The 243,793-nt window shown below is 46.3% G+C and overlaps 6 protein-coding genes across 13 annotated transcripts; 4 read left to right on the top strand and 2 right to left on the bottom strand.

Annotated features, from left to right (window-relative positions):
• Window positions 1–23,501: 23,501 nt before the first annotated feature.
• Window positions 23,502–38,601, top strand: ROBO3 (roundabout guidance receptor 3). The gene is made up of 27 exons (XM_062197647.1): window positions 23,502–23,664; window positions 26,316–26,642; window positions 26,929–27,086; window positions 27,840–27,960; window positions 28,056–28,194; window positions 28,489–28,616; window positions 28,852–28,976; window positions 30,134–30,305; window positions 30,568–30,773; window positions 30,998–31,079; window positions 31,365–31,530; window positions 31,706–31,872; window positions 32,335–32,456; window positions 32,624–32,849; window positions 32,948–33,069; window positions 33,324–33,495; window positions 33,641–33,826; window positions 34,940–34,963; window positions 35,045–35,087; window positions 35,258–35,397; window positions 35,682–35,876; window positions 36,040–36,175; window positions 36,331–36,543; window positions 37,270–37,421; window positions 37,532–37,642; window positions 37,832–37,993; window positions 38,381–38,601. Exons 1-27 carry the CDS (start codon window positions 23,502–23,504, stop codon window positions 38,599–38,601), a joined length of 4,179 nt encoding a protein of 1,392 aa, XP_062053631.1.
• A 2,152-nt stretch (window positions 38,602–40,753) lies between these two features.
• On the bottom strand, window positions 40,754–54,321 carry ROBO4 (roundabout guidance receptor 4). Its single transcript, XM_062198448.1, has 18 exons — window positions 54,246–54,321; window positions 53,584–53,913; window positions 53,195–53,352; window positions 52,902–53,022; window positions 52,536–52,663; window positions 52,209–52,437; window positions 51,862–51,974; window positions 51,112–51,280; window positions 50,772–50,957; window positions 50,630–50,672; window positions 49,186–49,322; window positions 48,809–49,072; window positions 43,532–43,639; window positions 43,236–43,374; window positions 42,854–43,090; window positions 42,402–42,760; window positions 41,303–41,491; window positions 40,754–41,211 (listed from the first exon to the last, which is right to left on the bottom strand). Exons 1-18 carry the CDS (start codon window positions 54,313–54,315, stop codon window positions 41,189–41,191), a joined length of 3,003 nt encoding a protein of 1,000 aa, XP_062054432.1. The 5' UTR covers window positions 54,316–54,321; the 3' UTR covers window positions 40,754–41,188.
• Window positions 54,322–66,292: 11,971 nt separating this feature from the next.
• On the top strand, window positions 66,293–66,711 carry HEPN1 (hepatocellular carcinoma, down-regulated 1). Its single transcript, XM_062197648.1, is given in 2 exon segments — window positions 66,293–66,656; window positions 66,659–66,711. Coding segments are annotated over 2 exon segments (417 nt in total).
• Window positions 66,712–67,687: 976 nt separating this feature from the next.
• Window positions 67,688–79,557, bottom strand: HEPACAM (hepatic and glial cell adhesion molecule). 2 transcript variants are annotated; one of them, XM_062198450.1, is made up of 7 exons: window positions 79,473–79,557; window positions 71,112–71,453; window positions 69,773–70,054; window positions 69,376–69,469; window positions 68,796–68,869; window positions 68,443–68,513; window positions 67,688–67,990 (listed from the first exon to the last, which is right to left on the bottom strand). In XM_062198450.1, the coding sequence occupies exons 1-7, from the start codon at window positions 79,555–79,557 to the stop codon at window positions 67,688–67,690; spliced, it is 1,251 nt and encodes a 416-aa protein (XP_062054434.1). The 2 variants fall into 2 exon arrangements, with proteins under 2 accessions (XP_062054434.1, XP_062054433.1); XM_062198449.1 differs by having other exon boundaries at window positions 68,640–68,869.
• A 13,451-nt stretch (window positions 79,558–93,008) lies between these two features.
• Window positions 93,009–186,543, top strand: CCDC15 (coiled-coil domain containing 15). Of its 4 annotated transcripts, XM_062197260.1 has the most exons (17): window positions 93,009–93,179; window positions 93,450–93,638; window positions 99,005–99,154; window positions 99,680–99,871; window positions 112,484–112,597; window positions 117,571–117,690; window positions 121,578–121,697; window positions 121,937–122,812; window positions 124,028–124,150; window positions 126,586–126,708; window positions 127,468–127,542; window positions 133,423–133,545; window positions 143,719–143,805; window positions 145,015–145,118; window positions 183,256–183,432; window positions 183,758–183,906; window positions 185,105–186,542. In XM_062197260.1, the coding sequence occupies exons 2-17, from the start codon at window positions 93,459–93,461 to the stop codon at window positions 185,224–185,226; spliced, it is 2,835 nt and encodes a 944-aa protein (XP_062053244.1). In that variant the 5' UTR covers window positions 93,009–93,179; window positions 93,450–93,458; the 3' UTR covers window positions 185,227–186,542. The 4 variants fall into 4 exon arrangements, with proteins under 4 accessions (XP_062053244.1, XP_062053245.1, XP_062053247.1 ...); XM_062197261.1 differs by lacking the exon at window positions 143,719–143,805 and having other exon boundaries at window positions 185,105–186,543; XM_062197263.1 differs by lacking the exon at window positions 124,028–124,150 and having other exon boundaries at window positions 185,105–186,543.
• On the top strand, window positions 185,160–241,657 carry SLC37A2 (solute carrier family 37 member 2). Of its 4 annotated transcripts, none has more exons than XM_062197265.1 (18): window positions 185,160–185,225; window positions 227,698–227,779; window positions 228,191–228,281; window positions 228,401–228,479; window positions 229,919–230,054; window positions 230,428–230,504; window positions 232,559–232,725; window positions 233,277–233,314; window positions 233,545–233,694; window positions 233,947–234,037; window positions 235,319–235,381; window positions 236,780–236,865; window positions 237,348–237,396; window positions 237,526–237,599; window positions 237,825–237,903; window positions 238,034–238,131; window positions 238,383–238,447; window positions 240,602–241,657. In XM_062197265.1, the coding sequence occupies exons 2-18, from the start codon at window positions 227,750–227,752 to the stop codon at window positions 240,615–240,617; spliced, it is 1,389 nt and encodes a 462-aa protein (XP_062053249.1). In that variant the 5' UTR covers window positions 185,160–185,225; window positions 227,698–227,749; the 3' UTR covers window positions 240,618–241,657. The 4 variants fall into 4 exon arrangements, with proteins under 4 accessions (XP_062053249.1, XP_062053248.1, XP_062053250.1 ...); XM_062197264.1 differs by lacking the exon at window positions 185,160–185,225 and adding an exon at window positions 215,707–216,016; XM_062197266.1 differs by lacking the exon at window positions 185,160–185,225 and adding an exon at window positions 223,516–223,575.
• Window positions 241,658–243,793: the final 2,136 nt, after the last annotated feature.

The following is a 243,793-nucleotide window of genomic DNA, read 5'->3' on the forward strand; positions in this document are numbered from 1 at the left end:
CCTGTACTCCAATGCCCACTACCAGGGGATACTTTAGAAATGAAAATTACCTGGCCCCACCCCAGACCCCAGAATCACAAATTTGGATGGGGTGTTTTAACGAGGTCTCCACAGTGGGGCTTTTTTTTTTTTTTGTAGAAAAAATACAATTTTAATAAATTTTTCTAAGTCATTTTTGGATATATTAGGGTTACACAAGCAGACTTCATGTTTTGGATTTTTAAGAAAGCTTTTATTTAATAAATATAAATTTCATAAGTACAGCTTTTGGAATATAGCAGTTCTTCCCCCCGTACCCACCCTCCAACCCGCAAACCATCCCACCTCCTACTCCCTCTCCCATCCCATTCTTCATTAAGATTCATTTTTAATTATCTTTATATACAGCAGACCAACTCTATACTAAGTAAAAATTTCAACAGTTTGCTCTCACCCAGACACACAAAGTATAAAGCACTGTTTGAATACTGGTTTTATCATTAATTCTCATAGTACAACACATTAAGGACAGAGGTCCTACATAGAGAGCAAGTGCACAGTGACTCCTGTTGTTGATTTAACAACTGACACTCTTATTTATGACGTCAGTAATCACCCGAGGCTCTTGCCATGAGCTGCCAAGGCTGTGGAAGCCTTCTGAGCAGACTTCATTTTCTTCCATGCACATTTATCAGTAGTAAACTTGAGCTTGTTAGCTTAATATACACTTGCGTGTGTATGTGTACATATATATATATATATATATATATACTGCTTTGACCACCTTTATATACTTAGTAACATTGTGTTGATTAAACATTTAATAACACTTGATTAGTTAATGTAGATGTGAACAAACAACACTGAGTGCGAACAAATAATAAGCACGAAAAGAAAATTATCCCCGAGTGTGCCCAGCGGTGAGACTACAGAAGGTGGGGGGGGGGCGCGAGGGCTGCTGGCATAGGGAGGTAAGGAAAGGGGCAATCTATTTAACCCCCGGAGGAATACAGGAGCAGAGGCGTAGCCACAAAGGAAGCACCACAGCTTTTCCCCTGTCCAACTTGGCACTCGCGCTGTGCACACTCAATCCCAAATCTACCCGTGGCCAGACTGGCTGATCCCTCCCGGGATCAGAACAAGTTAGAGATGCAACGGCCGTCCTCAGCGCCAACTCTCTCCACCCTCCTGCAGATCCACCTGGCTGGCCGGCGGGCCGGCGGGCGGGCGGGCGGGCGGGCGCCTGGCTAGAGAGCTAACCCCACCACTCCTCCCGGGGCTTCGTCCCCTGCTGCACAAAATGCTGCCTCCTACAGGGCAGTGCTCCACCTAGCACTGCGGCAGGTATTAAGGATTTTCCCTGCCGCGGGCCCATCCTGCCTGGCTCTGGCACAAAATGCGCTCTCCGTAACTAGTGTGGAAGAAACGCCGTATTCCACAGGATGATGCGGTATCTATTTTTTTTTTTTTTCCCTAGCTGCTGCCGAAAGGTGCCAGGTTAGGGCCAAGGTGCAGCCTTTAAAGCTCTCCTTTTAGGTGGGAAGTAACGAGCGAAGTCACGCATCCTCCTGCCCTCCGTTCTCTCTCCCCACACACTGGCACACAAAGAGCGGCGGAGGCGGGGGACGGGCTCCGTAGTGCGAGGTCCCGGGTCAGCTCGGCCTGGAGCCCGCGTAACTCAGCTGCAGACTGGAAGCGGGGGCCTGGGCGGGGAGCTCCCCCCGCCCCCCACCTCCCGGGGCTGGGTGACTGTCAGGCCACATCTGCTCCAAATTTATGGTTCCTCCTCGGGCCGCCGCCGGCCTCTCCACGGCCTCTTTACCAAGTGCAGCCCCAGCTGAGACCCCTCCCGCGGGGGAGGGAGAGGACACACCCGCGCCGGCCCCGGGCTGGGGGCGGGGAGCAGGTGTGAAGCGGGGTTCGCAGCCGCGCGCGGTCACCCTCCACCGCACCGCGGAGACCCGGCGTCACCCCCGCGTGCGCACAAAGGCGCAGGGGGCCAGGTCCGGGGCGGCTGATTACCCGGGCCGAGGAGGTGGGAGCGGGGGAGGGCGGGCGCCCGATTGCAGCACCCGGACACCTGGGCAGAGGCGCGCGCGGGTGGAGCGGAGAGGCCTGCACCGAGCCCGGGTCTGCGGCCCGGCGCGACCGGCTGCGCCGACCTGGGCTCGATGGGCCGGGCGAGAAGAGGATCCGGGGAACAATAAGAGGCCCGCGGCGGGCAGGGGAGGCGCGGGCGCGCGCTGGCTGCGGACGCCCCCGGTTGCGGCTGATTGCCTATTGTGCTGGGGTCCCGCGCCCCCGCCCCGCGCCGCCCCTCGCGCTCCGCCCGCCCGTGCAAGCCTTTCGCGGAGCTGGCCCCTTCTTTTCTAAATGAGCAGCCGGCGCCGCAGACACATGGCTGGGGAAGGGGTGCGGGGAGGGGAGAGACAACAGCCCTATGCCTTCTCCAACACCGTCCCTCTCACGTGCCTTTGGACGGAGGGGCTGCCACTCGCTTCTCTCCTCCGGCCCTCTTGGCTCGTCCGCCAAGAGTGACCACGCTCTTCCCCAACCCCGAAGCGCCCAGGGCTGGGCTCCACCCTTTGTTTTCCCCGGGGCAGCGGATGTCTTAGGTCTCTGCAAGGCTGAGATAAAAGGTGGGGCTGGCCGGCCGGATGCAGTGTGTTCCTTTAATGTTGAGGTCCGAGAGCTGCGAGGCCCAGGGACCCGGGGACCCCCGGGAAAGGTGGGCTTTGATCGCCGCAGGTACCCTCATCCAGCAGGCACCTTCATTCTTTGCTGGGGAACTCGCCAGGGGCATTCTGGCTTTCCTTAAGGTGCCTCCCTGTTCACACTTTGACATTTCCCGAGAGATTTCACTTCTTGGAAAGGACCTGGAAAGGGGCCAGAAAAATAAATAAATAAATAAAATGGTTGGAAACTCCAAACTCATAGTTCGATAAGGGCCCCGCTGCTGGTGGTAAGATTCACCGGACAGTCCAAAGCTGGGTGGGAGCTGAAGTGTCTTCAGATTTCACAGATCCATCCAGGAGCTCATGGACCAAATCCAGAGCACAGACACATTTTGGCCCATAAAATATATTTAAAACATTCTATTATGGATAATGCCTTATTGTGCATAATAATCTGAAGTCAAATAATAGGACGCACCCCCAGGCACCCAGTTTTAGCATTTACACATTCGAAAGCAATTTTTCTTCATCTATTTTCCCCACCCTCTCCTCGTGATTTGGAACAACTCTCAGAATTCCCATCATTTTGTTCTGTAAATATTTCAGCGTAGTCCTAAAAGATAGGGAATCTTTAAAATAACATAGTAATGCCATTATTATACAATAATAAATAATAATTCCTTATCATCCAATATATTTTCAAGATTCAAACTTCTCCAGTCGTCCTGGTCTTTTCACTGTTGTTGTTGCTTGAATTAAGATCCAAATGAATCTATCTATAAGGGGCACTGTTTCTTTTAATCCAACCCCCGCCCAACCCACCCCCAATACCTCTTTTTCCTGCAATTTATTTGTTGAAGAAAACTGGTCATTTGTTCTGTAGAATTTTCCACAGTCTGGATTTTGTTGAATGTATCCCCATAGTGCCATTTAGCATGTTCTTCTGCCCCTATATTTCCTGTAAATTGGTTGTTAGCTACAGAGGCTTGATCAATTAGTGTTTTTTTGTCCAAGAATACTTCACAGGCAGTATTTAACTCTATCAGGAGTGATGTCTGCCCATCTATGTTGCTGTTGCTGTATTAGCATCCAGTCGGAATCATTGTCTAGATTTGATCAGTGCTTTCCAAGTGGTGACATTCTGATCCTGTGATACCTTCTTTGTGAGCTGGACTCCTTCTCTGAAGAGACTCTGTCATCAGCTACTGGGTTATCCCGAGGTACATTCTGAGTAAGCAAAGCAGGAGAAATGTTGATTCTTTCCCTTGCCTTACTATTTTTCAAATAATTGAATCAATTCCTTAGTGTCCTCTGCAGGTGACCAATGATTGTGTTTATCCTCTCTCTCTCTCTCTCTCTTTCTTAAAAACAAAAAACAAAAAACAAAAAAACCACTACAAGTCATGGATTTAAATATATTGCTTGTTTTGAATGCACGGGAATTTTAAAAGAGATTTCTTACTTCAAACACTGAACTCTGCCTCTGCTGTCCAAGTTCTGGCAACCCCAAGTCCTTTTCCAGCAAGACTAGAGCAGCCTTGAACTTACCTTTCGGTGGGCATTTATTCCTGCCTGGATCTGCTCCTGTCTTTTCTGTCCTCTCCCTGGACGCTGTAGGTGCGAGTTTATAGGCAGATCCACTCCAACAGTGTCATCTTAGAGAGGAGCCCAGAGTTGAGGAAGTCACTGACCTACCTGGGACAGAGGACAAATCCCTTAAGTGCCTACCAAGAGGAAAATAAAACAAACAGAAGGGAACCAGCTGGTCTGTGTCTCACCTTCAACTTGAGTGGAGTCAGACCTGGGAACACCTCTAGGTAACTTCCTCCAGACCCACAAACGTGCTTTGCAGAGGAAACAGAAATGCTCCCAATTCTTCACTCTCTCTTTTGCCTCCTACGCCCAGTAAGTCACCTCACCTGCTAATTAGCTTCCTGCCTCCATTCCTGTCCAATTCATCCTCCTAAGTTAAAAAAAAAAAAAAAAAAAAAAAGGTTTTCCCAAAATATAAGCCTAATCATGTCACTCTTGGGCTTCACATCTGTCAGTTACTCCTCACTATCCTTAGGTTGCATCTAAATCAAACTTCCGAGCAGAACATACATGTTGCCCACCTCAAGCTGACCCTGTGTCCCCACCTGTCCTCCAGTAAGGATGAACCACTGGCAAGTCTCTGCATACGCATTTCCATCTACATTTTGTCTTCCGTGTTTGCTATTCACGTTATAAACACTAGCTAACTCCACTAACGGTGTAAGTCCCACTTCGCGCTTTGGTCTTAGGAATCTTTGCCAGCGCACCTTGGCTGCATTCGATGTCCCACGTGGCACTTGCGCGGCAGTGTGTGTTTTCTTGTTTCTGGTGTTGTGTTTTGTTTTGATTTTCAAATGAAGTTTGTTTTTCACTTGTCCTGCTCCTGCCCACGTGGGAGCATGCTGAGGTCTGACAGAGACTCTATCCATACCGCTGAGGCGTGGGTCCCCTCTGGGAGCGCACACGACGCGGGTCGGCCGGGATTTGGCTCATACACAGAGGCGAAGAAGCTTCCTGGACCTTTGGGGATAGGAGGGTGTCTCCTTCCCTTGGAGGGAGGCCGCATCCGGTGGACGGATGCAAAGGGGACCCGGGAGCAGCCCGGGGCTGCTGTGACACCCCGGGAACCAAGCCTGGCGCCTGCCACCTTGGCTAGGTCGTGACCCAGGCGCTGCCCAGGTTTGGGCGTCCACCGGCCGCGAGCGCTTGTGTGCGCGCGAGCTGCGTGTGTGTGCGCGCGCGGGAGGTGTGCGCCGGCCAACCCCGCCTCCTCCCGCTGGGAAGATAATTAAAGCGCCAAACGGCGGAGCGGGCGGCCAGTGTTCCCCGGGGCGCATTTCATCGGGGCTGATTAATGAGGCCGGGGAGTTAATGAGGGGAAAGCTAAACGGAGGGAGCTGAGCAGCGGCAGCCTTCTCCCAGCCCTGGAGGGGCCCTCCGAAGGCATCTCCCGCCCTCTCTTTTAGCAGAGGTTCAGCGCAAGCCACATGGTGCTCCTGGCTCCGGTTGCCGCCTCTGGCCCAGGGAGAGGCGGGGTCTCCTCGGTCTCCTGCCAGCCGCAGCGGGGAAATCTGTTCCCCTGCTACCGCGTGTGCCCAACTCCACTAAACAGAAGAACCCGCCTCCGTCATCAACAACACTGCAAAGGGTCTCGGGAGGACGCCCCCTTCCCTGTCTCCTTGGGGAATTTTGGGCACGGATCCCAGGCAACCTACAGACTTCATTCCAGACCCGATGCAACCAGTTCTGCCGTTGCCAACCGAGGAAGCCTAGACAAGTGACTTGGTTCTTTGAGCCTCAGTTTCTACATCTGTAAGCTGGGATCATACTCCTTATGGTAGCCATTTATTGAGAACGTGGGATGTGCCAGACACTGCTCTAAGCGTGTATAATCTCATCTGTTCTTCTCTACGACTCTAGAAAGTAGGCTCCACTATCGCTCTCTTTACTTCCTAGGTAATAAGGACATGGAGGCAGGGAGCTATGACTCGATCTGCTTGACTTGATCTGCTAGTAAGCAACGGGGTTGGCAAAGGTGGCTGTGAGGAGCAAATCATATAGCACACCAGGGACTGGCATTGCGGTCCAGGGGTAAAGCCTGCAATGCCAGCATCCCATATGGGTGCAGGTTCATGTCCTGGCCGCTCCAGTTCCAATCCAGCTCCCTACTAATGGCATGGGAAAGTGGTGGAAGATGGCCCAAGTGTTTAGGTCCCTGATACCCATGTGGGAGACCCAGAAGAAGATGCTGGCTCCTGGCTTTGGCCTGCCCCAGCTCTGGTCATTGTGGCCATCTGGGGAGTGAACCAGCGGATGGAAGATCTCTGTCTCTCCCTCTCTCTGTAACTCTTTCAAATAATAAATAAATCTTAAAAAAAAAAAAAAAAACCCACCAGCAGATGGTAGGTAGGCACGTGGCTTAGTAAGACAATGGTTAGGATGCCCAGGTCCCACATCCGAATCCGAGTCCTAGCTCTGGTTCCTGACTCCAGCAGACCATGGAAAGCCTAACTACTTGAGTTCCTGCCGCTGATGTGGGAGACCTAGGCCGAGTCCATGGTTCCCAGCTTCCGCCTCAGCCCAGCACCAGCTGTTTGGGGTGTGAACAAGTGGATGGTGACTCTCTCTGTCTCTGTCTCTCTCAAAAAATTAAAGATCATAGAATACAGGAAAAGGACTTAGTCAACTGTAAAATGCTAAAGAAATATGAGAAGGCACTATCATTATGAATATTACCCATTCCCGGTTTTGAAACCAGAGTAGAGTCAAGGCCATAAGGGACAGAGCCCGGAACACTGAGACACAACAGCGAGAGGTGGCGTTTTCAACAGTCTGTGGCCTTGGGACCTCACCCTGCTGGTGGAGCAGAGCAGAGAGTGACCTCTGCCTGACCCCCAAGCCCACCCCACAGTGCACACACCTCTGAGGTCAGACATTGGACGCACCAAATGGTCTCCCTCTCCCCACAAGTGACAGAGGATAAAGCATGGCACAAAGGGATCAGGGTGGGTTAGGACCCTGGAGACGGATGTGCCCAGACGAATCTGCCCTTGGCCAGCTGCGTGGACTGGGGTGGGTTGCTTAACAGCTCTAAGTCTCCTCTGTCAGCTGAGTGATGATCACGGTCCCTGTGTCACAGGGCTGCTGCCAAAGGGCAAATGGAAAGTCTAGGATGCAGAAGGCTCTTGTAACTTCATGTTGTGCTTTCTGCTACAAATGGTTAGGAGAGTCCAGGCCACTCCCCCTGGGAACTTCCAGGGACCACAAGGAGTATGGCTCCCCCATAAACACATCTCCTTCCCCAGTAATCTGGGTCTGGGATCCATGAATCCATATTGTATTGATCTCAGTCAAGAGTGAGTGGAAATCAGAAGCCAGTCAGCTCCAACAAAATCACGATGACTTTGAAATGAGTCAGTTTCCTTTGGATGAGTTTCTTCTGCTGAATCAGGGAAATTGAGGGTGCCCAGGCCAACTGAAACCAAACCTGCCCTTCTTGTCACCCTCCCACCAACCCCACCCTAAAGGCCCCTGCCCTCACCGAGGCTCCCCATGGCCATCCTCACTGTAGGGGTGACCAGCACTGACAAAAGGGGGAGCATCAATAATTTTCTCCAAAGGAGCTTGTGTCTAGAGAAACCAATATTTAACATCCCCATTTACATTGAAAGCGGGATTCTGATTATGAGATGGTAATGAGGGGATTAGCTGGAGGAGAGAGGCCCCCTGCCTGCCACCCCCTCTCAGTCCCCCCCCCCATCACCCTGCATCCTGGGCTTACTCCCAGAGAAGGAGGTGTGGGGGAAGGGCTCAGGCACTCCCACTGGGATGGTATCAGGGATGCCAGAGCAGGGCAGGGGTCCTCCAAGACCCCATGTGAGAGCCCTCTATTCATGTCTGGAATCAATTAGCCTCAGAAGGAGAGACGGGTGGCACCTGACTCTGGTCCTTTCTGCTGCCCCCACCCCCCAGGCTCAGCCCCTCTCCCCTCTGGTTCTGCCCTGCTCTGCGGATGGGTGAGTTTCTTTCACATTCTGCTTTGCCGGTGCGGTGGAGGACTGAAGTCACAAAGTCTTGGATCCTGACTTCTCTCCCCTCCGTTTCCGGCCTCTCTGGAGTGGCATCCTTGTCTCCTTGTCCCAGACCCTGCCCCTTAACCAGGCAGCAGTTTACCTCTGGCTCTTCCTGTGGGGCATGGGATGGGGGACGCGGAGGAGCCCAAGGGGGTCACCCATCCTGAGGCCCCGTTTGTTGGCGGACAATGGTGCCCAGACGGGATAATTCAGTGTGTGATTGTGGTCACGCCCCCCCTTTTGTGCCCCTTTCAGAGCCAATCTCCCAGGCCCAGATGGGTTAATCCATAATGCAGACGAGCAAGTAATTGGCTGTCAGCCCAGACCCCTGCACCCCCTCCCTATTAGTGCCACTGCCCTAATGAAGCCCAGCTTGGAGAGCCCCCTTCTCAATGAGGCGCCGGCCCCAACCCGGCCAGGCACACATGTGTCTCTGCCTCTCTGCCTGAAGCCTGGCTCCCTTTAGGGACCCCCAGCCCAGCCTCCCCGGGGTGACCCAGCTGCCAGGGCTGCTGCGGCCCGGGGGGAGGCTATGATGGATGGGAAGGAGTTAGTTAATAGAGCCCAAAACACATGGGCCCTGTCTCCACCTCACAGCCCCCCACCGCCCCCATACACACAGACACTTTTATAGCTTCCACTGACAGCATCCCTGGCCCTTTTCAAATAGCCGCATGGACTATTCCCCTCTTACATATCCAATATACACTGTGCTAAAATCATTATTTCAACAGAGGCTACAAAGCTGCTTTCTTGGATACTGGCCCAAGGCATTGCTATTCAACATCCCCAGCTTCTGTCAACCTGAGTCCCCTTGTGAGGTGTAAGTAAGGATGGCTGACGGCAGGTTAAAAGATGACCCTCCAGTGTCACAACTAACATTTGAACCTCACCAAGAGATTTTCTTTTCCTTACATTTTGGACTTCCGTCTCTGTCTGCCGGCCTCCCTGTCCTCCCCCTGACCACTCAGCCAGATTTTCATTACAGGCGGGACTAGAAGCAAGGCCAGAGGAGGAGCAGACATCACAGACAAGAGTGCTGTGGTGGAGCCGCCTTGCCTTGCACAGGGTAACCCCACTGAGTGTGAGCTCTCTGTCTCTGGAAAGATTCGAGCCAAACCTGGATGGTATCTGCTTAGAATGTCCAACAAGAGTACCTACCATTTCTGAACTCCCTCATTTACACCCTATTCCTACCTTTCTGTTCCCTCCTTTTTCCTAACACAAAGAACTGAGGACAAAAGGACAGGGGAAAGGAGATTTTGCCTGCAGCCTGGCCTTGGGCCACCATCAAGTGGGACCTCCGTGTCCTAAGGAGAGCCCCTGACCTACAACCTGCCCACCCTCCCTCCTGTGTTGAACCTTGTATAAATAATTTTTTATACTTTCCATTATTAATTAGGATAACAAAATAGTTTAAAATTGAGCAAAAAGTTGATCCATTACATACATTCCCTTTCATCCGATTCAACCATTGCTTATATTTTGGCTTATCTTGCTTTCCATTTCATTACATGTGCGATTAGGAAGTCATTCAGTGAAACTAAAATATGTACTGAATCTCTTCTATGTGCAAAGCACAGTACTTCTCATTTTTCTACCTGGGCCATAACTCCAGATCCATTCCTGTGTTTCATTCCCCTTTTCTAATGCTGGAGTTCTTGCCCTGGCATAGGTAAACCTCTTCATGGAATGTTTGGAAACTCACATTTGGAGACATGGTTCTCTGAGACTGTCAAGGTTGGATTCCATAAGGGGCTCCAAAGTCACAGTGAAGAATGATTAAGAACATGGAGAGGAAAATAAACCTCCCATTCTGGTGGTGAGGATGGGGCTCAGGGGACAAAGGTGAGGGCCTTGAGAAGAGTGTAGGCCCATCTTTGATTAGATGGAGGAGCAGCACTGGGTGGTAAAATAGCATTCAGAGGTTGCTCCTAGGAAATGCTGCATATTTATGAATTATGCAATCAGGACCTAGGAGGTAAGGCTTAAAAAACAAGCAGACAGCAGGATGGGGGTAGGGAAGATGGAAGGGGAGAGAGACATGAAAGAACCAGGAGAGAAGAGGAGGGGCATGAAATAAGGAAGGAAAAAAAGAGTAGATTCCCATGAGTCATCAGAATAGTGACTTCTGGGGATGTCTCTAAAGCTGATTGTGTCTCTATTCGTTTTGTGGATGGGGAATGAGATCGCACTAAGTCTGGGCTTTCCCAGGTCAGCCTGAGCTTCTCTGTGTGAGCCCAGAAAGAACCTGTAGTCATCTTTAATGCGAAGGACTCGGCCTCCAGGAGAAGACAGTTAAAAGGAGCCCCCTGTGGTACTGGAAACCAAAAATCAATGAGGGATGGTGCAAGGAGGAACCCCAGAGCAGAAAGATCCCTGCAGACACTGGTCCAGTATCCAAGGTCCAGTATTCAGAGAGAATGCAAGGGCTGGGGTTGTGGTGCAGGGGTAATCTCTGCCACCTGTGGCACTGGCATCCCATATTGAGGCACAGATTCAAGTTCCAGCTGCTGCACTTCCCATCCAGCTCAATGCTAATGGGCCTGGGAAGGGAGCAGGAGGAGCCCCAGGTACTTGGACCCCTACCATCCATGTGGGAGACTTGAATGGAGTTCCTGGCTCCTGCATTTGGCCTGGTGCAGCCCCAACCATTGCACCATTGCAGTCATTTGGGGAGTGAACCAGTGGATGGAAGATCTCTCTCTCTCCCCCCACCATAACTCTGTCTTTCAAATACATATATTTTTAAAAGTAGAATGCAAGGATCGACGCTGTGGTGCAGCAGGTAAAGCCACTGCTTGCGGTGCCAGCATCCCATATGGGTACCTGTTTGAGTCTCACCTGCTCCACTTCTGAACCTGCTCCCTGCCATGGCCTGGGAAAGCAGTGGAAGATGACCCAAGCCTTTGGGCCCCTGCACCCACATGGGAGACCTGGAAGAAGCTCCAGGCTCCTGGCTTCGGATCAGCACAGTTCTGGCAGTTGTGACCATTTGGTGGATGAAGCAGAGGATGGTAGATCTCTCTCTCTCTCTCTCTCTCTCTGCCTTTCAAATTAATTAATTAAAAAATAGAATGCAAACAAAGTCATGAAAACACACACAAGGACCAAGAAAACAGCCAATAACACCCCAGTGATGTCAGGCAGAAAATTTTTCACATACTCACATGTATTTAACACAAAAGCATTTTCCTTTGAGTGTAGATCACCAGAGGCAAGGGAATAGTCCTCTTTAATTGAAAAGTGCAACATACTCCATAGGGTGTAGGGGATTTGAAGATTTTAATTGGTCTCATCCTGTGTGAATCTGATCCTAAGCTTACAGAGAAGAGAAGAGAAAGGTAGAGAGTGGAGAGAAATTGAGAGAGAAATAAAGAACGGAGTTGATTTCTGCCAAGAATTACAGAAAAGAGGAAGTACAAAAAGAATTTATGTTGAATTTGGAGAGATGCAATGGGCTAAGGGATTTAGAAACTAAAAACAGATTGACAGAAAAAGAGTTGGAGGTCTTAGTAGATTACATTCAGCAATGGGATTACAGAAGATATTCAGTTATGAGGATTATACGTAAGAGTAGAAAACATGGGTGTTAGAGAGGGAGTACACAGGGTCTTCCTTCTGCTGCACTCAAATGGAAGTCTTTCCCAGGGACGTGCCATACTCTGCAGACTGAGTATCTAGTAGAATCAGTCCAAGTTTAAATCCTGGATCCTCCACTGCCTAAGTAATTTTGGACAAGTAACTTAGCCACTATGTGCCAAATCTCCCCATCTATAAAATGTAAGCAAGAATTGTACCTAATATTTGACTTATTAGGAGAATTAAATGAGTGAATTCATGTAAAGTGCTTAGAACAGTAAATTCACAGTAAGTATTTTTTAAAATTTTTTTAATTTATTTATTTTTTATTTTTGACAGGCAGAGTGGACAGTGAGAGAGAGACAGAGAGAAAGGTCTTCCTTTTGCCGTTGGTTCACCCTCCAATGGCCGCCGCAGTAGCACGCTGCGGCCGGCGCACCGCGCTGATCCGATGGCAGGAGCCAGGTGGGTGCAGGGCCCAAGGACTTGGGCCATCCTCCACTGCCTTTCTGGGCCATAGCAGAGAGCTGGCCTGGAAGAGGAGCAACCGGGACAGGATCGGTGCCCCGACTGGGACTAGAACCCGGTGTGCTGGTGCCGCAAGGCAGAGGATTAGCCTAGTGAGCCGTGGCACCAGCTCACAGTAAGTATTATATAGTTCACGTCTTCATTAATATTAAATGAGCATCCACCATAAACCACACAGAATGTTAGGCACCAGGATACAGTTCTTGCTCTTAGGGGGAAGTTGGAGCTTTGGGGGAAGTTAAATAAGTATAAGAAAATAATCAAAACACCACATATCAAGTTACCCAAGAGGAGACTAACCCAAGTGATCGGGAGGACTGTGCAACCCAAGAGAGTCACTCACTATGAGGTGACTAATGCTGGATTGCTAGGTGAAAAAGAGTTCAGAGAGTGGAGAATGGAGGGGACAAGGCATTTCAGGAAGAGGAAATAGCAAGGGTCAAAGTGTAGACATACAAAGAGTACCATATGGTCAAGGACAGGAAGTGGTTTGGTGGTGGGGTACAGGTGGTCAGAGAGGCTGGCATGGGGGTTGGGGGTCGTGGGAAAGACCTTGCAATAGTAGACAGCACTCAGGCTATAGCAATACTCACATGCCACATGTGTGCAGTCTTTATTTATTTTTTAAGCTTTACAGAGAGAGAGAGAGAAAGAGAGAGAGAGAGAGAGAGAGAGAGAGAGAGAATCTTCCATCTGCTGGTTCACTTCCCAAATGGCTGCATAGCAGTCAGAAATCCTATTTAACAACGTCATACTACGTTACTCTTGTGTTCAAATGTCTCCAGTGACTCCCGTCCCACTCAAAAAGCTGAAGTCCTTTTGTCCTGCAAGGTTCTGTGTAACCTGCCTCTCGATGTCTCCTCTCACTCTACTCTCCACCCATACAGACCTCACTCCCCTTCCTTCAGTTCACTTGTGAAGCCACTATCTTAGGGCCTTGGATTTGCCATTCCTCCATCTGGAATCCTCCTTCAGAGAGCCCTATGGTGCATTCCTTCATTTCCTGGAGGTTTTTAGTCAAACATAATTTTCTCAATGAGGCCTTGTCTGGGAATTCCATTTAAATATTAGCTTCTCCCACCGCTACCAAGTAAGATCTCTTATCACCATTTAACCTACTATCTATTTGGCATAGTTATTTGTTTACTGTCTATCATCTCTTTGAATGCAAGCTCCAGGAAAGCAAGAGTTCTTGTCTATTTTGATAACTAATGTATTCCCAGTGCCTAAAAGAGTGCTTGGGTAGTAGATGTTCACTAAATGCCATTTAGTGAACAAATACTTTGTCCTTGAAAATAATCAATATTATGAAGATTTAAAATCTCTGAAATTAATCCTTAAATTCAATTTCATTGAATAAAAATATCAAAAAGGTTTTTCTCAAAGCTTAAAATATGTATATTTAAGGTTTTCTAAAGAACAGATTCAAGAATAGCCAGAGAAAGTCTAAATATAAGAGTAATGAAAGGAAACTATCAGATGGTAAAATATACTGCAAAGCTGTACTAATTGGATAATTAAGTGCTGTCATGGGAATTAACATACAGATCAACTAACAGAAGAGAGATTCCTATTCACACAGGAACACAGCATATGAGAATAGAGAAAGAGATGGACAGCTACTTATCTCTGTGGGGAAATTTTATCTTTAACATCAAAGATGTAAGACCTAGAGTTATTAGAAGAAAGTCAGGATTTTTTTTTTTCAATCTTGTTATGAGAAAGGCTTTTTCTAAGCATGGCATACAAGCAAAAGGTATAATGGAATCCACTGATACATTTGACTTTATTTTCAAATATCTGGCAACATATTTCAAAGTCAAAAGTTGAATGGCAAACCGAAAGAAGATTGTAGCATATATATGAAAAATAGTAAAATTTCCCCAAAGACACAAGAGAACAAATCCTGAAAAATAAGTGGCCAATAAACATGAAAATATGCTTAAATTCACTCTGAATTAAATATGTGGGTATTATATTTCAGTTATTACATTGTAAAACTGTGTATAAAATGTATTTGGTTATGATGAACAAACATGAGTACTCATACTTTTTTTTTTTTTTTTTTTTTGACAGGCAGAGTGGATAGTGAGAGAGAGAGACAGAAAGAAAGGTCTTCCTTTTTGCCGTTGGTTCACCCTCCAATGGCCACTGCGGCCGGCGCATCGCGCTGATCCGAAGCCAGGAGCCAGGTGCTTCTCCTGGTCTCCCATACGGGTGCAGGGCCCAAGGCCATCCTCCACTGCCTTCCCGGGCCATAGCAGAGAGCTGGCCTGGAAGAGGGGCAACCGGGATAGAATCCGGCGCCCCAACCGGGACTAGAACCCGGTGTGCCGGCGCCGCAAGGCAGAGGATTAGCTTGTTAAGCCATGGCGCTGGCCTACTCATACTTTTTTTAAAAGATTTATTTTATTTGAAAGAGATACAGAGATAGAAAGAAGAGAGGTCTTCCACCCACTGATTCACTCCCCAAATGGCCTCCAGTGCCTGGCTGATCTGAAGCCAGCAGTCAGGAAGAGCTTCTTCCCGGTCTCCTATGTGGGTGCAGGGACCCAAGGACTTGGGCCATCTTCTGCTGCTTTCCCAGCTGCATTAGCAGGGAGATGGATCAGAGGTGGACCAGCCAGAATTCAAACTGGCACCCATATGGGATGCCGGAGATGCAGGCCAGGGCTTTAACCACTGTGCCACAGCGCCAGCCCCACTCATACACTATTGAGGAGCTGTTAATGGTGGCAATGTTTTGGAGGCCAATTTGGCAATATCTATGAGAATTTTAAATGCATGTACTTCTTGATATGTAATTTTGGGCAGTTTACTTAAGTAAAGTCACCTTTTTTCCTATTCTTTCTTAGATTCATTTTTCCCATCTAAAAAATGGAGATATTAAGAAGTAGTACTACCGGTGCCACAGCTCACTAGGCTAATCCTCTGCCTACGGCTCCGGCACCCCGGGTTCTAGTCCCGCTTGGGGCGCCGGTTCTGTCCTGGTTGCTCCTCTTCCAGTCCAGCTCTGTGCTGTGGCCCAGGAGTGCAGTGGAGAATGGCCCAACTGCCTAGGCCCTGCACCCGCATGGGAGACTAGGAGGAAGCACCTGGCTCCTGGCTTCGGATCAGCGCAGCGCTGGCCGTAGTGGCCATTTGTTGTGGGTGAACCAACGGAAGGAAGATTTTTCTCTCTGTCTCTCTCTCTCTTACTGTCTAACTAGGCCTGTCCAAAAAAAAAAAAAAAAAAAAAAAAATAGTCGTACCTACCTCATGGAGTTCTTGTGAGCATTAAGTGAGATTACGCCTGCAAAGTGCTCGGTACTTGCTCCCTGTCCATCTTTCTTGCTCCCGGTAGCCTGCACTTGAATAGCTGTGTCTGGCACAGAGTAACTACCTGGTGAATGTCTATTGAGTGAATGAATGAATAGAGCCACGCAAAAAAACATTAGTTATTGTTAACAATCATTTGACTCTATCATCTCACTTCTAAGAATGTATCCTGTAGATAATTTTTGCACAGACATATGTTTAAGATATTTGTTTATAGCACTATTTGTAAAATAAAAATCTGGAAATAACTTTAATTTTTGTACATAGAGAACTGGCTATAAATGTATGAGAAATCTATGACATGGACTATCAGGCAATCAATAAAGTAAAATAGGCAGACACATCTTCTACTATGAAGGGGTGCCCCAAATATATTGATATGTTTTTAAAAGGCAGGATGTGGAACAGTAAAAATAATATGGTCATACTTGTGTTTTTTTTTGTTCATATGTATGAGCATATGTATCCTCCTATATGAGGTTACTTCAAAAAGTGCATGCAGAAGGTATCTTTGTGTGAATAAAGTGTGTACAGATTTCATTATGCAACAAAATAAACTTATATTTTATTTATTTTAATTTTTAAGATTTATTTGTTTGAAAAGCAGAATGAAATTGAGAGAGAGAGCACGTGCATCTGTCCACTGCTTCATTCCCCAAATTGCTGCAATGGCCTGGGACTGGGCCAGGCAGAAACCGGGAGTCAGGAGCCATGTCTCCCTTACGGGTGCAGGGGCCCAGAGACTTGGGCCATCTTCTGCTGCTTTCCCAGGCACATTAGCAGCAAGCTGGATTGGAAGCAGAGCAGCCAGGACTTGAACCAGTGCCCATTTGAGATGCTGGCATTGCAGGCAGTGGCTTAACCTGTTATGCCACAATGCTGGACCCAAACTTATCTTTTAAAAATTCTTATTTGTTTATTTGAGACAGAGAGAGAGAGAGAGAGAGAGAGAGAGAGAACGCTCTTTTCTACTAGTTCATTCCCCTAATGCTCACAATAACTAGGACTGGGCCAGACCTAAGCTAGAAGCCAGAAATTCCCACATGGGCATCAGGAACTCAATCACTTGGACCATGGCATCTGCCTCCCAGGATCTGCATTAGCAGATTAGAAAGCTACAGTTAGGAGCAAGAGATGAGTATTGAACTTGGGTACTCCTATATGGACTGTTGGCATTTTTTTAAAGAATTATTTATTTACCTTTATTTGAAAGGCAGAGTGACAGAGAGAAGGAGAGAAACAGAAAGAAAAAGAGCTCTTCCATCCACTGGTTCACTCCCCAAATGGATGAAAACCCAGTCGAAGCCAGGAGCCAGGAACTTCGTCCTGGTCTCCTACATGGTGGTAAGGGCCCACGTACTTGGGCCATCTTCCACTGTTCTGTCAGGCATGTTACCAGGGAGCTGGATTGGAAGTGGAGCAGCAGAGACTTGAACTGGTGCTCCAATATGGGATGCCAGCGTCACAGGCACCAGCTTAACCCTCTGTGTTACAACACCTCCCAAGTGCTGGCATCTTTTTTTTTTTAAGATTTATTTATTTATTTAAAAGGCAGTTACAGAGAGGGAGAGAGAAACCTTCTATCTGCTGTCCACTCCCCAAATGGCTGCAATGGCTGGATCTGAGCTGATCTAGAGCCAGGAGCCAGGAGCTTCTTCTGGGTCTCCCTTGTGGATGCAGGGGCCCAAGGACTTGAGCCTTCTTCTACTGCTTTCCCAGGCCATAGCAGAGAGCTGGATTGGAAGCAGAGCAGCCAGGACTCAAACCAGTGCCCATATGGGATGCTGGCACTGCAGGTTGCAGCTTTACCCACTACATCACAGCTCTGGCCTCCAATGCTGGCATCTTAACTGCTAGGCTAAATACCTGTCCCTGGGGTGGGAGTAGAAAGTAGGTATTTCTTGCAAAGTACAAAGCTAAATATCCTTTAATCCAATTTGAAGTACTCTCATATGCTTTTTTTAAAGACTTATTTATTTGTTTATTTGAAAGTCGGCATTACAGAGAGAGAGAGAGAGAGAGAGAGAGAGGTCTTCCATCTGCTGGTTCATTCCCCAATTGGCCCCAATGGCCAGAGCTTCTCTGATCTGAAGCCAGGAGCTGGGAGCTTCTTCTGGGTCTCCCTCGGGTGTGCAGGGGCCCAAGGACTTGGGCCATCTTCTACTGTTTTCCCAGGCCACAGCAGAGAGCTGGATCAGAAGTGGAGCAGCCAGGTCTCGAACTGGTGCCCGTATGGGATGCTGGCACTTCAGGCCAGGGTATTAACCCACTGCGCCACAGCGCTGGCCCCTCTCATATGCTTGCTTTTTTTTTTTTTTTTTTTTTTTTGACAGGTAGAGTTACCAACAGTGAGAGGGAGAAACAGAGAGAAAGGTCTTCCTTCCGTTGGTTCACCCCCCAAATGGCTGCTATGGCCAGAGCTATGCTGATCCGGAGCCAGGAGCCAGGTGCTTCCTCCTGGTCTCCCATGCAGTTCAGGCGCCCAAGCACTTGGGCCATCCTCCACTGCCTTCCCAGGCCACAGCAGAGAGCTGGACTGGAAGAGGAGCAACCGGGACTAGAACCCGGCGCCCATGTGGGATTTCGGCGCCAAAGGCGGAGGATTAGCCAAGTGAGCCATGGCGCCGGCCCTGCTTTTTAAAAATATCTGAAAGGATAAACAGGAGCTCATCAGTAGCTACCCCAGGTGAGTGGGTCTGCAGGATGAAGAAGTACTTAATGATGGATGAACTTAGATTTTCATCTTATACAGCTTGGATATTTTTGTTTGAACATGTATTAGGTATAAATTAATATAAATATTTTTTAAACTAGCAAAACAGGAAACCCAGCAGAGCAGTAGGGATAAAAGAGCGGGGAAGGGAGGGAGGAGACAGAAAAGGAGATGTAGCGAGTTGAATATTGTCCTTTCCCCGCCCCCAAGTTCATGTGCAGCCAGAACTTTAGAATGTGGTCTGCTTTGGAAACCGGGTCTTCGCAGGTGTGGTCACACTGGATTGAGGTGGGCCCTGATCCAGTGACTGGTGGCCTTAAAGAAGAGATCACAGAGACACGAGACGCACAGAAGGACGGAGGCCAGGCAAAGACACAGCTGAGCAGGGAGTGATGCACCTACAACCTGAGGAAAGCCAAGGCTTGCCTGCAGCTACCAGCAGCTGGAATCTGCATAGCAGGAGCCTCCCTTGGAGACCTTGGAGAGAGCAAGCAAGCATGGCCCAGTTAACACCTTCTCATAGTTCCAGCCTCTAGAAGTGAGAGGCCGATTTTCTGTGGTTTTAAGGCACCTAGTTTGAGGCGCAGTCCCAACACAGGAAGAGAAACAGAGACAGAGGAGCAGACCAGTGGGGTGAGTGGGAAGCTGGGAGGAGCAGCTTTGCCGTCAGGTGAATTCACTAACATAGAAGGGGGTCTTCAAAACGTCTGTGAAAATGTGTATTATGAAAAAAACCTATGCATGAATTTCAAGGGTTTTTATGGGCACCAAAATTAATTTATCTTTGAATTTCATTTTTGGAGAAATTTAAAGAAGTCACTTCACATTTATGGAGCGCTGGCTCTGTCCTTAGTTTTATAAAAGGATCTGAGTAAAGCATTTGTTCTCCCTAGCCTTTGTTACATCTGTACCGGGATGTAGATGTTTCCGCCTGGCTGCGTCCAGACTTCTGGACTCGGTGCAGTGTGTTGCAAGCATCTCCCTGTGGCTCCTCCATTGGAACCCTGTGGGGAGAGGGTACTCCTGGGCAGGGGGCCTCGGCTTATTATCTCAGCAGCTACAGGGATCCAGGCAACAAACTCTGGCTCCTGCCAGGGGCAGGCTCCTGCTGTCTGCCTTCCAGCTGGGTGCTTGCTCTTTGCTCTCTGCTCCCCCCTCCTGTTTGGCCCTCTGGCCCTTGGCCGCCTGGGTCACTGCCCCCTGGCATCATCACTCTGAAGCCTGCAGCCCTGCTGGGCCATTCACAGGCAGAGTAGTGGTGGTGGGGCAGCTGTTAGTTCCTTGGTCCTCCCCCACTCCCCCCCCCCAATACACACACACACACACATATGTTCAATGTATATTAGTACCCAGCGAAGGGGTCCAGGCAGAGAGAGTGATGGGAGGTGGCAGACTCTGGGGGGATGCAAATGGACTGGGTGTTGTGTATGTGTGTGCATTGGGGGGAGACAGTGGCAGCAATCAGTGTGAGGCTGGGGCTGTCCCCAGACTGCCCTCCCTGGGCAGTTACATGCCAGCAGCTTCAGCCACTACCAGCTGGCACACAAGCCTTGGGCTACCAAGGGGCTTCCACATATGGCCCCTTGGTCACTGAACATTCCCAGCCACATTCTCTGGCCCAGGTGCTGGCACCAGGCCAATGAAGTTAGCCTGGGGTAGCTACTCCCCCACTTCCCCCCTTGTACATATGCACAAGCTGCTTCCCGTCAGAATCAGATGCCATAACCCTATCAGAATCCTACTCTCTACCTCCACAAATTAATGCCCCTCATTCTCCCTGCCTCCTGCTACTCTTCTTTCTGCTAACTCCCCTCAAAGTCTCTTCCCTGCCCTTACTAAAGGCCAGGCTGTATGTATGATTGTTAAAACCTGGGAAAGAAGTAGGCTACTAAGGTGGCAGAAGGCGGGGACCCTGAACTTAACTGTCTTTCTGCAGCCTAAGGTGGAAGCTTACAAATCCACTGAACAGACCGGGGATAAGGCACCCCAGTGACAGTGCTCCTACTCCGGGTTCTAGGTGCTGGGCAAAAAACGTGCAGTTCACAGGTTAGGATGGGGAGATCAACGTGGTGAGTTTTCTTTCCCCTGTAAGCAAAAGGTAGCCACGAAAGAATTGTCTTGGTATTGGGAGGAGGAGAAAGTAAATGCTCTCCAGAAACTGCTTTTTGGTGAAAAGGGGCAGAAGGGACCTTAAGTAAGGAGGGGAAGGAGAGGGGAAGGCTACAGCAGAGCTGGAGGCTGCGACCTCATTGGGCCTTCTCTGTTCACCCTGCTCTACCCTCTGCCAGACCCGGGGATCTAGGGACTTTGGGGACTATGGAGGGGAGGAGGGAGAGGAGGGAACTGAGGAGTGGTGGGAGGTACGTGTTCCTTTTTCACCTCCCTTAAGTATGCATCTCTCTTTGGCATTAGATTAGAGTTGGTTTAAAAGGAGAGTATTCTAGAAGCAGGTGTTTGGTGCAGTGGCTAAAATGCCACTTGGGATACTGGAGTGCCTGAGTTTTAGTTCCAACTCCACTCCCCATTCCAACTTCCTGATAATGTGCACCCTGGAATGTAGTAGGTGATGACAAGTACTTGAGTTCCTGTACCTACGTGGAAGACCCAGATTGAATTCTGGACGGCTAACTTCAGCTGACTCAGCCTTAGCTGTTTGGGCATTTGTGGAGAACCAGAAAATGGGAACTCACGCTTGCTCGCTCGCTCGCTCGCTCACTCTGGTTCTGGCTTTCATTATCTATCTATCTATCTATCTATCTATCTATCTATCTATCTATTATCTATCTATCTACCTTTCAAATTAAAATAAATAAATAAAATAAAAAGGGAGCCAATGAAGGAAAGAGCAGAAACAAGACACAAAGGTGAGGAGACGAAAGACAGTGCCCAGAGAGGTGAGGTGTAGAAGTGGGACAGCGGATGCAAGCCAGGGGAGTCCTGGACAGGAGGGTGATCCTTTTATTTGTCCAGCCTCCAAACCCAGATGTCAGGGATTAGGAAGAGCCTTGCCCGTGGGCTGAGCTGCTGCCTCCGCTCAGGGAACCCTGAGCAAATACGCCCTGATCCCCACATAAAGGGCCAATTAACTGAGCCATCTCTGGGAACAAATCCGCTAACAGGGTGACAAGCCCCTAGACGCTGGCGGGCCCTGTGTTTGCTGAGAGGCCAGCCGGGAGCAAATCAGGGGATTAGGATGGGGCAAGATCTGCCTGGCAGGAGGGTTTCCAGCCTCCCTGCCCCACAGCAGGACCTGGTGCCAGGACGCCAGATTTCTGTCCTGGCTGGGCCTCCGGTGTGATAGAACCCAGATGACCAAAGTCAGGAGCAGAGTGCTAGAAGTGTGACCCTGAAGGGCCAGAGTGGACCCCGTAGTACAATGTCTTCTGAACAGATGGAGAGACTGAGGTCCAGGGGGCAACACCCTGTAGCTGGCAAATATATTTGGACAGGAGCTCACCTCTGAGTAGGTCATTCCTGAAGGGATAGATTTCTGTCAAGGGAATAGTTGGTTCATCTCTCTCTTACCTGACTGCAGCCCAGTCCTGGAGACAGGGACAGGTGTCAAACCCCTGTCTCTTGGTATCCTGAGAGCATGTGCAGCTGGTTCCTCTCCCACCCACCCTAACCTGTCTCTTGGTCTGCTTGGATTTAAAAGGTGCTGAAAGAACAGCTCCCAGGACACTGCCTCCTGCGGGGCCAGGCGGTTGGGGTACTCCTGACCATCCCTTTATGTTTCCTGGTGGCCCACAGCTGAGGTGAAGGGGAAGGAAGACACCGAAATGCTAGTGAGTTGGAGGTCCACCCAGAGGAGTGTGGATGAGGTAGGCTTCAAGAGTGAGTCTCCCATCCCCTTGACAACTGTATGGTTCCCTTGTTGGCTGTCTGCCTGAAATTCTTGACTCTTTACTCCAGGTTCTGGGATCTCAACCAACTCACCTCTCGGGCCCCTCCCTGGGTCAGCAGCAGCCGTCCCCCAAAGGTTGTCTCATCCCACAGACTGTCTCTCATCAGCGGTGTCCTACCCAAGATGGGAGCATATGGTCTCTCCCCTGACATCCCCAAGGCCAACTCCAGCCTAGGGAAGTATGTGGATGTGTTTGTAAGGGTGGAGACTGGAAGTCTTCAGTTTGAAAGAACCCCAGGAGAATGAGACTCCAGAGGGAAGGAGGTCATGTCTCATCCCCTTTAAAGATGGCCCTAATCAAGTTCAGATTTGCAGGGATTTTGCATCAGTCTTGTTTTTACCTCTTGCACGTGCCTTTCCAGAAACAGTATTGCTCTTTGTCCTAGATTTCTCAGTTCCCGTTCAGTCTGCTCAAAACGTAAAACAATCTAATAAATATGTCAGCACAAAGTAATGCAAAAGTATGCAAATAAATGCGGCCACCCAGCTCCCAGACCTCCCAGCTGCAGACCGGACGACTAGGGGGCAAAGGCGTGGACTCGCTGTAGAATTCTCTCCTGGCTCCCAACTCTGCTCCAAACCACCCGCAGCCTCCCGCGCTTCCTAAGCCCCAGGTCTTGGGAGCGAATGAAAGCCTGGCTTTTGGCAGCCAAAGAAGCATCTGCTTCTGCTTCGCCCCGGGAAAGAAGAGGACACGTTCGCTTTCCAACTTTAGGCAGACGCGCAGAGTCGGACAGATTCTCACCCGGCATCTTGGGTGCTTAGAGAAAGGAGGGGAACTGCCCCCCAACCTAACCCCCGGCGGAGTCCAGAACAGGACGCTGGGCGCGGGGCGGGGACTCCGCTTCGCGCGCTAGGACACTTGCGTCTCCTGCCCTGCTAGTGGCCGTCGGGGTAAGGGTGGGAGGGTAGCAGGAGCGGATTAATCCCTTAATTACGCCGTGATCGGCGTGGCACCTGCCTTCCGCCCGCCCAGCTCCCAGGGGACGCCGGCACTGGGGGGTGGAGAGAAGGACGCGCGGAGGAGGAGGGCGCGCGGAGGCACCGGCCGTACCCAGGCGTGCCGGCGGGACAGCGGCACCGTGGCTGCGGCAGCGCGCAGAGGCCGTGGAGGGGCTTACGGCACCCAGCCCGCGGGTCTCAGACCCAGGGGCTGGGCCCCAAGCCCCCCGCCCCGGTCCCAGCCGGGCCGCGTCATGCTGCGCTACCTGCTCAAAACGCTGCTGCAAATGAACTTGTTCGCCGACTCGCTGGGCGCCGACATCTCCAACTCCAGCGAGCTGCTCTTGGGCGGCTTCAACTCCTCGCTGGCGGCGCTCAACCACAGCCTGCTGCCTTCTGGCGAACCCTCTCTCAACGGTGAGCTCCTGCCCGGGGGAGGGGGGCACCTGGGATCCCGGGACGGGGTGAGGGGACAGGGCGGCTTGGAGGGGAAGGCAATCGCACCCCTGCCCGAAGTCCAGGACGCAGTGCGCCTCCGTGCGAGTGGGCGCGGAGGGAAGACGGAGTTTCGAGCAGGATGGGGGGTATCGGCGGGAGGGCGGGAGGGAGAAGACGGCTGCTGAGTGACCCCAGCCGCCCCCGACGCCCACCCGGGGTGAAAGGCCCCCGCCCACTGCCTGCAGGGCGCAAGTCGGGGCGCGGTCACTGCCAGTCTTGGCCTCTTGGTGACGGACCCAGGCAGCAGCAGGTCTTCTGACTTCGGGATCCAGAGTTTCCCAAGAACTCACCCAGGACGAGGGCGAGAAAACCAAAAGACTGCATGTGTTTGCACTGGTGGGACAGTGGTGGGGGTCATTTCGAGGAAACCGAAAAGTTTGTCTTCCAGCGGTGAGGCTCACAGCCGGCCCACCCCGTCAGAGCCGTGGCGAGAGGGCAGCGCCGCCGGCGGCTCGTTACCGCTAATTACGGTGATTAATAAGTGACTAAGACAGTGCGCTGTCCCGGAGCGCCGCGGGGAGCCCGCGCGAGTGAGCGGCCGCGGGCCAGGGGCGATGCTCGAGCGCGCCCCCTGCCGGTTGCATCGGGAACTCCCGCTTCTCTCGACTTCTCAGTGGTGGTTTCCGTGGGGAGCTCCACGTCCCCGTGCCCACGCACGCCTCGACCCACGGGAGCCGGGTGGCGAGCACTGTGCCGGGGAAGGCCACGCAGGCAACGCTTGCGCGTGTTTGCATGCGGGGTGCTGCAGGTGCTGGAGGAGGAGCCCCAGAGCCTCATCAGCGCGGCCATTAGCTATTCATTATGCGGCGGTGGAAGCATCTCTTGAGACCGGGAGGGAATTCCAGGGACAGGGCGCCCGCAGCTGTGTCTGCAGGAATTAGGGTGTGCTATGTGTGGGCCGAGTCGGGAGGAAGGCCCTGGGAAGCGAGCCGGGATTCTCCGATGTGAAGCCTCCTGGGGAGGGGTGGGGAGCGAGCACAGAGCCCTCTTTACCGGCTTCCCCCACCCCCCTAGAGTTACACCTCTGCCCACCTAGCGCCTTTATACAATGGCTTAGTCCCGCGTGTTCCGTTTCAGCTCGAAAATTTAGTGAGGGTTGTAGGGAAGACGTGGAGGGAAGACACCGATGAGGATGACCAGTACTCCGATGGTCACAAAAGGAGCCTGAAAAGCAAAACCTCCCCCATAGCAGGGCGTCTCCCCCGAGTGCACTGCATGCGCTAGGATCTGATTGGCTCCCGTATTGCACAGGAAGACCCGGAGCCTCGGAAGTGAAGTAGCTTGCAGAGTAGCCTGAGAGTTTGAGATCCCAGGCCTGGCTGATTCGACGGCAGCGCCTGAGAGCTTACCTACACCCTGGGTGGTTGCCGTGGGGCTGTGCCCGGATGGGGACCGGGAGGGAAAGGAGGAGAAGAGATGTTTGAGCAGCAGAGAGTTCCATGTGGGAGGCGAGAGGCTGGGAAAGTCGCCCCCTTGCCCACGCGGGAGAGAAACCCATATTCTCGTCCCTAACCAGATTAAATAAGCCCTGCCCAGGACAGGCGCCCGCTCCAGCTTTGTCTACAGCAGAACTTCTGAGAGGCGGGGCGGGAAACGAGACCCAATTCTACCCTCGGGCTGGAAGCCAAGGGTCCCCGGGGATTTGGGAACAGGGTGAGCGGGGAGCATCGCTGGTTAGAGAAGGACACTTGGAACACGCGGGCTGTGGCGACCCCTACTGGCCGCCACCGGAGACAGCTCCTCTCCGGGTGGCTGGGGGCCGCCGTGGGGGAGCCAACTCTGTAGGCCCAGCGAGAGGCAGGTGCAGAAACTGACCCGAGTGAACTAGGGAGGCTGAGAATGGCTTTGCCGGGATGGTTCTTCACCGCTCTGGGGTGCACCAAACTTTGCAATACTAATCTGTTGAAAGCCATGCACTTCCCAAGAAAAGAAGCATTCCTGACATCTCCACGGCCACCTGCGTTCGCGCGACCCCCCACACCCCGAAGTGCAGCGTGGTTGTCTGGAGGGTCAGTAAGAAGGGCCCTGTGACCGTTCACAGAGCTGAGGCCCCAGCCCCGTCACTTACCTCTTCGCTTGCATAAGGGACCCCAGGCCGGTCCACATTTCCCATTTCAGCCGCCCAGAGCCACGCGGAGCTGAAGAACCAGGTGCTGGGCTCCGGCGCGCTGCTCAGGGTTGTTCCCCGAGCAAGGACCATGCGCGAGCCAGGGAGGACGGGGACGGAAAACCAGCCGGCTAGAGACGGGGGCTGCTGGCCAGCTCCCTCCCCGCACGCACTCCGCGCGGCAGCAGGGCGCAGGGGTCCATAGGCGGTCCACGGGGCCTGCCTTGTCTGTGGGCAGACGTTAAGAACAGGGGAGCGTCTGTCAATAAGGAGGCATTGGAGCCTCCAGGGGGAGAGGGAGGACAAGGCCTGAGTTGGTAGTTGATGGTGGAGGGGCGGGCAGGCGGGGACGGCGCGCTGCAGCGGACCGCGCTCTGGAGAAGGGACACAACCCAGGACTGGAGCCTTCAATTTCTCCCGCCAGTTTCCGAATCTGAACGCCCTGCGCCCTCCCTGCCCCCAGGGACAAGGGTGGGGCCGGAGGACGCCATGCCGCGCATCGTGGAGCAGCCTCCAGATCTGCTGGTCTCCCGCGGCGAGCCAGCCACGCTGCCCTGCCGTGCCGAGGGCCGCCCACGACCCAACATCGAGTGGTACAAGAACGGGGCTCGCGTAGCCACTGCGCGCGAGGACCCCCGCGCGCACCGCCTACTGCTGCCCAGCGGCGCCCTCTTCTTCCCGCGCATCGTGCACGGACGCCGCGCGCGGCCCGATGAGGGCGTCTACACGTGCGTGGCGCGCAACTACTTGGGGGCGGCGGCTAGCAGAAATGCCTCGCTGGAAGTGGCAGGTGAGAGTCCCGTGGTCAGCTAGGCGCTTCAGGAGCCTGGGGGAGGCTGCAGGGCATCGGGCAACCAGAACCAGCTCCAGGGACCTCAGCCCACAGGTCTCCAATGCCACATGCCAGCGCGTGGACAGCGGGGGAGGAGGGGCTCCCTAGGTTCTGTTTTCCCACCTGGGGAAGTCGGCCGGTCTGCGGTGGTTCGCGCCTCCCCAGGACAACCCTTTCCTGTGTTCTTGCGTGGTTGTGTCACCCCGCACCCTGTGTGTTCTCTCCCACGCCCCGCGCCCCGCAGTCCTCCGCGACGACTTCCGACAGTCTCCCGCGAACGTGGTGGTGGCCGTCGGGGAGCCAGCAGTGATGGAATGCGTGCCACCGCGCGGCCACCCGGAGCCTTCCGTGAGCTGGAAGAAGGACAGCGCAAGGCTCAGAGAGGAGGAGGGAAGAATTACGGTGAGGAGCAGCGGCCTAGGCTGGGGATCCTCTGCAAGGCTTAGAGGGGCTGGGGATAATGTTGGTGTTGACCTCGAAGATTTGAGATGACCAGAGGCTGAGAGTCAGCTCCTGAGGGGGGCACATGGAGGATAGGCTGGAATTGGCAACAGGGGTTCCTTATCTGACGGGTGGGTCAACTTCATTTGTTGTTGTGAGGATGGAATAAACTTGACCCACACACATAAGCTTGAGATTGTAATTCAGAGGTTAGTTTATTTTGGTGCAAGAAAGTTTGAAATCCATGCCTCGTTTTTTTTTTTTTTTTTTTTTTTAAGATTTTATTTATTTATTTATTTATTTGAGAGACAGAGTTGCAGACAGTGAGAGGGAGAGAGAGAAAGGTCTTTCATCCACTGGTTCACTCCGTAGATGGCCACAATGGCTGGAGCTCAGCCAATCCAAGGCCAGGATTTAGGAGCTTCCTCCGAGTCTCCCATGCGAATGCAGGGGCCCAAGCATTTGGGCCATCTTCCACTGCCCTCCTAGGCCATAGCAGAGGGCTGGAATAGAAGAAGAGCAGCCGGAACTCAAACCAGTGCCCATATGGGATGCAGGGGCCTCAGATGGAGGCCTAGCCTACTACGCCACAGCGCTGGCTCCTAGTTTTTTTCATATTTCACTTTATTCATGGACTTTAAGGCATAACTGTGTTTTAAATCTTCACACACTTGTGCCTATGAAGGACCACAGTTACCCCTTGTGACTCTGCAGATCCGTGGAGGGAAGCTGATGATGTCACACACATTCAAGAGTGATGCGGGGACATATGTGTGCGTGGCCTCCAACATGGCAGGAGAACGGGAGAGTGGGGGCGCTGAGCTGGTGGTACTGGGTAGGCATGGGCAGAATTGGGGTGTGGGGAGTAGGTCTCCCTTAAAGCAAGTAGCCCTGTGACCCCCTGACTGTTCACTCACCCCCACTCCACAGAGCGTCCCTCATTCCTGCGCAGACCAGTGAATCAGGTGGTCCTGGCTGATGCCCCCGTGACTTTCCTGTGTGAGGTGCAGGGGGACCCCCAGCCTCAGCTACGCTGGCGCAAGGAGGAAGGGGAACTGCCCTCAGGCAGGTGAGAACCCCCCTCCTGCCATAAGGAGGTGCAACCAGTTCAAGAGCTTACCCCGCCACAGAAAATGGGAAGGCAGGCACCTTGTCACTTGAAGACAGAGAAGTCTTTTCCCCAGGGCCCCCAGCCCCTGGCCTCTCCTTCCCCACCCCCAACTGTGGGTCTGTGGTTACCAGCTTCTGTCCTTGTTGAGTTCTGACTTGTCTTTGTGCACCTTGACCCTGGTTTCTGTCCTGGGGGATAGAGAAGGGGTCTGTAGCCGTGGCCAACCCAGCCTGGGGGTGGGGAGTGGGGCAGGTATGAGATCCGGAGTGACTACAGCCTTTGGATTGGGCACGTGAGTGCTGAAGATGAGGGGACTTACACCTGTGTGGCAGAGAACAGCGTGGGCCGCGTGGAAGCATCTGGCTCCCTCAGTGTTCACGGTGAGGACTCCCCCTGTGATTTCCTGAAGGAGGAACATCTGAGGGAAGATGGAGGTTGGGTCAGAGTGGAGGGGGGGTGGGGGATGCAGGTGGGTCACCTGAGACTTTGGGAAGGAGATCAAAGAAGAGAAAGCTAAACAGGCGTGAGCAAGGGGTGATGCCCGCGCCTGTCTCCTCGGCGTCCCGTCATAGTGCCACTGAGTCCCTGATCCTTTATCTCACTTCCCCTTCCTAGTTCCACCCCAATTTGTGACCCAGCCCAGGGACCAGGTGGTGGCTCTTGGGGGCAGTGTGACTTTCCAGTGCGAGACCAGAGGAAACCCCCCACCTGCTGTCTTCTGGCAGAAAGAGGGGAGTCAGGTAGGTGGCCATCTCTATCTCCTGCTCTTCCTCTGGGACTTGGCTGCCTCTCACAGTCTGCAAACTGCTCTCTGAGGCTTCCATGTACCTCTGGTACCTCCCAAAGCCCTTACAGGTTACTCGGCGGGGATAAACTAAGGTCATGATTACTAAAGGACTGGAACATACTGGACACTTTTAAATCAATGACAATAAAATGTTTCAGTGGAGGGGCAAAATCCTGGATGATAGTTCCTTGGCGGAAATCTTTCTATTTTGGGCAAAGCTGTCCAGAGAATACCAGGGAATCTAATTAGACTCCCCTTTCCCCTGGACCCCTTGGACCTTGGCATTGGGACATAATAAACTGCTCTGGAAATCAAGTATTGAACCAAAGACACTAAGGGTAGAAACTCTCTTGCTCTTTTATTATTTAATAGTAACAGCTACCAAGGGACTTCTACCAGGGGGAGCTCTCAATCATCCCCCCATAACCTGGCAAACAAATTTCACAACACACAGCCAGAAGTTACTACATAAGGAACTCCCTCTCAGGCAGGGCTGGGAATTTTGCTACTAAGAAACAGGGTCAGTATAATGAGTCTGATCAGCTCCACTCCACTGGGAAAACAGGCAACCCACCTCTCCATTCAAAATCCACAGCCACAATTTCCCAGCATCCTCTCCAGCACCTGGGACTGCTGCATTTTAACTGGATTTTCACATGAATGAACAGTGAAGGAAACAGGTAGTGGTCAGGGGCTCAGCATGGGACCCATTTATCCTGAGACCCAAACCTGCTTCCCTATCTTCCATGTGTCTCTAATATACAATGTTAAGGCCAGAAGGAAGGGAAAAGCGTAAGCATTTAACATTTATCATATAAGGTACTTGAAGACTTTCAAATGATTGCTTCATTTAATCCCCCTAAGTAAAATTTGGGGAAATTGGGTTCTGGGAAGGTCGAATAGGTAAGAAGTGGATCTCAAAACCTTCTAATAAAAATCCTTCATCTTTTTCTGAGTAGCTTGAACTTGTTTGGCCAAGGTTATATTACTGACTGCTGACAGAGTGTGAAACCTTGGGAATTCTCTGGGTTCTGGGACTGATGGGAGTAGGAAACTCTGCCTAGCTGCCTGCTCATTCATTCCCTACCGGGGTTCCTTGCTCTGTCTCAGGTCCTGCTCTTCCCCAGTCAATCACTTCAGCCCACAGGGCGCTTCTCCGTCTCTCCAAGAGGCCAGCTCAACATCACTCAAGTGCAGAGTGGGGATGCTGGCTATTACGTGTGCCAGGCTGTCAGTGTGGCTGGCAGCATCCTGGCCAAGGCCCTGTTGGAGATTAAAGGAGGTACATGCCCATGGAGATAAGGTTGGACCCAGGTTTTTCTTGGATTCTATGCAGTATGTGTGCAAAGGGAGGGGCCCCTTGGAACCAGTAGTAGAAATCACTGAGAGCTGGTCGGTCCCAGACAGAGACTAAAGATGATTATCAAAGCCCCCTCTGATGGCCCCGGTTGGGGGTTGGAGTGAGAGGGAAGGAGCAGCGAGTGAGAACTGGTTGCCTGACCCCGTGCTCCTCCCCTGAGGTGCTCAAGTTCTTCTTCTCTCAGCCTCCTTGGACGGGCTGCCTCCCGTCATCCTCCAGGGACCGGCCAACCAGACGCTGGCACTTGGCTCCTCCGTGTGGTTGCCGTGCAGAGTCACTGGGAGCCCTCAGCCCAGTGTCCGGTGGAAGAAGGATGGACAGTGGCTGCAGGGAGATGACCTCCAGCTTAACCTGTTGGCCAATGGCACCCTGTACATTGCCGGCTTGCAGGTGAGTGTTACTCGTGGACCTAATAACCGAGGCTAGCTATCTGGTTCCCATTCCCAACTCTAGTAAGTACCCCCTCTCATGGGCTTCCATCCCCCATGTACTCCTCTGCTCTCTCAGACCACCCAAAATGTCCCCCATGCCCTCCCCATCTTCTGTTACCTGTTCTACCCCCTCACCCTGCCTTGCTCCACTCCCATTGTGCCAGTGCCTACCCTCTCCTGCAGGAGATGGACATGGGTTTCTACAGTTGTGTGGCCAAGAGTTCCATAGGGGAGGCCACGTGGAGTGGCTGGCTTAGGAAGCGGGGTGAGTTTTTGCTTTGACCCTTTGTCTTGCCAGCGCTTTTCTTCAGTCCTGCTTCCCCAAGCCCCAGGACTAATTCTGTCTTCCTATTGCCATGACCATGGTGGTGGGGATGAGGAGGACAAAAGTGGTGCCCTCGGGAGGCACCTGTGAGTAGAGGTTAGTATACCAGGTCCTCCTCGGACCATCAGCACTGTCACAGCTCCACAGCTCCTCTGGAAAAGAGGCAGGTGACATTGGGGACATCCTTTTCTTATCTTCGTACTTAAAGCTTATCTCCCACTGCAGAAGACTGGGGAGTATCGCCAGGTCCCCCTATAGAACCCAGTACCCCTCCAGGACCTCCTTCTCAGCCAGTGGTCACTGAGATCACCAAGAACAGCATTACCTTGACCTGGAAGCCCAGCCAGGAGGCTGGGGCCACAGCCACCTCTTATGTGATAGAGGCCTTCAGGTATGGAGAAAGTTCTGAATGCAAACCTGGGGAGTCTTTGCTGTTGTGGGGGAGGGATTCTCCAGCCCCCTCTCCTGAGGTACAGGGGTAGAAGGGGTCCATAGAGAATGCATGAGATGAAGCAGACGGGTTGAGGGTTTCTGGTGTAGACAAACCTGTCACTTCAATCTTGTAGCCAAGCAGCCGGCAGCACGTGGCGGACAGTGGCCGATGGGGTGCAGCTGGAAACACACACTGTCAGTGGCCTGAGGCCCAATACCCTCTATCTGTTCCTGGTGCGAGCCGTGGGAGCCTGGGGCCTCAGCGATCCCAGCCCTGTCTCTGAGCCTGTCCTCACCCAGGGTAAGGGCAGCGTCCCTGGGCCCTGGGGTATGGCCTGGAACATCACAGAGTCCTCCTTCAAGCATGGCAGCATGGCGGTTCCTGGAGTTCTTCCTTGCTAGGTCCTGTCTGTACTGGTGGTCAGGTCTGGAACAGGAGGGCTTGCTTGCCTGTTGTAAAGGGGACATGAGAGAAAGGAGAGAGGTCGAGAGAGACTTGGAATAATTAAGCAACCTCGGGACTATGATCATGATAAGATGCAAAATGTGTAGTCATGCAGAAAGAACATCCAAGTTAGCTGGATACTCACACCCAGGCCCACCTCTGGAAACTCTTCCCCTGACCAGCCCCCCTTGATTCTGGGGGTGTGACCTGGAGTTCAGAAAGCATTCTGTGGGGCAGGTAGAGATAGAACACACACATGCTCTCAGTCTTATCTTCCTCCCCTGGTGGTCCCTGCTGAGCGAGCTCTTCTGTCAACAGACAGCAACCCATCCAGGCCGGCGGAGGACCCATGGGGAGGCCAGCAGGGGCTGGCTGAAGTGGCTGTGCGCATGCAGGAGCCCATAGTTCTTGAGCCGCGGACCCTGCAGGTGTCCTGGACTGTGAGTGTGGCACAGGGATGAAGTTAAGAGCGGGACAACGGTGGGAAACATGTGGCCCTCCAACAATGAGAATGGGAAAAGGGAAGGTGGCAAGAGTAGAGGAGGGGTGGGCCTGGAGGCCCCGTGAGGCCCCAACCTCCCTCTCTGGTACATCTTGTCACTGACAGGTGGATGGCCCAGTCCAGCTGGTGCAAGGTTTCCGGGTGTCTTGGAGGGTAGCAGGCCCTGCTGGGGGAAGCTGGACAGTGCTGGACCTTCAGTCCCCAACCCAGCAGAGTGCTGTGTTAAGAGGACTCCCCCCAGGGTCCCACATCCAGATCAAGGTGCGAGCTCAAGGCCAGGAAGGGCTGGGGGCTGAGAGCCCCTTTGTGACAAAGAACATTCCTGAGGAGGGTAAGGACGGCCACAGAGCTGGTGAGGGGGAGGGAGGGGCGAGCAGGCAGCTTGCAGTGACTGTCTGTGTCTTTCTGTCGTGTTCCACTCTGGCCCAGCCCCCAGTGGTCCCCCCCAGGCAGTGGCAGTGGCCTTGGGGGGTGATGGCAACAGCAGTATCATTGTGTCCTGGGAACCTCCACTCCCCTCCCAGCAAAATGGGGTCATCACAGAGTATCAGGTACACGGTTTGAGAAGGGCCTGGGTGGGAGAGTGGAGGAGGGGAGGGTGAGGGAGGACCCGGGGCTAGGACAGCGGTGGTGGGAATCTAGCCTTGGCTTTGGCTCTGGGGAGAGGCAAGAGGATTCAGAGTCTAGGTTGTCTCCAGGCTGAATTGCGCCTGGCCAATTGCCCCTCTACCATTTGGCCCCTCCTTACCCACTGGGATCAGAATCCCACTTCTGGCTCTCTCAACCGGGGTCTCGGCCTCCCCAGATCTGGTGCCTGGGCAACGAGAGCCGCTTCCACCTTAACCGGTCTGCGGCAGGCTGGGCGCGCTCCGCGGTGCTCCGGGAACTGCTGCCCGGGCTCCTCTACCGGACCCAGGTCGCGGCGGCCACCAGCGCTGGCGTGGGCGTGGCCAGCGCCCCGGTGTTGGTGCAGCTGCGTGAGTCCGAGGTGGGCGTGGGAGGGCCGGGCCCGGGGAACGTAGTGGGAGTCCTGGGGTAGCTGTGCCTGCGGGGCCAGGAACTGTCCTTTCCTGCTGCTGGATTTCGGGACTCCTGCTCCCCTCCCCTCTCTGACTCCCACAGCGTCCCCGCCGGGACTGGAGCCGGGACTCGAGATGGGCCCGGGGCTGGCGGAGCGGCTGGCTAAGGTGCTGCGGGAGCCGGCCTTTCTGGCCGGCAGCGGCGCGGCCTGCGGGGCGCTGCTGCTCGGCCTCTGTGCCGCCCTCTACCGGCGCCGGAAGCAGCGCAAAGAGCTCAGTCACTACACGGGTGAGAGCAGGGGCCAACCCAGCCCGACTTAGGCGCGAGTGGCGGGGAAGGGACAGCCTACGCGAGGTGCTGTCAGGACAGGACAAGGGCCAGCCCAGAAGGGCGTCCCCCCACCCCCATCCAAGCAGAGGGGTGAGATTTGAGTCCAAGAGTTCTGGAGGAGAAGCCAGGCTTGGGATGCCCGCATTCCATATTAAAGCTCTTGGGGTTCCACAGGTGATGGCTCAATTACCTAGGTCCCAGTCACCCACATGGAGACCCAGAGAGAGGGAGGTCAGGGCTCCTGCTTTCGCTCGGCCTACTCCCCCCCCCCCCGCCCCTTTGCGGGCATTTTAGGGAGTGATAACCAGACGGGAGATCTGTCTTTCAAATAAATTATTATTATTATTATTATTTTTTGACAGGCAGAGTGGACAGTGAGAGAGAGACAGAGAGAAAGGTCTTCCTTTTGCCGTTGGTTCACCCTCCAATGGCCGGCGCACCGCGCTGATCCGAAGGCAGGAGCCAGGTGCTTCTCCTGGTCTCCCATGGGGTGCAGGGCCCAAGGACTTGGGCCATCCTCCACTGCACTCCCTGGCCATAGCAGAGAGCTGGCCTGGAAGAGGGGCAACTGGGACAGAATCCGGTGCCCGGACCGGGACTAGAACCCAGTGTGCTGGCGCCGCAAGGCGGAGGATTAGCCTAGTGAGCCGAGGCGCTGGCTTATTTTTATTTTTTTTAAAGAGGGCAGATTTTGCAGCTCTCAGTAAAGCAGGAAAGCCCACTTCCTGCAGGGGGAGGGGTGGGGACTGGCGGGATGATGGGGGGAGCGGGACCAAGACCACAGACAGTAAATTGTGAGGCAGGGTCTGGATGGAGAGGCACTGACAGGAGGCGCCCGGAATAAGGGGCACCTCTGGGGGCCTCAGAGGTCAGTGGTTTTCAATCTTGGCTGCATATATGATTGAGGAGTGTTAGAAAAATACTGATACCGCAGAAATTCCAATGAAATTGGCCTGGGGTGCAGCACGCATGGAGCAGTTGGGACGGGGCCGAAGCGTGGACAAGCAGATGAGTATTCCTGACCCTCTCCTCCTTCCCTTCTTCTCTCTCTCATGGGTTCCTTTCTGGAAGCTTCTTTTGCCTACACACCTGCAGGTAAGCCGTCCCTGCCCCCTTGGGGGCTCAGACCCTGTCCGGACTCTTCATTCACTCACTGTCCCCCCTCGTCTTCCCCAGTGTCCTTCCCACACTCAGAGGGCCTCTCTGGAGCCAGTTCCAGGTAATTCTCTTAGGCCACCTTGGAGGATCGACTCCTCCATCGCTGCAAACCTCATGGCCTAGCCACGCTCCACATGGGCCTCCCACCCTGGCACCACCATGGTTGCATGCTGCTCCCGAACCTTGCGTTTTGGGGCTCTCCATCCCCAACGTTCACCTGCTGTCCCTCAGGCCCACAGTGGGCCTTGGCCCAGGCACCTACCCATGGCTGGCAGACTCTTGGCCTCACCCATCTCGAAGCCCCTCAGCCCAGGAACCCAGGGGAAGCTGCTGCCCCAGCAATCCCAACCCTGACGACAGATATTACAATGGTGAGGAGTTCTGATCCCCTCAGGGGCACAGCTGGGCCCACACAGCTCTCCCAGCCTTCTGGGCCAAACTGAGGGGAGTCTGGGCGTCGTAGCCATCTGGTCAGTACTTGGGGGAGGATGTGAGTTGGGGGAGGCTCTCTTAGACCCCTCCTTTCCCCTAGTCTGGAGTGGAGGAAGAAGTTGATCCTGTGAGATGTCTTTTTGCCCTCCATTCTCTGTTGCCCTCTATTTTTCTGTCTCTGTTCCCTGTCTCCGCCCCTGGGCCTCCTTTTTCTCCTCCCCAGAAGCGGGAATCTCCTTATACCTGGCTCAGATGGCTCGAGGCACCGGTGCCACCGGCGAGGGGCCTGTCTACAGCACCATTGACCCAGCTGGGGAGGAGCTGCAGACCTTCCACGGGGGGTTCCCCCAGCATCCCTCAGGGGATCCAGGCACCTGGAGTCAGTATGCCCCCCCTGAATGGAGCCAGGGGGACAGAGGTATGACTCCAATTGTTGACATCCCCATTCCAGCCAGAGTGTCCCCACAGGGTGTCCTGCACCCCATTCTCTGGCATCTCACTTGGCACTTCCTTCCCCTCTGCTGTGTTGTCTCTGGCCCCTTTTTGTTTGCTAACAGGGTGTCCCACCTTGTATTCTTCAGGAGCCAGGGGAGGCAAAGGGAAACTTCTGGGCAGACCTGTGCAGATGCCATCTCTGAACTGGCCAGAAGCCCTGCCTCCACCTCCCCCTTCCTGTGAACTGAGCTGCCCGGAGGAGCCCGACGAGGGGCTAGATGGGTAAGGATGCTGCCTGCTGCAGCTGCCCCCCCCCCACACACACACAGGGGACCAGCCCAGCGGTGGGGGTCCGAGATGCTGGCAGAGAAAGGGAAGGGAGAAGGAATGGAGGTGACTTGGTCCTTGTCTTCTCTCTCCTGTTGCTTTGCCCCCAGCTCAGAGCCCGAAGAGTGGTGCCCACCCATGCCCGAGAGAAGCCACCTGGCTGAGCCCAGTGCCAGTGGAGGGAGCCTGGTTGCTCCACCCCAAGGAGAAACTCCCTCTCCCACACCCTCCTATGGAGAGCAGTCCACAGCCACTCTTACCCCTTCACCTCCTGACCCACCACAGGCCCCCACCCACATTCCCCATCTCCACCAGACATCAAGGTAGGCAGGTATAGAGTACCTGGCACACTTTAAGCCCTTGGTACATATCTATTAGTAGAGATGGATGCAGGGTGTGAAGGGGGATCTGGGGTGCAGAGATCTCAGGGCTGTGTCAGGGTGGAGGTCAGGACAGAGGCTGACCAGGCCTCTTGTCCCTGTCTGAACATCCCTCTTGTCAGAATGACTAGGAGCTTCCTGGGGCATTTCTTTCTTTCTTTCTTTTTTTAAATTTATTTATTTTACTTGAAAATAACAGTTACACAGAAAGAGAAGGAGAGGCAGAGAGAGAGAGAGAGAGAGAGAGAGAGAGAGAGGTCTTCCATCTGTTCACTCCCCAGATGGCCACAACAGTCGGCACAGCTCCTATCCAAAGCCAGGAGCCAGGAGCTTCTTCCAGGTCTCCCATGTGGGTGCAGGGTCCCAAGGACTTGGGCCATCTTCTACTGCTTTCCCAGGCCACAGCAGAGAGCTGGATCAGAATTGGAGTAGCCGAGACTCGAACTGGTGCCCATATGGGATGCCGGCACTGCAGATGGCGGCTTTACCCACTATGCCACAGCAACGGTCCCCTCGGGGGCATTTCAAATGCAGTGCTGCTCATGCTCCTCCAGCTTGGGCTGCCTGTTTGTCTGAATGTTAGGCTGAGTGTCTAGAGCATTGCCCAGTGTCTAGTAGGCACTTAATTTTTATAGAGTGAGCAAATACTGAGGCCTCATATCATTACAGGAGGGTACCCCTGGGGCCCAGCTCCCCTCTCAGTGTATCCCAGCCTGCTCTGAGTAGCCATGAAGGGAGTCCTGCTGGCCTGGGGCCTGACCCCACAGCCTCCCACCACCTGAGCCCCAGCCCTGCCCCTAGTACAGCCAGCAGTACCCCAGGTGAGTCTCAAGATCCTCAACTCACTCCCTCCCCACCTCCCCCGCTGAAGCGGGCTTTTCCTCCACTCTCAGGCTCCTTGCTGATCCTCTCCCGTTTCCTGCTGCCACAGGGAGAACCCGGCAGGTGCCAGGGGAGATGACTCCCCCACTTCAAGGACCCCGTGCCCGTATCCGGAAGAAACTCAAGGCTCTTCCCTACAGGAAGGAGCATAGTCCTGGGGGTGAGCTGGTGGCACAAAGTTGGGGAGGGGACAGGCAAGAAAGCAAGAGTGAGCTCTAGGGGCTGGAGGAGGGAGCAGGTGAGCCCAGATCTTGGGCTGTTCCTCCATGGCCTCCCTGTGCCGGGGAGTGGAGGTGGAAGAAAGATTATTGTCAGGAGAGGCAGGAGACTCTGTTGTGTTTCTCTCCAGACCTGCCCCCACCCCCCCTGCCCCCACCCGAGGGAGAGGCAAGCTGGGCCCTAGAGCTGAGAGCGGCAGGCAGTGTGTCCTCCCTGGAGCGGGAACGCAGTGGAGACAGGAGAGCGGCACAGGCAGCGCCCCTGGGCGCCCGGCGGGGGCCCCAGCCAGATGGTAAGGGGAACCAGAGGCTGCTGGGAATACAGACAGTGCCCAGCTCACCCCTCACTTGCGTCCATGTATCTATCAACGTCATATTACGCATTTGATCAAATCAGAGACTGTGTATTTACCGACTCTGAGCAAACTCCCTGAAGCCTGGATGTGACAGGGGTGGGGTCCCCTCCCTTCCCCAAGGGTCTTTCTTCCAGGAAGTTCTCTCCATGTTTCCGAACCCCTGATATGTTAAGCTCCTGTGCTGGGCACTCTGCTGCTTCTCGGCCGCGGGTGGGCTGAGCTTTGGCCCTCAGTCTTCTCCTGAGCCGTGGTGGTGGTCAGTGGGCGAGTGGTGACAGTCCACTCCCCACCTGGGCCCAGCTTTGCTTCTCTCCTGCACTGCAGAGGAGGGCTGGCTCCCGTACAGCAGACCGAGCTTCCTGTCCCGGGGCCAGGGTGCCAGCACCTGTTCCACAGCTGGCAGCACCTCTTCCAGAGGCTCCGGCAGCTCTCGGGGCTCCCGGGGCCCTGGCCGGAGCCGGAGCCGGAGTCAGAGCCAAAGGCCAGGACAGAAACGCCGAGAGGTGGGGGCTGGAGATCCCAGACAGAGGGGAGCAGTGGGCTAGGGAGGTGGGTGGGGGTGTCTGGAAACAAGAAGGTACAATAGGGCTTCTGGAGGAGGGACGTGGAGTGGAGGGCATCTGTGAGTGACAGGGAAGGGAGGAACCCTGGGGAAGAAGTCATGGGGGGTGGGTGTGGGGTGGCAAGAGGACACAGAACAGAGGAGCTGGGGCTTTCAGGGGAACAGGCTCCTCCCGCCCTGCAGCCTGTTTGTCCTGGTCCCAGGCTTCGGAAAACAGAGCCCCTCTCTCCTCCAGGAACCGCGATGAGCCTGGAGGCTGCGATGAGGACATGGGGAGTTCCACATGCAGGGGAGAGGAAGGGAGAGCCTCCTCCGGAGAGGGAGGCTGGGGGCCAAGAGGAGCCGGGATGGGGCCGCCTTTTTCCTGGCAGTGATGCTTGTGGCTCCATGACTTCCAGTGGCTCGGAAGCCCAGGGCCGGCTCTTCCCTTGCCATCTCTTTCCATCGGAGACCAGCTTTTGAAGAATAAAGAGCATCTGACCCGCACCCTGGGCCTGGTGTGTCTGGCTCTGGGTGGGGCGCTGGGAGGGGCCATCTTTGCAGACACACTAGTAGCTCCTACTTCCTGTGAGCTTGGACCATGGAGGAGGGAGCTGTCTTCCTGTCAAGAAACCTGCTCCTCTGGCCGGTGCCGTGGCTTAACAGGCTAATCCTCCGCCTTGCGGCACCGGCACCCCGAGTTCTAGTCCTGGTTGGGGCGCCGGATTCTATCCCGGTTGTCCCTCTTCCAGGCCAGCTCTCTGCTATGGCCTGGGAGTGCAGTGGAGGATGGCCCAAGTGCTTGGACCCGGCACCCCATGGGAGACCAGGAGAAGCACCTGGCATTGGAGGGTGAACCAACGGCAAAAAGGAAGATCTTTCTCTCTGTCTCTCTCTCTCTCACTATCCACTCTGCCTGTCAAAAAAAAAAAAAAAAAAAAAAAGAAAGAAACCTGCTCCTCACAATAATGATTTTTAAAAACCTGAAGAAAGGAGGGGTCACCGGGGGAACCCCAGGCAGGTGGGAAGAATATGTTTGTACACAGAGGGTGTAGGCAAGCAGGCGATTAGCTTGGCTGGCACAGACTTCTTAAATGTGCGGCCACCAATGGTACCACAGTCTGCGTTGCCCCCTCCCCCAGAGCCCATGCACTCGGCGGCTTCCTTGTCACTGGTCCACCCTCGGCCCAGTGACTGCCCTGGATCCCACAGCATGGCTGCTGCCCTCCAAGCCCCAGTCCTGACCTCGCCTGCCCCTGTGACCTCGGTGCGCACAAATTCCTCTTTCCCTTCAGTCTGCCAAACAGACCTGGAATGTTTTCAAAAGGAATTTTACCAGGAAGCTAAAAGGAAAACAAAATCCCTAAGAGGAACGGATGTGTATCCGGAGCAGTGAGTCCTCCTGCTGAGCTGGTGCACATCCCAGCCAGCCTGGCCCGGAGCTTGACGTCATAGCTCCTAGAAGCGCCCAGCCCCCCCAACCCCGAGCGCCCTCACTTGGCCTCCAGGCAGAGCTGAGGCTTTGGGGGGACAAGCACCCCTTTCAGGGCCTGCTCCTGGATCAGCACTCCCTGGGGTTACCTCCCTGTGGCCCCCGCCATGCACCACAGCACCCCCGGCTTATGGGTTCTGCCTCTGATGTTTCACACTAAGCAAGGAAGACACAGACCTGCCTGCCCTCCAGTAGCTTTCCTAGACTCGGGCCCCGGAAGTCCTGCTCCGAGGCCCATCTCTCCGTCCTGCTGTTTTGTCTAAGGAGTGTTTGTTCAGCAGCTGACCATCACAGGCAGCTATGCGTTTTCTGGAATTTAGCTCCCTGGTCTATTTTAAGAAACCATCTGTGTCTGGACTTTGGGGAGGGGAGCTGGGACCACTGAAAAGCAGGAGTTGCTTTCCCAGGATAAACTGCCAGGTGCAGCAGACCCTGAAACTTCCCCCACGCCCCCCTCGGCTCCATTTTGTCGCCCAAAATCTGGTGGATGCACATCATTCTCCCTTCTACTGCAGAGTAGAAACAAGGGGCATTCCCTGAGTGCAACCAGCACTTCACCCCTGCCTGAGTAACTGATGTGGCCTCCCAGGTGTCCTCCCCACACCCGTGCCCCAGGGAATGATCTGGCACAACTCAAGTCTTTACAGATTTATAGTTCCTTAAGTGTACAGTGACAACGGTCAGCGGGAGTGCTTTGATCCCACATTCTCTCAGCTCCCTCCCCTCAGCCACTACCTCCACAGCCCTCTACCAGGCGCTGTTGTCCTCCACGAAGACCCTCTGGCTCCCCCATTTCCTGTGACCCAAGTCAGTGGGGAGAGTAGGAAACAGGGCCAAGCCTGAAACGCCCTGGTCAAGGGAGTGGCTGGGACAGGGGAGACAGCAGTGGTTGGGAGTCAGGCGCAGAGGACTCCAGTTCAGCTTTGCTTTTATCTTGTTTTGCTTTCATTTGCTTTCACAGTCCAAGAGGGAGAGCTCCCTGGAGGCTGGGGAAGGTGGATCCCATCTGCAGAGATGCATAGCCCAAGACCCCCACGCCAGCTTGGGAGCCGACTGCAGAGGAGGTTCTGATTCTGCTTGGCAGTCGCAGGGACACAAGTCAGGAGGAGTCTACAGGAGAAACTGCAGGAGAGAGGAGTTACCCCCGGCCCCTCACCTCTCCTGCCAGACCCCAGGCTCCCTGGTGGCTCTGCTCAGGCCGACCCACACTCACCGCCAGGCGTGGGCACAGGGCAGCTGAGCTGACTTCTCCGGGAGGCGAGCCGGGAGTCAGGGGGCCAGGGAGGCAGTCCCCTTCCCAGACGTTGGCTGTGGTTGATTTCCAAGTCCTCCAACCAGTCTGGCCTCCACTCCCACCGGGGCAGGGAGAGATCGCCCCGTGGGGAGGGAGGCAAGGAGACATCTGTTGGGGAGGGTAGAAGAGTCTGTAAGGGTTGACCTCCAGCCCCAAGGGAGCAGTTTGGGGCAGAAAGCTTAGGGCCAGCTTAGGGCACACAACCAGCCCTAAATATAACCTACTCCAGCTCAGCCCACCAGGGCCTGTGGCATATCCCTGGAAAAAATAGCTTGAACTCTTTCCTCCTAGTCTATCCATATTCCCCCTTCCCCTGGGTGTCTCCTTTTCCCTCTCATTTGTCATAAACCTGGAGGGTTTTCCTGGGGGCAAAAGGTAGGATTGTGGCTAGTAAGATAGGTTTGGAGAGTCTGGGGGAGGAGAACAAACGAAGTGGCCGGGGAGCTGGGAGCCACCTTCTGCTGTCATGGGGATAAGGAGCTCATGCTGGAGACAAGTCAGAGGGTAAACATAGACGCTAGCTCTCCACTCCCTGCCCTGGGCAGGGCAAGGGGAAGGGTTGGAGGCACAGCCAGGAGGAGAGAGAGAGAGAGAGAGAGAGAGAGAGAGAGAGAGAGAGAAAAGCAAAGCTCCCCTTGGCGGGGAGGCAGATGAATGTTGGCAGCCTTGTCTGGGCAGGGGGAAGGAAGGGAATGGGCCCTGCAGTTGGCTCCTGCAAGGCTACAGAACTGAACAATTTGCCCTTGTTCTGTGGGTGCCCTTGGGCAGGTTAAGCCTGTAAGATTTAGAGTTCTCTCATTTGAAAAAGAGAGGTGAAGAATATTCCCGGTAACGAGTTGTTAACATTGAATGCACGTGAAGCACTTCTCATGGCACCTGGGACATAGTAATCACTCAATACAAACCAACCATTTCAACGATGAGGATGACAGCTAGGAAGCCTTGCCCTTGGGTTGGGGAGAAGGGAGTTTGCTCTAGGGGTGGGGCTGAGGAGTCAGAAGGGAGGACCCCCACGTACCTGTGAAGACGCAGTCTGCCTCCCTGGGCTCCAGACCAAAACCAAAGCTTTCCACAGCCATTGCCAGGGTGCGGGCAAAGTGGGCATCGGCAAGGAAGGAGCCATCGGAGGAGCTGACCAAACTGGCTCTGGCACTGGGGGCGTTGTCCTCAGAGGCTGAGCCCCAACCATTGGCCAGGGAGCCCTCGCTGGGGGTGGGTGTGAGGCAGGCCCGAGGTGGGCACAACAAGCCCCCTACCTCAGACCCCATCCCTTCCCTGGCTCTGCCCATGTCTGCCAGCCCTGAGGCTGTCGGAACGCTGATGTAGCCATAGGTGGTGGGGGGCGAAGGAGCCCTTGGCATAGGCGAGACACTGTTCCTAGGAAGAGGCAAGGTGGGAGACAGGGAGTGGTTAGTGTGGGGGTGGGTGTGACTACTCAAGAGTTCTTTGTAAATCTCTCAAGCTACTTACCTGGGGGTCTCCTCGCCCTCACTGAGCTCCAGGCACAGGGCTACCTCCTCAGGGGTCAGCACACTGTCCTGATCCTCCCCCAGCGATGACAGTGAGGAGCTGGACAGGCGACTGGAAGCTGGGCTGGGACCAGAGAGGGAAGAGGCCTGGGGGCTGGTGGGCCTGGAGGAGTCAAGGATGGGGCTGGGGGCTGCTGGCAACGGGACGGAGGAGGCGGCCTGGGGCTCCAACAAGTGCCTGAATAGGGCAAGAAGAGGGGACGCAGGGTGCTGAGTGTGGTTCTTAAAGTCCCTGTACCCGCCTCTCAGCCCCTGACCGGTCCCAGCTTCTGCTCCCCATACCCTTAGGCTCTGGCCTTGCCTCCCCATCCATGCCCTCTTACTGTCTCTGTTGACTCTGAGGAGGGGTTCCACGTGGAGAGAGGGGTGCTGGAGGGAGAGGCCGAGTGGCCAGCTCATTCGAGGAGCTGAGGAGCTGTGGTCCCAGGGCCCGCCAGGCAACCAGAGCTCGGGGCACAGCTCCTGGGGAACAGAGGCCTGGGCCTGAGGATGGTGGAGTCCAGGTCAGCCCCACACCCTGACCTCTCTGCCCCCCCAGTACCCTCAGCAACAGGGGAGCAGCCAGGCACAGGGGCCCAGGCCTTACCTCCTCACTTCCCCCTCAGAGATGGCCTCTTACCTGGGCTTTGGGAAAGGTTCTTGGAGCCCCTGTTTCCCAGCTCCCAGGCCCAGCGCTCCATGGGGTGGCTGGCCCGAAGCAGCGGGGAGCTGTTAGCTTGGTGCAGCTCTGCAAAGGAGAGAGTCAGTGGCAGTGGGATGAGCAGAGGGCCTTCCAGATGGCCACACTAGGCTTTCCCTCCAGCCTTGTCATTCGGCTCAGCCTATGCAACCCTGAAACCAGATGAGAGAGGGCAGAGGCTCCTCAGCCTGCTCCACCCCACCTTCATCCAGGCAGCTGTGGAAGGAGCACCAGGCTCAGAGCCGAATGTTCTGCCTTCAGAGCCTGGCCCGGCTGTGCAACCTCAGAGAAGCCCACTAGCCTTTCCTGAGCCTCAGTTTCATTTATAAACAACCACTTCAAATGGCGGTTTTGATGATTAAATAAAAATAGGTTGCAAAGTTCCTGGCACGTTAATGGGTTCTTTAAAAAAACCATTTTTCCCCCTTGACTGTGATCATCCCAAACTTCTGGGTGTCTATACCCTCTCATTTCTGCTGTCTTCATGCATGTTGGCTCTGTGAAGACAAATACTCTGTTTCTTGGAGACAATCTGTTCATTTCCATGTTTTATGTTGCAAGCATCTCACGTGGTTCTGAAGAATCCTGCCGCTGCACTCTAGAGTGTCTCTCTTGACTGTCTCATTTATGGAGATGGGTTGGATGGTTTAGGGGAATGAAGTAGGCAAGATAAGGAACAGGGAGTCCTAGACAATGCCAGGTGAGGCGAGAAGAGGGACTTCAGAATAAGACAATGCATTGGTCTCACAGAGGGAGGCAGTGCTCTGCTTGGGATGTTCAATGAAACAGGTTGAGTGAATGAGCGAATGCATGGATGATATTGGGGAAGCAGACGGAGATGCAGATGGATGATATTGGAGATGCAGCACAAATGGAGAAGAGTCACACACAGGTGGCAGCGACCCTCTGGCCCACGTAGGCACTGGTAAGACAGGGCTCTGTGTGAGCTTCAACAACAGAGAAGTTGGGGAAACAGAAAGAACAGACCCTGCCACATGCAGTTACTGTGAGCATGCTTCTCAGGCAAGTTAGAACCCAAAAGGATCAAATTTCACCCAGAGAAGAACAGGGAGGAGATTTCCCCAGGGTTAGAAACCAGGAGAACATCAAGCAAAGGAGAAAGATTATGGAGAAGTCCCGCTAGGAAAAGGTTTCCCTCTTTGGCAGACCAGAGACCTCGCAGGGTCTTCTGGATGGAGCAACATCGTCGTTCTAATCCCAGAGATTGGGGGAGGGGCACCCTGGGCAAGAAAGAAATCGAGGCATTGGCATTGACCAAGACCCCAAGACCTAGGCCTGGTCCTCTGCTCCCCTGGGATGAAGACCCGCACAATGGTTAGACTTCTTCCTACAAAGTTTCCTTTTGTACTTGGGATGGTTTGGTTTTTATTCAGTTTTGCTATGATGCAGAGAGACCTGGAGACCAGCTTCAGAGCTCATGCTCCGACTCTGGTGTCACTGGCTTTGTCTTCTTGATTAGGCTCAGAGATGTGAGCACATGTTGGTTGGGTTGTTTGAGTGAAATAAGAAGGGAAAAAGCCAGTCCTGGAAGTGGCCATGTGTATCTCAGCCCATTTAATTTTCTCTAAGAGACCCTGGCAGGGTCCAGTAGGGCCTAGTGTTTAAAACACTAGTTAGGATGCCAGCATCTCACATCACAGTACCCAGGTTAGATTCCTGCCTCTGGCTCCTGACTCCAGATTCCTGCTAATGCAGACCCTAGAAAGCTGCACTGATGTCTCAAGTAATTGGTTTCCTGCCACTCACATGGGAAATCTAGATTGAGTTCCTGACTCCTAGTGTTGGCTCTTGCTTTGCATTGTGGGTGTTTGGGGAATGAACTAATAATGGAAAAGAGCTCGCTCTTTCTGTATCTCAAATCAAAATTTTTTTAATTAAAAACAACAACAGGCTCCTAATACCTTTCTTGGAGTTACTTGGATTTGAGCTTCAATGCTATCTGAGTAAACTATACAATAACAACAACATCAAGCTGAAAGGCTGAATCTCATTGGGCATATCTGCGTTGCAATAATTTTTTGTTTGAATGAAATAATGAATGAATTAGGATAGTGCATTCAGTGAGCAGAAGAACCTGGTACAATGCATGAGAGACAGGAGAGTACACTAAAAACTATCAGTAAAGAAAAAGTACAACTGAGGTCAAATAGCAACACAAATGAACAAGTAGGTCAAGGAGAGGAGGGGCCACTGATGGACACAGTCAGATGCAGAAGGAACATCAATCTTTGGGCAACAATAGTAGAATCAACTCCATGGCTCTGTACAAGACCACAGCATGATCTCGATGCTATTGCTGAGGTCCCAGGAGCCACAGGTGGAAGCAGATCCCACCAGCCAAGGGGAGGCACTGAAGTTGATCTAACCTAAGGCAGTGAGGAGATGGGGTTGGGATGAGAATGAACAGGGGGTGAAGTGAGGACCCAATTAAAGGTTAGGGAGTCTCTCTCGGTCCCATCTTAAGAACTGGTTATAGGGGGCTGGCGCTGTGGCGTAGTGGGTAAAGCTGCTGCTTGCAATGCCAGCATCCCAGATGGGTGCCGGTTCAAGATCCAGCTACTCCACTTCCGATCCAGCTCTCTGCTATGGCCTGGGAAAGCAGTGGAGGATGACCCAAGTCCTTGGGCCCCTGAATCCACATGGGAGACCCAGAGGAAGCTCCTGGCTCCTGGCTTCAGATCTATGCAGCTCCATCCATTGCAGCTAATTGGGGAGTGAATCAGCAGATGGAAGACCTCTCTCTCTCTCTCTCTGCCTCTCCTTCTCTCTGTGTGTAACTCTGACTTTCAAATAAATAAATAAATCTTAAAAAAAAAAAAAAAGAACTGGCTACAGGGGCTGGCATTGTGATGTAGGGGGTTAAGCTGCCGCCTGAGACACCAGCATCCCATAAGGGTTCTGATTTGAGTCCCAGCTGTTCCACTTCTGATCCAGCTACCTGATAATGCCCTTGGAAAAAGCAACCAAAGATGGCCCAAATGTCTGGGCAATTGTCACCCACGTGGGAGACTGGGATGAAGCTCCAGGCTTCAGCCTGGCAGAGCACTGGCTGTGGCAGCCATCTTGAGAGTGAACTAGGGAATAGAAGATCTCTCTCCTTCTCTCTGCCTCTCCCTCTCTCTCTGTAACTCTGACTTTCAAAGCAAATAAATAAATCTTTTTCTTTAAAAAAAAAGAATTTGCTGTAAAATACTGCTTTTTTCTATTAGTGCCAGCATTCTAAGAGGGGCCATACATTCCACCAAAGTTGGTGCAGTTCTCCATGGGAAGGCTGGTTTCAAGGGAGAGTTATTCCACCTCTTTTTGGCTAGTATTACAATGCAATAGCTCCAAGGCAAGGCTAGCAAGAATGTCAGCTTTGCTAACATTGCCAGTCACAGAATTCAGGATATTGAACAAGCTCTTAATTGCTCATAATCTGTCTTTGACTTACTACGCATTGCACTGAAAGCACTTAGAAATAAGGAATTGGATATCTTAACAGAAGACTCATGAAGACAGAAGAAAGAGCAGGATTTTTGAACTAGTTATTTAATCATTCTGACTCCCTTCCTACCTGTTAAAGAAATAATACCCAACCAATCTATTGTGAGGATTAAATGAACTGACAGATGTAAGTAAAGCATCTAGTATAAAGTAGCTGCTCAAGAAATGGAGACTACAGTGATTTCTCTCTGGAAAGTCAAAGCAGGCAGCTAGCAGTCAGGAGAGAAATCTGTCCAGAGAGTAAATACAGTGGACTGTCAGAATGACTGGGATGGAAAATAAAAAAGAATGATTGGGGAGGACCCTGCAATGTGGCTTATCTGGTAAAGCCACTGCTTGAGACACCAGCATTCCTATATGGGAGCAGTTCTGGCTGCTCCATTTTCCATTAATTCCCTGCTAATGGCCAGGGAAAAGCAGCGGATGATGGCCCAAAAGCTTATGCCCCTACACCCATGTGGATGAAGCTCCTGGCTCCCAGCTTCTGGCTTTGGCCTGCCCATTGCAGCCATCTGGGGAGTGAACCAGAAAATAGAAGATCTGTTTGTCTCTGTGTCTCTCCCTCTCTCTCTGTAGCTCTGACCTTCAAATAAATAAATAAATCTTTTACAAAAAATGATTGGGGCACAGGTTCCAGGATCCTCCTCAGATACCAGAATCCATGGATGCTTGAGTGCCTTATATCAAAATGGAATAGTGCTTGCACATAACCTAATCACACACTTTTCCATATCTAAATGACTTATAATGCTTAATCCGACGTAAATATTGTGTAAATGGCTGTTATGCTGCTTGTAGTGGTTAGGAACTAATGACAAGAAAAAAGTCTGCACATGTTCAATAGAGATGCAATTTTTTCCATGGGCGGTTGAATCCATGAATGCAGAACATGCATATTCAAAGAGCCAAGTGGACTTTGTCCTGTCTGAGGGAGGAGTCTGGGGTCAGTCAGGTCACTGTGTACAGTGCCCGAGGAGAGGAAGTCACGCAGGCCTGAGGCTTCAAGCCAGCGCAGCACTGATCACATTCTGCCAGGCTCTGGCATATGTGCACTGCTTGTATGTTGTTGTATGTTGTATGTTGTTGTATGTTGTTTGCAAAGGGAAAAGACAGAGAAAGGAGAGCAAAAGAGGGAGTGAGAGAGAGATGCAGAGAGAGAGAGAGAAATAGAGAGCTCCCATCTACTCCCTAAATGCCCACAATGGCCGGTACTGTGCTGGGCCAGGGCTGCAGCCTGGAGCCTGGAGCCTGGAGCCAAAACTCAGTCCTGGTCTCCCACATGGGTGGCAGGGACCTAACTACTTAAATCATTACCTGCTGCCTTCTAGGGTGCCCATTAGCAGCGAGCTGGGAATCGGAACAGACCTGGAACTCAAGCCCAGGCACTTCAAAATGGCATGCCGGTGACCTAGTTGTATGTTAACTGCTATGCCTAATCAGCACTTTAATAACACAGTTTCTGAGCCCTAGAGGGCAAGGGCTGTGTCTGGCTTCTTTTGTGCCTCCCATCTGTGACATGCAGTGGGGCCTATTAAATGTTCGCGGAGTTGAACTGGCTGCAGAAACAGGGCCCACTGCTGGAAGGAAAAGCTGAGGTGGGCGCACTGCCAGCTGAGGCTCTGGTGCAGGCAGCAGGACACGTTCCTTCATCCTCACCCCTGGGCCCTCTGGCCACCTGCTCCCCACTATGTCCTCCCTCCTCATCCTTACCCTGCTTCTTTTTGGCCTTCCAAACCTCTGCAGGGGCCAAAGACAAACGCGGAGAAGAGAGTCCCCTGCGGCTGCAGAGGCTGTCTGAGCTGGGCCAGGGGCTGGAGAGCCGGGCCAGCTGGGGTGGGAGGCGCCTGGCAGCTGGGGTCTGGGGGCTTGGCCGGGTTGGGGGACTGGAGGGCATCTCAGCGATGAGGGAGCCATAAAACGTGCTGGTGTCTGGAAGCAGGGGCACCCCGGGGCTTCGGGGGTCCCAGGAGATCACTGTGATAGAAACGACAGGAGGAATTATGATGCGCGCACCACGCCTGGCCGCCCTGGTCTCCATCCCTTGGATACTTGCCCTCAGCTAGACCCTGCCCCCCAGGCATGCTCACAGGAGCGGCGACAGTCTAGTGGGTCCCGTGGGTCCACTCCCAACCGGCTGTTGAGGCTGCTGCTGCTACTGAGGTCCCGAGAGCCTGAGGTGGATCGCCAGGTGTCTGCCAACCAAGGGGAGTCACTGTGGTCCATCCTGGAGCCGTTGGGGGTGGGGTGAGGCAGGGAGAAACAGTGAGAAGTGAGAACCCAATCGGCCAAGATTTCCGGCTCAGCGGGGAGCTGAAGGATCAAGGAGGTGGTGGTATTGGCTTTATCATTCTTTTAAGATCTATTTTATTTATTTGAAAAACTGAATCATATGTATATATATATATATAGAGAGAGAGAGAGAGGGAGGGGGTGGAGATAGAGAGAGAAAGAAATCTTCCATTCTCTGTAACTCTGAATTTCAAATAAATAAATAAATCTTTAAAAAAATGCAGAGAAGTAAAATAGTTATTCAGTGTAAAACTCAGCCAATGGGGGGCTGGCACTGTGGTGCAATAGGTTAATCCTCCACCTGCAGCACTGGCATCCCAAATGGGTGCCAGTTCTAGTCCCGGCTGCTCCTCTTCTGATCCAGCTCTCTGCCACAGCCTGGGAAAGCAGTGGAAGATGGTTCAAGTGCTTGGATCCCTGCATGCATGTGGGAGACCTGGAAGAAGCTCCTGGCTCCTGGTTCCTTGCTTCTGATCGGCCCAACTCCAGCCACTGTGGCCTTTTGGGGAGTGAACCAGAGGATGGAAGACCTTTCTCTCTGTCTCTCCTTCTCACTGTCTGCAACTCTACCTCTCAAATAAATAAATACAATCTCTTAAAAAAAAAAAAACCTTAACCAATGGGGGAAAAATATTTTTTTCTCTTTCTTAGTATCTTGTCTCACAACCAACCGCAGACTTGGTCTGATGACCAAACACACTTGGAACAGAACTACCTGCAGGCTGGCCCTGGATCAGAACAATGAGTAAGAATCTGGTGCAGGGGCTGCACGCCCTCTGCTGGAACTGTGGGTGGTGAGGGTTCAGGAACAGTTGCTCCACAGGCGATTCACCAAATGCACAGGCACCACTAGGTAGACACCAACGCCAAGCGCATTAGATCTCAGAGCGAATCGTCTCAGCCAGTTACTCCCCACACAGCAGAATGAGACACCAGAAGAGTGCCGAGTGTGCCAGTGAGAGGCGGGTGGCACGAGCCCTGGCCTAGAGCCAGCTACTAGTAGCAAAACCTTTGGCAGATGCTTAAGTTTTGTGAATTTCAGTTTATGCACTTGTCAAGTGGTGTGATAGGAACATCACTGAAAGGGAAGATAAGTGTCATTCGGCGAGACACAGGAGCTAGAGTTCCAAGCTGCCTGGCAGTAGGGTAGACCATTACACCATGCAACTCTCTGGGCCAGCTCCATTGCCCCTTTCCTTCTCTGCTCTTCTCCCACCTCAGGTGTCTCCTTTTGCTTCTCACCTGTGTTTTAGGATAGCATCCTCGCTGGTATATCTGTACAGACCTAGGAGTGGGCAAGAGGAAGGCTTAGTGCGAGGTTCCATCACCTGGCCAGGTTTCTAAGCCCCCTGCAGCATTCTGGGCGTCACCCCAACCCTCTCACCTGGGCCCAGGTGCACCCCCGCTCGGCGCCGGCGGTGGATACACACAGCAATGCCCAGCAGCAGGAACCACAACACAACAGCCCCAGTGGCGATGACCTCTGGTCGCGTGAAGGTGGCCTTCAGTTGCTCCAGGGTCCAGAAACTATGCTCACTGGGTTCCCAGGCGGCTTGCTCCATGGTCTGCTCTGTATGGGAAGTGGAGCTCAGAGGGGGCAGGTGAGGCAGCAAGGGTCTGTCAGGTAAGTGGGAGGAGCCAGAAGTGAGAGGCAGGAGCAGGAAGAAAGGAAGAGAGGAAGGCAGCCGAAAGGTATGGGTGAGGCTTGTGGGCAGTGCACTCACCCAAAAGGAGGCAGACAGGGCTACTGGGCTCCCCAGCCCCGGCCCCAGTGACCGCGGCCACTTGCACACAGTAGAAGCCTGGCGATCGGGTGGCAATCTCCAGCTGCGTCTGCTCGCTCACCACGGTCCAGTTAGCTGGGGGCAATGAGGTGTTGCCCAGGCTCCAGATCTGAGGCACAAGCAAAGGTGAGCAGCTTTTCCAGGCACCATCCCAGCAGCTGAGCCTTCCCTCTGTGGACCGCTCTGGAGCTGTGATCATCCTGCCCTACCTTCCACCTGGGGACCCTCTCTACCCAACAGGCTCCCATACTTCTTATTCCCCTCTCTATGAAACGAGAGTGACTTCTCTCTAGACCACAGAAGGGTAAAATCCTCTGCTAAAATATGCACAAGACGGTGGTTCTCATTCAGAGGCACCTGCAGGGTTTGCGCAAATACAGGTTCCCTGAGACTGGATTCAGCCGACCTGGGAAAGGACTCAGGAGATTAAGAGTCAGAAAGGCACAGCCTGCTTTGAGTCCTGCTTTGTTTCTCACACCTGTGAGCTTGGCCTTGCTTTCTAAGTCTGGACATTGGGTATTACAGCCCAGGGTGGACTGTGAGATTAAAAACGAGATTACGGAGGTATGGTACTGGGCAGGGTCTGGCAGAAGCCCGTCCTTACTCTTCTGCACAGGGATGGTTTCTCAGTGCCCAGGGCAAGGGTGTGCAGGGCCCAGGAGGCAAAGCTGTGTCAGCCTGCAGGGCTACCTGGTAGCCACGGATGATGCCGTTGTGGTTTTCAGCAGGTGGTGGGACCCAGCTCACAAGGACACTGCCATTGCCAGGTTTCAGAGTCACCTCCTGGGGTGGAGCACTGGGCACTGGAGGGAAAGAGGAGAGGCCATCAGAGGTGCTGAGGGAGTGGACTCTGGGGAAAGGAGCTGGAATGGGAGATAGAGAGTCAGAACCCCTACCCCCAGAGGATAGAAGCTTTTCACAGCTCGGATGCCTGGCCAGAGCCCGCCCCCTTCAGACTAGAGTGGGGCAGCCCAGGGAGCCCCGTGAGGAGGAGCCAGAGGGTATGTTGATGCATCTTCAGGGCCTCCGTCTCTGACCTCGTTCTGGCAGCCTCAGGAGCAGCACGTTGCTGTCGGGGCCTCGAGCCCGGCCGGAGGACGGTCTCACCTTGAACTCGTAGTCTTGGCCCCACCGGAGGCCCCCAAGCTCTGCGCTCTGCCATCCGGCCAGCAGTGCCTCTGCCCATGCTGCTCCCTGGCCTCCTGGGGCTGTCTGGGTCCTGAACAAGGCCGTGTAGGACTGAGCAGGTGCAGCAGGGCCGCTCACCTGGGAAGTCATTGGGAGGAAGGGGAGGGGTCAGGGGACTCAGGGCAGCTCTTCCTCGAGCTCTGGACTGGCTCTCGTGTGTAGGTCCTGGGCCTCACCTTCCAGCTGAGCCACACAACAGGCCCAGGTTCAGGGCGCTTTGTGGGGTCTGGGGTCAGCAGTGTCACGTTTTCCAGCTGAATGCGCACAGCTAGAAGTTGCAGAGGCTCCTTGTGGTCCTGGGACTCTGTGGGGAACATGGGGATGGGGCTGGGGCCTACAGGCCAGAGGGCAGGACCAAGGGGTTGGAAATCTCCCAGAGATCCCGGATCCTAGAGCACTCCTAATTCTACTTTAGCAGAGGGAACTTCCCCCAGCATGAACCCTCAGCACTCTGTCCCTGATGCCAGCCCAAAGCAGACCACACCACCCTAACTGGTGCCCCCCACCATGCCCTGGACATCGGCTGACCTCCCCTGCCTTACCCTGTATGGACACCCTGGCTGCCCGGCTCTCCCTTTTTCCTGCACTGTTGGTGGCCACACACATGTAGATCCCTGCGTCGCTCCTCTCTGCTCTCACCATCAGCAGGGAGCCCCTGGAAACCTGGATGTCAAGGCCAGGGGCACTGTGAAGCCTCTCACGGAGGGAGGGGCTCTGGGGCCCCTTTCCCTCCCCTCCTCAAATTCCGCCAGGGGTTATGGGAGTGGAGGGCAGGTCAGCCTCTCAGGGTGGGCCCAGGACAGGATGAAGAGTGGGGAAGGGGGCTGATACTCACCATGTGCTGCCCCGGCCGGAGGGCCAAGGGTTTCCCATCTTTCCACCATGAGACGATGGGCTCTGGGTAGCCCCAGGGGGGCCCACACTCCAGAATCACCTGCTCACCCACCACAGCCACCGTGTCCCGAGGCTGGATCTGAAAATCCTCACGGAGTACTAGGGGGAGGACAGCTTGTCCGCAGGGAGTGTGGCCCAGGCCACCCCTCTCTTCCCCACCATGTCTCCCACTGCACTCACTGGTACCATTTGGCCCAGCTCCCAGGTCCCCCTTCTAGGGCCAACCCCAACCCAGCTCTGCCCCTCAACTCTCCAGTTCAGGCCTCCTCTCAACATAGGCATCTCGGCCCCAGGCGTGCCCTTCCCCGGGATGTCCCTCCCAGAGCTCACCAGCCACAGACAGCAGAGCTCCCCGACTGACTGCGGTGCCCAGCTGATTGCTGGCTTCACAAGTGTAGACACCCAGGGCGGTGGACAGGGCCTGGTCATCGTGGGCTCGTCCCCGGGCAGGGGGCCGCAGCAGCTGGAGGGTTCCATCCGGTAGCAGGTGGTGTAGGTCTGGGGGCACCATGCTCAATGGCTGCCCATTCAGCAGCCAGCGGATGGTGGGAGGCGGCTGGCCGGACGCTCGGCAGCTCATTGTGACAGGGCCAGGGCCCTCGAATAGTTGGTCCTCAGGGTGGACCAGGATCTGGGGCGGGAAGTCCTGAGCCATGGCTCCTGGGAGGGAAAGGGAGGCAGAGCCCAGGATGACTACCAAACAAGGCCCCCAGACCCCTGCACCCCACCTCCTCTGCCTTCTCTTGTGCCCCAGTTTGTCTGTGTTTACAGAATGTCCACCCCCAAATCACAAGCTCTGGGGCAGGACAGGGCGTAGCGGCCAGGCCCGCACTGGCATAGCTCTCTTTCCATCACATCGACCACCACCATCTTATCCTCAGCTCCGGCACTCCCACTGGGAAAAGGACACAAAGGAGCCAGGGAACCTCTTCTGCCCCTGGCCGGGCCCTGGGTCAGGGAGCCAGGGCTAGGAGAGGGAGAGCCACACTCACCCAGGATGAGCCGCAGCAGGAGAGGCAGAGGCCAGCCGGCCCCAGGGAGGCCCACTCCTCCAGAGCGCATGGCTGCTCCCAGGCCCCGGTCCTTGTCCCAAGCACTTTGTCCTGCTGCTCTGAGCTCACAGCGGCGGGGAAGGAGGGGCGGTGGGTGGGGTGGCCCTGGTTGTTTGTGACGGAGACTCTGCCCCAGGAGGGAAGCGGCTTTGAGGAAACCGATGCTTCCTGCCTGGCCCTCGGTGCCTTGGGGAACTGGGAGGGGCCCAGAGGCGAGAAACTCTCTGACCTGGACCCCGTGGCTGTAACCCTGACTCTGCCTTCAGGATCACCTCGTGATCTAGCCTGGGGCTTCTTAAAGGGGGTTTCTCACACTAACCATGCTCCCGACCTCTTCCTCAAGCCTTTAATGCTAAAACTGGCTCTCTACCTTGAATCTTAATTCTCACCCCTGGGCTTCCTGATGTCCACCCGCCCGCGTGGAAGGGACACTCTCAGGGCCTGGCAGTGAGAAGCCAAGGACGCAGGGAGCTGTGGGCTGAGGAAGCTAAGCGCAGGGAGTGGGAGTGGCCATGCCGCTGCCCATTTCCTTAGGGATAGACGGTGCCAGGGTGAGTGGAACAGAAGACAGGGTGGACTTTAGAGCCTCAGGATAAGCTGGGAGATTCTCAAAGAGCTTGTCCTGCTTCAGCTCAGAGAGGGATGAAAAAGCTCCTGCGAGACCCTGGGCATTCTGCTTAACCCTGCAATCAGTTTCACTATCTGTAAAATGGGAGTATGAACAGCAGATCCTACCTGGAGGGCTAGAGCAAGAATGAAGGAGGTAAAAGATAAAACCACTTGGTCTAGGCAGTGCCCCATCCATTATAAGTGATCAGTAAAAGTTGGCCCGTGTGACTTATTTTTATGCACACCCTGCGACTGAGACCATCGGAACCTCGGTGGCAGGGATGGTTTTCAGGCCCTGGGAAGGTGGCTGGAGTTAATGAATGATCACACGAGCCTTTCCAGTCCTGAGACCCTGCATCTGCCGCAGGCCTGGCCGCTGCTGAGCCTGCCCTGTCAGCCCTCACTCTGCTGCCCACGCCCCCACCCCCACCCCCACCCCCTCCTCTTCCACACACACAGACCTAGACCTGGGCCTCCCTCCCCTCTCAGAGCCCAGTCCTGTTTACAGGTCTCTTCCTTCCAAACCTGGAATGTCAGCCATTTCCTGGAGCTGTTCCGGAAGGCCAAGGCCAGGCTCTGGGGCTCAGCGGAAGAGTGTTCAGGCTTTGTTCCCAATAGTTCTCCGCGGGGCCCCTAACCAGGCTGACTCCCTCCCTTCCTCCTCCTCCCAGCCTGGCTTCAGTGCCAGCCCCAGCTCTCACAGCCTTCACTCCTCTTTCTCCTCAAATCCAGACCAGGACTGATTAAGACAGAATCAGAGCAAGAGGACACCGCGGTCTGTACACACCAGAGGGTGGAGAGGAGACAGGAAGAAAGCAATGGGCTGGCAGAGCTAGAAGGATAGCAATCGCGGGCAGAGAATGGAGCCTGGGACTTCAGGAGGGAAATCGCTGTGAGTGGGGAGCAAGGCCATGGCTTAAGTGAGGGTGTAGGTGTGGCAGGCAGACAGGAGCAGGGTTTATGGGGCAGGGGTCTGGGGCTCTTCACAGGGACCCTGAAGTCAGCCAAGGACCAGACTGGAGAGGCTGTGGCGGGACAGGTGGATTTACAGCACATAGGGCCAACTTGGGGTTTCCCAGGCACAGAGCCTCCAGGTATGTCTAAGCCCTCGACTGCTTCCCAAGAATGTTACTGCCCGGCTGTCCTCTTGCAGCCTCTTCTGCTTCCACATCAGGCTTGGGGAGAGTAACCAGGGTCTTTGCTAAGGTTTTCATTACACTTACGTTTAATTTTGATTTTGCTCAAATCAACACAACCCAGGAAGATGGTATAAATTTGCCCATAAGAAAAGAAGGAGGCAAGTCTCAAAGGCTTCCAGAGCCATCTCTGGCCCTGTCCTCAGCCGAGTGAGAATGGACAGGTGGGAGATGAAGGGAGCTGCCGGTGACACAGAGAGGGGTTGGAGCCCAGGAGGCTACTGCAGCCAGAAGGCTGTGGCATGCCTCGCGATTGTGGCCCCCCTGCTGCAGATTGCCTGCAGCACAGACTGGAAAGCCCAGTGCTGAGGACTGAAGGCACCAGAGGGACCAGGTACTCTGAGCTGCTCTTGCAGGATGTGACGATTCCATCTCCTCCCAGTGCAACCCACCGGGGCACCCAGGGATACATGGAGTGATGGCCAAAGGGACTTCCCAACGGTGAGGCATGTCTGGATGGCTCCCAGAGACCACAGAACTCATTTCCAGCAACCTGGCCACTCAGCACCATGATTGTCTCACTTCCACAAACAAAGGAAGAACCAACCACATGAGTCATGGGGGTGATGTGACTGCATGGGAGCTGCCTCCCGTTGTTAATTCAGGGAAACTTCTCCGGGGCCCTGGTGATGTGCAGGTATAGTGGCCAGGTTAGCAAGGACTGCCCTCCGCCCCTCGTGCTTTGTAACTGCTCCAGTTGCCTGTAGGAGGAGGGTGAGAGGAGAAAGACCGGGCGCCCCTCTGTTCCGTCCTCCAGGTAGAATGTCTTTTCACCTCTGGCTTCTGGCATCTCTGCTTCCTGGTCTGTGTCCTCTGAAGAGGCAGCCGGGGTCCTGGTGGCCATGCTGGTAGGGTAGAAGGGATGAGTTGAGGTGGGATTTGAAGTGATGCATGCACAAGCTGAAATCCTCCTTCCACTCTTAATTGGCGGAGAGACCTTGAATGGGTCCTGTGACCTTTCTGAGCCCCACTTTTGCCATCTGCAGAATGTCTGCAGGGCACTGAGCATGGCGAGTGTGGAAGTGCTTTGACCACACTTGATATGTGTTCATGATCCCTTGCATGTTCTGACCCACACAGCCACAGCTAACCCCCAGGAACTCCTTTTTTTTGACATCTGGCTCTCACCTTTTTTGCCTTCTTTTTTTTTTTAACCTCTTTGCTTGAGTCTGCTCAGTCTACTCTTTAAGTTTGCAGCAGAGAGAGAGAGAGAGAGAGAGAGAGAGAGAGAGAGAGGTCGTCCATCCTCTGGTTCACTCCCCAGATGGCCGCAATGACTGCTGCTGTGCCGATCTGAAGCCAGGAGCCAGGAGCTTCTTCTGGGTCTCCTACATGGGTACAGGGGCCCAAGGACTTGGTCCATCCTCCACTGTTTCCCAGGCCATAGCAGAGAGCTAGATCGGAGGTGGAGCAGCTGGGACTCGAACCAGCGCTAATGTGGGATGCCAGCACTGCAGGCGGCAGCTTTATCTGCTATGCCACAGCCCCGGCCCCACATCTTTGTTCTAAGTAGGGCAACAGCCGCAGGGAAATTAAGTCAAGAGAGGAGACTGTGATGACCTCCTCCTTGCTGGTCAGAAAAGTTGCCTCAATGTCACTTCCACGACATAGCTTCTATTCCCTAGCACCTGGTCCCACCCCACATCATCATGGCTCATTTCAGGGTCCCTGGGACCTGAAAGTGCCTGCCGTACTCACAAGCTCACATTGTCTTGTCTTCGACAAGGAAGCTGAGGGGTTACACATAGATGAAGCATTCCCCCATGGAGATTTCAAAGGTGGCTGACATCAGTATTTGACCAACTGCTCAGGAGTCCAGGAAGAGGGGGAGATCAGCTACTGTACCCCAGTTCAGCTTGTCGATGCTCTCCAGCTTAGGACCACCAGACCTCATGCCCTCCAAGCTGGGAGTCTTCCTCCTTGCAGTGAGGAGAATGCATGCTACGGGGAACCACGGAGCAGGTGATTTTGAGGAGGGTCCAGGGAAGTGAGGGTCTGCTGTCAGGAAGGAAGGACATTTCCGTGATTCTTGGTAGAAACAGTTCTTTAATAATTTCTTGCTACGCACTATATCAAGTGGTTATTTTTCTTCTTTTGTGAGCAGTGCTGCTCTGATTCTTTATTTTATGTCTTCTAGTGTGTCTTACAGTTTCTCTGCGGGCTAAACCTGGGAGAATGTCTGGGTCTTGAGATACACAAATATTCAACCCAAGATGACCCAAATCCATTATACCAATGTCCTCGAGCAACTGATCCACTTCTCAATTTTTGCCAGTAGAGCATGTGGAAATGGTATTTTACAGTTGTCTTAATTTATATTTGCCTAGTTAAAAAATTATGAAGCTGGGGGCTGGCGCCATGGCTCACTTGGTTAATCCTCCGCCTGCGGCACCAGCATCCCATATGGGCCCCGGTTCTAGTCCAGGTTGCTCCTCTTCCAGTCCAGCTCTCTGCTGTGGCCTGGGAAGGCAGTAGAAGATGGCCCAAGTGCTTGGGCCCCTGCACCCATATGGGAGACCAGGAAGAAGCACCTGTCTCCTGAGTTCAGATCGGCGCAGCTCCGGCCGCTGCGGCCATTTGGAGAGTGAACCAACTGAAGGAAGACTTTTCTCTGTCTCTCTCTCTCTCACTGTCTGTAACTCTACCTGTCAAATAAATAAATAAAATCTTTAAAAAAATTTATGAAGCTGAGCATCTTTTCAACATGTTTACTTACCATCCCTGTTTTCTCTTTTGGAAAATATGTTTTTATTTTTTTTTGCCCATTTTTTCCATTGTTTGTCTTTTTCTCAGTGATTTTCAGGGTGTTTTTTTTTATACAAGTCATCTTCCAAAAACTTATGGAAAAATGTGTGTTGTGAAAAACTATCCATAGATTTCAATTTTTTGAACCAAAATAAACTTACCTTAATTCTATATTTCCATTAACATTTTGATGTCCCCTTGTATGGATAGAGAATTATTATTTCTCTATGGATTATAGATATTGCAAAATCGAGTTTCATCTTGTTTTCTTTATCATATAATTTTAAGCTTTAATGTCTATTAATTTATAAACATTTATTTTAGGCTTAGTGCATTCTTTTATTTATTTATTTATTTACTTACTTACTTAATTACTTGAAAGTCAGAGTTAGCCGGCGCTGTGGCTCACTAGGCTAATCCTCTGCCTGCGGCGCCGACACCTCAGGTTCTAGTTCCGGTTGGGGCGCCGGATTCTGTCCTGGTTGCTCCTCTTCCAGTCCAGCTCTCTGCTGTGGCCCAGGAAGGCAGTGGAGGATGGCCCAGGTCCTTGGGCCCTGCACCCACATGGGGGACCAGGGACCAGGAGGAAGCACCTGGCTCCTGGCTTCGGATCAGCGCAGCGTGCCAGCCGTAGCGGCCATTGAGGGGTGAACCAACGGAAAAGGAAGATTTTTCTCTCTGTCTCTCTCTCGCTGTCTAACTCTGCCTGTCCAAAAAAAAAAAAAAAAAAAAAAAAAAAATCAGAGTTACACAGAGAGAGAAGGAGAGGCAGAGAGAGAGATCTTCCATCCGCTGGTTCACTCTCCAATTGGCCGCAATAGCACAGAGCTGTGCCAATCCGAAGCCAGGAGCCAGGAGCTTCTTCTGGGTCTCCCATGAGGGTGCAGGGGCCCAAAGACTTGGGACATCCTCCACTGCTTTCCCAGGCCATAGCAGAGAGCTGGATTGGAAATGGAGCAGCCAGGACTTGAACCAGCGCCCATATTGGATGCCTGCACGTCAGGCTGTGGCTTTACCCGTTACGCCACGTCGCCATGTCGTCATCCCCTAAATGTATTTATGGTAGATGTACATGCTACCTGGAGTCTCTTGCAAACTCCATTAGGAAAGTTGCAGTAGAGACCTCAGGGTTCTGTTGCCAGACCATGCCTGCAGGCAGCAGTTAATGCTTCCTGAAGCAAATCAACAAATGACAGATGGAGTGATGGCAGATAAATATCTCAGCTTCTTCAGCCCTCAAGCAGGATAACTCAGGTGCACCTTACACCAATTTCTAGCCACTCACAGCTCATCCTTTATTGGTCAAATGTCAGAACTTTCTTTCCTCTGTCACACGTCTTTTCTCCTACTGATAATCCTCTTCCCTAAGTAAACTCCTTGCATGTGCATCTCTCTGTCTCTCCCTCTCACTGTCTGTAACTCTCTCAATTAAATAAATAAAAATCTTAAAAAAAAAAAAAATAAGGGGCTGGCAATGTGCTATAACAGGTAAAGCCGCTGCCTGCAGTGCTGACACCATCCCATATGGGCACCGGTTGAAGTCCCGGCTGCTCCACTTCAGATCCAGCTCTCTGCTATGGCCTGGGAAAGCAGTGGAAGATGGCCCAAGTCCTTTGTCCCTTGCACCCATATGGGAGACCCAGAAGAAGCTCCTGGCTCCTGGCTTCAGATCAGCACAGCTCCGGCAATTGTAGCCAATTGGGGAGTGAACCAGGGGATGGAAGACCTCTCTCTCTCTCTCTGCCTCTCCTTCTCTCTCTGTCTCTAACTCTGGCTTTCAAATAATAAAAAAAAAAAAAAAAAACTCAAAAAAAAAAAAAAAAAAAAGAGGGCTCTATTTGCCGGTTCACTTGCCAAATGGCTGCAAATCCCGGATCTGGGCCAGGCCAGAGGGGAACTCTGGTGGAGTTTCTTCTCATATGGGTGACGGGGGCCCAAGCATGTGTGCAATCCTCTGCTGCCCTCCGTGGGCGTCAGCAGGGAGTTGAAAAGGAAGTGGAACAGCTGGAACTTGAACTTGCCCTCCAACATGGATGCCAGCATTGCAGACGGTGGCTCAATCTGCCAAGCCACAACGCCAGCCCCCACATCTTATGGATTTGCTATCTTTATAAGTCTGTGTGACAAATGTAATTAAGAGAGGTGTGTTGAGATCTTCTACTGCAAAGTTGTAGATTTCTCTCTGAGAAATTATTATCAATCTTTAGTTCCTATATTTTGAGGTTAATTAATTAGATGCACACAATTCAGTTTCAATATGTTTGGGTGAGATAGTTGTAGCTCTTTTAATATTACACAGTAATAGGTGTCCTCTGTAGAAGACTTGGAATCCCACTTAGAGCTGCTCAGGATTGATCTCTGCACTCAAGGCTGCTTTCTGTGAATACCTGCAACTTAATTTGGGGAACACATGTGGTGCAAACTCAGGAAAAGCTACAAGTGCTGGTGAGCTGCTGAGGCCCCAGAAGGAACTCTAAACTAATGATGGATAATTGCTGGTGGATCAATACCCCAGCTTTTTTGCCTCTCGGTCTGTTTAACACTGTCTCCTGGGGTTCCCCATATGGCTGAGCTCCAGTTTCCCAGAGTCACTGGTTTGATAACATATCCTTTATTCACTGCAATCCCTTTCCTGATCCACTTTCCTACTAACTTGCTTGTATTTCCTGAAATACTTAATTTGCACACAAATGCAAGACACCCTATTGTTTCCCAGTAATGAAGGTCACCATATGTTTGGGTTATTTTTGAGGAGTTAAAAGGTATGTTAATAACACTGCAAGGTAATAGGAGTAAACTAGAACTGTCTCAGGCATTACCATGCTGTCTTGATTCTTTTTTTTATTATTATGAAAGTAGTAGCATTTTAAAAAATACTTATTTATTTAAAAGCCAGAGTTACAGAGAGAGAAGGAGAGACAGAGAGAGATCCTCCATCTGCTGGTTCACTCCCCAGACGATTGCAATAGCTGGGGCTGAGCCAGGCTGAAGCCAGGAGCCAGGAGTTTCATCTGAGTTTCCCACATACGTGCAGGTGCCCAAGTACTTGGGACATTTTCTGCTGGTTTCCCAGGCACATTGTCAGGAAGCTGGATGGGAAGTGGAACAGCTGGGATTTAAACCAACACTCATATGGTATGCCGGTGCTGTAGATGGCAGTTTAACCCACTGTGCCACAGCGCCAGCCCCTGTTTTGATGATAGTATTCCTGTAGTATTTCTTGAGCTCAGGCATTGTGATGCCGCCAGCTTTGTTCTTTTTGTCCAAGATTGCGTTGGTTATTTAAACTCTTTTGTGGTTCATATTAATTTTAAGGTTTTTTTTTTCTATTTCTTTGAAGAGTGGTAAAGGTATTTTGATGGATGATTGTGTTGAATTTATAATCTCTTTAAATAGTATTTTTTTTTTTAAAATAATTGCATTTGTGTTTGTTTTCTTTTTCTAGTTTCCCCCTTTATTGGTTTGGAACCTATACACATGCACTCTATTTTTTTAGTGTTACCCTAGTAATTTCCCCTGAATACTTAACAAAATCTGAACAACTTCTCTCTTTTTTACACAATTCAAGGATCTTGGAATAGCTTATGATAATTATCCTCACAATTCATGTTCTGTTATTCTTCTGCATTTTATTTGTCAGATTTTGAAAATCACAAATTAGATATTGTCATTATTATTTTATAAGCATTATTTAGTTTGCCTACCTATCTACTAATTTATTCACTTATCATTCTTTCTTACATCTAAAATGAAACAAAATATAAATGAAATATTTCTTTTGGAATACTTTTCCCTTTTCCTGCAATGTCTTTTAGAAGACCCTTTAGTGTTGATGATAAAGTCCCAGTTTTTAATAATTCTAAAATATCTTTATTTTATTCTCATATTTGAAAGTTCATTTTACTAGACATTATGACTTAATAGTTAATTTCTGCTCATTACTTTGAAGATATTATTCTACTTTCTAATGATTTCCACCATTAATGGTGTGTAAATGTACAAGATACATTTTTTTTTTTTGGTCTTGGCTTTTAAGATTTTTTCTCTGTCCTTTGTACACTCTAGTTTTACTACATTTTGTAAAGGTGTGCAAATCTTTTCATGTATTTAATTTTTAACCTTCCTGAATGTGTATGTCTGTATCATGAGTTCCAGGAAATTTTTTGTTGCTAACTCTTATAATATGGTCTCCCCCATTGCCCAGCATCTCCTCCGAGCTGTTTGTTAAATGTTATATCTTTTTTAAAAAAGATTTATTTATTTATTTATTTATCTGAAAGTTAGAGTTATCCAGAGAGAGAAGGAGAGGCAGAGAGAGAGAGAGAGAGAGAGAGAGAGAGATATCTCACATTCACTGGTTCACTCCCCAAATGGCCACAATGGCCAGAACTGGGCTGATCCGAAGCCAGGAGCCAGGAGCTTCCTCTGGGTCTCCCACATGGGTGCAGGGGCCCAAGTCCACTGCTTTCCCAGGCCATAGCAGAGAGCTGGATTGAAGTGGAGCAGCTGGGACTCTAACTGATGCCTATATGGGATGTCGGCACTGCAGGTGGCGGCTTTACCTGCTATACCACAGTGCTGGCCCCTATGTTATATCTTTTCATTCTAGCCCCACCCCATGTCCTTTAACCTCTCCTATTCAAATTTTTCATCTCCTTGTTTCTCTGTGCTTTATTCTGAAAAATGTATTCAGCTCCATCTTTCCATTCATTAACCTTCTCTTCACTATAATTAATGTATTGTTTAACACTTTTATTTATTTTCTTTCATTATGCTATATTTTTCTTTCTAAAAGTTCTGTTTTGTGGCCGGTACCACAGCTCACTAGGCTAATCCTCCGCCTGTGGCACCGGCACCCCGGGTTCTAGTCCCAGTCAGGGCACCAGATTTTGTCCCGGTTGCTCCTCTTCCAGTCCAACTCTCTGCTGTGGCCCGGGGAAGGCAGCGGAGGATGGCCCAAGTCCTTGGGCTCTGCACCCGCATGGGAGACCAAGAGGAAGCACCTGGCTCCTGGCTTCGGATCGGCGCAGCACACCGGCCGTAGCAGCCATTTGAGGGGTGAAACAACGGAAGGAAGACCTTTCTCTCTGCCTCTCTCTGTCTAACTCTGCCTGTCAAAAAAAAAAAAAAAAAGTTCTGTTTTGTTCCTTTTCCAATTTGGTAGCTTTTTAATAGTCTCTTGTTGCTGTTTCATTTTTAGAATTTTTATTTTGTACTTCTTTCTGCCTCCCAGAAAAAGCATCTTATAGCTCATAGTTAAAATACCTCAAGGCTTATGGGGATTTAGATCTATTGCTTCATGTATCTGCTGGCTCTCATTCACAGTGATTTGTTTGTGTGTTCAATGATCTTTCATTAACTCATCTTTGGTTGGTCTTAATCCCTGAAAATTTTAGGTGTTTTTTTTCTCCAGGGAGAATTTGCACTTTTATTTTTGAGGAGCCTAGGGTGCTACCTACAGAATCCCTTCTCGGATACCAACTTCATCCAGAAGTCTCAGGTTTAGTTCTCCCCACCTTGCCACTGACCCAAGTCCAGAATCCCATTACAATGCAATATAAACATTTGCCCCTGGGTAATTCCACACTGTGTGAGTGCTCTGCAGTCATTATACTTTTTTTTTTTTTTAAGATTTTATTTATTTTATTTGAGAGGTAGAGTTACAGGCAGCTCTCCCAGGCCACAGCAGAGAGCTGGATCAGAAGTGGAGTAGCCGGGACTAGAACCAGCACCCATGTGGGATGCCGGTGCCACAGGCGGAGGATTAACTTACTGTGCCACGGCGCTGGCCCCTGCACTCATTATATTTTTAAATTATTTTGTTTCTGGCCTCTTGAAATTTTCCCCATCTCTCAGAGGTCAGTGATACCAAATTAATTTAATTTAAGTAAGACCTAGTTGTTTGGAAACAGGAAGATCTCTCGAGCATCCCCTATTGCAGTCCAGCTCTCACCCCCACTACACAACCAAACCACTTAGGGAAAGCTGATCCCCTTATTGCCAAGTGCGATGTGCATGTGAGTTCCTTTTCCGGCGTAACCCCGTCTACCCATCCGGCATGCTCTCTTTTTCTTGAAACCCTCTGTGATTACGTGACATAATCAGTTCCCTTATATTCTGCTATTTCACTGGCTGCATCATTTTAACCTCCTTGGTGGGCACCATTGAACTTATCTTCACATAACCGATGTCCTCAGAGATCATCTTCAGCCTTCTTCACTTTCCCTCTGTATACTGCACTGAAATAATCATTCACTGACATAACTCTGAACCCTAAATTTCTCATGTGTCTCACACGTGCTTGTAAAGTGTCCTCCATCTTTTTTCTTTTTAAGCCTGATAACTAATGTAAAACTAAGCTCAGGGCCAGCACTGTGGCACAGCAGGTGAAGCCACCGCCCACAGTGCTGGCATCCCATATGGGCATCGGTTCAAGTCTCGGCTGCTCCTCTTCCGATCCAGCTCTCTGTTATGGCCTGGGAAAGCAGTGGAAGATGGCCCAAGCCCTTGGGCCCCTGCACCGGCATGGGAGACCCAGAAGAAGCTCCTGGCTCCTGGCTTCAGATCAGCCCAGCTCTGGCTGTTGTGGCCAATTGGGGAGTGAACCAGCAGATGGAAGACCACTCTCTCTCTCTCGCAGCCTCTCCTCTCTCTCTGTGTAACTCTTTCAAATAATTAAATAAATCTTAAAACAAACACAAATAGACTAAGCTCAGGGCTGTTCTCCAAGACGCCTTTGCCAACTACTCTCTAATCTCTGACATGCTTCCAGAGCAAACTGTATCTATCTCTGTCATTGCATCTTACACAGCATATTTAATCAGCTAACTAAGGGACACCCAGGCAAAGGAGCGTGGGAAGTGCAGGGGCTTACTTACCTTTCTTCCATGCGGCTGCCTTCTCCCGGAGGTCAGGGTATAGCTACGCTGTATGTTAATGTCCAACACAGGAAGTGGTCCATGGTACAGAAACACATGTTTGTTGAATAAATGAAAGAACTTATGAATGAATGAATGGGTGAGTGAGTGATGGTTTTGGAGTGGTCAGTTTGGAGTTTGGAAAGCAGGGAGAAGAAAAAAGAAAAAGGAAATGACTGGGATGTTTAAGCTGCTTTTCTCCTCGCTTAAGTGGAATAAAGTTGTCCTTTCATTTCATCAAAAGTTTATTGAGCATCCAGGGTGTGCTAGGCACCCACTAGATGCTAGTAATACAAAGATGAAGAGCAAAACAAAACAGAGAAACCACTTCCTTCCATACCCCCACAGATTTCAGGCAGATTTGGCTTGAGCCTGGGAAGCTGCCCTTCAGGGACTCAGCACCAGGGTGCGGCGTGCTCTCATCTCACCCCAACCTTCACCCCTGCATTTCAAGGCTGACCAACAGGTACCCTTTCTCCAACTCCTGCCTCTTCCACCCGTCTGAGCAACTTTCCCCTACATGCGCTATCTCATTACGGGCGAGGGTTGGTTCTGGCTAAGGAAGACTACTGCTCAGGTGGGGCTGGGGAAGTGTGGAGGGGAGCCAAGAGGGGTGTGCTACCAGGGTGGGGCCGAGGGGGCTCTTGGGGCTGGGACAAAACTTGCACCAGTGGAGGTGGTGGGTAGCTGGGGCCTTGGGATTGCTCCATGGGATGGTGGAGTCTCAGAGCTGGACCTCGGGAGGATGGGGAAGGGTTAGGGATGGGAGGACCTTGGAGACACCAGGAGGGATAGGACAGAACACCCAGAGAGCCTCCTCTTCCAGCTTTTAAATCGCCTCTCTCCTCATGCAGAATACTGCCTCTCCTACTAATTGTTCAAGAGGCGTGGCATGGGCATGGCCTGGCCACCCAGCAACCCAGTCCCTCTGTGTTCTGACGGTGGTGTGATTAAGGATGCCAGCATCTGGGAGCAGCGCCGGGGTGGGGGGTGGGGGTGGGGTGGTGGCAGGAGGCCAGGGGTTGGGCCATGTGGTCTTGACATGCTCCGCCTCCTCCTCCTCCCACCATGTCTCTGGAGATGAGAACCTTACTCTCTGACAGCTGGAGAAAATGCAACACCCTTCTCAGGTGTAATGATTGTTTGCGAAGCTTGTTTTGGAGGGAAGCTAGGGAGAGGGCACGAGAGCCAGGGGTGAAAAGCAGTTCCCCTACTCGTTCTGGCTCTCTCCGCCAGGGCGCTGAGTGGGAATGCACTCCCTGTCTGAGTAAGCCCACCACTCTCTTTTAGTCCTGAACAGAGACACGAAGACTTGTCCTGCTGCCAAGGGAGGCTTTGGGAGGAGGTCAAGCACAGTTGGCTTGGTCAGGACATGGAGGAAAATGTACTTGTGCCCCCCCACCCTTCACCAACACGCAGATCCCCAGGCAGCAGGTGCCCAGCGTAGGGGCCCCTAATCACTCCCTTCACAATGATTCCTCGGGTGCTCAGAACAGCGCCAGTATGCGAAACTTCTTCGCAGTTTAGGACAGTTGTGCGCTTGGGGCAGGTGGCCTCTCTAATTTGGGGTTGTCAAAAATATGCCCAGGAATCAGGCTTCTTGGGAGCCAAGGGGGTAGCTGGAAAGCATAGGAGCTCCCTGGGCAGAGCCAGGACAGTCAAGGGGGTTAGGTTACTGGTGTTAGTGTCCATAAGACCCTTCTGGGGATTGACCTGGAGATTTAAAACTCTATACGGTCCTAAGAGAACACAGTCCACAACCCGCTGAGAACACCACCGGGAACGGCTTTCACCACCAGACCCTCGCCCCGCCGCGCCCACCCGCGCATGCTCACGCCGACCATGCCCGAGACGCGTGCGCCCTGCCGGGACCTCCCCTCTCCAGCGGGCGCGTCCCCCGGGGTCCCGCAGCGGCTCAGGCGCTGATCTCCACCGGGCCCGCCTCGTCCTGCTCACGGATCATGTGCACGCCCGCAGTCCGCAGTGTGCGCGAGGCGCTGCGCGAGCGGCCCGGCGAGCTCGGGGCGCGTGGCGGAGACGAGTGCGTCCGGCTGGTGGCAGGGGAGCGCGCTGGCGAGCGCGGGTAGCGGCGGGCCGAGCGGATGGGCAGCCCGGGCGAGCGGCCCGGCACCGTGGGCGACACGGAGTAGCCGGGTGGGCCGGGCTCTGTAGCGCTCCGAGGCTCCGGCGCGGGGTTCTCCTCGGGCTCCGGAGAGTCCTGCAAGGACCCGCGCGGCAGGGGTCAGTGGACAGCGGGCACAGTCAGGAGGCGCGCGCGTCGTGTTAGAGGGCAGTGGGAACCCTGACGGCCAGGAGCCGCAGCTCCCTCCACGCGCCCACCTCCTGATAGTACAGCGAAGGTGTGGATTTTCTTGAGTGCTTTGTGCCTTTATTTCTGCTCTTTGCACCTGTCTCGGAGAACCTGGGGCACCGTTAGTTGTGCAATAGCGGGGAAATCAGAGTTGGTGTCCGAAGACCTGGATCTGCCACTTATGTACTTGTTTACTCCTGGGCAGGTCATTTCATCATGTCTGTCAGCCTTATTTTCCGAACCTCGAAGGTGGGGATGACACCAATGTTTCACAGGTCTATTCTGAAGGTACTATCCAGGGACATCGTAACTGTGGGCCCCCTAGCACTGCCATGGCGTTGGGGCCCAGAGCTGCTCACCTTGTCCTTCAGAACGTACAATGCCATGGGGTTCTTGCGATCTTGCTCTCCACCTCGCGGCAGGGTGTCTGCTGCAGAGAGGACAGAGTGGGGCAGCTGGCCCGGGTACAGCCCCTCTCTGCCAGCCAGCTCCCCAGGTGGCCACTCAAGGCCCCACCACGATCTCCGTGGACATATCTGAATCCCTGGGGTCCTACCTTGGCAGCACCTCTCCCTACTCTGCAGTTTTCCTGGCAGTTGGTGGGGGAAGGAGCCCTGCAGAGCTGGCTCCTTGGGGCCCAGTTCTGCCTTTGCCCAGCAGCCCACTGACCTGAGTGCCAATGGCATGGGTGAGTGGGCGGCTGGGAGCTCACCTTCTGATTTCAGGCGGTCCTCATTCTGATCCATGTATTCCAGGGAGTTTTGCTTCTCCAGCTTCCTCTTCTTCCTGCAAATCAATCCAGCCCCTCTCAGGAACAGAACTATTTACTGAATGTCGGGGGAGACAGACAGGGAGGGATCTCTTGGTCTAAAAGGAGCCTTATGATGGGAAGGTGGGTTGGGTATGTCAGAGTGGGAGGTAGTCCATGAACTTTGGTGAGTCACATCTAGCTTTGCATCATGAGTCTGCCACTAGCTCTGTGCTGGCGGGCAGGTCCTTTCACCAGTCTGAATCTCAGGGTCATGATCAGTAAGCTGTAGGTAACCAGATTTGAAAGGCACACAACCATAGCCTGACCAAGGAAAATGAAACCATTGTTTAATAGTACTGAGGTTGACCGGAGGTGGGTGGTAAGTATAGTCCACAAGGCAAAGACAGATCTCCCAGGAAGACGTGCAGGGTCCTGAGAAGACAGGCATTTAGAGAGATGTAAGGAAAGAATCCATCTTGGGGTTAGGACGGACTGAAGGGTTAGGGTACTCCGGATGTGGAACTTGGAGATTTACCGAGACTTTTTGGAGGGTTTCCAGCAGGCACAGACTGTTACCAAGGTCACAAGGAGGAAGATGCCTCCTGTAGACAAGATGATGTAGAGGGAGCTTCTTCCTGGGGAGAGGGAAAAGCAAAGAGGTGGAAGAGCGTTCAGAGGGTGCAGCAGGTGCGGAGGGCAGCAGGTGCGGTGAGCAGAGCTTTCTGCGGTGGAAGGAAGAGCGAAGGTGCACCAGGCAGCGTGGCTAGGTGAAGGCAGCACTTGCTTAGAGACCACTTGGCTGTCCCTCATGGTAGTGGGCTCATCTATGCCTCCTCTCGCTCCCTCTCCAGTGACACACTCTGGGATGTCGTTAGTCCCCAGGCACCTGCGTCTCAGGGTCTCTCGAGTCCTAAGGGAGGGCGGGCAAGGAGACTCACTGTACACTGTGATCTTGACGGGCAGGCTGCGGCCCTGGCTGATGGGGTTCTCCACCACGCAGCTGTACAGGTCGTCATCCTCCATGAGCACGCGGGTGATGGTGAGCACCTTTTGGTCAGGGGACAGGAGCATCCGCGAGTCGTTGAGGAGCGGCTTGCCATCCTTCAGCCAGGTGTAGCTGGGCTTGGTGCCATTCTCATGTGAGCAGTTCAGGGTGAAGGCCTCGCTGAGCTCCAGCACAGTGGTCGAAGCCACTAATACCTGTGGCCTCGAAATGGGCACTGAGACCCAGGGTGGGGGTGGGGGGCCTGTGAGTCATGGAAGGCAAAGCTTCTCCCCTCTGCTCTGCAGCTCCCTAGCTCCCAACACATCACAGCACAACCTGTGGGCTGAGAAGACCCGCCAGGGATCCTGCATCCAGTCCTCTCCCATCACTCATTCATCTATTCACCAGCTAGTTATTGAGTACCCACTAGGCACGGGAGTATGATGCTGAACCAGACAACTGTGGCGCCTATCCCCATTCCCTTCTTTCCAAATACCTTCGCAAGACCACACAACTTCGAAGATATTTTAGTTGGACCCAGCCCAGTTCCAACTGTCTGGGTTCAAACCTTGGTTCTATTACTTGCTAGCTGTGTGTCCTTGGGCAAGTCACTCAATCTTTCTGTGCCTCACTTTCCTCATCTGCAACATGGGGATAATGGAGTCAGCACTGTGGCGCAGTGGGTCAATGCCCTGGCCTGAAGCATTGGCATCCTATGTGGGTGCTGGTTCAAGACCCGGCTGCTCCACTTCCGATCTAGCTCTCTGCTATGGCCTGGGAAAGCAGTAGAAGATGGCCCAAGTCCTTGGGCCCCTGCACCCCCGTGGGAGACCTGGAAGAAGCTCCTGGCTCCTGGCTTCAGATTGACAAAGCTCTGGTCATTGTGGCCAATTGGAGAGTGAACCATTGGATGGAAGACCTCTCTCTCTCCCTCTCTCTCTCTGCCTCTCCTCTCTCTCTGTAACTCTGACTTTCAAATAAATAAATGTCTTTAAAAAATAAAAATAAAAATAAAAATAAAAACAAAATGGGAATAATGATATTAACTATTTCTAGATTACTTCAAGTATTAAATGAGTTAACATCTACAAGGCACTTGGAATAGTTTCCGCCACTTAGCAAGCATTCTATCTGTGTTAGCTGCACCTGCCAACTTCTAACATCCAGCTGGCTCACTCTTAGCTCCCAGGTGTCTTCTGTGTTGCTCTGCCCTGGGTCTAGTTGGTGTTCTGGGCAGATCCTGCCCCCATCCAGGTACCCACCCTGCCTCATTCCCTGCCAGGGCATCTTACCATCCACAGTGAGGTTAATGGTCTTCTCCCCAGTGAAGGTGTCATCAGTGATGGAGATCTCGACCTCATAGGTGCCCTCGTCGGCCAGCTGCAGGTCGCTGAGAAGCAGGGAGCCATTTTCAAAGAGCCGAATTCGGTCTCGATAGTCGGGCCGCAGGGTGCCGATGACCTCTGTGCCGATGGACTGCACCACGGTCACTGGCTTGTCCCGCTTCAGCTGCCACTTCACTACGGGCTTGTCACTGCTGGTGCTGCTGTACTGCACGGAGAGCAGGGCCGACTTCCCCACTGTGCCATGGATCAGGCGCACCGGGCTGGTGATGTTCACCCCCTCCAGGGAGTCTGCGACCAGGAGCCCATGGGGAAGAGGGCAGTGTCAGGCCCCTGGTTCCTTAGCCCATTCCCACCTTTAAGCCCTCTGCTTCCCCAGAGCCCCACCTCTCTGGGCCCTTCACTCCTTGCCAGACCTTGCTTCTTCTCTGTCGGTGCCGCCGTCTCCTCTCCCACTGGCTCTGTTGCCCTCTGGTCTCCTTCACAGCCAGTCCCTGCCCCCCAGTCCTTCTTCCATTTGGTCCTCTGGCTCTCTGACACTTTTCCTCATTGCCTCTATGTGCTCTATGTGCTCTGTTCATGGAAATATTAATGGAGGGGCCAGCATTGTGCTGCTGCCTGCAATGCTGGCATTCCATATAGGTGCCAGTTTATGTCCTGGCTGCTCTACTTCCAATCCAGATTCCTGGTAGTGGCCTGGGAAAAACAGTGGAAGATAAGCCAAGTGATTGGGCCCTGTCACCCACATGGGAGACCTGGATGAAGTTCCTGGCTCCTGGCTTTAGTCTGGCTTAGCCCTGGCAGTTAAAGCTATTTTAAAGCTATTCTGTTAAAGCTATCTGGAGAGTGAATCAGGGGATGGAAGATTTCTTCTCTCTCTCTCTCTCTAACTCTGACTTTCAAATAAATAAGTGTTTTTTAAGGAAATATTTGTTGACCACCTGCTATGTTCCAAGTACTTTTATTTGTCATTGAGGTTCATCAAGAGTAACGCAGACAAAACTCCTTACCCATTAAAACTTATAGGTCATTAGCTCTCAGGGTGAATTTGTTAGACCTTCTTGACTGAGGATTGGGACGGCAGGGAGTTGGAGTCCCTATGGCTTGGTCTATCAGACTGAAATCCATCTGGCCAAGTGACCCTCAAGGTTTCTTCCAACTCTTAGTTTCTGTGCTTATTTAGTTGGGATTTCCTGCCTAGCAGCTGCTACTTCCCAGGCTTGGTTTGTCTCAGAAAAGCAAGCTTTCAAATCTCCCTGCAAATGGGCTTTGGTACGTATGGCGTAAGGTGGCCCTGAGAAAATCATGGTGCTTCATGAAAGGCCACAGTGATGATCAGGTAAGTGGGGAAACAGCTACCCCTTCTCAGGACCCAGTCTGAAGCAGCGGGGAATGTGCATGAGGGTTATATATGCAGAGTCATCTTGGAGTTTAGCAAATCTATGTGTGACCCCCAAGTAGCAAACGTTGAAGGCTCTCCTTTCCCTCTTCCAGGGGGCTGGGCAGTGCCAGCCCCAGCTCCAAGGTCAGGTGGAAGGGATTCTTCCTTGCTTTCCAACTTCTCTGACCTACCTCAAGCTTCCCGGGTTCCACTCCTGGTTGTCCTGTTGTGATGTCTTCCCCCCCTCAAATCTGCTATTTGTGGCAACTTAAAGTTGATTCATTCTGAATGAAACACTGGAGAAGCTGCAGCCTAGGGATTGCCACCTTGTCTAGGTGGTGCACTCCTCGTGCCCATGAACATGGGTATGCATATGAGTTCAGAAGCAAAGGAGGAGTCCCTCAGAGGCTGACAAAGAGAGCATTTTGTTGAGCAAACGCTATTTCCCAAGAATGCTAGCCAGCCCCAGTCTGTGTTAAGTTCAGGGTTCCACAACTTTCAAAGGACACAGAAGCCTGGGACAGGAGCCAAAGCAGGACACAGAAATGAGGAAATGGCTAACTGCCGCCCAGAGTGAAAATAAAGGGGACCAGGAGTATTCAACCTGGAGAAGCTATTAATTTGCTCATTGTCTCTGAGGCATCGTTGCTTAGAAAGTCTGTGTTCCCACCAGAGGCTGAACAAAAGGAAATAAACAGCTCAGCAAGATGTTCCTGTCAACCTAAACAATGCATGCTGGGTTAGGTGGTGGCCCCTCCTCACGTGGGATTTTGACCTGCTGTGGTGCCAAGGACTGTCAAAGCTTTAAAGTGTTAGGATACTCCTACATGTAGCCCTGGTTTGTGTAACTATCTCTTTCCTTAAAGAACTCATCATCTACTCATTTTAATTTTTTGTTTGACAGACAGAGAGCTCCCATCCGCTGGCTTACTCCCCAGACGCGTGCAGCAGCCCTGAACAGAGGATGAAGACAAGGCCAGGAGCTGGTAATAAAGTCCAGGTCTCCCACGTGAGTGGCAGGAACCCAATTCCTGAGCCATCACAGCTGCCTGCCAGGGTCTGCATTGGCAGGGAGCTGGAGTTAGGAGCCAGAGGCAGATACCGAACCCAGACACTGATATGGGACATGGGTATCTTAACTGCTGGCCAAATGCCCACCCACATCTAATCATTTTTAGGTGCTCCCTTTGCTGGGCAAAAGTTTCCTTTCCCAGTATGTGCCTTGAGTTTACCTTTAAAAAATGTCACTGGGGAGATGCCCTACTTGGTCACTTTATCCGCACTCTCTATGACCCAGGACTGCATTTCTATCCCATTCTACCTGAAGGGTTTTGTTTTGTTGCTGTCTGTCTCCATGGAGAAGTCCCCCTGTCCTTTTGCCATCAGAGATACCCTTCTCTAAGCTTTCTCTGACTGTATCATTTCCTTTTTGAGGTGTGGTGACCAGCATTGCATACAGTAATTCAAGGGCAGCCCACAGCTTGGCTCTCTGAAAGGAAAAACACGCTGGTTCTGCTTTTGATTTTTAATATCCTTCCTAATTAATGATGCTCTGAGAAAACAATGCCCCTCCCTGGCTGTTGCTGCACAGGTGCATTACTTATTGTGTCACGCTGGGATTGTTATGTTGTATTCTTATGTTGTAATCCTGCTGAGGCCTATAAGGGCCTATGAGAGTGTGACATCATTTAAAGTGTCAATCACTCAGGGATATGGGAGAAAACTAGGACACAGAAACCGTGAAGAAGGCCCTTACAAAACGGAAGCGAAGGTTGGTAACTTTTTACCTACATTTTAAGGAATGTAGATGTTTAATGTAGATGTTCACCTAGCTAATAGGTATTAAGATGGCATACAGAGGGCAGCCACTGCTTAGAGCACCTGCATCCTATATTGGAGACCTGGCTTCTCTGCTTCTTACTCAGTCCCTGCAAATGCATCCAGGGGACAGCAGATGATGGTATATGTACTTAGATCCTTGCCAACTACATGGGGGACCTGGATGGAGTTCTGGGCTCCTGGATGTGACCTCGCCCAGCCTTACCGTGGGTGTTTGGGGAATGAACCAATAGATGGAAGATTCTCTCCTCTCTCTCTCTCTCTCCCTCCCTCACTTTCTCCCTCACTCTCTGTTGCTCTGCCTTTCAAGTAGATGAAAATAAATAAACATTAAAAAAAATAGAGGACCCAGAGTTTACCATGTTTGTGGGTTGGAACAATCACCAGTAAACTGTCAATTCTTCCAAACTGATTTATAATTTAATGCAATAATACTATTCAAAATTCCAGGAAGTTTATTTTGTGATAATGGCATGAGGATAAATTAACAGAACAAAGAATCCCCAAATAGATTTATATGATCATACAATTTATGGCAAAAGTGATACTGTAGTGTAAGGAGTGTTTTTCTCCCCCAATAAACAGTACTAGGCCACATAGGGCAAAAAAATGAATTTTGACCCTTACCTCGCATCTTAATTTCAAAAATTATCAATTCTTGATGGACTGTAGATCTAAATGTTAAAGGTAAAACAGTAACAATGACATTTAGAAAAGAGAACATGGGAGAATATCTCCATGACTTGGGGGTAGACACAGATCTCTTAGGTAAGACACAAATGTAGTAACTATAAAAGAAGAAAATGATTGGTTGGACACAATGTAAGAGCTTCTGTTCATTAAAAGGTACCAGTTAGAGAGCAAAATGGAGAGCCATAGAGCAAGAGGAGATATTGGCAATCTGTATAACCTCTAAGGAACTCAAATACAAAATACATATTTAAACTCCTAATCATTTCTTAGAAAAGCAAACAATAGGAAAGTGGGCAAAATATTTAAAATAGATACAAAAAGAGATCCAAATGATTAATATGAAAAAAGATCAACTGCATAAGTATCATGGAAATGCAATATTAAATCACTAGGATAGTAGGTGGAAATGAATGAAAGAGAAAGAGAAAATACAATGAAATGAATGAAAGAGAAATGAGAGTCAGAATGAGAGAGAAAATACAATTTTTGGTGGATCATCTGGAATTCTCATACATCTTGGTGGGGTTATAAATCGCTACAAACACTTATGAAAACTGTTAGGTCATTTCCACTAAAGCTAAACATACACATACCCTACAACTCAGTAATTCTACTCCTAGGCATATCTGTAAAAGAAATGTCCCTATCTGTTCACCAAAAGTCATGTATTTGAAACCTTAACAGCTCAATTCATGAAGCACCAATGGGGCAGAGTTGACTGAGTTGGTTTGGAAATGACCGAAGTGTCTATTAAAGTTAAATAGACAAATTGTGGTGTAGTCATACAATGGAATAATACAGCAATGAGACCAAAGATAGATGAAACTTGGTGTTCAGTAAAGGAAGACAGACAGTTGAAAGCATGCAGATGATTACAATTATATAAAATTCACGATAGGCAAAACCAATCTGTTAGAAGTTAGTATGCCACTATAATCTGGCAGGGAGGACAGTAGTAATTGAAATAGTACATGGGTGATACTGGAGTACTGAAATGTTGTATTTCTTGATCTGAAAACTGATTACATGGGTTTGTTCATTTTTAAAGTGTACAAACTATACTGTTTATACTGTATCTTCATTCTAAATGCATTTTCCTGTATGAAATTTTCAATTACCAAAAAAAGGTAGCACCTACCACACGGAAATGAACTTCAAGATAAAAAGGGTGGAACCCAGGCAAGGGATTTGTTCCTATTGGGTTCCTAGAGAATGGAATACTAATAGGATTCTAGCAAGTAAAACCTTGAAAATAGATGACCTAGGCTTATGTCATGCTATGCTTATGTCTTTCAGTTAATGTCCTAACCGCAGGAAAAGCCTTTTTTGAATGTTCCAAAAATTGTGATATAATGAACTTAGGAAATTCCCATTTGTCCACATCTGGGTCATAGCATCAAAGACTGAATAATTGTTTATCTAAGGCTAGTTCAGTGATCACTACCATTGCTCAAAAGATTAAGGTAAATCTTCAGGAGCTAGGGCCACATGGTTCAGTGCCCTTTTTAGGGCCACATCTTAAAAACTACATTTCCCAGTTCCCTTTTCAGTTACCAATAGCGTGTGACTAAGTCAAGCCATAGAACTAGTAGAGGAATTTGTGCCACTTATAGACCTGGATGAAGGGAGATTTTTCTCCCTTGAACATTACCATTCCTCTATTTTTAAAAATTTTCTACATAGAAGAAATAGAAATAAACCTAAAGAAAAGAAATAGAGACGAAACTAAAGAAAAGAAATAAACATGTCAAAAGTCATAATTGGTAGAGCACCATCAGCTCTACCATCATGAATCAGGGTCCTTCCTCATTCCAGGTCTAGTCTGAAACTACATTGGACTATCACACAGTTTATGCCAAGAAGTTAAATTTTAGAATTTATTTGTCATGTGTACTAGCATTTTCATAAACAAAACATTAAGAATGACAAGGATTCCTTATAGAATCTCACGTCTTACTATTCTTTAGTTCACAGCAGTACAATGACCTGAGACTGCACTTCTCTCTTACCTATTATAAAGCTACAACTGGTATTTTAGCATAGTTTATATTTAGATTTTTTGTTGTATATATGAAGTTACATTTATTCACACAGAAGACCCTTTGTCATCCTCTGCTTTTGCCTGGTCACACTGGATGACCGGATCTTCCTGTAATTGTTTTCCTTACCATTTAATGACCTAAAAGACCTTGCGTGGGTATCTCCACTTTGTACGTTTGATTGTGTCCATCTCATTCTCTATTCACTGTCTCCATAACTTCCCTTCTCACTATTTCCTCAACTCAATGCAATTTACACTGAGACAGTAACCTCCTAACTTTAGGTTCTTATTACACAAGATCTCTTTGATGCATTTTATGGTGTTGATTTACTCCTGAAAACTCAACTCTTGACTTTCTGGTTCTCCTTCTATTTCTCTAACAGCTTCTTGGTCTCCTCAATGGGCTTTTCATCCTCTACAGTCTTGGGGTTACTTGATGTTCCATTTTCAATCCATTTCTCCCTCCTCCTAAGGAATAATAATTCTCATTTTTTAAACTCTCACCTATGCACTGACAGCTTCCAAACGCCTCTCCTCAACCTTGACTGCTCTGCCACTGAGCTTCAGGTTGTTTAATGTTTTCATGTGAAGCCTCATAGGCTTCAGTCTAAATACGTAAAATACTAATCACCACATCACTCAACCCTACCTCATTTTTTGTTTACAGTTTTACATAGAAACCCTACCACCCTCTCTGGATCTTCCCAATTCCTATCAATCCCTGGGTCTTGATTTTTCCTCCAAAATTTCATATCAATAGGCCTCATTGCCTACCCTTACTCTAAATCCAGTCTGTGTTGCAATAGCCTTGTTAGGGGCTCCATTGTGTTCACCCAAAATTCATATGCTGAAGTCCTAATCCCCTAGTCCCACAGAAAATGACCTTGTTTGGCAATGGGATCATTGCAGATTTAATAAGATCAGGTCATATTGGAGTATGGTGGGCTTACTCCAGCATACATTCTGATAAAAAGGGAATTGTGAACACAGGTATGCCTACAGGGAGAATGCCATGTGAAGACTGAAGTTAAGCTGCCTCAGGCCAAGGAACTAGCAGACCCTAGGAAGAAGACATGTAGCAGACCCTTGTCTTGCACCCTCAGAGGGAACATGGTCCCACTGTTCCTTCAGCTCCAACTCTGGCTTCCAGAACTCAGATGATGAACATCTGCTGTTCAGGCCACCCAGCTGGTGGTGCTTTATCACAGCAGCACTGGGAGACCAGTGCAAGCTTCCTCTCTTATTTTGTTTTCTTCTAGTTTCCTGTCACCATAGACTGGTGCTACCTGAGTGGCTTAACCTTGCCAACCCCCAAACTAACAACCATTGGATTCTTTTTCCCTGCCATCATTTACAGGTGATATTACAGGTTCCTGAGTATGGTTTTTGAGGTTGCTGCCTAATGCAGTTCACGTTTTCCTCCCCAGCAATGGTGAACTCTTGGGCTCCACCTAAACACATGGTGCCATTTCAAGCTGTTGACCTTTGCCCATTTCCCCAACAATAATGCCCACTCACATTCCTACCTATTTTTTCATTCTTTAAAACTCCATGTAGACATTCCTTCTAGCACGAAGCCATTCCTGGTATCCCCACCCTCACCCTGCATGGCCAGATCTAGCTTCCTGGCCTATCTGATTCCTACGCATTCTCTGCAAACATGACTCACGGTAGCTCCTGCATTTTATCACAACAATCGCTGCATCTGTCTGCCCACTGAGTTGTGAATTCCTGGCCTCTCTGTAATTGTGTGTGTGTGTGTGTACACATAAATGCACATGAGTGCATTTAAAATAAGATCAATTATCCAAAGAGTTGGCAGGGGGCGCTACAGGAGGTAGGTGTCCATGGCATAGTAGAGTGACCTACAGATAGGTTGGTACGAACTACGCCAAACCAGGAGGCTCATTATCTCCAGCGCTTCGTTCATCTCCCTAGCTGTTTGACACTCCGTGAAGCCAGAGTGGGGGCCGGGGAGGCACAAAACCAAGATTTCCCCTGCCCCTCCCTCCAAGCCCCACCATAATCCCTTGGAAAGAATGCCGAATTGTCGCACGCCAGCAAGTCATCCCATAGGACATGGCCCAGTGCCCTCCATCTAATGCACTGAATGCCGTGGGAGCTCCCAAGTCATGCCGCCTTTGAGGGGAGGGGGACCAGGGCCCGGCCGGAGGCTCACGGAATGAAAAAATACATTCAACGCTAATGCCTGGATTCACTGAGATGCTTCCCACGACAGCTGGGCTCTCTCCCTCCTCCCACCCCAAAGGCATTCGGGCTACCACCCTCCCCTCCCTCTCCTTTGCAAGTCCTGGGGCCTTTCTCCAGCCCCTTTCTTACCCTTCTGGTCTCCTACCTGTCTGGATCAGAAGTAGGTAGACAAAAGGAGCGAGGTGCAGGGCCCTGGAGGCTCTGGACAGGGCTCCCCTTTCTCTCTTCATTTTGGGTGGCGTTCTCCAGCTCTGGTGCAGACAATTAGCATGATTTCTCCACTCTGAGCACGTCCCTTTGTACCACTCGGAGTTTCTGTGCCCGAACACAGCTCTGCCAACTTCCCTCTGAATACACAGAGCTCTGTGTGTTGCTGGGCTTGTTCTTTCCCCTCTCTCAGACCTAGCATTTTCTAGTTTCCAAGCTCTACATCCCCAGTATGGAAGGGGGTATCTATCTGCTTAGGAGATAATCTGCAAGGCAGGTGCCAGAGTGGGGGGCAGTGGTGGCCCAGCAGTTCGTGGCTTGTCTGTGCTGAGCTCCACTGCCAGGGCAGATGAGGATCCGGGCTCAATGAAGGCACTGGGTTGAGACAAACTCTCAACTTGGCCCTTGTGTCCCAACCTCTCCTGTCTCCACCTCACACTCCTGATTCCTGGGAAGGAAGGTCTGTGCCAGGACAGACCTCCAATAAGCTTTGCAAAGGGAGGGGAGGAGCTTTTAAAAAGCTGGAGAGACTCCAGAGAACAGCTGAAGAAATGCAAAATCCCCATTCCATCCCAAAGGAAAAATACCTGAAAATGGCTTTGAATTCTCTGATTTGCACACCTGACCTTGTCCTGGTTGGGAGGGTCTGCTATGGCATAATTATAGATGCTGGGAATCTCTTTCCAAGAGCCACTCTGCTCACTACCCTGATTCCAGCCAATTCCTAGTACATGTCAGAGCAAAGTGAAGGGAATGCCCCAACAGCCAGCTTCCTGGGCTGTCAGCTTAACTGCTCAGAGGGACCCCTGTCTCAAGGTTGCAGAGAGGAGAAACATCTCTACCCTGGCCCTTCTCACAAGAGTGGCCAGGGGGATGTGGACTTAGTCACTGTGGTGTTGGGACTGGCTCACAACCTCTTTGAGCCTCTGATTTCACATCTGTAAAACGGGATAAACAACTGCTGTCTTGGAGGAGCTGATGGGGAGATAGATAAAGTTCTGGGATAGCAGCATGCTTACCAAATTCTTTCTTAAAGAGATGACCTTTACAACTTTTATTTTTTTATATCTATCCCATGGATCTTTATATTTTTTTAAAAAAATATTTATTTTATTTATTTGAAAGGCAGTTACAGAGAGAGGTAGAAACACACACAGAGAGGTCTTCCATCTGCTGGTTCACTTCCCAATCGATCGTAGTGGTGGAGCTGTGCCAATCCAATGCCAGAAGCCAGGAGTTTCCTCCAGGTCCCCTACGTGAGCGCAGGGGCCCAAGGACCTGGGCCATTTTCTACTGCTTTCCCAGGCCATAGCAGAGAGCTGGATCAAAAGAGGAGAGCCAGGACTCGAACCAACACCCATATGGGATGCCAGCACTACAGGTGGCAGCTTTACTTGCTACGCCACAGCGCCGGCCCCACATCTTTATACTCTTGATGAGACTGAAGTTCCTAACTCCCCCCTTGGTCGTCTCTAACCCTGGCCTTAGTTTTATAAATATAGTAACTGTCTCTCTAAATACTCTCTACACCATCCTAAAGAAAGCCTGAATAGGCCAAGTTACTATCTTTGAAGCATCACAGCACATCCCATCTGTGCCAAGGCAAGGGGAGAACAATTGGGAAGTGCTGATTTTGAACTCCACAGAAGGAATTCCAAAACAATATTCTGGAGTATACAAATGAGGTTTTCTTCCTCCCTTTGCATCTCTGTCTTTGACTTTTCCTTAGACTACTCAAGGTACCTGCCTGCCTCTGGAAGAGTTGCTGTTGTTACAGCAGTATGGAAAGGAAGAGAAAGTCAGTGTTCAATTTCTTTTTAAAAATTTCTTAATTATTGAGGAATACAAATTTCATATGTACAACTTTAGGAATATAGTTATTCTCATATCTCACATTGGAGTACTAGGGTTTGATACCTGGTTCTTGACGTTAGCTTCCTGCTGATGTGCACCCGGTGAGGCAGAAGTTATGGTTCATGTAATTGAGTATCTGCCATCCACATGAGATCTGGATTGAGTTTCCAGCTCCTGGCTTTGGCCCAGGCTCATGGGCGTTGGGGAAGTGAATTACTATATGGACTTGTGCTCTCAAATAAAATGGTTGGGGCAGACTGGAATTACTGCAATAGGTTGATATTTAGTTTTTCTTCTGTTCCTCTGGAAGGCTGTGAAATTCACGTGGAAGATCACAGCCATTGTATGTCCCAGTGTAGAGTGAGCAGTTTTGCAATCCAGCTTCTGGTAGCTTCAGATAAGTAGATCTATGGAAGCTTGTAATGGGCTGCTATGTGTCTTTCCTAATATGCAGATGACTGACTTAGGGACTGAGTCTTATTTGTCTCTGTATCCCTGATGCCTATTACAGGGGCACATTGTAGGTGTTGCTGGATATTGCACTTGCCCCCGTTCCTTCAGGGGGCTTCTCAAGCAGTGTGATAGAATAATGAACAGCTGGGATGATGGGGCACTGGAGAGGAGGAGTGAGAGCCACGAGGGCACCAAATGATGACTACAAATGACGGACTGGTTTTGTAGACACACATGAGGCACCCTTTTGGGAATTTGCAGAAATCACTGGGGTTCACTTTTGAGGGGAGAACACTGATCCAATAGGCAGCTGGGTTGCAGAGACACAGGGCAACAGTCAGAGTCAGCTTATTCTTAAGTGTAACATGTCATTTTGCTCTCAGCAGGTCTTACTTGCATGCTTTGGGTTTTCTCTGAGGGCATGGGTGTCCCAATTGTTGGTGATGCTGACTTTTTTTTTTAAGGGAATTTCTTGATTAAAATATTATATTTATTTAATGTCAGAAATACATTTATACTTATTAGTCTGCTTGTCTGATTTTTGAGTCAGAAGTTGTGGTCACTGTGGCCATGTCCTCCTTGGCCTACTAGGTTCTCCAAGGGGTAGGGATTATAAGCCTTCCTTCCTCTGGGTGTCCTCAGGGGATCTAATTTTGAGCTGTGCTTAATGTGGCTGCTCCAACAATGGCGCAGACTGCCTGTCTGACTGATGGCTGTACCACCCTTGCCTAGCCAGGGCCCTGGCTCTTTCCTCCTCTGAGCTCTCCAACAGATTTGTTTCCTGGGCGCCATCCTCTTCCAAGCAGCATGGCCCAGTTCTTTTGGCCCCTGTGCTGCATGCAGTTGCTTCAGGCCCCTCCTCCTAGTTTGGCAATGCCTCTGGGGCTCTGGGATCCAGACTCCTCATTCCTGTACCCCTGGCAGCCCGGGCCCACTGTATTCAGGGCTCTCCACAGAGCACCAAGACAGGGCCACTGCAGCTGAGACCAGACTCCCCCCACCAAGGCTCCCCCACCCATCTGCCAACTGACACTCAGAAGTCTCTAGTACAGGAGGAAGGGGGAAGGAAGAAGTTGGTAATTTCAACTGAGTCACCATCCTATGCATACCTCGGTGGGAACCGGAAACAAACAAGTGGATGGAAAAGTAGATAGAAGAATTGTAAAAATGGGCTCTGTCTTCCAAAAACTGAAGGAGTGGCAGGAGAGTCACAGAGCCGTGGACTCATCCTGTAGCATGAGACATGAGGTGGCCTTGTCCCCACTTCATTACTCAGAGGAGGAAACAGACAGGCAGATGGGTCAAGTATTTGCCCTTGGACCCAGGACTCCTAAAATTACTTCAAAACAAATAAACCAGCATGAAGAAGTTATAGAAGGGGGGAAAAAATCAAGATATTTAACAGTGGAGGCCAAAAAAGGTAAAACACACATATACAGAGAAACACAGAGAAATGAAGCAACATTTTTTGTTGTACAGTTGGAGCTGGGAGTGTCCCCACACACTGGGCCTATTCCTTTGTCACTAAACTCCTGGAAGAGATAATCTGCTACAGCGATGTTCGAATTGCCCTCATGCGGTCACATTTCCCTTTCCTTCCCTTAATTCACTTCCTGCTATTAATTGAGTCATATCTGTCTCCTCCACTGAACTCTAAGTGATCCTTCGTAGTAGAATGAAAAAACATTCTTCCAACAGATGGTACCAAAATCTCAGAAGGAAGGCACTTTGTTCAGCAAGAAAAAAAAAATGTAGATGTGCCGCATGGAGCAGAAGTTTAGACCTTGAGCTTACAGAATCAAAGAACAAAAAGAAACACTGTTCCACATGAGAAAAAAACAGAATTTTGGGACAAGAAAAAAAAAAAGGCACCTGCTTTTTTGATGGCAACTTGTCCCATGAGGTCAGGTGTGGAATTTTCCGCTTGTGGTGTCATATTAGCACACAAAAAGATTCAGATTTTGGATTAGGGATCATCAACCTGTAGTATACTGGGAAAATGAAATATGGAAAGAGGAAGCTGCCTATGTAACATGTTGAGTAAATTACTAATATAGGCAGAGCTTAATCCTGGGAGGCAGCAAAGAGGCAAGGGAGCTGTGATATTTACCTACCACCTGCCATCAGGTATGTGGGCTGAGGGCTGCTTCTGAAGGGACAGGGGAGGTTCATTCCCCAGACTCCTATCCTGATTCTCACACCATACCTTCTTCCCCCTCTCTCTGCTCTTGGGGTGTGTGTGTCTGTGTGTCTGAGTGTATGGAATCTTCTCCTCACTTGACTCTCAGGCACTTCCCATATATTTGTTCACTTCATTCTCCCAGTATCTCTTTTAGATAGAGATTAAAATCCCATTTTTACAAACAAGAAGACCTGAACTTTTAAGAGGCTGACGACTTCCTGAGGTCACATGGCTACTCAAGTGGCAGACTTGGATGAGAGCCAGGTGGTCTCCAACAGAGCTGAGGTTTCTGACCACCTCCCTAACTCACCAGGAGGACACCCTGATCTACTCTCTAAGCTCAGGATGGAACAGGGCCCTCTGCCCTCCCCTGGTGCCCTCTACCATAGCTGAAGGAATTTTGGGGTTTTGTTCCATATACGGATGTGCGAATGGTGCTGAAGCTATCCCTGCATGAATTCAATTTGCTCCAATGGAGCAAGGACTCTGGAGTCAAAGGCCAGCCAGGGAAGGCGTAGTGCTGTGGCCCATCGCCTGGGAAACAAGGAATTTGTGTGAGGCTTTGTGCTGGGAGGAGGCAGGGCCTAAACAAGAGACAGATTAGCCAGCTCCCTTCTGAACAAAACAAGCTTTCTGTGGTCCTGGACAGTGAGGAATGGCCCTCCCCAAGGACATTTTTCTTTTCTTTTTTTCTTTCTAAAGTTCTCCTAGGTGGCCCTACTCTGGGTCTCTTCTGAGAAACATCAATTAGAAAATGGAGATGGGGTCAAAAGGTGCCTCCTATGCCTCCCAGAACCTTTGTCCTGAACTTTGGGTTTGTTGCCCCTAGATTTCTATAAACACAAGCCTCTTGGAACAGAAGGGTTCTGCAGAGATATGGTGTTCCAAAGGGGGCGGGGCTTGCTGGGAGAAACACTGACCTCAGGACAGCGTGGGGCTCTGGGTAAATTTTGGGAAGGCAGAGAGAGGCGTTCCCTTTTCCATACTGGAAAACAGAAAAACATCAAAGCCTTTTATGCTGAGAGTAAATATTTGATTTCTGAATAGAATTCCCACCCCCTCAGAAACAGAGAGGAACTCAGGCCTGTGTCCATGGTTGCTAAACGTGCCCTATTCAGCAACTCTCCAGAGAACAAAGAGGAGAAATTAATGGGCATTAAAAGGCTGGAAAGACCCAGCTTCTGCTGACCTACTTAAGATGCAGGAGGACATTCTAGAAAACATCTCTGCACTTTTGTTCTTAAAAAGCTTCAGTGCTCAAACACAAACAGGTTCAAAACTCATGGGGAAGCCTCACATTATGCCCCAACCCATGAAAGGCCCCATTGTGTCCCTTCTCCTGGATCTTCAATGGTGTCCACCCACCAACTGTAGGATTCGCTCCCATCCCCCCCCCCCCTCCTCCAAAGAGGGAAGCACAGAAATGCAAATCAACTGGCCAGTATCTAACAATCACCTACTGTGGGGTGAGCACTCTAAGTTCCAGATGTTAACAACAGCAGTGGGATGTGGGAGCAGGGCAGGGCGGCACATTCGAAAGGAACAGTCCACACACTTCATGTCAGGAGCTTAAATTTAAGTGACATGTAAATCTTTGTGTGTGTGTGTGTTTTTTTTTTTTTTAAGTTTGTTTATTTGAAAGAGCCAAGCCTAGAACTCCATCTGGGTCTCCCACATGCGTGCAGGGGTCCAAGCACTTGGGTCATCCTCCACTCCTTTCCCAGGCCATCAGCAGAGAGCTAGATCAGAAGAGGAGCAGCCAGGACATGAACTGGTGCCCATATAGGATGCTGGTGCAGGCAGGGGCTTAACCCACTACACCACAGTGATGGCCAAATAATCTTTTAAAATATTATTTTATTTAACCTCCTGACAATTCTATGTGGTAGGATAACCCTCACCTACCACCCCCTTCATTTTCAAGAAGGGACATGAAACTCAGAGAGATTAAGTGACCTGTTCAAAGTCACACAGTTTGCATTGGCACAGCCCGCTTAGCCCAGGCCTCTTGCTCTAGTGTTCATGACACTATACTCCTGAAGGAGGCTGCCTTCAGCCAGGCCTAGAAATAAGAAGTAGGTGGGCAAAATGAGAGTTGTGAGACAAGAAGTGAGAGGAGTAGGCAGGCAACAGGATGACAAAAACAAAGCTAAATCAGCAAGAGAACCACTGAGGCCTGGAGTGGGGGGAGGGGGGAGATCAGGGACACTAAGAAGACAAATTTGTGATACCTGGGATTCAACAAAGGGCAAAACAAGCTTTCTTAAAAGAAGACCCTAAGTAAACTGGTAGAGGAAGGGGCCTTGAAGACAGCCCTGAATTTTCATCATTTGATGCTGCAGTTAGAGGATTCGGATTTGTGTAGCAAACAGGGTCTTCCAGAGTCAGGCCTGCAGGATTCTGAGTTCGCTTTGCTAAAGAACAGCCTAAGGAATGTGATTTTCCAACATGCATTTCTGGCATGATATAATGTTTTGGGAGAATCAGGAATAATTGGAAATAAGTTACTTAAATGACAACAGGTTTATCACTCATCTGTTGCTCTTGGAATCAGCTTCATTCCCTCGAACCTTCATATCACTCTGGGATGGGGGCATAGTCACTGGACCATAACACTCTAGAGTATCAGTGCTGTCCAATATTACTTCCTGTGACGATGGAAATGTTCACTATCTGTGTTGTCAATAATGGTAGCCATTTTTAGCCTCACATGGCTACTGGGACTAAGGATACGAATTATAAATTCCATTTAAATTTAAATAGCCAGATACATTTTAGACAGTGGAGTTTATAATCCAGGGAGGAGATAGAGACAGTTTTAAGAGTCTTGGGAGGGGCTGGCATGTGGCACACCAGGTTAAGCCATCATCTGCAAAGCTGGCATTCCATATCAGAGCACCATTCATGTCCTGGCTACTCTGCTTCTGTTCCAAGCCTGGGAAAACAGCAGAAGATGGCCTGGATGGAGTTCTTGTCTCCTGGCTTCAGCCTGGAACAGCCCTGGCTGTTGTAGCCATTTGAGCAATGAACTAGCAGATGGAAGATTTCTCTCTGTCTCTCTCCATCATTCTGCCTTTCAAATAAATCTTTTTAAAAAGGAAAAGAGAAAGCCTTGGTGAAGGACTGTGATTGACCTCGCTTAGGTCATACCCACAGCCCTGAATCAATCACTATAGCCAGAAGAAGAGAAAACTATGCCAGGCTGAGCCATGTTCCTAATTCCACAGTTATAGTGGGTTCACTTCCAGAAGAAATGAGGGAACAGAAACTGGGCAGAAAAATTAGAAATTCCTAAAGGTTTTATGACTTCTATCATGCTTCCTAAAAATATTTTAGTAAGAATTTATTAAAAATCTATTATATCTTAATTCTCACAATAGACAAACTCTGAAAGCCCAGTTATTACCCTCCAGATTACCAATCTAGAAACAAGGATTCAGATCACATGACTTTGGCCATTGATAGTAAACTGCAGAGCCAGAATATAAATCCAAATTTGTCTCACAATACACATTTTCAATGAACTTTTTGAAGACTCTTCACACAAGCAAGAAGGATAGATAAAATCATTTTGGTCAAGACTATCTTTATGCTAAAGACAGCCCCCCTCCTTAGTCAAGCTTCTGTGGCTTCCAAGAACAGATGTCCCAGTTAGCATGTCTCATGATAACTCATGAGAGAAGATGCATGTTGCATGGATACATAAGGCTTGGGTGCGGAATTGGAGAACTCTACTGAGGCATCTCCTGGTACCTATTTTTATAGATAGCTCTGATTCTTTGTACTTGTCTCCTCCATTCTCCTTTATTTACCAGTTGACTCCTTCTACTTTACTCATCTCAGGGCTGTTACAAATAATGAGAAACCTGATGAAAATTGATATTAATAACAAAGAGCCTTGGCCTGCACCGCGGCTCAATAGGCTAATCCTCCGCCTGTGGCGGCACCCCAGGTTCTAGTCCCGCTTGGGGCACTGGATTCTGTCCCAGTTGCTCCTCTTCCAGTCCAGCTCTCTGCTGTGGCCCAGGAAGTCAGTGGAGGATGGCCCAGGTCCTTGGGCCCTGCACCCGCATGGGAGACCATGGCTTCTGGTTTCGGATCGGTGCAGCGCACCAGCCACAGTGCACCAGCCGCAGTGTGCCGGCCGTAGCGGCCATTTTGGGGGTGAACCAACGGAAGGAAGACCTTTTCTCTCTGTCTCTCTCTCTCTCACTGTCTAACTGCCTGTAAAAAATAAAAATTAAAAAAATTAAAAAAAAATAACAAAGAGCCTTATAGGTTATTTATATAAAGGTTTTCCAAAAAAATTCATAGAAAAATGCATGCATATGACAAATTATATGTGGATTTCAAAAAGAGTTTTGCACTAAAATAAATAAATTTATTTATTTTTAAGATTTTTAAAAAATTTATTTGAAAGAGTTATAGAGAGAGGTAGAGACAGAGAGAGAGGTCTTCCATCCGATGGTTCACTCCCCAGATGGCTGCAATGGCCAAAGCTGTGCCAGTCCGAAGCCAGGAGCTTCTTCTGGGTCTCCCACGTGGGTGCAGAGGACCAAGGACTTGGGCCATTTTCTGCTATCCCAGGCCATGGCAGAGAGCTGGATCAGAAGAGGAGCAGCCAGGACTAGAACTGGCGCCCGTACAGGATGCTGGCACTTCAAGCCAGGGCTTTAACCCACTGCGCCACAGCGCTGGCCCCAATTACATTTATTTTTAAAATCTCATTTTCCATGAACTTTCTGGAGTACATTTGATTCAGCAAATCTAGAGATTGGGTGTAGTCTTGAGCATTAGTTTAAACCAGAAGCTCAACAGTGTTAATGGGGAACAGGTAAAACTTGGTTGGAACATCTCCTTGAAGTTTTGCAGGTTTCTTTGATGGAAATAAAAAGAATAATGATTAGGAGTCCATGGATTTCACTCATAGGAGTTATATGGCCTTAAATTCTCAGTGCCTTAGTCTCTGAGGCTGAGCACTACTCAGAAGAGATCATAACGGAGTTCTCTAGGTAATGGACTTTGAGACAGGTATCAAGTTCAGGATATTTATGAGGGAATGCACTTAGGATTGGCAGGTGTGGAAGGGAGGAACAGGAAGAAGGAATGGACAAAGGGAAGAGCTGAGTTGTGATGCAGGCCTGACAGTCTCAGCCAGTCACCAGGGTTCACTGAGGCCAAAATCATCGCCATTGGAATTGTTCCAAGTAAAGCTGAAATGGTCAGGCCTTTATATCATCATTTGCATCATTCACTGCATGTGGTTGCTCCTCAGAGGCAGCTCCCTGAACTTTAAGGAGTTGGCAGCTGAAGGAACTACAATACCCCCAAGAGCTTAGGTAATAAATCCTTCTTCGAAGAACAACCTGGACAAATATGTCCTGTACATGTAGATGAACATTTGGTAATATGGAGAGATGCTGAGACCCCCCCCTTTTTTAAATCACACACACAGGAGGAGAAAAAGACTTCTGTGACTAGTATAAAATTAGAGGATCTTCTGCAAAAGTAGTGTAGCAGATGCTATTGAAAAAACTGGGCTTGAGTGGAGCAATCTGCTATTGGTGCCATTTTTGGTGAAATGCTACTGCAAAAACCTGGTCTGCACAGGCAAGCAGAAGGACCCCCTTTAGTTATTCTAGCTAGGTTATTTTGAGAGGTGGGTGAGGAGGAGGAAGAACAAAGGATAGTGCCATAGTCCACTTCTAGGAAACAGCCTGGGACGTTGGTTAGCCCTGGAAAATCTTGCTCAAACTTGAGGGATGCAAGGGATTATGGTCCAACTGCCTGAGGTTGAGTTCCCAACATACTGTCCCTTTGAGAGCATATTTTTCATTTCCATGGAGATTCTCCTTAGGACAGGCCCTGAGAACTGACATGTGACCAAAAAAAAAAAAAAACAAAAACAAAAAAACAAAACTTCTACTTTGTCACAGGTGTCAGCAGTTACAAATAGAACAGTGAATAAAGAGCAAATTGCTCTCTGGTGCTTATAAAGCAATCAGTTTTGGGTCGGTGCTGTGGCAGCAGCCTGCAGTGGCCTACAGCGCTGGCATCCCATGTGGGTGCCAGTTCAAGTCCTGGTTGCTCCACTTCCAATCCAGCTTCCTGCTAACATACCTAGGACAGCAGCAGAGGATGGCTCAAGACCTTGGGTCCTTGAACTAACGTGGGAGACCTGGAAGAAGCTCCTGGCTCCTGGCTTTGGATCAGCTCAGCTCCAGCCATTGAAGCCATTTGGAGCATGAACTAGTGTATGGAAGACCTTTCTTTTTCTGTCTTTACTTCTCTGTAACTCTGTCTTTCAAATAAATATAAACAAATCGTTAAAAAAAAAATACCAAGTTTTGTGTGGGATGGGTTGTTTTCAAAGACCAGAGACTTGGGGTTTTGTGCAGACAGGGCCAGGGACCCACTCTCCCTCCTCCCCTCCTCACCCCAGAAAAAGGATAAGGAGTATTCTGGAACAGGGCCTCAACCCTCTGGTACTGGCAGCCCCATTTCTTTTGTTTCTGAAGCAGATAGACATTTCTAAACAAACAACTTTCCTGTTGAGAGAGCTATTCTGGCCAAATAAGGTACCAGCCTTGTGGAAAAGGTCAGAAATAACAAATATGATCTCACACAATTTCTGGTTGGGTGGTCTGGCTGAGTCCCTTATAAGGCTGCATTTAAATTGTTGGCCAAGAGTAGTCTCTCAAGACTAAACTAGGGCTGGGGATCTACTTCCAGCCTCATTCTTGTCAGTAGGCTTTAGTTCCTTGCCATATGGACCTCTCTCCATGATTGCTTATGACAGGCATGACTCCCCTAAGTATAAATGGAGAGGGGAGATGGGAGAAGAGGGTGAGGTGGGGAGGGTGGGAAGAGAGAGAGATCTATCTATTGGTTTACTCCTTCAAATTGTTGGCTATGGCCGGGGCTGGGCCAGGAGAAAGCCAGGAACTCCATCCTGGTTTCCCACCTGGGTTGTAGGGGCCAAGGTACTGGGCCATCTTTTACTGTCTTCCCAGGCACACTGGCAGGGAGCTGGATTGAAACAGAGCAGCCCAGGGGCTGGTGCTGTGACCTCCACCTGCAGCACTGGTATCTCATACGGGTGCCGGTTCATGTGCTGGCTGCTCTACTTCTGATTCAGCTCTTTGCTGTGGCCTGGGAGGGCAGTGGAGGATGGCACTGGTGCTTGGGCCCCTACACCCATGTGGGAGACCTGGAGGAAGCTCCTGGCTTCAGATTGGTCCAGCTCTGGCCGTTGCAGGCATTTAGGGAGTGAATCAGTGGATGGAGGACCCCTCTCTCTCTTCCTTTTCCTGACGGTGACTCTGCCTCTCAAGTAAAAAAAGAAACAGGGCAGCCCAAACTGAATCTCAAACCATTACTCCAGTCGTGGGATCTGGTAGCAGTGTCAGCTTATCCCTGCTGTGCTGCAATGCCAGCCCCTTGTTGTGAAATTTAAAGTCTCCTTTCAGTCACCCATTTCCTTATCTCCCTTTACAATAAAACTCACTGAAAGAGTTGCTAAAATTATGGTCTCCAACTCCTTCTCCTACTGTAAGTATACCCCCAACAGGTTTTGCTTTCTAATTGCTCCAAAGACACTGCTCGTTATAAAAATTATGAGCTACTTTCACATTGTCAAATCCAAGTCAATTTTCAGCCTTCATCTTATTTGACCTATCAGCAGGATTTAACACGGGTCTGTCTTCATTAGATCATCCTTTTTTAAAAAACTTGTCTTTCAAGGTATTATGTACTCCTGGTTTTCTTCTTTAGGTTACTGACTGATCCTTCCCAATTTCTTTGCATTCTTCTCCTCTTGTTCTCAGACTATTATTAGAATACAGTGTGGGACTGGTGCTGTGGTGTAGTGGGTGAGGCCACTGCCTGCAGCACCACATCCCATATGGGCGCCGGTGGGAGTCCCTGCTGCTCCCCTTCCAATCCAGCTCTCTACCATGGCCAGGGAAAGCAGCGGAGGATGTCCCAAGTCCTTGGGCGGCTGCACCCACGTGGGAAGACCCAGAGGAAGCTCCTGGCTCCTGGCTTTGGATCAGCACAGCTCCAGCTGTTGCAGCCAGTTGGAGAATGAACCAGTGGATGGAAGACCTCTCTCTTTGCCTCTCCTCTCTCTGTGTAACTCTTTCAAATAAATAAATAAATCTTAAAAAAAATATATTGTGGGGTTAGTTTTAGACTTTTTTATTAAAAAAAAAAATCCTGTCTTTAAGTCACATTATGGCATTCCTTTGCTCAAAACCTACAATGGCTCCCCATCTCAACACCTTATGGTGGCATACAATGCTGCATATATGACTGACCATTCCCTGATTTTTGATTTCTGGTCTCAACACTCTTCCCCTCTCAATCTGCTAGTCACACCAGTCTCCTTGCTGTTTCTCAACCAGGCAGGCTCCCACCTGGGGGATTTGCACTTGCTGTTCCTGCTACCTGGAATACTCTTGTAAAATCCTCTCTTGAAGATTACGGCGGCTTGTTCCACTATCTCATTTAAGACCTGTTTAAAAGCACCTCGAAGAAACCGTCCTTGAACATCCAATACGTCAGTATTTCCCACACAGTGTTGTAATGAGTTGCACAGATTAGTACGGTTTATTGTTAGCTTAGTCTGTTTCTCTCGGAAGCCCTGTTGCGCCCACCTTCCTTTCATTCTTTTTCCGTGCTTCACTCAAGAAGGACCTCCGGCCCGTCCTGTCGTTCTGCTCACCAGCCCAACATATGTCTTTTATTGGGGGATCTGGGATTGTCCCAGCGTTGACAGAGCCACGATCAGCCAGCAGCATTCGAGCTCGCCCACGGTCCCGCAGCCCTCACTAAACCCGCTAGTTCCCGCCCCACAGTCCGACAGGAAGCGGAAGTGACGGAACCACTGGCGCCTGAAATCCCGCCCCTCCCGCCTTGCCAGACCCGGGATTCGACTCGGGGCCCGGAAGGGGCGGGTCGAAGGCTGCAGAGAGGCGGAGGCCGCACCGCCCAGCGGAGAGTGGCGGTTTACTTGAGGTTGTTACCTTAGTACCGGAGCAGTTTTGAGCCTGTGTCTAGCAGCTGACCGATACCTGTGCAGTGCCATCAGCAAGAGTGAGCTTCCGGTGCCTCAGAAGCAATCTCCCATCTGGCCCGGGACTCCACTTCCCCCAGGTTTATCCCCTTTCCCTCCGGCCGCTGCTGTCATTCGTCCCTTTTCCACCTCACTGTTCCCGCTGCTGGACATGAGTCTTAATTCGCTTGCTCTGAGCTTCTTTCTCCTATCATCGTCTTTCCTTCCAGAAAACGATTTTTAAGACATTTCCTGTCCTCCGTTTCTCGCCACTTGTCTTCCTTTCCTTCCTCTTCCCGCTTCCCTAGAACCCTTGTTTTGAAGATTTTTAAGCCCCCCCGCCCAGCCTGTCCCGCTTCCCTTCTAATTAGGAGTCACAGATGCCAGGAGGCATGGCGCCTCTCAAGAAGCCTCCAAATTCCACAAGGTTGCCCCTGGCCTTAAACCCCCAGAAGAGCAAGGACGTGCTGGCAGTGCTGGCTGAGAGGAACCAGACCATAGTACCAGTAGGGGCCTGGGTGGAACCTGCTTCACCAGATAGTTCCGAAATCCCAGCCTATGTGAGTGTCAACCCCTCCCAATTATTAGCCTTCTTTAATCCTTGGCGTTTAGATAAGGATGAACATCTGCGGGTGCTGTTTCTGTACAGTTATAAATAGATGTGTTCTTGCATAAGGATTATAAAGCAAACATGCATTTGCCAAAACGTGGGGTGGCAGCTTTAGCTGGCATAATCACATATTTATTACTTATTTGCTATACGTACGGATCATCATCGATGTGGGATGTGGGTTGGCATATGGTAGATCTTTGGGGGTGTTTATTGAATGAGTAAATGAGGAAATATGACCGTACTTCCAACAGTTTGTAGAAAAATAGAATTAACATGAAGTTTATTTTGGTATAAAAATTGTTTGAAATCTATGCACAGTTTTTGAGGGTATGAATTTTCTATGAGCTTTTTGAAGACCTCTCCCATGGTCTGTGGGGGTCCTTAAAGAATGATAATGCAATAAGTACAGATGTTGGGGAGGAGCATCTTAGATAAAGGGAATCTTTTGGGAAGTTAACATGCGTATGTTTACATGATGATTCTCCTAGACCAATTAGTCACATGGAGATATTTTGACAGTCTTTCACTCCTCACATTTTATTGTGGCACTTACCATCTTGTATTATGGGAGGTGGTTTATATATCTACTTTTCCTGATAGACTGTGAACACCTTGAGTGTAGGGAACAAATCTTATTTATCATTACACCCCTGCTTTTTTTTTTTTTTTTTTTTTTTTTTTTGACAGGCAGAGTGGACAGTGAGAGAGAGAGAGTGACAGAGAGAAAGGTCTTCCTTTGCTGTTGGTTCACCCTCCAATGGCCGCTGCGGCCGGTGCATCGCGCTGATCCAAAGCCAGGAGCCAAGTGCTTCTCCTGGTCTCCCATGTGGGTGCAGGGCCCAAGCACTTGGGCCATCCTCCACTGCTTTCCCGGGCCATAGCAGAAAGCTGGCCTGGAAGAGGGGCAACCGAGACAGAATCTGGCACCCCAACCGGGACTAGAACCCGGGGTGCAAGGCACCGCAGGCGGAGGATTAGCCTATTGAGCCACGGCGCCGGCCTACATCCCCTGCTTGTATCTTAAACAAATATGGCCTGAAAAATAGAGGCAGTCAGTAAATTTAGAAGGCATAAAATGTATGAAGGTCTTTTGGATATTCAGACAGGGTACTGAACATGGGTGCAAAAGTGCAAGTATATAGGAGAAATGAGACGTGTTTAAATGTTAAGTAACAATGCAGAATATTCATTCATTTTAGTTATGTTTGTGTGTATGTACATATATGTTCATTGGTTTACTCCTACCCTGCCTATTTCCAGAAAGGATTTTAAGAGTCTTAAAAGTATATAAGGAAGTGCTGAAAATATGATGCTTGATCAAAAAAGAAACAGATGATTTTGGTTTGATGCAACTCACAAAAGTTTAATGAAATATTTGGGTAATCAGAGAGGAGAAGGAGAAGATTCTTCTATAAGAGGAATGGGGAGGGTAGGAAGTAGGCAAGGATTCTAAGGGTTGATTAGATTGTTTGAAGTGGAAGTAGGGTATTGTAGGACCATACACAATTTTGGAAAAAGGATTGTTTATTCATTGTAATATTTACAGATGAATTTCATGACCAAAGTTTTTTGGGTTTAGAGGGGGACTGGATCATGGAGGACAAGTTAGGATATAATTGTGATAATTTAGGCATGAATTACAGCATCAAAACTTCTTTGTTGGCAAGGAATGGGGAGGAAAAACCTAAGAAAACAGTGGCTAAAGTGGGAATGAAAAAGGATGAATGCCAAGAAACATCCCAAAACAATCAGTAAGATTTGGTACACTGGTATTTTGCTTTTTAAGTTATTGACACTTTTTTTTTTTTAAGATTTATTTATTTATTTATTTGAAAGGCAGAGTTACCGAGAGGCAGAGAGAGAGAGAGAGAGAGAGAGAGAGAGAGAGAGAGAAGCAAAGAGAGAAAAGAGGTCTTCCATCTGCTGGTTCACTCCTCAAATGGCTGCAATGGCTGGAGCTGGGCCGATCTGAAGCCAGAAGCCAGGAGCTTCTTCCAGGTCTCCCATGGGGGTGCAGGGGTCCAAGAACTTGGGCCATCTTCTACTGCTTTCCCAGGCTATAGCAGAGAGCTGGATTGTTAGTGGAGCAGCTGTGACTCAAACCAGCACCCATATGGGATGCCAGCACTGCAGGCAGCAGCTTTGCCTACTTTGCCACAGTGCCGACCCAAATACCTTTTTTTTTTTTTTAATTTAATTTTATTTATTTGAAAGGCAGAGTTACAAAGAGAGAGGTCTTCCATCTGCTAATTCACTCCCCGGAGCAACGGCCAGAGCTGTGCTGATCCAAAGCCAGAAGCATGGAGCTTTTTCTGGGTCTCCTATGCAAGTGCAGGGGCTCAAGGACTTGGGCCATCTTCTATTGCTTTCCCAGGCCATAGCAGAGAGCTGGATCGGAAGAGGAGCAGCAGGGACTAGAACCGTTGCCCATATGAAATGCCGGCGCTTCAGGCCAGGGCATTAACCCACTGTGCCACAGCACCGGCCCCCCCAATACCTTTTTTAATTGCTCAAATTATGACATCTTTATAATGCTAGTAGCATCAAAATATCTAAAATTTGACACTATTTAGCTTTTCCTGTTATAAAAAAGGTTGAATCTTACATTTCACTACATTAATTCAAATGTGTGTAACATGTTCATTTTCTTTGTTTAGAAAGTTCTGATAATTTCCAGCCAAAGGGAATTTGATCAAGCATCTAATAGATGCTTTATGGCTTTACCATATCTAATATGTGACTACCCTTATTAACAGATATAGCTTTGTCAACTCAGGATAGATGCTCACTTCTTCTAAGACGTGGTTACCGAAGATTATAGCTGTTCTAAAGGGAGACTCCTACTCATTTTCTCCTCAAAGCTTCAGGGGGTTATGAGAATTTCTAAAGATATCATAGCTTCAAACACCCCTTCTCAGTAATTAAGTTGGCACCAGAAGACACTGTTGTTCTACCATCATACATGGCTGTTATTATTTTATAAATTGTCCTGATTATCTTTTGCTATGTAATAAAGCACCCCAGAACTTAGTGGCATAAAGCAAATAATGATGTGTCAGGAATTTGAGCAGGGTACTGTGTGTGTGTGTGTGGGAGGAGGGGAATTATCTCTGCTCCATAGTATTGGAGGCCTCTGTAGGCATAGATCCAATAGCTGGATATGTCTAGAACAGCTTAACTGGATTCTGGCTGTTGGTTGGATTCCTTGGTTCTTCTTCATGTGACACCCGGTAGACTGCAGTGTCTAAAATGGCTTTTTCACTCACATGTCTGGCACTTGGACTGAGATCACTAGAATGACTATGGACTGATTGGACATTTTTCTGTGTCAACATGGCTAAGTTGGCCTAATAGCTCTGTAGACTCCAGGTGGTCAGAATTCTTATGTGGTCCTGGCTTCTCCTAGAACAAGTACTCCCAACAGCCCCAGGTAGAACTTGCTTTATGACCTTGCTTTGGCAACTACAGAACCAGCACTTCAGCCTTGATCTTTTAAATATGCAGAATCAGACCAAAATCAGTATGGGAAAGGACTACACAAGAGTATAAATGCCAGGAAACTTGATTTGTTGAAAGGAGGGGAGAGAGTGTCTTTGGAGACTGCTACGTAATGTAAGCATTCCTTTCGTTATATGTGAATTATCCAAATGTGTTATTTGATTGTTGTGAGAAACACTTCATTCCCTCGATAGTCCTTAGGATGTAAAAAAGAAGTTAGTTATACAATCAAGACAATATTTAACCTTACTTATTCCAATATTTCCCAAATTTGTTTGACTTTGGGAACCTTATTGTATCCCACTGAATAAAAGGTCTTGGGTTCTGATTGCCTTGCACAATGATATTTGATAAAAAAAAAACTATATTTTAAAAATCTGGAACATTCTTACCTGTAGTTTAAAACTGAGTTTCATAGTCTGCAGTTGGTGAGAACATTTCAGTGAGATGTTTGAAAATCTCAGCATGAGAATACAAGAGGGGCAGACAGAGAAAATGAAAGAGCAAGAGGCTAAATAGCTTAAACTTGTCAGGGGCTTGAGTTAATCTGGGTCAGTTATTTTCTCCTTTGGAATTTTTTTGTCCTCATCGTTCTTTGACATTTGCATTATACACTTCACTCCTGTGGTCCATCTCTTGTAGAAAGTTTATGGGATATATTTCTTGGAAAACTTAATCTAAAAATTTAAACAATTTTAATATGGAGAATTTAATGACAACCTTTAAGATAATTTGAAGCACCCTAAGAAAAAGAATAGGTAGAAGATAATGATGATGATTTTGTTTAATTAGAAAATTCCTTATGAAAGGAAACTTGCAGGCAAGAGAAGAGCAGAACAGGATAAAACATAAGTATTAGAGTCAGAGAGACTTGTAGCTCTGCAATTAACCAGCAGAACTCTAGTTCCTTATTTGTATTCTAAGTCACTGTTGGTAGTTTGAGGATAAAATGATAGAATGTAAAGAGCTTGTCATGTAATAGACCTTCAATAGTGATAATAACTTCTTATTATCAAGACGGTGATTGTTATTCAGAGCACATAGAGGAGTTGAATGCAGAACAGGAAAACTTAAGTGGAATAAAATACTCCAGGTTGTTTAGAATATGTTTTAGAATTGAGAACTTGTATAAATATCTATTGAGCACTTTTTTAGTCAAGACCCTGTACTATATGCTTTAAGGGAAACAGGAGAAATAAATACTCACACCTCACTTGCCCTGGTGGAGTTCATAATCCACTGGGGGAGTTAAAAAGAACTATACCCATATAAGAGAGCTCAGACGAAGGAGTTGTGGAAGGCTCTGGAGGGGAGGGGGAGTACTAGATGATTTTGAACACTGAATAGGTTTTTACCAGATGGAGATGAGAGGAAGGGCATGCTGGGTTAAAAATGAAATACAATTCAGAGCATGAATGCATTTTTACAGTAGGTCAGTCATATTTGGTGGGGTGATAAACCAGTCTGGTGTATCTGGGCTGTTACTCATTTTAGAAAATGTGTAATGTAAGGTGGATTTGAATTGATTCATTAAGAATTAATGAACATAGATACTGTTAATTTCAATTCTATAAAATTTTAAGATTTAATTTGAGTGCTCACAAATTTCAATTCTTAGTTTGCAACTTGGTTTCTTTGGTACTTACAAACTGTATGTAGATCATTGTCTCTGAGCTCTTGTGATTCCCTTACTCTTCTGGGAATTTTAGATTATAGAACTCTGTTGTTTTTTTCAGGATTGTATTCTTACTGCTGTGTGTTTACAGTAGCCCTAATGGGCAAAACTTGACATTTTGTTTTCTGTCTTCTTGAAAGACTTCAGCATGCATCATTGAAGAAGAACTGAAGGAACAGCAAAGAAAAAAGCAAGAAGCTTTGAAGCGTTTTCAGAGACAAGTCAAATGCAGAGTAAATCAACAAATTAGGCTGAGAAAAAAGCAGCAGCTTCAGAAGTCCTATGAGGCAGTAAGTTCAGAAGTGGGGCTGGGTACAGACTGGGTAGAACGCATGTGTGTTTTGAGATAAACTATTAGACAGTAACAACCACTTTTAAAAATTCCATGCCTTCTGTTATCTGATTGCTATTAGGGCAGTGGATTTTTATTTAGAGAAACTGTGTTTTGTTCTAACTTTTTTTGCTTTCATCAAATAGTTAAAAATAATATCAGAATTTGGATTCAGATTTGAGTTTGAATATATTAGCTAGGTGACTCCAGGCTAATTATTTAACTTTTCTGACTGTAGTTTCTTCATCTGTGGAATGGAGATATGATACTTGTCTCACAGGATTATGTGAGAATTAGATGAGATAACCTGAACTATTAGCACATAGTAGGTACCTGGTAAGTGTAAGTTTCTCTACCAGCGAAAGCTTCCCCCCTGCCCCAAGTGAAAATCTTTTGGACTACTTGGAGGAGGCATTGTTTGACTGCACTGGCTTAGAGTGGGATCTCACTCTCGGTCCTCCACCCCTCTTCTTCCTTCATGTAGGCAGAAAAAGAAGGCTGTATAGCCATGCAGTCTTCAAATACAGCACACTTCACTTCTAAAAGGACAAGTGTTTTTCCTAAAAATTTGAATGCTGCTGTTGGAAGTCCTAGGTTACCTCGTTCCCAGCTGCTTGGGGATGGAATAGAAGATGGTGAGAATGAGAATGAATTATTCCAACAACAAGCTCAGGCAGTAAGTACAGATTCATTTGATTTTATGTTTGTGATATTTTCCTTATCTCCTAAACTAAAAATATGATGAATCTATGATATGAAGTAGGGATTAGGAGATGTCACATTCAACCTCACATTTCATCATCTCTTTTTTTACCTTTCTCAAGTGGGGAGTTGTGAGACAATGCTTAATTTTTTTGTATATATGTTTTAATTTGCATTTTTTAGGTAAGATAATTTTAGAATCATCTGAAGAAAAGTGCCAAAGTATTAGCATTCAGGATTTGTTAGAAAGTACTTTAGTACTTTAGTACAATTATACTGAAGTTATTTTTGGGGTAAGTTATTATCAGTTTGTAGCATGTAGACAGAAGTGATTCTTAGTTTGTGGCAAAGAATTTCAGTACATATAAGGGGGTCTTTCATTTATTATTTGTCTTTATCTCTTTTTTCTTAATACTTTCTTTTAATCTGATTACCACAATGATGGATCTACCATTAAACATCAGACAATAATATAGCAAACACTTAACATCTCTAGAGTTTTTGGAAAAATATAACTTCTATCCACTGACTAATTTTATACCCAGACATTTAAAAATTAACCGCTACTGTGAGTAGACTAACCCATTCAAGTCACTTGCCTCATCCAGTAATCTCCCTCTGTAGTCTCCTGGAGCTAGTGTTCAGTTAATACATTCTGCAGCTCTTCCTTGGGTGTTGTTCTTCACCTTATTTTAAAACATATTCTGAGGGATAGTGACAGGAAGAAAGGAAGTATGGGAGATGATGAGTATGTGGAAATAAAAGCTGTGTTATTGCCTAAGCTAATGTGGTTGGTCGTAATTCCACTGTTCTGTTGGTGTAAATGGGACAGCTTTAGAAGCATGTTGAAATACTTTAAGCACATTTTTTTCTTTGTTCAAAACTTGACTTTCTCTTGTCATTATTCAGTTTGTAACAATCATTTTTGTTTTTTTTTTTTTGAGATTATGAATAATTTGTTTAGCAAATATTTACTGAGCTAGACACTGCAAAAAGTAGAATGGATAGACCATTGACTAAAACACAGTCTTTGCCTTCATGGTGCTTGTAGCTAAAAATCCTTTCATAGTGAGGATTTTACTTCCTCTATATAAGGATGAGTAGAACTCATCAGTCAGCAGATATCTGAATATATGTGTTAAGCATTGTAGAGATTCTAATGAAATGTTAAATAGAACCTTCTGTGGGTTTATATTTCCAAGTAGAGATACAAAGCTAATAAACCCACAATATCGATAATAATGTATAGACATTTACTGTGTTTCACATTAAACTTGTGCTATGGCAGTTCAGAAATTTTAAAATTCCAAGGAAAGGGTAGAGGAAGAATTCATGGGAGAGATGGAGTTGAACCTATATAGTTTGAATTGGTAAGTTGAACTGGTAAATTCAGGAGAATTTTTGAGATAAGAATCATTAAAAGCCTAAAATCTGTAATGAATTTAATATATTAGAGAATAAGTAATGGAGCCTTTATAAAATTGATAGTTTGTAAGAGAGTATCAAAGAATGATTGGATAGGTTGGAGGAAATCAGGTTATAAAAGGCTTTAAATGTTACAGAACTTTAAAAAGTTTTTATACTCTGTTTGTTTTCCCCTTGGATGAAAATGAACTACTGAAAAAAGTTCAGTGAGTATTATTTAGGGTCTGTGAAACTTGAACATACAGCTACATAGTAGGTTCTTTTAATCTTACCAGGTCTGTTGCAGTTTTTATCCACTAGATGTCACTATGAAACTAGACAATGAAACTCTCCCTTGGTTCATCTAGAACTGGTTGAGTAAAAAACATAACTTTCTGAATGTTAGTGGACTTTTCCGTTTTCTTGTATCTTGGAGCCACAGAAACACAAAATCTTGGAGGTCGTAGGATTTTTTTTAAGATTTATTTATTTATTTGAAAGAGTTACACAGGGAGAGGAAGAGAGTGAGATGAGAATGAGAATTGATATTTCATTCATTGGGCCAGGCTGAAGCCAGGAGTCAGGGAGTCAGGAGCTTCTTCCGGGTCTCCCATGTGGGTATAGGGGCCCAAGCACTTGGGCTATCCTCCACTGCTTTCCCAGGCACATCAACAGGGAGCTAGATTGGAAGTGGAGCAGCTGGGTCTTGAACTGGCACCCTTATGGGCTGCTGGTGTCACAGGTAGAAGCTTTATCTGCTGTGCTACAACACAGCCCTGCAGTGGAAGTGCCCCCCCTCCCCCCCGTCCCAGAAACCTTTTATTTAAGGAATACAAACTTCATGCATTTCATAAATTTGGCTTTAGGAATGTAGTGATTCTAACCACCGTACCCACCTTGCCACTAAACATTCCCACCCCTCTAGTGGAAGGTTTTTTTTCTTTTTTTTTAAAAGATTATTTATTTGAGAGGTAGAGTTACAGAGAGGTTGAGGCAGAGAGAGCTAGAAAGAGAGGACCTCCATCCACTGGTTTACTTCCCAAGTGGCTGCAACAGCTGGAGCTGGACCGATCAGAAGCCAGGAGCCAGGAGCTTCCTCAGGGTCTCCCACATGGGTGCAGGGGCTCAAGGACGTGGACCATCTTCCACTGCTTTCCCAGTTGATAGCAAAGAGTTGGATTGGAAGTGGAGCAGTGGGACTCGAACTCGCTACACCACAGCACCAGCCCCTAGTGGAAGGGTTTTAAAAGTTTATTTAACACAGTTAAATATGTAAGGATGAGATGATTTCACATTTGGAATATTCCTCAAAATACTCCGGAGATGAGGTAAAGTAAGGAGTTATGGATAGAGCAAGATTGGCCAGGAGTTGAAAATGTTAAAGTTCGGTAATTACTTAATATTTTTCTGCTTTTGTGTATGAAGTTGTTTTAATTTCAACTTTTAGTTAAACATTAAAAATATTATTTCATCCAGCCTTTCTCTCTTTAAAGAATTATTTTGTTCTAGCTCTACTATATAGTTGTTCTTCTTATTTCTGCTAAGACATTTCTGTTATTGGATAATTCATTACTTTCTCAGAGTGCTTCGTATGTAGAAACTTAAATTTACATCTTTTTTTCAGTATATGCTATAACTTTTACTCATGATCTTAGTTTTGTCTCTTAAAGAATAAAATCCATCTCAGAGCACTTCAAGTATTAAATTACAGTTATCGTTTTTCTTCTTTGGGTTTCTATATTCCAGATGCCTTGATTGATTTTTCCTATATGGTGTATAGTTTTTTAGTGCTCTCAAATATGGTCCCCTAAACTGAACACAATACTGTATTTCAAATATGATTTGTCCAGCACTTTTCTTATTCTGTACTCCTACCCAACACTCTGCTTGCTAATACTTGGTATTATCTACTTGTTTAGAGATGAGACAAGGGGTGAGCATCGTGGCACAGAGGATTAAGCCACCTCTTCTGATGCCTGCATTCTACATTGGAATGTTGTTTTGAATCCCAGCTACTCTGCTTTGGATCCAGCTTTCTGCTAATGTACCTGGGAAGGAAGCACATGTTGGCCTGAGTACTTGGACCCCTGTCACACACTTGGGAGACCCAAATGGAGTTCCAGGCTCCTGGCATCAGCCTGGCACAGCCTCAGCTATTGAGGGCATTTTGGGGAGTCAACCAGTAGATGGAAGATTCTCTCTCTCTCTCTCCCCCTTCTTCTTTCTCCCTCCCTCTCTTCTCTCCCTCTTGCTCTCTCCCTTTCCCTCCCTCCTTCTCTCTGTCTTTTCCTTCTCTCTCTCTCTCTCACACAGACACACACACACACATTCTACCTTTAAAATAATAATGAAATCTTTTAAAAAGAAAGATCATATAAAATCAGGCACTTAAAATTAGGAGTTAGAGGCTGGCGCCGCGGCTCAACAGGCTAATCCTCCGCCTTGCGGCGCCGGCACACCAGGTTCTAGTCCCGGTCGGGGCACCGATCCTGTCCCGGTTGCCCCTCTTCCAGGCCAACTCTCTGCTGTGGCCCGGGAGTGCAGTGGAGGATGGCCCAAGTGTTTGGGCTCTGCACCCCATGGGAGACCAGGATAAGCACCTGGCTCCTGCCATCGGAACAGCGCGGTGCGCCGGCCGCAGCGCGCTACCGCGGCGGCCATTGGAGGGTGAACCAACGGCAAAGGAAGACCTTTCTCTCTGTCTCTCTCTCTCTCTCACTGTCCACTCTGCCTGTCAAAAAAATAAAAGTAAAAAAAAAAAAAAATTAGGAGTTAGAATCATAGAACTGTAAGAAGTTTCATGTGTCACCTAAAATAGAACCATCCCCTTTTTCTGTTAGGACTGATATATTTTTTTAATTTTTATTTATTTATTTTTTTGACAGGCAGAGTGGACAGAGAGAGACAGAGAGAAAGGTCTTCCTTTACCGTTGGTTCACCCTCCAATGGCCGCCGCGGCTGGTGTGCTGCGGCCGGCGCACCGTGCCGATCCGATGGCAGGAGCCAGGTGCTTCCCCTGGTCTCCCATAGGGTGCAGGGCCCAAGAACTTGGGCCATCCTCCACTGCACTCCCTGGCCACAGCAGAGAGCTGGCCTGGAAGAGGGGCAACTGGGACAGAATCCGGCGCCCCGACCGGGACTAGAACCCGGTGTGCCGGCGCCGCAAGGCGGAGGGTTAGCCTAGTGAGCCATGGCGCCGGCCCAGGACTGATATTTAAGGATTAAATTTCTGTGGTGTCCAATGATAACTTTATTTTGGTGGAGTATGGAAAAACAACTTATTACTGTTTCATTTTCACCATATAATAATTTTTTTAGAGATTTATTTTACTTATTTGAAAGGCAAAGTTACAGAGGGAGAAAGAGAGAGACAGAGATCTTCCATCTTCTGATTCACTCTGCAAATGGTCACAACAGCCAAGCCTGGGCCAGGCTGAAGCCAAGAGCCAGGTGCTTCATCTGGATCTTCTATATGGATACAAGGGCCCAAGCACTTGGACCGTTCTCTACTGCTTTCCCAGGCACATTAGCATAGAGCTGGATCAGAAGTGAAACAACTGGGACTTGAACTGTGGATCTTCCAACCACTGGTTCACTCTCCAAATGTCTGCAACAGCTTGGGCTGGGCCAAACCAAAACAAGGATCCCAGAGCTCCATCCCAGTCTCCCACGTGGGTGACAGGGACCCAAGTGCTTGAGCCATTATCTGCTGCCTCCCAGGATACAGGTTAGCAGGAAACTGGATTGGGGCCGGTGCCGCAGCTCACTAGGCTAATCCTCCGCCTGCGGTGCCAGCACACCAGGTTCTAGTCCCTGTTGGGGCACCGGATTCTCTCCCGGGTGCCCCTCTTCCAGTCCAGCTCTCTGCTGTGGCCCGGGAGTGCAGTGGAGGATGGCCCAAATCCTTGCGCCCTGCACCCGCATGGGAGATCAGGAAAAGCACCTGGCTCCTGGCTTCGGATCAGCTCAGTGCGCCGGCTGCAGCGGCCATTGGAGGGTGAACCAATGGTAAAGGAAGACCTTTCTTTAAAAAAAAAAAAAAGAAAAAAGAAAGAAAGAAACTGGATTGGAAGCAGACGAGATGGGACTTGAACCAGGCATTCTGTAATAGAACGAGGATGTTCCAAGTGGCAACTTCAACAGCTGTGCCAGAGCCTGCTCCACATTTTTCTTACTTTTTAAAATTATGAACTTAGTTGCATTTTCTAGTAAAGGTTTAAATGATGTGAAATAACCTATTAAATTCTCTTGTACTCTACCATTGGAAAAAGCAAAGCTTTTTTAGCTAGCATCTTTTGGCTGCAAGAATTCAGGCTAAACTAAGTAAAAGGAAAGTTGATTTCAAGAATATACATGAGGTAATAGAGGGACATTGAGAATATCCCACAAATTCAAACTCCCCTAAGGAGACTGCAGCTGGAGTTTTTCTGGATCTGAGGTAGCTCTAATGGCTGCAAGGGCATGGGACCTTTGATTGTCACACTGGTATACAATCATTAATTTGACTGATTCAGTTGCTGTCTTAGAGTGACTAGCATTCCTCATTTGCCCAAGAAGGAGAGGTTTCCCAGTTTATGGGACTTTCTAGTACTAAATTTGGGACTGTTCCAGGCAAACCCAGATAACTAGTCACCCTGCTTCTACAAGTGTGCTTTTTTATTTATTTTTCTATTTCTAACAGATATTTCCCTCTTATCTTCAGTTTCATAACTTTGGAATACTTGAGATTCTTCTTTGCCTATTTCCTTCTGCTTAACTCCTTTTAGGTTCTGGTCCTATCTCTGACTTTTCCCTAAATGTTTCCTGGTTCATTGTCCGAGATAAGGAATCTTTAATGGCCTAGCTTGCCTTTCTACATGAGCTCTAGGTTACCAGCCATCCTATAGACTGATAGTAATAGTGATAAAATTTGTGCTTGTGGACTATAAGAAGAGGCTCATGGGAGATCATGGTTGACTTTTTGTGGCCATCAAAAAGTCAACAGATTTAAAAATCAGTATGATATCATTTGTAAATAAACTACATTGTACTTTAATAGAACTCAATTTTGGGTAGATGTTTATGGTATAATCACACATTTTCAATTGGTATTAGGACTCCATTGGAATAGGATAGGTGATATTCTATGAATTTTAATGAAATTAAAATTTATGAAATTTAATGTTAGCTCTCATTTATACTTTTTTCACATGTCCTACATGGTAGTATTGTTTACTTCATACAATTACGTATACATTTCATGTTTATAATTCCTAATTGGCTAAAAAATCAACAAATGAAAAAGAACTGAAGAAATTATGAATGATGAACAGTATCATAGATGTCTATATTTTAAAAATTTTATCCTACATATATACTTGGTTTTTTTTCTTAAGATTTATGTATTTGAAAGCAGAGTTACAGAGAAAGAGGAGAGACAGAAAGATCTTCCATCAGCTAGTTCAATTCCCAAATGGCTGCAACGACCAGGGCTGGGCCGAGCCAGGAGCCTCCTCTGGGTCTCCCACATGTATGCAGGGCCCCAAGCACTTGGGCCATCCTCTGCTGCTTTCCCACGCATATTAGCAGGGAGCTGGATCAGAAGTGGAGTAGCTGAAACTCAAACCTGTGCCCATATGGGATGCTAGTGCTGCAGGCCATGGCTTAACCTGCTGCACCACAGCACCAGTCCCTTGATATTTTAAATTTTGTCTTAGCAACAATCATTGTTTGCTTTAAAGGCTTTGAATTTTTTTTTCCACTTATTTGAAAGGCAGAGAGAGAGACAAAGACCTTCCATCTACTGGTTCACTCCTCAAATGCCTCCAACAGTGGGGGCTACGCCAGGCTGAAGCTAGGAGTCTAGAACTCAATCCAAGTGTCCTACGTGGGTAGCAGAGCTCCAAGTACTGAGCCATCACATGCTGCCTCCCAGAGTATTCATTAGCAGGAAGCTGGAATCAGAAGCAGAATTGGGACTCAAACCAGGTACTTTAATATGAGATGCAGGCATCCCAGGTGGCATCTGAACTGCTGTATCAAATGCCTGTACCCCTTTGTTTGCTTTAGATTTTAAGATTCAAATCTCACAATTCATTTATAAAGTACAGTATTTGATACTTCATACAAAAGTCCCTTTGCTAATTATTATTATTATTTATTTATTTTTTGACAGGCAGAGAGAAAGGTCTTCCTTTACCGTTGGTTCACCCTCCAAAGGCCGCCGTGGCCGGTGTGCTGCGGCCGGCGCATCGTGCTGATCCGAAGCCAGGAGCCAGGTGCTTCCCCTGGTCTCCCATGGGGTGCAGGGCCCAAGCACTTGGGCCATCCTCCACTGCACTCCTGGGCCACAGCAAAGAGCTGGCCTGGAAGAGGGGCAACCGAGACAGAATCCGGCGCCCCGACCAGGACTAGAACCCAGTGTGCCGGTGCCGCTGGCGGAGGCTTAGGCTATTGAATAGCCGCGGCGCCGGCCGCTAATTATTAATATTATTATTTCTGTGTGTAAAATATACATTGCATCAAGACCTATATTTATGAGTGTTTGATATCCTGGTGAAGAACTCCTGCTCCAATCAGCTAAAGCAAGGGAGGAGGCACGAAAGGCTGCCCCTTTATTAGAGCTTGTAAGAAGGGCAATTTTTCTTGGAAGGTTCTGTGATTGGTCATCTGATATGTCTGGAATATAGTCTGCAGAGTTCAGTGCAAGTGAAGTTTGGTTGGCAATAGTTGTTCTGCTAGATGGAAGAAAATCTAGGCTTTTGTGGGTGTTTTGCACAGTTGGTTAAGGTGCTGCTTGGGATACCCACATCCCATATCCAAGTGCTAGTTTTAGTCCCAGCCACTCTGCTTCTGATCCAGCTCCTTGGTACTGCACCTGGGGAGCAGTGGATGATGGTGGCTCAAGTACTTGAGTTCCTGCCATCCATGTGGGAGAGTCAGATGGAGTTCCTGGCTTCTGGCTTTAGCCTGGCCTAGCCTCAGCTATTGCTGTGACTTTTGGGCAAGGGAACCAGTGGACAGAGCGTGATCAGTCTTTCTCTTGCTCCCTGTCACTTTGCCTTTAAAAAAAAAAATCTTAAAAAAATGAAAGAAAATGTAGGCTTGTTTCTCTAGAACATTCCTGAGTTCTGGTTTATGTGTATATCTATTTACATATGCAATTGGGGAACCCAGAGTGCATCTACATGTTTATTTAAGAGTAATTGTCAGGAGCCGGCGCTGTGGTGTAGTGTGTAAAGCTGCCGCCTGCACTGCTGGCATCCCATATGGGCGCCGGTTTGAGTCCCGGCTGCTCCACTTATGATCCAGCTCTCTGCTATGGCCTGGGAAGGCAGTAGAAGATGGCCCGAACCACTGCACCTGTGTGGGAGACCTGGAAGAAGCTCCCGACTCCTGGCTTCAGATTGGCACAACTACAGCTGTTACGTCTATCTGGAGAGTGAACCAGTGGATGGAAGACCTCTCTCTCTGCCTCTGCTGTGCCTCAGCTTCTCTGTAATTCCGTCTTTCAAGTAAATAAATAAATCTTTAAGAGAAAAAAAGAGTAACTGTCAGGGAATCTTTTTCCCCTTTTACACTTCTAGTTTTATTAAAACTATATGCACGTAGTGATATATGCACGTAAAAAAGAAATAGTTGTGTGAAATATTTGTAATTAAAAAACAGAGCTATTTTGCCTATTACCTCATTTCAGTCTCCTCAAAAACAGCTACTTGAATTATTTTAGTTTTGCTTTTGGTATCGATATTCCTATTTCTGAGCAATCTATACTGCTTCTTCTTGATTTTTAAAAAATTTAAGTCATTTTTATTTATGTCCCACTGGGAAAAATGAGGACTGAGCTTTCTTTCTATCCCCTCTTGCCACTTATACATGTTCCTTGTTCACCTCTTGCCTCTTTCTAGTTATAAAAGTAATTTTATAATTTTGCATAGATTGGTATTTAGCATTTATATTGCTATTACTGTGTAAACATTAATCATAGCTGAGCAAAGCAGTAGACTATTAATTTTCTTTCTATGTATGGCTTTTTGTTTTTACTTGACTTTTGTAGCTTTTGGTGTCTACTGGCCATTCCTTTGCTGTGACCACATGATATTGACCTCTGCACATCACCTTCTGTATGTTGAATCTCCCTCTGCCTCTCTTTTATTATGACACTAGTGATAGTACTCAGGACCCACCTGAATAATCCAGAATCATTTCTTCATTTTAAGAATTTTAATCACATCTGCAAAGGACCTTTTTCCTAAAAAAAAATCAGTTTCCAGATTTAGGACCTGGTATTTTTGGGTAGCCATTATTTAGCCTTTTATGGTCCTCATTGGTGGATCATTGAAAGGCCTTTACAAAAATGAGGCTTGGTGCTTGCTTCAGCAGCACATATACTAATAAATAAATAAATTGAGGCTTGATGAAGACTTATGGTAGCGAAAGAAACAGAACAAATATAATGTGTATTCCAACTACTGGACCATTTGAAATATCCTGCTTAAGGACTGTACTCCATTTGACTGCACTAGGAGTTTGGACTTGTTATGAGGGAAATGGAGATTCTGAACCCCTATTTTATTTCAAAAAAGGTTTTAATTTATTTATTTGAAAGGCAGAGTGATAGAGAGGGAGTGCCTTCCTCCTGACCACCTATTTTAGATGGGGATTTTGAATCCTTGGTCACATGGTGTTGGACATTAGCATGAACCATGCATGGGCTTGAAATAAAGAAGGTATATTTATGACTCTTTGTATTTTTTAAAAAAGATTTATTTTATTTATTTGAAATGCAGAGTTAAAGGAGAGAGAAAGAAAGAGAGAGAGAAAGAGAGAGAGAGAGATGAACCCTCCATCTGCTGGTTCATTTCCCAAATGGCTGCAATGGCTGGGACTGGGTCAGGTTGAAGCCAGAATCCAGGAACTCCATCTGGGTCTCCCATCTGGGTGGTAGGAGCCCAAGGACTGGGGCCATCTTCCTCTGCTTTCCCTGGGCACATTAACAGGGAGTTGGATCGGAAGTGGAGCAGCTACTTCCGATCTAGTTCTCTGCTATGGCCTGGAAAGGCAGTAGAAGATGGCCCAAGCCCTGCACCCACATGGGAGACCTGGAGGAAGCTCCTGGCTCCTGGCTTTGGATTGGGCGCAGCTCCAGCCATTGCGGCCAATTGGGGAGTGAACCGTCGGATGAAAGACCTTTCTGTCTCTGCCTCTTCTCTCTCTGTGTAACTCTGACTTTCAAATTAAAAAAAAAAAAAAAAGTGAAGCAGCCAGGACTTGAACCAACACTCATGTGGATGCCAGTGTCACATTGGCTTAACCTGCTATGCCACAATGCCAGGCCTTCTGTATATAACTTCAATCTTTGCATGTATATTATTGTCTTAACCCCTTTATCCACTCTGCAACTCTCTTGGTAGGACAAATAGTAATGTTTCAAGTGAATTTCTATAGCTAGATGTATAGACCTAGAAGCAAGGATAAATCAGAAGTGATGTACTGCCAGAAAATGAGGCTGGTAGTGAGAGACAGTGTTTTTATCCCTAGCTTATTAGTAGTTTAATCATAAAGTGTTTGTTAGTTAGATCTGTAATTCATGGTCACCATTTCCCTTCAAGGGACAAATTATATTATTAAACTTTCAGTGATTGCCTGTGGTCCTGGCTTTGCCGTCATTTCACTGAGTAGTGTAGGGATATGCTTTTCTTTCATGTGATACGGTACATATGCTAAAAAATGGTAGCTATTTTTTTCTTTTCCTGAAATGGGGCATTTTGGGGCAGTTTTATGAGATATAAAATAGTCTTTGCGTCTCTGAAAAAGAAGTTGCCATAGGTGTATACTGAAATTATTAGAAAAAAAGAGTAACACGAAGTCAACATATTTTGTGTTTTTTAAAAAAGGTGTGTTTATTTAGTTGAAAGGCAGAGAGAGAGAGAGAGAGAGAGAATCTTCCATCTGCTAGTTGATGTTCCAGTGGCTGCAACAGCAGGAACTAGGGCAGGCCAAAGCCAAAAGCCAGGAACTCCATCCAGGTCTCCCATGTGGGTGGCAGGAACCCAAGTACTTGGGCCATATCTGCTGCCTCCCAGGCACGTTAGCAGAAAGCTGGATTGAAAGTGGAGACAAGACTTGATTTTAGGCATTCCAATGAGATGTGAGTGTCCTAAGTACTAGTTTATCCTGCTATTATAAGACGCCCATCTTAACAGGTTTAATATTACTAGTTATTTGTCAGATTCTACTTAGAGTAGTTGAAACAGGTGGGTTCTGTTGAGATGGTTTGAGTTTGTGTTCTTAAGTCAATTTAGGAAGGCCTACTGAAGGAAGGGGCATCTGAGAAAAGAATTTAGATAACTGTAGTCTTCAAATGTTAGGAGTGGAATAGTGATTCATAAAAATGGGAAAAAGATGGCTGGCGCCGTGGCTTAACAGGCTAATCCTCCGCCTTGTGGCGCCGGCACACCAGGTTCTAGTCCCGGTTGGGGCGCCGGATTCTGTCCCGGTTGCCCCTCTTCAGGCCAGCTCTCTGCTGTGGCCCGGGAAGGCAGTGGAGGATGGCCCAAATCCTTGGGCCCTGCACCCGCATGGGAGACCAGGAGAAGCACCTGGCTCCTGGCTTCAGATCAGCGAGATGCGCCGGCCGCAGCGGCCATTGGAGGGTGAACCATCGGCAAAAAAGAAGACCTTTATCTCTGTCTCTCTCTCACTATCCACTCTGCCTGTCAAAAAAAAAAAAAAAAAAAAAAAAAAGGAAAAAGAGCTTAAGGGAAACTAGAGTCTTGTAGTACAGAATGATTGAAAGCAATTAGTTATGCAAGGACTAGTTTAAAAAATAACTCTTTACTGAAAAGATAAGTAGAAGGTAAAGAGTATGCCTGCTCAATGATTCCCAAGTATGTTAATTCAAACTTTCAGTTCTGATATTTTTGTGTATGTACTTAATATAAAATATATATGAGAAAAACAGTTTTAAATAACAGCTTTTAAATCAAGTTCTTAAGTGCAGTCTCTTAGAAAAATAATGATAATAATGTTGTAAAACACTCAGCAGATCAAAGTCTTCTTTGCAAGTAATCCTCTTGTCTTAGGCCTGGCTTTTTTTTTTTTTTAATAACAGGGACCTGTTTTCTTGTTGGAACATTGAGTACTTTTGATATTAAGACTCTAACTTGTTTTTGTTTGCTTTTTTTTCCCCTTTCGCTGGCAGCTTAGTCAAACCATGAAACTGGCACGTCAAAGGCTGGCATCCTTTAAAACTGTGACTAAAGAAAAGGCATCAGTGTTTACAGATGATAAAAGGAAAAGCAGTCTCACTCAAGAGGTAAATTAATTTCTAGTACACTGCTTTAAAAATACTGATAAATTTTATTTATATCTCACTATATAATTAAATAGTAAAGTGATTAGAAATAACCTTAATATTCAATAGTCAGGAATGCTTGAGTAACTCATTAAATATCCATATACGGGCATTCTAGAAGATAATGTGTTTTCAAAGACAAGGGAAAGTGTCCCTATTGTAAAGTGAAAAAAGCAGGGTACAAATTGATATTATTATATGATCAGAATTTTAAAAATTTATATATGTATATTCACTTAACAGATATTTATGGAATACCTATGATTACCAGACATTGTACTAGAAGTAGGACTTAGTAGTAGTACAAAGATAAATAAAGATTCCCTAAGGAGCTTCTGTGATAGTGAGGACATATATAATAATCATGCAAATAAATCATAGAATTTAATTTCAAGTGATAAGTACAGTGGAGAAAAATAAATAAAATGAAGAAATGAGGAGAAAATGCTACATGCGTAGACAAAAGCCTGATAGAAATTGTAAAAGAGATTCATACCAACTATTTCTCGATATTATTGTAGGTGATTTTTATTTTCTTCTCTTTATTGTTAAAATTTTCAATAATTACATATTTTACTTTCTAATCAGGAAAGAAACCAATGCTATTACTTTTAAAAATCAAAGAAGTTATTTTGATTCAAAATGTAAGGTTAGAATGAGTAATCGGAGCCTAACTGTGGAGCTAGGCTATTTAAGTCTACACTTGTAAAATGACATTGTTGATGTGCCTGTTTATTTTAGAATTCATAAATTTGGATGCCAAATTCACGTGCTTTCCTGTGTTCACTTAATTTTGGCATTAATTTCAAGTTTTGATAGGCAGTATCTAGTAAAATAGACCACTAATCTTTTTTACTTTATTATCTTTTTGCCATCATCACCTGGCTTTTATTCAGTTCTTTCACAGTTTTATTTCCTAATTGGTATATTCTTTTACATTATCCTGGATTATATTCTTGTACAGTCATGTGTTGCTGAACAAGGGGGAGATATTCTGAGAAATGTATCCTTGAGATATTTTGTCAGTATGCATATATCATATAGTGTACCTACACAAACTAACAGGGCTACTAAGTCTCTAGGTGGTAATAATTTCATGGGACCTCTGTTGTATATGTGGTCTGTTGGTGATTGACATGTTGTTATGCAGTACTGACTATATTTTAATATTTTTCCTTAAGTATCTCAACATTTTTTTCTTTAGGTATCTCAACATTTGTCTCTTTATATGCTTACAAGTTGGTTGAATACCAAACTATAATAATATCTCTCTTCAATAATAATTAAGAATTATATAAATTTTAAAAAAATAAGTGGGCATGGTATATGTCCACAATATCTATCCCAACCTATCCTAAATGCATTCAGTGTGGTTGCCTTTTTGTAGCATTGTCTTACTGTGGATCTTGAGATGGAATTTCTTTTAGACTTAAATTTTTCTCAATAATTTCCACACCCGCTATGAATTTTGCAGTTCTATAGTTTGGGCTATTAGACTGACTCTAAGAATGAGGTGATTGGACACTTTCTAAATAAACCAGGACAAAAAGGGTTATCAGAGGCTAGTGACTGATATTTTTATTGTTTGGAACATACTCAGACCTTTCCGATTGGTGTTTTTCCAGAAAGAGTACTATTCACAGGTCTAACTGAAGTAATTATCCAGTAGAAGGGAGGATTAACTCTAAGAGAACATCCTTGTATAAACCAGTTTTTTACGTCACAGGTGCCATTTAAGTGTAATTTATTATTGTTATGATGATAATAATGAATTCAAGTTGACTGCTTGCTTCCACAGAATATAGTGGTGTATTTTTTTGTGTAACATAGCAGAACTAAATCTCTTTAATTAGGAATAATGTAAGAAATTAGTGAAATTTTTCTTATCAGTTAGATCAAGTATTTCCTCAAATCTGAACAGTTTTATGCCCTCTCAGTTTTGTGAAGTAGGAATCTGCCAATCAGAAAGAATAGTTGATAACCCAGCTGAGCCCTGATTTCATTTCTTTGTTAGACTTTAGTGACATTAGGATCTATCTGGTTGTTATTGTTGTTCCAGATTTGGAGATATAAGTAGAACATATACTTGTTTTTTTGTTGTTTTTTTTTCCCCCAAAGAAATCTTTTATTTAATGAGTACAAATTTCATAAGTACAACTTTAGGAATATAGTGATTCTTCCCATCATACCCACCCTCCTACCCTCACTCCCACCTCATCTCCTCCTCCCTTTCCCATTCCCAGTCCCATTCTCTTCTCTCTCTCTCTTTTTTTAAAGATTTATGTTATTTATTTGAAAGACAGAGTTACAGAGAGGTAGAGACAGAGAGAGAGAGGTCTTCCATCTGATGGTTCACTCCCCAGATGGCCGCAACAGCTGGAGCTGCGCTGATCTGAAGCCAGGAGCCAGGAGCTTCCTCTGAGTCTCCCCGACGTGGGTGCAGGGGCCCAAGGACTTGGGCCATCTTCTACTGCTTTCCCAGGCCATAGTAGAGAGCTGGATCAGAAGAGGAGCAGCTGGGACTAGAACTGGCACCCATATGGGATGCCGGCGCTGCAGGCGGAGGATTAACCTACTGTGCCACAGCGCTGGCCCCCTCCCCTGCATTCTCTTTTAAGGAAAAAAAAATACAAAACAAAAAAACTTGTTCCTTGACAGTCAAGACAAAGACTTCGCGTCTCAAGGTGTCAGTTTCACTTCTACAGATTTCCTTTTAGGCGCTCTATTAGTTATCACAGATTAGGGAGAACATATGGTATTTGTCCCTTTGGGACTGGCTTATTTCACTAAGTATGATGTTTTCCAGATTCATCCATTTTGTTGCAAATGACTGGATTTAACTTTTTTCTACTGGGTAGTAGTCCATAGAGTACATATCCCATAATTTCTTTATCCAGTCTTCAGTTGACGGGCATTTAGGTTGATTCCATGTCTTAGCTATTGTGAATTGAGCTGCAATAAACATGGGGGTACAGATAACTCTTTTATTTGCTGATTTCACTTCCTTTGGCCAAATTCCCAGGAGTGGGATGGCTGGGTCATATGGTAGGTCTGTATTCAGATTTCCGAGGTATCTCCAAACTAATTTCCATAGTGGTTTTACTAGCTTACATTCCCACCAACAGTGGATTAGGGTACCTTTTTCCCCACATCCTCACCAGCTTTTGTTGTTGATTTCTGTATGAAAGCCATTCTAACTGGGGTGAGGTGAAACCTCATTGTGGTTTTGATTTGCATTTCCCTGATGGCTAGTGATCCTGAATATTTTTTCATGTGTCTGTTGGCCATTTGGATTTTCTCTTTTGTAAAATGTCTGTCTAAGTCCTTGGCCCATTTCTTAAGTGGGTTGTTTGTTTTGTTGTTGTGGAGTTTCTTGATCTCTTTACATATTCTGGTTATTAATCATTTATCAGTTGCATTGTTTGCAAATAATTTCTCCCATTCTGTTGGTTGCCCCTTAACTTTGCTGAGTGTTCTTTTACAGAAAGAAGCTTCTCTAGTTGATGTAATCCCATTTGTTGATTTTGGCTTTGATTGCATGTGCCTATGGGGTCTTTTCCAAGTCTTTGCCTGTGCCAATGTCTTGTAGGGTTTCTCCAATGTTCTCTAATAATTGGATGGTATCAGATTGTAGATTTAGGTCTTTAATCCATTTTGAATGGATTTTTGTATAAGGTGTAAGGAGGGGTCCTGCTTCATACTTCTGGTTTTCCCAGCACCATTTGTTGAAGAGACTGTCCTTACTTCAGGGATTGGTTTTAGCTCCTTTGTCAAATGTAAGTTGGTTGTAGATGCTTGGATTGATTTCTGGCATTAGAACATATACTTGTATACTTGTTTACCCTCTGTCAGTTGTCTGAACTAAGATCATAAGTCTTATAAAATTGTTATTGGCTAGAGTAGTAGCAAGTTGTTATTTATAAAGTTTATGTATTCTCCTACCAGTCTTTTTCTTCCTGTATGTTTGACATGTGGTTGATTGACTGTACGTTTGAACTAGAATTCACTATTTTTAATTCTTAATTCTTAGTTTTAAAAAAATTTATTTATTTGAAAGAATTCCAAAGAGAGGGAGAGAGAGAGAGAGAGAGAGAGAGAGAGAGAGAGAGAGAGATATCTTCCATCTGCTGGTTCACTCCCCAAATGGCCATAATGTCTGGAGCTGAGTCAATCCAAAGCCAGGAGCCAGGAGCATCTTTCTGGTCTTGCAAATGGGTACAGGGACCCAAGGACTTGGGCCTCCTCTGCTTTTCCAGGCACATTAGCAGGGAGCTGGATAGGAAGTGGAGTAGCCAGGACTTGAACCTGCACCAATGTGGGATGCCAATGCTGCAGGCTGGGGCTTTAACCCTCTGAGCCACAGTGCCAGCCCCCAGTTCTTCTTTTTTTTAATTTGAAAGTTAAAGAGAGAGAGAGAGATTGGTTGATCGATCTTTCATCAGCTGGTTCACTCCCCAGATGCCCTCAACAGAGGCTGGGTCAGGTTGAGGAAAGGAGTCTGGAGCTCCATCTGGGATCTCCCACATGGGCGGCAGGGATCCATACTTGACCCATCACCTGCTGCTTCCCACGGTATACATTATCAGGAAGCTGGAATTGGAAGCAGATCTGGGACTTGGACTGAGGCACTCCCATGTCAGTTTTGGGTATCACAAGTGTTATCTTAACCACTATGCCAAATGGCTACCCTTCTTTATTCTTTAAAAATACTAGCATAACTTGTGGGCTGATGCTGTGGCCTAGCAGGTAAAGCTACTGCCTGCAGTGCCAGCATCTCTTGTGGGTGCTGGTTTGAGTCCTGGCTGCTCTACTTCTGATCCAAAAATACTAGCATAACTTACTAAGATCAGATATTTCACAAAAACTCAGCTTAGTATCATGAGAATATTGCTTTCCTTACATCATTTATATATTTGTATTGATTTTTCCCCCAGAAAGCACTTTCTAGGAAACCAGCATTCATCAGGATAAATATAGGAAGAGGAGAGTTCTCTCTTAAGGGCCATCAAGATCTTTTAACTACTGTACATTATGAGAACTGTATGGAAGATCAGGTAGGGAAATGCAAAGGGTAAAGGGGAAAAACAGTGGTTTGTTAGAACTATCCGCAGCTATTTTAGGATAGAATTAAGGGTTAGGATTATAATGTGTAGTATTTATATTTTTAGCCAGCTTTATTGAGATGTACTTCATAAATCATACAATTCAAATGGTGCATTCAAAGTGTACAGTTGAGTGGTTTCCTAGTATATTCACAGGGTTATGTGACTGTCACAACAATTTAATTTGGAGCATTCTCTTCACTCTTAAAACAAACCCCCATCCCCATTAATGGTCACTTCCCATTCTTACCTGCGCCTAACTCAGTCCTAAGCAACAACTAATTTGACATTTTAAAAGATTTATTTATATATTTGAAGAGGAGAGTGATATAGAACACACACACACAGACACACACACACACAGAGAAAGATATCTTCTATCTGCTGATTCACTCTTCAAATGATCTTAATGGCCAGGCTGAAGCTAAGGGCCTGGAGCTCCATCCAGGTGTTTCACGTGGGTGTTAAGGGCCTAAGCACTTGGCCATCCTCCACTGCTTTCCCAGGCTCATTAGCAGGGAACTGGTTTGGAGGCAGAACACCCAGGAACCAAACTGGTTCTGTGATCCAGAATGCCAGAATGCTGGCATTACAGGCAGCAACCAAGCTCTCTGCACCACAACATCAGCTCCTACTTTTTGTCTTTATAGATTTCCCTATTCTGGGCATTTCAAATAAATGGAATTGTGTGATATGTGGCATTTTGTGACTAGTTTCTTTTTAACTCTGCATTTTTTCAAAGTTCACCTGCATTGTAGCATGCATCAGTACTTTCATTCCTCTTATTGTCAAATAATATTTCAATGTATACCACATTTGGTTTATTCACTCATTATTTGGTGGACATTTGGGTAAGTTCCACTTCTTGGGTTTTATGAATAATTGTGTTGTGAGTAATTGTGCATACATTTATGTATGGATATTTACTTTTCTTGAGTAGATACATAGGAGTAAAACTGCTGGGCCACTCTACGTTTAACATTTTGAGAAACCGTTAACCTGTATTCCTCTACCAATATATGATGATTCTGTTTTCCCCACATCCTCTTTAACATGTTATTGTTGATCTTTTGATTATAGCTATCCTTGGTATTTCATTGTGCTTTTGATGTGCATTTTGCTGATGGCTAATGATGTTCATATTTTTTCTTATACTTATTGCTCAGTTTTACCTCTTGTGGAGGAAGTACCTATTTAAATACTTTGCCTGAGGCTGGCACTGTGGCACAGTAGGTTAATCCTCTGCCTGCAGTGCCAACATTGAAGATGGGTGCTGGTTCTAGTCGTGGCTGCTCCTCTTTCTGTTCCAGCTCTCTGCTTTGGCCTGGGAAAGCAGTAGAAGATGGCTCAAGTGCTTGAGCCCCTGCACTCACATGGGAGACCCAGAAGAAGCTCTAGGCTCCTGGCTTCGGATTGGCTCAGCTTCAGCTGTTGTGGCCATTTGGGGAGTGAACCAGTGGATGGAAGACCTTTTTCACTGTCTGTAACTCTACCTCTCAAATAAATAAATAAGAATCTTTAAAAAATTATTTTAAAAAATTCTTTGCCTGTGGATTTTTTTTTAGTTGTGTCATTTGTCTTTTTTTTTTTTTTCAAGATTTTATTTATTTATCTGAAAGAGTTACAAACAGAGAAGGGGAGAGACAGAAAGGTCCTCCATCCACTGGGCCGATCTAAAGTCAGGAGCCAGGAGCTTTCTCTGGGTTTCTCACGTTGGTGCGGGGGCCCTGGCACCTGGGCAGTTCTCCACTGCTTTCTCAGGCCATAGCAGAGAGCTGGGTCAGAAGTTGAGCAGCCAGGATACAAACTGACACCCATATGGGATGCTGGCCCTACAGGCGGAGGCTTAGCCTACTATGCCACAGTGCTGGCCCCTATGTGTGTGTTTGTTTGTTTGTTTTAAAATACTGAGTTGTAGGTATTCTTTATATGTTATGAATAACAAGTCCCTTACTAGATTGAGTTACATATATTTCTCCCATTCTGTGGGTTGTCATCTTATTTTATTAATGGTATCATTTACAACACAAATCTTTTAATTTTGGTGTAAATTTATTTTCTTTTTCTTTTGTTGCTTATACTTTTAGGGAAGTATCTACTAACCACTGATTAACCCATAGTCATGAAGTTTTATTCTGATGTGTTCAAGAATTTTACAGTTTTAGTTCTAACTTTTAGGTCTATGATCCATTTTGAGTTAATTTTTATTTAAGGGGTGAAGAAGTGTTTCAATTTAATTCATTTACATGTTGGTATTCAGTTATCCTAGCACTATTTCTTGAAAAGACTGATCTTTCGCCATTGAGTAATCTTAATACCCTATTAAAAATAAAGTGATTAGAAATCTAGTTTGTTCTGAATTCCCAGTTATATTTTATTGATCTCTATGTCTGTTCTGCTAATATCACACTGTCTTAATTACTGTAGGTTTGAAGTAAGTTTTTTTTTATTATTATTATTTTATTTTATTTTTTGACAGGTAGAGTGGATAGTGTGTGAGAGAGAGACAGAGAGAAAGGTCTTCCTTTTTGCCGTTGGTTCACCCTCCAATGACTGCTGTGGCCGGCGTGCTGCGGCCGGCACACCGCGCTGATCCAAAGGCAGGAGCCAGGTGCTTCTCCTGGTCTCCCATGCGGGTCCAGGGCCCAAGGACTTGGGCCATCTTCCACTGCACTCCTGGGCCATAGCAGAGAGCAGGCCTGGAAGAGGGGCAACCGGGGCAGAATCCGGCGCCCCGAGCGGGACTAGAACCTGGTGTGCCAGCGCCGCAAGGCGGAGGATTAGCCTATTGAGCTGCTGCGCCGGCCTTGAAGTAAGTTTTTTTTTTTAAAAAAAGATTTTATTTATTTATTTGAGAGGTAGAGTTACAGACAGTGAGAGGGAGAGACAGAGAGAAAGGTCTTCCTTCTGTTGGTTCACTCCCCAGATGGCTGCAACGACTGGAGCTGCACTGATCTGAAGCCAGAAGCCAGGAGCTTCCTCTGGGTCTCCCTTGTGGGTGCAGGGGCCCAAGCACTTGGGCCATCCTCTACTGCCTTCCCAGGCTGAATAGTATTCCACTGTGTTTATATATCACATTTTCTTTATCCATTCATCTGATGATGGACACCTTGATTGATTTCATATCTTGGCTATTGTGAATAGTGCTGTGATAAACATAGTAGAGCAGATGTCATCTCTTTGGTACAGTGATTTCACATCTTTTTGGATATATGTTGGATCATATGGCAGTTCTATTTCTAGTTTTTGAAGAAATCTCTATATTGTTTTCTATAGTGTCTGTACTAATTTACATTCCCACCAACAGTGTGTAAGAGTTTATCTACATCCTCACCAGCATTTGTTACTTTCTGTCTTTTAGATAATAACCATTCTGACAAGATTGAAATGATATCTCATTGGGGTTTTGATTTGCATTTCACTGATGGCTAGTGGTATTGAGCCTTTTTTCATGTCTTTTGTATTTTATGAATGTTTTACTTTTAAGGGTCCTTTCACATGAATTTCTTGATTAGGTTATTAATTTCTGCAACAAAGCCAGCTGGCATTTTAACTCAATCAAATTTGGGAGCTATTGCCATCTTAACAGTATTGTCTCCCAATCCATGATTCTCAGATCTCTTTTCATGTATTTAGGTCTTTAATTTTTTTCAACAGTGTTTTATAGTTTTCAGCTTGCAGTCTGTCACTGTAAACGTTTAATTCTACTTGACTATGCTATCCTGATAAAATTATATTAGCAGTATCCTGAAGCCTAGGATTGTATTATAATCACATTGTTTCTACCTGTAATAATTACTTTTGCTGTTTTTTTAAAGTTGTTTTTGTATTTTCTTTAGGAACTTGACTATGAGGAAATTTCATCTGTTTTAACAAATGAGGAAGGAGGAGACTTATTTCAGGGGGATCAACAGGATCTCCTTTCTGAAGAAAATGATGTGTGTTTCAGTAAAGTTCAGGTAAAACAAGGAGAAAAAGTAAACTCGTTGTGATTTGGATTAAGGATTGCTGATACTGTTGTACTGGTTTTGGGTTGTAAATGTAAGGTTCTGTTAAATTGGGCAAAGATTATAATTTTACATTTTATTTTGGTGATTTCTTTGACTGCATTATTAAGATTATTTAAGGAATCTTGTGTTAAGCCTAGAATGTTGCTGTTGTGTAACATTCTTTACTTAATGTTTATGTTTACTTTTAGAAAGTAAAATTCAAAAATCCCTTATCTGTTGTATTGGAAGAGGAAAAGCAAATGCCATTATATCTTCAGGGCTTTCAACATATTCTTCCAGAAGCCCAGGATCATCTTCCAGAAGCCCAATGTGATCTTCCAGAATCCCAGAGTGATTTGACAGAAGTCCACAGTGTTGACTTGGAAGCTCAGAGTGTTGAGCCTAGTGTTCAGGCTGTTGAATTTCAAGTTCAGCCTGTTGAGCTGGAATGCCAGACTGTTGAGCTAGAAGGCCAGGATATTCAGACAGATACTCAGGATAATATGTTGAAAGCCCAGAGTGTTGAGCTAGAAGACGAGAGTACTGAGTTGGAAGCCCAGAATTTTTTACCCCCAAACCAGGCTTTTCTACCCAAAGACCAGAACACTCTACCTGGATATCAGGACCAAGATTTTGTACATGAAGAAGACAAAGATATACTACCTAACGATCATAATGTTCTACCTAACTGTCAGGACCAGAATTTTCTGCCTAAAGACAAAGATCTTCTACCCAAAAAGCTGTGTGTTCTCCCCAAAGACCAGAATATTCTCAAATGTCAGAACCAGGATTTTCTGCCCAAAGACCGAAGTGTTTTCTCCAAGGGTCAGGATATTTTACACAAATGTCCAGACAAAGATTTTCTACCCAGAGACCAATGTGTTCTCCCCAAAGAACAGACTGTTTTACCTAACTATCAGGACCAGAACTTTCTACCTAAAGACCAGAATTTTCCATTCAGAGACCAGCATGTTCTCCCCAATAACCAGAATATTCCATCCAATTATCAGGACCAGGATTTTCTCCTTGAAGACCAGAATACTTTACCCAAAGGTCAGAAGCAGGAATTTCTGCCCAAATACCAGGTAAATTAGAGTGGTAAGGAGATACAACAAGAAGAAATAAGCTACTTTTGCTTGTGGAGTACGATTTACAAGAACTGTGTTATAGCTGACTTGGAGATTTGTAGTTGGGAAATAGTTTCCTGATTGATTTCTCTATAATCTAGGATTTTTGGTAAGTGTTGAAGTATTATCAGCAGTACATTTCCCCTATTTGACAATTTTTTTTTGACAGGCAGAGGTAGAGAGAGAGAGAGAGAGAGAGAGAGACAGAGAGAAAGGTCTTTCTTCCATTGGTTCACCCCCCCAAATGGCTGCTACGGCTGGCGCGCTGTGCTGATCCGAAGCCAGGAGCCAGGTGCTTCCCCCTGGTCTCCCATGCGGGTGCAGGGCCCAAGCACTTGGGCCATCCTCCACTGCCTTCCTGGGCCACAGCAGAGAGCTGGACAGGAAGAGGAGCAACCGGGACAGAATCCGGTGCCCTAACCTGGACTAGAACCCGGGGTGCCGGCACCGCAGGCGGAGGATTAGCCTAGTGAGCCACGGCGCCAGTCTTGACAATTTATTTTTTTTTTAATTTTCTTTATTAGGAAAAATGTTTCTGGCAGCCATCATCTGCTCTGACAGCTGAAAGATGGAAAAAGGAGAGGCTCACAAGCACCAAATAGATTCCAAGGCCCGTCCTCCACCAGATATCAGTTAGAACATAAGGAAGAAGGGATCAACAGGAAGTAAATTACCTAGGGCTGTGGTTGGACTTTTCAGGAATATAATTTTTTATTATTCCATAAGATGCCCAATTTTTTTCTGACCTCAGTTAACTACAGAATTTTCCTTAAATCCTAAAGTCTTAGTTAGCCTGTAATTCTTAGCTTAATAAGTGATATTTTTTGGAAAACAAACTTGAAGCAGCTGGCATTAATTTTGATAGGTTGCAGAGGGAGGGAAGTGCATCTTTTGGATGTCCATTGGGATTTTTTTATGCAGGCTTTTTCAGGGGCAAAGTAGAACAGAAAAAGGCCAGGAAATTAGTAGGAATTGAATTGTTTAGGGTTTAATTTGGAGCTTACAAAGATTACTCTTAGCTAAACTTTAGAACTGACAAAAAGTAAGACTTTCTATTTTATTCCATAATATTTCATATCATTCTGAGTTTTAAAAAATGCTCTCAACAGAGCCTAGGATGTTATCATGTTACTCCTACCAGACAATTTATAGTTTGTGTTTTTTCTTTTTTAGAAAGTACGCTTTAAGGAGCCATACTCTGATAGGACAAATGGGAAAGGGAGAGAAGACTTTTCTCTGGTGGACTATCAGTATCAGTCTCCTAAACTGCAAATCCAGGACTTCATCAGAGATCAGGTAGAGCAGAATAAAAAGAGATGAAGAATCAGGAAATAAAGTAACTGGGTTTTGTAAGTTCTCACTAACTGGTAATTTTGGTATCATTTTGCATATTTTAAAATTATTAATTATTCTAAAATTAATATTTTGAGAGCCCTTGCTGACTATTTAGACAAGAATTCTAAATACCAGCTCAAATGAAGCAGGTGACATGGTAAGGTTTAACATTTGTTTAGAGAGTGAGAGAAATACACAGGAATGTAAGGACTTTATTTGAGAGAGAGGGTGATCAGAAAAATAAACTGGAAATTTCATACCAGGCAAAAAGCAGATCAGGGCCTACATGCAAGAGTTCACAGGCTGGAGCCATGCAGAGAAAACCATGCAGGCAATAATGACCGCAAAATAGTGTAGCACACGAGCAAAACAGGGATGGGCCCAGGTTGCTCCATGCCTTTTATTTGCTTCCAAAAGGGAAGTGGTTACATAGTTTCATTAACAGGTACGTGTATACAGGTGGGATCAGGTAGGGATGGCTCTAGCTTGTGAGCCAAATCCTGTCTGCCTATATAAATTTGAGTGATAGAATCAGAAACTTTGGAGTAATATAAAAATATTATATCTTTGATTCTTTCCAACATTAGTGGGAAAGTAGTTTTAAGTCCTATTAAAACAGGAGCTCTAAGAAACAATGACCTGATCAGCTCTTGTCCTGACTCTAGATGTACAATGTAATACTTTATCCTTTTTAGTATTTGTTGTTGTTGTTGTTGTTCTAGTACTAGTGGTTGAACTCTGTAATTAACACACAGTTATTCTTAGGTGTTTAAATTTTAACTGAAAAGTGATCCCTGTTAAATTTAAGAGTGGAAAAAGAGAGGGAGGAGATGTACAATTTGGGACATGCTCAATCGGACTTGCCGCAAATGGTGGAGTTAGAAATGTGCCAGGGGATTCCGACACAATCCCATCAAGGTGGCATGTACCAATGCCATCGCACTAGTCCAAGTGATCAATTTCAGCTCACAATTGATGGCTCTGATAGGTCTAAGAGTCAAAGGGATCACACAAACAAGACAAGTGTCTGCTAATGCTAACTGATAGAATCAAAAAGGGAGAGAAGGATCCAACATGGGAAGTGGGATACACAGCAGACTCATAGAATGGCAGATGTCCTAAACAACACTCTGGCCTCAGAATCAGCCCTTAAGGCATTCGGATCTGGCTGAAGAGCCCATGAGAGTATTGTAGGCATGGAAAGCCAAGATACCATGGAAAAAAAAAAAAAGACCTAAATGAAAGATCTCAGTGAGATCCCAGTGGAAAGAACGGGGCCATCAAAGAAGGAGGTACCTTTCTCCGAAGGGAGGAGAGAACTTCCACTTTGACTATGACCCTATCAGAATAAGACCAAAGTCAGCGAACCCTAAAGGCTTCCATAGCCCTGACAACTCATGACTAGAGCCTAGGGAGATTACTGACGCCATGAACAGGAGTGTCAGATTGTTAAGTCAGCAACAGGAGTCACTGTGTACTTACACCCCATGTGGGATCTGTCTTTAATGTGTTGTCTAATGTGCAGTGATGCTATAACTAGTACTGAAACAGTATTTTTACACTTTGTGTTTCTGTGTGGGTACAAACTGATGAGGTCTTTACTAATTATATACTGAATCGATCTTCTGTATATAAAGATAATTGGAAATGAAAAAAAACAACCTGGTGTTAAATTGGAAACGGCATAGAAAATTAATTAATTTAAAAAAATATTATGTAGGATCTCTGTCTTTAATGTGCTGTACACTGTTATTTAATGCTATAACTAGTACTCCAACGGTAGTTTTTTCACTTTGTGTTGCTATATGCGGCAAACTGTTGAAATCGTTACCTAATATATACTAAACTGATCTTCTGTATATAAAGAGAATTGAAAATGAATCTTTTGATGTGAATGGAAGGAGAGAGGGAGCGGGAAAGGGGAGAGTTGTGGGCGGGAGGGAAGTTATGGGAGGGGGGAAGCCATTGTAACCCATAAGCTGCACTTTGGAAATTTATATTCATTAAATGAAAGTTTAATAAATGAAAAAAAAAACAAAAAACAAAAAAACAGGAGCTCTGCTTCAGGAAGGATGGGCACAGATTGTTAAACCCTAAGCAATTCATTTCCTGCTTGTCTCTCCCCTTTTCTTTTCACCCTTGCAACTGATGATACAAAAGACTCTGATCTAATGGTCTATATGAATGAAATCAGTTGTGTCACTCATGAGGTTAACATACCACATTCATGTCTATTGAGTTGGGCTAAAACTATAGCATCCTCACTCATATCAAAATGTATCAGAATATTCTTACCTGGTACCACTTCCTAGGGGTTCTCACTGAAGCCTACAATATTATGATTAGTATATTGCCCTGGTTAAATAATTTGCTTTCTGTTTTTATTGTTCCTTTAGAACATGTTTCCCAAACAACCCTCATATTTTATGAGAGAAGAGAAGGTGAGAGAGGAGCTGCCTCTTGGGTATCATCAGCATGTTCCACCTAAAGTTCAGCAACAAGCCTCCCCTAGAGAACAGGTAGAGCTGAATATGGTAGAAAGACTATATATTTTCTAAAAGAGCAGCAAGATTAAATTACTTAAGACTGGGGCCAGAGCTTGTCAAGTTAGCTTGTATGTGGAATACATAGAATTAAGGCCTCCAGAGTTAGATTAAAAGCAAAATGTCTTTACGTTGTTTCAAAATGTGCCAGGATAATCTGTGATTTGCTTTAAACTGTTGAGTTAGATGAAAAAGCAAAATGGGACTGGGCATTTAACCTAGTAGTTGGGTTTCTTGTGTCCTGTGTTGGAGTATCTGGGTTGATTCCTGGCTCTGGCGTCTGATTCAGGCTTCCTGCTAATGCAGACTCCAGGGGAGGTGGGGGGCGGCAAAAATAATGCATAAGTAGTTGGGTTCCTGCCACCCATATGGGAGACCTGGATTGAGTTCTCAGCTCCCAGCTTCAGCCCTGGCTGGCCCCAGCTATTGTGAGGATATGGGGAGTAAACCAGCAGATATTAACTCACTCTCTCTGTCCCTCTGCCTCTCAAATAAATAGATAATCTTAAATAAAAAAGACAGTGTTGAAGCTGAGTGATGGATATCTTGGGATTTATTATGGTATTTTTCTCCTTTGATGAATGTTTGAAAATTTTTATTTTAAGCACAAATACCCCAATTATGTTCTATTATCTTCATCTATTATCATTAATCTGGGATTGTCACTGAAGTCTATAATATTGTTACTAGCTCATGATTTCTGTCCAATTGGTTTATATTTTGTTGTTCTTTTAGAACAAGTATATCAAACAACCCTCATCTTTTGAGAAATGGGAGATTGCAAGAGAAATTGTTTCAGGAGTGCCTTTGGTATGTTTCCCCAATGTATCGGGTTGTAGATTTAAGTTTTTCATCCATTTTGAGTAACTTTTTGTGTAAGGTGTAAGGTAGAGGTCTAGTTTCATAATTTTGCATGTGGAGATCCAGTCCCCAGCACCATTTGTTTAAGAGACTGTCCTTGCTCGAGGGATTGGTTTTAGCTCCTTTGTTGAAGATAAGTTGGTTATAGATATGTGAATTGATTTCTGGAGTTTCTGTCTGTTTCATTGGTCTACCCGTCTGTCAACCCAGAATACTGTACCCTGTAAAGTTCACATTTATGAATGAAGGTGAAAGAAAGACCTTTCATAACAAACAGAAATTAAAAGAATTTGTCACCACAAAAAGATGCTTAAGGATGTGCTACACACAGAAACACAAAAAGATAGCCATCACTATAAAAGAATGAAAGCAGAATATCCCCCAGTAAAAGTACAAAAGAAATCCAAAGTAAACAATCAGAATATTTATGGAAAAATGGCAAGGCAAAGTTGTTACTTATCAATAGTCACCTTGAATATAAATAGCCTCAACTCTCCAGTTAAAAGACACAGACTGGCCAATGGATTAAAAAACAAGACCCATCTATTTGCTGCCTAAAAGGAACACATCTCACCAACAAATACACACAGACTGAAAGTGAAAGGTTGGAGAAATATATTCCATGCTATGGAAAGCAAAAAAAGGCAGGTGTTGCCATCCTAACATCAGACAAAATACACTTTAACACAGACCCTGTTCAAAAAGACAAAGAAGGGCACTATGTAATGATTAAGGGATCAATTCAACAGGAAGATGTGACTATAATAAAAGTATATGCACCCAATTACAGGGTGCCTGAATATTTAAAACAAATATTAATGGAACTAAAGGGAGAGATAGACTCCAATACAATAGTAATGGGAGACTTCAGTACCCCACTTTGATCAATAGACAGATCAACTAGACAGCAAATCAACAAGGAAACAACAGAGCTAATTAACACTATGGACCAAATGGACCTAACTGATATCTACAGAATGTTTTACCCCACAGTTGCAGAATACTTATTCTTCTCACCAGTGCATGGAACTTTCTCTAGGATAGATCAGATTCTAGGCCATAAAGCAAGTCTCAGCAAATTCAAAAAAAATCAGACTCCTGCCATGCATCTTCTCTGAGCACAATGGAATGAAGTTGGAAATCAATAACTTGGGAATCTCTAGAACATATAGAGACTGAACAACATGTTCCTCAATGAACAGCAGGTTGGGTTATAGAAGAAATGAAAAGAGAAGTAAAAAAAATTCTGGAAGTGAATGAAGATGATAATACATCATATCAAAACTTACAGGATATAACAAAAGCAGTGTTAAAAGGGAAATTTAGGGGCCGATGCTGTGGTGCAGTAGGTTAATCCTCCGCCTGCAGTGCCAGCATCCCATATGGGCGCCAGTTCTAGTCCCAGCTGCCCCTCTTCCAATCCAGCTCTCTGCTGTGGTCTGGGAAAGCAGTAGAAGATGGCCCAAGTCCTTGGGCCCCTGCACCCACATGGGAGACCGGGAAGAGGCACCTGGCTCCTGGCTTCGGATTGGCACAGCTCCGGCCATTGTGGCCATCTGGGGAAGACCTTTCTCTCTGTCTCTTCCTCCCACTATCTGTAACTCTGTCTCTCAAATAAATAAATTAAAATCTTAAAAAAGAAAGAGAAGTTTATAGCAATCGATGCCTATGTGAAGAAATTGGAAAGGCACCAAATAAATGAGCTATCAATGCATTGCAAGGACCTAGAGAAACAACAAACCAACCTCAAATTAGTAGGAGGAAAGAAATCATTAAAATTAGAGAAAGAAGGGAATGGCACCGTGGCACACTGGGTTAATCCTCTGCCTGCGGCACCAGCATCACATGTGGGCGCCAATTCTGGTTCCGGCTGCTCCTCTTCCAGTCCAGCTCTCTGCTGTAGCCTGGGAAAGTAGTGGAGGATGACCTGGGTACTTGGGCCCCTGCACCTGCATGGGAGACCGGAAGAAGCACCTGGCTCCATCCATTGTGGCCATTAGGGGAGTGAACCCACGGAAGGAGGTCCTTTCTTCCTGTCTCTCCCTCTCACTGTCTGTAACTCTGCCTGCCAAATAAATAAATAAAATCTTTAAAAAAAATTAGAGAAGAGGCCGGCGCCGTGGCTCAACAGGCTAATCTACCACCTTATGGCGCCAGCACACTGGGTTCTAGTCCCGGTTGGGGCACCAGATTCTATCCCGGTTGCCCCTCTTCCAGGCCAGCTCTCTGCTATGGCCCGGGAAGGCAGTGGAGGATGGCCCAAGTCCTTGGGCCCTGCACCCGCATGGGAGACCAGGGGGAAGCACCTGGCTCCTGGCTTTGGATCAGCATGATGTGCTGGCTGCGGCAGCCTTTGGAGGGTGAACCAACGGCAAAAAGGAAGACCTTTCTCTCTGTCTCTCTCTCTCTCTCACTATCCACTCTGCCTGTCCAAAAAAAAAAAAAAAAAAAAAAAAATTAGAGAAATAAACAAAATTGAAACAAAAAATACAAAAGATCAGTGAAATGAAGAGCTGGTTTTTTGAAAAAATAAACAAATTTGACATTTCATTGTCCCAACTAACCCAAAAAAAGGAGGGAGAAGACCCAACTCAATAGAATCAGAGATGAAAAAGGAAATGTAACAACAGACACCACAGAAATAAAAAGAATCATCAGGAATTACTACAAAAAAACAGTGAATGCCAACAAATCAGGAAACCTAAAAGAAATGGATATATTCCAGGACACATACAACCTACCAAAATTGAGTCATGAATACATAGAAAACCTAAATAGAAAAATAACCAAAATGGAAATTGAATCAGTAATAAAGACCCTCCCAACAAAGAAAAGTCCAGGACCAGATGGCTTCACTGCTGAGTTCTACCAGACATTTAAAGCACTAATTTCAATTCTTCTCAAGCTATTCAAAACAATTGAAAGGGAGGGAATCCTCTCAAACTCCTTGTATGAAGCTTGCATCACCTTAATTCCTAAATCAGGAAAGGATACAACAGAGAAAAGAACTATAGACAAATATCCCTGATGAACATAGATGCAAAACTCCTCAGAAAAATACTTGCTAATTGAAAGTACATCAGAAAGATCATTCACCCAGACCAAGTGGGATTTATCCCTGGTATTCAGAGTTGGTTCAACATTTGCAAATCAATAAATGTGATACATCACAATAACAAACAGAAGAACAAAAACCATATGGTTATCTCAATAGATGAAGAGAAAGTATTTAATAAAACACAACACCCTTTCATGATGAAAACCTTAAGCCAATTGGTTATAGAAGAAACATTTTTCAACATAGTCAAGGGAGTTTGTAACAAACCTGCAGCCATCATCCTATAGAGTGGGGGAAAAGCTGCAAGCATTCCCCCTAAGATCCAGAACCAGACAAGCTTGCCCACTCTCACTCTCACCATTGCTATTTAATTTAGTCCTGGAAGTTTTAGCCAGAGCCACTAGGGAAGAAAGAGAAATCAAAGGGCTACAAATTGGAAAAGGAGAAGTCAAACTATCCCTAATTGCAGATGGCATGATTCTATATATGGGATATCAAAAAGACTCCATGGAGAGACTGTTGGAACTCATAAAAAAGTTTGGTAAAGTGGCAGGATATAAAATCAACACAGAAAAATTGATAGCCTTTGCATACACAGATAATACCATGGCTGAGAAAGAACTTTTAAGATGATGAGTCCCATTCACAATAGCTCCAAAATAATTAAGTACCTTCAAATAAATTTAACCAAGGATGTCAAAGATCTCTACAATGAAAATTACAAAACACTAAAGACAGAAATAGAAGACATAACACACACACACACACAAAAAGGAAAAATCTTCCATGTTCATGGATTGGAAGAATCAACATCATCAAAATGTCATACTATTTACCGATTCAGTGCTATCCCAATCAAAATACCAGCAACATTCTTTACAGATATAGAAGAAATGATGGTGAAATTCATATGGAAACACAAGAGACCCTGAATAGCTAAAGAAATCTTGTACAACAAAAACCAAGCTGGAGGCATCACAATGCCTGATTTTTTAAAAAAGATTTTATTTATTTATTTGAAAGGTAAAGTTACAGACAGTGAAAGAGAGAAAAAGAGAAAGGTTTTCCATCTGCTGGTTCACTGCCCAAGTGGCTGCCATGGCCAGAGCTGCACCAGTCTGAAGCTAGGATCCAGGAACTTCTTCTGGGTCTCCCATGTGGGTGCAGGGGCCCAAGCACCTGGGCCATCTTCTGCTTTCCCAGGCCACAGCAGAGAGCTGGATTGCAAGTGGAGCAGCTAGGACTAGAACCAGTGCCCATGTGGGAAGCCGGCAACACAGGCAGAAGATTAACCTACTCCACCACAGCACTGGCTCCACAATACCTGATTTCAAGACATACTTCAAGACATACTACATGGCAGTTACAATCAAAACAGCTTGGTATGGACACAAAAGCAGAAGGGTAAACCATCGGTATGTTTGACCCAATAGTCACAACCTAGCCCCTCCCAGAGAATAAGTGGAGCAGAACATGTTGAAGAGTAAGTAGCAGAGAGTAAATTCCTTTGGTTTTGGCTCAAGACTGACAGTGTTGTAGTAACTACCTCTGGGCTTTAGTGTTAAGGTCAGTAACAAAGGGCAAAGAATAGTGTCCTCTTATTCTGCAGTATAGCACATCTTTATCAGTTGCTGTAACAACTTCAGGCTTTACATACTCAGAAGCTTTAAATACCGCAGGCATGATGCTCCTACTTAGATAATTTGTGTTCAATGTTTATGTTGCCTTTTAGTACAGTAGCTATGGGTAGGCCTCACATGATAGCACAGATGAGAAATGGAGAAATGAGTTATTTCCAGACTGCCATAAATGTGTTTTATGTAAAACCCAGGATCCAGGCTCTCTCGGAGTACAGGTAGAGCAGAGTATAGTAAAGAGTAAGTGGTGGAAAGTTTGGATTGGTTTTGTCAGATCTGTGTTACTAACCAAGATGATAATAGTGTTACCTATTAAAATAGTACTAATGAAATCATTTTGCTTATTAATATTTCCGAAATTAATAAGTTGTGTGGGCTCTTGCCACGAATTCAGAGAATTCTGAATGCTGGCTCAAATAGACCAGATGACATGGTAAGTTTTAAGGATTTTATTCAGTGAGAGAAATGCGTAGGAGACTGAGGGCTATATCTAAGGGAGAAGGGGAAGTCTAGATCCATGCCAAGAGGAGAGCAGGCCAGGAGCCTTGTGCAGCAAGCATTTGGTTATGAGCAGCAACAAGCAGCTTAGCAGGGGTAGCTAGGCAAAGGCAGAAAGAGAGCAGGTGGGCAGAAGGCCACCCACCCTGAAGGTGCAGGGCAACAAGGGCAACAAAGGGCAATAATGGTGAAAAAAGGGCCAGGCCCACCGTGTTCCAGGCCTTTTATCCACTTCCAAAGGGGAGTGATTATGTAGTCTGATTGGCAGGTGGGCGTACAGGTGGGGTCAGGTAGGGGCATGAGATCACACAGAGGTGTGGTGAAGGCATGGCCTTCCAGCTCACAAATTGATCAATTTTACCCTATCTGCCTGCCTACATCACTAGTACTATATATAATGGCTTGCATTCATTGAACACTTACCGTAGCCAAATTGGTTTCAGAATTTTGTGTGCATTTTCTCATTTAATTCTCACAATAACCCTGGGAGATAGATATGATTATTACTTTATGGATTAAAGTCTGTGATCTGGGTAGTGTTAAAACCCATGATAGTGACATGAAATATAATGTCTTCTATTATCACTACTGTTATGTCACTGCTCACACGATGTGATGTGCTGTTTTCTCTTTCAGAGCTTATCCTTCAGGCAGCAGCCGTCTGTTGCGTCAGCTGAAAGATGGCGAGAGGATTTACCACTAGATAGCCATCAGCATCTTCCATCCAGGACCCAGAGAGATGCTTCTAGCAGACGACAGGTAGAGCAGACCAGAGTATGAAAAGTAGATTTCAGACAGGATTATAGGTACCTACTGAGGGCAGTAAGGCTGATCAAAAGGCAGATTTTTAAGTTCATAGGATGCAAAACCTGTCCTGATCTAAGATGATTTTAGAACTCTCACTGAAACCTAGGGTATTGTGGCAGCACCTATTGCCTCTTGGAAAACCTGAGGTCTTTTATGGATATGGGAATCTTCCACCAGAGGCTAAGAGGAGAGCTCCATCAGTAAGTTGGTAGAGCATCAGATACCAGCACTAGGAAATCAACTGCTTGAGATTGGGCTGGAATTGCCTAAGCCTTGGGGGCATTGAGTTAAGATAATAGTTATAGTTTTTCAAGACAGTGTTCTCTTGGCTTACTAAAATTTGCTTAACTGAAGACTAGTTTATTCCCACTAGAGTTTTACCACTCCAGATAATTTCTATTTTGTAATTTTTTGTAATTTAAAAAACAAGGCAGTAGGAAGTGTTAGATTACATGTGAGAGATAAAGAGAAATTTCCTTAAGTCCTCTCTAAGAGAGCAGAATGAAAACGGGACAAAGTGACAGAAAGTAGGATTTGGACTAAAATTTCAGGACTGAACTCTAGCTCTTTTGTGGTTTTCAATTTAGGTTTATAAAGTTGGCCAAAAGGTAAACTGTCATGTTTTATTCTAGGTTGGCATTTACATATCCTGAATTACACCTGGCTCTTCCCTTCCTCAGATTGTTTTGTATATGTCCCCCCACCCCCGACATAATCATCCCTTTTTCCTTAAATATTTTGTCTTTGCTCATCCTTCAGATTTCAGCTTAAAAGACACTTCTTTGTGTCACCAGAGAAAAGAGCCATGGAAGCCTTGGGGTTCTTGTCTTCATGTATGAAAGAATTCAGGCATGAGACAGAGAGTGGAGTGATAAGGTTTTATTGGGAATAGGGCATCTGTTAGAGTGGAAGGGATAGGGAGAGAGTTCCCAGTCATTCACTGGGGGAGAGCGAGGTTACATGGTTGAATGGAGAGAATACACCTGAGTAGGCCATGTGGGTGGCTCAGCGGAGAGCAGAGAACTGAGCGCCCCAGTCTTTGTTAGACTGGGGATTTTAAAGAAAAAAGGGGCCAGGTTCTCCTTCCCCTCCTCCTCCTCTATGACAAAGAGTTTGTGGAGGGTAAATTAGCAAATTCCTCCCCAGATATGTTGGCACCAGGCAAAGGGGGCCATCTGTGAAGGTTTTATTGCCCCATGTTGTCAGGTCAGGTAACCCATTTGGTCCTGAGGCGAGATAATTCTCCTGGGAGCTTTCCTTGGGGAAAGAGCTGGGACCATCTGGAAGGTTCTCAGGGTCTGGGCAGGACTTTGAAGTGCAAAATGCTGGACTTCTGGGGCTTCTTCAGTAGGTGCGAGTCTCCAGGCCCTTCTCTCACACACATAGGCTAATTTCTTAACTTCCAGCCTAACACTTGGAAAAGACTATCCTGATCAGCTTATCACAGCTTTTCACTTTTCAATTTTTCTCCATCCTTGCATTCTGTTTGTTTCATTCTCAGTGCAAATATTTTCTCCTATGTCCCATGTTATCTTTCTACTGTATTCATAGTGACCTTTGATGTGAAACAGTTTTTAATTTTAATGTAGCCTGATTTATCTATTCATTTCTTTTGTTATCTATGCTTTTGGTGTCATATTCAAGGCGTCTTTGCCAAAATCAATGTCTCGAAGCTTATTTCCTGTGTTTTTGTTTTAGCTGTTATATTTAAGTCTTTGGTACATTTTGAGTTAATTTTGTAGATAATGTGTGGCAAGGGCCTAGCTTCATGTTTTACATGTGGTCAATCCAGTCTTGCTGTCCCCATTTGTTGAAAAGACTGTCCTTTCCCCGTCAAATGGCCTTGGCTCTTTTGGTGAAAGCATGTTGATATCAACTCTCCAGTTAAAAGACACAGATTGGCTGATTGGGTTAAGGAACAAAACCCATCTATTTGCTGCTTACAAGAAACACATCTTTGCAACAAAGATGCATGCAGACTGAAAATGAAAGGCTGGAAAAAGATATACCATGCCAACAGAAATGAAAAAAGAGCGGGCATAGCCCTCTTAATATCAGACAAAATAAACTTTTTTTTTTTTTTTTTTTTGGACAGGCAGAGTGGATAGTGAGAGAGAGAGAGACAGAGAGAAAGGTCTTCCTTTTTGCCGTTGGTTCACCCTCCAATGGCCACTGCGGCCGGCACATCTCGCTGATCCGAAGCCAGGAGCCAGGTGCTTCTCCTGGTCTCCCATGCAGGTGCAAGGCCCAAGCTCTTGGGCCATCCTCCACTGCCTTCCCGGGCCATAGCAGAGAGCTGGCCTGGAAGAGGGGCAACCGGGATAGAATCTGGTGCCCCAACCGGGACTAGAACCCAGTGTGCCGGCGCCGCAAGGTGGAGGATTAGCCTGTTGAGCCACGGCGCCAGCCAAGACAAAATAAACTTTAACACAAAAACTGTGAAGAGAGACAAAGAAAGAGGGGCACTGTATAATGATTAAGGGATCAATTCAACAGGAAGATATAACAATTATCAATGTATATGCACCTAATTACAGGGACCGGTTTATTTAAAAGATATGTTAAGGGACTTAAAGGGAGACTTAGATTCCAATAAAATAGTACTGGGGGACTTCCATATTCCACTCTCAGAAATAGATCAACTGGACAGAAGATCAACAAGGAAACAGTAGATTTAAACGACACTATATCTAAATGGATCTAACAGATATCTACAGAACTTTGCATCCTACACATAAAGAATTTACATTCTTCTCAGCAGTACATGGAACCTTCTCTAGGATTGACCACATACTAGGCCATAAAGAAAGTCTCAGCAAATTCAAAAGAATTAGAACCATGCCATGCAGCTTCTCAGACCATAGTGGAATGAAGTTGGAAATTAGCAACTCAGAAATCCCTAGAGCATATGCAAACATATGGAGATTGAACAACATGCTCCTGAATGAACACTGGGTCATGGAAGAAATCAAAAGAGAAATCAAAAACTTTCTGGAAGTAAATGAGGATAACAGCACAACATACCCAAACTTATGGGATACAGCAAAAGCAGTGTTAAGAGGAAAGTTTACAGCAATAGGTGCCTACATCAAGAAATTGGAAAGGCGCCAAATAAATGAGCTTTCAACACATCTCAAGGATCTAGAAGAACTACAGCAAACCAGACCCAAATCTAGTAGTAGAAGAGAAATAATTAAAATCAGAAAAGAAATCAATAGGATTGAATCCAAAAAAAAAATTGCAAAAAATCAGCCAAACAAGGAGCTGGTTTTTTGAAAAAATAAACAAAATTGACACCCCATTGGCCCAATTAACTAAAAAAAGAAAAGACTCAAATCAATAAAATCAGAAATGAAAAAGGAAACGTAACAACAGACACCACAGAAATAAAAAGAATCATCAGAAATTACTACAAGACTTGTATGCCAGCAAACATGAAAATCTATCAGAAATGGATAGATTCCTGGACACATGCAACCTATCTAAATTGAACCAGGAAGACATAGAAAACCTAAACAGACCCATAACTGAGTCAGAAATTGAAACAGTAATAAAGGCCCTCCCAACAAAGAAAAGCCCAGGACCAGATAGATTCACTGCTGAATTCTACCAGACATTTAAAGAAGAACTAACTCCAATTCTTCTCAAACTATTCAGAACAATCGAAAGAGAGGGAATCCTCCCAAATTCTTTCTATGAAGCCAGCATCACCTTAATTCCTAAGTTGGAAAAAGAATGCATTTTTCTACATAAGCAAAAATAATGTCATTAGGATTTTGGTAGTAATTGTATTGTTTATAGATTGCTTTGTTGGACCTCAGAGAATGATATCCCAAAGGAGATAGCACAAAACAAAGTGTCTTTGACCTGTCCTCCTATCTCCTGTTTTCCTTTCTCCTTCCAGAAGGCAAACCGTTAAAACTAGAATTTCCCTTTCACAAGGCAGGTCACAGAAAATAGGAATCCTTACCTTGTTTTATGATATTTCTATGAAAAGACACCTTACTTAATATATTGAGTTCACAGCCAGTAGCACTGTAATTCATACCTAGCTTGAATAAAGCTCATCTATATATTTTCTCCATAAAGCTAATTGCAACTATTTTGTGTTTAGAATTGATATATGGTACTTCAGCAGTAAAATAGGGACCATTTTAAATGGTCAAATCACCAACAAAAAGCCCCCAAAATACAAAAACAAAACAAAACCTGGCCTCAATAGACTACAAAAAGTACATTTATCTATGAGAGCTGAAACAAAAAGGCAGAGCACCACCTTTTTTTTTTTTTTAAAAGAAAATATTTTTTATTTGAAAGGCAGAGTTACAGAGAGAAGGAGACAGATCTTCCATCCACTGGTTCATTCCCCAAAAGACTTCAATGGCTGGAGCTGCGCTGATCCGAAGCCAGGAGCCAGAAGCTTCTTCTGGGTCTCCCACATGGGTGCAGGGACCCAAGGACTTGGGCCATCTTCCCCTGTTTTCCCAAGTGCATTAACAGAGAGCTGGAATGGAAATGGAGCAGCTGGGACTCGAACTGGTGTCTATATGGGATGCTGACACTGCATGCAGCGCCTTTACCTACTATACTACAGGACTTGCCCCACTTTTTTTTAAAAAAAGATTTATTTTATTCACTTGAAAGGCAAAGTTAAAGAGAGAAGAGACAGAGTGGGAGAGATCTTCCATCTGCTGCTTCACTCTCCAAATGACAGCAACAGTCAGGGCTGGGCCAGGCTGAAGCTAGGAGGTAAGAACTGTATCTGGGTCTCCCACATGGGTGCAGGGGCCCAAACTCTTAGGCCATCTTCCACTGCTTTCCCAGGCACATTAGCAGGAGTTGGATGGAAAGTGGAACAACCAGGACTTGAACTGCTGCCCATATGGGATGCCAGTGTCACAGGCAGCAGCTTTACCCACTGTGCCACAACACTGGCCCTGAGCATTACCATGTTTGATCTCACCTGTCAGTGTCTGTTGTGTGACTCAGATTTTTCATACTTCTGTGCATGTCTGCAAAGTTCTACATGAGCACTGTGAATATTGAATTTTTAATTTTAATGATAGGCAAAATTACAAACATCGAATATGGAACTAATGAGGATTGACTGTAACTCATATGCCATGCAATTAACCTATTTTCAACTATAAAATTCAGTGTTTTTAGTATATTTATAGGATTGTATGAGCACTACCACAATTTGAGAACATTTTCATCACTCCTAGCAAGACCTGTTCTCAGTGGTAGCCCATTGCACCTTAGCCCCACCTCCAGCCCTATGTAACCAGTAAGCTGTTTTCTGTCTCCATAGATTTGCCAATTCTAGGGATGTCATATTAATGGGATCATGTACTATGTATTCTTCTGTGACTGATTTCTTTCACTTGCCATAATGTTCTCAGAGCTCACTGATGTTGTAGCATACTATAGTACTTCATTCCTATTCATTCCTTACTAATATTCCATATTATGCACAAGCATGTTTTATTTATAAGTTTATCAAATGATGGGCATTTGGCTTATTTCTGCTTCTTGACTATTATGAATAATGCTGCTGTGAATATTTATGTACAAGTTTTTCTCTGGACATATTTTTTTTTTTTCATTTCTCTTGGTTAAATATCTCATAATGGATTGCTGGGACATGTTCTAACTTTGTACTTAACATATGGAGGAGCTACCAAATTAAATTCCAAAGTGGCTACACCATTTTTCATTCCCACCAACAGAGTATATGGTTCAGATTTCTCTACATCCTTACCAAAACTTGTTATTATCTTTATTTTTTATTATTGCCACCCAAGTGAGTATAAAGTGGTACTTCACTGTACTTTTGATTTGCATTTTTTTGATGACTGATGTGTTCATCACTTTGCAAGTGTTTATGAACCATTTGTATTTTTTCTTGGAGATTTGTCTATTAGATTTTTTGGCCCATTTCCTAATTAGGTTTGATTGTTGAATTATGGGAGTGTGCTGTTTTCCAGTGAGGTTTGGAACCGTGAGTCGAAAGATGGGCAGGGACTACTGTCAGAGCAACAGACAAATTTTATTAGTTTTACAAGGGCTTTTATACTCGCACAATCATAGCATGCTTCTGTACCTAGGGGGCTAGTACTAGGGAAACAAGATTAGTTCAAGGGAATTTTTATCAAAGGAGATAATATTCATGTTTCGTATAATCTGAAGGAATAATTTGTATTAAAAAGGTGGCCAAAGTATTTTCCTTCAAGGACAGATATAGCCTGCAGCTGCATGAAAAAGGGAGGTTGTGGTATCTGGCCAAGGAACATTCTCAGATTAGCACCTGATGCACGGTGAAGTGTCCTTCAAGCTGGTCATGTACATCTCCGATTCACCCTAGCCCCGGCCCCACATGAGAGCTTTTAATATTTTCTGCATACAGCCCCTTATAAGGTATATCTTTTTTTTTTTTAATTTTTATTTTTTGACAGGCAGAGTGGACAGTGAGAGAGAGAGAGAAAGGTCTTCCTTTTGCCGTTGGTTCACCCTCCAATGGCCGCCGTGGCCGGCGTGCTGCGGCTGGCGCACCGCGCTGATCCGATGGCAGGAGCCAGGTGCTTCTCCTGGTCTCCCATGGGGTGCAGGGCCCAAGCACTTGGGCCATCCTCCACTGCACTCCCTGGCCACAGCAGAGAGCTGGCCTGGAAGAGGGGCAACCAGGACAGAATCTGGTGCCCCAACTGGGACTAGATATCAAAAGATATACCTTAGGCCGGCGCCGCGGCTCACTCCTCCACTGCACTCCCTGGCCACAGCAGAGAGCTGGCCTGGAAGAGGGGCAACCGGGACAGAATCTGGTGCCCCAACTGGGACTAGAACCCGGTGTGCCGGCGCCGCAAGGCGGAGGATTAGCCTAGTGAGCCGCGGCGCCGGCCTAAGGTATATCTTTTGATAATGTTTTTTTCCATTCTGTAAGTTATCTTTTAACTTTCTTGATGTTTTCCTTTGTAGCACTAGATTTATAAATAAAATTATAAAAATATTTTTATTTGAAAGTCAGATTTACGAAGAGAGAGAGGAGGGAGGGAGGGACAGAGAGAGATCTTCCACTTGCTTCCAAGATTATTCATAAAAATTATGGAAATACAGCTGATTTTTGTATATTTATCTTGTATTCTGCAACTTTACTGAAATATAATGAGTTTTTTTTAAAAAAAGATTTATTTATTTGAAAGGCAGAGAGAGAGAGAGAGAGAGAGAGAGAGACCTTCCACTAGTTCACTCCCCAAATGGCTGAAATGGCCAGAGCCGGGTAGGTCTGAAGCCAGGAGCTTCTTCTAGGTCTTCCATGGGGTGCAGGGGCCCAAGGGCTTGGGCCATCTTCTGCTACTTTCCCAGGCACATTAGCGAGGAGCTGGATTGGAAGTGGAGTGGCTGGGACTCAAACCACACCCATATGGGGTGTTGGCACTGCAGGCAGTGGCTTAACCCACTGCTCCAGTGCTGTCCCCATAAAACTTTTTAAAATGTGTATTTGTTTAGAATTTTCATTTATGAGAGAGAAAGATATCTCCCATCTGCTTGTTCACTCCCCAAATGTCTGCAACAACCAGGGCTGGGCCAGGCTGAAACCAGGAACCTAAAACTCCATCTGGATCTCCCACATGGGTAGCAGGGCCCAAGCACTTGAGCCATTATCTGCTGCCTCCCAGGATGCGTTAGCAGGAAGCTATATCAGAAGCAGAGTAACCAAGACTCAAACTGGAATTCTTATATGGGTTGATGGAATCCTTAGTAACAGCTTCACCCATTGTATTCCACACCCACCCCAAGTGTTTAATTTTGATGGAGTCCAAGTTACCTGCTTTTTCTTCTGCAACTTATGCTTTTGGTTTTATATCTAAACAAACAAACAAAAACCAAAAAAACCCATCATCTAATCCAAGGCCATCATCTAATCCAGGGTTCTGAATATGTACTTCTAACTGTTTGTCTAAGAATTTTACAGCTTTTAAATTTAGGTCTGTAGTTCACTTTGATGTTTTTATAAATATCGTGAGGAAGTGGTCCAATTTTATTCTTTAGTATGTGGATAACACTATGTCTGTTTGTTAAAATTATTCTTTCCCATTGACTTGTCTTTGCATTGTGGTAAAAATCAGCTAACCATAAATATTCAGGCTTATTTCTGAATTCTCAGTTCTGTTTCATTGATCTGTATATGTATTTTTGCTTTTTTTTTTTTAATGTGTTTATTTGAGAGGCAGTTACAGAGAGGGAGAGGCAAAAGCAGAGAGAGAGAAGTCTTCCATCCACTGGTTTCATTCCCCAGAGGCCACAACAGCCAGGAATAGAGCAGGCCAAAGCCAGGAGTCAGGAGCTGAGAGCTTCATCCAGGTCTTTCATGTGGGTGCAGGGACCCAAGGATTTGGACCATTCTCTGCTGCTTTCCCAAGTGCATTGACAGGAGTTGGATCAAAAGTGGAGTAGCCAGGACTCAAACCAGCACCCTTATAGAATGCTGGCATCGCAGGTGGTGGCTTTACCTGCTTTGCTACAATGTTGGCTGGTTCCTGGCTATGTATTCTTAAGCCAGTGAAATCTGTCTTGATTACTACATCTTTGTAGCAAGATGTTGGGAAAAGTGAGTCCCTCCAACTGTGTTCTTTTTCAAGATTGTTTGAACTATTCCTTTGCATCTTCATAGGAATTTTAGAATCGTACTGTCAATTTCTGCAAAGAATTCAACTGTGATGAAATTGAATTTAAATCTAAATCTCTTGACCAATTTGGGGTGCACTGCCATCTTAAAATTAGATCTTCCAATCTATGACTATTGGATGTCTTTCCATTTATCTAGGTCTTCTTCAATTTCTTTCAATAATGTTTTCTAGATTTAATAAAACTTATACTTCCTTTGCTAAATTTATTCCTTGTTTTACTTCTTTTGATGGCATTGTCAATGGAATTTTTCCTTTATTTTGCTTCCTAGAGTGTTAATGAAAATTATGGAAATACAGCTGATTTTTGTATATTTATCTTATATTCTACAACTTTACTGAAAGATATTAAGTTTTTTTTTTGTTTTTGTTTTTTTTTTTTTAGAGTTAGAGAGAGAGTAAGACAGAGAGAAAGAGAGAGCAAGCTGCTGGGTCACTCCCCAAATGGCTGCAACAGTCTGATCTATACCAGGCTGAAGCCAGGAGCCTGGAATTCCATCAGATTCTCCCACATGAGTGGCAAGGTCGAAAGTACTTCGGCCATCTTTTACTGCTTTCCTAGGTGCATTAGCAGGGAGCTGAATCCAAAGTAGAGCAGCCCAGACTGCAACTGATGCTTATATGGGATGTTGATGTTGCAGGTGGTGGCTTAACCTGCTGACCACGATGCTAGACCTTATAGTAACTTTTAAACTGAAGAAATTAAAACAAAACCTATTTTTTATTTCTTTTTTTTTTTAATTTTTTTTTTTTTTTTTGACAGGCAGAGTGGACAGTGAGAGAGAGACAGAGAGAAAGGTCTTCCTTTTGCCTTTGGTTCACCCTCCAATGGCCGCCGTGGTAGGCGCACTGCGGCCGGCGCACCGCACTGATCCGATGGCAGGAGCCAGGTGCTTCTCCTGGTCTCCCATGGGGTGCAGGGCCCAAGCACTTGGGCCATCCTCCACTGCACTCCCGGGCCACAGCAGAGAGCTGGCCTGGAAGAGGGGCAACTGGGACAGAATCCGGTGTCCCGACCGGGACTAGAACCCGGTGTGCCCGCCGCAAGGCGGAGGATTAGCCTAGTGAGCCGCAGCGCCGGCCCTGTTTTAAGGGATCTGGCTTTATAGCCAGGATTCAATTCCAAGCACACTTGGGACAGAGTAATTTCCAGTAGCCACTTTAGAAGAACTATCAGTCTGAACTTTTGATTTATTATTTGTTCATTTTTGTTTTTGAACACCTTTTGCTTGGTGTATTATTTTTTGGGCTTGGTCAATTTCTTTTTATACTGCTTCCTTTTATTCTTTTCTGCTTTTTTAAATATTGGTTTTTTGGTTCTTTATCCAGTTGAGCTCAAGGATGTGGGAGAAAAGAATTAATAAATTAAAAATTTCAAAAAAAGTTCACAAGGCTAACTTCTCATATTTTTGTTGTTTTGTGTAACTTGATTTTCTAACAGGTTTATGATCAATCAAGATCGAGCACTGAATTCCGGGCTCCCCTGGCATTTCAGTGTGGAGTAGATCAAGAAAAAGACAAGAAAGAAGTATGTAATGATAATGCTTTGGGACATCAATATTTCTGTTATGTTGGTATATATGAAACTGGAAATAGTGTGTTGCTTTCTGATACACTAAGAGTGAATACCACACATTCTGAAGAAGTTGATTGAATTGTTACAAGGTGTTAGACTTCTTTTCCAAGCTCTTAGGGTTGATGTGAACTCAAGGATCTGATCCTAGTGAATTTCTCCAGCTAAGTATTTCTACCATGACTTATTTGAAGAAAAATTTTTAATTTATGGCTGTCTTGCACATCCACCCTCCCTCCCTTCTTCGCTTCTCCCCCAGCCCCCCTTGCCTGCCTCTCTCCCTCCCTGTATCCCTCCCTCCCTCCCTCCTTCTCTCCCTTCCTTCCTTCCTTCCTTCCTTCCTTCCTTATCTAAAGTTAGCTTAAACCCAACAGTTCTTAACCCTGACCATGCACCAATATCAGATGTGGAGTTTTTTCTCAAAATACAGATGTATAGACCCTAACTAGATATATTGAATCAATAAGTGAAGAGAGAGATTTGGAGCATTTATACTTATAAGATACCACTAGTGATTCTTATACAGCCTCAATATTGAGAACTACTATTTAGACTTTTAATAATTCTTTAACAAAAAATACTATACTGCTGTAGTATATGTATAGGTATGCTTTGTATATTTTGTATCCTAAAAAGAGAATTAAATAAAACCAGAGATATGAAGAGATCCCACATAGTGTAGTAGCATTTATTTTTCTGATCCTTGTTCCATTTATGAATATGATGCCCTGATGTACTGTAAGCCCTTCTACCCTTCTCCCTGCCATTAAAAAGTTGAAGTGATTATTGTTCTGTTATAAAATACCTCTCACATTCTTTCTGTGGCCCTGCTTTTATGGTACTTACAGCTTGGGAACACAGAGTAAATATAGTATATATCTTACTTTGTCAAATACAATCATTTCCTCAAGTACTATTGACAAAGGATTATACTAAGGGCAAACTAAATTAGTATTCTGCTTTGAGGGTGAACAATGAATTGCTATGTTCTTAAAAATATAAAATTCTTGTGTATGATATTGTCTTGAGTCACTATAGACAAAGGTAAATTAAGGACATAGTCCTATGTGACATATGGTTTTCTTATCTATAGCAAAAGAATATTTCCTTCCTTGGAAAGTCCTCTGGGAACAAAGTCTTAATAATTTTACTTCTTTTCTTTAGCGTCAAAAGCAGTACCTGAGACATAGACGACTTTTCATGGATATTGAGAGAGAACAAGTTAAACAACAACAAAGGCAAAAAGAACAAAAGAAGAAAATTGAAAAGTAAGTTCTTTGACTCTCACTGTGAGCCTTAAATTACCAGTTAAGAGGTTTTGAGAACTAAATTTTAGAAATAATCAGGCAGTAGTCTTTTTTGTGTTTTTTTTTAAAGATATATATATTTTTTTGAAAGGCAGAGCAACAGAGAGGGGTGGGGGGCAAGTATCTTCCATCTGCTGATTAACTACCCACATGGCTACAACAGTCAGGTCTGGGTCAGGCTGAAGCCAGGAGCCAGGAACTCCATCATCCTGGTCTCCTACATGGGTGTCAGGAGCCCAGCTCTCGGGCCATTCTCTGCTGCCTTCCCAGGCACATTAGTAGGAAACTGGATTAGAAGCAGAGTAGCTAGTACTTGAATCAGCACTGTGATGTGGGATGCCAGCATTGCAAGCAGCAGCTTTACCTGCTATGCTGTAAAGCTGGTCCTTAGTAGTTTAGCCTTTTAATCCATATAGGAAACAACTAGTTTGATGTTGCTAGAATATGGAAAGATAGTGAACAGCTATTTTGTTTAATTTTTAAAAAATTTTTGTATTTGAAAAGCAGAGTTAGAGGAGAGGGAGAGGAAGGAGGGAAGAGAGAGAAGAAAGAGAGATAGAGAGAGAGAGAGAGAGAGAGAGAGAATTATTGATCTTCCATCAGCTGGTTCACTCCCCAAATGACTGCAACAGCCAGGGATGGGCCAAGCTGAAGCCAGTAGCCAGGAGCTTCATTCAGGTCTGTCATGTGGGTGCAGGGGCCCAAGTGCTTGGGCCATTCTCTGCTGCTTTCCTGTGCAGATTATCAGGGAGCTGGATCAGAAGTGGAGCAGCCAGGATTCAAATCAGTGCCCATATGGGATGCCAGCACTGTAGGCAGGGATTTAACATGCTGTGCCACAGTGCCAGCCCCTGTTTAATTTTTTTAATAAATCTTATTTTTGAGAGCAGCTTTCAAGTTAATAGCAAAACTGAGCAGAAAGTACAGAATGTACCTCCTGCACCCCCATATACAGCCTCCCCCACTATCAACATCCTGCTCTAACCTATATGAACATATTATTACTCAAAATCTGTAGTTTACATTAGGGTTCCCCCTTGGTGTTGTGGCTTCTGTGGGTTGTGATAAAATATAAAAGGCGTGTGTCCACCAGTATCACTGCCCTGAAAATGCTGTGTGCTCTACCTATTACTCCCTCCCTATCCTCAGGACCCTAGCAAACACTTTCCTCTCTACTGTCTCTGTGGTTTTTCCTTTTCCAGAATATCATATAGAATGTTTTTTATTCATATGTGGGTGTCCAGTTGTTGTAGAACCACTTGTAGAATTTTCTTCCTTGTATTGCCTTTGCTCCTTTTCCAAAGATCAGTTGACTGTATTTGGATTCTTTATTCTATTCTGTTGATCTATTTGTCTTTCCCTTTATAAATATTATACCATCTTGATTACTGTAGCTTTATAGTAAGTTTTGAATTTGAGTAGTTTCTGCTCTCCAACTCTGCTCTTTTTTAATATTGTGATGGCTATTCTTGATCTTTTGCCTCTCCATATAAAGTTTAAACTCAGTTTGCTGGGATTTTGACTGGGGTTGTGTTGAATCTGTAGCTTAAATTGGGAAGAACTTACATCTTGACAACATTGAGTCTTCCCATCTGTGATCATGGTGTATCTCCCCATTTATGTAGGGCTCCTTGATTTCTTCCATCAGAGTTTTGTAGTTGTGTTTATGTAGCTCTTCTATATGTTTTGTAGGCTTGTATCTAAATTTTTCATTTTTTAGGACACTAATGTAAGTGGCATTATGTCTTTAATTCTAAATTCTACCTGTACATTGCTGCATATGGGAAAGTGACTAATTTTTATACATTAACCTTGTATCCTACAACCTAACTATGTTTGCTTATTAATTCTAGGAGAGGTTTTTTTGAATTTTAGAATAGATGATCATGTCATCTGTGAATAATTTTATTTCTTCTTTTCCAATGTGTATACCTTTTCTTTCTTTTTTTTCATTCATTCTCTTCTCTCTCTCTCTCCTCTCTCTCTCTTTTGGTATGATTGCATTAACTTGGACTTATGATAATTTTTCTTCTCCAATATTATTCATAAGTTTTCCTTTATCTTGGTGGTGATTATTTCTATAACAGGAGTATTCTTTCTTTCTTTCTTTATTTTTTATTTTTTTGACAGGCAGAGTGGATAGTGAGAGAGAGAGACAGAGAGAAGGGTCTTCCTTTTGCCGTTGGTTCACCCTCCAATGGCCGCCGCGGCCGGCACGCTGCGGCCAACGCACCACGCTGATCCGAAGGCAGGAGCCAGGTGCTTCTCCTGGTCTCCCATGGGGTGCAGGGCCCAAGCACTTGAGCCATCCTCCACTGCACTCCCTGGCCACAGCAGAGAGCTGGCCTGGAAGAGAGGCAACCGGGATAGAACCCGGTGTCCCGACCGGGACTAGAACCCGGTGCGCCGGCGCCGCAAGGCGGAGGATTAGCCTGTTAAGCCATGGCGCCGGCCAGGAGTATTCTTTAAATAAAAAAATTCTTTAAACATGCACACACATACATACACAGATACATTCAGTAGAGCAGTCATGGCAAAGGCAATGGCAAGTCATGGCAAAGTAAAAAATATTTACTTGGGTTCTTTTAAGTACTTTCACACGTATTTCATTTTATTTATAGTTTGCTCATGAGATCATTCAATCAAGCTTGTCTGTAACAGTTGTAGGACTGAAACAGAGTACAAATGCAGACTTAAATACCTTACATCTAAATATTTAAAAATCATAAATAAAGCAAAAATTGTTAAATGAAGAATATTCCATTCTCCTAGCTCAACAATATGATTTCATAATGACCTAGAAGATCAGGTCCAAATTTGTAAGTACCAGAATTCTCAAAGTTACATGTAGAAATAGGGCAGCATGGGGAGAGACACCCCCTAACCTAGCTTCTTTCATTTCCTATTATAACTCTATTTCATACTGCAAATTATACATTATGCTGAACCCAGCCTAGATATCTAAGTTCTGTACACATGGTCTATAAGTAGCTACCTCTTAATATCCCACTGAATCTAAGTACACACATAAAAGATGAAGTATGCTCTCAGGAAAGCAAATGTGGAAAACAGAATTGTCTAAAAGATCCTGAAAATGGACTTGAAAAGTTGTAGTAAAGAATTCGGGGGGGGGGGGGCTGCGCTGGTGCTGTGGCATTGTGGGTAAACCCACTGCCTGCAGTGCCAGCCAGCATCCCATATGGGTGCTGGTTCGAGTCCTGGAAGCTCCACTTCCAATCCAGCTCTCTGCTATGGCCTGGGAAAGCAGTATAAGATGGTCCAAGTCCTTGGGCTCCTGTACCCATGTTGGAGATCTGGAAGAAGCTCCTGGCTTCAGACTGGCCCAGATCTGGCCTTTGTGGCTATTTGGGGAGTGAATTAGCAGATGGAAGGCCTCTTTCTCTCTGCCTCCACCTTTGTAATTCTGCCTTTTAAATAAATAAACAAATAAATTATATATATATTCCATATATATATTAATATATACATATTGCATTATATAAGAATTCTAGGGTCATGAGTACCCGGAATAGAGTCTACAAGAATAAACAGAGGTTTCAGATAAGCATATTCCTCTAGCCGCCCAGTCTCTGAAGCCTTTAGGAAGACAGGTGTCCAGAGGCAAGCCAAAGTAAGACTATTACAAAAGTGTGTCCTTTGGAGGTGCATATTAGAGTGCTTTCTTCCCATGTTAGAGTACCTGAGTTCAAGTCCTGGCAATACTCCTGATCCCTGCTTCCTGCTTTTGTGCACTCTAGAAGGCAGCAGGTGATGGTTTAAGTAATTGGGCCCCATCACCCACATGGGAGACCTGGATCATGTTTTTGTTTGCCAGTTCCAACTATGGCCCAACCCAGCCGTTGCAAGCATTTGGGGAATGAATGGAAGCTCTCTTTCTTTTGCTCTCTCTCTCTCTGTGTGCCTCTCAAATAAAATCTTAAAAAAGAAATATAAAATGTGCATCCCAAGGAAGGAACTCTCCTTTTATCCAGGTAAGAGTGAATTTTCACTTATTCAGAAAACATTCATTTTGCATTTTCTACATCAGAGGCATTATTTTAGTTGATATAAAGGTAAGTAAAATATAGTCTCTTTTCTTGAAGAACTCAATCAAGTTGTGGAAGGAAGCTAAGAAACCAATGTATGCAAGTAAGTAATATAATTAGTACTATTGCAGAAATAAGTCTTCCAAGAGCACAGAAGAAGGGATCACTGGTTGTGTCTGGAGAATTAGAGAAATTACTACATTTCATTTGGGCCTAGGTGGATAAAATATGTGTTGGGGACAGGGATAAGGATGGTGAATTAAAAAAAAAAAATCAAGATAAGCCAAATGAGAGTAGAAGGAAGTAGTAGTGTTAGTGAGTTTTATAGTTTACAAAAGCATTTATATATTATCTTGTTAGGTACTTATCAACAACAAAGCAAACAATCATTGATAACATATTGCTAGGCCATGTACTAAATGCTGATAATATAAAACTTGAATATGTGGTAGGATAAGTTTGAATATACTATTTATTAGCTATGTAAACTTCAGTGAGTTACTTTACCTCTGAGCCTCAATATCCTTAATTATAAAATGGAAGTTATAATACCTATCTTCCAGTTTATTGGTAGAATGGAGACTGACTTAACATATTTTCCATTTAATAAAATCACAATAAAAATTATCTGTAACTACCATGATGTTGATAGTGATGGAAGGGTAGGAGTGCTAGTGGTGGTAGGGATGATTAATAGAATGAACATTGATGGAGGCCAGACAGATGGAAAAGAAAATAAAGTTGTTATAATGATAAAAATGAGGGGCCTGCAATGTGGCATAGCAGGTAGAGCCACTGCCTGCAGTGCTGGCATCCCATATGGGCGCCAGTTTGAGTCCCAGGGGCTTCACTTCTGATCCAGCTCTCTGCTATGGCCTGGGAAGGCAGTGGAAGATGGCGCAGGTCCTTGGGCCCCTGCACCTGCATGAGAGACCCGGAAGAAGCTCCTGGCGTCTGGTTTTGGATTGGTGTAGCTCTGGCCGTTGCAGCCATCTTGGGAGTGGAACAGTGGATGGAAAACCTCTCTCTCTGTCTCTCCCTCTGTCTGTAATTCTGCCTCTCAAGTAAATAAATCTTAAAAAAATAATGAGATAAGGATAGTCTGGGGAGGACAAGAAAGGCTTTGTAAATAAGTTAATACTCAACTTTGATCTTAATAAATTTGAGTGTTCCAGGTGGCCAAGAAATTTAGCATGATAGCTTAAGATATGCCTGAGAAATACTGTGAAAAGTGAGGTGGCCTTGGCAGAAGGAAAGTGACAGAGGGGCTATAACAAAACTTTTGAAAGATTTTAAGACATAAGATTTATGGTTTGATTTGTCTCTTACATGTCTGGGAGTAGAATGCAGAATAGTTTGAAGAATACAGAAAAGTAAGGCAAAGAGTGAGTTAAGTTATTACAGGAAGAGTTAGAGAAAAAACGGCAGAGGAAGCTCCACACAAATTAAAGGGATGCCGTGGGCCTACATGGAAGGTGTGGACATGCACAGCTCAGGACCCCAGCAGCTCTGGAATGAGGCGAGACCAGTCTTCAGCAGCCCAAACCACTGGCGATAAAACTGTGGGAAGAGCCAGGTGGGAATCCGGTTTGGAGCCCTGTCGGGTATAGTGTTCCTGCCAAACTAGAGAAAAAAAATAGGGAGGGGGAGCTCATTTCTCTCTCCCTGACCACCCTGCAACTGGCATCCTATAACAAGTTGATAGAGGGCAGGTACCATTTTGGATATACATTAACAGCTGCACCAGCTCATGTCCGTGTGCCCAGCAACCAGCCAAGTGGAGATAACTGAGTCTGGCAGGGAGAACTGCCAGGGGGCTGGGTGCTCGTGACTGTGGGAGGCTTGTGTGCTGGGACTGTGAAAACACTATGGCTGTGTGGGCAGTCTCAGAGTGTGGCTAGGACTTTGGGCAGTCACTGTGCTCAGGACTCCCTGATTCCCTGGTGAGGGTCATTGCTACTCAATCTGTGCTTACACCAAGGACTGCACAGATTTCTTTGGTTCTTGTGGCAGTGTGGATGAATATTATACAGACTGGATCTAGTGCCCAGGCACTGGTCTCTGAGCAGAAGAGGTGAGCTGAAACTATGCCAATAGAGCTGAACCTACCTGCCCTCTGATTTAAAAAAACAAAAAAGGAGAGATTTACCACGCCCAATCTGAATGTCACCTTGGACACTCCCTCCACCCTGGAGCACTGAACAGAGCTCCCTGGCCACACCCACCACATGCCTCTAAATATGCACTGAGAAAGCAGACACTCCATTGATCCACAGAGACACAGTCCAGAGATTAAAACCATCACAGGAAAAAAAAAAAAACAAAGAAGAAACCAATGAGTAACTCCACAAATGCTGAATAATAATTCAGGAAACAAGAATAAGGAGACAACATGACACCCCCAAAAGAACACAGTTTAATACTAAAAATGTGAAGATGAAGAGATTGAAGAAATGCCAGAAATTGAATTCAAAAAATTGCTCATAGGATTACTTAGAAGTAACCAGAAGCAAATTCATGAATTCATGAAATCCAAACATGGCATGAAAGAAAATTTCTCCCATGAAATTGAGATCTTAAGGAGAAATCAAAATGAAATCTTAGAAATGAAGAATTTGGGGCTGGCATCATGGTACAGTAGGTTAATTCTCCACCTGTGGTGCCTGCATCTCTTTTTCTTTTTTTTTTTTTTGACAGACAGAGTGGACAGCGAGAGAGAGAGACAGAGAGAAAGGTCTTCCTTTTGCCGTTGGTTCACCCTCCAATGGCCGCCGCGGCCGGCACGCTGCGGCTGGCGCACCACGCTGATCCGAAGCCAGGAGCCAGGTGCTTCTCCTGGTCTCCCATGCGGGTGCAGGGCCCAAGCACTTGGGCCATCCTCCACTGCACTCCCGGGCCACAGCAGAGAGCTGGCCTGGAAGAGGGGCAACCGGGACTAGAACCTGGTGTGCCGGCACCACTAGGCAGAGGATTAGCCTGTTGAGCCACGGGCCGGCATGCCTGCATCTCATATGGATGCCAGTTCTAGTCCCAGCTGCTCCTCCTCCAATCCCGCTCTCTGCTATGGCCCGGGAAGGCAGTGGAGGATGGCCCAAGTCCTTGGGCCCCTGCACCCACATGGGAGACCAGGAGGAAGCACCTGGCTCCTGGCTTTGGATCGGCACAGCTCCGGCCGATGTGGCCATCTGGGGAGTGAAGCAATGGAAGGAAGACCTTTCTCTCTGTCTCTCCCTCTCACTATCTATAACTGTACCTCTCAAATAAATAATAATAATAATCTTTTTTTTAAAATGAAGAATTCAATAGAACAAATAAAAAAATGTAGTAGAAATCCTTAACAACAGAATTGGTGAAGCAGAAGAAAGAATATCAGACTTAGAAGGCAAATCCCAGGAAATTTTACAGTCAGACAAAAAACAAGAAGAAATTAGAAAACTAAAAAACACTATTGGAGATCTACAGGATGCTATCAAATGTATGCGTCTTGGAAGTTCCGGAAGGCATGGAAAGAGAGAAAGAATTAGAAGGCCTTTTTAGTTAAATAATAACAGAAAACATCCCTAATTTGGAGAAAGAAGGGGACATCCAAGTACAGTAAGCACATAGAACTCCTAATAGACATGACCAGAAAAGATCTTCACCTTGACACTTTGTAGTCAAACTCTCCACAGTAAAACATAAGGAAAAGATTCTAAAATGTGCACGAGAGAGTTTATGAGTTTCCATTATATATTTTGACATGAATTTGCAGTCAAAGGCTGCTGCTGGAAACAGAGAACCAAGAAGTACTTTTATTGGTCTTAAGGAACTGAAGTAACAAAGTTGCAGACTCGAAGAGTCTCAAACACTTGATTGGTTTTCTCCTCAAAACATTTCTGAAGGCTAAAAGGCTAAAAGATGGAAATTTCTATCTGGAAAGCAGATTAGGCATCTATTAGTCTGTGGTGCAGAGGAGATACGGAGTTCAGGACTCAGTTGGAAGAAAGGTTCAAGGAGTAAATCTACATAATTTCAGTTGAAATCCATGGAGAATATACATTAAAAAGATGATTTAACTAGCTGTAGATTAAACCTACCTAAACTACAAAGCAGCCTTGATTCTTCTGACTTCTGGATTAAGCCAATGAATGTGGTGTGGCTGGCATCCCATGTGGGTGCCAGTTCGAGTCTTGGCTGCTTCACTTCTGATCCAGCTCCTACTAATGGCCTGGGAAAGCAGTGGAAAATGGTGCAAGTACTTGGCCCCTGCCCCCCAAATGAGAGACCCAGATTAGACTCCTGGCAGGTGAAAGACTTTCTCTCTCTCTCTCTCTCTCTCTCTCTCTCTCTCCTCCCCATCCCTCTCTCCTTCTCCCTCCCTCCCTCCCCCCCTCCCCCTCTATCTTTGTACCTTTGCCTTTCAAGTAAATAAAATAAATCTTTTTTAAAAAGACAATGAATGCTGCACTCTCTAACAGAGAAGTGTGAACTCTCTGTGGTCATAGATAACATTAGTTAGAGCCTCTAAAAATGTAAAGCAACATTCAAAATTCAATCAAAATTGTTCAACTATATGAAAAGTAGACCAGATGGCCAAAAGCTAAGAGAAGGAACCAATAATAGAAGCAGACTCACAGATGACACAGATATTGGTGTTAGCAAAGACTTTAAAATAATTCATTAATATGCTCAATAGAGGAAGAGATGTAGAAAGAGGTGAAAATATGGAGAATTTTTATGGAGAATTGGAATCTGTAAAATAAAAATCAAATAGAAATTCTGAAATTGAAAAATAAAATTTTAAAATAAGAACTAAATTTTTATACAATGAGGAACCACCTCAGACTCACTGGAATAAATTAGGCAGAAAGAGACAACAAACTTAGCAAATACAGATATTGATGAGAATGCAGAACAACTGTAACTAATATATTGATAGCATTAAGTGGAAAAGAGCACAGTTTTTTTGGAAAGCTGTTTAGTATCTTATACTGTTAAATATAAGCCTACCCTATGACCTGATAATTTTACACCTACTATTTACTTAAGAAAAATGAAAACTTAAAAAATACCAAATGATGACAGAATATATTCCTTTCGAACATCTTTGGAATAGTTTCCAAAATGAGTTATATTCTGGGTTATTTTTTAGAGTATGTTCTCTGACTGTAGTTACATTAAGCTAGAAATCATTGAGCAGTACATTTCTAAAGAATTCTGGGTCAAGGTCAAAATTACATTGGGAATTGGGAAATACCAAGAATAACAATGAAGGCAAAACATATCAAAACTGAGGGAGGCGGCAAGATGGCGGAATAGGCAGGAAGCACACTTAGTCCGGGGGGAGAGAAAGTTTAATATAAGTGGAGATACTGCAGGGTCAAGGAAGAGTAGGGGAAGAAACAGCAGCGGAAACTCTTCCGGAACTAGTGATTCACAGTGGACCTGCGTGGAGAGCGTGGGAGCCCAAGTTCGGGACACCAGCGGCAGACTCAACGCACCAGCGCTGGAACGCGAGGTGAGCCGAACCTCCATAGCCCGAGATACCAGCAGGCAAGCGGAAAGAGGAGGCTAGAGGGAACAAGGCTTGAAACTCCGTGGGGAAAAGTTCACCAGGCTAACTAGAAGAGAGAGAAAAAAAAAAATAAAAAAAGTGACTGATACGGACACAAGTTTCTCTCTCTCCGCTCACCTCTCACAGGCGAGCAAGACAGAGCAGGCGCCATTTTGGACATACGTCATAAGCAGGGCGACCTCAGGTCTGCACCAGCCCTGAGCCTAGCAGAAAAACCTGACTCTGTGGGGAGGGGTGAAATAACAGGAGATTAGCATCTAACTTGGCAACCCAGTGGTTGACTGCAGGAGAATTGGAGCCCACACTGAGGGCAGCACAGATTCCCTGTGTGGTCCTTGGGAAAGAGCTTCCGATCTCTGGCTCCTGTGGGTATATCATTTGCCTGCTAACTACCTCCAATTACGTTCAGCTGTGCGGAATTACTTCCCTTTTAAATCAAAAAAAGAAAGAGAGATTTACCACACCTAACCTGGGAGTGTCATCCTTGACACACCCTCAACCCTGAGGAACCAAACACAGCTCTCAGTCCACACTCATCTCAAGCCTCTAAGGCTCCACTGAAAGCAGACAGTCCACTTAATATAGAGCCATAGTGTAACAAGAAAAAACACCACAGTGAAGAAACCAAATATCTCCAACATGCCAAACAACAAACGCAAAAACCAAGCTAACAAGAACAAGGAAGAAACTATGACGCCCCCAAATGAAAAAGACACCCCAATTCAAGATTATGAAGATGATGAGATCGAAGAAATGCAAGAAGCGGATCTCAAAAAATTGATAAGAACATTAAGAAGTTCTCAAAAACAAATTCTTGAACTACAGAAATCCTTCATGGACAAGATAGAAAATCTCTCTCGTGAAAGTGAAATATTAAGGAGGAATCAAAATGAAATGAAACAACTAGTGGAACAAGAAACTCTGATAGTGACTAGAAATCACAATGAAATGAAGAGTTCAATAGATCAAATGACAAACACATTAGAGAGCCTTAAAAACAGAATGGGCGAAGCAGAAGAGAGAATATCAGACTTAGAAGACAGAGAACAGGAAAGGAAACAGGCAAACCAAAGAAAAGAAGAAGAAATTAGAAATCTAAAAAATATTGTCAGGAATTTACAGGATACTATTAAAAAACCCAACATTCGGGTTCTAGGAGTTCCTGAAGGCATGGAGAGGGAGAAAGGATTAGAAGGCATTTTCAGTGAAATACTAGCAGAAAATTTCCCAGGTTTGGAGAAGGACAGAGGCATCTTAGTACAGGAAGCTTATAGAACCCCTAATAAACATGACCAAAAGAGATCCTCACCACGACATGTTGTAATCAAACTCACCACAGTGAAACATAAAGGAAAGATCCTAAAAGGTGCAAGAGAGAAACGTCAGATCACTCTTAGAGGATCTCCAATTAGACTCACAGCAGACTTCTCATCAGAAACCCTACAAGCTAGAAGGGAATGGCGAGACATAGCCCAGGTACTAAGAGAGAAAAACTGCCAGCCCAGAATATTATATCCTGCAAAGCTCTCATTTGTGAATGAAGGTGAAATTAAGACTTTTCACAGCAAACAGAAACTGAAAGAATTTGTTGCCACTCATCCTGCCCTGCAAAAGATGCTTAAAGATGTGTTACACACAGAAACACAGAAACATGGTCACCAATATGAAAGAAGGTAAAGGAAGGAAACCTCATAGCAAAAGATCACAGGAAGCTCAATTTCTCTTTGACATAGAATTAAACTCTGATGCTCTGTTAAAGCAATGTGTTAAAGTAATCTATTATGTTCTCTTGATGTCTGTTAAATTCTAATTGTTCAAAAACAGCTGAATTTTTATTAAGAGCTATGGATTATTTAAATATGTGCTTTTTTCAAAAATTTGAATATCTGCTGCTCATAAAACTAAAGCGTTGTTGGTTCTGTGTTTAGCTGTCCTCCTATAGGTTCCTATGGACTTTTTCCAGCCACTTTTATTGTATTCAGTACTTTGGGATGGCTCTGTAAACAGATGAAGCCAATAATGTATTAACAGTACCAACTGAGAGAAAGTATGGTTAACTGAGGTTACTAAAAAGAAAAAGCAATTCAAATCAATTGGCAATCTACAAAAAGAGTTAAAGATTTTAAAAGCTATTATTAAAATTGCTATATTGGTCTATTATGCTATATTATATGTGTGTACATATTGTATGTCCACATGGGGAAATTTTATTAAGAGTTTTATTTTAAATGGCTTATAGATAAGATTGTCCATAAATTTAAGCTGCTAAAATCAATCAAAGATACATTTTAATTTGTGGGACCTGAATCTGTGTATCATATGTTTTAGACTTGTTGGTAGAAAGAAACTAAAAACATTTTAGATGGTTGTGCTTAAGTTTACTGGCTAAACAAACTACACCATGTTAGATATTTAAGAGGTGTTTTCAAATACATGATTCTTAAAATTTATAGAAGGCATTGGACCTTCTGGTAAATGTTTTCTTAAGTTGTTATCTAATGGTTGAAACGGTTTGCTAAGTATTCATGTGATATTGCTATTGTCAGCAAGCGATCTAGGACTTGCTCCCTCATTTCTCTATTCTAAGCCCAACTTGTTCTTTCATTTCTCTATTCTCTTCAAGGTAGGAAACTAATTCTATTATGAAGGAATCTCTAGGATGCACAATTTAATCTTTAGACCTTATAAAAGAGATGGCTAACATTTTTCTGCAATAGCATAGCCAAAATAAGAACTCAAATAATAATCTCATAGCTAGATTCACTTCGCCATCAGCGAAGTATACAGTAAGTAGAAAAAACCTCCCTTTCAGACCAAAGGGAAAGAAAGTTTTAAGGTGAGAATATAATTTTCCTCATGGGCATTGTCTACCTTAGAAAAACTACTACAGAACATGCCTGTGACTATAGACTTGTAGTTCAGGCCACCGAAGATTAGAGATGGGACACGGGCACTCCCTTGACTTGCATCCTCTGGTCTGCTTTAACACAAACCAGGAGGAAAAGAAAGCTCGGCATCAGAAGCAATGGGTGGCAGGCCTATTAATGGCTGATCTGTACAGTGATCTGCCCTCAAGGAGACCCAACAGGCCAGTCCACTGCAGTGGCTTTCAATGTGGTAAGCCTGGGCTTCAGCAGAAGTCAGCTTGTGAAGAGCCCTGGCAGCTCTGCCAAGAGTTGGATCACTGGAAATGGACCTGCCCTGGAGTCGAAGGATGCCCAGGTCAGAGCCACAGATCTTATTGGCTCTAAGCTGAAAAGCCCTTCACTCAGCCCAACTTCCAAAGTGACCACTGCAGCTGAGGGGATGGTCAAGTAGGGTCAGCAACATTGCAGGCAGAACTCTAAATTTCTTGTTAGAGATGCCACCTGCCTTTACCTGGCCAGCTCTCCTCCCAGGCCAGCCAAGTAATGAGAGTCAACAGAGTGCCTTCCCCTAGGAGGTTCACACCTCCCTTAGGATATACCCCATGTGAAGAGATAGATAGGTCTGGGCCTCTGAATTTACAAGGCCTAAAGCCCACCAGATTATTATCAAGCCCCTTCTATCAGGTTCTATTTGCCTCTCAATCAGAAAACTTAATTGTAGCTTAGACAGCACCTTTCTTAGCTCCTCTAATAATGACTCTGTCCTTTGTTCTAGGCCCTGTCTAGTGCACTTGGGCCTCATTCCTTTGTAATCATAACCTCTACTCTACCACTAATGGCTCTACTCCCAACCTGTGTGTACTGATGGTCCTCTTCCCCACTTAATGCTGTATAATTGTTCAAACCTGGTAAATGCCACTCTTAGGATCATTGGTTACTATCCTCACTCTGTCTTTTATGACCTTGTCTAAATATGATCAGAGTCGGTGAACTTGGAAGGCTTCCATAGCCTTGGCAACTCATGACGACAGCCTAGGATGGTTACTGGCGCCATAAACTAGAGTGTCAATTTGTTGGGTCAACAACAGGAGCCACTGTGCACTTGCTCCTCATGTGGGATCTCTGTCCTTAATGTGCTGTACAGTGTGATTTAATGCTCTAACTAGTACTCAAACAGTATGTTTCACTTTGTGTTTCTATGTGGGTGCAAACTGTTGAAATCTTTATACTAAATTGATCTTCTGTATATAAAGAGAATTGAAAATGAATCTTGATGCAAATGGAAGGGGAGAGGGAGCGGGAGGGGGGAGGGTTGTGGGTGGGAGGGAAGTTATTGGGGGGGGGGGAAGCCATTGTAATCCATAAGCTGTACACTGGAAATTTATATTCATTAAATAAAAGTTAAAAAAAAAAAAAGAAACAAACAAAAAAAAACATATCAAAACTTGTAAGAAGCAACTAAAATAGTGCTTAGAGGAATATTAGAGCCTTAATTGCAATTATTAGAAAAGGAAAAAAAAGCCCAAAGCCAATGTTTTAGCCTTCCATTTTTAGAAGCTTAGAAAAACTACAAATAAAAAAAAAGTCATCAGAATAAGTGCTGAAATTAATGAAATAGAAAATATGCACAACAAAGAAAACCATTAAAGCCAATGTTAATTCTTTAAAAATGTAGTTTTGCTCGGAACATCTCACTTTTACTAATCAATACAAAAGAAAAGAGAGAAAGCATGGTTTGCCAGTATTAGGAAAGGGAAAAGAATCAATACCACAGAGCTTGCAGATATTAAGTGATAAGAAGAAAGTATTACAAGTAACTTAGCACTAAAAAAATTGATATTTTGATGAAGTAGACAAAACTCCTTTTTAAAAAACAGCTGAAAGGGATGCAAGAAAAATTTAAAAATATGAATAATCTTGTATCACTTGGAGGAATTAAATCAGTTTTGTAAAATCTGCTCCATGGGGCCAGCGCTGTGGTGTAAAAGGTAAAGCTGCCGCCTGCAGTGCCAGCATCCTATATGGGCACCAGTTCAAGTCTCAGCTGCTCCAGTGATTAAAATACTGCCGGGGGGGGGCAAGATGGCGGAATAGGAAGGGAGCACATTGATAGTTCAGCAAGACACACAGGTTAATAAAAGTGGAGATACTGCAGGGTCAAGGAAGAGTAGGGGAAGAAACAGCAGCGGAAACTCTTCCGGAACTAGTGATTCACAGTGGACCTGCGTGGAGAGTGTAGGAGCCCAAGTTCGGGACACCAGCGGCAGACTCAACACACCAGCGCTGGAACGCGAGGTGAGCCGAACCTCAATAGCCCGAGACACCAGCGGGAAGGAGAAAGAGACTAGAGGGAACGAGGCTTGAAACTCCGTGGGGAAAAGTTCACCAGGCTAACTAGAAGAGAGAGAGGGAAAAAAAAGAAAAAAAGTGACCGATACGGACACGAGTTTCTCTCTCTCCACTCACTCCTCAAGGGCGAGCAAGACAAAGAGCAGGCGCCATTTTGGACATACGTCATAAGCAGGGCGACCTCAGGTCTGCACCAGCCCTGAGCCTAGCAGAAAAACCTGACTCTGGGGGGAGGGGTGAAATAACAGGAGATTAGGATCTAACTTGGCAATCCAGTGGGAGACTGCAGGAGAATTGGAGCCCACACCGAGGGCAGCAGAGATTCCCTGTGTGGTCCTTGGGAAAGAGCTTCAGATCTCTGGCTCCTGTGGGTATATCATTTGCCTGCTAACTACCTCCAATTACATTCAGCTGTGCAGAATTACTTCCCTTTTGAATCAAAAAAAAAAAAAAAAAGAGAGAGAGAGAGAGAGATTTACCACACCTAACCTGGGAGTGTCATCTTTGACACACCCTCAACCCTGAGGAACCAAACACAGCTCTCAGTCCACACTTATCTCAAGCCTCTAAGGCTCCACTGAAAGCAGACAGTCCACTTAATATAGAGCCATAGTGTAACAAGAAAAAACACCACAGTGAAGAAACCAAATATCTCCAACATGCCAAACAACAAACGCAAAAACCAAGCTAACAAGAACAAGGAAGACACTATGACGCCCCCAAATGAAAAAGACACCCCAATTCAAGATTATGAAGATGATGAGATCGAAGAAATGCAAGAAGCAGATCTCAAAAAATTGATAAGAACATTAAGAAGTTCTCAAAAACAAATTCTTGAACTACAGAAATCCTTCATGGACAAGATAGAAAATCTCTCTCGTGAAAGTGAAATATTAAGGAGGAATCAAAATGAAATGAAACAACTACTAGAACATGAAACTATGATAGTGACAAAAAACCACAATGAAATGAAGAACTCAATAGATCAAATGACAAACACATTAGAGAGCCTTAAAAACAGAATGGGCGAAGCAGAAGAGAGAATATCAGACTTAGAAGACAGAGAACAGGAAAGGAAACAGGCAAACCAAAGAAAAGAAGAAGAAATTAGAAATCTAAAAAATATTGTCGGGAATCTACAGGATACTATTAAAAAACCCAACATTCGGGTTCTAGGAGTTCCTGAAGGCATGGAGAGGGAGAAAGGATTAGAAGGCATTTTCAGTGAGATACTAGCAGAAAATTTCCCTGGTTTGGAGAAGGACAGAGGCATCTTAGTACAGGAAGCTTATAGAACCCCTAATAAACATGACCAAAAGAGATCCTCACCACGACACATTGTAATCAAACTCACCACAGTGAAACATAAACAAAAGATTCTAAAAGGTGCAAGAGAGAAACGTCAGATTACTCTCAGAGGATCTCCAATTAGACTCACAGCAGACTTCTCATCAGAAACTCTACAAGCTGGAAGGGAATGGCGAGACATAGCCCAGGTACTAAGAGAGAAAAACTGCCAGCCCAGAATATTATATCCTGCAAGGTTCTCATTTGTGAATGAAGGTGAAGTTAAGACTTTTCATAGCAAACAGAAACTGAAAGAATTTGTTGCCACTCATCCTGCCTTGCAAAAGATGCTTGGGGATGTGTTACACGCAGAAACACAGAAACATGGTCACCAATGTGAAAGAGGGTAAAGGAAGGAAACCTCACAGCAAAAGATCACAGGAAGCTCAATTTCTCTTTGACATAGAATTAAACTCTGATGCTCTGTTAAAGCAATGTGTTAAAGTAATCTAAAAACAAAAAGCAATTCAAATCAATTGGCAATCTACAAAAAGAGTTAAAGATTTTAAAAGCTATTATTACAATTGCTATATTGGTCTATTATGCTATGTTATATGTGTGTACATATTGTATGTCCACATAGGAAATTTTATTAAGAGTTTTATTTTAAATGGCTTATAAAAAGAAATAAAATAAAATACTGCCTGGGATATCTATTTTCCATATCAGTGTGCCTAGGTTCACCTCCTGGGACCATTCTCCATTCCAGCTTCCTCTAATGCAAGCCCTGGGAAGCCGTAGGTTATGGCTCAGGTAGTTGGGTCCCTGCCACTCAAGTTGGAGACCTGGGATGACTTAGCTACTGGTTTTGGCCTGGCTCATCAGTAGCAATTATGGGCATTTGGGGAGTGAATTGGTGGATCGGAAATCTCTCACTGCCTTTCAAATAAAATTGTGTGTGTGTGTATGTGTAAATATGTACTCACACTTGCACATTTTTTTTAAAAGAATTGTTTTGGCTAGTAAAATAAATGATTTTTAAAATCTTTTGTGTATTTCTAAATTTTTCTAATTTTTTTCACTAGTGTGACTTTGGAAGCCTAAGCCATATCAGCATCACAAGGCACCCTTTACTGCTAAATATCTTTTTGTTTTGTAGTACCAATATAAGAACTCTGGAAATTTCTATATGGCAACTCACCATTGACAGTAGTTTTCCTGTGAAATGGTTGCTGGTTCTTTTCTGTATGTTTTTATTTTCACATGCTTTTCTGCCTCTTGAGATATGTAATAATACTGTTGTCTAAAAGTAACCTGATAAAAACCTTTACAATTGAGTGTGTGTGTGTGTGTGTGTGTTGGACTAAGGTGGGTGAGGTTTGGGAAAAAAATCCTTATGAGATTGTCTAGTATATCTTGTAGGCAGAATCCTATTTAAATATCGCCAAAGCTCTTCTATCCTTAATGTGCTTTAGAACTATAGTTATATAATCTTTCTCAGTTTCAGAATCTGAGAATGTTGACTCCCAGGAAATCATTTTTATATCTAGGCTAGACTTACTTTACAATAGGCTAAGCTTTTAGCCATAATTATGATCTGATTAGCATCTAAAAATCTTTCAATTTGGTAGTGCCCATGTATAAGCATTTTACAAACTCACTGGGTTAAAGACAGAATGGAAATGTGGTTCAGTTCATTTAATGGAAGCTAATGCACCCCTGCTGTGGGTATTTTATTTCTAATCTAAATCTCCTTATGACATGCTTACCACATGGCATAGTCAGTGGGAAATTTTCCTTTAGCAGTGCTACTGACCTTCTTTGAAAGTTTTTTTGCTTAAGATTTTTGTTTTATTGCCATTTTCTACTGGATAATATGAAGACCTCTAGTTGTTTTACAGATGGTATCAGGAGGCTTAATCTTGTTGATAGTTGACAAATAATTAAAATTTGTTTTTCGCCTTTTTCATGTTGGAAACTAATGATTTATGCCTTCTTTGCATGGGAACTATATGATTTAACTTGTCAGACAAAATGCTTTGGTAGCATTCTAAAATAATACATCTGCTTTGTAAACATGAATTGATAACTGCTTAACTTAACCCAGTTATGATGAAACCTCAATGGTAAGGTTTCATTCGTTCATTTAACAGTCGATTATTGAGCACCTGTTGATTGGTAGATATGATGCTAGACTTGTAAGGTGTAAGAAACAAAAGGCATGATCTTAGTCTTCAAGGAACCATTAGATGGATTTGACCAACTAATGGTAAAACAAATAAGTAAATATATCATTATAATATCCTAAATTAAGTATTACAAGACAATACAGCATGTGGTTAAGGACATGGAGAAATATATATTTGAGTCCCAGTTCTGCTACTAACTATGTTTCTTTGGGAAAGTTACCTCTATAATCCTCAGTTTCCTCTTTATAAAAGAAGGATGATAATGGTGTATATCACATAAAGTTGCTGTAAGGATTAAATGGGATAATATGTAAATGTGCTTAACACAAAATCTGGCACATAGTGTATGCTCAGTAATATTAGTAGCTGCTATTATCATTAGAAGAAAAAAGTACAAGAGCACAGAGACCGTGTGGAAACAAAATTGGGAATATGGGTGGCAGAAGGAAAGGGATGGCTTTCTGAGCCAAGTTTTGAAGGATAGGAGAAGTATGGGACAAAATGGAGAGAAGATTGGGAAAATGGTAGACAGGAATTCTAGACAAAAGCAGTGATTCATGAAAGCATATGAAACTTTGGGTTTTATCTGATCTGAGCTAAATGAATGACAAGAGGTGAGCCTTAAGAAATAAGGAAAGGGGCCAGCACTGTGGTGTAGTGGGTAAAGCTGCTACCTGCAGTGCTGGCATCCCATATGGGCACTGGTTCAAGTCCCAGCTGCTTCACTTCTGATCTCTGCTATGGTCCGGGAGAGCAGTGGAAAATGGCCCAGGTCCCTGGGCCCCTGCACCCACATGGGAGACCTGGAGGAGACTCCTGGCTCCTGGCTTCTGATCGGTCCAGCTCCAGCCATTGCGGCCAATTGGGGAGTGAACCAGTAGATAGAGGACCTCTCTCTCTCTCGCTCTCTCTGCCTCTGCCTCTGCCTCTCTGGCTTTCAAATAAATCTTAAAAAAAAAAAAAAGAAAGAAGGAAGGAACGACAAGATCATAAAGAGCTTAGTATGCAATGTGAAGGAATTTGGACTTTAACCTCAAAACAGATAGAAGCCCAATTAGAGACCTTGTAGGGGATAGATAAGATTACTAAGACTAAATGTTAAGAGGTTGTTGAAATAATACACTTAGAGAAGAGGATGAAATTTATTATTTTAAAAAAGATTACCATATATTAAGTTCTTACTGTTTCAAGTGCTTTAACAGATTAGCAATTCATTTAATTGATAGAACAATCCTGCAAGGTAACAGTAGCTATTAAAGGAATATTCAGTTTGCTGGGTGTAATATTGAGTGCTTAAGAGGCATTAGCTCATTTACTCATTTTGATAATCTTATAAGGTAGATGTTTACTATTTTTAATTCCCAGATGTGAAAATGAGCCCTAAAGAGGTTAAATAATTTGCCTAATATTAATAATATTGCCTAATCTCACATGTAGCAAGTGGCAGAACTGCGATTCAATTCCATCACCTAGCTTCTTTGAAGCCTGTAACACAGCTTCATAAGACAAGACCATGGAAGAGAAGGCAGTTTTAAGAGAAGTCAAGAGAATTGATAAGATTTTTCAGAGGAGAGTTTTAGGTTAAATCCCAGATTTATGGGATGAGCCACCAGGTAAAAGGGGTGTTATAAAACAGATTTGAAAGGAAGAAGGTAGAGATGGAGAGGAAATATTTAGATTTGGGCATATTGGATTTGAGTTGCTTAAGGTAAATCCAAGTAGAGAATCCGGTAGGGAATGGTAAATTATTCTTAGTAATGACTTCTGAAATCACTAAGAAACAATATATCAGAACTAGGAATGGAGAAACAGAAAAGTTGAATAGAAAAACAAGATCGGCAGGGAACGATTTAGACTGGTAGATTAGACATTAATACTGTTGTATCAGAGACAGAATTCTTCGACCTTCCTTGAGAAGTTATTTTTCTCATAGAGTATCTTTCACTACTGAAACGAATAAACCTGTTAATTAATCTTAAAAGCAGAATTCCTTTTATTTCAAAGTATTGGTGTTGGCAAATTTCTGTGATTGCTCAGGAAGAAAGAATCCATAGAATAAAAAGATTTCCCTCATTGTTGGGTCTAGATCTCTATTTTAGATAACTCACTAGAGGACTGGGGTGTGGGCATATCATATGGAAGATAACTGAGTTACAAGAAGAGTTTATGCGTTACTGAAATTATAAGGATATATATTTATATTCTTTTATATATAGTTTTCCTTTGCTATCTTTGTTTTCAGGATTCTCCTTGAACATTGATATCTACTTGTTTAATTACTCAAACAGCCAATATATCAAGTTTATAAACCATTTTTTTATTCTTACCTCTCTTATTGGAAATCTGACACTGGTTTCAGAATACATTTCAGCATAGCCAGAGAGCCATTGTGATAGTATTGTCCTGGGAAAAACAGATATATTGACAATATTAATTTCTGAAGACCTAGTCTAACTTCTGTTGTGTATTGGTATAAGGTGTATTTACCCAAGAGGCCTTGGAGGCATTAGAAAATAATAGAAACTTGTTAATAGAGTAATAGTTTATATCAGATTTTCCAATTAGCATTATCATTGTTTTTTTTCCCTCAATACTAGTTCTTTTATTAAATTTTGATTTAGAATATATATAAATTTCATGTATTTCATATATCAAGATTTAGGAACATAGTGATGCCTCCCACCCAAACTTCCTCCCACTGGCACTCACACCCTTCTTCCTCCCTCCTCTCCTATTCCTACTCTTAAATTTTACAAAGATCTATTTTCAGTTTACTTAATGATTGTAAAGTTAATCTACATTAAGTAAAAGAGTTCAACAAATAGTATGAAGAAAAAAAGTCCTCAACAGTAGAGACAAGAGCTGTAAACAATCATTGAATCTCAAAATGTCAATTTTACTCTAATACATTACATTTTGGGTACTCTATTAGTTACCATAGATCAGGGAAGACATATGGTACTTGTCTTTTTGGGACTGGCTTATTCCACTAAGTATAATGGTTTCTGGTTGCATCCATTTTGTTGTGAATGACAGAACTTCTTCTTCTTCTTCTTCTTCTTTTTTTTTTTATTTTGTTTTACTGCTGAGTAGTATAATTTCTTTATCCAGTCATCAGTTGATGGACATCTGGGTTGATTCCATATCTTAGCTATTGTGAATTGAGCAGCAATAAACATGGGAGTACAGATAACTATTTCATATGTTGATTTCATTTCATGTGGGTAAATTCCCAGGAGTGAGATTGCTGGGTCATATGGTAGGTTTATATTCAAATTTCTGAAGTATCTCCATATTGTCTTCCACAATGGTTGCACCAGTTTACATTCCCACCAATAGTGGATTAGGATACCTTTTTCCCCACATGCACCACAGCATTTATTCTCTTAATTTCCTTAAGAGAACCATTCTCATTGTGGTTTTGATTTGCATTTCCCTCATGGCTAGTGATCCTGAGCATTTCTTCATGTGTCTGTTGGTCATTTGAATTTCCTCTTTTGAAAAATGCCTGTTCAAGTCCTTTACCCATTTCTTTTTTTTTTTTAATTAAACTTTTATTTAGTGAATATAAATTTCCAAAGTACAGCTTATGGGTTACAATGGCTTCCCCCTCCCAAAACTTCCCTCCCACCCACAACCCTCCCCTTTCCCGTTCCCTCTCCCCTTCCAATCACATCATGATTCATTTTCAATTCTCTTTATATACAAAAGATCAGTTTAGTATATATTAGGTAACGATTTCAACAGTTTGCCCCCATTTAGCAACACAAAGTGAGAAAAAAAAATACTGTTGGAATACTAGTTATAGCACATTAAAGTGCAGCACATTAAAGGCAGAGATCCTACATAATATTTTTTAAAAATTAATTAATTTTCTATGCCGTTTCCAATTTAACACCAGTTTTTTTTTCCATTTCCAATTATCTTTATATACAGAAGATCAATTCAGTATATAATTAGTAAAGATCTCATCAGTTTGTACCCACGCAGAAACACAAAGTGTAAAAATACTGTTTCAGTACTAGTTATAGTATCACTGCACATTAGACAACACATTAAGGACAGATCCCACATGGGATGTAAGTACACAGTGACTCCTGTTGCTGACTTAACAATTTGACACTCCTGTTCATGGCGTCAGTAATCTCCCTAGGCTCTAGTCATGAGTTGCCAGGGCTATGGAAGCCTTTAGGGTTCGCTGACTTTGGTCTTATTCCGATAGGGTCACAGTCAAAGTGGAAGTTCTCTCCTCCCTTCAGAGAAAGGTACCTCCTTCTTTGATGGCCCCGTTCTTTCCACTGGGATCTCACTCACTGAGATCTTTCATTTAGGTCTTTTTTTTTTTTTCCATGGTATCTTGGCTTTCCATGCCTACAATACTCTCATGGGCTCTTCAGCCAGGTCTGAATGCCTTAAGGGCTGATTCTGAGGCCAGAGTGTTGTTTAGGACATCTGCCATTCTATGAGTCTGCTGTGTATCCCACTTCCCATGCTGGATCGTTCTCTCCCTTTTTGATTCTGTCAGTTAGTATTAGCAGACACTTGTCTTGTTTGTGTGATCCCTTTGACTCTTAGACCTATCCAGGCCATTGAATGTGAACTGAAATTGATCACTTGGACTAGTGAGATGGCATTGGTACATGCCACCTTGATGGGATTGTATTGGAATCCCCTGGCACATTTCTAACTCCATCATTTGGGGCAAGACTGATTGTGCATGTCCCAAATTGTGCATCTCCTCCCTCTCTTTTTCCACTCTGAAATTTAACAGGGATCACTTTTCAGTTAAAATTTAAACACCTAAGAATAATTGTGTGTTAATTACAGAGTTCAACTGCTAGTACTAGAACTTTACCCATTTCTTAACTAGATTGTTTTGTTATTGTCAAGTTTCTTGAAATCTATAGATTCTGGTTATTAATCTTCAGTTGCATAGTTTGCAGAATTTTCTCCCATTCTGTTGGTTGCCTCTTCACTTTGCTGAGTGTTCTTTTGCTGTGCCAAAGCTTCTCAGCTTGATGTAATCCATTTGTAAATTTTGGCTTTGATGGTCTGTGCTTCTGGAGTCTTTTCTAAGAAGTCTTTGCCTATGCCAGTGTCTTGCAAGTTTCCCCAGTGTTCTCTAGTAATTGATGGTATCGTGTCATAGATTTAGGTCTTTGATCCATTTTGCTTTTATTTTTAAGACTTATTTATTTGAGAGGCAGAGAGAGAGAATGAATGAATGAATGAATATCTTCCATCTTCTGGTTCACTCTCCAAATGCCCCAACACCTGGAGCTGGGCTGATCTGAAGTCAGGAGCCTGGAGCTTCTTCCAGGTCTTCCACGCAGATGCAGGGACCCAAGCACTTGGGCCATCTTCCACTGCTTTCCTAGGCCATAACAGAGAGCTAGATCCAAAGTGGAGCAGCCAGGACGTGAACCAGAGCCCATATGGAATGCCGGCACTGCAGGTGGTGGCTTTACCTGCTACGTCACAGTGCCAGCCCGTCTTTGATCTCTTTTGAGTGGATTTTTGTATAAGGTGTAAAGAGGGGTTTTGTTTCATACTTCTGAATGCAGAGACCCAATTTTCCCAGCACCATTTGTTGAAGAGACTGTCCATGCTCCAGAGATTGATTTTAGCTCCTTTGTCAAAGACTAGTTGGTTGTAGATGTTTGGATTGATTCCTGGAGTTAATGTTCTGTTCCACTGGTCTACACGTCTTTTTTTTTTTTTTTTGCCAGTACCAGGCTGTTTTGATTATAACTGTCCTGTACTATGTCTTGAAATCAGGTATTGTGATGCCTCCAACTTTGTTTTTGTTGTATGAGATTGCCTTAGCTATTCGGGGTCTCTTGTGTTTCCATATGAATTTTAGCATCATTTTTTTCTAGATCTGCAAATATGTTGTTGGTATTTTGGTTGGAATTGCATTAAATCTGTAAATTGCTTTTGGTAGTATGAACATTTTGATGATATTAATTCTTCCAATCTGCAAACATAGAAGATTTTCCCATTTTTTTTGTCTTCTTCTATTTGATTCTTTAATGTTTTCCAATTTTTATTGTAGAAATCTTTGGCTTCTTGGCTAAATTTATTCCAAGGTATTTAATTTTTTTGTAGCTATTGTGAATGAGATTGATCTTAGAAGTTCTTTCTCAGCCATGGCATTGTCTGTGTATCCAAAGGCTGTTGATTTCTGTGTGTTAATTTCATATCCTGCCACTTTACCAAACGCTTTTATGAGTTCAATAGTCTCTTAATGAAGTTTTTTGGTTCCCCTACATATAGAATTATTGTCATCTGCAATAATTTCCAGTTTGTATTCCTTGATTTATTTATTTATTTTTTTGCCTAATGGTTCTGGCTAAAACGTAAAGGACTATATTGAATAGCAATAGTGAGAGTGGCATCCTTGTCTGGATCCAGATTTTAGTGGGAATGCTTCCAACTTATCCCCATTAAATAAGATGCTGGCTGTGGGTTTGTCATAAATTGCTTTGACTATGTTAAGGAATGTTTCTTCTCAGTTTGCTTAAGGTTTTCATCATGAAAGGATATTGTGGCCAGCGCCACAGCTCAATAGGCTAATCCTCCGCCTGCGGTGCTAGCACACCGGGTTCTAGTCCCGGTCGGGGTGCTGGATTCTGTCCTGGTTGCTCCTCTTCCAGTCCTTCTCTCTGCTGTGGCCCGGGAGTGCAGTGGAGGATGGCCCAAGTCCTTGGGCCCTGCACCAGTGTGGGAGACCAGGAGAAGCACCTAGCTCCTGGCTTTGGGTCAGCGCGGTGTGCCAGCCACAGCGTGCGGGCCACAGCGGCCATTGGGGGGTGAACCAACGGCAAAGGAAGACCTTTCTCTCTGTCTCTCTCTCTCTCACTGTCCACTCCGCCTGTCAAAAAAAAAAAAAAAAAAGGATATTGTGTTTTATCAGATGCTTTCTCTGCATCTACTGAGATAATCATGTGGTTTTTGTTCTTCAGTTTGTTAATGTGATGTATCATATTGATTGATTTGAGAATGTTGAATCATCTCTGCATATTAGAGATAAATCCCATTTGGTCCTGGTGAATAATCATTTTAATATGTTGTTGGATTTGATGAGCTAGTATTTTTACGTCTATGATGAGGATTTTTACATCTATGTTCATCAGTGATATTTCTCTTTCTTTATTGTTTCCTTTTCTGTTTCAGGAATTAGCATGGCTTCATAGAAGGAGTCTGAGAAGATTCCTTCCTTTTCAATTGTTTTGAATAGCTTGAGATGAATTGAAACTAGTTATTCTTTAAATGTCTTGTAGAATTCAGTGAAGACATCTGGTCCTGGACTTTTCTTTGTTGAGAGGGTTTTTATTACTTATTCAGTTTCCATTTTGGTTATTGGTCTGTTTAGATTTTCTGTATCTCCAGTGACTCAATTTTGGTAGATTTTATCTGTCCAGAAATCTATCCAATTCTTCTAGGTTTCCCAATTTGTTGGCATACAGCTGTTTGTAGTAATTCCTGATGATTCTTTTTATTTCTGTGCTATCTGTTGTTACATTTCTTTTTTTCATTTCTGATTCTATTCATTTGGGTCTTCTCCCTCTTTTTTTTTTTTTTTGTTAGTTGGGCCAGTGGTGTATAAATTTTGTTTATTTTTTTTTTCAAATAAACCAGCTCTTCATTTCACTGATCTTTGTATTTTTTTTTGTTTCAATTTTATTTATTCTCTAATTTTAATGATTTCTTTCTTCCTACTAATTTGGAGTTGGTTTGCTGTTTTAATAGGTCCTTGCAATGCATTGATAGCTCATTTATTTGGTGCCTTTCCAATTGCTATAAACTTCCCTCTTAACACTGCTTTTGCTATATTGCATAAATTTGATATGCTGTATTGTCGTCTTCAGTCGTTTCCAGAAATTTTTTAATTTCTCTGTTGATTTCTTCTATGACCCACTGTTCATCAGGAGCATGTTATTCAGTCTCCATGTACTTGCATATGTCCTAGCGATTCCTCAGTTGTTAATTTCCAGCTTCCTTAAATTATGGTCAAAAAAAGATGCATGGTATAATTTTAATTTTTTTTTTTAATTTACTGAGACTTGTTTTATGGCCTAGCGTCTGGTCTGTCCTAGAGAAAGTTTTATGCATTGATGAAAAGAATGTGTATTCTGCAACTGTGGAGTGATAGGATCTGTAGATATCAGTTAGGTCCATCTGATCCATAGTGTTGATTAGCTCTGATGTTTCTTTGTTAATGTTCTGTCTAGTTGAACTGTCCATTGATGAGAGTTGGGTGTTGAAGTCCCCCATTACTATTGTATTGGAGTCTGTATGTCCTTTTAGATCTATTTACATTTTATTTTAAATAGCTAGGTGCCTTGTAAATTGGGTGCATATAAATTTATTACAATCACATTTTCCTGTTGAATTGATCCCTTAATCATTACATTACTTCTTTGTCTCTTTTAACAGTTTTTGTGTTAATGTCTATTTGTCTGATATTAGGATGGCTATACCTGCTTGTTTCTGCTTTCCATTAGCATGGAATTGCTTTTTCCATCCTTTCACTTTCAGTCTGCATTTTTTTTTGTTGGTGAGATATATTTCTTGTAGGTAGCAAATAGATTTTTTTTTTCCATTCAGCCAGTCTGTATCTTTTGACTGGAGAGTTGAAGCCATGTATATTCAGGGTGACTATTGAAAAGTAATGACTTGGCCCTGCCGTTTATCCATAAATATTCCTATTTTTACTTTGGACTTCCTATGTACTCTTACTGGGAGATCATGTGCCTTCATCTTCTTTCCTAATGATGACCATGTTTCTGTGTTTCTGTGTGCAGCACATCCTTAAGCATCTTTTGTAAGGCTGGACAAGTGGTGACTAATTCTTTTTATTTCTGTTTGTACATAAGATCTTTATTTTTCCTCTTTCATAAATGAGAGGTTTGCAGGGCATAGTATTCTGGGTTGACAGTTTTTGCCTCTTAAGACTTGGAATATATCTCACCATTCTCTCTTAACCTGTAAGGTCTCTGATGAGAAATCAGCTGTGAGCCTAATTGGAGTTCCCCTGAAAGTAATCTAGTGTTTCTCTCATGTAAATTTTAGAATCTTTTCTTTGTGTTTTACTGTGGAGAGTTTGATTACAATGTATCGTGGTGAAGATCTTTTCTGGTCATGTCTATTAATAGTTCTATAAGCTTCCTGTACTTGGGTCCCTTTCCTTCTCCAAATTAGGGAAGTTTTCTGTAATTATTTCATTAAAATCCTTCTAATTCATTCTCTGTTTCCACATCTTCAGGAACTCCTAAGACCCATATGTTGACTCATTTGATAGTATCACACAGATCTCTAACACTGTTTTTTAGTTTTCTGATTTCTTCTTTTTTTATTTTTGGTCTAATGTAAAATTTCCAGAGATTTGTTTTCTAACTCAGATAATCTTTCTTCTGCCTTACCAATTCTGTTGTTAAGGCTTTCTACCACATTTTTTATTTGTTTACTTGAAGTCTTCATTTCCAGTATTTCATTTTGATTTTTCTTTAAGATCTCAATTTCATGAGAAGAATTTTCTTTTATGTCATGTATGGATTTCTTTAGTTCGTGGATTTGCTTTTGATTACTTCTATGTAATCCTATAATCAATTTTTTGAATTCTATTTCTGGCATTTCCTCAATCTATTAATTTTCATATTCTAGCATTGAAGTGTTGTGTTCCTTTGGGGGTGTCATGTGTCTTCCTTATTGTTTTTTTTTTTTTTTTGAGTTGTTGCATTTATTTTTAGGCATTTGTGGAGATACTTGTTGGTTTTTTTTTTTTCCCTGTGTTGGCTTTTATCTTTGGACTATGCCTCTGTGGATTAGTAAAGTGTCTGTTCTTTCAGTGAATACCCGAGGCGTGTACTGGGTGTGGCCAGGGAGCTCTGTTCAGTGCTGCAGGGTGCGGGAAGTGTTCAAGGTGACTCCCAAATTGGGTGTGGTAAATCTTTTTTTTTTTTTTTTTAATCAGAGGGAAGGTTTGTTCAGCTCTATTGGCATAGTCTCAAGCTCACCTCCCCTCCTCCAAGGAGACCAATGCCTGGGTGCTAGCCCAGCCGGTACAGTATTCATCTGTGCTGCCACAAGAACCACACAAAGGATCCATGCAGTCCTTGATGTGAGCATGGATCCTGCAGCAGTGACCCTCACCAGACAGTCAGGGAGCCCTGAGCGTGTGTGGCTGCCTACAGTGACTTCCCAAAGACCTAACCACACACTGTACCCTCACACGCAGCCACAGTGTTTTCACAGTCCTAGCACACAAGGCTCCCACAGTCACAAGCACCCAGTCCCCTGTCAGTTCTCCCAGCCAGACTCTGGCATCTCCTCTTGGCTGGTTACTAGGTATGCAGACACTAGCTGGTGCAGTTTTTACATATGTCCAAAATGGTGCCCACTTGCTCTCAGCTAGTTACAGGACACTGGTGCCAGGTGGCTGGGGAGAGAGAAACATGCCCTCCTTTTTTCGCCTCCAGGTTGGCAGGTATACTGTCTCCCACAGAGCTCCAGGTCAGACTCACACCAGGTTCTTCCTGCAGCTTTATCGCCAGTGGCTTGGGCTGGTGCAGTCTGGTCTCATTTCACTCCAGAGCTGGTGCTGAGGCTCTTGGATGCTGGGGTCCTGGGCTGTGTGCGTCCACACCCTCCATGTAGTTCCACAGTGTCCCTCCAATCTGCGTGGTATTTCCTCTGCTGTTTTCTCCCTAAGTGTTCCCTGAGATTGCTCTCCACTGTCTTTCAAAGAGCAGAAGTTTTAAATTTTGATTAATTCTTGGTTTTTAGCTTGTTCTTTTACAGATTGTGCTTTTTGTGTCATATTTAACATCTCTGCCTAAACCCAAGGACACAAATATTTTCTTCTAGTACTGCCATTTATTTATTTATTTTTTGACAGGCAGAGTGGACAGTGAGAGAGAGAGACAGAGAGAAAGGTCTTCCTTTGCCGTTGGTTCACCCTCCAATGGCCTCCGCGGTTGGCGCGCTGCGGCCAGCGCACCGCGCTGATCCGATGGCAGGAGCCAGGTGCTTCTCCTGGTCTCCCGTGGGGTGCAGGGCCCAAGCACTTGGGCCATCCTCCACTGAACTCCCTGGCCACAGCAGAGAGCTGGCCTGGAAGAGGGGCAACCGGGACAGAATCCGGCACCCCAACCGGGACTAGAACCCGGTGTGCCGGCGCCGCAAGGCGGAGGATTAGCCTAGTGAGCCACGGCGCCGGTCTACCATTCATTTTTTAACATTTTATTTATTTGAGAGATATGGGTGGGGAGAGACAGACAGACAGAGCTTCCATCTGCTCTCCCATCCCGTAAATACATGAAACAGCTGGGGATGGACCACATCAAAGCCAGGGTCCAGAAAGTCAATCCAGGTGACTTGCCCCATCACTTGAACTATCACCTGTGCTTCCCAGGATCTGCATGAGCAGTAAGCTAGAATTGGGAATAAGCTGGGACTAGAACCCAGGAACTGGGACAGAATATGCAGGCATCCCAAGCAACTCGTGACTGCTAGGCCAAATACCCATCCCTAAAGATTGTCATTTTAAGTTTTACATTTAGATCTGTGATCCAGTTTGAGCTGGTTTTTGCTTATGGTGCAAGGCATATTTGTGTGTGTGTGTGTGTGTATACCCATTTGCTTGAAAGACTGTATTTTCTCCAATACATCACCTTTGTATGTTTGTCAAAAATCAGTGGTCCAACAAACAATAAGAGACAAGATTGGTAAGCTGGACTTTATCAAAATTAAAAGCTATCAAGAAAGAGAAAAGACAACTACAGAATCAGACAAAATATTTGTAAATCATATCTAGTAAGAGACTTGTATCCAGAATATATAAAGAAATCTTAAAACTCAAAACAGGCAAAACAATTAAAAAGTCCTAGAAAAATATGCAAATGGATAATATGTACATGAAAATACAGTGAACATCATCAGTTATTGGGAAATGCAAATCAAACCATAAGATACCATCAGTGGTTGGCTAGGGCTGGGGGTAGGGATTAGAAAGTGATTGTTAATGAGTATATGGTTTCTTTTTGAGGATGATAAAATGTTCTCTAACTACATTTATAGTAATGGTGAATTTCATGGTATGCAAATTACGTCACAGTAAAGGTGGGTTTTTTATTTTTATTATTATAAAGAGAGCAAATTTCATGTATTTCATAGAATTCTCAGGAGATAACCAAGTAGTGGTGTTTTTAAAATGACCTGTGTCTATGTATATGTATACACACACACACACACACCTATTTGTCTATCTTTATGCTAATACTGTGAGATTCTGATTAGTGTAGCTCAGTAGTAATTCTTGAAATCAGATAGTGTTAGCCATCTAATTTTTTTGTTTTTAGTTGTCTTGGCTATTCAAGGTCCCTTTATATTTTCATCTATATTTAAATATTAGTGTTCAATTTCTACAAGAAAATCTTCTTGGATTCCAATTATGATTGTGTGCAGTATAGAGGGAAAAAATTAGAATTAACGTCTTAACAATATTGAGTCTTTCCACTCATAAACTGGCATATCTCTCCATGTATATAGCTATCTAGCTCTTCTTTAATTCTTCCAAGCAGTATTTTATAATTTCAGTGTATAAGTTGTCCATGTCTTTTGTCAAATATCCCTAATTTTATATTTTTGATGCTATTTTAACAGGTACTTTTCTCCTTTTTTTGTATTTCAATGTTTGATTGTTGGTAATATATGGAAATGCACAGTTGGTTGTGGGATGTGTATTCTTGGCCCTGCAGTCATACTAAACTCACTTATTAAGGCACTGGATTTATTTTGTTTTTCACATAGTGATCATCTCATCTTCAAATAAATATATTTTTACTTCTTTTTTTTTTTTTTAAGATTTCTTTATTTATTTGAGAAGGTTACAGACAGTGAGAGGGAGAGACAGAGAGAAAGGTCTCCCATCCACTGGTTCACTTCCCAAATGGCCACAATGGCCAGAGCTGAGCTGATCCGAAGCCAGTAGCCAGGAGCTTCCTCCAGGTTTCCCACACAAGTGCAGGGGCCTAAGCGCTTGGACCATCTTTTACTGCTTTCCCAGGCCACAGCAGAGAGCTGGATCAGAAGAGGAACAACCAGGACTCGAAGCGACACCCAAATGGGATGCCGGCACCATAGGCGGAGGATTAACCTACTGTGCCGTGGTGCTGGCCCCTTACTTCTTTCTTTAAATATGACTCTCTTTTATTTCTTTTTCTTGTCAGATTATACTGGCTAGAATCTCCAGTGCAAATTTTGATTAGAGGGGTGAGAGTGGACAACTCTTGATTTTAGAAAGAAGGCATTTAGTTTTTTATCATTAAGTATAATGTTAACTGTAGGTTTTTCATAGATATTCTTTATCAAATAAAGATACCCTTTTTCATCTTAGTTAATGGAAATTTTTTAAAATCAGCAATGGATATTGTTCCTTTAATATATAGTTTAATTATATTTGCTAAAATTTTGTTTAGAATTTTTACATCTGTGTTCTGAGAGATGTTAGCTTTTACTTTTATTTGTCTAATATCTCTTTCAAGTTTTGGTTTCCGGGTATTGCTGGCCTCATAGAATGAGTTGAAAAGTATTTTTTACTTCCAATTTTGTTGAAGGATCTTATGTACAATTGGTATTTTTCCTTAAGTATTTGGTAGAGTTTGTCAATGAATCAGTCTGATTCTGAACTTCTCATTGTAGAAAGGTTCTTAATTATAAGTTTCAGTGTCACTAATAATGTTGTTCAAGGCTATCTTTTTTTCCTTGAGTGAGCTTTAGTAATTAGTTAGTTTCTTTCAGAGGTCTTCCCATTTATGTTGTCAGTTTTATTAGCATTAATTATTATTTGTAGTCTCCTATTACCCTTTTAATATCTAGGTATTGATATCAGCAATTTGTGTTTTCACAAATTGTTGACTACTTTGAGATTTATCAATTTTCTTAATCTTTTCAAATAACTAAATTTTGGTCTCATTATTTTTTCTTGATTTTCTGTTTCCTATTTTAATAATTTCTGCTTCAATCTCTGTTATTTCTTCTGCTTGTGTTGGATTTGATTTCCTCTTCTTTAATTTTCTTTTTTTTTTTTTATCAGGTTTTTTTTTTTAACTTTTATTTAATGAATATAAATTTCCAGTGTACAGCTTATGGATTACAATGGCTTCCCCCCCCCAATAACTTCCCTCCCACCCACAACCCTCCCCCCTCCCGCTCCCTCTCCCCTTCCATTTGCATCAAGATTCATTTTCAATTCTCTTTATATACAGAAGATCAATTTAGTATAAAGATTTCAACAGTTTGCACCCACATAGAAACACAAAGTGAAACATACTGTTTGAGTACTAGTTAGAGCATTAAATCACACTGTACAGCACATTAAGGACAGAGATCCCACATGAGGAGCAAGTGCACAGTGGCTCCTGTTGTTGACCCAACAAATTGACACTCTAGTTTATGGCGCCAGTAACCATCCTAGGCTGTCGTCATGAGTTGCCAAGGCTATGGAAGCCTTCCAAGTTCACCGACTCTGATCATATTTAGACAAGGTCATAAAAGACAGAGTGAGGATAGTAACCAATGATCCTAAGAGTGGCATTTACCAGGTTTGAACAATTATACAGCATTAAGTGGGGAAGAGGACCATCAGTACACACATGTTGGGAGTAGAGCCATTGGTGGTAGAGTAGAGGTTATGATTACAAAGGAATGAGGCCCAAGTGCACTAGACAGGGCCTAGAAGAAAGGACAGAGTCATTATGAGAGGAGCTAAGAAAGGTGCTGTCTAAGCTACAATTAAGTTTTCTGATTGAGAGGCAAATAGAACCTGATAGAAGGGGCTTGATAATAATCTGGTGGGCTTTAGGCCTTGTAAATTCAGAGGCCCAGAACTATCTATCTCTTCACATGGGGTGTATCCTAAGGGAGGTGTGAACCTCCTAGGGGAAGGCACTCTGTTGACTTTCATTACTTGGCTGGCCTGGGAGGAGAGCTGGCCAGGTAAAGGCAGGTGGCATCTCTAACAAGAAATTTAGAGTTCTGCCTGCAATGTTGCTGACCCTACTTGACCATCCCCTCAGCTGCAGTGGTCACTTTGGAAGTTGGGCTGAGTGAAGGGCTTTTCAGCTTAGAGCCAATAAGATCTGTGGCTCTGACCTGGGCATCCTTCGACTCCAGGGCAGGTCCATTACCAGTGATCCAACTCTTGGCAGAGCTGCCAGGGCTCTTCACAAGCTGACTTCTGCTGAAGCCCAGGCTTACCACATTGAAAGCCACTGCAGTGGACTGGCCTGTTGGGTCTCCTTGAGGGCAGATCACTGTACAGATCAGCCATTAATAGGCCTGCCACCCATTGCTTCTGATGCCGAGCTTTCTTTTCCTCCTGGTTTGTGTTAAAGCAGACCAGAGGATGCAAGTCAAGGGAGTGCCCGTTTCCCATCTCTAATCTTCGGTGGCCTGAACTACAAGTCTATAGTCACAGGCATGTTCTGTAGTAGTTTTTCTAAGGTAGACAATGCCCATGAGGAAAATTATATTCTCACTTTAAAACTTTCTTTCCCTTTGGTCTGAAAGGGAGGTTTTTTCTACTTACTGTATACTTCGCTGATGGCGAAGTGAATCTAGCTATGAGATTATTATTTGAGTTCTTATTTTGGCTATGCTATTGCAGAAAAATGTTAGCCATCTCTTTTATAAGGTCTAAAGATTAAATTGTGCATCCTAGAGATTCCTTCATAATAGAATTAGTTTCCTACCTTGAAGAGAATAGAGAAATGAAAGAACAAGTTGGGCTTAGAATAGAGAAATGAGGGAGCAAGTCCTAGATCGCTTGCTGACAATAGCAATATCACATGAATACTTAGCAAACCGTTTCAACCATTAGATAACAACTTAAGAAAACATTTACCAGAAGGTCCAATGCCTTCTATAAATTTTAAGAATCATGTATTTGAAAACACCTCTTAAATATCTAACATGGTGTAGTTTGTTTAGCCAGTAAACTTAAGCACAACCATCTAAAATGTTTTTAGTTTCTTTCTACCAACAAGTCTAAAACATATGATACACAGATTCAGGTCCCACAAATTAAAATGTATCTTTGATTGATTTTAGCAGCTTAAATTTATGGACAATCTTATCTATAAGCCATTTAAAATAAAACTCTTAATAAAATTTCCCCATGTGGACATACAATATGTACACACATATAATATAGCATAATAGACCAATATAGCAATTTTAATAATAGCTTTTAAAATCTTTAACTCTTTTTGTAGATTGCCAATTGATTTGAATTGCTTTTTCTTTTTAGTAACCTCAGTTAACCATACTTTCTCTCAGTTGGTACTGTTAATACATTATTGGCTTCATCTGTTTACAGAGCCATCCCAAAGTACTGAATACAATAAAAGTGGCTGGAAAAAGTCCATAGGGACCTATAGGAGGACAGCTAAACACAGAACCAACAACGCTTTAGTTTTATGAGCAGCAGATATTCAAATTTTTGAAAAAAGCACATATTTAAATAACCCATAGCTCTTAATAAAAATTCAGCTGTTTTTGAACAATTAGAATTTAACAGACATCAAGAGAACATAATAGATTACTTTAACACATTGCTTTAACAGAGCATCAGAGTTTAATTCTATGTCAAAGAGAAATTGAGCTTCCTGTGATCTTTTGCTGTGAGGTTTCCTTCCTTTACTTTCTTTCATATTGGTGACCATGTTTCTGTGTTTCTGTGTGTAACACATCTTTAAGCATCTTTTGCAGGGCAGGATGAGTGGCAACAAATTCTTTCAGTTTCTGTTTGCTGTGAAAAGTCTTAATTTCACCTTCATTCACAAACGAGAGCTTTGCAGGATATAGTATTCTGGGCTGGCAGTTTTTCTCTCTTAGTACCTGGGCTATGTCTCGCCATTCCCTTCTAGCTTGTAGGGTTTCTGATGAGAAGTCTGCTGTGAGTCTAATTGGAGATCCTCTAAGAGTGATCTGACGTTTCTCTCTTGCACCTTTTAGGATCTTTTCTTTATGTTTCACTGTGGTGAGTTTGATTACAACATGTCGTGGTGAGGATCTCTTTTGGTCATGTTTATTAGGGGTTCTATAAGCTTCCTGTACTAAGATGCCTCTGTCCTTCTCCAAACCTGGGAAATTTTCTGCTAGTATCTCACTGAAAATGCCTTCTAATCCTTTCTCCCTCTCCATGCCTTCAGGAACTCCTAGAACCCGAATGTTGGGTTTTTTAATAGTATCCTGTAAATTCCTGACAATATTTTTTAGATTTCTAATTTCTTCTTCTTTTCTTTGGTTTGCCTGTTTCCTTTCCTGTTCTCTGTCTTCTAAGTCTGATATTCTCTCTTCTGCTTCGCCCATTCTGTTTTTAAGGCTCTCTAATGTGTTTGTCATTTGATCTATTGAACTCTTCATTTCATTATGATTTCTAGTCACTATCAGAGTTTCTTGTTCCACTAGTTGTTTCATTTCATTTTGATTCCTCCTTAATATTTCACTTTCACGAGAGAGATTTTCTATCTTGTCCATGAAGGATTTCTGTAGTTCAAGAATTTGTTTTTGAGAACTTCTTAATGTTCTTATCAATTTTTTGAGATCTGCTTCTTGCATTTCTTCGATCTCATCATCTTCATAATCTTGAATTGGGGTGTCTTTTTCATTTGGGGGCGTCATAGTTTCTTCCTTGTTCTTGTTAGCTTGGTTTTTGCGTTTGTTGTTTGGCATGTTGGAGATATTTGGTTTCTTCACTGTGGTGTTTTTTCTTGTTACACTATGGCTCTATATTAAGTGGACTGTCTGCTTTCAGTGGAGCCTTAGAGGCTTGAGATGAGTGTGGACTGAGAGCTGTGTTTGGTTCCTCAGGGTTGAGGGTGTGTCAAAGATGACACTCCCAGGTTAGGTGTGGTAAATCTCTCTTTCTTTTTTTTGATTTAAAAGGGAAGTAATTCCGCACAGCTGAACGTAATTGGAGGTAGTTAGCAGGCAAATGATATACCCACAGGAGCCAGAGATCGGAAGCTCTTTCCCAAGGACCACACAGGGAATCTCTGCTGCCCTCAGTGTGGGCTCCAATTCTCCTGCAGTCTCCCACTGGGTTGCCAAGTTAGATGCTAATCTCCTGTTATTTCACCCCTCCCCACAGAGTCAGGTTTTTCTGCTAGGCTCAGGGCTGGTGCAGACCTGAGGTCGCCCTGCTTATGACGTATGTCCAAAATGGCGCCTGCTCTGTCTTGCTCGCCTGTGAGAGGTGAGCGGAGAGAGAGAAACTTGTGTCCGTATCAGTCACTTTTTTTATTTTTTTTTCTCTCTCTTCTAGTTAGCCTGGTGAACTTTTCCCCACGGAGTTTCAAGCCTTGTTCCCTCTAGCCTCCTCTTTCCGCTTGCCTGCTGGTATCTCGGGCTATGGAGGTTCGGCTCACCTCGCGTTCCAGCGCTGGTGCGTTGAGTCTGCCGCTGGTGTCCCGAACTTGGGCTCCCACGCTCTCCACGCAGGTCCACTGTGAATCACTAGTTCCGGAAGAGTTTCCTCTGCTGTTTCATCCCCTACTCTTCCTTGACACTGCAGTATCTCCACTTATATTAAACTTTCTCTCCCCCCGGACTAAGTGTGCTTCCTGCCTATTCCGCCATCTTGCCGCCTCTCCTCTTCTTTAATTTTCTTAAGATACAGTCTAAGGTTTTTAATTTGAGACATCGCCCCCCTTTTTTTCTGATGTAGACAGTGCTATAAATGTGCTAGTATATACTTTTAGCAACATCCAATAAATTCATTTTAATTCAGTTCAAATACCTTCTAATTCCTTCTCCCTCTCATTTCCTAAGATTTATGTATTTATTTGAAAGTCAGTTACAGAGAAATGAAGAGCAACAGAGAGAGGGAGCTCTTCCATTTGCTGGTTCACTCTGCAGATGGCCACAGCAGCCAGAGCTGGACCAGGCCGAAGCCAGAGCTAGGAGCTTCCTTTGAGTATCCCACATGCGTGGCTGGGTCCCAAACATTTGGTTCATCTTCTGCTGCTTTCCCCAGGCAATTAGCAGGAAGCTGGATCAGAAGTGGAGCAGCTGGGACACTAACTGGTGCACATATGGGACACAGGCATTGCAGGTGGTGGCTTTACCCACTACACCACAATGCTGGCCCCCTAAGTTTTTGCAATAGGATAATAAGTATTCTGCTATTCTGAAGTGCTGCAGGGTATTTTTATAAATGTCCACCAGGTCAAGTTGGTTAATAGTGTTGGTCAACTCTATAATATCTTTGCCATTTTTCTGTCTATTTATCCAGTCAATAATTGAGGAAAGCGTATTAGTCATCCTATCATCACTATAATGAAATACCTGAGGCAGCCTGACTTTACAAAGTAGAGACTGTTTATTTTGGCTCATCGTTCTGGATATTCATAGTCAAAGATCAGTCAGGCCTCATTGGTTAGGCCTCTGGTGATGTTTTTGCTGGCAGTGACACAGAGCATCACATTGCAAGACAGGGAACACATGTGGGTCTTGATTCTGTGGTCTCTTATATAAAGCCACCAGGATTCAATCCTGGGGGGCCATTGTAACAAACTAATTTAATTTTAGTCCCTTCCCACAGGCTCTACCACTAAACGCCATAATTGATTAAGTTTCTACCCTCTTAGCCAGTGGGAATTTTTGAAGATACTCTTGGAGTATTAAACTGATTTCCTGACTCCTTTGTTTCTGGGAATTTCTTGAGTTAGTTGGAACTCACAGCTAATTTTAAATAGCAATTTTATGAAATCCCTAACCATGTTGTGATTTTATTCTCAGAATTAAGAAAAAGAAAGAGCAAGAAAGTTATGCTGAAGAGCAGAGGATCCTAAGATTGAACCTTCACAAAGAACCATGTTCAGGGGAAAAGATGAGTGAGCTACTAGCCCAGTTACAACTTGAAGAAATAAAAGGAGCCAGAGAAAAGCAGCAACAGAGAGAAAAGGAATATTTAAGGTAATTTTAAAAGTTCTATGTGAACTTCTTACTCTAAAGAGACTTTGTAGGCAGTTGGTGTTCTCATTTTCCTTAAAAGAGAACTGACTGTCTTCTTATACTTTTCCTCATTTAGACGTACACAACCCTGCCAAGTTTCTCTATTGTATTAATACCTCTCAAGAATAGCACTGTGTTTTCCCAGTGCTCTTTCCCAACACAAAGAGGGAGAATTGAGGCAGACATATGAAACAATTTTAACAGTTAAATCTGGTTGTAAAATCAGGATTCGTGCTCATTCTTTTCCTCGTAGCTCACTTTGCTTGATTATGCTATATTTTTATAGATACGTGGAAGCTTTACGAGCCCAGATCCAGGAGAAAATGCGGCTATATAATATTACTTTACCTCCACTATGCTGTTGTGGTCCTGATTTTTGGGATGCTCATCCTGATACCTGTGCCAACAATTGTATCTTCTATAAAAACCACAGAGGTAGGTTTCTTAAAGGAATAGTTGAGGCCTAATGGCAGTTAAAGAAAAAAAAAAACAATAAAAATAATAGTAATTTAGCATGTATTGAGGACTTACTATGTATCAGAGGTTATTATAACCTTTTTACAATTCAACTCTAAGAGGCAAAATAATAATTGTAGTGAGTTGTAGTTCTCTTTGAGATCTGTTACTTTCTTGTCCTCATTCATGCTGGGGAAATATTTCTAGCTCATTCACTGTAGAGAGACTTGGGTTCCAGGTCCCTTTTCAGACTATTACAGTTTGCTGTTTATGGCTATCTACTTTAGGACTCTTCATTTGAATTCCCTGTTATCCAAATACTTTAATGGCACCTAGTACAGATTCACTACCGAAAGTATCCACATTGTACTGCCAGGTGTTCCAGGCTACACTGAGGAAAAGGAACAGCAGTATAAATTCTGTCAGAAATCCCAGCTAGAGAAAATGGAATCCTTACTGTCACTAATGTTTCTGTTTCCTGTTCATCCTTAAATATATTGATTTATACAGGGTAGAGAATAAGTAGGTCTTATGTGCACACTGAAAATACTGCCAGTATTTGTATTCCTGGTGCCTCATCTGTGTAATATGAGTTTCTTATGGGTCCTCTGAGTTATATTTTTAAAAGCACAAATCTGGTCATGGCATTCCCCAATTCTAGGACCTCTACGGCTCTCCGTTATAGTACCAAATGCACGGCATGTTCAGCATGTTTTCTCTGGTCCCAGGCCCCATATCAAACTTGTTATCCCCAATAAGTGGCTTATTTTTAAAAACCCATTTGTACCTTATATGCTGAGTTTTCTACTTATAATGTCTTCTTTCTTTTACTGTGATTAATCCTTCAAAGTTAACCTTAAATGTTACCACTTCTGGAAATCTTTTCTGTCCTCTTCCAAATAGTTATTCAATCCTTACAACATCTTTCTGGGGGTGGCATTCTGTTTATGCCTCTGTTTGGAAGTATTACATTCAGTTCAGTATTCTTGTGTTCATCCTCTCCATTATCTTTAATGTCCTCACAGAATGCTTGTCATATCTGAATATTCAGTAAATATTTATTCAGTGTGTAAAGTTAATATGAAACTACAAGTAGAGAAGCAGTACTAATAGAAAATAAGGTAAGAGAATTGTTTAGCATTTGATTATTTACCACTGTGCAAACCTTTATTTGCAGCATATAATCGGGCACTACATTCAGTCATCAATTCCTGTGATATCTCCGAGGGAAACTCAACTCTTCGAATTGCCATTCATAATTTTGCTTCTGCTCACAGACGGACTTTGAAAAATCTGTAGTAAGAATCTGAAATCAACTCATTATATTTGAGCCTTCATTTAAAATCAACCCTGAGAGATTGTTTAGGAAAAGCTTTAAAATGTGTAGGATGTATAATCTGAGGAGAAATACTCTTCTGTAAAATAATTTTCTCTTTAATTAGATCAGAGGTTGTTTCAATCTCTGCCTCACGAATGCTTGTTATATAAGAAGTGTAAGTTGACTTGCAAGCTTGCCTCTTCTTTATGAACTGTGTAGAGCTTATTATTTTAAAAATGATCAGACAAATAAGTTCTTTTACTTTGCTCTGATCAGAAGAAGCCATGAGAAATCTTTGAGATTATTTCATTGATCATCTTTCTAAAATTGTGTGTTTGAATCTTGACAATATTGAGAATGCCTGGATAAAGTAGAAAAGAAAGTGATGAAATGAATTTCTGAGCATCAGTGGCCATCTGTATTGCCATTAGCTTTTCTTGTTGCAAAACCACTAGAGGTGAGAAGAATCTGAATTGGATGCACAACTTCATCGCAAAATTTTCTCTTTCCATTTTTTAAAAAATTTATCACCTCTTTCCCCATTCAGTGACATTGAACACAGAGCTTTTTAGTTGTATAATTTTTATTACAAACATAAAGGCAAATAAATCTCTGTCTTTTGAATATCTTCTATGTGAAATAACTGGGAATGAGATTTCAAAAAAGTGAATCTGAATTTAAAGCGAGCAAAGTCCTGCCTTGTTTCCCTATCGTAAAAAAAAAATCTAGTGAGGCAAATGTTTAACCTAACAGTTAAGGAACCCAGGCCCTACATCGGAATACCAGGGTTCAATTCCTAGCTCTCATTCCTAACTCCAGCTTCCTGATGCAGACCTTGAGAGGCAGCAATGATGGCTCAAGCAATTGGATTCTTGCTACCCATATGGAAGATCTAGATTGAGTTCCCCACTTCCAGTGGCAACTCAAACAAGCCCTGGCTGCTTTGGATGTTTGGGAAGTGAACCAGTGGATAGGAACGATCTCTCTCTCCCGCTCTCCCTCTCTTCCTCTCAAATAGCTAAATAAATGTTTAAAATCTGATGAATAACATGCCTACAGAGCAAAATTGCTGTGGTTTGTATGAATGTGTTACTTTTACACAGTGTTCCCTAACACAAAATATGAAAAGGTTTAATATTAGGAATTAAGGACACATACTGACAGTTTTCTTTTTCCTACTTTCCATAATGTACAGTGCTGAAGGAGCACTTAGGTTATGTCCCAAAAATGCTTCAATGTCTAGCCAGGTAATTACCTATTGACTGGTTATTTAAACAGATTGATTTTCTAGTTCAGTCAGAATCCTTGGGATAACTATATTTGATTTAGCCTTTAGAGTTGTGGTTTTTTAGTTCTATTGAGATATAATTAGTATATATTACACAATGTACCTATTTAAATTATGTAGTTCAGTGTTTTTTTAGTATGTTCACATGGTTGTGCAACCATTAACTATCAAATTTTAGAACATTGTCATCATTCTAAAAAGAAGCCTTCATGAGCCAGTATATATCCAAAAGAATTGGAAATAGAATCTCAAACAGATATTTGCACACTTGTGTTTATAGTAACATTTTTCATAGTAGCCAAGAGGTAAAGGAAACCTCAATGAGTGAGTGGATGGACAAAATGTGGCACATACTTAACAATAGAATAACATTTGAGATTACAAAGGAAATCCTGTCACATGCTGCCACATCATACTAAATGAATAATCAGTTAGGAACAGGTACTGTATGATTTCACTCACTCAAATTTATAGAGACAGAAAGCAAAATGATAGTCTCCAGGAGCTAGGGCTAAGAGGACAGGAGGACTTATCACTTAATGGGTATAGAGATTCAGTTTTGCAAAATGAAAAAGTTTTGGATATCTCTTTCACAACTGTGTAAATATACTTAACACTACTGAGCACTTAACATTCTTACTGGGTTACTGGGGCCTGCATTGTGGTACAATGGGTTAAGCTACTGCTTGCAACGCTGTCATCCCCATATGAGTGCTGGTTCAAGTCCTGGCTGCTCCCCTTCCAATCCAGCTCTCTACTAATGCACCAGGGAAAGCAGTGGAAGTTGACTCAAGTATTTGGACCCCTGCCACCTGCGTGGGAGACCCAGCTATAGCCCTGGGCTCCTGGCTTTTGCCTGGCCCAGTCTCAGCCTTTGTAGCCATTTGGGGGAATGAACCAGATGAAAGATATCTTTCTGTCTGACTGTCTCTCTCCCATTCTGCATTTCAAATAAATCTTTAAACAAAGAATAGTTACACAGGTGAATGTTGTGGTACAGTGAGTTAGGCTACTACATAGGATGCCCACATTACATAATGGAATGCCTGGTTAGAGTCCCAACTTCTTTGCTTTCAATCTAGCTACCTGTTAATGCAACACTGGGAGACAGCAGGTAATGACCCCAGTGGTTGAATCCCTGCCACCTACTTCCAGCTGTTGCAGCAGATGGGTGTGTGTGTGTTATACCTTTCAAATAAATAAAGAATAATTACAATGGTGAAATTTAGAGGTTTTTTTTTTTAACACAATTAAAATCTTTAAAAATATAAAGGAATACCTCCCATACCCATTAGTAGTCATTCCCCATTTTCATCTCCAAAACCTTCCTCCAACCTTTGGCAACTGCTGATCTACTTTCTGTCTCTATAGATTAGCCTATTCTGGACTTTTCACATAAATGGAATATATAATATATTTTGTGTCTGAATTCTTTCACTTACGCTTCCAAGATTCATGCCAGTTTTAGTATGTATCAGTGCTTCACTGCTTCTTATTGCTGAATAATATTGCATTTTAGGTTATAATGCATATTATTTATCCATTCATCAGTTGGTGGACATTTGTATTGTTTCTTGGATATTAAGAATACTGCCATGAATATTTGTTTTGCAAGTTTTTCTGTAAACATAGGTTTTCATTTCTCTTGAGTATATACCTAGAAGTGTTGGGTCATAAGAGAGCTCTATGTTTAATGTTTTGAGAAACTATAAACTATTTTCCAAAGTGGCTATACCAGTTTACAATTTTACCATTGTGAAGATGTGTCCGTATCTTCACCGAGCTTGTCATTGTCTGTCCCTTTGATTATGTAGCCATGCTAGTGAGTATGAAGTAGTATCTCATTGTGGTTTTAATTTGCATTATCCTGATAGCTCTTGATGTTGAGCATATTTTCATGACTTATTGGCCATTTTTGTATCTTTTCTTTTAAAACTGTCTCTTCAGAAGCTTTACCATTTTATAATTGAGTTATTTGTCTTTTTATTATTGAGTTACAGAAGTTCCTAATTTATTCTACATAGAGTTCTTTTATCAAATTACATGATTTAACAGTCTTTTTTACAGCATAAAAGTTTTTAATTTTGATGAAGCCCAGTTTATTTACTTCTTCTTTTTGTGGTTTTTGCTTTTGTCATCATATCTAAGAAACCATTACCCAACTCCAGACCACAAAGATTTACTCCTGCGTATTCTTTTTTTTTTTTCTTTTTTTCTTTTTTGACAGGCAGAGTGGACAGTGAGAGAGAGAGACAGAGAGAAAGATCTTCCTTTTGCTGTTGGTTCACCCTCCAATGGCCACCGCGGCTGGTGCACTGCAGCCGGCGCACCGCGCTGATCCGATGGCAGGAGCCAGGTGCTTCCCCTGGTCTCCCATGTGGGTGCAGGGCCCAAGCACTTGGGCCATCCTCCACTGCCTTCCCGGGCCATAGCAGAGAGCTGGCCTGGAAGAGGGGCAACCGGGACAGAATCCAGCACCCCGACCGGGACTAGAACCTGGTGTGCCGGCGCCGCTAGGTGGAGGATTAGCCTGTTGAGCCACGGCGCCGGCCCTTGCATATTCTTCTAAGAGTCATAAAGAGTTAGCTCTTAGATTGGGCCTGTGCACCATATCAAGTGGACTTTTGTGTATGATGTTAGATAGGGCTCCTCCTTCATTCTTTTCCATGTGGGTAATCTGTCCCAGCACCATCTGTTGAAAAGACTATTCTGTGCCCTCCATTCAATTGACCAGAAATGTAGGAATTCATTTCTGAGCTCTTAGTCCCATCCCATTGATCTATATGTGTATCCTATGTGTATCCTAGGGCAGAACAACCTGTCATGTTACTGTAGTTTAGTAGTTAGTTTTTTTTTTCTATTTTATTTATTTATTTATTTATTTATTTATTTTTTACAGGCAGAGTGGACAGTGAGAGAGAGAGACAGAGAGAAAGGTCTTCCTTTTGCCGTTGGTTCACCCTTCAATGGCCGCCGCGGTAGGCGCACTGCGGCCAGCGCACCGCGCTGATCCGATGGCAGGAGCCAGGTGCTTCTCCTAGTCCCCCTTGGGGTGCAGGGCCCAAGGACTTGAGCCATCCTCCACTGCACTCCCTGGCCACAGCAGAGAACTGGCCTGGAAGAGGAGCAACTGGGACAGGATCGGTGCCCCGACCGGGACTAGAACCCGGTGTGCCGGCGCCGCAAGGCGGAGGATTACCTAGTGAGCCGCGGCACCGGCCAGTAGTTAGTTTTGAAGTTAGGAAATGTACATCTTCTTCCTTTGTTCTTTTTCAGCATTGTTTTCCTTTCTTAATCCATTGCATTTTATTTTATTTATTTATTTATTTATTTATTTATTTATTGACAGGCAGAGTGGACAGTGAGAGAGAGAGAGACAGAGAGAAAGGTCTTCCTTTTTGCCGTTGGTTCACCCTCCAGTGGCCACCGTGGCCGGTGTGCTGCGGCCGGGGCACTGCGCTGATCCGAAGCCAGGAGCCAGGTGCTTCTCCTGGTCTCCCATGCAGGTGCAGGCCCAAGGACTTGGGCCATCCTCCGCTGCACTCCCGGGCCATAGCAGAGGACTGGCCTGGAAGAGGGGCAACCGGAACAGAATCTGGCGCTCTGTCTGGGACTAGAACCCAGTGTGCCAGCGCCACAGGCAGAGGATTAGCCTATTGAGCCGCGGCGCTGGCCAATCCATTGCGTTTTCATGAATTTTTTTTTTATTAAAATTTTTTTTTTTTTTGACAGGCAGAGTGGATAGTGAGAGAGAGAGAGAGAGAGACAGAGAGAAAGGTCTTCCTTTGCCGTTGGTTCACCCTCCAATGGCCGCTGCCTGTTGAGCCATGGCGCCGGCCCATTTTCATGAATTTTAAGATCACTCCCCTACAAAACAGCCAGCTGGGACTGCGTTAAATCTATTGATGAATTTGATAACAATTTCATTTCTTTTCTCTCTTCGGATTTCCTCATCTTCACTCTCAGCTGCTGACAATGCTTTCCGTATCACTAAAAAAACCAAGCAGTCAAGAGGGTACTTCCACAAGCTCTTGCCATCATTTCGACCCAGTTAATTTTTCTGTTCATTTTTGTTCATGTGGATGGACTGTTTGTTCTTCTATCTACAATGGTACGTGGGAAGATCCATTTCCCTCCCACTTACTCAAGGACATTGCCTCACCATTTCTTCCCCCTCTCTTCTACGTCATCAATTTCCCCCTGACTACTAAAGTATTCCTATCAGTATATAAATCTGTTGTAACTTGTCCCATCTTAGAAACTGTCCAACTGGAAAGAAAAAAAAAAAAAAGAAAACAGCACCTTTCTTTATCTCACATATTTATTTAACCACCACCAAACTTCTCTGCTTGCCTTTATAATAAAACTCCTTGAGTGGTCTGTACTTTCTTCTTCTATTGCTCTCTTCATTCTCGCCTGAATGCGTTTTAATAGAACAGTTTGCCTTTGCTTCTCTAATGAAAGTGTGCTTTTCAAAGTCACCGATGACTTCCACATTGCTATATCCAGTGGTCATTTTCAGACTTCATCTTATTGAGCTATCAACAGGATTGAATACAATTGATCAATCTTTTCTTTCTGATGTACCTGATCACCTGATTTCTACCACACCAGAGGTTTTTATTTTTCTTCCAACTTTAACTGTCTATTGCTTCTTAGTTTCCTCTGTTATTATGTTCCCCATCTTCATTCTCTTAGTATTAGAGTAACCCAGGGCTCAGTCCTTGGATGTCTTTTCTATCTTATCTCTTCTTGTGTCATTTTTTTAAAAAAAAGATCTATCTATGTATTTATTTATTTGGAATGCAGAGTGACAGGGAGACAGAGAGAGAGGGAGAGCTTCATCTGCTGGTTCACTTTCCAAATGGCTGCAACAATCAGAACTAAGACAGACATAGCTACGAGCCAAGAACTCCATCTGGGCTTCCTATGTGGGTGGCAGGGAGCCAAGTACATGGACCAGCATCAGCTGTCTTCCCAGGCTCATCAGCAGGAAGCTGGATTGGAAGCAGAGTAGCCATAACTCAAACAAGCATTCTGATATAGGATGTGGGCATCCCAAGGGGCAGCTTAACCCATCTACCACAGTAGCTACCCCTAGTTTATTGGCTTAAAATATCAACTACATACTAATAACTCCAAAATGTCTATCTTTAATTCATACCTTTTTCCTAAACTCTAGACTACTGACTGCCCTCTTGACATTTCCACACTTATTTTTCTCAAATATACTCTTCTGTGAGTCTTCCCCATACCATTTAATAACAATTTTGTCTTTCTGCTTATTGAGGCCAAAACTTTTGTAGAATTCTTTCTCTCTCATCTTTTGGTATTCCATCAGCAAGCTGCATGAGCTCCACCTCCAGATGTATATTCACTTTACATTACTTCCACTGCCAGACTTGTTCCAAACCACCATCATCTCTTTCATGGATTGTTGTGTTTCCTGAATAATCTTCCTGCTTGCACCTCTGTATTTTTTCAGTACAGTAGATAAACTTAACATACCCCAACCCAGCCTTCTGGTCACCCCTTACACACACAAACACCAATCAACCAACCGGTATAAAGCTTGTTGCTTACCATAGTCTTCCCAGCACAATAATTGACATCTCCATCCTCCATTTCTTCTGGCAGAAAACACATGGAGTCAGCCTTCACTCCTGCTTTCTTATATGACTTCTCTACAGTCTTTGCTGCCTATACCTTGAAAATATACTCAAACTACAGCCATTTTCCAATACTGTCCACTACAACTGTGGTCTAAGTCATCATGTGCCACCTGAGTTATTGCAGAAGAGTAGCCTCTTAGTTGATCTTCTTGCTTCCATCCTTGCACCCTGTAGATTGTTCTTGGCTGGGCATCCAAAATAGACCTTTCAGAATGAATAAGATCACACCACTCTGCTGATCAAAGCCTCTTTTGACTGTTCATTTTCTCACGAAAAGCTGGAGGCCTAGAGCAGGTATTTGGTCAAGCAGTTAGGATGCTGGCCCACAGTGGAGTACCTTGGTTTGACTCTCTGCTCCAGCTTCTGATTCCAGCTTCCTGCTAATGCAGACACTGGGAGGCAGCAATAGTGGCTCAGACAGTTGAAGGCTGAGTTCCAGGCTTCAAACCGCCCCCCACCCCCCACTCTGAAGCCATTGTGGGCATTATTTTTTAAATATTTAGTCATTTATTTTTAAGTTGGAGTTACAGAGATGGAGGGAGACACACACACACACACACATACAGAGAGAGAGAGAGAGAGAGAGAGAGAGAGAGAATCCATCTGCTAGTTCACTCCCCAGATGACTACAACAGCCAGAGTTAAGCCAGGCCAAAGCCAGGAGCTTCTTCCAGGTCTCCCACAGGGGGCCCAAATAGTTGGACCATCTTTGTTGTTTTTCCCAGGACATTAGCAGGGAGTTGGATCAGAAATGGCACTGCTGGGAAACAAACTGGTGTCCATATGGGATGTTGGCATTGCAGGCCGTAGCTTTACCCACCATGCCACAACACCAGCCCCCGTGTGGGGATTTGAGGAGTGAACCAGGAAATGGAATATCTCTTACTTCCTCTCTCAAAAAATAAAACAACAATAACAACAACAAAAAATCCTAGAGTTTGCACAGTGTAATACAAGGCCCTAAAATAAGATACTGACTGCTCCTGAGGCTTTGCCTCTCACTGCTTTCCTCCTTCCTACCTCTGCTCAGCCATATTGACCTTGTTTTTCCTTAAATATTCCAGGGATGCTTTTGCTTGAGGATTTTTCATTTGCTGTTTGCTCTGGCTGGGGACACCTCTCCCTGAGACAGTGTTTGACCTACACCTTTACCTCTTTTGATTTTTTACTGACCTTCCTATTTTAAAATACAGTCATCCCAGGGCTGACTTTCTGGTGCAGTGGGTTGTCACTGCTTGTGATGCCTGCATCCCCTATCAGAGTTCTGATTCGAGTCCTGGCCATTCTGCTTAAAATCCAGTTCTTCTTGGGAGTTTGGAAAAGCAGCAGATGATGGCCTGAGTATTTTGGCCCTTGCCACCATGTGAGAGGTCTGTGTAGAATTTCAGGCTCCTGTCCCAGTCCCTGCTTGTAGCTGTCATTTGGGGAGTGAACCAGTGGATGGAAGATTCTCTTTCTCTCTCTCTCTCCCCCCTCCCTCGCTCCCTCCTCCTACCCCCGGCACTTTGCCTTTCAAATAAATACATAAATCTAAAAAGAAAATAGAACCTTCCCATCACCTCCCTTATCCCTGTATTCGAGCTTTTTCTCCATAATGCTTATTGCTCTGTTACACAGTATGCCTTTTACTTAATGTTCATTCTCTCTCTCGCAATTAGATTGTACATTCCAAAGAAAGGGGATTTTTTTCTAGATGTTTCTACACTATTGGTCATTTTACCTAATGTTTGTGATCGTTACTCAAAAGAGTCATTGGAATATTTTTATTTTGTTTTGCATTCCCTCATTGCCACTATGATTGGGAGAAAATAGTCTCTCTCTGCAGTAGTTTTCTTCTGTGTAAAATAAAGGGTTATACTAAGCCACCTGCCTCTCCCCTGTAGCTCCACAATTCTGTGAATTTGTTAATTATGTTTTATACTTTTGACCTCACTCTCAAGTTTTTCTATTCATTTGCTCTTCGTGCTGAGGTGTGGACTGGTGGTGAGTTTTACCACTAGTGAGATAAGGGTTCATTCTCTGCTGGGACTCCAGCAGTGATCACGTTGTTAGCATAGATGCAAATTCATTAGGTTGCAGTGGAATAGGAGCACACAAAAGAAAGGTATAGGAGAGTAGGAGGTCTCTTCTGGCTCTCAGCCAGAAGGGAACTTTATTAATTTCTAGTATCTGTTTCAAGAGATGGAAGCATGTATGTGATGGAGGCAATTCCAAGATTGTGGTGCTAGCACAGGATGTTCCTGTCTTAGTGTTCCAGTGAGAACCACCCTCTAAAGCATGTAAGACATGTTTTCCTAGGCAGTCCAACTTTAAACAGCCTATTCCAGATTTTTTGATTTAGTAAATTTCTATGTCCTCTCCCTTGCATTGTAGCATATAACTTAATTATCCAGGCCTTACCCTTCCCTATTTAGCCTTTTATAATGGGCAGGAATAAGACTATCAGCAACTTTATTGACCACCCCTGAGTGTGCAGATTAGATACTGCTGCTGTCGTCCTGTCATCCTCTATCATGTGAGGTTTGATAAAGGAGGTAGCAGGTATCCTTTTTCTGTTAGATTCTGTTTCAGGAAGCAAAATATTTCTTTTCATTTCCCTCTAAGCATAGTGAACATAATTTGCTTTGTATCTCATCTTGGACATTTCTTCATGCTTCTCAGATTGGGAGACTAGAAATACAGTGGAAGACAATGGGTGGAAGATGTTTAAGTATTTTGATTTAGATTTCTAATGCTGTGTTAGGGTAGAAATGAATGGTCCCTCTCTGGTCTTACACTTAGTATTACTGACCACTATTACAGCAGTATGCCAAGGAAAAGAAGTCAAGCTGATTCCTTTTGATAAAGATGATTAGGTATTGTACCTCATGAGCCACCCCTTCCAGGCCCCAAGATGAGCTGGGTCTTGGAGGAGTTTTCACTCAGTTCTTTCCATGTGTGCCCCCAGGCTCAAACACTTGCAGTGATCACTCACAGATGAACCTACAAGACACAGTCATCAGCCGAACACACTAATCCATCCCAGCACCACTGAAAGAGAAGCAGACATTGTGTGCCTCCTGCTAAGATGCAGTAGGAGGGAGATAATGCCTCCTATCAAGTACTTGTGCCAACAAGAGGTTGAAACGGAGTATAATCAAGCCTCTCAGCCTTTCTCATCTGGGTTCCAGGAGAAAATTAAGCCCTAATTCTCCAAGGAATCCATTGTGTGTAATAAATTAACTTCTATTCATCTAGAATGGTACTAGTCAGACACCATCCTTGAGGGGATTGAGAAAATAGTCACTCAAATCATTTTCTGGCTTAAATGAGGACAATATGTAAAGAGAAAAGCCTTGAGGAATCCATTTATAAGAAATAGAGAGGGAAGCAAGTTAAATTCTACCAAGCAGAAACAGAAATCCAGAATATTGACCACTCTGTAGGAAATCTGACCCCATTTCTCCAGCAAGTTAATGGTTTACATTAAAACAGATGAGAAGGTAATTCTAGATTAAGATAGATTTGCAGAGATAAAATCACCAAATATAGTGCATATATTTGCAGAGGTATCAACCACCAAATAGAATCCATGAACCTTGTTTGGACCCTGATGGGAATAGTCTGGCCAAGATGACTTTGAATCAATCAGGAGAATTTGAAGTCTCATTTATTCACTTTGTTAGGAATGAGGATGGTGCTGTGGTTGTACATGGTATCTATATCTACATCTGTGTATATGAATGATACACACTATATCTATCTGTAGATAGATGGGGAATACTGAAATATACAGGGATGAAATAAATTGTGTTTGAGATTTACTTTAAAACCAATAAAGTGGGACATCAAAGATGAAGTAAATGTAGTAAAAGCTTGATAATAGTGATTCTCGGTAACATGTTTATGGGGTTTCCATTGCATTATTCACTCTTTTTGTGCATGTTGGAATTTTTTAAAGTACTTACTTCAAAAACTTTGATCTTGAAAGGATTTTGTTAACATTATAACTCTTCTTTTCCCCATCCCCTTAAATAATGCAAGCTGAGAATAGGAAATTAGTATCCCTCCATTCTGCGACTTCTGACACAGTTGCTGTCAGGCAGTGATGAGAACCTACAGCCCACAGCATTCTGTGGCCTTCCTAGAAGACTAGTTAAATGGGAATTGGGTTCACTGCGGAGACCAGGTCTGTGCGGAAGCTCCCTGACATAGCCCACACCCTGAGTAATCAGAGAAGAACCTAGTCACCTGGTTTTATGAAGCATATCTGGTGAATTCTCAGGTCTATAAAAGTTGAGAAATCAGGGGTGAAAGACCATGAAGAACAGTAGGGTAAAAATGGCAAAAAGAACAAAATACCATTGGTAACTTAGTTTATAAGCAGTTTAGAAATCTTTGGGTGAGATGAGGATAAGAGAATATTTTTATGTGGTTCAGTTCAGGGATAATCAATGCCATTTATAATCCAGTGTTCCTTTTAAACAAGGCATCTGGGGTTGGAAAAATTGCTTTTTCTTCAAAGCTCTTTACCCTGTCTTCAAAGAAGACAATGGTTAAGATTATCATCACAGTTTAAATGTTGGTTCTACCACATACCAGCTATGTGATCTTATTGCAGAATAACCTCCCAAGCTAGTTGGAAGTGTTGCTATAGAACCCCCAAACCTGGTCTGCTCACCTGACATGCAGAAAGTCAAAGTCACTGACACTGGAGTGCTGGAAGTCAGTAGGTACTTATTGTGAAGCACAGAGCAAGGAGTTGGCAACTATTGCTGAATTCTCAGGCTCTCTGAAGAGTGAGAGGTGAAGGTTCTTATAGATTGAAGTTGGGGCTAAGAAGTACATGTTCAGCTCATGTCCATGTTCCTGATTGGTCAGTGGTGGTCCTGACCTTCCTCTGATTGGTCAGTAATGCCGTGCTCTTTAGGGAATTTTTATGATGGCAATTGGGCTTAAGTTGGTCTGGGAGATTACATGCAAGTGGGAGCCACCTTCTGCCCCAGACCTGAAATTTCCCTGCCTGGACCTAGAAGTCCCCTTAACAAACCCCTCTGGATAATACTAGCTCATCAGGGTTTTATCTTTCAGAGACACAAATTACTTCTTGATTCTGGTGGTTAGAACCTTGTACAGCCAGGTGTATCACACTCCCTTAATACAGTGAATTGCTTTTGATAAAAGGCACAAGTACTTTGGGCTAAGGGAAGCAGATAAGAGCCTGTGTCCTGCCTTTATATTATAGGGGTCAGGTCCCAGTCCATCCCTGTTTCTTGTTACTCCTCAGTCTTGAGGGGCTAGGGATGACTACTGTGAGAGCTTCTGATGTTTATGGAGTGAAGTAGGGTTTTTCAGGAGTAGAGGTGAGGAAGTTGTAGGCATATCTTTCAAGAAAGTTCCTCATCCCAGGTTCAGCTTTGGGGAGCCTCTGCATCACTAGAGGGTTTGGCCTAGCCAGTTTCTGTACAGCTTTACCTTGCAGATGGATTATCACCATTCCACAGCAGCAATAAAAGCAACAACATTCTAGTATTTCTACCCCTTGTAATGGATGCCGGAGAAGTTAGTAATTTTTCTGCCTGACAACTTTTAGTCCCAAACCAGGAGTAGAGCCATTGGTTAAGATTTAGTGTGAGGTCAGACATGGTACTAATCTGGGTGTGTGGCACTGTCATTTTAAGACACATTGGGTATAATTTGTCAGTGTTTTAATGTGCAAAGTCACACTCTTTAGAGCCCTATACCTAGAACAAAGATGGGTAGCAAGTGATCATAACAATGGAAGACAGATCTGGTCGTTACTTGGAACCAGTATGGATGTTTACTCTTGCTTCCTCTAAGGCATAAACCAAAGTGAAGGCTTTGAGTTCAGCCTTCTGAGCTAAGATACCTGGTGGCAATGCTGCTGTTTGCAAAGTTTCCTGGGCAGTTCCTACTGCATCTCCAACCCTTGATTTGCCTGGTCCATGAAACTGTTTCCTTCCATCAAGAGTTCCAGATCAATACTGTCTAACGGGACATTCGTCAGATACAGCCTGCTAAGACACACTTGCTCAATAGCCTATAATTATTTATAGGTTTCCCCAGAGGGGGCTCGGGGCAAGGTGGCTAGATTAAATCATGATACAGTTTTAGAATTTAACACTTCAGTTATCAAATAGTAGGGTTTGGTATCTCCCAAATAGCCAGAAGTGAGCTAGTCATCTTCCTTGTTTCAGAAGTGGAAGCCTATGGTGAGCTGTATTCACTGGGGGTGGGCTGTCCAAAAGTGAGCTACCTTGTCTCCTGCAGTACATCACAAGTGGCTGTTATTCTCAGACACATCAGTCAGCCCTGGGTAGCAATGTCCAGATTTTACACCATCAGTCATTTTATTTTTTCCAAATTTTGAGTCATTACTCCCAGCCCTAATCCTTGCTTCTTGAGTACAAAGAGGTTAAAGAGCATCCTGAGCACTTCACTGTGGGTGCTGCATACAGATTCTAGCATTAGCTGTGAGAATAACAGGTATCACATCCAGTTAGCATTTCTCTTTTGAAATGGGGGTATTCTCTAGAGCATGTAGTTCTAGCAGTCTTTCATGATGGTTGCTGTCATGCCATCATGCGTAAGAACCCTTCCTTTATAAACTCTCAGCTTTATCTCACCTGGTTTAGAGTTGACACCAGTGACTCCATTTTGATTTTTATTCTCTCCTTTCCTTTTGGTCAAGATCCACTTATGAAAACACAGCTGATCAGTCATGTTCCATTAGTCTCTTGTTGCCACGTTTGATTTTTTCTGGTTTTTGATCCAGTCCCATATTGCGAGAGAAGTATTTGGCAACCAGGAACCGGGGTCAAAAAGCCTTTTCGCTACATTTGAGCAACAGAGAAGTTTTAGAAGGAGTGGTCCTTCTGCTAACTCTACCTGAAGTCCATTGTTAAACTTAGCTTTATCTGTTCTGTAGGCATGAGCCATCCTCTCCAAGTGCCAGGCTGGCATCATGTTGTTGGGAATTGTGCTTTGGTAGAATTCTGACAGGCAAGAGACACAAAGCTCAAAAAGGAAAAATATATAACAAAGCCAACAAGAACATAACAAATCAAGGTTGCATCTTAAAAACAATGAACAGGGTTACAATCTAAGAGCAGACATATTATAATTGGCCATTCATGTAAGTACAGCAGGGATGGTTGACTAAACGTGGAATAATCAGAGCTAGAAAACTCTCAAGGTTAGCAAGCCTGAAAACAATGAACACAGTCTAAAAACAAATGTATTATAGTTTGTCGATTGACTATTCATTTTAAGTGCATATAATAATCTCATATTCAGAAATGCTCAGAGTTAAAAAGCCAATCCAAGGCAGACTTAGTTTTGTTTTGTTTCTAAACTATGGTGCCTAACCTTTTGAAGTTTTAGGACATACTATAGAGTGACAACTCCATTCACTTACTGCAAGGCTGGGAACTCTTGAAGTCAAGAAGGTCTGTGCATAATTTTAGATGCCAGTGTTTCCAACGATGTCCTTTTATTTTTTTTAAAGATTTATTTATTTATTTGAAAGAATTACACAGAGAGAGAGGAGAGGCAGAGAGAGAAAGAAAATCTTCCATCCAATGGTTCACTCCCCAATTGGCCGCAATGGACGGAGATGTGCCGATCAGAAACCAGGAGCCAGGAGCTTCCTACGGGTCTCTCATGCAGGTGCAGGAGCCCAAGGACTTGGGCCATCTTCTGCTGCTTTCCCAGGCCATAGCAGAGAGCTGGATCAGAAATGGAGCAGCCAGGTCTTGAACCGGCACCCATATGGGATGCCGGCGCTTCAGGCCAGGGCGTTAACCTGCTGTGCCACAGCGCTGGCCCCCTATGTCCTGTTATAACAAGAACAGATTCTTACTGTTCTTGTGCCAGCAATCATAATGCCACGAGCAACCAAAAATCCTTTGAAAAGTTTTTGCATTTTACAGGAATGAAGTAGGGGAAAAGGTAAACACTTCCATCTGTTTACAATGTTGTACCAAAGCACTGTAAACAATAGAAATCACAGAGAAAAGTCTGCCTGAACCTGGAAGAGAAAAACATTCAAATACAGAACCAACAATATTTTAAACAAGACCTAGAAACCCGCAGATTTCATTAATTTATCCGGTCTTATGTAACTAATTTTTATGTAATACCCTTTAACAGTTTTATGGATTTTTTTTCCCCTCAAAGTTCTGAAACTTCTGATCTAAAGCAATCACAAATCTGTATTTAAGAACATCTGTTAGAGTCTTCTCTGAATCTGATTCCAAGTGTCCTTAGAGCAGAATACAAAACTGCAGATAATGAAAGATTTTAGTAGTCATAGTTAAACTTACAAAACTCATTAGCTGACAAGGAGAGCCACTTATGTTCATCGCATACAGCATTTTAGGAAGCACTTGAAGGGTTGTACAAAACTTCTATCCCTTTAGGCCTCTGGACCTCCTTTACATCAAGATCTCCAGAATGAATGATAATAACACAAAAGGATCATCAGACTTTTATTACAACTTTTATATAATTTTAGCACATTTACATCAATAATATATATTGACATAACTCTTAAGCCAGTAAATGAAGTTCTCTGTGCCTCAATTACATCATCTGCAAAATGGGAAAAATAATAGTACTTATTCGTAAGATAGTGTATAACCTGTGGCTAGCATAGCACCTGGCACATGATAAGTACAGTAAATGCTGAATGCTAATATCAGAATTGCTATGTTTATTATAATCATCTTTACCACAATGTGTCATTGGTCCTATATATCTGATTATTCCTACTCATTTGTGTTAGTTGTTAGTACTTCAAATGGCAAGGCCTTCTTCTCTTGTTAGGGATCCTTGATATTTCAGATATTTTATCTGGGAATGAGCCAGGTGGGCATGGGAACACAGGAACATCCAATTTGGCCTTTTGTGTTACTGCCTAAAAGAAGTTTTCTATGTCCCTATGTTCCGACGACATTAGCATTTGATTTGCATTTGGTTATTTGATTTTGTTCACTGCTCCTTCTTACATTGAACCTACTTACCACTAAAGCTACATTTTTTGGAAGGTAGAAGATCAAGGGAAGAGAGTTACCAAATGAATAGGTAGGCCATTTAAAATGCAAATTAGCGTGTCTTTTTTATTGCTCAACCTGAGGATCAGATGATGTCTACATTTAAATCCTTCCTGGTTCAAAGCTGTAAGAAAGTACCCTTCATCTGGCAAGATCCACCCACCTACCACGCTGCCAAGATTGGGCTAGGTTTCAGCCTGAGGAGGACTTGCCTACCCTATGTTCCCCAGTGGGCACAGTGTTTTCTCTGATGAGTTCACGGCATTTGCCATACAAGTGACCAACACAACTTCTGCCACTCATTAGGACTCTATGTCCTGCACATCAAACTCAACTGTGCTACAGCTCTGTCTTTTAGGGTTCGGGTTCAGGTAATTTATATTCACACAGCTGTAGTTCTTCGTTCCTACCTTACAAGTAACTTGGGTCAGGGAGAGTATTTGATGGGGGCACTGAGAGGGAGATTACACAGACAAAGGCAAGGAGCAGGACAAGACAAAGATTGACAATATTGACAGTGTGAGATCAAGGGAAGAGAAAGTTTGGCAGAGCAGGCTTAGATCTTGAACCAACACACCAAAAGTCAGTAGTTTATCTAGTCACGGGTCTCTGAGAACTGCAGAAGTGTTTCTTACCAGTGTAATAGACTTGCATGTAGCAGCTTAGACTGGAAAATCCATGCAAGGAATGAGTTCTGATGTAGGTAAACAATGATTGGCAGGATGCTTAGGTAATGTTCTATAAAATGTATTTTTCTAGGTATTACATTTTCTGAACCTCTTACCCACCTCTTCCTCATAACCACTGGCAAAATGAAAATGCATAGATGAATATCTGTCAATGAAACCTGGTTTGATTCCAGAAGTGTGATGCCATTGGATCCATATCACAACATTCCTGCCCACCGAGCAACCCAGGATGTGGCGTCTCTCTAGGCGGTGGTGTAGCATGTGATGTCATTCTGCTATGTGGCATACAGGAAATGGGTTGTGATCTCCTTTCAGGACACATTGTTTTGAATTCATGAGCCACTTACTGAAGTCCTCGACCAAGTAGGTGGACTGTAAGCCTTGTCTTGGAGGATGATGTGAGTAGATAGGAAAACTCGCTGGCATTGATTCCAGGTTGGGTATTGCTCCTACATGAATCTCATGGGGTTGAGTCTGACCTCTCCTTGGGAATGCAGGAAGCTAGGTACTGGCTAATAGTGTTTAAGTCGATTGGCAGCAGAGTCCCTGAGGAATAACAGGCCCTTTGTTTGCCTGAAATGCCCTTGAAATTCAGTCCTAAAATCCTATTCACCCTTAAAGCAAAGAACTACTACCAACTAGCTCTGTGAAAACTCATCTGACTTCTCCCGGTCAGAAGCAATTACTCCTGCTCAGCTGTGGTATTGTCCCAGGATCTCGATGCAGTTCATAAGTTTTCTGCATTACCTGAAAATTTTTTATATATGTTAAAACACAATTCTCATAAAAGGTAAAATTATGATTCATACAGATATAAAAATGAATGTGTGTTGAAGGTTTTATTTAATTCATGAGGGGAATAAATAGATGCTATGATTGATTTCAAGAAAAAGGAAAAGTGAACAAATGTGTATGGATGCATTAGAAAAACTACTACAGAACATGCCTGTGACTATAGACTTGTAGTTCAGGCCACCGAAGATTAGAGATGGGACTTGGGCACTCCCTTGACTTGCATCTTCTGGTCTGCTTTAACACAAACCAGGAGGAAAAGAAAGCTAGGCATTAGAAGCAATGGGTGGCAGGCCTATTAATGGCTGATCTGTACAGTGATCTGCACTCAAGGAGACCCAATAGGCCAGTCCACTGCAGTGGCTTTCAATGTGGTAAGCCTGGACTTCAGCAGAAGTCAGCTTGTGAAGAGCCTGGCAGCTCTGCCAAGAGTTGGATCACTGGAAATGGACCTGCCCTGGAGTCGAAGGATGCCCAGGTCAGAGCCACGGATCTTACTGGCTCTAAGCTGAAAAGCCATTCACTCAGCCCAACTTCCAAAGTGACCACTGCAGCTGAGGGTATGGTCAAGTAGGGTCAGCAACATTGCAGGCAGAACTGTAAATTTCTTGTTAGAGATGCCACCTGCCTTTACCTGGCCAGCTCTCCTCCCAGGCCAGCCAAGTAATGAAAGTCAACAGAGTGCCTTCCCCTAGGAGGTTCACACCTCCCATAGGATATACCCCATGTGAAGAGATAGATAGTTCTGGGCCTCTTAACTTACAAGGCCTAAAGCCCAACAGATTATTATCAAGCCCCTTCTATCAGGTTCTATTTGCCTCTCAATCAGAAAACTTAATTGTAGCTTAGACAGCACCTTTCTTAGCTCCTCTCATAATGACTCTGTCCTTTGTTCTAGACCCTGTCTAGTGCACTTGGACCTCATTCCTTTGTAATCATAACCTCTACTCTACCACCAATGGCTCTACTCCCAACCTGTGTGTACTGATGGTCCTCTTCCCCACTTAATGCTGTATAATTGTTCAAACCTGGTTAATGCCACTCTTAGGATCATTGGTTACTATCCTCACCCTGTCTTTTATGACCTTGTCTAAATATGATCAGAGTCGGCAAACTTGGAAGGCTTCCATAGCCTTAGCAACTCATGACGACAGCCTAGGGTGGTTACTGGTGCCATAAACTAGAGTGTCAATTTGTTGGGTCAACAACAAGAGCCACTGTGCACTTGCTCCTCATGTGGGATCTCTGTCCTTAATGTACTGTACATTTTGATTTGATGCTATAACTAGTACTCAAACAGTATGTTTCACTTTGTGTTTCTATGTGGGTGCAAACTGTTGAAATCTTTATACTAAATTGATCTTCTATATATAAAGAGAATTGAAAATGAATCTTGATGTGAATGGAAGGGGAGAGGGAGCGGGAGAGGGGAGGGTTGCAGGTGGGAGGGAAGTTATGGGAGGGGGAAGCCATTGTAATCCATAAGCTGTACACTGGAAATTTATATTCATTAAATAAAAGTTAAAAAAAAATTCATGCAATAAACATTTATTAAATTTCAAAAAAAAAAAAGTGTATGGATGCAGGGCCAGTGCTATGGCATAGTCGGTAGAGCTGCCAGCTGCAATGCCAGCATCCCATAGGGGCGCCCAGTCGAGGCCGACTAATGCACCTGGAAAAGCAGAAAGTCCCTGGGCTCCTGCACCCACATGGGAGACCTGGAAGAACTCTTGGCTCCTGGCTTCCACCTGGCCCAGTCCTGCTGGTTGCTGCCATTTGGGGAATAATCCAGCAGATAGAAGATTCTCCCCCCTCCCCCATAACTCTACCTTTCAAGTAAATAAATAAATAAATCTAAAAAATGTATATGGATGCAGGAATGGTGAACTGAATATGCAAAGGGAGGCACACAGTTAACTACAATTTACAGAACTGTTAAACAGTTCGCATAGAACTATAGGCTAAAATAAGGTAATTTTGGAGAGGTCTCCTCTAAACAATGCATAATTTTGCACTGAAACATAAATTTTTCCTCCAGTCTTCCCTCTTTGAAAATATTCTCCAAGAAATACTATGTTGGATCACCAAAAAAGGCTGATCTCATCAGATTGCATTTCATCATCTCTATAGGTGCAAAAAGATTGTTAATTTGTCATACAGGCCTTATTAACTTGACTTTCCTGGAAATTTTCATAACGAATCTCAGATTTGACTTTTTTTTTAAAGGTTTATTTATTTATTTGAAAGGTAGAGTTACATAGAGGCAGAGAGGGAGAGAAAGAGAGAGGTCTTCTATCCGCTGGTTCACTCCAGATGGCCACAATGGCTAGAACTGCGCTGATCTGAAGGCAGGAGCCAGGAGCTTCTTCTAGATCTCCCACAGGGGTGCAGGGGCTCAAGCACTTGGGCTTTCTTCTGCTGCTTTCCCAGGCCTTCATCAGGGAGCTGGATTGGAAGTGGAGCAGCCAGGATTAGAACCAGTGCCCATAGGGGTTGTCCCCGCCGCAGGCCGGTGCTTAACCTACTGTGTCACAGTACCGACCCCTCAGAATTGACTTTTAAAATACTTGTTAAGTAATTGGACTATGTATCCATTATGGTTCATCTGTTTTCAACCTGACTGGATTTTTAAATTTTGAGGTATATACGGTGTACCTTCAATTCACTCTGTGCAATAGACAAGGACTCAGTAAGACAAGCTCTTGAGAGAAACTGATGTGTTTTCTGTTCTTTCTAAAGATGCCTGTGCATATCCATTTCCCTGTGACTGAAACTCTTCTAAATGGAGAAGAACTTATTCCAGTTCATTTCTAGGATGGGGCAAAGATTTGGTAACAGAGAAGAATGACTAGGACACACTGACATACGGTGAACGTTTAGATGGTATTTCGCTCTGAAGAAGGGATGATTTGGGCCTGAGAATAAGAATTTCTAAGAAGGCAAGTCTAGGGTTAGGCTCTTTCTCCCAGGAATTTCAATCCTGGACCTGAGTCTTGTAATCTGCCCTTTTCGTATTTTGCAAGAAATGCCACCAGTACACTAGAGAGCCTGGGCTCTCAGGCCATTGCTGAGGAGTGGTGTGGAGAAATGCTACGATGAAGGCTTTGGTGGGTGGAGGAAATGGAGGAGTCCGTTTTTCCAGATCTGGGCCTGCCTTGGCTGCCATAGTTAAGTTCACAGCTATGGCTGCAGTCTTTGTGATGCGGCGCTGACTTGTTGATTCAGGACTTCCTTCCTTAATCTCACTGGTAAAACTCTTCCCTTTAAGACCTTCCACCCCTTGTCTGTGAAAAGCATCAGATTTTTTTTTTTTTTTTGCAATCACATTCTTTTGATTTCTAAACCCAATTTCCATTTTTCATTTGTAGAACCTGTTCTCCCTGTTTCATTCCTTTAGTTTCACAATGTTGCTGTAAGAATGTATTCCCAACTGGGGAATTCGGACATGCCTGTTCTCTACAAGTGAAATTGCTGTTTCTGAGAAATTAGGAGGAATATTCCTCTTGGCCATTCCTATGTGCTGAGGAAGGCATTGGATCAGAATCTAAGGCACAGTACTAGATTCTGTACCCATGAGGGCAAGTTAGATGCTAACTAGAGTTAATATGCACAGATGACCGTGCTGCTTCATAGCACAGTCTACAAAGATTTATATTTAAAAGGTACATTTCTGGGGCCAGCTTGTGGCACAGGGAGCTGAGCTGCCACTTGCAATGCCAGCATCCCATATTGGAGCACCAGTTTGAGTCTTGGCTGCTCTGCCTGAGTCCAGCTCCCTGCTATGTGCCTGAGAAAGCAACAGAAGATGGCCCCCAAGTACTTAGGGCCCTGCCTCCCACATAGGGGACCCAGATGGAGCTCCTGGCTCCTGGCTTCAGCCTGGACCTGGCCCCAGCTGTCATGGCTATTCAGGGAGTGAAACACAGATGGAAGATTCTCTCCCTCTCCCTCTCCCTCTCCCTCTGTATGTCACTCCCTTCAAATAAATTTAAAAAAAATTTTTTTAAAGATTTATTTATTTTTTTACTTGAGAGTCAGAGTTATGCAGAGAGAGGAGAGGCAGAGAGAGAGAGAGAGAGAGGTCTTCCATCTGTTGGTTCACTCTCCAATTGGCCACAACGGCCGGAACTGTGCAGATCTGAAGCCAGGAGCCAGAAGCTTCCTCTGGGTCTCCCACGCAGGTGCAGGGGCTCAAGGACTTGGGCCATCCTCCACTGCTATCCCAGGCCACAGCAGAAAGCTGGATCGGAAGTAGAGCAGCCAGGATGGAATGCACCCATATGGAATGCTGGTGCTTCAGGCCAGGGCATTAACCCGCTGCACCACAGCCCTGGCCCCAATTTTAAAAATTTTTAAAAACTCATAGAATGTCATATGCATTTTATAAAATGAAATAGGATAAAATGTAAATTTCTGCCATCTCATAGAATGAACAAACTAAGAACTACTAGAAGGAAACTGAAAGTTAATAAAGAGCTTTTCTTTTCAATTTTATGAAACAAACAAAAAAAAAAGTGTAGATTCATGGGGGAATTAGAAAAGTACTTTAGAGAGATTCTGGATACCCATCAGCCAGTTTCTCCCAGTGGTTGCATTTGACATAGCTATAGCACAGTATCAGATCACAGCTGGCACTGTACAACACACATGTGCAGTTCTGTGCATGCCATTTTATCATGTGCTGCTTCGGGTAAACACTACCATGGTGATGATACAGGACTGGGAGCTGGTGCTATAATATGGTGGGTTAAGCTGCTGCCTCTGATGGAAGCATCCCATACCAGAGTGCCAGTTTGGATCCCAGCTGCTCGACTTCCAATCCAGTTTCCTGCTAGTGCACATCGGAAGGCAGTGGAGGATGGCTCAAGTGCTTGGGCCCCTGCCACCCATATGAGAGACCAGGATGGAGTTCCTATCTCCTGGGTGTGGCCTGGCCCAGACCTGGTTGTTGTGGCCAGTGGGGAGTGAACCATCAGATGGAGGACCTCTTTCTCTCCGTCTGCCTGTTCTGTCACTCTGCCTTTCAAATAAGTAAGTAAATCTTAAAGATATGGAACTGTTCTATCACACCACGCTCTCCTTAGAGTTACCTCTGTAAAGGAAAACCTGCACCCCTCCCCACTACCATTATCCCTTCCTGTCTATCACTGCCTCTTTTCCATCTCTATAATTTTTGTCACTTCCAGAATGTTGTATAATGAAATGATACAGTGTGTGCGGCCTTTTGAGATTGATTTGCTTCACCCAGTTTAATGCCATTGAGGACCATTCAACTTGTTTTGTGTGTCCGCAAGTCATTGCTTTTTAACTGGTGAGTTGTTTGAATGGTATATGTATGGGATGAATGTACCACAGTGAGTTTATTCACTTTTTGGAGAGCGCTGTGGTTATTTCCAGCTTTTTTGCTAATAGAAGTAATACTACTATAGGCATTTGTGTACAGGCTCTTGTATGGATAGAAATTTTCACTTGCATGGGACAAATGGACAGGAGTACAATAAAAATGTATTGTAGATGTATTTAAGGTTTTTAGGGAAGTCATGTATTTGAGTATGTTTTTTATTTTATTTTTATTTAAGGTGGTTTGTTTTTTTTTGTTTTGTTTTTTTTTTTTTTTTTTTGTCTTTGAAAGTCAAAGCTTGAGGCCAGCATTGTGGTGCAGTGGGTTAACGCCCTGGCCTGAAGCGCAGGCATCCCATATGGGCGCTTGTTTGAGACCCGGCTGCTCCACTTCCAATCCAGCTCTCAGCTATGGCCTGGGAAAGCGGTAGAGGATGGCCCAAGACCTTGGGCCCCTGCACCCGCGTGGGAGACCCAGAGGAAGCTCCTGGCTCCTTGCTTTGGATCAGTGCAGCTCTGGCCGTTGCAGCCGATTGGGGAGAGAACCAGCAGATGGAAGATCTCTCTCTCTGTCTCTCCTCAGTGTAACTCTTGCAAATAAATAATAAAATAGATCTTAAAAAAAAAAAAAGTCAAAGCTATAGAGAAAGAGGGAGAGAGACGGGGGGGGGGGGGGTCTTCCATCCACTGGTTCACTCCCCAGATGGCCACAGTGGCTTAGTCTGGGCCAAGTTCCAGGATCCAGGAGCTTCATCCAGGTCTCCTGCCTGGGTGCAGAAGCCCATGCACTTGGGTCACCCTCCACTGATTTTCCCAGGCCATCAGAAGGGAGCTGGATTGAAAGTGGAGCAGCAGGAAAACAAACTGGCACCCATATGGAATGTCAGCTTCCCAGGCAACAGCTTTACCCACTATGCCACAACACCAGCCCCTTGAGTATTTTTCAATCCACTCTGCCAGGTGTGTGTGGAGTCAGTGAAAGTCCAAGTTTCCCATTTGGCCTCCACTGACATCCCTGAGGGGCAGGGAAGAGCACCTCCTTACTGCTAGAGTGGGGTGGGAGGTTTGATTCCCCCTGAAGGCCTGCACCAATATCACTCTGTTTGGGGGAGAAAGTGCCTTCTCAGCACTCTCCATGGACCTCCAGTGACACCTGGGTGGTGGAGGTGGGGTGCTCATTGCCACTGGAGTATAGTGAAAGACCTGGCTTCCCACATGGAATTCTCTGAAGCCACTCCAATTGTCAGGGGACAGTGGGGCACCTTATTAGAGCCAGGTGCAAGAACAAGTCGAGGGTCCTCCGCTTGGCCTTTGCTGCTAGAGATGGGGTGGGGCTGCTGTGTGTTTTGTTAGAGTCAGGTGGTTATTGCTAGGCTGCCCTTGCTGGCTCTTTTGGCTGGTGAGAGTCAGTTATTCTTGGTGGTAGTCGTAGTTGTTGTTGGTTTTAGCCTGTGCAGTTGGTGCTTCTAGATTTCTGGCTTCCCTAGTACTGAGTCCAGGCTGTATAAAGCCAAAAGCAAACCCAAACAACTCACGGCTGTGTCTCGCCTCGAATACTGAGATTCCTACTAACTCATCAGCCTTTTCTCCACTGTTCAGAGCTTTCCCATGTTTGTCTTCTATACAATGGTCAGGGATGGTACTTAGCAAGGAAAACAGGGAGAAGTATATCTATTCCATTTTCATCCAAAACTAGAAGTGTGACAAAGGCTTATAAAGTAGCCATCTCTCCTCTAAAAGATAAATCTGATCATATCTCCACATTTCTTGAAATCTTCTTGTCATAGTACCCACTAACATTGACATTTAAAGCTTTCACTATCTCACAGCAAATAATGACAGTCACATCTTCTGCAACTCGCCACCATGAACATGGGCTTGTCAGCTTCAGGGAATTTCTCATGCACCCTTCCTTCAGTGTACTGTACCTTTTTTTTTGCAATTTTCCACCCACTTAGTGCCCATGAGCTCTGCTGGTCCTGCCTCTCTTTTCTTGGCTTGGCATGCACAGCTGTTCCTCAACCCTGAGAGCCTCCCAGAGTTATCTGGTCTCTGCCCAGTGCCACCATGGCAGCATGAGTGTACCTCCATAACCCATTGCTTCAGATAAGGGTTGATCTCTTCTCCCCTGTCCTTTGAGGGAGGATTGTAAATTCTTTGAGATTGGGTCTGTGCCTGTGTAGATATATTCTCAGTGCATAGCACTGTGCCTGGCACATAACCAGTGCTCAACAAATATTTAGTAAGTGATCAACTGAACAAGTTGCATACTAAAACAACCAAAAGTTGTCCCCAGCTTGTGTGATTAGGCTACCTGAGGGACCAGCACCATGGCTCACTTGGTTAATCCTCCGCCTGCAGCGCCGGCATCCCTTATGGGCACCGGGTTCTAGTCCTGGCTACCCCTCTTCCAGTCCAGCTCTCTGCTGTGGCCCGGGAGGGCAGTGGAGGATGGCCCAAGTGTTTGAGCTCCTGCACCTGCATGGGAGACCAGGAGGAAGCACCTGGCTCCTGGCTTCGGATCGGCATAGCGCCGGCTGTAGCGGCCATTTAGGGAGTGCACCAACGGAAGGAAGACCTTTCTCTCTGTCTCTCTCTCTCACTGTCCACTCTGCCTGTCAAAAATAAAATAAAATAAAAATAAAAATAAAAAATAGGCTACCTGAAGCTATATCACTTTTCTCATTCCTGTATGTTCCTTTCTATTTTTCCTCTAACAAAGTGACTTTGGGAAATTACAGTAATTTAATCATTCATAAGGACTGCCTGCTTTCAGATTGTCCTCATATGTACCTGGTGCCACCACTAGTAACCTAGAGGTAGACAATTGAGAGTAAGACTGCCTGGTGGTTGGCTGATGTGTACAGTCCATTCTTCAGGTCATTATTAACTATCAATCCAGTCTTCAGTAGACTGAAGCCCCTCCTTTTGACTACTTAGGCTGGGGCCTTTCTTTGCCAAGCATTTTCCAGAGTTTTGATTTTATTACCATTTTTTAATTTATTTGACAGGTAGAGTTATAGACAGTGAGAGAGGCAGAGAGAAAGGTCTTCCTTCCGTTGGTTCACTACCCAAATGGCCTCCACGGCCGGTGCTGCGCTGATCCGAAGCCAGGAGCCAGGTGCTTCTTCCTGGTCTCACATGCGGGTATAGGGGCCCAAGCACTTGGGCCATCCTCTACTGCCCTCGCAGGCCACAGCAGAGAGCTGGACTGAAGAGGAGCAACCGGGACTAGAACCCGGTGCCCATATGGGATGCCGGCGCTGCAGGTTGAGGATTAACCTAGTGAGCCATGGCGCCAACCCAGAGTTTTGATTTTATTGAGAAAAAAATATATCTTTTTGGATACATGATCATCTTCTTATCTATCTTTTGACTAAGTTGGTGGGAGGAATTTAATCATAATTATTTTTAGTGAGATTTCGGCATCTGACGTATTTAGGATAATAATAGCTTCTTTCATTTTTTAAAAAAAGATTTATTTATTTATTTGAAACTCAGAGTTACACAGAGAGAGAAGGAGAGGCAGAGAGACAGAGACAGAGAGAGCTTTTCCATTTGCTGCTTCACTCCCTAACTGGTCACAACGGCGGAGCTGCACCGATCTGAAGACAGGAGCCAGGAGCTTCGTCCAGTCTCCCACGCAGGTGCAGGGGCCCAAGGACTTGGGCCATCTTCTACTGCTTTCCCAGGCCATAGCAGAGAGCTGGATTGGAAATGGAGCAGCCGGGACTCGAACCAGCACCCATATGGGATGCCAGCACTGCAGGCACAGCGCCGGCCCCAGCTTCTTTCATTTTTATAACACTCACTCAACCCATTCATATATCCTTGTCAACTTCAAATTATACATGTATCATAATGCTAATAATAACTCAGTGAATTGTGTATACACACAGAGAAACAGATAGACCCCTGCCCCGGCAACATACACACACAAACACATGATGTTAAGGATTTTGCAGGTCAAATCTATCCTATCATACTCATTTTTAAGAACCCTGATCTTGGGGCCCCTACATTTTGTTCCCATTTATTACAGCCATTGTTTTCTCTCAGTTGTAGTCACTCTGTGACCCTTTTGCTATAGATAAACTCATGCACACGTAATAACTGCTCTGCTTACCAAGTGTACTTCATAAAATGCAGTGTCATGCTTTTTTATAGACATTTTTAAAATTCTTTTTTTTTTTTTTTTGACAGGCAGAGTGGACAGTGAAAGAGAGAGACAGAGAGAAAGGTCTTCCTTTGCTGTTGGTTCACCCTCCAATGGCCGCCGTGGCCGGTGCACGGCGGCCGGTGCACCGCGCTGATCCGAAGGCAGGAGCCAGGTGCTTCTCCTGGTCTCCCATGGGGTGCAGGGCCCAAGCACTTGGGCCATCCTCCACTGCACTCCCGGGCCACAGCAGAGAACTGGCCTGGAAGAGGGGCAACCGGGACAGAATCCGGTGCCCCAACTGGGACTAGAACCTGTGTGCCGGTGCCGCAAGGCGGAGGATTAGCCTATTGATCCGCGGTGCTGGCCAACATTTTTAAAATTCTTACAGCCCACCTTGCAAGGTCAGTGTTACCATGTTTTATAGATCAGGGAACTGAGGCTCAGAGCAATAGTATCTGAGCCAGATTAGCTCTGTCTCCAAACAAGGCCATGTTCTTTTCACTGTGACACTCTGTCTCTCATAAAAATGCCCAAGACAAACTTGAATCTTTAAAAGATTGAATAATCACAACTTCCTCTAATATCCCAACCCCTGTCCCCTCCACCGAGGCTTTGGGTCTTCATTCTACCACACATGCACACACACAGTGCTGCTATTCTGTACTTCATAAGACAGAAGGCAGGAGATTTGTTTAAAGACTGTGTCAAGATGTAAAGAAATTTTGGGGTTCTGTGGCCTAGAAGTTTATTCTCATAGCATATGCTCTCAGACTTTCTCACACATTCAAGTCTTTTTGTCTCTTTTAAAGAACCAGGGAGGACACTCGCTGCTGAATCTAAATTTAGGGGTGGAAATAGCTAACTGGCTACCCAAAAAGTCCCATGGGTAGTGCACGACACGTCAGCCAAAGGAACTGATATTTTATGGGTTAAAAAGAGTGTTTATTGACCGCGGCTCACTAGGCTAATCCTCCACCTGCAGCGCTGGCACCCAGGGTTCTAGTCCCAGTTGGGGCGCCGGATTCTGTCCCGGTTGCTCCTCTTCCTGTCCAGCTCTCTGCTATGGCCCAGGAGTGCAGTGGAGGATGGCCCAAGTGCTTGGGCCGCTGCACCTGCATGGGAGACCGGGAGGAATCACCTGGCTCCTGGCTTTGGATCGGCGCATCACACCGGCCACAACACATTGGCCGTGGCAGCCACTTGAGGGGTAAACCAACGGGAAAAGGAAGACCTTTCTCTCTGTCTCTCTCTCATTGTCTAACTCTGCCTGTCAAAAAAAAAAAAAAAAAAAAAAAAGTGTTCGTTATCTGTCAGCTCTTTCTCAAAGAGTCTCACATTCTTAAGCATTTGTGGCAAATAATAGATGTAAGAAATGAGGATCTTTCCCTTTAGTAGTTCCTCCTTTCCCTCTTTATTTTCTTCCAACACTGCCCACATCCTGTGGGGTTTGATAAGGTGGTGTGTGAAGGGGCCCTGATGACCAGAGGAAGGTGAGTTAAGTGTGGAGAGCTTGGGGAGGTGAGTGACAGGAGGACCAAGCAGCAGGAAGCAAAGAGCTCAGCCCGCCCCCTGCAGAAGCAAGTGTGGAAGACTTACTGTGTTGGCTGGAGTGTCCCAGCTGCCATCTTGGCCCCTGAACAGGGACACCCACAGGAATTCAAAAGTAACTGGGACAAGGCAAAGCCTGTTTCAGGACTGGCCCTTTTCCCGGCTCTTTGTTGAACAGCAAACAAATTATCACTAGGGTGTTTTTCTTTTCTTTCATTTCTTTGAGAGGCAGAGAAAGAGAGTGAGTGTGTGTGTGTTTGTGTGTGTGTTGTGTGTGTGAGTGTGTGCTCCCATCCTCTGGTTTACTCCCCAAACACAACAGCCAAGATTGGACCAGACTGAAGCCAGGAACCAAGAAGTCAATCCAGGGCTCCCACGTAAGTGGCAAAGGCCCAATTACTTGAGCCATCACAGCCTCCTCCTAGGTTTGCATTAGCAGGAAGCTGGAGTCAGAAGCCAGAGCTGAGTATTGAACCCAGGTACTCCAGTGTGGGACACGGGCTAAGTGCCTGTCCGAGGGCAAATTCTTAATGCCTCTCTGAGAGTTCCAACACCAGACAAGCATGGTCCACTGGGAGACACAAACACTGCTTTTCCAGATGGGCAAGAAAAACGAGCAGTACTGAGCTTTATTCCTTGGCTTCCCTCTTTCTGAAATGGAAAGACGTGACTGAAGTCTAGAGAACTCAGAAGCTCTGGAGATGGTCTCTTCATCCCTGCCATGATGTCCTCTGGTGCAGCATCAAAACCCAGCAGCTTCCATGGCTCATTTGTATCCCAACTCATCCCTTCCCCCTTGTTCTTTAGAAACCAGTAGTTTCTGGTTAATGTTCTAATGGTCCCACATCCATTCCGGGACATCAGCTGTCTTCAGGGATTTCCCAGGCAAACCAGGACATCCAGACACTCTGCCCAGATGATAATACCCAACTTAATTGACTCATAAAAATGAAGTGGACTACACCTAGGCACAGTGGTGTTGTAATTAGGGATTTGATTAAGTGAACTCCTGTTAGGCACACTCTTTCTCTGGTGTTTGGACTCTCTTTACCCTAAATAGCCTGCTGTCTCTGCCTGCTTTCCATCTGTCTTTCCTCCCTGCTCCTCTCCTTGTGTCCTGGGCTTGTTTCCCTCTTTGTGTCTGCCACTAGCCCCCCACAGGTGACTGCCTGGCATTAACAGGGCCGGGGCCTGGTAGGCCCATCATTCTGGGTCCTCACCTGCTTGGCGGAGTTGTTGCTCCTTCTCCGTGACCTTGTTGTTAGGCCTGGACCCTCCTAGGAGTCAGGGGCAGGGTGGAGTCAGTTCTAAAACCCATTTGCACAGACACACTTCAATTTTAAGTTCTATTAACAACTTTATTTTTCAGACAAAGACTTCCCTTTCCGGCCCTCTGTAGTTCACCCTTGGATCACAAAGGATCTCACAATATCTTCTTTATAGGAGGAAACATACCTGAGATCTTCACCCTAGAGGCAGTCACTTTTATGAGCCATAAGTCCCTTCCTTCTCTGTAGCCCTTCAGTGCGGTCTGGCCGCCTGTGCGCAGAAGGGAGAGCAGGGGCGACAGCTAGTTAGTGCCAGGAGTAGGGAGGATGGTGTCTGTCAAGGGGACGTGGCAGGGTCCTGGCTGCCTCCAAACCCAGTCTGGGAGCCAGAGGCTGGGAGGTGGGTTTGGGTCAAACACGAGTATTGCCCCTCCCCGAGACCCCTCCTGCGCTGGCAGGGGGTGCCTGCCGCCCAGGGGTCAGCTCCAGGCGCCAGCCTGCCCCAGGTTCCCCTTCTCCTCCGGGTAGAGGCGGTGCTGCAGGGACAGCGGCGGGCAGGGGGCGTCGCAGAGCCATTTACGTCTGGGATCGCTGCTCTCGGTTCCCCGGCGGCGGGCGACAAGCGGAGCCCCGGAAACTGCGAGCTGTCAGGGGCTGGCGCGGAGGGCAAGCGCGAGAAGGCCCAGGTGCCGGCGAGCCCCGCCGGGGATGGCCAGCCGCTTTGCGCCCGGCCCGACCCGGAGGGCGGTCAGGTGCAAGGGGGCGGGGGCTCCTGTCGTCCGGCCGCGGGACCGGGGCGGGCCGGCCGGCGGGGCATTTAAACCCCGCTGACGGCCGGCCTGGGACTCGCACCCGGCTTGCGCCCTCCTCCGTCGACTGAGCTTCGGGTACTGGCCGAGCAAGATGCGGTCTTCCCTGGCTCCGGGTGTCTGGTTCCTCCGCGCCTTCTCCAGGGACAGCTGGTGAGCAGGGCTGGGAGGGGGGACGCTGTGCTGGAACCGTCCCCAGCCCCGGGCCGCGTCGGGGAGCCGGAGCCGGTCAGCCGGGGCGTCCGACACGGTTTGGCCGCGGGTTCCGTCGGTGGCGCGCGCCTGCGTCCCCGGTTTCTCGGGCGGCGAGACGCCGGCGAAGAGCAGGCTGCCGGCGGATCTCGCCGCGTGCGGCGTACCGTTCTCACTTCCACAGACACACACCGGGTACCTGCAGGGCGCCCCACTTGCCTCTCATTGGGCACCGAGGGACTGGCACTTGCTGGCGGGGGAACGGAGTCACGGGGGAGGTGGAGAGAAAAGGGCCACTGGAGACGCAGAGTGTCCTTTCGGCCTCTTTTAGCCCTTGGGTGACACAGAAGCCAGAACTCAGTGGCTCTGGGAGCCTGCCCTGAGGGGTCCCAGCCCCAGACACACCTGGAAGCCTGGCAGGTGGCTGGCAGTTGGGTGGTCACACGGCTTCCACTACAGGTCCGCGGAGGCCACGTGTCTGGGTGGGCGGTGGGTGGAGGAGGCTCAGCGACTCTTCATCAGGCACCTTCAAAGCCTGGAGCAGTTTGCCTGGTCTGCCCAGCGATTTTTAGTATTGCGTTAGTGGCTGTCAGGTAGACATTACAGAATTTAACAAAAATAGCCGGATTCCTGGCCTGTCTTGAAAAGTAGATAGATGATAGAGCAGTAGGCGGCTGGATTCCCAAGTTAAAGTCATAGGACTTGGAGATTCCCCTTTAGACACAGCAGGCACTTTTTAAAGGTAACCGACTTGTCGTGGTTTTCTTTTCTTTCTTTTTTTTTTTTTTTTTTTTGACAGGCAGAGTGGATAGTGAGAGAGGGAGAGAGACAGAGAGAAAGGTCATCCTTTTCCCATTGGTTCACCCCCACAATGGCCGCTGTGGCCGGCGCACCGCGCTGATCCAAAGCTAGGAGTCAGGTGCTTCTCCTGGTCTCCCATGCGGGTGCAGGGCCCAAGGACTTGGGCCATTCTCCGCTGCCTTCCCAGGCCACAGCAGAGAGCTGGACTGGAAGAGGGGTAACCGGGACAGAATCCTGCGGCCCAGCCGGGACTAGAACCCAGGGTGCTGGCGCCACAGGCGGAGGATTAGCCTATTGAGCCATGGCGGCGCTGGCTTGTCCTGGTTTTGAAAACAAAGATTCTTCTCCCCCAACCAAATGCTTCCAATCCCTGGCAAAGCAGGACAGTTGGTCGCCCTAGGCATGTTCCCATTGGGGTTGGACTGCATGGCTTCCAAGCTTCTTTCAAAGAGCTGACTTGCTCCTCTTTGAGTTTGGGAATGGAAAAAAAAAAAAAAAAAGCCATTTTTCAGGAAGAACTAAAATATTAACTCCCATAAGGATACGGAAGGGAACATGTGTGAAAGATTTTATTTTACTCATAGTAGGGGAGCCAGAGATGTTATAGTTGTCTCCAAGGAGGATCTAGGGAGGGCGAATAGGGCGTTTGGGTTCCTATGGGAATTTCATTTGGGAAGGCGGGAAGAGTTCAGGTGGTGGTTGATGGTGACGATGGCACAGCAGTGAGCGTGCCCTCGATGCTGCTGGGGTGCACATGAAGAAATGGTTAGAATGATACATTTTATGTTATGTCTATTTTACCACAATTAAGAATAACAGAGTCCAAAGAACATTGAGGCCAAACTGGCTTTTCCTGGGGTTGGGAGGGAAGATTAAGGAAACTGTAGTCCACAGACATGTTTCACATGACTTACCACTTGCCTATGCCTTGTTTTACCCGTTGTAAACTAGCTCTAGGTCAATGAAAATCTAGAATCAGATAAAGGAAAGGCTGGAACCAGGTAACCTAGAGGGCAGTTCTCTAGATAATGCATCATTTTCTGTCAACAGACTTTTTATTTCTACTCTCCCCTGTTTTGATAAAGACTAATCTCCAAGAAAGATTATAAAGCTGGTCTGGTTAGATGTTATCTCATTATTTACATAAGGACAGCAAGTTAATTTATCAGATAGGTCTTGTTAGGCTTGCTTGGCCGCAAGTGTTCATTCGGAATCCCGGGTTGGACTTAGAATCTGTTTAGTATTTCTTGTCTTGAGATTAGGAAGCCAACCCAAGAAACTGGCTCCATAAGGTTTTACCTGCTGTACCTACAGGTGAGAACAAATTGTCTTCTTAAGGACCCCCAAAGACCCTAGGATTCCTGGGTATTTATAAGGCTGGAAACCAAGTAAGTCAGCTTTCTTGGGAGGATTTTACTAGTATTTTCTCCATACAGTGAACCTTAGTTCCTTAAGGCTGATTTGCTACATCTGAGTAAGGGGCATCATTGTCAAATACAGCTTTTTAAGCAAGGCATTGATTGCATAATCCATTTTTCTAATTATGCTCTCATAAAAAGGACAGGTTCTTGTTGAACTCATACAAACAGCCATATCCCCGTGACAAACAAGGAGACTCAACAAGAGTTCATGAATTCTAAGGAGACAAGGAGAGAGAATTAGATATTTATAAATGTCTCATTTCAGTTTACAAAAGCCGGATCTATTGCAGTGTTCAAGTGGCAGTAGCCTAGGAAGAAAAAGATCTTCATGACACACGTATCCAGAAAATAGAACACTATAACAGTATTCCAAATATAAATGACAGCAATCATCCTTCATCAGTTCATTGAGTTCAAACGGTTTATGGAAAAATGGAAATAAGAGATAAGTTTATTTTGGTCTGAAAAAATTGGAAATCCATGCATTATGTTTTCCATAATATGCATTTTCCATGAACTTTTTGAGAACGCTTCATCTGTGATTAATTCTTTTCCATTGACTCTTGGGTTAGCAATCATAAACCCATGGGTCTATTGACTAAAGGGTTAGGGAACTCCCGACTCAGTCCACTAGGGTGTATGTTTTTAAACTCTAAGTGCTGTCATCAGAAGCTCTGTGCAGTGCTTTCTGAGACAGTTCTTGGTTGTTAAAGATAAAAATTCTAATCTGTGGCTGATTACAGAGCCTTTAGGAAGCATCAGAGTAAAACAGAAACTACCTGTAGGTGACAAAGAGTAAAAAGCCTGGCTAACTTACTACTGATAATTTTCAAAAGTGGATGATCTAGTGAGATTTCAGGACAAAAAAAAAAATAATAATGCAACTGACAAGGACATTTGATTGCTCCTGTGTCTATAAAAGAAAAATAAACTACTCCAAACAACAAAAGAGAAGATGGTGTCTATAAACATAATCAGGGTGATTCCAAAGACAGCAAATGTTACATCAGTTTATAAAAATGAGTGTATGTAATTCTTTCAGATGTAGCATATAAAAAATTCTGAGATTTACATAACATATCAGGAATGTCAACTAAAGAGATTCAGTAAATCTAGGGTCAGTCTTAGGCATTTATACTTTAAGAAAACTCTCCAGGGACGTCTGATGCACACATTCCAGTTGAAAATGATTGGCCTGGAAGATGCTTCAAGCTGAAGAAGTAAAGTTGCAGCCCTGACATTTCAAATCATAACTGAAATCATGGCTAGTATTGAATACTGTTGTCATTAGTCAAAGCACTGTCAGGAGGCTGAGAAGAAGCATTTCATGGACACTGAGGAATCTGGAACTTCTCATACAGCAGATCATTTGTGGAATATTTGTGTGGATAATAATGCCCTTTGTGTAGAAATTTAACTTAGGGAAGGCTGAGTATCTTTTCTGAGTAGACAGTTATTCCCACCCATGAGATACTAGATAAGCCTAATTAAATATATGTTTATTTATTTATTTGAAAGGCAGAGTTAGAGGAGAGAGAGAGCTTCCATTTGCTGGTTCACTCCCCAACTGGCTGCAAAGGCTGGGGCTGGTTCACTTCGAAGCCAGGAACCCAGAACTCCATGTGATCTCCTTTGTGGATTCAGAGACCCAAGGACTTGGGCCATCTTCTGCTGCTTTCCCAGGCATGTTAGCAGAGAGCTGGATCAGAGGTGGAGCAGCAAGGACATGAACCAGCATCCGTATGGAATGCTGGTACTGCAGGTGGCAGCTTTACCTGCTGTACCACAATGTTGGTCCCAAGCCTATTTATTTATGGCACCTTCCTTTTTAGAGGTGAAAGAACACATCTTTGCAATTTCCCAGGAGCCTTCATTTTTAAAATAATATGAATAAACTCATCAAAACTGAACCAGCTTTGGCAAAATTCTAATATACTTAATTGCTTTTCAGACTCCATAAGCCCAAGTAAATCAAATTCCCTTTCCACAAACCTATCTCTTATTCTGGAACAACCAGTCATGTTACTTGAGAGTAAAACTGCTCTTTTTCCTCCTTAATTAATGAAAACAAGTCTTGAGCACACAGCTGTACATCTCTGCCACTATCGTATAGGTTTGGATTCCCGTCCAACACCACAGGGGACGTAGTTCTACCGCAGGCAGGCTGTGGGGCTGGACAGAGGCCTGCGAAGACAGTTGCAACATGGGCCTGCTGCCTTGGAACCAAGGCTCAGACCAGACAGAGCATGTGTATGCCAAGTGGACATTTTGAGAAGGCACTGCTCTAGGTGTGGAGTGACAGACATTGATGTTTCTTACATACCACGCACTCTGCGGCCACTCGAGGTCGTTTTGAAGAGTCCCCTTTTCAAGCACGTCTAACACTTAAGGTGTTAAAGCTTCCCCGTGTAAACTGCTCGGCATCCGGGAAGTGCGCGATGAAAGGTGGCTTGTACTGTTGTTATTGAGGGTGACGTTATTATCATCACAGATAAGAAGTTAACCCAATCACTCCTCCTGTACTAAACGAAAGACTGGCCCCGGGTAGAGGCAAACAAGATCAAGTCATAGAGTCTGAAATGACATCAGAAATGAACCAAATGCTTTCACGCATAGCCATGGAGCAGGGCAGGGAGTGAAGCAAACGGAGTAGGAAGCTGGAGGGCAATAGTGATAACCTCTCTAAGATTGCTGTGAGGTACTGCATGCAAATACTCAAATCACGACTGGCCTCATACTAAGTTCTGAGTACACATTAATTGCTGGCCATTCATTTTTCCTCCTGCTTTGTGCCAGGTATTATTAACTTGTAATTCTTGGAGAACTGTGAAGCCAGAGGTACATATCCTCCCTGTAGAGCTCCATGGGCAGGGTGAGGGCGCTGAGAAGTGAAGCAGCCGGTCCAGCACAGCACATCCCTGGTCAGTGGCCGAGCTGGAGCTTGACCCAGGTTTGTGGGACTCCTAAGCTCCTGGGCTCTCTGCTGTCCTCCTGCTGATGGTGCACCTGGCCCTTCCGCCTTAGACAAATCACTTGAAGTGACAAAGACTCCATTTGCTTAGCTGTAAGGTAGAAATTTCAGTGTGCCTATGTTACAAAGGTTTGGTGGGATTCAATGAGACACTGTTGAAAGCCCTTAGCCCAGAGCCTGGCATGTCTGGTTCTTGTGAGGTGCTTGTCAGTATCTGCAGAGAGGGATACGTCCTCTGTGTGGGAAGCAGGTAGGCTCTACCTGGGCAGATCTGGAGGGATTCTGAGCTGAGGTCACAGAGCCAGTGAGGACTGGAGGTGCACACATGGCCTGTCCCCAGGCAGCTGGTAGGAACGTCAGGGGCTGAGGGCGCAGTCTCGGGAGATGGGGCAGGTGGCATCTGGTGTGCAGAGGCAGCTGCCTCCCAGCAACATCAGGGACTGAGCGATCCTGCCCAGGAAGATGTTACTGCTCCTCTTCCCCCTGCCAGACCCTCTCTGTGAGGTGGGGGCAGAGAGCTTGCTCAGGGCATTTCAGAGTCCCTGAGCATCCCGAGGTTCCTGGGCCCAGGGCCTGGCTGGCTCCCTGCCCTCTGTGCCAGCGTCAGCGTGGGCATGTCTGGGGGCAGCTGGCAGCATGGGCATCTTTCCAGAGACATGACTGTGGCTGGTGCTTATAGGGCAGGGCCCATTTCCTGGGGCCCTGGGAGGGGGCACAGCTCAGGAGGTGGGGAAGAGAAGCCTGTGGGAGGAAGGACCAGGTGAGGCAGCACTGGCTGAGCAGGAATAGGTGGGGGGCGAAGCGGGCTGGCAGGAGGAGCAGGCACAGTGAACTCCCACGCTGCTGCTGTTTCCCCACACCCTGATCTTCCCACGGCAGCCGGAAAGGGCCACAGCGGTGCTGGTGGCGGCCACTCGGGCCAGGCCTTCCACTGCCAGATCCTGGCACCATGGGAAGACGTGGGAGAAAGACAAGGGGCCGCGCACCAACAGAGAACCTGCTGCGTGCCGGATCCTGTCACACCCCTTTCTATTTTCCTTTCATCCTTACAACAATCTTGTGCAGCAGGAGTTTATTATCTTGTTTAAAAGAGGATCAAACGGGAGGCTGAGAGAGGTTAAACAGCTTGCCCAAGGACACAGGAAGGAGCAGACATGAAGACAGCCTCCTTAGCTTAAGTCCAACGTCTTTTTCCCTATTCTGCCAATGTCCTGGGTCACGCCGGAGGCCCCTCATGCCACCCAGATTCCTTTCTCTTGTCTTCTGTCCTGATTACTGCAAGGAGCTGCTTGGTCAGGGCAGCATCAAGAGCTGCTTAGGGGTGCGCTGTGATGGGAAGACCTGCTCTTGCAAAGGGAGGAGGGAGCCTAAAGACCGGGAGGCTCTGCCCACCCTGCCTGCTGCCAGCCCCAGGCTGCTCATGTGGCCCTGCCTGTCCATCCCCCAGCCCTCGTGACTGCCTCTGCCCCCAGCTGTCACTGCGTTTCCTCTTCTTCCCTTGTTTCCTCTTTCCCCCCCTTACAGAGCAGACCTCACTGGCTGTGGGTGGGGCTGTCTGACTCACCCACGGACTGGTCTGGAAGACAGAAATGCCTGATTTCTTCTATTCAAGCTGCACCAACCAAGAGCTGAGGTTGGAGCTGAGAGGTCCCCAAATAACAATAGCATGAAGACAGACTCCAGGGGTGGGGTCCCCAAAGCCCAGGGGCCCCTACCTGGTCGCTGCTAAGGTGGCTGCGTGTGTGTGTGTTTGTGTGTGTGTGTGACTGGGCTAGGTGGCCGGCTGTATTCCAGCTCTCCTATCGGCCTCTGGCTCATTCCCAGGGCCCCTGGTGCTCTGGAGGAGTGGGAGAGGACATGGTGTGGGGCGAGGGATGTCCCTGTCCCCTCGCCAGGCAGGACGCAGCTCTGCCATCAGCGACACGCTCCCATGTGTACCCTTCCCACAGCCTGCATGCGCGATGGCCGCCGCTTCTCAGGCTCACAATCCTCACCCTCTTCCACTGTTGCTGCAGCTGCCTGCACAAAGCAGCTGCGGCTTCTCTTTTTCTGAGCTTCCGGGTCCCTACTCAGCTTTCTTCCCAGAGCAAAGCAATCTGTCCTGTATCTTCCTCTCTCCTTAAAAACATCACCATTCAAGCCATGAATTTCAGAGCCCCTGGGTTGTCCTGGGTCCCTGGGACTGCTTGCCAATGGCTCCTTTTCCTGTGAAGGGTCTTGGCAGCCAAGCCCTAGGTCAATTTGCTGCCTCTGAGCAAACACCCAGGTCCCAGCCCAAGGAAGAGGACAACAAGCAAGGGATTCCTTGGGCTGACTTCCGGTCCCAGGTGAGCTTTGGCCCTCAGTCCTCAGGGGCCCCCTGACCTGGCCTGCCCCTGTCCCATCTCACAGGCTGCAGGCCTGGCTTAGGACAATTGTCCTGTGGTATCTACTCTGGGCTGGCCTTTCTCCACAGAGATATCTCAGGGTGGCGTGGAGGACTCAGCAGGGGGTGGAGGTGGTGTCACTGTCAAAATTGGCCCTGACCTGGTTCTGATCGTGCCCAACCCTCTATCCTTTTTAGATCTGCTCACCCTAGAACAAGCACATCCAAGAACAGGCCACTTAGTCCATTTCCTCAGAGCCAGGGCCAGGGTCACCTCCAGCCACAGCCAGCCCAGCCTCCTGAGCAGCCCTCGGCATCTCCTAGCAGGGATGACTGGGCAGGCACCAAGGAGACAGAGAGTCCTTGGCCAACTCTTAGGTCAGGAGCCCTCTGCTGCACTTGTTCTTGTTTTTCTGTTGTGCTCATGATGGAGGTGCAATGTTCTTTGGGGGCCTTGTTTGTTTGTTTTTTATCCGTTCTTACTTTGGGACATACTGTTCCCTGCTCCTATCCCACAAGCTTTCTTAGTGCAAAGTCTTAACAAGATCTATAAAGCTATTATCACTTGCCTTCAGAGGAATAAGGGGACTGTATTAGCTGAGAGATAGCTAGTTCCTCTCTCTATCTGACTTGGTTATTCAGTAACCAGCATCCGGTGGGCGGAGGTGGGACGCTAGGAGCTGGCACCTCTTGCTAACCAAGACTTAGAGGGTCATGGGGCAGCCAGCCCCGCCTGGAACAGCCTGGGGGCCTTGTCCCTTCACCCTCCTGGCCCAGCCTGGCCCAGCCTTGAGCTGCCATCCCTTACTCCGGGGCTAGGTAAGACCCAGCTGTGCATATGTTGCCCTCTGCTCCCCTTCTGGGGCCTCTCAATTCACGCAGTAAGGACTTGTAAGAAGAGAAGTGAAACCCGCGAGCGCAGAAGGCTGTGCGTCAGCTGTCTTTCTGTGAGTTAGCCTGGGGTTGGCAGCCTCGGCCTCAGCCTAGCCCGGCTGAGTCCTGACCCGTGTCTCCCCGCCCCTTTGAGCTGTGGCCTCTTGGCTTTGCCTCAGCCCACCTCACAAAAGGGAATGGAAGGAGCACTGTTCTGAGAGGAGGCCGTGCCTGCGACTTTCAGCTCATCCCTCCACTCTCCGGAGTCTAGGCAGGAAGTCCTGGGAGAGGCCAAGGCCAGCCTAGCATCATACAACACGGCTGAGTATCCCTGGCCCCAGGAATCCTGACTCTCCTGTCTTGGGTGTCCGGTTCCCTGCAGGGGTCAGATGCCAGTGTGCCCCTGCTGGCCTCCTGTCTGACCCTGAGAAGCAGTGGGATGGCCCCAGCAGGTTCCCCCATAGGAACTCAACCCACCCCAGGCAAGCTCTGCAGGGGTCATGTACAGCTTTGGCGGATCTCTGTGTTCCTGCAAACCCAGGTTGGCATCCTGGGCAGGCACAGCCCCCAAATCTCTGCCTTCCAGGGAATCCAGGGCCTTGAACCCTCACTCCTCAGAGGAGTTTGGTGCCAGCCCCCAGCCTCACTCAGCTCTCGTAGCAGAGCAGCCTGGGCTGCCTCAGCCCTTCTAGCTCCTCTTCCTCATCTGAAACAAGACCAGCTGCCATTTTTAAGTGGGGGCCTTGTGATGGTCACCACCTCGCTAACCTGTCATTCATCCTGTAAGAAAGGCTATAAATGCCCTGCTTTTCCAGTGAGCAGACAGGCTTGGGCTTCTGCCTGCCTCCCAAGCCCTTGCTCTTTTGTCTTAGAGTCAGCAGGTCCTTGGCAGGCATCTGCCTGGGGCCCTGTGTTGCTGCCATGTGCCTGGGAGTGGCGAGCAGGATGGAGAAGGCACAGGGAACCAGCCCTGCCCTGCAAGGAGGAAGCCTGTCTGGGGCTCCCCTCCAGAGTCAACAGGGTAGAGGCCTGGGTCTTCACTTGGCTTAGCCTCATTGCTGTCCAGAGCATCCTGGACCTAGGAAGTCCCTTCCCTTGCAATGGCTTCCCAGTACCCTCAAAAGATGGCCTGAACCACAGCCTGGACCCCAAGACCCTGCCTCCTCTCCAGCCACCTGTCCTCCTGTGCTTGGCTCAGTCCCACCTCCCAGATGTCCTGACCGATGCAGAGTTCCCCAAACAGGTAGTGTTATTTCACGCCTCTGTGCTTTTGCACACACTGCTTCCTCTCCCCGGCACGTCCCTCCCGCCCAAGCCCCACTGGCCTGGCCACCTCCTCCTTGTTTTTGAAAGTGCAACTGAACCCTCACCTCCGGAAACCCTTTCCTGACAATGCTGCCATCCCACTGGGCTCGGTGTCCCACCTCTGTCCTTCCGGGCCACCCTCTTTCATAGCACCGATTCTGCCTGGGGGCTGCAGGAGGGCAGTGGACCCTCTTAGGAGTCCTCTCACTGTAGCCAGATCCCCAGCACAATGCCTGGCCCCCCAGATGGAGGGGAAAGCAGCCCATGTGCACTAGAAGCATGAAGCCTTAGTAACACGCAAAAGGTCACCTAGTAAAGGATTGAGAAACAGTCCCGCAGGCTTGCTGTGTTTCTCCAGAACCCTGCAGCATCCCGGGCAGGGCGCTGAGCTGGGGTTAACTGTGGAGCTTCTGTCTTCTTCCATCAGTTGTTCTTTGCAGCGGGGCGCCCTCTCCAAATTCAGAGCCCCTGAACCAGGAATCCTGAGCCACACAGCAACCGGTGGGACCCGGAAAACCCTGCTGCCACTAAGCTGGCCCATGCCAGTCACCGTGACAGGCCCTTGGAGCAGGTAGCCAGAGAGAGGTAGCCAGGTGGCTCGAGAGGTCAGGCGTGGAGAAGCATGAAATCCAGACTACACAGTTAGAACATGGTTCTGACGGAATGCCAAGGCACTGGCCATGTTTAAGGAAAGTAGAGCTACTGTAGCTCCATTCCCTTAAGAAGATAAACCATGGGCGATGGAGGCAATGGAGGCGATGGAGACAGAGGCCCAGATAGGAGCTCAAGTTCAAGGGTGCAGGAGGCGTGGCCCAACCCAAATTCAACTTTGTGAAAACACCCTTTATTTCACAAGTGGCAGGCCACATTGCTTCACGGCACGGCCAGGGGAAGTGAGGCTGGGGTTTGGAGCAGATTCCCAGGCAGCGCAGGGTGAACATCCAGTGTCTGCCATCGGGTCTGCAGGGGTGGGGGAAGGAACAGACTCAGGGCTCCCACCCCTGTCGCGAGAGCTGTAATGGGCCAAGGCCACGGTTCTTTCCTGATGCCTGGCCCTTCCTCCCAGCCTGGGGGTCCAGACCGAGCTCTCTTCTCCATGTCCTTCCTGACTACAGGCTGCTGACTCGGCTCAGCTGATGCCCTGATGGTGACTCAGGCCTTAGGGAGAGGGGAAGGGGCCGCAGTGCAGTGGAAACTTTGAGTGCAGCCCGACTGGACCGTTCTTTCCATCCCAGACCAGCACAAGGGCTGAGAGGCAGGGGGTAGGAGAAGGCACATGAGGTGTGGGAGCCACAGATGGAAAGAATGATCTTCCTGTCTGGAGGGGAACGGACCAGCCTGGGACCAGCTGTCCCACTGTTGAGTCATTCTCAGCTATGGTCTGGGCTGTCTTCTAATGGGGCTCAAGCAGGTGCTGTGTCTGCTGTGTTCCAACTTAAGAGGAGCACTGGCCTCACTTTGAAGACAGGCATCCACCTTTGAGCTTCCCCCATCATTTCTGACATTTTACAAACCATTGTATCCCCCTGCCCCAGTCTCCGTCACTCCTGTGCAGACTGAGCGCACTTAGAGAGGCTGGAGAGGAGCAGAGGGGGGTGGCCAGGGGCTGGAGCAGGAGGAGGGGTTCCCCTGGGGCATGCAAGGTTGAGCCAGCTCTGTTACAACTCCAGGGATCAGCCAGCACTGGGGAGATCAGTTCCTTGCCCCTTGGCCTGTGAGCATTTGTTCGTTGCCTTCCCTTCCCTCTGTGCCCAGGGGAACTTGTGTCTCCAAGTGGGTGTGAGGGAGAAGAGCTGATGATGCTGAGGTTGTGGCTGCCGGCGGCATGGGCCCAGGTGAGGGGCTGGCCCAGGGCTGCCAGGCAGGCCTGTCTTCCTGCTGAGCCCTACCACTGCTTCTCCTGCAGGTTCCGTGGTTTCATCCTGCTGCTGACCTTCCTCATTTATACCTGTTACCACATGTCCAGGAAGCCCATCAGCGTCGTCAAGGTGAGGCCGGGCAGGACGGAAGATCGCCGGAGATGCTGGTGCTGGCAGCCGGCACGAGAGTGTCCGGGCCTCAGTCCGTAGCCCTCCCGTACCCTGGCTGTGGTTCCCAAAGCTGCTCCCTGCTCCCTGCCCCAGGGATGTCGCTCTAGGCGCTCCTTTTGCGTTTATTCAAGACAGCAGTGTTGGTGGGTGTGGATGGGATAGGAGGGCAGGGCCCCTGGGCTGTGTGGGTCTGATGTGACCACTTTCCTTGTAATCCATCCCTGCAGGAGATGGTGCTAGCAGAAGCAGGGGGACTTGGGATATGGTGGGGAGGCAGTAGCACGAGGGTGGCTCCTTCTGAAATCTGGGCTGCGTGGACGCTGGCGTGACACAATGAGCCCTGACCTGTGTATGCCAATGCCTCTGCAGAGCCGCCTGCACCAGAACTGCTCGGAGCTGGAGCCCGTCAACCACACCCACAGCCCCAATGACACCACGTGGTGCAGCTGGGCCCCATTCGGTAAGAGCAGGGCACATTCCCCATTCCCTCTTCCTCAAGATGGGGCTGCCCAGAGCCAGAGAGGCTTCCTGCAGGGCCAGCCGGGCAGCCAGCTTTCTGTCTCCCCCATCTGCTTTCAGACCAGGACAACTACAAGGAGTTGCTGGGGGCTGTGGACAACGCCTTCCTTGTGGCCTATGCCATTGGCATGTTTATCAGGTAACGAGAGCTGCGTAGGGTGGATGGTTCAGAGCTTCTGTCCTCTCCCCGTCCAGCCATGCCTAACCTGGGGGCAGCTGGGCTGAAGTGAGAGAGCTGATGGCTCCCTGAGGTGGGAATGAGACCAAGACTTCCTCTCGTGCCATCAGCTCCCACCCCACCTCCTGTCCTCACCGTGGTCTCCGGGGTCTGCTCCTTCACTGCTGGCAACCCCTGCTCCTGGTCAGGCTGTCCTGGGCGCTGCTTTTGGGTTCCTTCACTCAGTGAGCAGCGTTGGCGGGTGTGGGCTGGGTTCTCTAGGGGTAGCCCCAGATGCAGAGAGAGCCAGGACCATCCCCACCCTGGGCTGCGTCTGCACGGGCACACAGCAAGCATGCACTTGGTGTAGCAGGTGTGGTGCGCACTGTCTGGCATGACAGCTGCATAAGGCAGGCACGGCCTTCTGAGAGCTCACCGCAGGGGTGGCCTGTCCGAAATTCAGTAGCTGATGGCAGAACAGCGAGGCGGCACTGTGACAGACGTGGCCCTCGGCACCCCTCCTCCCCCGCCCTGGGAGCTCGGTCACTTAGTCCAGGCTGGGATTAGAGAATAGGGCCCAGGGAGGGCTTCTTGGAGGAGATGACAAATGACTTGGTGAGGAAGGAGGGTTGGGATCATGAAACTGGAGACTAGGTGGAAGGACGCAGTGACAAAGAGGGTCTGTGTGTCCTGCCTGGGCGAGGGGGAGCCCCCGGGGGATAGCACCCCAGGTGTTGAGCTGAGATAGGTAACCCCCGGGGTGGGAGGCCAGACTGGTGTCCTGAGAGCCCAATCTGATGACAGCCTGGGCTGCAGAGATTGAGGAAGGCTCGAGTCCCTGCTGCGGTGACAGAGTGTCGGAGGTGGACAGGGCAGCCCTCGGAGACGGAGTGAGAGAGCTGGGGAGGAGGGTTGGGGGCAGGGGTGGCTTCCCAGTCCGGTCTCAGTGGTCAGGTGTTTGGCGAGGGCTCAGGGCAGGGGCCTGGTTGGCGGAAGGAGGCAGAGGAGCTCAGGGTGCTGCATTTCGAGTGCTCTGGGGACATCCGAGCAAAGCTGTCCGGGGGCCCCTGGCTATGATCCTGCAGCTCTGCCATGCAGACCGGGGCTGAGGCTACACAGTCAGGCAGTTGGGCAGATAGGTGGTGGTTAAACCGGAAAGGCACTGAAGGGACTGCTCCGGGAGGAAAATCAGTGACAGAGAGTGGCCAGCCAGGAGGGAGGGAGATGGGCAGTGTCACGGCATGGCCAGCAGGGTCAGGGAGGGCAGAGGGGTCCGATAAGTGGGGCTGAGGCTGCCCATGACACGAGGCATCACAGAGGTCATGGGTGGCCAGCTGGGCCAGGGCTGCTCCAGCTGCACGTGGTGGAGATCTGAGGAGTGGACATGGGAGACTAACCACAGACCCACCTCTCTGTTCCAGTGGGATTTTTGGGGAGCGGCTCCCCCTCCGTTATTACCTGTCAACTGGAATGCTGCTCAGTGGCCTTTTCACGTCACTCTTTGGCCTGGGATATTTCTGGAACATCCACATGCTCTGGTACTTTGTACTCATCCAGGTACAAGTCTCCGTCTTGCATTCACTTCTTGGTTCCCATCACAGAAAGGACCCTGGGGACCACTGGTCCTTTCCAGCCACCCAGGTCATCGCAGATAGGGACTTGGCCTCCTTGCTCCCCACTCAGGGCCCTTTCTGCCACCCTGCGGGGGGCCTTAGTTCCCCACCCCGATGCCATGCGTTGTGTCCCAGGCCCCTGAGCTCCTACCGCAGAGAAACCAGCACGTGACATTGGGGTGTGTGTGGACGTGCTTGTGGGGGGAAGGCCAGGTGCGTCATGTCAGATGTAGAGGGCCCCTCGGCCATGGCACAGGACCTTCCGCACCTGGGTGCATGGCCCAGGCAGTTCCCACCCTCTGCCATTCTCCCCGCAGATCTGCAATGGACTCGTCCAGACCACAGGCTGGCCCTCCGTGGTGACCTGCGTTGGCAACTGGTTCGGAAAGGGGAAGTGAGTGATAAGGAAGAGTGGGAGGGAAGGGCCAGGGAGGGCAGGGGTTCCCGTGGTCATTCGAGGGCCTCTGATGTAATCTCGGGAGGAAAGATTAGAAAGCTCTCTCCCCCTTACTGATTTTCACCTGCCGAGATTCAAACATTTCAGTGGCTAAAGAGCTGTGCTGCTCTTCTCACCAACAAGGCTTTAACCCAGAGAACAGGTACCCTTGGTTCTATGTGAGGATTTCAAAAGCTTCATGGGAAAATGAAATTAAAAGTTTATTAAAAGTAAATTAAAAATGTACTGTGGTGCAAACAGTTTTGAAATCCATTCATACTTTTTGTTAAGGTTTGTTTATGTATTTGAAAGAGTTGCAGAGAGTTTGATCTTCTATCCACTGGTCCACTCCCCAGTTGGCCTAAACTGCCAGAGCAGGGCCAGGTCAAAGCCAGGAGCCAGGAGCTTCATCCAGGTCTCCCACGTGGGCAGCAAGGGCCCAAACATGTGGGCCATCTTCCACTGCTTTCCCTAGGCCATTAGCAGGGAGTTGGATCGGAAGTGGAGCAGCTGGGACATGAACTGGTGCCCCTATGCGATGCTGGCACTGCAGACAGCAGCTTAGCCTGCTACACCACAGCACCAGCCCTTTAATGCATACTTTTCTCAGAATACACATTTTTCGTGCATGGATTTTTAATCTTCTTGCCCCCTTCACCAATAAACTTATCTTTTAATTCCATTTTCTATGAACTTTTTGAAGTACACTTGTACTTTTTTTTCTCATTACAGATGAATTTCCATTTCTTTTTAAAAGTTACAGGACTTTTAAAAATATTTATTTATTTATTTATTTGAAAGGCAGAGGGACAGAGAGAGACACACTGAGAGAACTCCCAAAGCCAGGAGCAAGAATACACTCTAAGTCTCACGTGGGTGGCAGGAGCCCAATCACTGGAGCCTTTGCTGCTTCCTCCCAGGTCTGCAGGGGCAGGAAGCTGGGAGCAGGAGCCAGAGCTGGGTATGAACCCAGGCACACTGATGTGGGATGCAGGCGTCTTAACCAACATTTTACCTGCTAGGCTAAATGCCTGTTCCTGAATTTCCATTTCCAATGGCGGCAAAAAGCAGCCTGTAAAACTGTTTTTTTGTTTTGTTTTGTTTTGTTTTTTTCCCCTTGAACTGACTTTTGTGCAAAAGAAAAAGAAAAAAAAAAAATGTTGCTTTAGAGCAGGGTTTCTCAGCCTCCATCCTGTTGACCTTTTCGGCTCTTAAACTCTTGGAGCAATGGGGATGTCCTGTGCATTGTGGGGGGTTAGCAGCGTCCCTGGCATGTGCCCATTCAATGCCAGTAGTATGCCCCCAGCCCCAGGCTGTGACAATCAAAAGTCCCCAGCTGTTCCCAGATGTCCCCTGGGAGGCACAACCCCCTGTTTGAGGACCGCTGCTTTAGAATGAGGCCCTTGGGGCAAAAGAGAAGAAAGGGTAGGGGGGCACACCCTCACTGCGTAGACAGCACCTGCCTAGAAGCCCTGTGGGTGCTCACTTGGAGAGCTGGCCCAGGGCAGTGGGACCCCAGCCGAGGCCTCTGCCTCTCCCTGACCATGTCTTTGAGTGTCCTGGTTTTCGGTAGCTCCTGGAGGCCACCAGTAGCCAGCCTTTGAGCCTGCTGCAAAAGTTGCCCTGAACAACTTTTTTTAAAAAAAAGATTTTAAAAAATCTGTCTTTTTTATAAGACAGATTTACAGAGAGAGATAGACACGGGTGTGTGTGTGTGTGTGTTTCATCTGCTGGCTCACTCCCCAGATGGCCAGAGCTGGGCCGATACAAAGCCAGGAAGAAGCCAGGAGCTTCTTCCAGGTCTCCAACCAGGGTGCAGGGGCCCAAGCACTTGGGCCATCTTCCACTGCTTTCCCAGGCACATTAGCAAGGAGCTGAGTCTGAAGTGGAGCAGCCTGGACTAGATCCGGCACCCATATGGGATGCTGGCACTGCAGGCCAGGGCTTTAACCTGCTGCGCCACAGCTTTTACATTTTTTTAACCTTTTCTGTTCTTCCCACTTTTGCTCCAGGCGGGGGCTCATCATGGGCGTCTGGAATTCCCACACATCCGTGGGTAACATCCTGGGCTCCCTGATCGCCGGCATCTGGGTGAACGACCAGTGGGGCCTGTCGTTTGTGGTCCCTGGCATCATCACTGGGGCTGTGGGTGTCCTCACCTTCCTCTTCCTCATCGAATGTGAGTACCCCTCTCTCCCCACGGGGCACCCAAGGGAGCCTCGAACCTCTCTGCTTCCGGGAAGAGGCTGCAGGTGTGCAGGAAAGATTGCAGGTCATGGAGCTGGAGGCCCAGCGGTGACTCTGGAAAACAACCCCTGGAGGTCAGGTTTTCTCCTTTGCAAAACAGGAATAACAGTACTATGTACTGTGTAGGGTGTCTGCAGGCTTACGTGAGACAGTGTAGTTACCGTTTTTGGTCCATAGCGGAGGAGTTAGAGGGGGTATGGAGGGGAAGGCGTTTTCTTAGGGGCACAGATGTCTCACCTTGGGTGCAGATAGCCCTGTCTTCCCCATGCTCGGTCAGCCTCCTGAGTTACAAGGCCAGATGTTCACAGCCACATCTTAGCCCACCGCTGGTTGTTAAGAGGGCCAGGCCTGGGTTCCTGCACATCCCACATGTGGGACGTGCATTAGCACACTGAGGATGGCGTGGGGATGGCTGCCTGCACCAGCTTGGATCTAGAGCAGGCTGGCTGCTGGGAGGCTCCTTAGAAGGCTGGTTTATTTCAGATCCAGAGGATGTTGACTGCACCCCTCCTCAGCACCACGTGAGTGTGAGCCCGAGCCCGAGCCCAAGAAGCCCTGTCCCCGCCCCCTGTCCTGCTCCTTGCAGAAGGACGGCTCCCCGGGGGGAGGGGGGACTGGAGAGGGAGCTCAGCCCCCCAGTGCCTTCACAGATGTAACATCAGGCCCTTGGCTTGGCTCCTGGCAGTGAGTCCAGCCCAGGAGAGGACTGCACCCCCTCCAGCTCACAACACGGGTTCTCTCCCCTGTGCAGGGTGGACCAGACGAGGACCAGGACAACCCTGAGGACCCCGGGAATGGTCCCTATTCTAACAGGGACAGCAGCCTGGAGGCTGCAACCAGCTCCAAGGAGTCCTGCGCTGAGCCTGCTGCCATCAGCTTCCTGGGGGCGCTCAGGATCCCGGTGAGACGGGTTGGGATCAGAAGGAAGGCAGGGCCTCTCTAGACTTTTCCGTGCAGACATGTGTAGGGTGGGTGGCCTGCCTGGGGAGGGCAATGTGGGAGACTTGTCTGAATGCAGTGTGGAACAGCAAGTGCGTGCTGCTTTACCAACCTTGGACGTGTGCTTGAGGCTACTTTGGGTGTGGATGATGGACAGTCCTGGGGTGGTGCTGAGCTGCCCCCTGGGCATCATGCCCTCTGTCCTGCTTTCCAGGGTGTGATCGAGTTCTCTTTGTGCCTGCTTTTTGCCAAGCTGGTCAGCTACACCTTCCTCTACTGGCTGCCCCTCTACATCTTCAATGTGGGTGAGTCCGAGGGAGGAAGAGCTGAGGGGAGCAGTCTAGGAGGGTGTCCAGGCCGTCGCTGGTGGGAGAGGAAGCCCATATGTGACAGATGATTCTTGCGTAGGCAAGATTTCTCCCAAGCCACTTTTCCCGGGACCCAGTGAGATTTAGCTAGTTCAGTGGGAAGCTAAGCCCCATGTACTAGCTCCAGGCCCTTACTGTAGCTGGCCATTAGGAGACTGCATGCCTCCCCACCTGCTTCCCCAAGCTTGTATGAAGGAGAACCTCTCTCCAGGATGCTTGGCTCCTAGGTGGGTAGGATTGGGGTCCTGTAAAAGTCTGCCCTTTGCGTCCCTCCCCCAGCCCAAGGAAGAGGGCCAATCAAGCTGCCCCCCATCAGGTAGCCTGGCAGTGACCCCAATGTCCTGGGCCAGCTGGGCTGAGCTGGGAGTACTGCTCTACCTTGCACACTCCTCTCCCCTGCCTCTCCCTGCCCCAGGCCCTGCCCAAGAACACATAGATGAGGCATGATGGCTTTTGTGGTTGCAAAAGAAAGTTTCCTGTCCACCCGGCCTGGGTCTCTGGCTTTTCCAAAGGCAGAACTGCTCTCCCCAGCCCCCAGGAGCCTCAGACCTCTTACCCAGGGCCGCTGCACTCCCTGCCAGCCCCGGGGGACCGATGCTGCCCTGCAGCACACGTACTTGCTCCAGATAGGCTGCGCTGGGATTGGTCACGCGGCCGAACCTCAGGCCGAGGCTTGCCTTGCAGTCTGCCGAGGGGCCTGTCTGTGATAGGGGCAGAGTGCCGGGGTGGTTTCGTGGACACTGCAACTCTTTGTTTGTGGCCTTTGGTGCTGACTTCAGCGCATGAGTCAACCTTGAGGGTGGGGCTCGGGCTCCCCGTTTTTCCTGCAAGTTCCCTTCCGGCTCTGTTTAGTAGCAGAGACCTAAGGTGACAGGGAGAAGCTCCCGGTGGGATCGGCTGGACAGTTGGAGCAGAGCAGAGAAAGCGGCCGGCTGGACCGGGGGCGGAGGCTCAGTCCATAGCAGCTGTGCTGCAGGAGGATGGCCCCTGGGACGGGGTCCTCAGGGCCCAGACCCCAGGCTTGCAGGGGAGGGGCGTCCCGCTGGGGAAGAGGGCGGTACAAGACTGGGCATCCACCCCGATCTGCAGCACGCTTCCTCCGTGGCCCTGGCCAATCACCGCCCCAAGGGTCTGAAAAGGAGGCAGTGGAGATGGATGGGTGCCCTGGCCCTCCAGGGTGGGTGTGCTGAGCCCCTGTTCCGTGTGTGTGTCCCACAGCCCACTTCAGCGCCAAGGAGGCCGGGGACCTATCCACGCTCTTCGATGTCGGCGGCATCATAGGTGAGGCCTGCCCTGCTCTCCCAGGGGGCTGTCTTCCCTGCTCCTCTTGTGGGGGTGCTAGAAGAAGGGCCAGGTCCGGTGGGCCCTGACCTGGGCAGCTGGTGCCAGAGAGGGAAGGCCCCTTGGGATTTTTCTCATTTCGGCTCCTATGGGTGAGTCTAAAAATGATGGCCTTGGGTTTGGTCTTCTTACAGTGACAGGTAGAAGGGAGGGCTATAGAGGAAGAAACCCTGCTGGTTTTTGTTTTTTTTTTTAAATTTACTTATTTATTTGAATGGCAGAGTTACAGAGAGAAAGAGACAGAGAGAGATCTTCCATCTGCTATTTCACTCCCCTCAAATGGCCACAATGGCCAAGACTGGGCCAGGCTGATGCCAGAAGCCAGGAGCTTCTTCCAGGTCTCCCATGTGATGCACAGGCCCAAGAAGTTGGGCCATCTTCCACTGCTTTCCCAAGAGCATTAGCAGGGAGCTGGATCGGAAGTGGAGCAGGGGCCGGCATTGTGGTGCAGTGGATTAAGCCACTGCCTAGGATGCTGGCATCCCATATGGGCCCTGGTTTGAGTCCTGGCTGCTCCACCTCCAATCCAGCTCCCTGCAAATGTGCCTGGGAAAAGCAGTGGAAGATGGCCCAAGTCCTTGGGCCCCTGCACCCACATGGGAGATCTGGATAAAACTCCTGGCTCCTGGCTCCTGGCTCCTAGCTTCAGCCAGTTGCAGCCACCTAGGGAGTAAACCAGTGAATAGGTCTCCCCCCACCCCATCTGTAACTCTGAATTTAAAATAAATCTAAAAAAAAAAAAAAAAAAAAAAAGTGACGCAGCCGGGACTCGAACTGGCACCCATATGTGATGCCTGTGTTGTAGGCAATGGCTTTACCTGCTAGGCCACACACAAGCCCCTCTGTTTGTTTGTTTGTTTTTTGACAGGCAGAGTGGACAGTGAGAGAGAGAGACAGAGAGAAAGGTCTTCCTTTGCCGTTGGTTCACCCTCCAATGGCTGCTGTGGCCGGCGCGCTGCGGCCGGCGCACCGCGCCGATCCGATGGCAGGAGCCAGGTGCCTATCCTGGTCTCCCATGGGGTGCAGGGCCCAAGCACTTGGGCCATCCTCCACTGCACTCCCTGGCCACAGCAGAGAGCTGGCCTGGAAGAGGGGCAACCGGGACAGGATTGGTGCCCCGACCGGGACTAGAACCCAGTGTGCCGGCGCCGCAAGGCAGAGGATTAGCCTAGTGAGCTGCGGCGCCGGCCTTTTTTTTTTTTTTTTTTTCCTGTTGGTTTTTGATGACAGGGCCAGGCCAGTGCTGGCCAGGATGAGGGGACAGTGAGGACCCCATGAGGGATGGTGTGGGCTGCCCGGGTGGCAGTATATGAGTGGGTGTGTGGGTGTGTGTTCCAGGTGGCATCATGGCAGGGCTCATCTCGGACTACACCAACGGCAGGGCCACCACTTGCTGCATCATGCTGATCCTGGCTGCCCCCATGGTGCGTATAACCTCTAGGGTGAAGAGCGTGTGCCTATGAGCCCCCATGGGTGCATCCTGGATCTGCACACATGGCTGTCTCGCATATGCATGTGTGTGCCTCCCTGCGCATGCATTAGGGGAGGAGAAGCAAGGGTCAGTGGAGGAACAGGCACCCTGGAAAGGGAATTTGGGGAAGGGATTAATGGTGATTTGGCTGTGGTGGGGAAGAATAGTTGCTCACTTTGGCCAAGGAAATGAGAAGAGGTCAAGGTCAGACATGAGAAAAGACTTTTGGGGGAAACAGGAAGCAGCAGATGAGCCTGTTTTAGACCCTTCATCCCCGGGACACCTGTAAGATCTGAGAAGTGTGGAGGTGAGAGGGAGAAGGGATAAGCTGACATCTGGGGTTTCAGGGCAGGAGAGGGTAGTCCCACACTTCTGGGCTCCAGCCCAGTGAGGGGAGCCTGGGAGTGACTCCGCCCTCCCCTTGTCCTCTCTCAGATGTTCCTGTACAACTACATCGGCCAGAACGGGATCATCAGTTCCATAGGTGAGGGGGTGGTTCCACGTCCTGCCAGGCCCCGGGAGAGGCACTGCCTTGGAGGCCCAGGAGGTTGGCTTGGGGGTTCGGGGGAGGGCTGGGGGCCGTCTAACCTCACTGTCCCTGCTGCTGCCGCAGTGATGCTGATCATCTGCGGGGCCCTGGTCAACGGCCCTTACTCACTCATCACCACCGCCGTCTCCGCTGACCTGGTGAGTGGGGTCACTTCCTGGGGGCTTGGTCAGGGCTTCTGTCCCCAGGTCCCTTTCTGGCACACCCTGCAGAGGCGAGACCCTCAAATGCCTTCAGAGCCCACCACAGCCCCTCCCTCCTCCCCGTCACTACCCTCTGTGAGTCAGTCCCTCTACAATCCTGGTCCTTCCCAGTGCTGCCGCTCAGCTCAGGCCTCCTCACTCTGCCCTCTCCCCCTACCCCAGGGCACTCACCAGAGCCTGAAGGGCAACGCCAAGGCCCTCTCCACCGTCACGGCCATCATCGACGGCACCGGCTCCGTAGGTGTGTAACCCTCGCTTTTGGCTCCTGGCAGCTGAGCCCTGAGCTGTGCTGCGGGCAGACCCCTTGGTGTACTGCTGTCACTTGGGCGGGCAGGTGCGGATCCCCTTTTCACGAGGTGTGCTCTGAGCAGGTGCGGCTCTGGGACCTCTGCTGGCCGGGCTCATATCCCCCACGGGCTGGAACAATGTCTTCTACATGCTCATCTCTGCCGATGTGCTGGCCTGTTTGGTAAGAGTTCATGGCGGGGGGCTCTTTCCCGCCAGGCTGGAGCCCTGGAGGCCCAAGCATTGGCCACTGGGTCTCTGGGATGATGCAAACAGCTGAGCTGTGCCCAAAGCTGTCTTACTTCCTGGGTGCCCTTGCAAAAGAAGCCGCATGCCTGCCACCTTTCCTTCCAACAGTGCACCTGACACAGGACACTCATGGGTCCTCACGCTAATGGTGCCCTGCCTGCCCTCTGTGCCTTGTTCTCCCCGCAGCTCCTCTGCCGGTTGGTGTACAAAGAGATCCTGGCTTGGAAGGCATCCCTGAGCAGAGGCAGAGGGTGAGTCCCCCAGGGAGCCACAGGCCCCTCTCCCAGCCTTATTCCTTATGGGAAGCCACTCATTGCTCAGTTTCTCTAAACCCAGGCTGAGGCCAGTCCCGCCCAGACCTTGGGAACGCTGAGCCAGCCCCTGGACGTCCTGTGTGAACCACCCCACCCAGCCCACTAACCTGTCCTCTGTTGTCCCCGTGTGTCTCCCTAGCTCTAGTTTGGCCCTAACCTGCCCGCGATAGTATTTTCCTCAAGTCCCATGACTTTTGTGAGTATTTGCTGCGAGTCTGTGGCTAATGCGCCACGAGGACGTGGGCTGCATGCAAATCCTGTCTCCTCCAGCGTGATTTCCGCACCTTTCCCTTCTCCTCGGGAGCCAGGCGCGAAGATTCTGGGCCTGGAGGAGAGCCTGGTGCTTGGGAAGCGTCTCCCCAGGGGTCTGAGACGCCACGGGGGCTGGTAGTCTCTCCCCTGAGGGAAGGTGTTAGGGTTTTATGTGTGCCCCCTGGACAGAGGAGGCAGAGATGGTGCGGCCAATTCCTCTCTGAACTCAGACAGAGCTGCAAGTGCCACCTGCAGTTCAGAAACCAAGGTCATCTGGCCCCTCTGTCCAGGGTGTGCAGCAACTGCCAATCAAGGCCTGTGAAACAAAATTCAAATCAAGTGCTGGGGGCTATCCTGGTGCGCTCTCTGCCTGGTGGCCAGTGGTGGCGGGCATATAGGTGGTATGCATAGACCAGCGGCTGAGGCAGGGGCTGCCCGCTGGTGCTGGTGGCTGGGTGCGCCCTCCCCGTGCCCTTTCGGGCTCTCCTTCTGAGAGCTCTTAGTCTTGCTAAGGAACTGTCTGGACTTGGGTTGGATGGAAGAACCTGCTGGGGCCATGGTGACCAGCACAGTGTCTGGACAAGTGCTTCCCTTAGAGAATCCTCATCCAGAGAGAAAAATGGAAAACAGGAAGAATCAGGGGAAGCAGGAAGTGGTCCCGGAGGGCCTGCCATCCTGCCAGGCCTTGCCCTGGTCCTGCTCGGGGAAGCAGGGATTGGCAAGCGTGACCAAGCGCTCCTCCACCTGTTCTCCTCTGGGGCAGCCCTCAGGGCAGAGCGGCAGGGGAGGGAAGCAGCGGAAAGGGAGGAGCTCGCACATCTCTCAGCCACCTTGGGAGGATGCTACTGTCACTTAGAGGTCAGAGAACAGAGTCGCACAGCCCATGAGATAAGCGTCAGCCTTCTGTGTGGCCTGCCGTTGGACTCACCTCTGTGGGTCGTTTGCCTTTCTCTGCACTGCTGCCGCCCCAAGCTGGCCCTTCTCAGAGTCAGGCTGGTGAGGGAGTGTGCAGAGTGCTGGGCCTGGAATCCAAAACCCCTGGGCAATCCTGGCTTCTTTGTTCACTCAGCGCTAGAAACTTGGGCATGCCCTTCCGCCCAGGCTCCCTTTCCCTGAACCTCTGTGTCCATAGATTTTTTTAAAAAACATTTATTTATTTATTTATTTATTTATTTATTTATTTGAAAGGCAGAGTTACTAAGAGGCAGACGCAGGGAGAGAGAAAAAGGTCTTCTATCCACTGGTTCACTCTCCTGATGGCCGCCAACGAACGGCTGGAGTTGTGCTGATCTGAGGCCAGGAGCCAGGAGCTTCTTCCTAGTCTCTCACATGGGTGCAGAGGCCTAAGGACTTGGGCCATCTTCTGCTGCTTTTCCAGGCCATAGCGGAGAGCTGGATCGGAAGTGGAGCAGCCAGGACTCAAACTGGCACCCATATGGGATGCCAGCACTTTAGGCAGCGGTTTTAGCTGCTATGCCACAGCGCCGGTCCCTGTGGCCATAGACATTGATGCAGGTGTGCTTATCAGATGTGTGCTTATCAGCAGGGCTGATCTGATGCTGCGATGAGATGGGATATGAGGTGGTGCTGTGTAAAGCTGTCAAAGGTGGCTTTACACCGCACAGTGTTTCACATACCTTTTAAACTTGTCACTTATGTGTGTGTGTGTGTGTATGCATATTCCTGCCTTGCTATTCCCTGCCCGAGAGGTGAGAGGGGGCCCTAATAATAGGGCGCAGAGATGAAAGGCAATTATTAAGGGGCCCTGGAAGCCTGCCTCCTCTTTCCCCAATTAAGGGTCTCACTTTCTTTTCCATCACCTCTCTCCTCTCCATTCAGGTATAAAGAAATATGAGGCCCCGATTGGAAGCGAAGCATGGAGGGTCCCAGCGGGGTCCCCAAAGTGAAAGACACTGGAAACTTCCATGGTTGGGTTTGGCAAAACCTCTTCCTCCAACATCAGCCCACTCAGCTCAGCTTAGCCCAACACAGCTGAACTCAGCTCACAGGGCTGCTAAGGGAATGGGAGATTCTGCACGGGACGGGGACTGCCAAGCATGAGGAAATGGGAGATTCAAGGGCCTGAGCTTGCGCACTGTGATGGGAGCACTACTGCGGTTCTGCCAGGACCGGGACGAGGGTGAGGCAAAGAGCGACCTCGGGCACAGAATTCAGAGGAACACTCGCTCTCGGGCCTGTGCACCTGCCGACCCTTGCCTTACGCTGGTCCTAGCCCGGCTGTCACAGTGGACGATGACATCTGGGTCAGCGTGGTTGTGGGGCCAGGATGAAAGGGCAGGACTGAAAATACCAGTGTGTGCAGTAAGAACTCTGAGAACGAAATGCTGATGGTTACTGAGTGCCCACTGCATGCCTGCTCTTCTCTGGGGCTGGAGCCGACAGTGGGCACAGGACCATGGTGACCTAAACAAGCAGGTCATGAATGAGCCAGCAGGTGCGTTCCTGTGGCTGCTCTGTGTGCAGATCATTGCGTGGGGCCACCCGTAGCCCCTTCTCTACCCTGTGTTCTAACCTCCCACCCCTGTCTTGGGAGTCCTGCGTTGCTACAGGTGGCACTGGCCCTTGGCATTGCCACCTGACCTCTACAGCTGCCCATCAGCGCCAATACAGATTTCTTTTGCCAGTGGTGCCTGTGCTCATCCTTGGTAGGGTGTGGCAGGGCAACAAATGGAGTCTCTACACCACAAGCTTGTGCTGGGGCTGGTGACAAGTGGCATTCCCAGAGCATGTGAGGCTTGATGGTGTAGGAGCCTGGAGTCCCATACAAGATAACAACCGCAGCCTTTACCGGGACACCGTGTGGGCTGGTGTTTCAGCTGGAACTGAAACTGGAACCACAACCCTAAAAAGGTCGTGTACACCCCAGTGATAACAACTTGGTACATCTTGTCCTGCCAGATGCTCACCTGGGCTCTGAAAGCAGGAATCCTCGGAGGCTACCAGGCCAGGAGCTGCACTCAACACTGAAGACCTTGTCTGTGTTACTCACGCGAGCCGCTAGGTGGTGACACGATCCTGTGCTAGAGGCCGTGTGGGGCTGTGTCCTGCCTCCCAGAAGGGAGCCGGGAGCAAAGCTTTCTCAGCTTGTCCTCAACCTTCCTTCTGCTGCAGACAGATCAGGGTGGAGTGGATGGCTCTGTGGAGGTCTTCTCTTCCACAGCCTCACTTACTAGAGCCAAGCTTGTTTCCTCGTCCAGAAAATGACCTACCTCGTAGGACTGGTGCGAAGGGAGACAGCATTAACTACACTCCCTGACTGTGAGGAATTTGTCTAGTTAGGGGATAAGATAAGATAAGAATACCAAAGCACTTAAAAACAATATGCAGAAAACATGGAGAGAGTGAGTCATCTGACAGCTATGCCACTCATTAGCCCAGCCCTGGAAGTGGGCAGGGCTGCAGGGCCAATGATCCTCATGGCAATGGGAGGAAAGAAACTGTAGGACATGGATGATCCCTTAAGTAAGGGAGTGGGAGAGGAAGTTAGCATGAATACCAAGCCCCAAGTGCACACTTGCGATGTGCAGAAGGCATTGTGGGAGCTCAGAGCCTGGCCTCAGAAACGAGGACTTGGGCTGTAGGTGAGAGTTTGGGAAAATGACAGAGGGGGGAAGGGGTTGTGGGCGGGGGTCTGGGGATGCCAAGCTCTGAGGTCTGCCCTTGGGCACTTAGCTCGCAGTCCTAGGCTGCCTGCTCACCTCAGCACTGGGCACTGACTATGCAACAGAGCTTGGTACCTGCCTCCTCTCTGGGTCCCAGCATTCACACGGGGCTAATGCAGGAGCATTACTTTAATTAGTTATTCATTTAATTTAACTTCACATTTGGTCTCAATTAAGCTTAAAATGTTCTTCCTTATAGATGCTACAATAGCACTTGTAATTAAAAAGCAATAACTCTTTGCGTTTCTCCTTTAGAGATCCACCGGGAAGCTGGGCGTGTGTGTGTGTGTGTGTGTGTGTGTGTGTGTGTGGTAGAAGGGCTGAGGGAGGAGGAGGAGGCGGCAAGAAGCCATGAAAAAGAGGAGAAGGACTCTGCACTATCAAGCCACCCCTAAGACCGAAGTTGTGGGGAGGAACTCTTAGCACGTCAGAAAACCTGAGAAGTGGATAAAGGGGCAGACCTTGCACATAAAGGAGTGGGGTAGGAGGGGTGTGAGAGGGAGGGTGGGAAGACAGGCCACATACTCTGTGGTAAGCAGAGCGCCCCTACCCCCACGTCGTCCACAGCCCAGTTCCTAGAACGTGTGGAAATGCTACCAAACATACAGATGGGATTCTGGGGATGTGAGTCAGGATCCTGCAGTGGGGAGACCACCCCGGCTCATCAGGGTGGGCCCAACATAGTCACAAGACTCCTTAGAAAGCACATAGCCAGGCAGGAGGATCCAGGACTGGAAGATGCTATGCTGCTGGCTTTGAAGACAGAGGGAGAGCCCCCAGCCAGGGAAGGAGGGCAGCCTCTAGAAGCTGGAAAAGGCAAGGAGATGGGCTCTCCCTTGGGGCCTCCAAAACTGTTATTTTAGCCCCTGGAAACTCAGTTTCCATTTTCTGACCTCCAGAACTGCAAGACAGTTGAATTTGTGTTGTTCTAAACTACTGAGTTTGTGGTGACTTGTTACAGCAGCAATAGGAAACTAATGCATGTAGTCCCAGTGTAAAACTGGATCATGATCAAAGGCAGCAAAGCACACACACAGGGGAACGGGAGACACTGTCAGGACTTACAGACAAGTACAGGGGATGCCACAGCTTTCAGGTACAGCACGAGTGCTCTGTGTGTCACTAGGCCTCGGTTCCCTGAGGGCAGGACCTGGGCTAAACATAAATCCTCCTCTGCCAGCAGCACCCAATGGGATGCAACCACAAACATGAACTTTCTCATTTTGCCTGTGATTTTGGGCCCCGGTTTGGATCCTGGCTGTCATTCCTTGGGTCTCAGGAAACAGAAAAGAGGGTGTGTGTTGGGAGGGGGAGGGGGTGTGGGGACGGGGGACCTTTTTGTTTTTCA

This window comes from Lepus europaeus, chromosome 7, assembly GCF_033115175.1.
Source record: "Lepus europaeus isolate LE1 chromosome 7, mLepTim1.pri, whole genome shotgun sequence".
In the NCBI taxonomy this organism is placed as follows: Eukaryota; Metazoa; Chordata; class Mammalia; order Lagomorpha; family Leporidae; genus Lepus; species Lepus europaeus.

Bases quoted from the DNA above. Each gene is read 5' to 3' on its own strand.
- ROBO3 (XM_062197647.1), top strand. From the start codon at position 23,502: ATGCTGCGCTACCTGCTCAAAACGCTGCTGCAAATGAACTTGTTCGCC. The intron at 30,306-30,567 runs GTACATGCCCAT...TTCTTCTCTCAG, and splicing joins CCTGTTGGAGATTAAAGGAG to CCTCCTTGGACGGGCTGCCT. The intron at 36,544-37,269 runs GTAGGCAGGTAT...ATATCATTACAG, and splicing joins CATCTCCACCAGACATCAAG to GAGGGTACCCCTGGGGCCCA.
- ROBO4 (XM_062198448.1), bottom strand. From the start codon at position 54,315: ATGCGCTCTGGAGGAGTGGGCCTCCCTGGGGCCGGCTGGCCTCTGCCT. The intron at 51,975-52,208 runs GTCAGAGACGGA...CTTTCCCTCCAG, and splicing joins CCTGAGGCTGCCAGAACGAG to TGCCCAGTGCTCCACCCCAG. The intron at 49,073-49,185 runs GTGAGCATGCCT...TTTCTATCACAG, and splicing joins ACTAGACTGTCGCCGCTCCT to TGATCTCCTGGGACCCCCGA.
- HEPACAM (XM_062198449.1), bottom strand. From the start codon at position 79,557: ATGAAGAGAGAAAGGGGAGCCCTGTCCAGAGCCTCCAGGGCCCTGCAC. The intron at 71,454-79,472 runs GTAGGAGACCAG...TCCTGGTCGCAG, and splicing joins CCTACTTCTGATCCAGACAG to ACTCCCTGGAGGGGGTGAAC. The intron at 70,055-71,111 runs GTAAGATGCCCT...CCTGGGTCTCAG, and splicing joins CATTAACCTCACTGTGGATG to TGCCCATTTCGAGGCCACAG.
- CCDC15 (XM_062197260.1), top strand. From the start codon at position 93,459: ATGCCAGGAGGCATGGCGCCTCTCAAGAAGCCTCCAAATTCCACAAGG. The intron at 93,639-99,004 runs GTGAGTGTCAAC...TCTTCTTGAAAG, and splicing joins GTTCCGAAATCCCAGCCTAT to ACTTCAGCATGCATCATTGA. The intron at 121,698-121,936 runs GTAAAACAAGGA...GTTTACTTTTAG, and splicing joins TGTGTTTCAGTAAAGTTCAG to AAAGTAAAATTCAAAAATCC.
- SLC37A2 (XM_062197264.1), top strand. From the start codon at position 215,958: ATGCGGTCTTCCCTGGCTCCGGGTGTCTGGTTCCTCCGCGCCTTCTCC. The intron at 228,282-228,400 runs GTAAGAGCAGGG...ATCTGCTTTCAG, and splicing joins GTGCAGCTGGGCCCCATTCG to ACCAGGACAACTACAAGGAG. The intron at 233,315-233,544 runs GTGAGTGTGAGC...TCCCCTGTGCAG, and splicing joins GCACCCCTCCTCAGCACCAC to GGTGGACCAGACGAGGACCA.